At 36.8% G+C, this 288,358-nt stretch overlaps 1 protein-coding gene across 4 annotated transcripts; it reads left to right on the top strand.

Annotated features, from left to right (window-relative positions):
- The first annotated feature begins 133,590 nt into the window (after positions 1-133,590).
- Gabra2 (gamma-aminobutyric acid type A receptor subunit alpha2) lies at positions 133,591-271,765 on the top strand. 4 transcript variants are annotated; one of them, XM_028862333.2, is made up of 11 exons: positions 133,591-133,731; positions 134,681-134,768; positions 137,194-137,309; positions 193,133-193,200; positions 218,096-218,316; positions 219,918-220,000; positions 225,228-225,371; positions 226,424-226,576; positions 257,686-257,888; positions 263,593-263,772; positions 270,185-271,765. In XM_028862333.2, exons 2-11 carry the CDS (start codon positions 134,698-134,700, stop codon positions 270,479-270,481), a joined length of 1,536 nt encoding a protein of 511 aa, XP_028718166.1. In that variant the 5' UTR covers positions 133,591-133,731; positions 134,681-134,697; the 3' UTR covers positions 270,482-271,765. The 4 variants fall into 4 exon arrangements, with proteins under 4 accessions (XP_028718166.1, XP_028718233.1, XP_028718093.1 ...); XM_028862400.2 differs by lacking the exon at positions 133,591-133,731 and adding an exon at positions 133,971-134,129; XM_028862260.2 differs by lacking the exon at positions 133,591-133,731 and adding an exon at positions 134,284-134,406.
- The last annotated feature ends 16,593 nt before the right edge of the window (positions 271,766-288,358 follow it).

The following is a 288,358-nucleotide window of genomic DNA, read 5'->3' as shown; positions in this document are numbered from 1 at the left end:
CTCCATTTTCCTTACTTCAAGTCATACTCAGTAATGAAGGGGATTAGTTGTAGCACTATGCATTAAGACTCTGTCATAAGCTTGCCTCTTATTCTCCCAAGGTACCTTTTCTCACTCCATTCAATAAACAAAACAATGAATAAATATGTGTCTGTAAAAGAAGGTGGTGTGTGTAGAAGGGCAGGAGGAAATGGCAAAGAAGAGCTAGAATGCCTAGGAATTAGAAATATAGAACATGTGTACCCATTATATTATAGATGAGCTAGATTATGGAAAAGAACTGGCAACAAAAGCACAAAAGCAGAGCAATACTAGTAATAGCTGCCACATAGACATCCTTAAGATACCAACTGGAACTGGAAATTAAAGCACACATTTTATTTATATACTGATTTTGACAAATACCTCACTATTTAGCCTTGGTATCATGCTGAACACAGAAAGGTAGGAAAGGGCTCAGCATTTTCTGCTCAATGTGGACTTGCTTCATGCAGCCTTACTCAGCTGCTCTTTCTCCATCCTCTCAAGAGACAAGTTATATACCTGACCTGAATTAGAAAAGTTAGCAAGTGAAATGAGATTTCCCCTAAGTCCATAGCTGTGTTCGTTGGAATATATTTGAAAGCTTATCCTTTAATATAGTAATGTGCCTTTCTCTACACTTTCATTACTTTGCAATTGAATCCAATCCCCACAGTCTGCACAGAAGCACACAGCAAAACAACATCAGATTACCTTCTGAAGAAATTCACTGTTGTCCAGCTATGTGCGTACTGGTACATGCGTGCGCGCGCGCGCGCGCACACACACACACACACACACACACACACACACACACACCTACTCATACCCACCACACATACACACACTTTCTATACATTATCAATAATTTCTGGTGGATAGATGAATGAAGACTCATGTCCAGGCTGAGATTTTGATGAGGCTGGATATCAAGAGCATACTTCCTTCTAATGTCAGTGGAGGACTGCTGAAGTTTATGGACCTTGTCCACTCATTTCTTCTTTACTTTCCCATTGCACTTCCTCTCCTTTTTTAGAGACTGTCATGTAACCCACAGAATAATTCTAGACCAACACAGAGAAATACATACTCTTCTATTCAAACCTACGGCATTTCAAGTCAGAATTGACCATGTGCAAATGCATGGGGTACTTCTTGTGATATCTGCAGAACACTCTTTGAGATGCTTTTTGATTTCACTTCAGTTTGGAGCTTATTTAGTTCTTACTATGTACATTCATCTTTACATAAGTCTCTCTGTCAAAAGCCAAGTGTCAAGTTATGAGTAATAGCCTCAGAAAGGTGTTTCCTTAACATCTGTGCTGTGACAAACTTTGTATTTCTCACCTAGGCAGCAAAATGAGGAAAAGAAAATATTAATAATACAAGAGAACTAAGGCAAAGCATAACAGCATGCTCTAGACAAAACTCAAACTGCATGTTAAGGCAGTACCCAGCAGGGCAGAGTGCAGAGATGAAAATGTATGAAGGGAACAAAATCAATAATAGGTCCCAGAGAGAGTGGTGTTGAGAACCTAGCTGTTGAGAACAGCCATGTATCTGCACTAATAAGAAGGAGGCCTGGGCAGAACAGGTCTCTGTTCCCAAGAGTTAGGCAGAGATGGGAATAGGTGCCTAAAACACTCATATTTAGAAGAACTTTTAGTTTATACATGGAATCTCTGGAGTTAATGTTGCTATCTTTTCTCCTACTAACCTTTCTTCTACCCTGTGTTCAAGCTGTTTTCAAAACGTAATTGTTTTCTACTTAATGTGGCACATTTCCCAGAAAAAACTAGCTTGCAGAGTAGGAGTTTCCTAAAGGAACTAGTATCAAGTCTGTGCTCTAAGTACATGAAAGTTGTAGCCCCATAGACTTCAGTCTTATTTATCTACAACTCAATGGATAAATCCTGAGACCAGCAAATACATTCTATCTCCTTTAAGTCTTCACTGTAATTTCCATAGAGGATTCAATGAGTATGTGCAGTTAAATTTGGCCTTCTTATTCCACATGTTTGCCATTTAAATGCTATGATTATGCAAACATTCCTAACCAATACAACTCCATCTACTTGATAAAACCTCATTAAGACTCAATAGAACTAGGACTGACAGAATGTCTTAGTGGATAAAAGCATTTGCTCCCAAGCCAAAGGACCTGAGATGCATATCCATAAACCATATGGTATAAGGAAAGAACTTACTCCTGAAAGTTGTCTTTTGACCTCCACAAGATCATTGTGGCTCATGTCCCCTATCTCAGCACAAAATTAAGCAGTGAATGTTAATTAATAAATAAGAAAACTTAAAGAAAAACTCTATCACATCATGTACCTCATGTGCAATGGAAGTCGAGTGGGTACAACTGATAATATGGTTACAAAAGCTTTTAAAAACATTATAATACTTTCTGAGCTGTGTGTGGAGTTGCCTTTGAAAATATTTGTATTTCTCATTTAGATGAGTTGCATGACATGCAGAGAAAGATGAAAAACAATCTCTGTGTGAAGTCACATATGAAGGGTTAGTTCTAAATTTACCAGCCACTAATTCCTTTGAGTCATTATATTTGTTCTTTGATTGCACATAACCTTACTGATTTCAAAGCAAAAGAGCAGGAGGAGATGAAAATACTTGAATCAAAGGATAGCCTTAGGTGGTGCCTTTGGCACCGAACAGCTCACATCCAATTTCCAAATCTCAAAATGTAAGAGATGTAGCTAGACTTTGAGCACATATGATACAATGACAATAGCTAGTGGCAAACCAGAGTTAAGTGTCATCAGAGAACACAATGCGTAGTGTGTGTTGTAGGCCATGGTGTCCAGATAAGGAGCATGGAGGGAAGAAATGAAAAAGGACTTCCTGATTCATTGTTCCTGGAGAGGATTCCATGATGTTTCACAGGAAGCACTATGGTGGCAATGCCTCTGAATGGTGGGAAAGGTTTTTGCCAGAGAAGATTATTTTTTGATAGTCTTAATTCTTCTGGAAGCAATGAAGAACAGAGTTGCCACAGAGTAAGCTTTGTTGGACACAGTACATCTGATAAAAACAAAACATGAAAAGAATTTTAGAAAGAATTAAATCTCTTAGGAAACTAGTATAAGTGCTTAGTCTTATATGAACAAAGCTCTCACATTTAATATGTAAGCTTACATCATCTTCTATATAATTGATTTTTGCTCTTCGGTTACCTTACATTTATTGATGAATATGTAAAATGTTTAGTTGAATGTTCACATTATTACTGTTTGTAAACCTCATAACAACCACATAATTATGCATAATTATCAACCCCAATTAAAATATGTCTTAGAGAAGTTAGCCACAAAATTATATAACCAGCAATTTCCAGGCTTGGGCATGAAGTTTGCTCTGACTAACCTCAAATTTCATACTTGTAATTACTAACTTGGGCGAACCCTGAAGGAAGAAGCAGATGTTTTACTGTGTATAGTAGCAGTCTGGCACAAAACTATGAGCTGAAAAGGGAATATAGATGAAGACAGTGTTGCTTGACAATGTAGTACCAAGACTTCCAACAGGAACAAAGAGTTGATTTTATTGTCCTATTAAATATAGGTATTAATTGTCCCTTTCTATTAACTGTAGTTATGTATAACATGTTTTAATTAGATACTCATGATTCTATTTTTTCTCAATTTAGTTTTAGTCATTTTAAAAAAAGATTTTAAAATTTTTTTTCTTAAGCTGAAATAGACTTGCTAGATATTATTGAATTGGTTCATTTAGGACAGATGATGAATATAGAATTGAGTAAACAAGAACCTGTATGAAATTTCCCCAGGGGTGTGTAAGCCATGCCTGCAAATGTGAGTATATGCCAATGGCATTATCAAAAAGGCTATTTTCAGATTTTAGAAATTCATTTAAAAAAGAATTCATTTTTCCCCCCGTTCCACCTTGAGAATACAATTTTGCTAAGCTTAAGGCTCGTAGAGCATGCTGTAAAAGTGTATTTACAATGGGAAATTGTATCAAAGGTTTCCAGTCTTCTTGCCAACATTTTCTTGAACACATTGCCCTCATGCATTAATTAATCTATTCAGTCATTTTATAAGAATGTATGAAATAGATGTTGTCTAGCAGACATGTTTTTTTCATGCCAAGGAATAAGTGATGTACAAATCAACTATTTGTATTAGGAAACACATGAATAATAATGATTTAAAAAGACAATGTAATTCCTGTAATGAGATTAATGAGAGAGAGGCCTGGGAAGTGGGTACTTACTGAAGATTTTGCTGAGGCGGTAGCACTATGAATAAAACGAGGGTGCCTGGGAACACATTCTTGGGGTTGGAATATTCCAGGCTAAGCAAAATTATTCAAGCACTTTGAAATGGAAGACTGCTATTTTATATTCAGTGAGAAGTACTGAATGGAGTCAGAATAATAACCCCAAACTCACATGAAGCCTTCTATACTTTGTTCATAGTAAGCAGACATCACAGAGAATTTTCAGTAGTACATAGCAATATCTGATTCCTGTAAAACGCAAGTTTTTACTCTGCAGCGCAGCTGGTATGCTTTGTAGATCAGGTATCCAGAACTCTGAAGAAAAGTTAACTGAACAATTAGTTGCCATTTAGGAATGGATTAGTGTCATTTTTCTTCAGAAGAATTTTGTTATCATCTGTTACTCTATTATGTGTTTGCCTTGCAGATTACTGAGTGTATCATACATGAAGAAAGGTATGTAAACAACTTTACTTGTGACTTTCTCAAGAATATACCTCCTCTCCTCCAAAAAGTACTAACTTGACTTCTGATAGTATAGATTAGATATGTCTAGATGTTTCCTTTTTACAAGTCCATCAGTCATATTGATGGCTGATGATCCAATATGATCTCATTTACCCTTAGCAAATCATAAGTGCAATAACCTTATTTTAAGTAACTTTACATTCTGTGGTACTAAGGTCGTGTTTCAAAATATGAATTTTACAGTAATCCACAGTTCAGCCAATAATACACGATATGGAAATTGCTATTGTTTTTCTCAAGTATTTCCGTTAGCTATTATTGTAGTTATACTCTATTGTTGATGAATAATCTCACATATAATTTATCTTAAAATATTTCTTCTTTAAAATGTTTGGTTATATATTCATTTATTTATTGTGTGTGTGCAGGCATACATCCTCCATGGAGTATATGCAGATTTAAGAGAACAAATGTTTGGTTTGTCTCCTGCCATCCCCTGGGATCTGTGCATAGCATCTCTACCCACTGAGCGATCTCACTATTCTTGAAAATATTCCTTTCACTCTTATTTTTGTAATTATACAATTTTGTTTGATGACTTTTTTTTACTCTATCAGCAATTACAAAATACCATTCATTCTTCACAGTTATAATATAGTCATTCAATCTCTAATAATATTTTATTGAGTATAATGGATATGTTTCCTCTCTTCTGATCATATTTTATATACTCTCTTTATTACTGCTTTACAGTGTTGCAGAGTATTTGTTTAACTATTTAAAGATGTGTTGCATTTGACTATGAAAAGATGTGTTACATTTAACTATGTAAAGATGTATTGCCTTTGTTTATATTGCAGAATACTTGTTTAACTATATAAAGTTGTGTAGCATTTGTTAGTAGCACAAATCTTAAAAGTTCTTATTAATAAGAACAGACTTGGAGCCAGGTATTGGGGTGGATGCTGGAAAATCAGAGAAGCAGAACAAGCTACAGCTTCCTCACCTCAAAATTCCTCAACTGATCCTGTTTCCTCAGACTGGAAGCCTCTGTGGCTTTATCCAAATGGATCTCAGCTGAACTGTGCTGCTCAAAAGGCTAAAAGCTTAATGAGCCAAAAGCTAGTTTCTTTCTTTCTTTCTTTTTTTTTTTTTTTTCGAGACAGGGTTTCTCTGTGTAGCTTTGCGCCTTTTCCTGGAACTCACTTTGTAGTCCAGGCTGGCCTCGAACTCACAGAGATCCGCCTGTCTCTGCCTCCAGAGTGCTGGGATTAAAGGCGTGCGCCACCACCGCCCGGCTAATTTCTGGTCTTCATGCCTTATATACCTTTCTGCTTTCTGCCATCATTTTCTGGGATTAAATACTCTTATTACCACGCCTGGTTGTTTCCAGTGTAGCCTTGAACTCACAGAGATCCAGGCGGATCTCTGCCTCTGGAATCCTAGGATTAAAGGCTTGTGCTACCACTGCCTAACCTCTATGTTTAATATTGTGGCTGTTCTGTTCTCTGACCCCAGATAAGTTTATTAGGGTGCATAATATTTTAGGGGAACACAATATCACCACATTTGTTTATGTTGCAGAACATTTATCTATGTAAAGATGTGTTGCATTTGTTTAATTAATAAAGATGTGTTGCTGTTTTACTCTGCCTACCTAAGACACCTGATTGGTTTAATATAAAGCTGAATGGTCAGTAGCAAGAGAGGAGGTAAGGGCAGAACTTTCAGGCAGAGAGAGTAAGTAGGAGGAGGAATTTAGGCTTGTAGAAGAAAGGAAAAGAGAAGCCAAGGTGTTGCTAGAGGCCAATCAGCCAGATACAAAGGAGGCAGGAAAGTGGGACATAAAGAATGACAGAAAGGTAAAAAAGCCTCAAGGCAACATGTGGATAGATGATTAGAAACAGGTTAAATTAGTTAAAAGAGTTGTGTAGTTTTAGTACCTGTCCTGGATCTTGCTCTATAGACCAGGCTGGCCTTGCACTCATAGAGATCCGCCCTGGGTGCTGAGATTAAAGGCATGTGCCACCACCGCCCAGCAAATACAATTTTTGAATTAGGTAAATTATGAAGGCTTTACTCTGCCCCTTTGGAGACACTTGTTTTGAGTTCAGCATGATGATACCTTAAGACATTTCTTCTTCTTCTTCTTCTTCTTCTTCTTCTTCTTCTTCTTCTTCTTCTTCTTCTTCTTCTTCTTCTTCTTCTTCTTCTTCTTCTTCTTTTCTCTCTCTCTCTCTCTCTCTCTCTCTCTCTCTCTCTCTCTCTCTCTCTCTCTCGGTATTAGTTAAGTTGGATCATGTTAAATTCAGGAGTTCATACAGAACCTTCTAGGTGTGGATGGAACCAGAACCATCTCAGTAAGTAGAAGCCAGGAACTGTGGATGTCTAATGTGGATGGGAAGGCGGGTTTTATGCTGTTAGGTTATTCGCTAGGAGCCAGCTGTATGTAGCTGTTTTGAATCTTCTCAAAAGCTGCAGGCCCAGAAGCTGAGTGGCATCCTGGGGCACCTTGATGGAGGTGTGTCACCAGCCCAGAGCAGATCCCTGATGGTTGCCAAAGTGGAAGAGGAGATTTTTAAAACTCACACACTTGACATTCCTGAGTGTGCGTGAGAGACTGGGTGTGTCCCTTAGGAAGCTTTTGCTCTGTTGTGTAAGTTATGGCTGTGGCAGAGGGTGTGTGTTTCTAGAGAAAGGTAGTTTTCCTTTCAAATGTCTGACAAAGACTTCATTTGAACCAATATCTTTTCATTTGACACTTTTCCTGTTTTTAAACTTAGAAAGTATTTGACACATACCAAAAGACAAAAAAAAAAAAAGTTTTAAAATTATCTTCGACCTCTGTCCCACTCCATTTTTGCTTTGTGACTTCTTCATTTAACAATAAATTATCTAAAACTCGAAAAAAAAAAAAGAGTTAGTAGGACAAGCCTAAGTTAAGTCCAAATATTCACAATTCATAATATGTCTTTGTGTCTTTATTTGGGAGCTGGTTGGCAGCGCAAAAAGAAATGGCAACTACATTACAGTCCAGTGGAAAGTTGTTGGTCCTGTCGTATTTATCTTGTGTAGTGTTTCCCAGACCCCTCAGGTTGTATGTTTTCATCAGATTAATATTTCATCATTTTTTCCTTCTCTATTACTTCCTTTATTTTCTCTGACCTCCCAATAAAGATATAAATATGAAGGATTTCAGAAAAAAATATGCAAATCATAAGACAGAGTCAAATATAAAACCCAAATATATATGCATGTAATAGAAAACCTAGAACTGAAAAGTTGATGAACTTAGGCATGTTGTTTTAGCAATGGGAACCCGACTGACACACCAATTACTGGTATGTTTGATACACATTTTATTCAACATATTTTCAACCTAGAATGAGTTAATCAGGATGTAGCTCTATTCTATGTTAATAAGCATCTATACAATGTTTATGTTCTGCTTGAAATACCAAGCTTTTGTTTTATTTTATTTTTGTGATTATAGCATACTTTTAACATTTCTCTCTTCCTTTTCCCTTTCCTCCCTCCAAACTCTCCCATACATATCTCCCTATTCTCCTTCAAATTTATGGCCTCATTTTCATAATTATTACATGAATGTGTGTGTGTGTGTGTGTGTGTATTCCTAAACATAACTTCTTCATTCCTTTTACTATTACTTGCATGTATGTTTTCAAACTGTTATTCTTAATGTGTAGAAGTTTCCTCTCATTAACCTGTGGGAGAGATGTGGACTCTTAAGACTTCAAATGCTCTGTCACTTTCCAAATTCTTTCTTTTCTATTGCTAATGTCTTCTGTAGTGTTAACATCTATTCACATGAAAGCAATCAACATATAACTTTCTTACTTATTTTGCCATTGCTTGTTTTAAATTAAATATTCACTAAATAAGTTGGGAAGCGTTTTCTTCTTTATATATTATGTGTTTATGAAAAATCCTTGTCACATCTTCTTTAAATAACTATTTTCTGGTTCAGCTATCTCGTTCTTGGGTTTTTGTGTAAGAGAATTTTATTGATAAAAATTTTTATTTTAGTAGTTTTAGGACTTTATGTTTCCTCATTATGATAACTTTGCACATAAATATTTCAATTTTATATTATCAAATTTCAAATTTATTTTTATAAATATTCTCCATTATCTTTAAGTGTCTACAGGGTCTGTGGTGTCACAGATTTCAATAATATTAATTACTAGTGTTGATGACTTCATCTCTTTCTGAATAATTGCCATTAAAGATCTCATTTTACATTAGCCTTGTCAGCCAGGGATAGGAATAGGTGCATTCTGGGTTGTGCGGCTATAAATGACATTAACTGTTTCAAAGAACTTAAGTTTAGTATTTCAAATCATCCCCATTTCATCTTTATTTTTTGACTTTTATTTATGTTTTGAGAATTTCCAATAACATATTTTTACTCTTTCCCCTCCCCCAGCTCCTCCCAGGTCTTCTCTCACTTTCACACCTACCCTAATTCATATTCTTTCTGTTCCCAATAAAATCAAACCAAAACCAAATAAAGCACAGAGCTGAAGCAGATAGGAACTCACAGAGACTGTGACAGCATGCATAAGACCTAAACAACCTCAAGCCAAACAAATCCCAGCAAGGAGAAGGGAAAGTGGGCACAAAATCCCATGCCTAACCTAGTTGATAGCTTCTGGAAGAAGGAAATCAGACTTATTAAGTGTGGTAGCATTGGATATATCAGCCACCTACCAGAGTAGGCACCATGCTTGGGAGTAGTTTATCATTCTTTTTTTGTTGTTGTTAATTTTCTCATCTTCTTTATGCATCTCTCTTTAGTTCGTTTTAATGCTAGGTACTCTGTAATTTATATTATATACTGCTTTTTGGTTCTGCATCATAACCTGGTGTTCACTAAAATGTATTGCTCTCCTCTCAAGGGAAGTATAGGAGTTTGTTCTGCAGTCATATGAGTGATCATGGATAGAGACCACAGATCCAGGTTATCCCAAATATCATGTACCAACATGATGAAAGTTTTATGAAGATTTTATAGTAACGGGGGGGAGGGGGAGACGGGACGGGACAGAAAGTTATAAATTAAGTCACTTTAAAAATACATTGTGAAACATCAGGTAGGTGGCTTACAGCAAAGCAGAGGTTGCTGTTACCAGCTTCACATGTGACCTGGGCACACTCTCAGCTTTGGGATGGGTGGAAGCCAGTGGTCTGCTAAGAATATTCTTTAATTTTTCTTAATTATAAGGATGCTAGGTCAGACATAGGATAGTGAATGACTTGCAAAAGGAGAATAAATTAGTCCAAGACAATTTAAACTTTTCATAATTAGGAAGTTCAGTCATTTTTGCCTTTGCAGAATCTTTGGCACCCCCTCCCTCCCCCCTCCCTCCTTCCCTTTCTTTTCCCCTCCCCCCTCCGTCTATTTCCCTTTTCCTCTTTCTCTCCTTTCACTCTTCCTCTCTGAACCTCAGTTCACAGTGAGTGGATTTTATACCATTACCTCTCCCGGGCACTGACTTTCAGAATCTAACTGTTGTCTTTGTTTTATGTGAGTCAAATGCCTGCTCAGTTTCTCAGCTTCCTTCTCAGCTCAGGGAAACTATGGCTTGGAATTCTGGCTGCGCTCTTATGGGTTTGCCATCTCTCCCTTAGGTTGGCCTCCAAATTTATTTGCATTGGTATTTTGCAAATGAATGAGCAGATTTATTATTAACAGAAACAAATTCGATAATTTCTTGAGATGTTAAGATAGCTAAACTTTGAGTCAATATGTTAGATGCATTGGGTTTATTATAATTGTTATTATAAGTTTAAAGTTGTATGGGTTAGTTTTAAGTGAACCCTTTTTCATTCACAAATAGTGTTTGTTTTCTAAAAGAATTAATAAAAAACGCATAGTTGATTATAAAAGCTTACTTTTACTAACTTGGCTTTGAAAAAGTTTTAGGAAATTGTGTATAAAATTTCAAAATGCTAAATTTAAATCTACATTTCCTTGGAAAGGAAGGTATAATATCAGCATAATTGCTACAAAATATTACTCTATTACTAAAAAATAAATATCAGCTATAAAAATACATAACTTGACCAAGAAAATATCCTTTCATTTGAATTGAGTATGTTAGGAAACATCTCAGGAGAAAAATATGCAGATGAAATTGACTTTTACAATTATTTCCCTCTAGCAGCAGTCTTTCCAAATCAGAGGCTAAGGAAGAATGTCCAACTTATGTCACTTAGCAAGCAATCAACAAATTCTCTGCTGTTTCACCCTCCTCCAAAACCTTCTTTAACTCTTAGCTACTGCCTCACAACTTTGCTTTTCCTTCTATTCATTTTGCTTGTAAAAGTGAAAGAGCAATGTCTGTCTTTCTGAGTCTAGGTTACCTCACTCAGGATAGTGTTTTCCAGTTCCATCCATTTGCCTGCAAATTTCATGATGTCATTGTTTTTCTCTGCTGAGTAGTACCCATTGTGTATATGTACCACATTTTCTTTATCCATTCTTTGGTTGAAGGACATCTAGGTTGTTTCCAGGTTCTGCCTGTTACAAATAATGCTGCTATGAACATAGTTGAGCAAGTATCCCTGTGGTATGATTGAGCATTCCTTGAATGTATGCACAAGAGTAGTATCATTGGGTCTTGAGGTAGATTGATTCCCAATTTTCTGAGAAACTGCCATCCTGATTTCAAAAGTGGCTGTACAAGTTTGTACTCCCACCAACAGTGAGGTAACCCAGACTCAGAAAGACTGACATGGTATATACTCACTCATAAGTGGATACTAGATATAAAGCAGGGGATACCAGACAACAACCCACAGCTCCAGAGAAGCTTGCTAACAAGGAGAACCCTAAGAGGGGTGCATAGATCTCTCTGGGAAGGGAAAATGGATGAGATCTCCTGAGTAAACTGGAGGTGAGGAGTGGGCAATGTAGGGTAGGGGATGGAAAATGAGAACATAAAGGGAACAGGATGGTCAAGCTAGAATAGCCCCAAAGTGGGACAGCAATGAAAGACATTCCATGATAGAGAGAGAGAGACATCTTGGAGAGAGGGAGAAAACTGGTGCTGGGAAGTTCCTAGGAGTCCACAAAGATGACCTCAGTTTAGACTGCTGGTGATAGTGGAAAGGGTGCCTGAGCTGGCCTATGCCAGTAATCAGATAGGTGAACACCCTAACTGTCATCATAGAGCCTTTATCCAGCAACTGATTGTAGTGGTATTTGCTCTGTCCATGACCTTGGTCTATAAGGCCCAAAGGAGGTGGTACTTTGTGGTGGGTAGCCATTCCAGCTTTGACCTGGAAGTTCCAACCCCTATTGAGGTTTTGATAACAGTCACACCCGAGATCCAGATGCAAATGCTCTCTTGGTTCCTGGACCCTGTCGCTGGAGCTAGACCGAGCAGAATTCTCCAGAGAACACTGCAGGACTGTGCCATACCTTTCCCAGACCCTGTTTCCTATTCCTTTACTTGTAAGTTACCCCACAAAATAAACCTCCCTTTTAACTACATGGAGTGGCCTTAATAATTTCACCAATATCTGGTGCCCAACGTGGGGCACAAACCCATGACCCTGAGATTATAAGTCTCATGCTCTACCGACTTAGCTAGCCAGGTCATTAATTCAAATTCTAAGTTTTGGTCTTTGTTCATTTATGAAAGTCTGCCAAAATATTTGTTTTATTGTGTTCTTTGTAAACTGTGATTCATCTATCAGAGCTATTATCGTCCATTGCAGTCTTGGTTTTTACACTAGGCATTGGTTTATTCACTTGTCCTAGAGACAAATTTCTTCCACAGTGGCTGGGAATGTTCGTACCACGTTTGATTTGGGGGCCTGCAAGAGGCCCCCAAGGCGTTTCCTGCCAGTAAAGGGTTGCCTTGTATATCTATTTTTGATCTTCACTCACTGGCCCAATGTTGGCCTTTGCCACATCTTCTACATAGTCCAGGAGGTGGTTGGGGTTTCCTGTTTAGGCTATTCCTAGAAGGAGTATTACTTCTAGGAGTACCCCATGTACAGTTTTTACTTATATGACCTGGTATGCCACATTTAAAACATTTGGTACCATGGGGCCTTCTTTCACCTCTGGGATTTGTCTCTCCTATCCAAGCCTCATTACTGTAGTTAAGAGACTCAACACCATTAGTATACTGAATCCATTCTTCCAAAGGAGCTGAGAGCTGGCGCTCAGGGAGGAGGGGAAACACCTCACTCACAGTGGTTTCCTCATCTGGGGGCTAAACTTGCCACAGAACTGAGGCCGAATTAGCTCCTTTTCAGGAATGGAACCATGTAGGTTTTTCCTGGTTTTATGGAGCTCTGCAGGTGGTAACCTGCAGCTTCAACTGCCCACCAGCCACCAGCCGTGGAGGAAGCTGAGGGTGGGAGCCACCCAGGCCTTTGGAATTTGCCCCATGTTGGGCACCAGATATTGGTGAAATTATTAAGGCCACTCCACATAGTTAAAAGGGAGGCTTATTTTGTGGGGTAACTTACAAGTGAAGGGATAGGTAACAGGGTCTGGGAAAGGTGTGGTGGTGTTCTCTGGAGAACTCTGCTCGGTCTAGCTCCAGCATCCAGGGTCCAGGAGCCAAGAGAGTCCTTGCATCTGGATCTCGGGTCTTCAGCATCTTCTCCCCGCCCTGCCTTGTAGGTGTGACTGTTACCGAAGCCTCAGTGGGGGTTGGAACTTCCAGGTCAAAGCTGGAATGGCTACCCACTATAGTACTTCCTACCATTGTAAGAGGTTAGAGAAGATGCCCCTTCTCCCTGCTCCTGGCTGTGAGGTGGATTCGCTCCCAGTCAGATCAGAGGATGATTGCTGCTGTCTACTCTATTTTGTAATCATGAGTATATTTCCTCAATTTATAACAATAAATTCTGTTACCCATTTAATAGACTCATGTGGATTGATTGTAGTAACTGATTGAAGCAGATGCAGAGAACCACAGCCAAACACCAATCTGAGCTCCAGGAGTCCAGTCAAAGAGAGAGAAGGGGGATTCTCTGAGCAAGAAGCATCAAGATCATGATGGGGAAACCTACAGAGACAACCGACCGGACCAAGATAGTGGGAGCTCATGAACTTTAGACCAACAGCTGTGGAGCCTCCATGGGACTGGACCACACCCCCTGCATAGGGGAGACAGTAGTGTAGCTTGGTCTGCTTAAGGGTTACCCTGGTGGTAGGAACAGGATCTATCCCTGGTGCATGAACTGTCTTTTTGGAGACCACTACCTATAGTGGGAAACCTTGCACAGCCTTGATACAAGGGAAGGGACTTGGATCTGCCTCTACTGAATGTACCAGGCTCTGCTGACTCCCCATGGGAGGCCTTCATTATGTTTACAGAGGAGGGAATAGGGGGCGGTTTGGAGGGGGAGGTTGGAGCAGGGAGTGGGAGGAGGGAAGAGAGGGTGATCTGTGGTTGATACACAAAATAAATAAAAAATTTCTTAATAAAGAAAAAAAGTGAAAGAGCAACAAATACTCATTGAATGTCCTGACCTTACTGTCTGATCTCCTGAGTATCATTCATTGTTCTGTTTTTTAGAAGTTTGCCATGACTAACAGACACACAAATAACAAATACCCTTAGTCGTTTGATCAACATAATAAAATAAAAAAAATAGATTCTTAATGTAGTTGAAGATTGGATAAAATGACTCCAAAATTACCTTTGAAGATTAATATTATGTAATAACAGTCTTAACTTGCCATTTTCAAAGAACTAGAAAATCATTTTTGAAATATCTCATTAGTGTAATTTTATTAAATGTGTGTGATATCAATTCAAAAACTACTTTTACACCTTTTAAAAATGTGTGTAAGTACATTGTCAAGTGCTGTGACTGTTTTCTCGATTATCTGCCTAGTTTTCTGTTTTTAAATGTGTATGATTAGTGTTGCTATAAATAGAACATCTTTTGAGACTAGCTGGTCTTTAATCTGGTAATGGTTCTCTGACATCAATAATCAGGTTTGGTCTGAAGAAAGTTATGTAGTCTATGAATAATTAGTATTACTCTTGCAGTACATATCTAGTTTATTTTTAAATAAGGGAAACAGCTAGTACAATCATTGATTACTAGGGAGTAAAAGATATTGCATTACTACTTTTGATGATAATGTCAACACAAGAGAGGCATGTTTGGGAAGATCTCTTGAACGCATCCTGTTGGGTACATGGATAATCCCAGTACTAAGGGTCTAACTATATTTCCTTAATAAGAACTTGCATGACTTTTCATTCACACTAACTGAGATTCATCTAATATTGAGAAAAGAATGACAAACTATAGAATATAGTACCTGAAGAGAAGAATAGACTCAATCAAATAGATAATGAGCACTTCTGCCTAGCACATGCAACACAACATGATAGATTTTATATGCTATGCAGAGAAATGTAGAATGTGTTCTGCCTGGTCTCACAGTGTCAGTATTATCTGGGAAAATTACAACATACTTGATTGTTAATTCAATGTGAAAATATTCTGCTTTGATTTTTTTTTAAATTGGTGAAGCAAATGGCCACTAACAAGTGCTAAACAAATTTTTACAAGGGCAGTATATTAAAACCCCTTTAATGTATTAGAGTTACATAGGTTTAAAATACCACACATGCACCTTCTCACTAAGCTAAAATTACATCTACAGGGCTATATTAAATTTCTAAAACCTCTATGGAAAAGCCCATTTTCTTGTACTCTGAATCTTCCAAAGCAGTTGACACTCCTTCACCAGATTCCCTTATATCTTTAAGGTCAGCAATGTTACATTTCTCTCTTATCTCTCTTTTAATCATGGGGTCTTCATCTGATTCTGGCAGTAAATGATTCTCCACATTTACAGAATTATATGATCACCTTGGGCTTCTGGAAACTTCAAGATAATCAATGTTCATACCGTTAATCATACTTTTTGAGATATAAAGTGCCAGGATTGGGGTATAAATATCTTTGGAGGCTGTTAACTACATACTGTGAATCCTAAAGAGTAGTTTAAAATTCAAGGAACGAGTACGTAGAAATTATTGTGGTCAAGCTTTCAAGGAGACATTTATCAAGTAGAAGCTTGTCCATCTGAGAAGTAGCTGAGGGATACTTCTGACCGTCTGAAAATTTGACTATTTTCTTTTTTATTTTGAGTCAATGTTGATACTAGAAAAACAATGATGTTATGAAGGCTGCTCAAGATATTGAGAGGGGACAATTATATTATTTAAATTACCTTAGTTCAATCTTTAGGAATGTATTGCAGAAGTAGGATTATTATCCCTGAATATAGATAAAGAAAAAAAGAATCAAAATATCCCCATCTACATATTTTATAAAAATTGTTTAACTAGCACCTATATCCCCAAACAAAACACTCACACATTTTCTTCTTTTCAACATTTCCCTTCAAATTTCTGATAGTTTGTTACAAAATTACGTGTTATGTTCAATATATAATATTTTGTTTTTTCATATGTTATTTTAAGAGGTATTCATTTTTCTTTGTATATTTGCAATTTCCTTGCTCCCTTTTTTCTTAAAAGTCTCATTTTTCTAAAAATTGATCTTGAATGTTTAACATTTTCTTCAAAAACATATAGCAATAACTAATTTCTGAGTTGTTTGTGGTTTTTACCATATTTTATTAATACTGGTCAGAGTTACCACTTTAAAATAACAAGATATATCAATATTGAGTTTTCATTATTTAATTATTATTGCATAATAAGAAATTTAACAACGACCTCAGCATGTAATGATGTAGACATCTTAAGATGGTTTTAATGGCATGGATGAGATAACATCCAAGCCCTCTCTACTGTTTTGTTTTTCTTTTTTTTTCACTTTCATCTTTAAAAAATTTCATTCTTTTTTACATATATTTTCCAAAATAAGATATTTGTACTGTTTCAATCTTTAAGTTTTTTGAAGAATTATGTGGATAATATGTTAAATCAACACATGTATAACTTGATGCCATCACGGGCTGAAAGGACTTTGATGTATTACAGTGTTTTAAAAGGTTTTTCCGTGAAGAGACTGTGATTTCCTAGTGTGTTGCTATAAGCTGCACAACAACGAACATCTGTGTACTATATCTACCATCTATCTATTTATTTACCTATATATCTATTTTCTCCTTATATATTTTATCATTTTCTTTTATGTCTGATGACATCATATGAAAGATAACATAATTGTGTGGCAATTTCTTCTGAATCAAATACTCCCCTTTTTGATGGAAAAGGGAGGTTCGTGGACTCAGGAAGTAAACAAAACTCAACAAGTCTCAGTTACTCCAGAAACTGACAAGATCCATAGTGCCCTGCAAAGCAATAATATTTTGAACTAACTGCCCATAATTTGTGCTGGGAGATGAACTCCTAGAAGAAGGTTGCAGATTTTGTGAATCACCATTTAGGCTGGGGTAGTCCTTTTGGTGAAACAACTGTCGTAATACATGCTGGTGATACATGCTTCCATAAATAACTCCCATCCATGCCTCCATATGTAATCCCTCATCCATTCTCCTCTAAGTTACTCCAGTAAACTCATTGGCTCACTAAAGATACTTGGGTAGAACTATTTCTTTGGTATGTTGTGGATCACTTACCTTGGATGTATCAATATTCCTCCTGTACTTCCAGGAAAAGTCACACAACAATAATGTATTAAGTTGTGATTTGGGTATTAGATTTCCTATAATTTTCTTCTTCAGGACAGCCTTCCTATAGGAGTTTGGGAAGTTTATTGAATCCTCTGTAACTCTGTTTCCATATCTACAGAGAAATAATGAGTTTGATAGGATGATGATAAAAAATATTAAGATAATTCATATATACCACATATAATGTTTTCAAAATTAAATGACTACTATTATTATAGCATTTTAATAAATAGAACTGTTGGAAAGAAATGTTAGAAAATAATGTTTTTCTAAGTACAAAAACCAGTATCTTTCTTGATTTTCGACATTAAGTCTGAAGGTAGTATTTATATGAGGAAGAAGGAAGTGATGGAGGATTCTTCCACTCTGAAAATAAAAGGAAAATGTAAGTTTAGAAAGACCTAGCAACTACTCTACACCTTTAGTTGTTCTATTATTCTTCAGTTCAGTCAGTGCCCAGACTGTAGTATATTCCCTATACCTATACATAGTAATGTGGAGTCTTTTTGGCCCTCTTTTGTAAATGTTAGGATGGTTTTAATTAAAAAGAATAAAGCCATGCTTCAATTAATAGAATAATTGCATTAATAAACACTAGTATATTAAAAAAGTGGAAAACACCATCTGTCTTTATTTTGTTAATGTTAGTAATATGCAGAATTAGCCCTTGAATATAGGCCAAGTGGAAATTTCTTGTTAGCTAGGTAGCTGCAATAATACCTGTATTAAAGAAAGCAGATATCTTGGAAAAATCACCTGTAATGCAAAAATGTTACCATAGGTCCTACTTAATAATACAAGGAAACCATTCTTAAGTTATATGCCACTTTCCCCCAAATAGTTGACAGATTTACTCCTTTGAGAGCAGTCTGGACCACTTCTTCACAGAATGCTATGGATGTTGAGTAGGCTGTAGACTTAGTCACAGCTGGAGTTATAAATGGTTCCTGTAGCAGGATCTTAAAAGTTCTTATTAATAAAATCAAACCCGAGGCCAGTTATTGGGGTCAATGCTGGTAGATCAGAAAGACAAAACAAGCCACAGCTACCTCACCTCGCCAGATCCTCATTCAGCTGGTCTTGTCTCCTCAGACTGGAGGCCTCTGAGTCCTCATCCAGAATGGGTCTCAGTTGAATTGCTGCTCAAAAGCCTGAATGCTTAACCAGCCAAATGTTTCTAGTTTCTGGTCCTCACACCTTATATACCTTTCTGCTTTCTACCACCACTCCCTGGGATTAAAAGCTTGCTTTCTGGGATTAAGGTGTGATGAGTCACCATGCCTGTCTGTATCCTTGAACACATGGATTTCTGCCTCTAGAATGCTAGGATTAAAAGCGTGTGCTTCCACTGCCTATCCTTTATGTTTAATATTGTGGCTGCTCTGTCTCTGACCCCAAATAAGTTTATTAGCATGCACAATATTTGTGGGAATACAATACCACAGGTTCCCATCAATTTCAGCAGACATGAGCAAGATATATATATGTATATATATATAAAACTTTACTTAACTAACTCAACTAAAAATAAAAAGGTTGTGCAAAAGGTATAATCAAACATCATGAAAGGGAACGATAAGGGTTTGTTCGGTAACAGGGGGGTTGGGCACAGAGCTAATGCTTTTTCTGTGTTTCTTCTTCCTTCTCTTGATGTTGGAGTAGGGACTGTATGTTCCTGTGTAAATGACCATCCACTATATTCCTCAGTGTACAATGATCCTTAGTTATTAGCTTTGATCCAAGTAAATATGTCCCATAATAGGTTTATACCTGAGAGTCACTAGAAACATTGCCATCACTGTGTTACCTCATGTAACTTATTTAAAATCTGGCATCACTGAGCCTCTGCCACCATCCAGGAGGAACTAACAGGGATGGGATTTATCCTCCCACTTGAAAGCACTAACATGTAGGCCAAATATAGAAGTAATAATTTTCATGATTATGTATCAAGCCACAAAGGAGAATGATTCTTGTGAGATCTGAGCCTCAAATTGGGCAAGCCTCAGGCCTAGGGAGTTTCAGGGCTGCTGTAGAAGAGAAACCTAATTTAGGTGAAAGAGCCCCCAGCACTGAAGATACGTGGGATGATGGACTTCACTAATTTTACTCCAGGTAGCAACTCCAGTCCACAGGGCAAGGTTTCATAGAGGAGGAATGCACAAAGAGAACTGTGAGCATCCATCAAAGGTCCTGAACTCTTGACATTTCCAGCTGAGCACTAACCCAAACATGTAGGTGAAACACAGCTAGGAGCTTTGGACAAAGAAAACACCCACACAATAAGAAAGGGAAACATTGAGGGCTCACACACACCTGGAAGAGGACAGATCCACGTAGCCAGAGTGAAAACTTCTTAATCCACAGGCCACAGGGTCATGGGCTTAGACATTTTTTTACCCTAAGTACTGAAGCAAAATCAACCATAGACTAAATACTACCCTGGTTCTACTAAATAAAGGATAAAAGGAAAACCTGAAAAGGCCAAAGAGTTAGAAGTAACTTAAATACCATGTGCAATCAATCTCAGTAGTGTTCATAAATAAGTCCATAAACATATCCATACTCCATTGTATGCATTCACACAAATATATACATATATATGTATACACATATATTTACATTATAAATAGTACACATACTTATACATCTATAGATACAGACACACAGAAAACTGGTGTTAATAAATATCATATTTTCACGTAGAAAATCACATCATAGATTAGTGTGTTTCATTAGAAGTGTGTACTCAGACATGATCCACTGTATCAGTTGGGAATTCTTTTACATACAATACAATAAGTGCCCAAATTTTAAGTTGATTGTTATTATGATACTTTCAAATAAAAATAAATCTCATATTGTCTGGTCATTTGTTTTATATGAAAAATTATAAAACCAGTCATAAATTCATCCTGTTGGTTTCTATTACAAAGCTCTTAAATGGAAAATGTGTCAAAGTCCACCAGAAAGAAAACTATGGATTCCACTGAATTTTTCATGTAAAATTAACCTGGTGAACTCTGGTGATGGTATTGTACAGTTATCTAATTCAGTCTGCTCTTGTTTCATTGGACCAGAAGGGATTGTCCTTCCAAAGCACACTTTAAATGCCAATTCTTCATGTTCTCTCTCCTTGCGCCACTTTCTTTTAGGATATAATTAATACTCTTAGTCTTTTTGCTCATCATCATAAAAGACTATTCATTGGTATTTATAAGACAATATTTAAACACTGGAGAAGAGAGTTTGTAGTTTTGGTATCACCAAAGATCTTACACTTTGGCTGGATTTCATAGTTTCTTTAAATGTTCAGTGTCCCTATGCTGGTTCTTACGGTATCTTGTTTGTTTCCATAAAAACCAATGTGAAGTAGAAACTTTCAGAGCAGAAGAGCATCAACTTGTCCTTGAGCACACCAAGAATATGAAAAACTGGAGAAAGGACAAGCATTTTGGTAGGCAAGTGTGGAAGGACTAACAGCCCCAGAGGAAACCTACGTGGTATCAGTAGCTAGAACGAACAAGCAGGGCAGGAGACACAAGAAAGCAGCCGGTCACGGCCACCTTAAAGGCAGCACTGGGGAATTTACAGACTGAAATCCAGTGAAGGCTGCCATGGTCGGATGGAAGTTTTCAGTGACCACAACAGCTCCAGAAACCTGGATCCACAACCAGGATACAAAACAGGACAGCTCGAAATGACCAATGCAGCATTGCGACTTTTCTGCCCTGTCACTTACATTAGTCTTATTGGCTTCTTTTCCTTATTGTTTTCTACACCAACCCCATCCTTTATGCTGTGCTTATTTTTAAAGTTATTTTTGGTTCCTGCATTTTCTTTTGCACTTAGAAAAAAAATTAAAGAGACAGAAAAAAATTAGCAAAGCCCCTGAGTAGGGGCACACTCGGTTACGGTGGATTATTGGTCATAATTTAGTTGGGGATGTGAATTTCTCTACTAACCTTTCATGGGTCCCCTGCTGTATGGCAGCCTTTTTGCCTAGGCTGTGGTCGAAGTTCAAAGAACAGAAACTGTAAAATACCCAACTCCCTCATGTTCATTTCAAATTTGATCGAGAGAGAGAGAGAGAGAGAGAGAGAGAGAGAGAGAGAGAGAGAGAGAGAGAGAGAGAGAGATGGTGGAGAGAGGGAGAGGGCTGGAGAGGGAGGGAGGGAGAGATTGCAGTCTCCAATGTCAGCCCACCACTGTGAAGAAAAGAGAGGAAAAAGAAGACTGCTTCTTATGGAATTCTGATCTCAACTGGAGCAAGCACTGGCCTTTAGACAAGCCCCATAGTGAGAAGTATTGTGTCACGGCTTAAATACCATTAGTCATTGCTCAGTCATTGGTGACATGCCTGGATATGGGGCAGGGGTCGGGGAGCAGGGTGCATTGGGGGAGTGGGAATAGAACACTGCTGGTGGCTCTGATTCATTCAGCAGCTTCTCTCTTGAAACAGATCTGAGTTGTACCTTCCAAATAACTGCCTTATACCTCTTCTTCATGACTTACTTTAAACACATCTAAAATAGGATGGGTGAGGTTATCAGTTGTTTAGTGTGTAAAAAACTGCAGCCATGATAGCTTAACACAACACATGCTATCTTACAGATTCTATGGCCCATGAGAGTGAGCATCACTTAAGTGTGTATCTTCTGCAAAGCTGTAATATTCCAGATGCTGCTCATCAGAGGCTTAATGGGGGAAGGATCATCTTATAACCTCATATGCCCATGGTTATGATGCAGGTCTCCTTGGTTTGTAGTACTGAAAGCTTCAGTGCATATTGAGTTCCTTGCCATGTGGCCTTCATCATGGAGTAGCTCAGAACACAACTGTTTGCCCTTTCAGTGATAACAAGGGAAACAGTTATATAGCAAAATGGGTTTGAATATTAATTAGTGTACTCCTGTGTGCTGTAATATGTCCTTCCTAAGGAAACTGCAGGTCTCATTCATACTCAAGAATGGTTAATGTAGAAAATCTCTAATAAGAACTGTAGCTTTGTCTATTAGTACTGAAGAACTACTGAAGATCCGAGCTTTTTCTTTTCAGAATAAAATGAAAGGTTTGTGATCTCTAATTTCTTGGAACATTCATGAGTAGGGCTGATCTGTGAGGTCAGTACATTCTTTTATTATAAAAGGAACACCTTATTGTTGTTGCTTTCATGTGTTATCACATTTGGGAGACACTGAACTAATATTGTGAATTTTCTAAAAACTAAATACATGTTCCTATTCAGTCTCTAGGCTTCCAAAATATCCGCTCACTTTGATTCATCCCAAGTTGAGTAAGTCATTTCCACTCTCATTATCTGCTGCTCTCTTTTTAGAAGATTGAGATTACTCTCTAAGCTGTGAATGTTCTCCTCAGACACATCTGTGATTCTACCATCACCTTCTCCAGGACATTGCTGAAAAGGCACTCTCCCATTGAAATGTCTTCCACACACGTATTTAAAATTATGACACATCTCCAGCCAGGTGCAACATCACCTAACTTGTACTCCTGGCACTCAGAGTGCTCAGTCTGGAGGACCTTGACTTTCAAAACCAAAAGTCAAAAAGCAAAAAGATAACCCATACCTCCCTTCAGCACTCTTTATTATTTTTTTTACTGTTTCCTTTTGTATTTCCCCCTTCATAATACTTATAGCTTTCAAGTATGCCATATGTCCTTACTAGTTTAATAAGTTTCTTGTTTATTGATGTCTGTGCCTTCTGGAATATAAGCTGCATCATGATGATAAAGCTCTTTGTAAACGAGTCTATTCTTGTATCTTTAGTGCTGAGAAGAGTATCTGGCATAAAATGGGCAATAATCAATAAAACTACTTATGCATTGAGTTTAATATCTTAAAGTATCTCCTTTTTATTTTGTTGTTGGCACTCTTTGGCTTAAAATAAAGACATCAATACAAACAGAGATGAAATTTTTTTTCTGATTACTCAACTAATAATTGGGACATAACCTGAACCCCTCAAGCCTAGCAACAGTGTGTTATATTAAGAGAAAGAAAATGGATATACAAGCCTCAAAATTCATATTACACACGAATACAGATCCAACATTTACTGACATTTTTTTATTACTATCCTGTGTCCATGTCATCAGGCAAGTATGTATTTTGCTTTTAATTACTAAATTTTCTTTTTGAAGAAAAAGTGATTCTACCACCTTCCAAATTCTAACGTTGTTTTTCCTTAGCAGCTGAAAGCATCAACACTAGAAAGCAAAGTTTTTGTAGATCTTTCTCATAAGTACGAGAATTTTGAGCATGAAGAATGACTGAGCTGGTTTAAGTAAATGGCTATTTAGAGGTTCTTGGCCACTTCATGGATTTTAGTATTTGATTTACTTCATTGTATTCAACAGATCTCAATAGATCTTTCTCTAAATACCCCCTTGGAGTTAAGTTTTACATCAAAATCTGTGTCAAATGTATCTAAGTCTGACTTTTATTGAAACCAGAGAAATGAAATAATTAACATGATCTAATCAGGGAATTCCTGGTGTGATGGCTAATCTCAGTTTTCAACTTGATGAGATACAGAATCACCTGGGAGATGACCTCTGGTTATGCCTGTGGGTGACAACTTTAGTTCAATTAAGGCAGAATGAGATGGCAGAAATGACATGCTCGTTTTGTATGGTATCATTCCCTGGGGTGGGATCCATGACTATATAAAAAGGAGAACACGAACTGAGCACCAGCATTCATTGATATCTTGACCATGAATACTGTTGGGAAAGTTGCTTCAGGCTTCTGCTACCTGATGCCCTCTGCTGTGTACCTTGAAGTGTGAGCTGAAAACAAAACCTTGTTCTTTAAGTTACTTATGTGAAGGTATTTTTAAAATCACTTTTAATTAGTTATTTGAGAATTTTGTAGAGTGAGTTTTGATCATCACACTCCTTCCCCCAACACTTACCCCAGCAACAGAAAGTAGCTAAGATAACTGGATAAGGCCGTCAAAGTGCTGAGAGGGGGAAGTCGATGCTGGCTCACAGCCCTAACCAAGGAGCTACCTGTGACTGACAATAGCTTTTGATTAGTTTTCCTTGATGGAATCTCACTGGCTATACTAACCACATTCCAACACAAAATTAACTTGGTAGTATTTTTGTAGACTTTTTCGCATAGTGCTTTCTTTTTTAAAAAAATTATTATATCTTATTGATCTTTTACTTGTATATTTTGATTTCCTGTTTTGTGTTTCTCTGTGGTGGTACTGGGGCTTGTTGTATGTTCATTTGTTTCTTTTTGTTTCTTGTTAGTTTGTTATTGTTTTGTTTTCTTTGTGATATATCTATATCTATGTATTTATCTATGTATCTATTTATATATCTATCTATCTCTATCTCTATCTCTCTATCTATCTATATATATATAGAGAGAGAGAAAGAAAGAAAGAAAGAAAGAAAGAAAGAAAGAAAGAAAGAAAGAAAGAAAGAAAGAAAGAAAGAAAGAAAGAAAGAAAGAAAGAAATATCATGGAGCTGCATGGATAAGGAGGGTCTTGTCCAAGTTCTGGGAGGAGAAAAAGTCATCAGCATGTATTGTATGGAAACATTTCTTTTTAATTAAATAAAATGCAAAAAATAAAAAGTAGAATCTTTTGATGAAACAGTATTTTGTAAGAATGTTTTCCTGGGACCAGGGAGGTGGCTCAGTGGTTACAAACACTCCATTCTGGAAGAAACACTGAGTTAGGCTCCCAGAAATTACATTTGGCAGCTCGCACATTCATGCAGCTCCAGCCTCTTCTAGTATCTCCAGCAACTTAGCAACTTCTAGCCTCTTCTCGTATATGCACTTATATGCACGCAACCCTCACATAGACACACACACACACATACACACACACACACACACACACACAGACACACACACACATACACACACACATATTTAAAAATGAAAGAAATCTTTAAAAAGAGAACATTTTCCTGATGTTCATTCACAAAATAATGAGAGCAGCTTTAGAAGAGTGCTAGGTCAGGATGTTGAGGACTCAAGCCTCAAGCTGTGGCCCTTGTGCTAACATTGTCTGTGAGGTGACCTCATGCCAGTCATTTTTTCCCCTGCAGATATTTTATCTAGAGAAGAGCTAAAACATGGTCACAATTTTTTATTCTGTTGCTACCAAGGTCTTGGTACTAAGATCTTACTGTTCCATAGTAAGCTGTGAATAAGTTCATATTAAGTAGCATCCATTACTGAGATTGAATTGGAGTCTAGAGTCTTAGTTTGCTTTAAGAAATGATCAACATGCAGGGTGGCAGAGCTCATGCCTTTAATCCCAGTACTCTGCCTCCATCTTGCAGATAACATGTAAGTGTTCAGCTACTGCCCCAATACCATGGCTGCCTGCCTGCTGCCATGCTTTCTGTCATGATGATCATGGACTAATCATGTGAAAACATTAGCAATCCCCCAATTAAATGCTTCCTTTATAAGTTGCCTTGGCCATGGTGTCTCTACACAACAGTAGAGCAGTACTAAGACAGATATATCCAGGTTGTCTCTTTTAAGTGGATGGTAGAACTGAAGAAGACAATAGTGTAAACTATTATTTTTATCAATGAGCTATTACCAAAAAATAGCCCTGTATAAGAAAACATTGAAAACTCAATTGACCTTGACAATAAGCACTCATTCACATGCTCCCAGTCATAGTGCTGAAATCCATTCTACAATGGACAAATTCATTTCAGATTGTCTATCAGCTGAGTTTCACACTAGTTTATAGATAGGGTTTTGGTTTTGTTATGGTTTGATCTACAGGAGAAGTAAATGGAGTTTTCAGTTACTTGAAGTCTTCTATGACAGATTTCTGAAGCATGTGACAAGCCAAATGGAAACCATTTAAAGCATCTGTCCCTATTTATCTGCTTCTGCACAAATCTCTGTACCCTATTTACCAAAGCAAACAACTTGCTTGGTTTGTGAGGTACCACACAGGAGTGTGGGTGTGGGAAAAGGAAGACATGCAGTTCCCAGAAAAAGCTCCATAAACTGGATCTGAACCTTAAAAAAGGGGAATATCGCCAACTTTGAAAACTATCCAGGAATTCATCTGCTACATTGAAGACTAGAGCAAACACAGTCTGTTTCGTTGATGAGGAATTGTTGCAGTTTACTTTTAGGTATGGAAGTCCCTGGGAGCCATCACTGGGAGCAGGAAATGAGTGCTGTGCAAACAGCAGCTTTAGTTGATGGGCAGGGTTTCTAAAAATAGTACTTTAGGTAGTTCTCTTCTCCGCATATTAAACACACCTGCCCATGTTTGATAATAAGCAACTACTTCATTTCTGGGGACTCTCAACAATAACTGGTGAATGCAACAAGTGTTGGAGACTATCTGGAGTGTCTGTACCAGGGATTTATGTGTTAAATTCCCAATCTCCAGTGTATCTCAGAGTGCAACTTTGTTCAGAAACAGGATATTTAAAGAGGTGCTGTCAGTTAAATGATGTCATCAATATGACTAGTGTCCGTTTAAGAACAGGAAGAAGAGATGTCAAAGACGAAGATAGACAGAAAAGGCCACATGAAGTTATAGAGGAATGTGGCCATCTGCAGCCTAAAGAGAGAAAATCATGAGAAAAATCAAATCTAAGATGTATCCTTGGTTTTTAGCTTTCTTCAATGTGGGAAAATAAATTCTCTTGTTTATGCCACTCAAACTATCATACAGCGTCACAGCATCCCTAGATACCAATACATTCATAGTACAGGAGTAAGAAGTTGCTGTAAGAAAAACCTAAGAATGTGGTACTGACTATTAGGAGTAGGACTCTGGATTGTCCCATTTTTTTTCACAGTGTAACAAAAATTACTTAAGTCTAATTCCTAATACAATTCTCCTTACTAGATGAAACTTCAGCCTTCACTCTCCTATACCTCTGTGCATTCTGGTCTTCTGAGTTTCTACTGGAATTGCTCTTTCACCTTTGTTAGAATAATTCTAAATTTAGAATAATTCTAAAATTTCTCTAACACACTACTCTGGTTCTTTCCAAAGCCAATGCAAACCAGTTTCAAAGACCCTTCTACATCATCTCAAGTATAACAATACTGGCCTCTCTTCTCAGTACTAATTTTATATTTATTAGTTTTTATTACTATTAGAATAACTAATAATCAACCTATAAAGAGAGAAGTTTCATGCTAGTTTGGAAGGCTCTAGTCTCTTTTCAATAAGTTTCACAGCCTTTTCAGTTGCAGAGACACAGGCAACACATCATGGCTAGTCTGTAGCAGAACAAAGCTGTTCACCTCATAAATAGGAGAAAGGAGGGGTTGTATTCCTATCATCCTCTTCATAGGCATCCTCTCAATGACCAGATACTTCCTACAAGGTTCTGCTTATTGACATTTCTACCACTTCACAATAGCATCTTTGACTGAGGATCAGAGTTTTAACACATGCACCTTTGGGAGGCATTTCACGTGCAATCCTTTGTAGAAACAAAGTTCTATTTGTAATCTCTGGCTTGTGCAGTCAAAATAAAAAAAAACATACAATTCAGCTGGTCTTATTAAAGACTGGCTAAGGTTCAAGAGCAAAGGTGTTTAGAATAAATTAGTCATATTTAGCAGAATAGGATTGAAGGAAAGGAAACAAATTTGGTTTCCATTGTAGCTAGAGTTTTCCTGCCTGGCCCACAGTCAGGACAAATCTCTGTCACCCACCAGTCCCACAGCCGCTCAGACCCAAGCAAGTAAACACAGACTTATATTGCTTACAAACTGTATGGCCATGGCAGGCTTCTTGCTACCTGTTCTTATATCTTAAATTAATCCATTTCTATAACTCTATACCTTGCCACGTGGCTGGTGACTTACCGGCATCTTCACATGCTACTTGTCATGGCGCAGGCTGGCAGTGTCTCCCCCTGCCTTCCTGTTCTCTCAATTCTCCTCTCTGTTAGTCCCTCCTATATTTCCTGCCATTATTTATTGACCAATCAGCAACACATTTGACATACAGACTATCCCACAGCATTCCATAAATTGTTTTGTAAAGTATGTTTGGCAGGAATCTAAAACAAAGAAAATAATCTGGTACAGAAGAAGGGACATTCATGGTGCATATAGTTAGCAACATGAGACAGCCTAGCAGTGAATGTTGTTCCTTTGAAGACAGGTTTATGAGAAGCATAAAAGTGCTTGCTTAATGTGTGTTGGGTGCCTCTCCACCTTACTTTAGTTATTAGCATGATCTTTTTGTTAATCCAAATATATTTACTACTCTGTTTTCATATGATACTCTCAAGTTTGGAAATAAGAAATTTAAACGAGAGTATTGAAAAAATTAAAAAAATATAGTAATTAATAGGCTCATATCTTAATAACAGAAGAATTTATAGCCATAGTTATATTTTGCTTCTATAAGTCATTTTACATTTTACACTTACAGATTTTTTTATTGTACCCTTCAAGTAATATACATTTTCACTTTCTTTACTTTTCTATTTATTAAAATTGTTTATTGCAGCAAGTTATTTTTTGTAAATAAATTGTATTTATGTACATATATACATATATAAATTATATACATATATTATTATATACATATATAAATTGTATTTATATTGTATTTATATAAAGTCATTAAGTTATTTATACACAGATGAATAAAACTCAGTAGTTAGCAATAATTGTAAGTAAGCAACATCAACATAACATTAGTCTGTAAATCTATATGCAACTGTCTGAGACTTGCTAACAAATGCAAAGAAATGTTGAAGACAAAATAGCAAAGAAAAATAAGCTGATCATAGATGTTAAAATCAACTGACTCTTAGAAAAAAAGTCATCTGTCAAGGTGTGTGTGAGATAAGTCACGTGTTCCTTCAAATGGTGACTGGAGAGAATCTATCTTGCTCTTGCTTACTTTAGAGTCCAAGAAGCTTCATGATTAGTTAAGTAGAGTATTTTCAGAGTCCACACATCCTACAACTACTTCTCAATACAGTTTTCCCTTATTATACATGTAAAAGGATACTACATTACATTGCATGTATGCATAAAATTATCTAGTTAGTTTAGATCAGATATTCAGGCTGTAACAAATCATGAGTGATCTTAATATTTATAATGTGCACACAAGTTAGATACATCTGCTGAAATAAACTGCTGATGAATTAAAATACAGCACTGTGCCAAATGAATCTATTTAATTCCAAGATATTTGTTGAGTGATTATCTAGGTTGCCATGCTTCCCAAAGCCATTATATTGAAAATGACTACATTTTGATTATTGAGCAGACAAGATGCCTTCTCTGTTAGAATGAGAGAGAGAAAGAGAGAGAGAGAGAGAGAGAGAGAGAGAGAGAGAGAGAGAGAGAGAGCGAGAGAGCACATACTACTTATTTATCACCATGGCAAGGACAACATGAAGGAAACAAGATGCAGTCTAATCTATTATTATTGTCCATATTATATGTGAATATCAAGTGCCCCCTCCAAGTCCTCAATAAGGGTCATATGTAGCTAGAGTTTTCCTGCCTTGCCCACAGTCAGGACAAATCTCTGTCACCCGCCAGTCCCATAGCTGCTCAGACCCAACCGAGTAAGCACAGAGACTTATGTTGCTTACAAACTGTATGGCCGTGGCAGGCTTCTAGCTATCTAGTTCTTACATCTTAAATTAATCCATTTCTAAAAATCTATACCTTGCCACATGGCTAGTGGCTTACTGGTGTCTTCACATGCTGCTTGTCCTGGCCGTGGCTGGCAGTGACTCCTTCTGCCTTCCTGTTCTCTCAATTCTCCTCTCTGTTAGTCCCGCCTATACTTCCTGCCTGGGAACTGGCCAATCAGTGTTTTATTTATTGACCAATCAGAGCATTTGACACACAGACCATCCCACAGCAGTCATATTTAGAAGAATTCATTGTAACAGGGTGGGGAGAACTTTGACCTTCCACATTTAAGAAATTGAAGTATGTCACAGTAGCTAGAAAATTGTTCTGCTAATAAAAGAATAGTAAAATGTGTTTGAGATATACACAATGAATTTTATTCTGATATCAAGAAAAACAAAATTTTGTAATTTTCATGTAAATTGATTATGATGGATAAAGTAATTCTGAGTAAAAATAACTCAGTTACAGAAATAAAACATGAACTGTTATTTCAGTCATATGTTTCTTAAGTTTTACTCTTTAATCTTAACTTGGACTACCTGTAGAAGTCAGAAAGTGCAAGGGGTGTTTGTTTTATCAGTGTGATGGATACCTTAAGAGGGAAGATGGATAATAGTATAATATGAACGGTACAAAAGTAGAGAGGGGCAATACTGGGGATGGAAGGTTTAAGTAGGAATAGGGTGGGTGAATGGAGAGAATATGGGTAAGATATTAGGGTTAACTAGAATTAAGGCTCTGTAAAAATCATGTGGAAACCTAAAACTTTGTAAGCCAACAACAACAACAGCAACAAACAAAAACCAACCAAACAAACAAACCAACAAAAACCTAGAAGTTAAAAATGATTAGAAGGGAAATATCCTGCATAGCTAGATATTGTTGCAAATAAATAAATAAATAAATAAATAAATAAATAAATAAATAAATAATAAACAGAAAAATTAATAAATAAAACCAAACCCAAGGTAATTAAGCAAAAATCCCGTTACTAGGTGTGGATACTTCCTTGTAAGAGTTGTTTGTCAAGAAAACCGAAGAGGTCACCAAAACAAGACAAGCTTTTGTCATTACTCATGGTTGACCACTGGAACTAGTTGTTAAGACCCTGTTGCTGAAGCTACAGGAATATGGATAAAGCTGGAATTGAGTTGGGAATGTTCCTCCCTAGTATCTAGTTTACATAAACCAAGATGGTGCTATGTAGGCTGCCAGAGCAAAATTGGCATGTAAGATCTTAACCAATATGAACCCTAAGAACTACAATACCAATCTGCCAGGCAAAATTGCCCAGTGGTACAATAGTGGCATTATTATTATAGGGTAACCAACATATCTAACTGGACTTGAAGTGCTTACCATAGGAGGAAAATATATACCTAGTACTATCAATTCCTTCACAAAACCATGGCTAGGAGGTCTAAGGCTCTATAGGTAAACTTGCCATTGTTGTATAGCTAAGTTGGCATGACCCCACACTGCCTTCTAAATGTTACCTTAAAATTCATAGACAAAAGTTACTCTCAGCCTTCATCAGAGACACTCACTTTTCAATGAATGCAGAGATGCGGAGGCTCATGGCTGTTCAAGGTACCTAAGTAAAATTTGAGGGCTCAGTCCAAAAGAGCACATTTGTAGCACACCTCTAATGCTTAAGGAGTATTATGGAAGAGGTGGAAGAAAGACCATAAGAGCTGAAAGAAACCAAGTAAGGCCACAAAATGATATAATCACTTCACGTATGATATCATGGAAGCTGAGGCTCCCTGAACTGGGTATGTACAGACTGGCCCTATCAACCGTCAGTTACAGACATGAAATGGCTCGTATTAACCTGCCCTGGTGAGTGAGCCATTGATTTAAATGATGGATTCTGGAAGAGAAGTCACTGTCTTGAGTTATGTACCTACTCTTGTGCTCACCAGGCACTGAACTCTCTTTCCAAATAGCCATATAGGAGGCCCCAGCTAAACTTAGTAGGAAAAAAACAAAAAACAAAACAAAACAAAAGAACCAGAACACAACTGCATGTGAGTATGAGAAAGGGACTTCTAAGCAGAAGGTGGGAGGACAGGGATGGGGGGGGGGGACAGGAAAGGAGGGGAGATCGAATCAAAATGCATTAAGCAAATGTATGGAACTATTAAAGGGCAAATTCAATACAAAAAAATTAACTATGCAGCATATTTTATTTTATGAGCATTAAAATTAAATTTGTTTTTACTTTAAAATTTATAAAGTATCTTTAAAAAAATCTATAGAAGGAAAACCACTGATTACTTTGAAACTACCTTTAAAGTTCTGTGTTTCTTTCTTTCTAGGCCTTTCTGTTCCAGCTCATCAATAAAATTTATATTACTGTAATTAAAAGTTCTGTATTTTTCAGATTTTTTTACTATTATAATATTTTTCCTGAATGGTAAACTTTTTGGAAATATTTTAAAAATTACATGGTACCATGGAGGTTTGAATAAAAATAGTCTAAATGCTTAGTCATCAGAGAATGGTACTACTTAGGAGGATTAGGAGGTATGGCTTTGCTGGATAGGTATGGCCTCATTGGAGGAGTGTGTCACTGAGGTGGGCTTTCAAGTTTCAGAAACCCAAGACAGACCCACTGGGTCTTTCTTCTCTAATTGCCTTTAGATCCAGATGTAGTACTATCAGCTACTTCTCCAGCACCATGTCTGCCTGTATGCCACTGTAACAGGAATCTTAAAAGGTCTTACCGGGCGGTGGTGGCACACGCCTTTAATCCCAGCACTGGGGAGGCAGAGCCAGGCGGATCTCTACGAGTTCGAGGCCAGCCTGGGCTACCAAGTGAGCTCCAGGAAAGGCACAAAGCTACACAGAGAAACCCTGTCTCGAGAAAAAAAAAAAAAAAACAACCAAAAAAAAAAAAAAAAAAAAGGTCTTATGATAAAACACCTAGAGCCAGATTTTGGGTTGAAAGCTGAAAGATCAGAGATACAGAACAGCCAGTCACTAGCTTACCTCGATGAAATCCTCAGCCTCAAGAGAGCAAGTTCCTGTTTCTTCATGTCTTATATACATTTTTGCATTCTGTTTCTCTCATGTAGCCCAGTGTGGCCTTGAACTCAGAGATCCAGAGGGATCTCTGCCTCCCAAGTGATAGGATTAAATGTCTGACCTCTTTGTCTAATTTAGTGGCTGGTTCTGTCCTCTGATCCCCAGGTAAGCTTTATTGGAATACACAATATATCACCACATGCCACCATGCTGCCCACCCTGACAATGGACTAAACCTCTGGAACTGAAAGCAAGCTTCAATTAATTGTGATCTTTTATAAGAGTTGTTTTGGTCATGATGTCTTTTCACAGCAATAGAACCCTGACTAAGGCAGGTCCTTTGTTGTATCTTTGAGTTAAAGCTTACTTTCTTCATATTTCTCTTTCTCTCTCCTCTATTTCTGCTTATTTCTTCTCTTCCACTTTACTAAAAATATATTCTCTTTTTTATAACCTTTCAGATTAAAGCCTATATAAAAAGGTAACTTAATTTTATTCATCATATTGGATTAACACTTTTAATTGTTTAGATAAAGAAAGACTGAATTTACATATTCATCTGTTTCTATTTCATTTATGTAATTTTACTCAGATACTTGTGGTCATTACTAGAATTTTGAAGTTTATATACATTATATTTCAAAATATTTCATTTTTGTTTATTAGAGAAATTCTGGTAAGACTGAATAATTTTATTAGTGTCATTTCTATTTTCTATCTTCTTTCAAAGATTTGTTTTTTGGCATAACAAGTTACAGTAAGACTAGGCATAAACCCTCATGTCAAGTGAATTTGAGAAACAACTTGTACATCTGGGTTCCATGAATTAATTGGATGCGGCTAGGGCACACTACTGAAACTGATGATGCAAGACTTAGTCACAGGGAAGGATGAATGCAGGAAAAGTCTTAATAGTGTCGACATCTAGAAATAGAAAGGCTTTATGAGTAAGATAGGATTCTCCATATGTGAATAATTCAGGAAGCTTTTAGAAGTATACTCATTCAACATATTGCAGTGAAAAGTACTGGAACTGGAGAAGACTGGACATCAGTTAATCTTTTTCAGTGACTACTAGTCAGTATCAGGTAAATAAAACAGGCTTTCTGAGTTTCAGTATTAAAGCATGTGTCTGTATGTTCTTACCTTTAAGCTTCTGTGAGACAAGCACAACTGCTCCTTCAGAAATTGAACAAATAAAGTGTTATCTAATGTACAGAAATTATAATATCTTTCAAGGTCTCAAATACATCACAGACCCTTTGCTTTCTATATTTTGCATCTTTATTTCCTTCTTTGTAAAATACAGAACATTCCTTTTGTTTTCTACTACACCATGAATGAAAATACTTCCCTTAAATTATCCAAAGGCTCATGTGTCTTTCTGCCTCTTCTTGGATATATTTAAATGCCTTGTGTAGAAATATACAAAGCATCAAAATATATGTTATATTGCAATTGTTCCTTTAATAAGCTCAGTGAATATAAAAGTATATGACAATTCTTAATTTGGAAGAGCAGAAATCATAAAATAATTGTTATGCACCATTTATTTAAACTAATGTCTGTATTTTTGAACTTGAGTTACTTCCATACATGCTTTTTAATTGCTTGACCTAACAGTGTCTGACAAATTATTATACCCAGCACTTATTAAAGCCTTACTATGTGACAAGGACTGTACTAGGAACTTTTATTCTCTTCTTTCATCCTTACAGTAGCTCTAACGAGATGTGTCATTTCATTTTAAGATTTTTAAAGACTTTGTGACTCAGAGAAGTGTACACATTCAATGGTATCAAGCTTAAAACTTAAATGCCAGAACCAGAAACCAAATTAAGGTATATTTGATTCCAACACCTATATCTTAAAATATTGCCCCACAAATGCCTTTCTTTTAGTTAGCTAAAGGCAACTTCATGCAAAAAAAAATAAAAGAATATATTTAAATGCAAAGAAAAGACAAATGAAATGCCCCTGGCCTAAATAATAATGATTCATAAATAAAGAAAATTGTAAGACAGCCACTTGAATTTAACCTTACCCTAGAAAGAACTCTAATTCTAGCCAACAAAATTGAATCAACCATTAATAATTCAAGGTGACATGCAGAAGAAGAATCAGCCTATAAAAGTGATTCATTCAACCTCGTTCCGGAAGCAACATTCCACTGGGGCAGATCAGTGCCGCAAGCTGGTACTGGAGACACTATTTCCAAGAGCCAAGAATCACGGAGGTGCTCTTTTCTTCTTTGACTGTGACTCTAAAAAGTACTCGGCACATTTGGCAGGCTGCTCTACACAGGATGGCAAGTGGTAATAATTGGGGGAAATTGGGTGTTCTGCACAAATGGGCTTCTGGAGGGTCTGTGACATTAGTTTTCTTTGTGTTCCCATTTATAAGTTTTAATTCCGGGTTAGCACTAAAGCAATTTTATGGAATAAAAGTGTTGTTTTAAATTCTATCCAAATCTATCTTATAAAATGTTAAAAATATATTATTGAAAAAGTATGTATATATGGGAAAATGTATATATAAAGACTAAAACCTTGGGCATGATACTAATGCATATATCCTCTGCATAAAGGAAGATTCCTTTACACATAGGAATCAAGGTTTGCTAAATTTCAAACTACTGGAAAAGATGGATTTGTCTAAATGTTGATCAGTCATTCTAGTAGTCTCACATGAATCACTGGCCAATTAAAAATGTGAATAAAGGAACCTGTGACTGTGGCCAGGGGCATGAGTATGCATGTAGACATATCTCTGTATGTGTTCTACAGGAGAAGTTACAAAACTATTCACAGAACATATATATATATATATATATATATATATATATATATATATAGCACAAAAATAACCAATTCAGAAATATTCTAAATATCTGAATACTGGCTTTTATGTGCTATGAAGATGGAACATGGACTTTAGAGTTAAACACACCTGGATCCAAATCCTGCCTTTACTACATCTACCCTTTACATTTAGAATACAACCTAGATGTCCCTCAACCGAGGAATGGATAAAGAAAATGGGGTGCATTTATACAATGGGGTATTACTCAGTTGTTAAAAACAAGGACATCAGGAAATTCGAGGGCAAATGGATGTAACTAGAAAAAAATCATCCTGAGTGAGATACCCAGACCGAGAAAGACAAACATGGTATGTACTCACTCCTAAGTGGGTATTAGCTGTAAAGTAAAGAATAACTATGCTACAATCCACAGACTCAGAGAGACTAGATAACAAGAAGGGCCCAAGGGAGGATTCATGAGTTTCCCTGAGAAGGGGAAAGAGAAGAGATTTCGTGAATAGACTGAGGGCGGGTGGTGATGGGAACATGAATGGTTAGCTTGTGTGTGTGTGTGTGTGTGTGTGTGTGTGTGTGTGTGTGTGTGTGTGTAGGGGGTTAGTACTGAAAGGGACTACTGGAAGTGGGGACATTTCAGGGTGGAATAAAAACCTAATGCAAAGGAATCTCATAGGAAATCTACAAAGATGACCCCAGCTAAGACTCCTAGCAATAGTGGATATGTAGGCTGAACTGGCCATCTGTGACAAGATTAGTGCCTAGCCCAATTTGTCATAAGAGAGGCTTCATCCAGCAACTCATAGAAACAGATTAAGACACACAGCCAAACATTCGGCAGAGTCTGGGAAATCCACAAGAAAACTCATATACCAACTAACCTGGCCTCATAGAGGCTCACAGAGACTAAACCACCAACAACCAGGGGCCCTGCATGGGACTGACCTAGGCACTTTGCTTACATGTTACAGTTGTGTACTTGGTTCTCTTGTGGGATTCCTAACAGTGGGAGCAGGCGCTGTCTCTGATATTTTACTGACTTTTGGGGCACTATTCCTTTACTGTGTTGCCTTGCCCAGCCTTAGTACATGGGGAGATGCTTAATCTTACTGCAACTTGATATGTCAAGTTTTGTTGATACTCATGGGAGACCTGCCCTTCCCTAAACAGAAAAGGAGGAGGAGTAGAATAGAGGATGGGGGCAGAGGGGAGATGCCAGGGGAGGGACTGGGAGGAGAAGAGAGAGGGAAAACTGTGGCCAATATGTAAAATGAATAAACAAAACAAAAACTTCTCTATTTCCTCAAAAATCCCATTTTCATCTAAAAGTTCACAACAATGCTTAGTTTTGAGATTATCGCAGCACATAAACTTACTTCACATGATTAAAGTAAATAAATCAAAAGGGATTTATTATTTTTCTTCTTTAATCTTAAAAGCAAACTATCAATGCAGAACTAGTATATCTAAATCTATTAACCAAATAAAATATTAGTTTATTTTATCCACTTCCACAAATCCATCAATATTTCTGCTATGCTGCAGTGCTATTAATATTCTATGAACATTGTGTATTTGATTTGCATACTGAAGACCACATATATGACCTTCCAATCACCTGGAAATAGATATTCTATTTTTCAATTTCTGTCTCAATATTTACTACAAGTTCTATTATTGAGCTATTTCTTTTAAACAGTCCTCTCAACCCAGCTCTGCATAATATTTTACTCTCTTATGAAAAGGTTTAAAGATGAGAAGTCTGTTTTTTTTTTTTTTTCTTTCCCTAGCAAGGCTATTATTGAAGCAGGACAGTTTGTGGAGTGAGTTCTCTTTTCCTACCTTTATGTAGATTCTGAGGATTGAACTCAGGTCACCAGGCTTGCATGGCAATTGCTTTTAGCTGATGAGTCATCTTGCCAGCTCTGAAAAGCTATTGTCTAAGTTTATCAAGGACAAAACCTCTCTTTGAACTTCTTTAGCATCCCTCAAGCCCTGGGAGTCTCCTGAAATATGTGGGCCAAAACAGATAAGTAAAAAAAAACAACTCAAAATATCAAATGAGCAAATTATACACAGAGGCCAAGAGCTTTATGTTGTGTGGGTCAGATTTACTCAAACACAGAGTACATTTTCATTATGTGTATCTCCCTTTTATGCCTGAACTTCTTGTAAGTTTCTAGCTTTAGTACTGCTCATCCAACTTCCCTCTGTCCATCCTTCTACCTAATCTCTTCAGCTTCTGATAACTATGGTTCTACTGTTACTAATTTTTAAGAAAGATGTGTTTAATTATTCCTATAATGACACAAACAAAATGTGAAACAGATGTAATTTTATAAAAGAAAAAGACAACGAGGATCATATAGAGCAATGTAACTAAACAATTGCCCTCACTTCAGACTTCCTAACCAACAGTATCACCTTCTTGGCTGTTAGATGTATATTGTTTATGTGAGGATACCAAATCTCATTTGCTTAGTTCTCTGCTTTGAGTACAACCTAGGAAGTTTGTGCTTTTAATAGTCAGGTACTAAGTTGTCTTCTAGTGATTGTATTGTTTTCACTTTATAATAGATTATGATTCTAGGCAGTCTGTCAAATTAAATGGATTTAAAGAGTTATGAAATGTATAATTAAATAGGGAAGCATGTCTTTAGAGATAATCTAATCACCCCTTGGAACCAGACACAGTAGCAGGCCTTTGTAACAAGTAAATGTGGTTTCTCTATTAGAAACAATAGAACCAAGAAACCAACTAACCATTGAAATGACTTTCAGTAAACAATAAAAATTTTCTTCATTCACCTTTTATTGTGAATAAAAATGTCTTTGAGAGAGGCCTAGTTCTTCTCACACTCAAACATTTCCACATGAAAATATAGTCTACATAATGTTTCCAATTCCAGACTGCACTTTCTGATTTCTAGACTGTATTATAGAAATCATGAAGTATATATCTTGCTTGAAAGTAAAAAAAAAAAAAAAAAGAAGAAGAAGGAAAAGTATCAATAAACTGGAAATTGAAATGTAATCCCTTCCTCAAAAGGGAACTAGAGTCTGTACTCAAGACCATCTTCAGAAACAAACAGTACAGGCAGCATATGTCTCATGGATGAGCCACAGCTGCCTAAGGAAGCTACTGTTCACACTTAGCAAGAGGATCTCCAGAGAGCTGATGGTCTGTAGTTGACAGTGCTGCTGGACTGTAGATGTCACATGGTTTTACCACTGTATATAAAATTTTAAATAATGTAGACAATTCTGTAAAACTCTGAAAAGAAACGATACTACTGCATGTAACTCGGAGAAAACCCAAGTTCTTGAAAAGACAAGAAGCTCAGGAAATAAAATTTGTGCTCAGCACAGTTCATGGTACTGTGAGAATGCACTGTCATAGCTGTATTGATGTTTGTCAGAGGAGCACATGGCTTACATGCTGGAAAAGATGCTGATATCATGAGCCATACAGTATAATATAATGGGGGAAAGATGCTGATATAAAACCCAGAAGGTGGTCCTCAAATAGACAGAGGTCTATTCAATGTGTGTGCATAGGATTTCTGAGACGGGTCCTCTGTTAGTTTGGAAGGAGACATCACAGAAAACAATAGTACATTTTTGCTTGTTTACTTTAAGAATTCCATATCCTTTTTATTTGTTTTTTCCATAAATTCTTCCAGCGTTCCTTTTCATGTAAAATAAGAGCCATTTATGTTCGCTCACTAGGAAAGTCCATGAATGTGCATGATTATTACGTTGTTATTTTCCCTCTGTGAGTTATGGATTTTGCCTCATTGTCATTTTCTATTTTAGAATACGTTTAGATATAGAAATTAACAGGAGTCAAGTACAGCAGCTCAAGCCCCAAAGCTTTTGGTGGACCATTCTGCTGGCTATGATCACAGCACAGGGACCAAGCCCTTTGATGTCAGCGTTGGCTTTAATAATCATCGCATTTCCTTATTTCCTCCAGCTTGCTCTCCTGAGAACACTGCTACCGCTACAGTCCCCTTGAGTTGGGAATTTAAATGAACCCATTATCCAGCAAATTCTCAGGTTCATCTTTGTGAAATTCTTTCTGCTCCCCTAACTATATGGCTCCTTTAGTGCTTGCTCAGCATGTGGAACCTGTTTTATCCAGTCAGTGCTTTAGTGCCTGGCTCACAGGCATCTCCATTTCCATCACAGATCAATGTGCTTGGCAGTAATGCTAGGCAGGAAGAATAGCATTGAAAAGGGACATCTGCAACCAACTGCTTTTGAGGTACCACTTGGGGTCTATGAGTATCAGGTTTGGTACAAATGGCATGATAATCCATAGGCAATGTCATTCTTTCATATGTAGATAGTGGCTACCTCCCAAGACAAGGACATAGGAATACCTACTGATACAATTAGCACTGCCAATGGCAAATTGCCCCCTTTTCAAATGGATTGTCAAGTGGATAATAATATCTCACTATGATGTAGGCAGTAAGGACTTCCCTTGGTCTGATAAGATTGAATGACCTACTACAGTAGGAAGAAAATTCTTTTAAAACTTAAATATGACCAGCCTAAAGTCAGAACCTGAAAACCAAGTAAATACTCAAGAGCCACCTTTGAGGCCAAGATAAGAAACTGTGAGCCTGTTATTGTGGAAAGCCAAGGCAGGTACTTAAGTAGGAACCTGGAGATAGGTTCTGAAGCAGAGACCATGGAGGAACACTTCTTCCTTGCTTGCTCTCTATGGATTAGCCAGCTTTCAACCCAGGACCACCTGCCCAGTGCCAGCACAGCCCTTAATAGGCTGTGCCTGCTCACATTAACCATTAATCAAGAAGAAGCCCAGCAGTCTTTCCTATAGGCCAGTCTGGTGGGCACACTTCCCATTTGAGGTTTCCTCTTCCCAGATGACTCTAACTTGTGTCAAGTTGACAAAGAAATTAACCAAGACAATTGATTCCTTGTCAAGTTGACAAACCAACACATTACTAATGAACCAGAATGTTTCTATTTTTTAATCTCATGATTTCATATTAATACCAATATCACAATATAAAACATAGTATTAGTTTAAAAGTCTCACTGTCTTTACTAAAAATTCATTACCTTTAAAATATCTAAAATCGTTCTAAAAATCTAAAGTCCCTCTAAAACTACCAAATTACTTAACTTTAACTATAGGCTCCTATAAAATAAAAAATGATTTACATATGTCTTACTTCAAAAAGGAGAACCAGGGCATAGTTGCCATTAGACCAAAGCCAAACCGAAGTCCAACAGTGTAAAATTATATCCTGTAGCTCAGTATCCCACGTCAGGCCCCTGAAGGACTTTGCTACCTACCTTTCCAGTTCTGGCATTCACGGCACAGGCAGCTTGTTTTGTATGCTCAGGTCAGCTTCATCTCAAAGCCCTGGCATTTCCAATGTGTGGGGTCTTGACTGCAACTGGGCTTCAAGCAGTCACCTCTCTTGTCCTGTTTTTAGAGGCTCCGATCCTGCTGCATGGTGCCAAGCGTTAACTTCTCTCCATGAAAACTTTAGTCTTGGAGTCTCCACTGAAATGACTGTTGTACCTTCGTTAATGGCCTCTCTAGGCCTCTTACATTGTAAAGCCTCACTTACTCTTTACAGCTTTTCAAGCTTTCAAAACCTTTACCATACAGGAGACTCATACACAGTATCAACTTTGGCTGCCAGCATGAGATTCAGCCTTGGCTGCCTCTGGACCACAGTTGGTGTGTGGTGACCCTGAGGAAACAGAGATTTTACCTCAAGGACAGCGGTCTATTCTTAATCACCACTAATTTCTCAGCCCCAGATTACCAGAATCAATTGTCCTAGCAAAGAATAGGTTTTATTTTAGTGGCATTGGAATTTTCTTCAGCTCGAGCTGACCAGACACCATTGATTCTTAATTCAAATATATCACACTAACTGTCTTTTAGGGACTCCCAAATTTCCCTCTGAAACTTCACAAACCAGGCTTCCATCATCTGCACACTCTCAGAATTACCTTCCAAGTTCTCACAACTGCTCATTAAGCTCTGAACTTTCAATGGCTTTTCCAGCTCAAAGTTCCAAAATCCTTCATAATCCTCCCATAACAACAACATGATCAGCTCTGACACAACAATAGTCTTCTCTCTGGTACCAATTTCTGTCTTCCTTATTTTCTATGGCTTTGACAACCTAAAAAGAGCAATGTGGGGAAGATCTAATTTTATTTGGTTTATACTTCTGGATCACAGTGCACCATTGAGAAAAGTTGTTCTTTTCATATAGATACATTCCAAGTGGATATCTCTGTAAGTTATAAAGAGGACCAACTTCCCAGAGTTGAGCTATCGCCTCTCCAGTCTGCTTTCCCTTCAAGTTTCAGTTCACTCCGTACATTTACTGAGACTCTTTACCACTGCAGCTCCTCTCTACAGGATTTGCCTATTTCATCGGGTGAATACCATTCACTTTCTTACTTCACACATGAGAAAAACCAAGCAGTTTGTGAACTGATCCAATCAGAGCTCTTAATTTAACAGGCTTTCTAATCATGCCTGTTCCTCCTGGTATCGGCTGCTGTACTAATAGTTGCTCAATTCTCCAATTCCAAGTTTTAGTTCTGACTAGTTGACACTTAGAGATAGAAAGGCTTAGGCCTTTACAGAAATTACAGAATTAATTTTCCAAGCTAATAGCATTCAGTATGTCCCAGAATAGTGGAAAAGCTAAATATTATGGTCTGTTTTAGTGGGTCCAAAGAGAGGAACTAAAATGAGTATCTTTATAATACATCTTTATATTAACATTTTTAAAATGTGGCTTGAGTTCTCATTTTCCCAACAGTTTAATTTGCTTTGTCTTGTTTCTACTCACTAAAAAAAAAATATTGTCTATTTTATGCATTATCTTTGGGAGCAGGCCAGTGGTGAGGAGAAAACAGCCACCCTACGATCTTCCTCAAGACTCTCAAACAAGCTTTGTTTGAATTCATTTTCATTCCTAGAGCATTCTATTTCTTTAAGGCACAGAGTAAAGCATAAAAATGGGGCCATCCTTTCATTTCAATGGAATTTTAAATAGCTTAAATTTCGTACTAATCTCTGTATCTTACTATCCTTGGAGTGATGACCCAATAGTACAGAATAATCTGTAACTTGGTCTTACTAATCCTCCAGCTCTACAGCCCAGGGGAGGAGCTTGCCATTGACCTACTAACCTGTTAAGTTTTGTGTGGCTCTCTATAGATTTTCTGTGAGATGGGACTAGAGAGATGTGCCAACACAGGGTATGGTTTTAGACTTCATTTTCACTGAGGGCTTTATTCTGTACTTTACAAAGTTCCCAAATTGCCTTTCAAAATGCTGACCAGGATTTATAGTGTGCTCAGCAAACTCTTAATTGATGTCTGATAGAATATTAAAGAGTCTGAGTACATAACCTTGCACATTTGCTTTTTTTCTAATGATAAGATTCACTTTCAAGCCAGTGAAACAGTCTCTTTAAAGTGAACGCTACATGAATTTCACCTCTATCCCATAACTCAAAATAGGGAATGCCTTTCTTCTATCTGTGTTTGTGGGGTGTCAACAGGATGCCTACCTAGGTAGAATGGCATGTAATTTATTGTCAAAATAGAGACATTTTGAAGAGGAAAATGTGAGGTTTTTAAAATAACTGAACGAGGCACAAATGTGAATTTCTAGGAAAATTAAGGGTCAGGGAGGACTCTAAAAACAAGGTGTAAGATGAACATATTGTTTCTTGAAATGTGAGTTTCTTCATGATTTCCAGAATTTTTCAAGTGGTTTTTTTCTCTCTTTCATTCTTTCTGTCTGTCTCTTACTTCTTCCCCCTTCCCTTTCTCAACATGTATGTGCACAGATACATGTATGTATTAAAACGTCATTTATTTATTTATTTATTTATTTATTTATTTATTTATTTATTTTACATCCTGGCTGCAGTTCCCCCACCTAGTTCCTACCTCAAACCCCCTGTGTTTCCACCACTCAATTCACTCCTCCTTTTCTGTTTAGAAAAGGGTAGGTCTCCCATGGATATCAGCAATCATGGCATATTAAGTTACACTAAGACTAAGTTCCTCCCCATGCATTAAGTCTAGATGAAGTAACCCAGTATGAGGAGTAGGGTTCCAAAAGGCAGTGAGAGAGTCAGAGACAGCCCCTGTTCCCACTGTTAGGAGTCCCACAAGAGGATCAACCTACACAACTGTATCATATATGCAGAGTGCCCTGGTCAGTTCCATGCATGCTCCCTGGTTTTCAATGGTTCAGGCTCTGTTATCCCCTGTGTGCCCAGGTTAGCTATTTCTGTGAGTTTTCTTTTGGTGTCCTTGACCCCTCTGGCTCCTACAGTCCTTTTTCCCTCTCTTTGGCAGGATTCCCTGAACTCTGCCTAATGTCTGACTGTGGATCTCTGCATCTGTTTCCACCAGTGGTTAGATGAAGCCTCTCTGATGACAACTGGACAAGGCACCAATCTATGAGTGTAGCAGAACATCATGGGGCATTATTACACTGACATTTTTTCCCTACAGTCATGTTTGGTTCTATCCTAGGTCTCTGGGTCATCCAGCGTGTGGGTCTTGGTGCTCCAGGTGGTATCAGGGATGGGTTAACTCTCCTGGCATGGATTTCAAGCTAGAATTAGTCCAATAGTTTCCAAGGAATTTAAAATACTGCAAACATCAACCTATTTTATAGACCTTTAGGTTCTACTTTTGATTGTGAATGAGCAGTTATTCCAGGACTAATTTATACTCTTTATTTTGTGTATTATAGCTGAAGGTATGTCTGTCTCCTTATGCCCTTGAGATTTTCCTTTTCTTTTAATTAACTGATATGTAAGTCTATCATTTGAATTTCTATCTATATTAATCAAGGTTCTCCAGAGAATAGATCTGATAGACTGAATACATTTATAAAAAGGGTTTTTGTTTTAAGCTTGGCTTACATGATATGGCCTGGGAGGTCCACAATAGTGTCTTCCTAATAGAGAAGCTGAGAGGTCAATAACTTCTCTGTCTACAATGTTGGAGGCCTAAGCAGTGCTGACCTGGATGGAGAACCTGGAATATTCTTGAAGGGCCATCCATCTCCAGTCCATATTAGAAGCATGGAGAAGCTCAGTTCTGAAGTCATCAAAGGAAAGTAGCCACAGTGGTGGCAGGAGCAATAGTACAGATGAACTCATCAGAAAGACTCAAAGGGGAAGGAGGCAAACAACAAAGATTTTCCCTTTGGCCTCTTTTGTCTGGAGATGCCATTCACATTTGGGTTGGATCTTAACCCATCAAGAACAACATCCCTCACAGGTGTGCCCATGATTTCAGCACCTGTCAGTTTGACAAGACTAGCCATTACACTGTCTGTCTAGACATGGATATCAGAAATCTTTAGTCTATTATGTTCTGATTACTCTGGAATAGGAGCAAAACTGTAAGAGAAAATCATGGAATAAATCTTACTTTACTCCTTGTTTATTAGATCTTTAGTTAAGTAGTACATTTACCTCACTAAAATAATTAAAAAGAAAAATATATTTTCCCTTGTTGTATCATAAGCTTCTCCTACAAGAGTCACATTGATTTTTTTCTCTAAGTTTATTTTAGCATGAATTTACTAATTTACCTTGCTTGAGGTATGTCATATATATGTATATCATATTCACTTGTATTGACAGACTATTATAAAAATAAAATTAGTATTCTAAGAGATGAATGAATTAAAAGTGATATTTAGATAATTTCTTGATGTGATCCACCTCTAAAGAAATGAAAATGATGTCTGAAAAAGGTGATCAATTAAGCTATAAATATCAAAAATTATCATATCGATTTCATTTTTGTTAAGATATAAAACCTTAATCACCATTTTCTCCTCATTGTTTTTCTATCTGCTCATTATTTCTTTGAAATTTTTTTTTGTCATAGAAATAATTCTTTTGATCTTAGAATATACAGAGAATGCACAAAGCATGCAGGAAAAAAAGAAAATGGATTTGATTGAAATACTATCATTTATAGGCATTGATTTTGTGAATTTCATATACCATGCATTATAATTGTATATATTGTCCACATAATATGTAATGATATGTATATACGCTATCTAAAACACTGCATAATGTATATTATATTAACAATTAATAATTATATAATGCATATTCTATATTGAAATACATGGTACATAATATATATTAATAATATATATGGTACTTGCATATACTATATATTACTAAATAAAAACTTGTCTGTAAAGCAAGATTTAGAAGTCATTTTGCATGGATAATTTATAGCCAACATTATAGTTTTCTCAGTTATTTTTGTAAATCAGAAATGAGATATTATTGGGAATCTCTGTTTCATCATATTATTTCTAACATCATTGAAAATGAGAGTATCAGGTGAAAGAGCACTTTTAAGGCTGGACATCTTTTGTCCAGATTATTTTCCCAAGGAGCTGTGCTTCTCCCTTCCGCTCATCGCAGTGCATAAAAGCTCCCCTGTTACAGTGGATGGCCAGCTTCTCCTAATGTCAGACTTTAGAATAAGTGTTAAAGGACAAAAAGAGCCCCCGATTGTTTATCCTCACATCTCTTTTCATATGACAGAAGGTGAATATCCTCCGATATGCTCATTGGCCTTTCCCATGTCTTTCTCTGTGCCCTAGACACTCATGTCCTCTGCCTTTGACTTTTCATATTGCTGTTTAGTCTTCTTAAAACTTACTTGGGCCTTGATTTGCATAAATCACTAGTACAGAATCTTTCCCCCTGTTCATTATTAGAAGCTTATCAAGCTCTGCATGAGTCGACTTCCCTGGGAATCATCAGCAAATCCTATTATTTTGTATGCATGTATTTGGGGTTTGGAAGAAGATACCTGGATATAAAACAATATTTTCTCCAAACTTAGCTTCCATATTTGACTGACATTTGAAAAACAGCAATTTTTATGCTTTTAAAATAGATAGTGGTATGAGTTCTTAATCCCAAGTTGCTTTTCAGGATTAAGAACATAAAGTATATGTCACTAAGTATATGGAATAGCATAGGGGTAAAATGTTGCTATCTAGACTTCCTGAAATGGTTAAGAGAGGTATTACAAGAGGAAGAATTGTGAGCATGCAATGTGGGAAAAGGCTCTATGTTCTCTCTGCCTTACCCCACTACCCTGATGCAGCATGGTAGAACTCTGAATAATATTTTGAGACTACAGAGACTGCATTTCCCTCTAAATATGGTATAGCCTGAGGGTAATAAGATGATGCCTTGGTAAAAAGCTTTAGGCCAGAAATGACATTACCAGCAGAGTATTCATGACTGTCTGAAGCACTGGGATGAATGGCCTGGAGACAGTTCTGTTCATTTCAAAATTTTGGAAATAACAACATAAATGTCATCTGCCCTGGGAAAGGGATAAGGCATTAGTATGGAAGGAGGAAGATTCAAAATATACTCTAGTTAAGCAATGTTGAGTACTACAGCTACTCCTGGCTACAGAGCCCTAGCATGGTTAACCAGTTCATATCTACACTTACATTATAGCACTTCTGAATCTTTGTGTGTGTGTTTGTGTTTGTGTGTGTGTTAAGGTCATTAAAAACAGATGCAAATCCTATTCATTTGGGTACATCCTCCCATGACTTAATTGATAACCACAGTAGGTTAATGATATGAACAATCTGTTAGCAAACGCAATGCAGTTTTCCAAAGATTTAGCTGGGGAAGGAACCAATTGTTTGGCTGCACTTATCTCTCATGGACAGCTTCCAAAGCTTCTGACTGACTTCATTGAGTTCAAGTATTGTAACAAGTCTTTCTCTGTCCCACCAGCCAGCTCCCAAATAACAACACAGAGACTTCTTATTAATTATAAAAGCTTGGTCTTAGCTTAGGCTTTTTTTTCTAACTAGCTCTCTATTAATCAATGTGCTATCATGTGGCTCATGGCTATTACCTCTCCTCCCGCATGTCCTGTTTCCTCTGTGTCTGGCTGGCAACTCTCCTTTCTTCTTCCCAGAGTTCTCTCTGTCCAGAAGTCCCACCTATACCTCCTGCCCAGCTGTTGGCCATTTAGCTTTTTAGAAAACCAATCAGAGTGACGTATGTTTACCAACTGTAACCAAATATCTCACAACAAAGTATCAGAAAGTAAAAGGTAAATGCATGTCTGTGTTATGATCTTAGCTACTATTAATACAGTCCAGTGAACATCTTAAAAGAAGCCAGCATGACTGTCAATGCTCCTCCTGAATAGGAAATTGAAAGCAATAGGTCGATGTAGGCTTAATGCATAGAGCTTCAGAAGTTTAGCTGTCCCTTTGCATATTATTATTTCTATTTTAGAGCTTATAGAGATTATAGGATATTGTCATTTCATCATGATTCAGCCTGTCATAGTAAAGTCAGCATTCTGACCCTGATTATCTGATCATAAACATCATATAATTTCCTACATCAAGGTTCCTCGGTAAGGTAAAGAACAGAAAATAAGTGGATTTTGTATTGATTCTTTCAATTCTAAGTCCAGCTAAGCAAGACTGGAGGATGGCAGAATCCCTAGTTTATTGTCTTTAGTATGAGCTGTTTCATCAAATGACTCAAGAGTATATTTTTTTGTCTTGGTGTGACAATGGCTGAGAGGCATTGTATCATTCTGCATTTCCAACAGATTTTAAAAGTAAGTATCAGGGTCAAGAATAGCAACTATTTACTACAGAAATATATTAATAGATTAGGAGAAGAGGTGAGGGAGTTTGAAATAGAAACAAGAGCAGGTGTATATTGGAGAAATATTTAGACAGAATTATTGATAATAGCAAATAGGAATTGAGTGAGAAAAAATTTGTAAGTTATCTAGATAGCCTCAGAATAAAGATGGATTAAGAAGTGAGAGAAAAGCATTTGCTAAGGGATCAGGCATCATCATTATCACTAATAGCAATGTTCAGAGTGTCAGAACAAGATTTTAGCCAATCTGTAACTAACGTCAGGATTTCTCTTTTTATGTGTATCTTTCTCTTCTAATTGCTAAACATCCTTATTAGAGTGTTGTTAACAGTTTCCTTTAAAGATTTCCTATGATGTGAATTTCAGTGTCACACATTTCAAGTGATGATGTCTACACAGATGGAATGTTAGTCATCTAATTCATCAAAAGCTATTGTTCTTGTTGGTTTTCTCCACTCCCATTAGACCTGCAGTGAATATGAAGGGACAGGGTTACAGACCACTTGGGGATTTTACAGGTCCTATGAATCCTATTACTCCCTGACCATAGACTGGCTGTAGTCATAGGTCTGATTTGGAGAATAGGAATTTTCACTAAAATGATAATGTGAGTTTGGATCCACTGGACTCCTAGAAGTTGTAATGTTCTGGTTTTAATGTAACTCTGCTCTTTTGGGAGCCATTTTGAAGAGCGGTCAAGAACCTTGGCTATAAAACTAAACAGCTTACATTGGATTCTAGCCAAACAACCTTAGCTAATTACTTAATCCTTCTGTGCTTAAGTGTCTCATCTAAAAATAGTAATGGCATTTTCATTGCAGCTCCATAGTGTTGGTATAAGGATTAAATGAGCCAATACATGCAACATGTTGGGAATTACACTTGACATATAGTAAATCTTCAACAAACGTTAGATTTTATTAGGTTTATCTTATAGGAAATTGCTAAATTCCTCTACTACCATGGAAGGTTCAATGGTGGGCATCTGGGAAATGCTAAATTTTCCTTAGAATTTTCATCATATGAAGTACTATTAATTTATATTATTCAATGTTCTTGGTACAATTGGCATCTTCTATCTTTTTTGTTTTGTTTCATTATTGTTATTGTTGTATAGTTTGCATTCATCAGAAATTCCTTTGTTGTGATGCCTAACAACTTTTTCATAACTATACCTTATTCAAGTAAAATGCTAAACTAGAAAGGCCGCACACTGTCTCCTAAAACTTGGAAAGATCCTGAGTGTAGTAGAGAGTATTATAACATACTTATCAAAATAAAACCTTAACACGGCCGGGCGGTGGTGGCGCATGCCTTTAATCCCAGCACTCAGGAGGCAGAGGCAGGCAGATCTCTGTGAGTTCGAGGCCAGCCTGGACTACCAAGTGAGTCCCAGGAAAGGCACAAAGCTACACAGAGAAACCCTGTCTCGAAAAACCAAAAAAAAAAAAAAAAAAAAAAAAAAAACCTGAAACACATCATGGAAAGATGAAAGATTGCAAGTAATATTAAAGCTTTATGAAGGTCCAAAGTTCAAATGTTCAAATAATGAAAATGGGGGACAAAGTTCAGATTTCAGTTATTTGCTTTCCATCATATTTCACTCTAAACTCTATGGGATATTGTTTGACCAATTACAAGTCAATTACTTTGCCTTATTAAAACCTCTTGGTCCAGGGTTATTCATGGAGATATTTTTAAAATACTATAGAAGTAGCATTTTCCTTGCATGGTTTCTGTGACATATGTTGCTTTTAATGTTACACATACCTGGTAATTCACTATTGTTGTGGTTTTCTTGAGAAGTCATGTATATTCATTGTCCAAGACTGTTGTTCACCAGATGAAGCAAAGATAATCATCTCAACCATATTTCTGATTTCTAATTTCATTCAAGTCACATAAATACAAAGACTAATAAACTTCAGAAACCTGCTTTCTTTACAGCTTTAGTCATGACTTGCATCATCACAGTAAAATTAATTTGCTAGGAAGGACACAAAGAAGGTTGATCATGTCACCTCAGGTGGTCTCAGGACACCTTGGGTCTACAGAAAGGAAGGAAGGGCATATTCTACTTTAAATAAAAGAACAGACACTTCTCATAGTAACAATGTTTAGAATCAGCCTAGATATCTAGCAATAGAAGAGTGGATAAGGAACTGTGTGTTTGTGTGTGTGTGTGTGTGTGTGTGTGTGTGTGTGTGTGTGTGTGTGTGTGCACTTTATTCAACAATAAGGAAAAGAAAAACAAAGCCACTGTTTGTAGGAAAATGGTGACATTAGAGATCATCAATTTAAATAAAACAAGCTGGTCTCATGATGTCTCATATCACATGTTTTTTTCTAATATATGTAATCTAGGTGGAACAAAGAACTTGAAAATAAGGGAAGGGTTTATTAGGAATGTAGCAAAGGTAAAAGAGGAGGGGAAATGAAGTATCATAGTGTGGATTAATATAATCAAAAAATACATATACAGAACTGCCATAATTCAAATCTATTTGAAATTAGAAATTTAAAGTAAATAATAAGGAAACAACATATTCATCAAAATAAATTAATTGGAGCACTAGATGGACCAATGATAGTTTCAAAGCCATGTTGTAGTTTTAGGGCAAGGCAGTGCCTGGACAATGTCTGAAGAGTTTTTACCCACATAGTCCAAACACTTCTACATGATAATAATGCCCACACAATGAAAACTTCTAAAAATAGGCTCAGAAATAAATTAATTCCTTAAAAATAGATGTGTGAAATCAAGAAAGATTTCCTCAGAGCCGGGTCATACTTAAGAAACTGGGTTTCAGCTTATCAGAGGCCACATGAATACTTTGTTATACATATTAATCTTTATTTTTATCATCTCATTTAAATATAATTATATGAAGAGTGACATACTATAAATATTGATGAGATCTGGGGCCCTTAGTTTAGAAATTCACAATTTTTAGGGGAAATAATATTAATAGCTATAGAGCCATAGACTCATAGAACCATAGCATCTAACATGAGATGTATAAAACCAAGTGATACCTATTTGTCCCTCATGAAATTCATAACCAAGGAACATAAGTGTGTCTTGGTAAAGATGGGGAGAAAGATGGACTGGAGGAGTACTTGGAAGGAGCAGGCCCAGGGTGTAATGGAGGACAACCCCTACACTCTCCTGAGTAACAAGGATGTACAATCCTCTGGAACTGTTAATGTCATCTGGTGCCTATTATTCTTTTCAAATAAGAGTATTTATTACTCCCCTGCCTTGAGCTGCTATGGTCTGTTGGATAGATGGTGAGCATATAGTCTTTGCAATTTAGGTAACACACAGTAATTTTTCAAAGAACTGTCATATTCTAACCTGATGTAGGTACAGAAGATCATAAGAACAGAGTCTGTGATGTTATGTATTGTAAGTTCAGTTGTAACCTTTGGAGAGGAGGTGAATATAGCTTACAAATAGGAGAGAGAAAGTTAAATATTACAACAAAGCCAACTATATGAAACCCTGGGAATTTTCAGAGTATTATTTCTTCATTCTTATGAAAGTGTTGCATTTCTTGCCACTGTTGACAACAGGCTTAGTCATGGGATTTGCTGCTTCTGTTCATTGAGGAAAAGATCCATACTTCTGATATTAGGATTCACCCGGAGTGACTTGCACTAATTTTGAGAAAAAGTTAAGTTTATACCAACTAATTTCTTTTTTAGTTTTGAAATTTAAATACATCATTTTCCCTTCTCTTCCAGTTTTTCCCATGTACACCCATTCCCATTGCTGCCTCTCAAATTCATGGTGTCTGATCTCTTTTTCTCTAATCCTTCAATCTCTCTCTCTCTCTCCCTTACTCCCCCTCTTTCTCTCTCTATCCTAAATATATAAATACAATTTGATCAGCTTAATGTTACTTGCACATGTGATTTTAAGTCAACTACTGTTTCTTAGTCTCTAAAATGAGAATGCCACTGTCCAAGGGCAACTCCTTACCAACTTGTAAGTTAAAATGAAGAGTACATATTGAAATCCACCTAGTAATTTAAGGCAAACACAGCATGGAGGAGCAGCAAATATTTGTTGTAAATCATTAGGAGCTATGAGCTGTTCATTAGCCAAAGTGACTATTAGAGACAGGTGAGGTGTCGGTGGGTGGAAGAGAAGACAAGGACATGTCCTCACACGGGTGGGATGGGATGGAATAGAAGGGCAGGGCTACAGAGAATGTTGCTGTGAGCACTTGTCTGTAGGCACATTTTAGACAATGGGAAACCCGAGAGCCACACAAGAGGGTTTATACTGCATATACTAACATTGTTTATGCACTTAGGCAAAGTCTCAAAAGTTGAACATGAAGGCAATAGTAATTAATTTGGCTTCGTATATAAATTAGAACACATAGTTGGGTGAGGAAGCAACAGAAATCCTAGGAAAGAATTTTAGATACCATTGAATCCTGAGTAAAATTGTGAGGTCACATTTAAGAGTTATGTGTACATACGTGAATCACAAAATAATTAATTACAATAAAAACATAGAGATGTTGTCATACTGAAAATGGACAGAGAAGAAAAGGATAGAGTCAAAATGACTTCACAATGGTGAGTATGAGGAGTGGGACACTGGAAACTATCGCTGACTTGATGACCAGCTTTTGAGGGGAAGCTCAGGGATTGAGAGGGAAGCCAAGGAGCTGGTGCACTAAACACCCAACTTTACTTTTCTGAGGGAGTAAAACTTAATTCTCTGGTGCCAACAAGGGGGGCAAAACTTAACTCTCTGGGACAGGAGGACAAAAAAGGGAAAAACACCCTCGAATACATTTCCAGCATGTGAGGATCTCACCTAGTGTGCTGAAGAATGGCAAGCCTTCAGCAGACTGGAGAAACTGAAGAGGAGATGCCGAGCAGGTGAGCTGCTGGATAGACAAGCAGACACACGAGGACTTTTCTGAGGTTCAGAGCTTAGTTCTTCACTTCATTATTTTTACTGTTGCTTGTCCTACTCTCTTTTTCTTCTCTTCTGTTTTTCTACCCTGAGGTTTCCCTTCTGTCTCTCTTGACATCTTCTTTCTAACTCACTTTGGTTTCTCCCTTGCAGCTTATATATCCCAGGAAAATCTTTCAAGTAGTATAAAATTTATGTGATTACATTCTCTCACATTAAGTGCATGATTACATGAATACAAGTAAAAAACAATATTTTCCATATCCCTTATATGATTAAACATTTTACATACTACAGGTGAAAAACAAGTTGTCCCAAGAACCCACATACATTCATACCCAAGCAACTTGTTATAGATTAACAGAGTATAAACAAGCAAGGCATTTTTCTCAGCCTGTTCTTTTTCTGGCAGGCTGCATTTTGTGGTTACAAAGAAAGGACCAATTATTTTATTATTTGTCTGAAAATTAACCTTATAAAAATATTAAAGGAATCACAAATCTAAACTTTATATATGAAAAACAACTGGTTATCTCTATTTTAAATCCTCAGGGTGCATACCAATTCATCAACAGTTGTCTTGTTTTCTTTCTATCAGGAATCTAAGGGCAGAAATGGGTACAAGTAACTAATCATCACTTTTGGACATCAACCCATCCTACCAAGAAAGGCAAGTCAGTCAGCAGTAGCCAGGATACTGGTCCTGACCTCAAAGAGTCCCTCACTCAGCTTTTAAAAGTGTGCCTTTTTATTGCTTTCCAAGTTTTTATTTTTTAAACCTCAAAGCCATCAACAAAATCATCTTAACCTAACCTTTACTCATTATTTAATGCTTTGTTTCAACTATGATGCACACGGAAACCTGGGAACACACCTTCCAACATTAGGATTAAATGAACTTGAGCTAGCTTAGCTTCTGGGACAATTGTTTTTTTCTTAATCCTTAACCTACGCCACAGTCTATAGGGCCCCTCAAGAGAAACTAGCTGTGTGACATTTCCTTGTACTTATTTTCTATCCTCTGCAGACCCTACTTTATCAGTGGTGGCAGCAACAGCGTATCTGGCTTTTACCTACTTAGTTGACCCACTAAACAAACCTCTATCATAATCGCTTACTATATGTATTTGCAACCCTCAGTCATCAATATTCCATTTAAACTAACGCTACTATTGTATCAAACCATGGCTTCAGTTAAACAGTACAGCTTAGGTCAAATCATCTTCATAATAATCCACAGGTAAAAAATGCCCAGTAGAACTGGATATTTCCATGAGATAATCACATTAAAGGCAATGGGGATCTCCCCATGCCCATTCATACCACACAGGATACCAGAGAAAAATGGCAGCCAACATGTCCAGGCACAGCAGTAGCAAGAGATATTCTGGGGCCAAAGCCCTCGGGGCCTTCCCTATCCCCCATATCAGACTTTGCTTCTTGTTGGGCTGACCTCCAAGCTTCCATTGCCACCTGCTGCTCCTTTGACATGGCTACTGTCAGGAAACACCATGGGAGAAGTGGAGACATTAAGAGCGCCAGGCTAAGTTGGAGTGAAAAACGTGACTGTGGATATGCTGCAAGATTTGTCTTGAAATGAACCATCTGGTGGAATATTGGAGATGGCTACTTCCTGGATCAAGAGGAGCACAAATAGTTTTAAGTGAAAAGCCACACTTAGGGGTCATCAGGTGAAAAAAAAAAACTAATCACAAAATCGAAGAAACTGAAGAAGTTTGTTTGCATAAATTAGAGATATAAGTTATCCTATAAATTAAAAGAAAGATAAATGATTTAAAATCGTCAGGATCATGAAAATAAGAAAGAAAAAGAACACAAATGATGAAAACATAGGTGTCTTATTGTATTTGACCACCAAACATGAATATTCTGCTTATAGGGACTCTTCTACCACCTTTAAAAACTAGACCCCTGTCATGTTTTTTTAGTGAGATGAGACTGTTCCACATAAGCTAATATGTTGGAATGTTTGGTTCCCAGTCGGTGGACTCTTAAAGAATCACTAGGAGGTATGGCCTTGTTGAAGGAGGTGTGTCACTTTGGATGGAAATTTAGATTTCAAAACCCCATGCCATTCCCAGTTAGTTCTCTCTCTCTCTCTCTCTCTCTCTTCTCTCTCTCTCTCTCTCTCTCTCTCTCTCTCTCTCAACTTGTGGGTCAGATCAGATATAAACTCTCCACTACTGTTCCAGTGCCATGCCTGCCTGCCTGCTGCCACGCTCCCCATCATGATGGTCATGGACTCACCTTCTGAAAGTGTAAGCAAGTGCCCAATTAAATACTGTTTTATATGTGTTGCTTTGATCATGGAATCTCTTCACAGAGTATAGTGACTAGGATAGCCCAGAGGCAGTACCATGGCTCTTTCTACTCCTTTCATCCTCTAACCCAGTATACAGAGTGAGCATTATTTTCAGCTTTGAAATTGAGCTGAATAGGAGACAGAAAGGCATAATTTGCCCCATGTTCCTATGAGTCACATATTTTAACAAAGCTCAACTTGGAATTTTTTTAATCACGGTGTTGAAAAGACTTTGCTTCAGTAGTATTCTTTCTCTTGCTTAAATCATTAGCAATAATTTATGCTATAATTAAAAATGACATTTCAACTTCTTCAAGAAAATCTTTACAGTTATTTTGTTTTTTCCTTTGGTCTAGTTCTATAAATTATCAGTCAGTGTTGGAAATTTGATCAAAATAAAATTAATTATTTACAATGTACACTCTTCAGAAAAACAAGAATCATTTCCTTTGTTCCCTGTTTTTTCCCTTCTCAAGTTAACTAAACAAATTGATTCTGTTATCACCACAATCCACTTTAGAAAAAAGGACTAGTGAGTTAGTTGAATCTGTGTTCAGTTTTCATAATTAACAATATACGAGTGAAATCTAGCAATAGTCTGCTGAAAAGCAGGGTAAAATCCTTTAGACAGCAATGTCTGGAAGAATATAATGTGTTTTTTAGGGTGTTACTGTCTGCATTGAACAGGATTGGAGAACAAATATCAAAATCTAGAATTATCTCAGTATGTGTAGGGACAGCCATGAGAATAAAGCATGGTATATATAATTACCTTACACTCTGGATTAATTTATAACTTGAAGTCTGAGGGAAAATAAATTAATTCATTTATGGAATGAAAGAAAAATGTCCCTACTCAGACATCACTCTTGCCATCTTATAGCAAAAGCATACCAACTAAAACATATTTCTTGTTAATTTGGGTTGGAATAACATCTATTAAAATGCAAATAGCTAGCGCCCTTTAAGGCAGTGGTTCTCAACCTGTAGGTTATGACCCCTTTGGGGTAATCAAAGGGCCCTTTCATATGGGTCGCCTAACGTCAGTAGAAAGCACAGATATTTAGGTTACAATTCATAACAGTAGCAAAATTACAGGTATGAAGTAGCAAGGAAAATAATTCTGCAGTTGAGAATTACCATAACATGAGGGACTGTATTAAAGGGTCGCAGCCTTAGGAAGGTTGAGAACTACTGCTCTAAGGAAAAAATATCCTAGCGGGGAAAACCCTTAAATCCATTTCCTATTTTCTGTTACAGAAGACAAAATCCATCTGGTCTTAGAGCAGCTACAAACAAGACTTCTAAGGATCATGAAAAAAAATGAGTTATCTTCATGTGTATAATGATTGGTGACAGGGAACTATCAAATTTTTGGCACACATCTGCAGATGTGAATCTCAGTTTTCTAGCATTCAATTTCTGTGCATGGATATTTTATCCTAAGAACTAACTGTATAGTATAACAACAGGATGGGATAGTTCAGGAAATATTTCCAAAGACAGGACTTCCAACTGTCTTATGAAACAGTAATGGACATGCATCTTGTGAGTGGAAACTTAGAGGATATGATAGATACTCTAATGAATGTAAAGAGATGTTTCTAATGGCAGATGGAGCAGAGAAAGTCTTAGAGACAGATGTGGAAAATAGCTTATGGATATCAATGGAACAGAGATGTGAATGATATTAAAACATTTTTTGCATGGGATCACTTTATTGAGAAATGTTCTTTACACCTCTTCCCTAAGATTAAGTGATTTTTCTCCAGAGCACTGTAGATACTAAATATCCTAGACTTAAAAATAATCATTATGTTTTTCTAGAATATTTCATTGATGAGAAAATCAAAGAAGTCTAGGAAAAGCACAGTTGCTTTGAATTATGTATACATTATTTACACATATATGTTTAGAAATAATCACTGAAATTTCCTTACCCATTTCAGTTCTCCTTTTAGGTTGTGACTTCCTTGAATATATAGAGGGGGCTATGATGAAAGCAGCTAACCAGAGATCCAAGACCAAGCCTGTATGAAGCTAGGATCCTCTGAGTATTAAATCTTCCTATGCAGCATTTCAATATGCAGTCAGTGTTACACATAACAAATAGTGCATGAGTGAAAAGGGGGAAAGTCTTTCTGGAAAAGAAAATACATTATTCACAATACTTATTTCAGAACAGAAAGATGGATTTTACTAGGGCATCTTTAGAATGGTTCAGAGTCCATGATGATAGATTTTCAGTAGGAGAGTCAGAATTTAAGTTACAAGGAAACAAGCAAACATGCAGATTTATGGTCAAGGATTGGGGTAGGGAGTCAGTGTATGGGAAATTAGAAAGTGAACATGAAGTATAAGGGAAGGCTAGCAAATCTAACAGAATTCTTGCCGAAGGAAAGCTAGGTGGATCAGGTATCTCCCTGTCTCCTGAGGTAGTGGGCCGGCCCCCGACTTCCCTTCTGGTCCAGAGCCACTTCCTGAGACTTAGAGACCGGCCCCCAGCTCCCAGCCTGCCCCCGACTTCCCTTCTGGTCCAGAGGTGAGTACCCGGGTCCAACCCGGACCCAATCCCTGGGTGCCAGCCACTCCGGGAAGACCTGCCCAACTTGGCACCAGGTTCTGGCTACCGGGCAGCTCCCCTTCTAGCCCCACCGGGAAGGATCCCCTTTTCCAAGCCCCCCCCCCCCCCCCCCCCCCCCCCCCCCCCGCAACCCTGCAATCTCCGCGCCCTGCCCCCACGCCCATCTGCCCGCGACTCCAGCCACTTCCTGAGACTTAGAGACCGGCCCCAGCTCCCAGCCTGCCCCCGATTGCCATTCTGGACCAGAGCCCGCCCCGGACTTCCCTTCTGGACCAGAGAGTTGGACAAGAGAACTCCCTTTTGGACAAAAGAGAGAGTCTTCCTGAATCTGTCAGCTCTTTCTGAAACAAGTACACTGATAAGACGAAGAAAGAACCACAATGAGATGGGCAGGCGTCAAGGCAGAAGTACATACAGCAAAATGAAGAGCAATACAGCATCACCAGAACCTAGCCCGCCTCCAACATCTAGACCTGAACACCAAAAATTGGAAGAAGCAGAAGAAAGTAGCCTTATGAGTAACTTCATGAAGAAGGTAGAGGCTTGTGTAGAGGAAAAGACAAGGAAATTGGAAGAACGCTATAAACAACTAGAGGAAAGAGCAAACAAATTAGAAGAAAACAATAAAGCCCTCCAAGAAAATAATAAAGCCCTGGAAGAAAACATTAAAGTCCTGGAAGAAAACATTAAAGTCCTGGAAGAAAACAATAAAGCACTGAAAGAAAATCATGAAAAAGCAATGAAACAAACAAAGGAAACAGTCCAAGAACTGAAAAAGGAAATTGAAAAAATAAAGAAGACACAAACAGAGGGAATGCTGGAAATAGAAACCCTGAGTAAAAGATCAGGAACTTCGGATGCAAGTATAACCAACAGAATGCAAGAGGTGGAAGAGAGGATTTCTGGCATTGAAGATACAGTAGAAGAAATAGTTTCATCAGTCGAAGGAAACACTAAAGCCAACAAAGTCATGATCCAAAATGTCCAAGAAATCTGGGACACCATGAAAAGACCAAACCTACGAATTATAGGGATAGAAGAAGGTGAAGAATACCAACTCAAAGGCACAGAAAATATATTCAACAAAATTATAGAAGAAAACTTTCCCAACTTAAAGAAGGAAATGCCTATGAAGATACAAGAAGCCTATAGAACACCAAACAGACTAGACCCCCAAAAAAAGTCCCCTCGACACATAATAATTAAACAACTAAATGTACAGAATAAAGAAAGAATATTAAGAGCAGCCAAGGAAAAAGGCCAAGTGACCTATAAAGGTAAACCCATCAGAATAACACCCGATTTCTCAATGGAGACTTTGAAAGCCAGAAGGACCTGGACAGATGTAATGCAGACACTAAGAAACCATGGATGTCAGCCCAGACTAATATACCCAGCAAAACTTTCAATCATCATAGACGGAAGGAACAAGACATTCGAAGACAAAGCCAGATTTAAACAATACCTATCCACAAACCCAGCCCTACAGAAAGCACTAGAAGGAAAATTCCAACCGAAGGAAGTCAGATACACACTCGAAAACACAGGCAATAGATAAAGCCACAACAGTAAACCCCAAAGAAGGGAAGTACACACACACTACCACCAAAAATGACAGGGATGAACAATCACTGGTCGTTAATATCCCTTAATATCAACGGACTTAATTCACCTATAAAAAGACATAGACTTACAGAATGGATACAAAAGCAGAACCCAACTTTCTGCTGCATACAAGAAACACATCTCAAATTCAAAGACAGACACTACCTAAGAATAAAAGGCTGGGAAAAGACTTTCCAATCAAATGGTCTTAAGAAACAAGCAGGGGTAGCCATACTGATATCCAACAAAATAGACTTCAAACTAAAATCAATCAAAAGAGATAAAGAAGGACATTACATATTCATCACAGGAAAGACCCACCAAGATGAAGTTTCAATTCTGAACATTTATGCCCCAAACACAAGGGCACCCACATATGTAAAAGAAACATTACTAAAGCTTAAACCACATATAAAACCCCACACATTAATAGTGGGAGATCTCAACACCCCACTTTCACCACTGGACAGATCTCCCAAATCGAAACTTAACAGAGAAATAAAGGACTTAACTGATATCATGACCCAATTGGACCTAATAGATATCTACAGAACATTCCATCCTAACAAGAAAGAATATACATTCTTCTCAGCACCCCATGGAACTTTCTCTAAAATTGACCACATACTTGGCCACAAAGCATATCTCAACAGATACAAAACAATTAGAATAACCTCCTGTGTTCTATCAGACCACCATGGGTTAAAGTTAGATCTCAACAACAACAAAAACTACAGAAAACCTACTTTCTCATGGAAACTGAATAATGCTCAACTAAATCACCAATGGGTTAAGGAAGAAATAAAGAAAGAAATTAAAGACTTCCTAGAGATCAATGAAAATGAAGAAACCACATACCCAAACTTATGGGACACTATGAAAGCAGTGCTAAGAGGGAAATTCATAGCACTAAATGCACACATAAAGAAGTTGGAGAAATCTCACACTAGTGACTTAACAGCACACCTGAAAGCTCTAGAACAAGAAGAAGCAAAGTCTCCCAGGAAGAATAGACGCCAGGAAATTATCAAAGTGAGAGGGGAAATTAATAAATTAGAAACTAAGAGAATAATACAAAAAATTAATGAAACAAAGAGTTGGTTCTTTGAGAAAATCAACAAGATAGACAAGCCCTTATCCAAACTAACCAAAAGACAGAGAGAGAGAATCCAAATCAACAAAATCAGAAATGAAAAGGGGGACATAACAACAGACATTGAGGAAATCCAGAGAATTATAAGGTCATATTTCAAAAACCTCTACTCCACAAAACTGGAAAACCTAAAAGAAATGGACATTTTTCTGGATAAGTACCACATACCTAAGTTAAATCAAGACCAGATAAACTATTTAAATAGCCCAATAACCCCTAAGGAAATAGAAACAGTCATTAAAAGTCTCCCAACCAAAAAAAGCCCAGGACCAGATGGTTTCAGCGCAGAATTCTACCAGATCTTCAAAGAAGAGTTAATACCAATACTCTCTAAATTGTTCCACATAATAGAAACAGAAGGAACATTACCAAACTCCTTTTATGAGGCTACAATTACCCTGATTCCTAAACCAAACAAGGATACAACAAAGAAAGAGAACTACAGACCGATCTCCCTCATGAACATTGATGCAAAAATACTCAATAAAATATTGGCAAACAGACTCCAAGAACACATCAGAACAATTATCCACCATGATCAAGTAGGCTTCATCCCAGGGATGCAAGGGTGGTTCAACATACGAAAGTCCATCAACGTAATACACCATATAAACAAACTCAAAGAAAAAAACCACATGATCATCTCACTAGATGCAGAAAAGGCATTTGACAAAATCCAGCACCCCTTCATGATAAAAGTCTTGGAGCGATCAGGAATACGGGGAACATACCTAAACATAATAAAGGCAATATATAGCAAACCAACAGCCAACATCAAATTAAATGGAGAGAAACTCAAAGCAATTCCACTAAAATCAGGAACGAGGCAAGGCTGTCCACTCTCCCCATACTTATTCAATATAGTACTTGAAGTTCTAGCCAGAGCAATAAGACAACATAAGGAGATTAAGGGGATACAAATTGGAAAGGAAGAAGTCAAGCTTTCCCTATTTGCAGATGACATGATAGTATACTTGAGTGACCCCAAAGATTCCACCCAGGAATTGATAAAGCTTATAAACACCTTCAGCAACATAGCAGGATACAAGATCAACTCAAAAAAATCAGTAGCCTTCCTATATACAATGGACAAAGAAGATGAGAAGGCAATTAGAGATACATCACCCTTTACAATAGCCAAAAATGACATAAAATACCTTGGGGTAACACTAACCAAGCAAGTGAAGGACCTATATGACAAGAACTTTAAGTCCCTGAAAAAAGAAATTGAAGAAGATGTCAGAAAATGGAAAGATCTCCCATGCTCATGGATAGGCAGGGTTAACATAGTAAAAATGGCAATCTTACCAAAAGCAATATACAGATTCAATGCAATCCCCATCAAAATACCAACACAATTCTTCACAGACCTGGAAAGAATAATACTCAACTTCATATGGAAAAACAAAAAACCCAGAATAGCTAAAAGAAACCTGTACAATAAAACAACTTCTGGAGGCATCACAATCCCTAACTTCAAGCTCTACTATAGAGCTACAGTAATAAAAACAGCTTGGTATTGGCATAAAAACCGACATGTGGACCAATGGAATCGAATTGAAGACCCTGACATTAACCCACACACCTATGGACATATAATTTTTGACAAAGAAGCCAAAAGTGTACAATGGAAAAAAGAAAGCATCTTCAACAAATGGTGCTGGCATAACTGGATATCAACGTGTAGAAGGCTGCAAATAGATCCATATCTGTCACCGTGCACAAAACTTAAGTCCAAGTGGATCAAAGACCTCAACATAAATCCAGCTACTCTAAACCTGCTAGAAGAGAAAGTAGGAAGTAATCTTGAACGCATTGGCATAGGAGATCACTTCCTAAATATAACACCAGTAGCGCAGACACTGAGACAAACAATCAATCAATGGGACCTCCTGAAACTGAGAAGCTTTTGTAGAGCAAAGGATACGGTCAACAAGGCAAAGCGACAGCCTACTGAATGGGAAAAGATCTTCACCAACCCCACAGGTGACAGAGGACTGATATCCAGAATATATAAGGAACTCAAGAAATTAGACATCAAAACGACCAACAGTCCAATTGAGAAATGGGCTTTAGAATTAAACAGAGAATTCTCAACAGAGGAAACCCAAATGGCTGAAAGACATTTAAGGAATTGCTCAACATCCCTAATCATCAGGGAAATGCAAATCAAAACAACTCTGAGATACCACCTTACGCCTGTCAGAATGGCTAAGATCAAAAACACTGAAGACACTTTATGCTGGAGAGGTTGTGGAGCTAGAGGAACTCTCCTCCACTGCTGGTGGGAATGCAAGCTTGTACAACCACTTTGGAAATCAATATGGTGCTTTCTTAGAAAATTGGGAATCAATCTCCCCCAAGATCCAGCTATACCACTTTTGGGCATATACCCAAGAAATGCTCAATCATACCACAAGAGCACTTGCTCAGCTATGTTCATATCAGCATTGTTTGTAATAGCCAAAACCTGGAAACAACCTAGATGCCCTTCAACTGAAGAATGGATAAATAAATTGTGGCACATATACACAATGGAATACTACTCAGCAGAGAAAAACAATGACATCATACGGTTTGCAGACAAATGGATGGATCTAGAAAAAATCATCCTGAGTGAGGTGACCCAGACTCAGAAAGACAAATATGGTATGTACCCACTCATAGGAAGATACTAGATGTGGAACAAGGATGACTGAACTGCTACTCACATCACCAGTGAGGCTACCTGGAAAACGGGACCCCAAAAAAGACATGGAGAAATGGATGAGATCTACATGAACAGCCTGGTCATGAGTGGGAACAATGAAGAGCGACGGTCGAGGGAAAGAGAGTGGGAGATCCTAGCTGGATCAAGAAAAGAGAGGGAGAACAACAAATAGGAGACCATGGTAAATGAAGACCACATGAGAAGGGGAGGAAGCAGAGAGCTAGGGAGGCCCACGGAGATCCACAAAGATACCGCCACAAAAGACTGCTGGCAATGGACGAGAGACGGCAGGAACTGACCTACTCCGGTGATGGGATGGCCAGACACCCTGTTAGTTGTGCCATAAACCCCATCCAAGGAAGGTCTGAGGAATCTGGATGCAGACATCCACGGCTGGGCCCCTGGTGGAGCACTGGGAGTCTAATTAGTGAGAAAGAAGAGGGTTTATATGAGCGAGAATTGTTGAAGCCAGGGTTGGATAAAGCACAAGGACAAATAGCCAAACGAATGGAAGCACAGGATCTATGAACCAAAGGCTGAGGGGCCCCCAACTGCATCAGGCCCCCTGAACGGGTGAGACAGTCATTTGGCTTGATCTGTTTGGGAGGCAGCCGTGTGTTGGTGCCGGGTCCTGGGCTTGTTGCATGAGTTGGCTGTTTGAATCCTGGGACATATGCAGGGACACTTGGCTAGGTCTGGGAGGGGGGGACTGGTCCTGGCTGGACTGAGTCTACCAGGTCGATCCCAGTCCTCGGGGGAGACCTTGATGTTGTAAAATAAATTTACTTAAAAAAAAAAAGAACAACAGTGGGTATGATGATGGTCCAACACTCCTAGAAATTCCATCACAGAGAAAGGGAGGCCTCTTCTGAGGTGAAGTCAAGTGCCAAGTCAGCTTCAGCAATATGAGACTCTGTCTCCAAACCAAACAAGAAATAAAATATAGCATAACAAAACATAAAAAGCACAAAGGTGGGCAGGGAAAAGCCCAGGAGGCCTCAACCTTATCTGAGAACTGCAGACAACTAAGGATTTTTGAGAGTGAGAGAAATGGTCTTCTTTAGGGAAGAGCACATAACATGATTGTACATATTGAAAGGGCTATATTTAGGAATACACACACACACACACACACACACACACACACACACACCAGCAGTTGTTGAAAAAGAGGCCATACATTTGAAAAAAAACAAGGAAAAGTGTATAAGAGGGATTGGAGGGAGGATAGGGAATTGGGAAATGATGTAATTATATTATAATCTCAAAAATAAAATTGAAAAAGAGGCAAAAATTACAAATGATGAAACATAGAAGACGGGATTCTAGCTAATCCATTTAGAATTTTGGCTAAGACTCCATTAAAGTTATAGTTGAAAAAGAGCTCGGGGTAGCTTTAGGGAGGCAAGGAGAGCTTCTTGAATATGCCCTAGGAGGATTACAAATGGGTGAAGGTGTGTTCTGTTTGGAAAACACTTGGGTGTGGCACAAACTAAAGGATCCTGGTATCATCTAGACTTTTAAGAGGAACCATGGAAATAAACTGCAGTCCCACACTGGCAGGTTATTTCTCCTGAAGACACAATGTTGCTAGCCTTTTGTGCAGCTCCACGGCAGCTTGTAAGGGCACTGCAAATGAAAATTGGATTTAACTATAGCAACAAACACCATCACGTAGGGAGACAGAGAAAAAAAAAACTAACTGTAGGAACAAGCTTTAGAAATGATAAAAGCTCAGTATCTTGGCAACCATTTGTGTTGGGTTATTTTTAAAAAATAGATAATATGTGCTGTTTCTAATGTATTCAGCTACTTGTGAAATGATAGCACTGTAAGGAAAATTACTGCATGTCATCTTGACGTCATCATTTCTCAGACACAGTTCATGACTTTTATTTTTTTTTCTTATTTAGGTGGTTTTTGTTTGTTTGTTAGTTGGTTGGTGAAAGGAAAATAATCCTTAAAGGGATATTTTACTTGACTTCTCAATTCCATGTTGCTTTACTATCTTGTCTAACCTTTATTTTTTTTTTTTTTAGAAAAATGTCTAATGTGCCCTGATTCTATTAAAGAAAAGTTGAGAAAATATGACTGCAGTGTCCCACTGTCTTCCATGAATATCTTTAGGTGGGTATATTGGGCTTCAATTTATTAGTCTAAATGTGCTTAAATTATTAGTTTACATATATTTGTATGGCACAAGGTCATGTTTTACAAGAAAGTATGTAAGAAAACTTAAGTTGCAAAACTTTTAAGCATTCTCTTAGCCAAACACAGTACAATATTGCATACAGTTAAATCTGAAAAAAACCTGGCCCTTGAGTGGTTCCTAAGCCCAAATCAAATAATGATCCATTATAATTCCTATGATTTACATTTTTCAAACATCATTTATATCTACCTGAAATAGGTAGTTTAAGATTTGTATATGTGACTCAAAGCTAACTAGCTTCCTGGACAAGGATTCTACAAGGACTTAGCCTTTGGTGAGTGTCTTAGGGATTTTATTACTGTGAAGAGACACCATGACCATGGCAACTCTTATGAAGAAAAAACATTTAATTGAGGTGGTAGCTTACAATTCAGAGGTTCACTCTAATAACATCATGGTGGGGAGCTTGGTGGTATGCACACAGAAATAATACTGACTATGTCTTGATCAGAAGGCAACAGGAAGTGGACTGTGTGTCACACTGAGGGAAGCTTGAGCAAAAGAGACCTCAAAGCCTGCCCTGACAGTGACATATTTCCTCCAACAAGGCCACACCTAATTCAATAGGATCACATCTACAAATAGTATCACTTCTTTTGGGGGCCATTTTCTTTCAAATCACCACAGAGGTTTTCTGTTTCTTTGTTTATTCAATAATTTTTAAAAGAGGATCTCACAATAACTAAGGGTGACCTAGAGCTTTTTATGTAACTAAGATTGGTACTGAATTCCTAATCCCCTTGTCTCAGCCCCCTGAAGGCTGGATTACAGGAGAACCCCACCATGAATGGCTTCTTCTGTTGAGTTCTTACTTTTCCACTGTCCCTCCTCTATCTGGGCTCTGAACTCTACTTATACAAAGCAGCCAAAGGGCAGGTGGGGAGTTTGAGAGAAACATGGGTCTCCCTTCTTAGAGACTGAATTAATGTATCTAAAATTTTTTTCATAAAATTTGTGAAAATTCAGCTAGCTATTCTTATATGAGGCTGCAGTGCATCTTACTTTCCTTTATCCAGATTCCTCTCCTTCTATAATTATCACAAATGTGTTATAAATTAGTAAATCTAAACAGACATTACAATCCTTTTTCACACGTTATTCCATTTTTTATACAATTCATTTTCTCAGTTAATTTTATCACCTTCAAAGGCCCAGTACAGTAAATGCATGCTAAGTTGACAGATGAATGAATAATATTTTATTTTTCTGCTACCATAGAGATCATTCATCTCATTTATTTGTCCTCTTTGCTATTTTCCCTCAATGGTGCCCCCTAAACACTACAATTGCCAAGGTTGGTCATTAACCTCCCTCCTCTGCATTGACAAGAGGCTCCAAAGACATTCCTTTATGTCATTTTTTTCTCTTCTCCTGTTTCTCAGGTGGCAGGGCTGGGGGTGCATGTAGGGGTGGCTTTTATTGTTTGTTTGTTTCCTGTGTAGTATATTTGTTGTGAAAAGTTCCACAGCAAAGTGATACCCAGTCTCTAGAGACATTTGGCAAACCCTCAATTACAAACACACTAATTTTTTAAAATTTTGGTGTTGCATTTTCTCTCCCTTTCTGATTATTTAGATTTTTTTAAAATACCACCTTTACTATCAAAACATTTGAATGACAGCATGTTCAGCACCCCTCACCCCCCCCTCTCTCTCTCTCTCTCTCTCACACACACACACACACACACACACACACACACACACACACACACACACACCTTCCTGCACTTAATTCTTTTTTTTCTGAGACGAGACAGGGTTTCTCTGTGTAGCTTTGGAGCCTGTCCTGGCACTCGTTGTGTAGACCAAGCTGGCCTCGAACTCACAGAGATCTGCATGCCTCTCCCTCTTAAGTGCTGGGATTAAAGGTGGGCACCAACACTGCCCGGCTTGCACTTAATTCTTACTGTAACTTTAGTAGGCACACACATACAATCTCTCTGTACTTAATTCTTACTGTAACTTTAGGACACACACACACACACACACACACACACACACACACACACATACACACATGACCATTATCATTTATTTACATATTAAAAGAGAGCAGTCTGATTAGGAATGTGACTTGCCCAGACTTGAGCTAGCTGATGATTAAGAAACCCTTAACTTCCTAAGATGCTGATTTCCCAGGATGTCTCCATATCTTTCCCAGTTTTTCCACATGCTTCCTTCATATATTTTAAAAATGTAAAACTATTAGCCATAGAATAACTTGAACAATGACCATTCCAGGAAGAACACATTACAGAGTTCCATTATATTCTTGTTCATCCTTTGTTTGCAGGTAAGACTCCAGAATGACTCATTCATGAGAAAGCTGCATGTAGGTATGAGGAGCTGTAATGTGCAAATATGGATTGGCACTGGGCAATGCTTAATCCTAAGTATGCTGTTTCCTAATAACTTTCATATCCCCTTTGTTTATTTTCATCTTCTGTTCTCTTATTTTCACAGAACTATGTCATTTTATATCCACTTCCTCTCCAAAGTAAGTCAAACATTGCCAGTTGCCTGCAATTTGATAGCTGCCATTTTATCTGATCAGCCTTTGTCTTCTTTTACAGTATGGAGATGGGCTACCCTTTATTCAGCTTTCCTAGAATACACTGTAGAGATTTTTTAAAAGATAGTCTCACCTTTAGCTTGTCTGCTATTGACAAAGACATATTTCCTATACAAGGTGCATGGGCTTATTAACCTATGGTAGCATCCCTCTTTTTAAAAATCATCTTCCATTTGCTTCTGTAAGATTTTTAAATTTATTTTCTTTATGAGGATCTGTAGAGCACACATGAAAACAAATGATCATGTGAGGGGGCCTGTCTCAATGTCTTTGTCACATTAATTTATTCCTTCCTAACCCATTGAGCAACAGCATGTGGACCACTTTGACATCCGACTTCCCCACTTATTCAGCCGCTTATCCAGAAAACATTATTTTGGCTCTAAATTCAAAGAGAAGAAATTATTTATGGCTAGTCATCAAAGCTGTATTTTTGAATAAACTCATTAATAATTCTCCCACCTCTTCTTTTGGGTCTGTTTCAGATCTCTTCTGAAATTCACAGTTAGTTATTTTTGGCTCTCGGCTGTATCATTGGCCCTGTGTGTCATGCCTCTACTAAGCTTGCCAAAAACCTTTGCAGCGAGATGCCTATGGGGGTCTTGTGATCTCTAGCTAGTGAGGCCCATGGTCTCCAGGCTCCCATGCCTTTCTGTATAATTATTACATGTATTTTTCTGATGCTGACCTTTCCACCTTTTCTACATGATTCTTTCACGCAAAGGTTTTGTTTGATTTCTTTTTCAAAGGGATTAAAAAAAAAACCCAGCAGAGAACGATGGAATATTCAACTGAAAATAATTCTAATTTTAATAAGTCTGTTCAATTTATGAGCTGCTTTCTACACAGCAATTTCTAGTCTCTTGATTAATTCCTTCCAATTAACATGTTACTTCTGTTTATATGACACAACTTTCTAAAAGAAACATTCTGTGCTTTCTAATTACTTTTTCTCTGCTATTTTAGTTGTCTATTTTAAAGATCTTCAGTCCATATCCAGCCTTCTCTTTCCCCCAATCCATTTTCTGTCGTTATTTTTGTCTTAGGTTTTCCTGGATGCCTTTTCCTGATAATACAGCACTTGGTTTCATTTGTACTTTGATTTTTGCTGCTCTAGTTTCCATCTCCCTTTCTTAGTTTTTCTATCCCTATTCTCACCACAAAGTGTTTCTGTGGCCTTACAGAATATTGACTTCCCTCTTGAAAGCCCTGCTTTTACTCAGGCCCTTTTAAATCATTTTTCATATCTCTTTTAAGTTTCCCAGCCATGCTCTGACATCTCGAAAGGACATCCGAGCAACTCTCCCTAGACCTCCAGTAGGTCCATTCTGTTCCAATATCTCTCCCTATTTAGCATATGACTTGAGTCCTTTATTTAAAGCTCTGTAAGATTCTTTATAAATTTTATTTTCAAATAAGACCTTGTAGCTATTGACTTCAAGGGAAAAAAAAAAAGATAATTCTCAGAAGCTAACAGATTGGGCCAGAGATTTTTGGTTTGTCTCCCTGGCAACCTGGAAGCTTTGTGCCTAGAAAACTAATATCTCAATCAAAATGCATGCACTTGTATCACAAGTGGATGTCAGGTCACACACAGAAAGTCCTGTAAGAGAATGTGAGGAAGGGTCTGCAGCTCTCTCCAACATACAAGTTTAATGAATAATTTTCTTTCAGTTTACAGGTTTACTATCCTCATCTCTTGTCTGCAGGGTCTGTGAACTTGGTTTTTCTTCTCATACAGAGTAGGTATTAAATCATTTCATGCAGGATGTTGCTTCTGGCTAGGACAGTGCAACTGCTAACCCAACATTTAATTAACTTCACAAGATACTTCAGGTCACCGCTTGGAGCTCTTTCCCATGCTAATGTTTTAAGTTGTATGTATCTCAGATATGTCCCACAACATCAAACACTGTCCCTGTGGTGGCTTTCACCACAATCCTTCATGTCTATCTTGCTCCTTGTACCAGAGTCAAATTTTTGGCAGCTTGACCTTATTCAAGAGACATCTCTAACAAGGTGGCTAAAGGCCCAGACTTGAATCACACCAACTGTAACACTTACTAGTATACGGGTTAGGTGAGTCACTCACCTCTTTGTGCCTCAATATAGCATCAGTATTAGTAGTATATATTGTGTGATACTTTTTGTTCGTGAGAAGCAAATATTTAGAAAAATTCTACATCATAACACATACTCTAATATGTTATCGAGTTTACCATGATCATTAGAATGATAATCATACTTATTATTGGTTAGAGGCACATTTCCAGAAAATCAAAATCAAGTCTGCTATACACTCATCCTCAACCAATGCTTATTGAATAAACAAACTAATAATGAATGAGTGAAATAAAAATAATAAGCTCAGTAAAGCATTCTAATAATACAGTGCAAGGTTTGTAAACTATTATATGTAAGAATGGGAACTTGTCATACACTAGACTGTTTTTCCCTTCTGGCCAGCAGAAGTATCTAGAAAGGGTCAGCTCTTTGAGAGAAAAATAACTAAAAATAGCTGGACACTAATAATTAGTGTGTGCTTAAGAGGTATCTTTTGTTATTGTCCAAAACTTCCTGTCTGGCTTTTCCCCACATTATGTCTGCCAAATTCCTCAGCTTTTGAGAAAATTTTCTGCCTTTTCCCCAGTGTTATATGAAGAAGAATCATCTTTCAGAGTTTACAAGCTGAATTCATTCTTATGCACAAATCCTGTCAGTTGTGCTGTATAACTCTCTTTGTTTCAAATTTGTTGTTGACTATTAGCTTGGGTGAGCGGAAAAACAGCCTGGAGCTCTCTGCTTTACAGATCACTTCCAGACATTTGCTTGTACAGATCATTTGTAGTTGCGGATGTTTTAGGGAGAAAACCCCCAAATCCCCTTAATTGCTTAGATGTAGAAAAAATGTTTGTCCATCCCTACTTATTTCTTCTATAATTTATATCCATGTGTTTAACCATACACTCCACATTTTCCATGAGATGACTCTGTTTCCACTTTGACATTGGGTGTAAACTTACACTGTTGACATCAGTCAGCTGAGGCAAAAGGGCTGTTAAAGAAATGTACAATGCAGTCTCTTTGTCATGTTAACCTATTTTTGCAGTTTTGTGCAAAATAGCAATGATTCAAGATGAAAAGGTAGCTAGCACTTCCAGCTTTCAGACTTTTCCACACATTTTACATAATTCATTTAATTTTCACATTAAGCCTGTGTAAGGACTGTTACAGTCTCAACTTTCCATGTGAGAAAACCATAAAAGGGGCTCAGACAACACAGAAATTTGTATTAAGCACACTGTGAGTGAGCAAAAAGATTCAAGTAATTTTTAAAAATTAAAAAGAAGCCAACTTCTATAAACCCAATGAGATAATTGTATCTGATTTTTCATATAGCACTTTAAAAATGTATCATGTGGGAGGGGGAATATTATCATAGGCGATTGCCAGAAATAAGTTTTGAACTAAACTATACAGGGTTTCTCTGTGTAGCTTTGAGCCTTTCCTGGAACTCACTTGGTAGCCCAGGCTGGCCTTGAACTCACAGAGATCCCCCTGGCTATGCCTCCCGAGTGCTGGGATTAAAGGCGTGTGCCACCACCGCCCGGCAACGAATGAACTAAACATTTTTGTGCCATGAGGTATAAGTAAGTTTCACAAAAGCTATTTGTTTGGATAAAGGTGGAATAAATAACCAACATTAATTATTGCAGACTGCATTTAACTGTCAAAAATATTATGTCATTATTACTTGATATAAGTCTAATATTCTTATATGGTAGGTTTTATTATCTATGTTTTATATGAGGAAGTTAAGGCTCTGAGTTGACAGCACATTGCTAAGAAACACACACATACGCGCGCGCACACACACACACACACACACACACACACACACACACACACACACGATAAAGGAATATTTAAAGGAGTATTTGGCCAGACTTGGATTTGGACTACAAAGCTTTGAGCAATAACTGCTGGAAGTCTTTTTCTTCCTTCCTTCCTTCCTTCCTTCCTTCCTTCCTTCCTTCCTTCCTTCCTTCCTTCCTTCTTTCCCTCCTTCCTTTTTTTTAAGAAAAGTATTTCAATTTATTAGCGCCCATGTTCAAGAAATAAGAGATGAATAGACATTCATATAAAGCATGAAGTAGAAAAAAGGATAGGTGGGTCTAGCAGCCAGGAAATTGGACATGTAAAAACACTACGTTGATAGGTGTGTGGGGGGGACCAAATTACACAGGGTCAGAGAATCTAAACTTGCTTTACCCAGCAGCGCTGCATAATAGAATGAATTGGCCAGGGACATGGTTACAAGGTGTTTGGAAGGATCTAAACTTAGTTGTACAGTGTGCTTTGATTTGTAAGGGAAAGGTCTTTTGCCTCTACCCTAGGCATTGTTTAAAAAGCCCTTTTGAATAAATGAAGAGGCTGCTGTGTATTGACCCAGGCCTTCCCAAAGCTATCCTGTATCTCTGTCTTTCTCCTCATTGTCTAGGTCTATCTTTCTATCTGATCTTTTCTCATTCCTCTCTCCTCCACCTAAGAACCCTTCAAAAGGTGGGAGCTGGACTGCAACATAGGTGCCTCTTCAAATTGTAATATTGCCCTCCTATGTAAAACTGTCATATAATGTTAAAATTGACTTTAAAACACATTGAGAGTTGTGTCTGTATTTTTGCTTGACATTCCTAGATTCTTAGGTATATATGGGCAATCAGACAAGAGGGAGAGGGGATTCCTGAGGGACAGGAATCAGTAGGTCACCTTCAAATAGTCCCACCTGAGAACAGAATACTGTGGCGTGATCATCTGTAACGACAAGCTGAAACTCGAATTAGTGGGCCAAGGTCCCACAAGATCTTTCTCTTGTTTTCATTGTATATTATTAGATGTAAAGTGGTTAAATTTTCTAATTGGCCTTCTAGATATTGACTTCATTTTTTTCCCATTCTTTTTATCCAAATTACACAGTTATTGGTCGCTCACAACTCCTTGAAAAATCTTTTGTTCCCTAATACACTATCAGCATATCTTAGCCCACTGGTTTTTCTTCTAGATATTAGGAAAATGTAGTTTAAAAACCTCTGTGTATTATACATCACTTTTTTTTTTGCTGATGTGACAAATTACTGTACAAGGAATGGCTTACAAAGGAACAAACTTATTGTCTTGCAGTTCTGAAGTTTGAGGTTTGACATTGGCTGTGCCATCTAAGTTCAAGGTGGCATCAGAACCGCATCCCCTCCGGAAGCTCAAGAGCATCATGGCTTTTGTCCTTCATGATCCCAGGAGCTCCTGGCAGTTCTGTTCTCTGTGGTCTGTTCTTTAGCTTCCAGGCCTTTCTCTTATTTGTTGTTGTTGAGAAAAATCTCACTACGCAACACATGATGGTCTGGGACATACTATGTAGGTAGCTCAGGCTGACTTTAAATTTGTGCCAGTCTTCTTGCCTCAGTGTACGAACTGATACATGAGACACTAAACTCAGGTGATATCTTTCTCTTGACCTTGCACCTGCATCCCTCTTAGAAGTACCAGAGTTATTTCATTAATCTATCTAGATAACTCCATCTTAAATCTTTAATTTATTCACATATGCAAATTCTGTTCACTAGTCATCTAAACACCAAATTTGCAAGTTCTGTGGAGAAAGATATTGACAACTTTTAGAGCCATGAGTATGCATGCTATAAATCACAAAAATAAAACAGTGAAGAAGAAAAATATTTGCAAGTATGAGTCTGTTTAAGGATACAGAAGAATATTGTATACATAAAAGCAAATGAAATCAAATAATAAAAAACACAGTTACAGACAAAAATAATTGAAAATTTACATACATTGGAAAAACATACATTAAATAAAAAAGTAAGCAAATGAAATATAAAATAATAAATGTATCAGATGGCATACAGAGTAATAGATGACATTCTTGCTTACAAATAATTTTATTAACCAGTTTAAAAAATGGCTGAATAACTCAGTAGAATAATGAGCAAGAATATAATCAAACTATTAATTTTTTAGAAAGAAAATTCAAAGTCTAATAAAAAAAAACCTGAAAATGCATTTACTATTAGTAGCTAAACATGAAAACAAGAATAAGGGAATATTACTCTATTTGTTATGTCAAAAAAACTCAAAATGACTTATGATAACAAAATATTTGTAGAACACATGTGACCAGCAATAATCTTAAATATCATAAACTGTATGCTGAATTGCTTGGAAAATTATACCAATGATCCTTAAAATAATCCATTATCTCAAAGAATGCATTTCTAGAATTTCTCATACACAACTGAAAATACCATTATTTCCACTAGAATATATATTAGATAAAATTGGAAAGTAACTCATCTGAAAGCTAGCCAAATGATTGCTGGTATGCATTATATGGGACTTTTATATAATAAAAAGATGTATTGCTTTAAAAATGATTTTGTAGATGCTATTTCTGTGGTAGTGGAGATTAACCCTCTGGCCTCATATATGCAAGGCATGCATCTACCACTGAGCTATATTCCAAACACTGGTAGTATTTTAGAATATGGGTTATATGAGTTTTTAATCTGTAATCAAGAATTCTAAAGATTCATCTTTGGAAACATCTTTAGAAAAATATGACTCATTTCTTTTTCATGCAAAATATAATGTAGAATCAACAGAGCCCCATGGCAAATTCTGATTCAGGACATAATCTGCCTCCAGTAGCATCTGCATATGATTAACCTAGGACTTGGAGTTCACAACCCTTCTTCAGTGTGTCCAGTAACCATAACTAATTCCACAGAAATCTGAGAAACTTCACAGTCATGCCAGAGAATAAATGTTAGTAAACTTTAAAACTTTCTAAAGCTTGTGTATTATGCATTCACATGTTTCATTCACATCATATAAATGTACATATATACATAGATGCATAAAGATATATCTGTATCTTGTGTGTCTAAACTAATGAACAACTTGATATAGCCTTGGGCAATTCTCATCTGCATAAAATTCCTATAAAGTTTTATTGAATAAGTGGTGAGAATACACACACACACACACACACACACACACACGCACACGCGCACGCGCACGCGCACACGCACACGCACACGCACACGCACACGCACACGCACACGCACACGCACACACACACACACACACACACATATATATTTGATCCAGTGTAGAACAGTATAGCTGAATAATCTGTACAGAGATCATATTCCAATAAACACAAAAGTACTTATGGTTTAATAGCATTGGCCAAACTTCGATTTAAATAACAAAGAAAAATACACTCATAATTCTTTATGTGTAGATTTGGGATTAGAAGGGTTTGTTGTTGTTGTTAGTTTTTCTAGTTTCTAAAATTTTCACAGTAAATAAATGTTACAGTTGTCTTTGGAAAATTAAGGTAGCTCCTATGTGGGTTCCAAGAACATTGTTTATTAGTTCTGGAAAGTTACCCACTGTTTGAAGGAGTCAACACAGGGAAAAAGGCAGGGCAGTTATTATTAAACCTTAATTAACCCTGGTGTGTTTTTCCCAGTGTCTCCCCCTATCTCCTGTGGCTCTAACTGTAGCCCAGTTCCCTGCCCTTCAGTCTTATGAGAAAAGTGAACTCAGTCTGTCATTCCAGACTGTTCACTTGCTTTTCCACGGAGAGTCCTTTCTTCAGGTTTTCACATGGCTGACAACTTAGTCATTCAGATGTTAGCATGAATGCTGTCTCATGAGAGAGCTCTCCTGACTCTGATGGGTAATATCACATGCTCCATGCTCAGCTTCCACCACAGTTGTCTAGTTTATTTTCTCTATATATCCATCATTATCTGCTATTTCATTTGTTTGTCTTTTTCTATTCTTAGTGTGTTATTTTACTAAAATTTAAATAAGTGAGAATAGATCTTCCTTCATATATTTTTTCTCATTACTGATTTCTTTGACATTGTGTAGTTAGTGACTAATAAAAACAAATAACAACAAATGTTTAATTAATAAGAGCCAAATCTAGTCAGTAGAAGCTAATTTATCTATTAATAGATTATTTTATTTATTTTTATTAAGAAATTTTTTATTCATTTTACATACCAATCAAAAATTTTTCATTTCCCTCTTCCTGTCCCTCCAACCTCCCCCACAACTCACTCTCCCCCATTCCCTCCTACTTGAAGGTAAGGCCTCCCATGAGGAGTCAGCAGAGCCTGGTACATTCAGTAGAGGCAGGTCAAAGCCCCTTCCCATGCCTCAAGGATATGCAAGGTGTCCCACCGTAGGTAGTGGGCTCCCAAAAGCCACCTCATGCACCAGGGATGGATCCTGATTCCACTGCCAGGGGGGCTCTTAAGCAGATCAAGCTACGAAACTGTCTCACTTAAGCAGAGGGCCTAGTCCAGTCCAATGGAGGCTCCATAGATGTTGGTCTAAATTTCATGAGTTTCCACTAGCTTGGTTTGGTTATCTCTGTAGGTTTCCCCATCATGATCTTGATGCCTCTTGCTCATAGAATCCCTCTTCTCTGTCTCTGACTGGACTCCTAGAACTCAGCTGTGGATCTCTGCATCTGCTTTCATCCACCTTTCTCCAGTAACTGTTAATAGATTCTTAAGAAATACAAGTAAAAAACACCACAACATGGATATCCCTACTTGTTCAACAGAATGTCTAACTTAAGTTAGTCTTTTATTAACACTTGATTTAACTGTGACACTGACAATAAAATTTTAGTGATTCTGATAGAAGATGTGATGATAGAAGTTGCTAATTGAATGGAAACATGTGACTCTAAAAAAGTACTGAGAACAGGAATTTCTTTAAGAGTTAAATGAATGTGGCTCAACTAATGTTTTATGGTCTTGTGACAATCTTTTAGTAAGAGGTTGAAATGTATAAATGTACACATAAGTAATAATATCAGACATTGACTAGATAGCTAACTGGTGAGAAGATAAATGGGAAACATTACTACTTTGAACATATAGGAAAATAAAGAGGGGGGTCTATGTAAACTAATTATTGTAAGGATAAATGCATTATCTGTCTAAATTCACTGCATTTAAATGACTAGATTTATATTACGAGACTTGTATGACCCAAATTAATGTTTTTAAAAATTAGCCCTTGGTTTATTGCATTTCTGAAATTCATTTCAAATTAGGATTAAAATAGAATTGACTTGTAGACTAAGTTTTCTTCAAGCTGTTTTTTCTGTTGACGAAAACCTGGTTACTTAAGCTATAGACTTGGAAATGTTGTATCTGATGCCTCTATATTTCTATTTCTATTCTAGGGTTTCAGACAGCATAATTCAAATGAGCATATAAAACCAACTACTATCAGAAATGGATATCTAGAACTGGGTTTGCAGCATTCAGAAAGATAAAAAATGCAAAGAAAGAAGAAATGCTTCCTTTGTAAAGAATTTCCATAGATTTTTGCCTCTATTTTGAAGCTGTATTTGCCATTTCTCCTTGTGGTTCAACTCTCAGGTCTCAGCTAGGGGTTTTACTGATTTTTATATGTCATCAACTTAGATTTAACTTCAACCTTTTGTATGTAAAGAGATTCTTTATTTTATCTATAAATATTTTGTTTTTAAAATTAAAATATAATTACATATTTTTTTTTTTACTATTTCTACTTCCTTTCTCTACCCTGTCCCATGCACTTTCAAGAGTCTTAATTTGCAAAAACTTAGTTCCAAAATATTGTCAAGAACATAGATTTGGGAAGGAGAAGCCACCACTAAGTCAAGAAAGGCAGAAATTCAAATCTGCCTTCTTTAGGAAATGTTTAAATGTTTACCACAGTGCAAACAATGATGGTCTAGTGTATGGAGAAAGTTCACTCTTATTACTCAAAGATGTGATAGATTTCAATATTGTGGGTTTAGTAAGATATTTAAAAGCCTGCCATTTTATAGAACAAATATTTTCATCTATATTACTCTAGCTTCTTTCAAAAGGAGAATTTATGTCAACATTTGACCCTACTATTTTCATAAATAAGGCAATGGCTTCTCTTCCAACACTGTTACAGTGTCAGCTAATGTACATCACAACCACTTCCTATTCATTCCTTCTTGAGATCAAATATAAAACTACAATATATTTATTTATTGCCTGTCACCACTGTAGGAACATGGAGCTATATGAGTGCATTGTCAAGTGTGCTAGAAAATGAAGTTGCATGTACCATGTCAAGGCCTAGAGTATTACCGCCTTCACTTCTACCACTGGGCAACCAAATACCAACCCAGAAGGTTTAGCTATAGGCAAAGTGTCACTTTTCATGCCTGCTGTCTGAGAATGAAAACTTATATGAGTAGTCCTTATTCTATTACAGACAGTAAGAAACAACCATTTCTTAGACATAAAGATTTCTGGGAATTTGCTTTATCATCTTCCTGAATCTTACATTAAATAATTTAAAAGCCTATAACTATATATAACCAACAGCATTGATACTCATTTTCTCTTTAGTCACAGTTAGCTCTTTTTAAATTCCTGTTACCATTCCTCAAATAGATTAAAAGGATTATAAATTAAGAGTATATTTATTCATTTCTTTAAAATTCAATAATTAAATATCTCCCTAATGAAAAACACTATATCTACTGACTACTCCAAGATAAGTTCTTCAAGTGCTGTTTATTTTAGCTGTCATGTGTTTCTGGCACTTGGTTTGCTTAAGCAGGCAACTTTGTCATAGTGTAGTAGTGGAAATTCCTCCCAACTGTTGTTTCTTCAACCAAGTTTCTTTTTAGGTCCATTTGCTTGGAATACCTTTTTACCTCTTTCACTCTGAGGTGATGGGTAACCTTGCTGTCAAGGTATATTTCTTGGATGCATCAAAAAGATGGATAGGGTTTTTGCATCCATTCCTTTAATCTGCATCTTCTAATTGGGGAAATGAGACCATGTTTGTTGGTTCCTGTTGTTTTGTTGTTGTGGGTGTGTGTATATTTGTATGTGTGTTTCCCCTCTTGATTTTTGATCTGGGATTATTTATCTATTCCTTGTGTTTTTTTTTTTTTTTTAATGTGTGGTTAGCCTTTTTAGGTTGATCTTTTCCTTCTTGTAGGTCCAGATTTGTAGATAAATACTGATTAAATTTGGTTTTATTAATGAGTGTCTTATTTTCTTCACCTACTGTGATCAAAAGTTTTGATGGGAATAGTAATCCAGGCTGACATCTATGATCTCTTAGAGTTTATAGAATTTCTGTCCAAGGCCTTCTGACTTTTGGAGTCTAAATTGAGATGTCAGGTATTATTCTAATAGGTCTGCCTTTATATGTTACTTATTTTCCACCTTTGCAGGTTTTAATATTCTTTCTTTGTTCTGTACATTTAGTGTTTTGATTATTATGTGCTGAGGGGACTTTCTTTTTATGGTCCAGTTTATTTGGTCTCCTGTATCCTTCTTATACTTTCATAGCCATCTCCTTTAGGTTGTGGGAGTTTTCTTCCATGATTTTGATGAAAATATTTTATATGCCTCTGACCTGGATTTCTTCTACTCTCTCTATTGCTATTATTCATAGATTTTGTCTTTTCATTGTATCCCTGATTTCCTGGATGTTTTGTTGTGGTATTTATTTTAGATTTATCACTTTATTTTACTATTTCTTCTATTGTGTTTTCAATGCCTGAGATCCTTTCATATCTTGTATTTTTTTTCTTTCTTCCTTCCTTCCTTCCTTTCTTTCTTTCTTTCTTTCTTTCTTTCTTTCTTTCTTTCTTTCTTTCTTTCTTTCTTTCTTTCTTGGTGACACTTGCCTCTGTGGTTCCTGTTTGAGTTTCTAAATTTTTTTTTATTTCAAGTTTTGCATATTGATTCTATTTTTATTTTCAGAGCTCAAACGCTTTTCTTCATTTTCTTCCACTGATTGTATTCTCATAGATTTCTTTATGGGTTCTATTAATTTCCTCTTAAGGACCTATATCATAGTCATAAACTCTATTTCAATGTCTTTGACTTGTACTTCAGCTATGTTGCAATTCTCAGGACCTGTTGTAGGATTACTACATATTGTCCTGGCTATTGATGATTGTGTTTTTATAGTGTTGTGTAGGTGTCTGGTGTGAGGATGATTGTAATTCTAGGTGCTGATATTGGATCTTGTTTTTGTTGGTTGGCTGTTTTGTTCCTTGGTTTCTGTTGCGCGTTTTGGTTATTAGGAGAATGAGGTATCTGTGTGTGTGGCCTGGTAGGGAATTCTTCAGGTTTCCTGCCAGGTATGGTGGAGGGTCAGGGTAAACCATATTTCTATTATTGGGAGCTGACACTTTGAAATGGGGATGGGCTGGGAAATATCTGAGGATACCCCAAGAAAGGAGAAAAGTAGAGTGTTCCACCAGGATTGGATTAGTCCTCTAAGAACTGGGGCAGAACTCAGGCTGTGGGTGTACACGCCTTTAATGCCAGCACTCAGGAGGCAAAGCCAGGTGGATCTCTGTGAGTTTGAGGCCAGCCTGGTCTACAGAGCAAGATGCAGGACAGGTACCAAAACTACACAAAGAAACCCTGTTCCCTCTCCCCCTCAAAAGAAAAAAAGAATTGAGGCAGAAAGTAAGGAGCCATAATATGTAGTCTGCTATAGAGCTGTGGATGAGGATATGGATTTCCATTCAGGTAAGAGGAGTTGGGGATGAAGACCTGAAACGTTTCTACCTCCTTTCCTGGTCTATTAGCTACTCTGACAGACTTGGCTGCCAGGTTCCTAGGAAATAACTGGTGAAGTTGGGGGATGGGGTAAATCCATGAATTGGCAGAAGGAAGATTGGAGGGGATGATCTGTGTGATGTGCTTGAGATGGGGGCATAGAGGGAGGGGAGGCCACAGAAAGTGTTCTTTCTGCTAAGGTGCTGGGGATGAGACTTAAAGAAGAGGAGGGAGATGTGAGGATTTGCAGGTAGCCTATCTGCTTCTCTGGCTGGAGTAGCCTACAGGCTCCAAATGTTTGCTGGTGTTGGTGACTAGAATGATGTGATGGGTAAGGGGAAAGAAGTTTGGAGGAGGTCTGTGTGATCTGCTGGAGATGGGGGCAGAGAAGGAAGAAAGGCTGCAGCAGATGGCCTGCTATAGAGCTGGGAGGGAGACTGGGGAATTGGATTTGGAGGTGAGGAGGGAGAGGCGAAGATCTGCAGTTAGCATTCCTGCTTTCCTGGCTGGAGTGAAATCATTTTCTTCTTATATTAGCTGCAATAGATTCTGTTCATTGAATCTGAAGTGTCCATCTTTCCAAAAAAAAAAAAAAATCTGAAGGTGTCTCATCCATTGAATTCTAGTTTAAAAAACTGTTATTAATGTTGCTGTAGGATCTTAGTAAACAATGGCTTGGAAACCCCAATTCTGAAACAGAAATGGCAATGTATTAATGTTCACTTATTAGATCATTCACATAATTTAGAATATGTTCATACTGGGGTTTTATTAATGTAATTAATAAAGTATTTTAAAGACGTAAGACCTTAAAGATATTCAGTATGCTACCGAAGTGAAATATAAAAGTACTGGTGTGAATTATGTAACTGTTGTGTTCTTGGCATAGTTGCAGGGAAAGCACTCAACTATGTCAATTTAATTATGATATTGTTGTTAATTAGAAATACAAGTAATATTGGCGCATTCTGTCACGTGACCAAGTGCTCCACGTGTTGTTGACAGCATTGTCCACACAAACGCCTTAGATTTCCTACTCCAGTCTCGTAGTGAAAAGACAATGCAGTTCTATTTTTATCTGCCAAAGGCATAGATAGAAATTGCACAAAGGACCCTTCACTCTACAGACAAGATACAAGATAAGTAGCATTAGAGTAATCAGGAGAGGAGTGCAATAATTGAATGCCCACAGCTGCTCTCTTGGGGTCAAGGTAGCTGTCTGCATTTGGAACAGTTTAAATTACTGCTTTTCATGTTCTACTTTACTTCAGGGATCTTGAGCTGTCATTATAACACCTTTCACCAGACTGAACTTGCAATTGAAAATAAATCAATCTCAGGGTGATTGAAATTACTACTGCCTGACTTCTCTCACTGTCGTTCCACAGGAAGCTGGTATTGGCAGTGGGTAGAAAATTAACCACATTTTTTCCTTTGCTGTTTTGTATCACAGCCTTCAGAGGAAAGACATTCTTTCAATGATCACTAACCCATGAATTATTAGAAATATTGGCTTCTGAATCTTGTATTTATTTTATATACATTGTGCTTTGTAATAATTTAATACCAAGATATCCATTTGAGTCCCAGAGCATACAATTCAAGAGTAGAAATAATTAACTATATATTACCTCATATGAAATATTAATAGTATATAATTATATGAATAATATTGTTTTGTAATATTGATCATTTTACTTTCTTAGATGTACTTTTTTATTAACTGTATTCTAATTTGCTTGAATTTATTTATTCTCTAAAGAAATGATACATCTACTCTAAGAACAGTTTTTGCTCCTAGTAATTTTGTGTTATTTTTGTTTTTGAAGACAATGAAGAGAAAAAATAATTGAGCTTTTAATAACACACAGCTGTTTTTGTCTTTCCCTTTTGTTCACTCCTTTATAGATAAGTAATCAGCATTTCTTATCATTTCTCTCATTGTTTCTCTATCAAAAGTCTTCCTACCATTTCTTCTGCCCCATGTTACTTCTCATCCTTGTCATCTCCAGCACCACTATTACATTAGCAGACCACTAATTTGCTAACACAATTCCCTTTTCTCTTCTTTACATCTGCATAATTCTTTGTTCCAACTTGAAATCATATTTTAATCATAATAGTCCCTTGTTGAAGATGTGCTTGTTCTCAAGATTGTTGGTTAAATTTTACCAAACTAAAAGTCATCTACCCGTTGCAATAGGGTATTTAAATGAATGCTATAGTTTGACGCAGTTTTGAGTATGTCTTCTGGGGGGGGGGGTCTTGCATGAATTTAGTTCTATGGCAAGCATTAGTAGGATAGAAACTAAGTCTAATGTGTGGAGACCTAGGACTTTTGAGAGGTGACTAGAATAAAGCCACTAACACCATTAGATAAAGTTATCAGGGTGAAGCCATCATGACTGAATACTAATATCTTGACTGGATACTAGAAAGAATCCATAAGAAACATATACAGGTATATTCCTTGTTTTTGGACATGTGATGCCCTGTTCCTCTTGGGACTCTACCAGTAAGAATGCTATTATGAGATGTGAGGCCTTGAACCTGAAAGATTATGAGAAAAATAAATTATCTCTTCATGGGTCTGACATTGGCCCTCTACATATATGTGACAGTTGTATTGCTTAGTCTACTTGTGAGACTCCTCACAATGGGAGCAGGGGCTGTCCCTAACACCTTGGCTGGCTCTTGGGAACCTACACTTCCCACTGGATTGCCTTGGTCAGCCTTAATACTAGAGGAGGTGCTTAGTCTTAGGGTAACTTGATAAGCCATGCTTTGTTGATGCCTATGGGGGGTGGGTGGAGGGTTGCTCCTTTCTGAACAGAAATAGAGGAGAAGTGGATTGAGGGGGTGCAAAGGGGAGGTTGAGGGGAGGTTGAGAGGAAAGGAGGAAGGGGAAATGCAGTAGGGCTGTAAAATAAATAAATAGATAGATAAATATTAAAAATACATTTTAAAGTAAATATCCAATCGAGCATTTGCTTATAGTAACACAAGTAACTTACACAGTGAACAAATATAAAGCACAGAAGCAATTCTGTCTGATACCGGCTTGGTTAAGTATGAGGAGATGTAGCATACATCCTTTCCCAGATAGAATACATTATTTACATGGGGAGAAAGGTGGTATTAATATCTGTGAGAATACCAAAAAAAAAAAAAAAAGGAAAGAGAATACCAATCTTTTATAAAAGTGGCTTGAACACTTGTCTATAGAAATCATTTTGAAAAGATCTGTAACTAGAGCGGAATGTATGTGGCTTTGCAATGTAGTTATATCCTCTCTAAGGCTAGGCACTCCTTCTGAGATTTTTGTCCACTCTAACATCTACTCAGACAACATATCTCTTTCCTTCTTCGCTGGTATTTACCCAGGCCACTGTCATTTAGGTCAAAATGTTCTTCTCTCCAAAAGCACTTCTCATCTTCTCTGCTGACAATGATGCTTTTATTTTTGTAGTTTCTCACCTAGCAATCATCTTTTTTGAATACAAGTCTTATAAGATTTATGAATATAGTATGAACTTGGGGGCAGATTATAGCATTTTCGAATACTTCTATTTTCTTAATTGATAATGTTTGTTTGCATTTGTCTCTAAGATGAGTTACTTTCTTTTATTTGATTTTTTTTAATGCATTGTAACCTACTTCCTATATATGTAAAGTACCTCCTCGTCTGCTACATTGAGTCAGCATACCAATGTTCTTGGATCCACTTCAAGTGAGCAGCAGTAGCAGCAGCAACTTGGCCATTCAACAGCTGGCAGGGACAGCATGGCCAGAGTCACTTAATGCTTTCTTACATTTAAATACAAATATGATTCTGTTGACTTCTGCATGACTTAAATAACAACTTCAAGTACACATTGAGGGGAGTGCTTTTTCTGCATGTTAATTATTTTCTGCATCAAAATGTTATTAACATGAAATTTATAGGAATTCTGGACATATGTTCATGTGTGTGTGTGTGTGTGTGTGTGTGTGTGTGTGTGTGTGCATGCCTGTGTGTGCTTTTTTTTTGTGGATGCCAGAAATTGATATTGGATGTCTACCTCAATCACTCTCTACTTTAATCTTTGAGACAGAATATCTCACAGAATCTGGGGCACTTTAATTTAGTTAGACTGGTATGCAGCAAATCCAGCAATCCTCATGTCTCTGCTTACCTAGCACTCTGACTACAGGTTCACTCCCTAGCAACTGGCTTTTCAATGTGGATGCTGAGACTAGAACCCAGAAACTCACAATGTAAGCACAACTGATTCATCTCCCCATCCTAAAAATTATGTTTAAAGTATAAAACTTAATGTTTTCTTGTATGTACTCATTATAAATTGATTACCACAATCCAGCTTATTAATAATCTATCATCTCTATGTAGTTATCAGTTGTGTATATGTTGTAAGACTTAAGTTCTATGCTCTAAAGCAAATTTCAAGTCTACTATGTTACTGAACATTGTCACTATTAATTTGTAGTAATTTATGAGCAAATGGATAAAACATGCATTTATCATGTGCATAACATAAATTCTATAATATTTATGAATGAGCAAAATAGTTAAGGATTAAATATATTAAAGGCTATTATTAAAGATATAGTCTATAGTCTATGGAGATTGAGTTTCATACACAACAAGATGACATCGAAGTTTTCATCTTCAACTGGCTTTTGATAAGACTAATTAGGACTTCAATTATTTTTGTGAAATTTTTCTGCATGAGGATTTTTGCCTACATATATGTATGTGCATCACATGCAGGTCCTCTACAAGAGCAGCACCTACTATTAACTGATGAACTAATTATGCAGCTCCCTAATCAACAGTTCTGTATTTTCTAAGATTCATGTTCTATACACACTTTGTGCTAAAAGGGTAACAGGAAAAGCTGTGATAGGAAGTGTTCTCAGAAAATATTCTGCTGTTATGTCAGCATATATAGTACTATTTTGCAGAAAACAAATCCTTAAATTATTTTAATTATAGTAGAATTTAATAAGTTTGTTGCAATTAAAATAGTAAATGAGGTCATTGTAATCAATAAGAGAATATAGATCATGGGAAGTTGGTTTTACACATATCTTTGTTCAGATATAAGACAAGTTTATATTTGTATTTTATAGAAAATGAATTCTTTTCAGTTTACTATAATCTCAACTCAATGCCTACACACATTCTAATCAGTAGATCTTGCTTCTTTCACTGTAAATAATTAAACATGACTAAAACATATAATTTAAGCCTTTAAGATTTTTTTCCAAATTTAAGGTATGTTATTACTTAATATATGTATCATGATTTTCCAAATAAACCTTTCCAAATGAACCATCTTCAACATATTTTATATAATTGTATATATCAGGTGACTTAACAATTTCTTTTATTTATTTATTTTGGTATTTTCAAGAGAGGGTTTCTCTGTGTATCCCTGGCTACCCTGAAACTCCCTCTGTAGACCTGCTGGCCTTAAACTCAGGCCAGAAACCTCTATTTCCCAAGTACTGGGATTAAAGGTATGAGCTGCCAATGTCCAGCCTAACTTTTCATTTTTATTTTAAAAGTTTAAATTTCTATTTCAAAATTTAAAAAATTCATTTTTTGAGAATTTTGTATTTATATGCATTATTTTGAACATACTCATCCCTCAACCTTCTCCTCCAAGTCTTCCAAGATCTCCCTAAACCTCCAACCAACTTCATGTTCATTCTTTACATAAACAAATAAGTAAACAATATTGGGTCCAAAATTAGTATTTTCCAAATGTGCATGCCTTGAAACCATCCAATGAAGAAGCACAGTCAACCTACCAGGGACCACATCACTGAAGAAAACAGACCTTTCTACCCCAGTAGCTACCAGTAGTCAACAGTTTTTCAGTTAGAGGAGAGCCTTCATGAGCCCTTCCCCTGCATATGCTGGCTTTCTGACTAACTTAATCCTGTGCGGATCCTGTGTAGGCAACCAGAGGCACTTTGAGTTCAGGAGAGCAGCCATCCTGTCATGGCTAAAAAGACACAGCTTTGCAGTAGTCATCTCTGACCTTTGTTTCTTACACTCTTTCTTTGATTTTTTTTTTTTATATTTTTGAGTCATAGAGGATGGTGGTATAAACATCACGTTTAGGCCTGAACATTCCCATAGATACCCATTCTCTGTACAACTTGTGAGTCTATGTGTTAACCTCTGCCAACTGAAAAAAGAAGCTTTCCTGGTGAGTGCCGAGATCTGTTTTGTTTTGTGAGTATAGAAATATGTGTTTTCTATCAATTTACTCTGAGATATGTTCTATAAAGGAGGGAAGTTCCTTAAGACTCAGGATGATAGAAGGGGAAGTGAAATATTCTATCTTTCTGAGAATCTGATTAAGGCTGAAGAAGTAAGTCACTCATAAGCTTCAGGAAGTCCCTGAAACTAACTAGTTATACTGGGTCCTTCCCTTCCCAGGGTTATTCAAACCATAAGACCCATTGACAAACACTGTTAGGCAAGTTCAGTAGCCCAGAAGAGGCTTGGATGACACAAACAGTCTAGAAGAGGCCGACCAGTCAAGCTGCCAGCTATAGGTACCAACTATATTAACTGAAACCCAAAGACCAGCTTTCTAGAGGAGATGGGAGTTGCTTTGTAAAGACACTCACTGACAGGTTGAGCTACAGGCAAGTCATGTGGTGATCTCCAGTGTTGTAGCTCTCCCATGCTGGGGTGTGCTTTAGGTGAAGCAGGTGTCTTTGAGTCACTTCTTTTCCTGTAAGTAACCTCTCACCTATACTACTGCAAGGTGCCCCAATAAACTCTTTGGTTCATCAAGTTGGACATTGGTGGTGCCCTTGCTTTGGTATGTTTTTGGTTCCTATTTGGGGTGAGTGGATGTTTTTTCCATGTCTAGCTAGGATTAGTATCACACATCAACAAGTATTCAGATGGCAGTTTGATAGTATATCAATTTAGCAATTACAGTAACAAGTTCACCCCTGGGGCCTCCTTCCCCAATTATTTAAGGAGTTGTGTTTTAGAAGATTATTCAATAGACCATTTTGTTGAAGCTAACCAGTCTCTTGTCTAGTTCAGCATTTACCAAATCTGCAAAATATAAAGAAACACCATGCCCCGGGGATTTTCCAGGTCATGTTTCAGTTATCCCTCAGAAAGTACCTCATTCTTTATTTTTCACAATTATAGCTTACTTTGATTTTTTAGAGAAAACACCTGAAGATCATGTGAATAAGTAACCTTTTTTTTATATTTATTTTATTTTACAATACTATTCAGTTCTACATAACAGCCACAGATTCCCTTGTTCACCCCTTCCTGCCCCCTCCCCTTCCCCCCAGGCCACCCCCCATTCCCACCACCTCCAGATCAAGGCCACCGCCGTGGACTGAGATCAACCTGGTAGACTCAGTCCAGGCAGGTCCAGTCCCCTCCTCCCAGGCCGAGCCAAGCGTCCCTGCATAAGCCCCAGGTTTCAAACAGCCAACTCATGCACTGAACACAGGACCTGGTACCACTGCCTAGTTGCCTCCCAAACAGATCAAGCCAATCAACTGTCTCACCTATTCAGAGGGCCTGATCCAGTTGGGGGCCCCTCAGCCTTTGGTTCATAGTTCATGTGTTTCCATTCGTTTGGCTATTTGTCCCATAAGTAACCTTTTATAATTCCTAATAACACAAGGTTGTGGTAGTGCTGCCTAATTTCACACTAATAACCCTTTTTGAATGAGTGAAATAATCCTCAGATGAATGAGAATACAAATAAATTTACTGCATCACTTACTCTTAAAGAGCTTATATTTGCCCTCTGGGAAATACTGACTATTTGAGGAAAGAGAAAGAAGGAAATTCAAAGACATAAGGTCTGATAAAAAGAAAGTGAAAATCATTATCATTATTTAGATAGAAGGATATATGAAAGTGATAGGGTGATCCAAACAGAGGAGTTCACAGGTCACAGAGAAATTTCATCAATGAATCTGTGAAAGAAGCTGTAGAGGACAGGTTGGAAGGTCACAGACAGTATCAGGGAGGAAAGAATGAAATGCTTGCTTGCTTGATTTTTGCTCTGTTCAGTGTGTACAAAGAGAATATCTGTTGATTGAAGCTTCTTGTGCTCAAGTCAGTGAAATGACAGAGCAATATGGAATGCCTTCATGGATCACAATGTCAGGTTCACAGTCAATAGCTGCCACAAATGTTACAGTAACTGCCTTGACAATTCACAGGTGCGGAAATGAGTCACAGAGGCTTAGTTTCTATGTAGAGGAGCCATCTTTTTGTCTACCTCACATAATCATTTCATGAAGTAGAGTCCTCCAATATCAGTATGGCTGGACTTCTTTACCCTTTCAAACAATCTGATTTTTTTTAAATAACAATCTTAAGAAAATTTCTGAGAAAGTAATTATGCACTGAAATTTTATAGCTGAAAATGAACCCATTTAAAAAACTTTCCAACAAGCTTGCTGTGTACTTACTGTAATTTTATATTACTATTTTTGTAAAACTTTATTAAACAAAATAAAGAACACCAATATTTGTTCTATTTGATTAAAATTTTTTCTATGTAAATTAGGAAGTATACACAATAAGAATATGTAACATACAAAGTGTATGCACATAAACATATGACTTGCACTAACTTTCACACATGTGTGATATGGGTGTTCACTTTACTTCTGGGCCTGTCTTTTTGTCATTTCTGTCATGGGCCCACAATCTCAGCTTAATTGTAAGAGTGCTTTCTCGAGAGTTCAAAGCACATACTAGTTGACTACGTCCCAGTGGAAGGCAGCACATCCAAGAATATACATAAAGCACAGATTGGACTTGTTGGTTTTCCTTTAAAAGGACCACAGAATTGGGCAAGTAAGGGTAGAATCTTGGAGGAGTCAAGGAGGTGAATGCTATCAAAATAGGTTTAACTAAATTCTCACAGAACTAATCTATATCTATATATTTAAATTTTTATTAACATTTTAAATTAAATATAGTTACATTATTTTACTTCTTCTCTACCCATCCTCCAGTCCCTGCCATATGCCTTCCATTCAACCTCTCCCATGATTTCCTCTTGACTCCACCTCTTTTTGGCATTGTTATATATATACAGTTATACATATATATGTTTGTGTATGCATACACATGTAAATACAGTCTGATAAGTCTGTTTAGTGTGGCTTTTGTACATATGATTTCAGGACTGATGACCCTGCATTGGATTACCAATTATGGAATCGTCCCTGGGAGACTCTCATTCTACCTTCCTCAGTAGTTAGCAGTTACATGTGGTTCTTTGTGTAGGGGTAAGTCCCTGTGAGATTTCCCCACTCAATGTTAGTTAGCATGTCTACTGACATTGCCTTGAGCAAGTTTTTGTTCAGGCATCATATTGCTAGGAATCACAGGTGTAGCTTCCCTGTTATTTGTAGGAGACACAATCTCCCTGCAGACTTCTTGATCCTCTAACTCTTATGATCTTTATACTCCCTCTTCCTTAATGTTCCCTGAACCCCAGATATAGAAGTTATGTTGTAGGTGTACCAGTTAGGACTAGGCTCCACATGGATTCCTTGATTACTGCATTATGACATTGTGTTTCTCTGGAATGGCCTCCATTTGCTATAAAGTGAAAATTTTTTGTTAGAGGGTGAGAGCTACATTTATCTGTGAGTATAAGTTTTAGAATGCAATTAGAAATGGCGTCACACACCTTTAATCCCAGAACTCGGGAGGCAGAGGTAGGCAGATCTCTGTGAGTTCGAGGTCAGCCTGGTCTCCAAAGCAAGTTCCAGGAAAGGCACAAAGCTACACAAAGAAACCTTGTCTTGAAAAAACAAAAATAAAACAAACAAAAAAAGAAATGATGCTAATCTATTAAAGTGAAAGTTGTGGGTTCTCTTCCAATGTCTATGATTTCACTAGCTTCAAGTAGTTCACGGGGTTTCTAGAACCATGCATTATTTCTTGCGTATCGTGTGGGTCTCAAGTTTAATTACACAGCTTTTGGTTACTCTCAAGAGATGAGTGACATTATTGCACTATAAAGGATACCTTGCCATGTTGTCATTGTTAAAATTTGTTGACATCACAGCTGGGTAGAACAATTTATTGCTTCTCCTTTTGGCAACTTACATAGTACTTTCTCATACTTTGAAAGCTAGACTGGAGAACAAGGCTTTCAGGTTGTATCCAGCTCAAATATTCACAATCCAATGTCTCAAGTGTCTTTAACAATAGGGGATTACTTTCTATCTATAAGAGGTAACCAAGGGCAACATAAATAAATAGTCTATATTGTTTTGGTAGGCACTTGAACTACCCTGACCAATAATTCAATGGGGATTTATCATGCCTGGTAGTAGGGCTTTGTTAGATAGTCCATGGCTCTTGCCATTGTCAGCTCAAGTGACATAACTTCACACACACACACACACACACACACACACACACACACACACGATATAAAGTTTTAGGTAACTATAAACTAATATGATTCCGTGAGGTTTTATCAAGCATCCCTGATATCATTTGTCCTTCCTTCCTCCTTTTCTTCTATACTGACTTCTATATTCACCAAAGACATTTCCCTGTTTACATCATATCTCAGTTCTCTATTCTCTGCTATTCTCCTCTCTCTCTTGTAGATAGCTCTGGCCATGCCCATTAACTTACTTCTTTCTCTCTCTGCTCTGGATTCCTCCGAATGCCTCTGGCTGTTTTTTCTCTCTCATATCTACAATAACACATTCCCATATCACTTCAATACTGCCATCCCCACGTTAGCACCAAACCAAGGTCCCTTTTTTTATTCCTAGGGTCTGCAATTACTCCAGGTTACATACTCAAATCAGATTATATGCAGCTAGGAACTGGGGATGAGAATACTGTGATGTTTGTCTTTCTGTGCCTCCTGTCTAAATTGTTAACATGACTGTGCCATAGTCTGGGGACATTTTATTGTAGATATGAGTGACAGAACATTCAGAGGCATCTTGAGGAATCCAGAGCAGAGAGATAAGGAAGTAGAGTGAATGGGCATGGCCATTACTCTCTGCTAGAGAAGAGAACAACAAAGGACAAAGAATAGAGACAGCTTAGTGAGACTAATAGAAGGAGAAGCCCAGTGAGACTAGCTGGGTTATAAGAAGGGTGAGTAGCTGAGGGGAAGGAAGGGCCAGGAGACTGGCTTTGAAATGTATAAAAAGCACATGTCAGTAGGGACTGAGGGAGCCTGGAGGCTAGCATGGACATTGATTGATGCAGATAAGCACCACAGGTATATTTTAATTGGAGAGCTTGCTGCTGGAGGAATGGGAAATGACTTCTTTTGGTAGATGGGAAACAGGATTCAGAAGTTCCTGAGGGATTCTGGCTTTTATCTAACCCCTACAAATCTTTCTACAGTCCAGGTTCAGCTCATTTCTAGATATTTGGACCGTATCTTGAAGTTTGGAGAATTGAAGCTTCCTTTGGACATAACATCTGGGTTATACCACACTCAGTATAATTTTTTTCTAGTTCTATCCATTTACCGGCAAATTTTATTTTTCTTTACAGCTGAATAGTATTTCACTGTGTATATGTAGCATATTCTCTTTAGCCATTTGTCCATTGAAGGACATTTAGGTTGTTTCCATGTTTTTACTCTTCTGAGTTAGGTGCCCATGAACATTAAAGAGCAAGTATCTGTGGAATAGAATGTTTAGTCTTTTGGGCATATGCCAAGGAGGGGTGCAGCTGGGTTATGTGTTACATTTGTTTTTAGCCTTTTTGGGATTCTCCATGCTAGTTTTCAGAGAGGCTACACAAGTTTTAATTCCCACTAACAGTGAATGAGGCCTCTCTTTCCCTCAAATTCCCTGTACAATTTTTTTTGTTAGTTGTTTGGTTTATCTTAGTCATTGTGACAGGTAGAGATGAAATATCAAACTTGTTTTAATTTATCTTTCTTTATTGCTAAGGATAATAAAATCTTTCTGAGGTATTTTCAATCCATTTTTATTTCTTCTACTGAGAATTCTATGTTCAGATTCATAGCCCATTTTCTAATTGTGCCATTTGCTTTCTTGACTCCTTGTTTTTTTAGTTCTTTAGATAGTCTAGGTATTAGCCCTCTGTCAGATGAATAGCTGGCAAAAACTCTCTCATTCTGGGAGTTTCTTCTTCGTTGGATGGATTGCTTCTTTCACTGTACAGAAACTTTTTAGTTGAATGAGTTCCCACTTGTTGATGGTTGGCCTTAATGACAGAACAAATGAATGATTATTCAGTTTTCCTACATTCAAAAAATAGGAGGAAGTAGTTGTGACTTAGGGTCCAACCTCAGACAACGACTGAGCTGAGCTTTGAGTTTTGTAACTTGCTAGTATTGTCCACTATGCTATGTTATTTGTCTTTTGTCTCACCTACAAAAATATTAAGAGTAAAAATTAAGTTTATTATCATGCAAAGTCATTTATAACAGTACCTGGCATTACAAAAACTATAAAAACTGCTATTAAAACTTTCTTTATATTTGTAGAACTTTGTTCATTTATAAATAATAATTTTGTCATAATTTATGTAGCATGTCTGAAATGGTAAAAAAAAAAACTATTTGGACAACTCAGATATCACAGCTTGGATCTGAGATACAATGAAATATAATATCAATTGTCCATTTCAATGCACTGGCTGAGAAATGGCCTGGCTCTTATAATTTGGTCAGATAGGTGGATGTGTGCACCTATATAATAATTTTTCACCTAGGCTACAGGTTATTAACTTCCCTCATTTGTTCCACTAGAATCTGGCATACCTTTCATGCATATTTTATTAATTGAGGCTTCAATTAATTTGAAGTTTCCAAGGAAGATTGGAAACTGCCAAATTTGTTTTGTTTTCCTTTGAGAGCTACATTGTGCAGTAATATTCATAGCTACACCCACTCTCCAGCAATTTTGAGTTGTGTAGAATGAGTCATACAGACATATGCATGTGTATTTTTATCTGGCTAGAAAATGTCATGCCCATGGAATTCTCAGTCTTCCAAATACACGCATTTTTGGGCCTTAGTCGTCTTTCTCACATGCATGGAATGCAGGATAAGCAGTGCTGTTCTTCAATGTGTGTGGATTCTGTTTTAAATCATCCAGGAGACATGATTTGATGCTCTAAAAGACATTTCAATGAACTCTACCAATGTGTTTGCAATTTGTAAAACCTAAAATGAAACAAATAGTGGTTTACTGTTTAAAATACAAAATGTGATTCTGACTATTAATGAAGATATTTTAGTATTTTCATTTGAATTCACAATCTGTATAAATATAAACATAAAAATTTGTAAAAATATATTCATTATATCTGGGATTTTCTAAGAAGGTAAGATAAAGAAATGATAAACTCAAATAAAATTATCTTTGCATAATGAGAAATATTTTAAGTAAATTCCCCAAATATCTTAATAAAATAATCAATATTGTCATCTGGAATACCTCATAACTTGCTGAACTGACTATCATCATGTTTTTTTAAAATTAAATCTGCTTATTTATGTGTAGGGGTGCACAAAAGTCATGGCACTTGTGTGGAGGTCTGAGAACAGCTTGCACGAGTCTGCACTCACCATCCACCATGAGGGTGTTGGGGATTGAATTCAGGTTATAACGCTTGTTGTCAAATGCCTTTGCCCACTGGTTTCACCAGCATCTTCGCAGGAGAATTAGTCTTCCCAGGCAATGAGACCCCTGAACTGTTATCCAGTAACAAGTGGTCCAACCTAGAACATGTACATGAAAGCAACACTGTAGGGAGTCAGTAGGCTGCATTTACATGTTGATTCTTTTGTAGGTATATATAACAACAATGATTAAAGAGAAGAGGCAGTGAATTTGGCAGGGAGCGAAGGGTGGGAGGGAAGACAAGGAGGGAGAAATGAGTAATTATATTTTAATTAAATTTTTAAAAAAGGTTCTTTTGGCATTTTCCTGCAACTTGATATTCCTTAAAATCTTGAGAAATCAAATGGTCCTGTTACAAGCTGTCGCACAATCCATATTAGCCATCTAGATCTTTGAAGGACAAGCCTGATTTTTCTACAAGTTCTAATTTTGTTATTGTTGCTGATGTAAAACTTAAAAAAAAATAACCCACCAAAAATAAAGCCAAAGATAGCTCGTTTCTTTATAGAGGATGTCATTAAAACATTGTGAGAATAAGAACCGTTCTCCCACAAGCACACACTGCAGTCAGTGGTCCTTATCTTCTCCTGTGGTTCTCAGATGGAAATCAAACTCTTTTTTTTTTTAATTTAAGATTTTTATTTTATAATTAACTTAATTTCACATATCAGCCACGGAACCCCCTGTCCTCCCTCCTCCCACCCCCAGCCCTTCCCCAACCCCCCCCCATTCCCACCTCCTCCAAGGCAATGTCTCCCCTGGGGAGTCAGCCCAGCCTGGTAGACTCAGCCGAGGCATGGGCCACTTGGCTCAGCTTTGGTGGAAATGAAACTCTTGATTTGAGACTCTGGCCCCTTTGCAGACATCCCACTACACCACCACACCCTCTTTCCAGCATCACCCCACCACCCTGCTGGCATGACTGACTCCTACTTCTGCAAACATTCACCCCTTCCCAAGTACTTTAGGCTCTAAGGGGGAGCTACATCGTTTCATTGGCTAGAACGTGGTTTGCATGGCTGGAAAGGGCGGGGTTCTGCTACCATGAGTAAATCCAAACTGAAGGTTTAAATCTTTGTTTACAAAATTTGGCTTGTGTTTTATTAATAAAATAAAAACATAATTAATTTATGTTTTGTGTCATAGAAATATTATCAAGGAAGGCATTTATGAGAAAGTTTGAAGGGGATAAAAATACCGATCACCAGCCACAAAACCTTAGACTACAAACCTGCTGTGCCTACAAGATGTGCTGGGGCAATGGTGGCACTGAGCCGGCGCAATGACTATTCTGACTTGAGACCCTCTCTACTAGAGGGAGCCCATGCCCTGGCGTGACAATGCTTGAAGGGATAGGAGCCAGGGGCTGCATAGCCCAGAGACCCAGGATAGAAATAAACCAAACCTAACTAGCTCCTTCTTCCAAAAAAAAAAGAAAGAAAGAAAGAAGAAGAGAAAGAAAGGAAGGAAGGAAGAAAGAAAAAGAAAGAAGAGAAAGAAAGGAAGGAATGAAGGAAGGAAGGAAGGAAGAAAAAGAAAGAAAGAAAGAAAGAAAGAAAGAAAGAAAGAAAGAAAGAAAGAAAGAAAGAAAGAAAGAAAGAGAGAGAGAGAAAGAGAGAAAGAGAAAGGAAGAAAAGGAAAGGAAGAAAGGGCGGGGAAAGGTCAATGAAATTATTCATAACAGTCATCAGAGAGTCTTCACCCAGCAGCTGATGGGAGCAGATGCAGAGACCCATGGTCAAACATTAGGTGGCGCTCAGGGAACCCCGAGGAAGAGAAGGGGAGGGAAGACTGTAGGAGTCAGAAGGGTTGAGGCACCAGGAGAATACAATATACAGGGCTCACAGAGACTGAAGCAGCAATCATGGAGCCTGAACTGCTCTGCGCTGGGTCATCTGCATACAAGTTGTAGTTATTCAGCTTGTGGTTGTTTTGTGAGACTCCTAACAGTGGAAGTGGGGGTGTATCTGATTCTTTTGTCTGCTCTTGGGAACCTTTCCTCCTACTGAGCTGCTTCATTCAGCCTTGATAGGAGGGTTTGTGCCTAGTCCTGTTGCTAATTGTTATGCGGTTTGGTTGATATCCCTGGGAGGTCAGCTCTTTTCTGAAGAAACAGAGAAGCAGTGGATCTGGGGGTGGGAGAGAAGGAGTGTAGGGAGGGTAGGCTGTGGTTGGGTTGAAATGTATGAAAGAATAAATTAAAAGAAAAAAAAGAAGGAAAAACTATGATCACATACTGAATGAGAGCTGTGGTGCCCAATCTTTTAATCCCATCACTCAGGAAGCAGACACAGGTGGATCTAAGTTCTAAGACAGCTAGGATACACAGGGAAAACCTGTCTCAAAAAATCAAAAACCAACCAAACAAGAACAAAAACATACTGAATGAATAAAATGCATTGGCATGCAGAGGAGATGAGGGGCATAGCATAGCAATACAATTATAAATTCATACCTAGAACTTCAACTTTTTAGCTGCATAGATATGGACATATTACTCGTTCCTCAAAGGATTATTTTCCTCATTTGTAAACAGAGTGATTGAGATATTTATGTATATATTTAGGTATGAGAATTTTACTTGATAAATACAGGGCTGAGGAGATAGTTCAGTTTGTGAAAATTACAGATAGTTGCTCTATATGTATGAGGGCTAGTCTAATCCCTAGAACCCAATCTAGGAAGCCAAACTAGGTGGTGTGCACTTGTAATTTCAGTGTGTGAGGAGCCAAGTGAGGTGGTGTACGCTTGTAATCTCAGTGTGAGTGGAGCCAAGTGAGATGATGTACACTAGTAATGTCAGTGTGAGTCGGGAGAGAGACAGGAGGTTGCCCTTGGCTCTCTGGCCAGCCAGCCTAGTTGATGAGGCAAGCTCCTGGCTAGTGAGAATCCTTGTTTCAACAAAGAAACAAACAAAACAGCAAAGTAGACAGTGCCTGAGGAAAGACACTGAAGACTGACTTCTGATCTCCACATATACATACATGCATCTGCAGCTGTATGCATGTGCTTACCCACACAGACAGGAACATGCACACTCACAAGAAATCTACAGGTTATTTTATATAAAGCCTAGGTCATGGCACATGCTCAAGGAGTATTACCTTTGCGCGCGCGCATGCGTGTGTGTGTGTGTGTGTGTGTGTGTGTGTGTGTGTGTGTGTGTAATTTAAATAAGAGTTTTAGCTTGAGTGTCTACGATAAAACCGGTATCAACAGAATTCAAGACTGCAGGAAGCCACAGTGCTGATGGAGGACAGTAAGCTAGTGTTTATTGTCTCTTTAATGATGCCTTATCTGAGTAGTCCTTGCTCTATAGGCATTAGCACTATGAGCCTAGTGCATAAGAATGAGCCACCAATTTACCATGATACAAATCGACTATCACAGATTTGATCCGGTAAATGTATTTATTTTGCTTTGTATTTCTCTTTTGCTGGTAGTTTTTCACTAACATGTTCATATGGCCATATGGAGATTTAAGTCTGCCTTCAATAAAATCTAGTCAAAGAGGAACTATTTCAAAACTGAAATTTGTGGCTTAATAGATACAGCCTGTGAATCATTTCCTAGACTCATATAATCATATTGTATGTTTATTTGGAAGTGTAATGCAAACATAATTTTGTTCATTTTCGTCTACAGAAAATGTTTAATTACCTAGTAACACCAAGGATGAGTCAGGGAATCTCCCTGTAATCAACTTGGAATTTTCCTAATGTTGATGACTCTGAGAGTTAACTAGGCTGTTTAGCTTTGGTCACATTCACATTGAAAATGAACATTATCTCCACGTCAGGGATGTGCCAGCACACTGTCCAGAGTCATTATTCCACAGCCTCTCTCTCTCTCTCTCTCTCTCTCTCTCTCTCTCTCTCTCTCTCTCTCTCTCTCTCTCCTAACTTTCCATTTTCTCTTCTCTCACCTGCCCCTTTCAAATGATCATGTTTCTTCTTTTTATATAAAAATTAAGTGGAATATATTAGTCTTGAATAGTTTCTGTAAACTGGCTGATATGATCTTTCTCATTTCCAACTTCTTTAAGATAGCTAACTTCAGGCTCTTCTCTTTTACCTATTTATGTAGTACTTTGCCATATTTAATTTTTTTTATTTAAAATGGTGTTACTGTGTAATGTACTAGAGAGAAAAGAAAAAAATGTTTTCCCCCCCACTGGTCATCTTTCATTGAAGATATATTTTCTAACTCTGGTAACCCTATGGATTATATATATATAAATTAATGCTCAAAATATTTTATTATACAAATGGAAATAATGACTTTTAACAGTGGAGCATAATCAAATACAATTCAGCACCCCAGAAGATATCATAAGCTAGAAATCTCAAGATGGTTGGAAGATACATAATTCATTGTAAAATGTGTGGAACTTTTTTGAATTAGTCAAGGCTATGGTAAAGGGTGGACAAAGAGTATGATCCATTTTGACTGACAATTTGAGGGAGTCAGTGAGCTCTTTGAAAATGTGATAAAAATGCTGGTGTTTCCCTAGTTCAAAGTAAAGAAAGGAAACATAAAAAGTTAAAAAGTACATGGTGAAAAAAAAAAAAAACTCCATGCAATTTGGAGATGTTTGCTGTTTGAGTTGTGAGTAGTTACATTAAAAGTAATGCGCAAGATTACTTCTGCTATTCCTATTTCTACCCAATGAGAGTTTATCTTAGCCCCAGCCTCAAACCAGAATCTTTTTCTCACCAGGCTAGGAACATGATTAAACATGCCTTGTATTGACATGGTTTGATGAGACACAGAGGGCGCCTCATGGAGAAGAAATCCACTGTACACATGCTACATGAAATGGGAAGTAGATAAGGGATAAGAAAGCAGTGAACCCTTGAACACTGACAAAACAGCAAGAGTTGACTTTGAGCAGACATCTTAGAAGACACTTTCTCCAGCATAGGATTTACCCTCTCTGCTGAACTTTTGTTTCATTTGCGCGGAGTGATTTTCTATCACATTGCCTTGTTAGTTCAGCAACCTTTACTCATTTTCCATGATGTAGCATAATTTTGACAATGATGAAGTGAAATGATAACTGGAATAATTACTAATAGGCATTGAGTAGTTTGCTAGACGGCAGTTACTGGATATCCACAGCCACTGTTCAAGAAACCCAGTTTGGAGGAACCCTGATGTAGAAGGAAATGATAGACAGAAGGCTTAGTCAGTCAGCTCAATATCACACAGGTGTTCAATGACAGAAGAACTATTATCTTTGCTGAGAATTGCATTGCAGATTAGTATCCCTTCTTGCATGTTTCCAACTTGCCCTACATTGTTCTTATTGTAAATCTTATCATATAGTGAGATACAATTGCTCACTGGGTCAAGTCAAGGGGAAAAAAAGCATCTTTCTTTCTGATAGTTTCAGTGTCTCCACTAATGAGTCCTAACAACTAGCATGCAAGAAGCACTTACTAAATGTGTTTGAATATCAGCATCAATGAGTGAGTGACTGTTTGGGTAAATAAATGAACTTAACAATTAGAAAAAACATAGACAAGTACTGAATAAATGGAAGGAATATCATCTTCCCTCTCCAACTTGGCTAACCAGTGGTAATTCTGCTATGTATAGGACAAGGTTACATTCAGTCTGATTACTTGAGGCAGGGTCTACAGGCCTGAATTTACAGCAATAATCAGCTAAGACATTTATGTGACCAAAGCATGAGTCATAAGAGCAAAAATATTTTTAAAAAATAGGTGAAAATAAATAATAAGAATATATTTGTTTGGCCTACTTTACAAAAACTATATGTGATAGACTGAATATAATTGGCCCCCATAATCTCATAAGAAGTGGCACTATTAGGAGATATGGCTTTGTTGGAGTGGGTATGGCTGTGTTAGAGGAAGTGTGTCACTGTGGGGGCTGGCTTTGAGGTTTTCTATGCTCAGGATACTGCTCAGTATTTCAGTCAACTTTCTGCTGCCTGCAAGTTGTAGGACTCTCAGCTACTTCTCCAGCACCATCTGCCTGCACACTGCCTTGCTCCCTGCCATGATGATAATGGACTGAACCTCTGAAACTGTAAGTGAGACACATCAATTAAATGTTATCCTTATAAGAGTTGCCATGGTCATGATGTCTCTTTACAGCAGTAGAAACCCTAACTAAGACACTATCCAGTACCTCAGACTACAGAATAATACTAATACAACTTCTGTACAGAAAAAACAACCAAAGTAATAAAAGACAGCTGATTAAATGGGAGAAAATATTTTAAACCCAAATATTAGATGACCTCACACAATAGGAAAGAAGTAAATTACCAAATTAAGAAAAAAAATAAGCTGATGACTTACATAAAATTTTCCCCTAAGAATATGTAAAAATGTCAACATACATAGAAAAGGTTCCTTAACCCCACTAATCCTTAGGATTATGCAAATAAAAGCATGGTGAGATATTGCCTTCTGCTCTCAGTTGACTACTATTAAAATGAGAAAGAAACAGCAGTGATCATTTAGAGGATATGGGACTCTTGTACATTGTTGTTGAGAATGTGTATTGGTGCAAACATTATACAAACCAGTACAGTGGTCCCAAAGAAATTAATAATGGAGGCACCATAGAGATTCAGCAATCCCTTTGTATACATGGCTATATCCCCCAATGCAAAATCAAAATCATTGCCCTATAAAACATCTGCATCTCTCTCTTGTTCTTTGCAGCATTATTCACAGTAGCCAAATTATAAAATAACCTAAGCACTCTCAGTGGTTGAATGGGTAAAGAAACTGTGCCACATATGATAACTGGAATCTCATTTGTACTCACAGCAAAAGATTTGCTACAATCTAGATTAACCTGGAAGATGTTCTCATTGTGAGAATAAGCCAGACCTGTAACAAATATACTCATTAACATCTCCTGCATATGGAATCTTAAAATGCTGAACACTCACAGAGAATAAAATGTTAGTTGCCAGGGGCAGAGAGTAAGGAGAAGTGGGAGAGCAGAGGCCATGGGATCACCAATCATGGATAAACAGAAGGAATAACATTAGAGTTAGAGTGTTCAAGATGAACACTATTGTCTATAATACTGCAATGGACTTGGGAGCTGGGCTAAAAGGCAGATTGTAGGTGCTCCAGGCACACACACATAAGAGAATGTTTGTGTAAGTATACAAAATGGGAGGCAGGTTATCTTCTCTACAATAACTACTTAATTATACATACGTATATCAAAATCACGTTGTCTTCCTTGAATATGTGCCATAAAATAAAAACAATCTCGTGAAAGAACATGTAGAATTTACTCATTTTTCCTGTTGGTGCCAACTGGAAATTCCTACCTTAAACATGAAGCTCTATCACAATGATGGAAATTTCCCAAAGGCAAAACTGATCATCATCTTGTTTACTAGTGTACAGTGGACCGATCACTGGGGTTTCTTTAATGAAACTTTCTGCTAACTCAAATCAGCATAGTCCTACTCAATGCAAATGCATATGCTCCTTTACCATTGACTCTTCCCCTAAATTCATCCTCCATTCCATGCTCTCTGCACAGGACTTTCTCAATGCAACACAACACCACATGGGGTTAGAATCTACCACCAATGAGAAGTCTTTGTTTTCCATAGACATGCTGTAAATGCCATCATCTAAACTTACTTGCAATATATCAAACACTGGGGTTATTTAATGGAACTGTCTACTCAAGTCAGTTAAGTTTTACTCAATGCCAACCTAGTTTAATGATGTAAATTGTGACTATTTCTTATTTCCTATGACAATAAATATATCTCCTTTAGAACCTCACAAAGTTCACTTTTGACACTGTTTATTGGCATTCAGTATTGTACTGTCTTCTTTTTGGTGTTTTTTTGTTTTCATTTATTCATGCTACTTTTCTTAATTTGATGGTCAGCACTGAGGACAGAGACTGGGTCTAGCTGCCTGCTGTCTGTCATGGGGTCTCTCCTCTTGGCTATGTGGGTCTAATGTCTAATGACTGCACATGCTTCTGCTCCTGGGGTGAGCATTGATGAGATGTACTCATAGAAGCACATAATTCCAGGCAGGAGACTTGCCAGGCTGAGTCACCCAGCAGCTGCAGCCTGTTTGCAGTATTTTTCCCTATCAGGGTGTGAGAATTAGGAATAAAGGAATCTCAGCTTGAGGTGTAGTGAATAGAATTGGGGTTCCTATCTTTCACAATTTGATAATTCTCACTTCTTCCTTTTGAGTCTAAAGCAGATAGCATAATGTTAGCTGCATATAACAGAAATGGCTTCAGTATTAAGTAAAAGACAAAGGGGAAAGTTAAGAGATCCACGATGATTCCAGCCTTAGTTAAATTTATAAATCAGTGCAATGCTGGGATCAAGGCCTCCTCCATCTTTTTGTGATGCTCCGGGTGAAATCTTTTATAAAATGCTGATGGTGGCTTCAGATCGAATCCTTTGTTGAAGATGTCTATGTCTACTGGAGGGACAGAACACTCTCTTCTTTCTTGACTCTGTTTAGTAGGGAAGAAACTGTCTCTAGAAGCCAGCATGATTCTTATTTGTTGTCTGGTGAAGTGGGGTTACATTCTTACCCTTGCACAGGTAAGGAAGAGGACAGAGAGAAAAAGAAAGAGCAAGTGATGGGGGTTGGCTAAGAATGTACAGTGTGTGACTGTGATTAAAAATACTTTTTCCTATCCCTAAAATTTTCTAAAATGCAGATTTTATTTGTTTACACTTAAAAAGTAACTCTCAGAAGTGAGGAACGTGAACTACCTTGATTGTGGTGACTATTTTGTAAAATAAGATTATATAACTTAAATATGAACAATTTTAATTATCAAATATACTCATTGAGTCCATTTATGTTTGATGAAGTTGGGAGACAAAAGAGTGGTGGAGTAAGGAGGAAATTAGAGGGAGAGTTGTATCCAAATACATTATATGCATGTGTGAGTGTTAAATAATTTAATTAAATCTCTAAGTAATTTTTACAAGAAAATGATTTTAAGATTCACTAATTTTCTGTAGGACAATAGCCATCAGAATAAAACAGATACCTTTGCAAGGGTCGATGGTTGGTGAAGTTACCATCCAACATGTATAGTCTATTATCAGTTAATGATCCCACTACAAAAGGTAGGCAACACTCCTCTATTCTCTTTGTTTTCAAAGGATAGAAAAGCCCAGACAAACAAGCAGGCAAGCAAGCAAGCAAACAAACAAACAAACAAAAAGTTCAATTCTTTGGGGTGTGGTGGGGTGATATATGCAGTAACCAGTGCATGAAATTTTCCGCCAAAGCATTTTAGTGGGGCTGGGGACATACCTCAGTGGGTAAAGTATTTGCCTTGAAAGAACATGGATGTGAGTTGGATCCCCAAAACCCATAAAAAATGCCAGAGTGTGTTGCTGGTCATTTGTAAACACCAGAGCTGGGGAGGTAGAAGCAAGCAAATCTCTGGGACTTGTGCCCAGCCCAGCCTACTTGGTGAGCACAGGCCAGTAAGAAACCCTGTGTCAAAAAAAAAAAAAAAAAAAAAAAAAATCTATCCCATATGTCTCTCTGCATGTGCTAAAATATTGTTGTAATTAAGTATAGAGGTTTCTATAGGACAGTTTTTTGAAAGTGTAAATTTGAACATGGAAATGTTTTCCTACACCAAAACATAAAATCAGGAGATAATTATCCCTGTCCCCTTTTCTGTTACTTTTTTTATGACAGTTGATTTGATGGTTTGGGAGACTCTGTTACCAGGCTCTCACTCTAACCTCTACTCTGCTCCCTGTTCCTTGTAATTTCTGTGGAACAAATTCAGACAAGATGCATAGAACTGTACTGAAGAAGAGTCTATTACAGAGTAAAGTAGAATAATTTCAAGGGGTGACAGCAGGGAATGACCAAAGGTATCATTTCTTAATTTGCATTTTCCATAAGTATTGTATTCTTCCTTCCTTCCTTCCTTCCTTCCTTCCTTCCTTCTTTCCTTCCTTCCTTCCTTCCTTCCTTCCTTCCTTCCTTCCTTCCTTCCTTCCCTCCCTCCCTCCTCCCTCCCTCCCTCCCTCCCTCCCTCCCTCCCTCCCTCCCTCTCTCTCTCTCTCTCTCTCTCTCTCTCTCTCTTTCTTTCTTTTTTGTTTTTTGAGACAGAGTTTCTCTGTGTAGTTCTGACTCTCCTCAAACTTGCTCTGTGGACCAGGCTGGCCTCAAACTCACAGAGATTCATTGACTCTGCCTCCCTGAGTGCTGGAATTAAAGTAAAGGTGTGCACCACCAGTGCCCAGCTTGTGTTCTAATAAACAGTTTTCCTGAAAGGCTTTTCCTTGTTCAGGTCACGGACAGTCCCATATTTACTGATTGTCAGTGGAAGAGGCAATGGTATTTTGTTGCTCTTTACCAGAAAGTCTTATGAACTTCTAAGCAATTCAGAAAGCCCCACCTGTACTCAGAGCCCAAGTAATAGTTGAGTTAGCATTTTTTTTTTAACCAGCAATCAGAGTCCTGTAATTTCAGGTTCTGATTTTACAAGCTGCTGATTTTGATGGAGACCATTCATATCCAGTGATCTTCAAGTTGGCAAGGTCTGACCAGATCACTAACAATCCTAGGTTTGTTGGTATTACAAGACGTTAAATATAAGTATGAAGTCATTGAAAATGTTTCAATTAAGCATGTAAAGTAGTGTGAGTGTTATTAGTCCAGGCCAGCTTCAAACTTGCAGTACTCTTGTTTCAACCTCTCCAGGCACTAGCATAACAGGCATGCACCACCACTCCTGACAAGGTGAATGTTGTGTATTGTTATCCTTATTACATTTATATTTAGTATCTCTATTTGTCAGCTTATAGGAATTTTGCAACAAATGTGCAGAATAACAGTATGGTAACTTTTTCATCCAGGCTTGGCATGACCATCAACGTCACAAAACACCGTGATTGTTATACCCTATAGAAGACCTTAACCTGAAGTCATGGCAACAAACTAAGAACAGTATAGATGATGGATAGGTCTGTAGTAATAGTAATAAGGCTCAAATACCCCACCTGCAAGGAGGGGGAAGGATCAAGATAGTCTCTTCTGAGATTCCATCACTCCTTCCTCCTGATCATGCTGCACTTGATCTTGGGGGATTCTAGAATATGTAGGTGATATAGTGTGGAGGAGAGGGATTGAGACTTCAGTGGTACATTTGTTGGTGAATCATTCATACTGATGATGGGAGTGTCTGATGGTGCAACTGCCTGAGAGTTACCCAATTCCTGTCAATAAGCCTAATAAACATATTATCTCCCCTATATAGACTTTCATGGGGTCCTTTCTTTGATTTGTTGGTATCCTTCTATCTGGGAGGCAGGGAATCATAGAGTGATTTACTTATCACAAATCCTCAAGAAAATTCCACTAACATCAAATCATTAAGATGAGTACTCAGGGAAATATACAGTGGGTGTATATAGTAGTTATTTTTCTTATTGCTTTGACCTACTACATGACAAGAGGTAACAATGTCTGACAAACATATTTTGTCTCATGGTTTAAGAATGGATAGAGTGTGTCATTACAATACAGTCATTGCATCTGCAACAGGGAAGCAGAGAAGCATATGAACTTTGAGCTCCTGTGGTTGGAGGGAGGAAAGGAAATGAAAGAAGTAAATGATGCAATTATATGTTAAATAAGTGAAAAAATAAAAAAAATGAATTTAATTTATGTGTATATGAAAGGTAGGGTGAATGCCATGTATTCGTGTGTATGTGGGTGATAGTAGAAGCCAAAAGAGACCATCTGATGCCCTGAAGCTGGATAGGCAATTGAACTGAACACCTGTTCTCTGAAAAAGCATCACGTGCCTTTAAGCATTGAGTCATGTCTCCAGGCAGCATTGCCCACTTTCTGCTCAGTCTTAGGATTCCATTCCATGCAGTGATTCCACCCACATTCCAGGTCAGTCTTTTCTGTTCAGTAAAACTTCGGAAACTGATACCCAGAGATGTATCTCCAAGGTGATTGCAAATGCAGTTAAGTTGACACTGAAGATTCGCCACCTTGGTCTTAAGACACTTGGCAATAATTTTGCTTCGGATCAGCTCTTTCCAAAATATGCTTTCTCAAAGACTGTGGAAAATAGAATGTCATTAAAATATTTCCACTCTTCATTTGTTCTCTTAAAATCACTTTGGATATAATACATCCACTTACTTGGGTTATATGCTACACATGCAACCACTAGTGCTACTGAAGTGTTCAGAATTGCTTAATGAGCTTTGTGTGAACAGTCTTAAAAGGTTAAACTTAGATTACATCAGGTTTCAGACATGTATTCTATTTGACTAACCATATTATTCCTTCCTCTATCTCTTTTGAATAGACTGATAAGATTAATTTTCTCTAATCTGTCTGAAAGAAATACTAATTAGAATAAGGCTTTTGAAAGAATAAATTAAGATTTCTATGAATAAATTATGATTTTTCACAACATCAAATTGTAAGAAATTAGAAGACATTTATTGCATATGGGTTTTGGCCCAAGGGCTAATTTGACACACTAATCCTCTGTGAAGCTTTCTACCAGTCTCCGCCATCTAGCCCAGTGTGATTCCCATCCTAATTTGGGTCTCTGCAAAGTATTTATGAGACTTACACTCCAATTATTTTACTTACCACAGTGCACCACAGTTATTTGTGGATACTCTTAAACTACAATCCTCAAGGACTCAGGGAGCACTTCTGAATAATGTCTGTATGTCTAATAGTCATGCAAGTGCCAAGCTCACACTGGGTGTCCAATGCCTGTTGGAAATAGCTTGCTCGATTTTGATGCCTTACTTTGAATTACTCTAGCTACTCCATAAGAATTGGAGCCATGCTGAACTGTCCATGAAAGGAGATAACTGTAGGACATCATGACACCTTTTCCATCTTTATTCCTTTCTTTTGGCTAGACTATGTCCTGTGAGAGTGCTCTCACAGTCTGTACTTCCTTATCTCTGGATTCAGTCACTCAAACATATTGATTAGATAAGTACTGTATGTTGGTCACTGGTTTTCAATGTGGGATCCATTAATGAATACAACAGTAAATAGAAAAAAAAAAAAAGGACTGCATTCATGCTGTTTACATTCCGCTTGTTTGCATAGAAAGAAGAAAATAGATAGCTAGGTGGGCTAGGTGGGTACATAATGTAATGTCAGGGTGTGATGCTGTAAGAACAACAAAGTATAGAGAATGGAAGAATGTGAAAAGATGTGCCAGTCAGTCATCAGAGACAGCAGATACCAGGGATAGAATTCTCTAAGCAGAAATCAGTATACGTAAGAGACCAAAGTAAAGTATGTGCCATGTGCCTGGCACATGGTGACGGGAAGAGGACTCTTGTTGCTATAGCTGAGAGGACATAGAAATTGTGGTAGGAGAGAGGCAGCGTGGAGGCTGATATTGTAGGCCCCCAAAGGGAGTGGCACTATTAGGAGGTGTGGGCTTGTTGGAGGACGTGTGCCACTACGAGAGCAGGCTTTGAGGTCTCTTTTGCTCAAGCTTTCCTCAGTGTGACAATCCGTCAACTTCCTGTTGCCTGCCTATCAAGATATAAGGACTCTCAGTTCCAGCAACATGTCTGCCTGCACACTATCGTGCTCCCTATCATGATGATGATAGACTAAACCTCTAAAATCGTAAGTGAACCACCCTAATTAAATGTTTTCTTTGTAAGAATTGCTGTAGCCATAGTGTTTATTCACAGCAATAAAAACCCAAACTAAGACAGGTACCTTGCAGGCAGTATACTTTGTAAAGCCATGGGTATCATGGTATATGCACAAATATGCTCATAAATTAATACATTTGGATAATATTTCATACAAATGAGGAAACAGAGGTGATGATGGACAGAGAAGTGACTATGTGGATAATAAGAGTGAAAGCAGGTTGATGCAAAGCTAATGTCATTACTCAGGAATGCAGTGGTAATAGTTTGGATTAGGATGCCACTAGAAAAATGATTGAGATGTGCTTAGTTTCTAGGCTTATTTTTCTGATGAGCAGATAGGAAGTCTAGATGGGTTATATAGGTTTTCCAAAGGTGGATAAAGCTCCATGAGTTTTGTCCTAAAATAATCGTAGAAAGATAGAACTCTTGAGTAAGATAGGATTCAGTGCAGGGTGGGCAGAAGGAAGTCAATGAATCCCATTAGGAAATTATTTAGTGGAGACTATGAAATTCACAAAGAACATAACTTGATTCCTATCATCCTGGAGGCTGGCAAGTCTAAGGTGAGGGAACTGATAGCTGGTGAGGGCCTTCCTGCTCTACTGTCATGCTGTACACAGTAGAATGATCCTGGAGGGCTTAACACAGAACAACACTTTCAATGAAGGCTTTTACCCCATTAGCAAGAGACAAGATGTAATGGTCTCCACCTCTTAAAATCCCCACCTTTTATCCATCATGTAGGCCACGTGTACATTTTGGAGGGGACGTGTTTAACAACTGGAAGGGCTCTAAGTTTATAATGCATATTAGACTATAGGTTCAAATTTTGAATTTTTGTAGTGACTTATAACAGTGAATCTAGTGAACACATCTAGCAATTAACTATAGAAAATGAATGGAGGAAATGTGAGAGATCTGTAGTGGGAGGAACTCTATATGTGTGAGCTGAAACAGAAGAAAAGCCACCAGGCCCTGAGAGGAGGCAGCTGTTGCAGTAAAGCTAGAGGGATTTGTTGCTGGGCTCTCCTTTGTATGCACCACAGGAAGTGATGCTGCAATAGAGATATAAAACAATATTGAAACTATTTGGACTGAAGTTACTCCATTCAGTCAGTCAACGTTTAAAGCGCCGAGTCATCCACTGTGGGCTCTGTGCTCCTGATCCTATCAGTTAGTCAGCTGTCTGGTCTTGCACTTATAGCAGTTGTCGGGAGGTTGGGAGGGGGGAGATGGCCCAAATGCTTGCACTGATTCCATTAGATTTATGAACAGGCTCAGAAAAACAATTTATCCTATAATGTCCAATTATGCTAAAACTTGCAAATGCTTTGTATTATAGTAAAAGCTTTCTATTGGCCTATTGCTAAAAATATACATCCCAACATCCCCTTTAGAGACATGGCCACATAACCCAATGTTTTTTTTTTTTTTTTTTTTTTTTTTTCCCAATTGATCCTATATCCCGAAGGTTCCAATAATGCCATAATTTTAGATAAGGCCTTCGAAATATGAGATTGGGCTAGAAATGTAGCTCACTCTTAGAATGTCTACATAGCATTCATGAAACCTTGAGTTTGACTACCAATAGTACATAAGCCAGATGTGGGGACACATGCCCGTAATTCCAGTACTCTGGATATGAAGGCAGTAGGTTCAGAAGTTTGAGGCCAGCCTGAGGAAACATGAAACTATGTTCCATAAAAGAAACAGTAAAATGGGAGCTTTTATAGTAACATAGGAAATTTAAATATCTTAACTAATGTCTGTTATTGAACAGCCTAGGCTTTATTCCAGGTCTTTGCTGTAGGAAGACTAGTCCTCTTTGATTGCTTTCTAGCTAGATACTCAGAGGGGCAGGCAAGCAGAGTAGATGGAGATGCCACTCTCTTCTTAAGGCTTGTCATGTGAAGCTGGTTGACAATTCAATCTGAGCACTATGATTTCAATGATGATAATAACAGTACCTCTATTCCTTTTGATCTATTTTTAGTTGATGAAGTATTTTCTTATTTCTCATTCAATCCTTATAATTTCTAAGCATGGCATATAAATGTGTCCTATCTCTATGTTACAGGTGGTGAAAGTTAATCTTCTTGTCCCAAATCACATTATCCAACTCAGAATAGGAGAGTGAAGAATCCAGCAGAAGGATCAGTGGAAAGTCTAGAAAATGGTAAAAAGAGACTGTCTGAGAGAATTATTAACATCATGTTTGAAAAAGCATTTAAAATTAGTAAAAAAAAAAGAAAGTAATGATTTTGGGGGGGAAGAAATGCTTTAAATATTAGGATATGGATAAGAGAAAATGATAGCTGGTTTCTGGTATAGAATATTTAAGAGACTATACTCACTTGTGTGCACTTATGTATTCAACAAGAATTAGAAGTAAAAACACACAGACTCCTGAGAAAGATATAGTGAGCTGTTTTTTAAAGGCATAGTTCTTCACATAAAACAGCAGGGACAATGGAAAATATTAGGATTTAGGTAATCAGGACATTATTGTGGTTTTTATTTCTTTAAGTTACGTTTAGAGGAAACTGCTGGGAAAAACAGCTAATGGGTTAAAAACTATGTTTTCTCTAAGGTGGGGCAAATATAATTTGAGATAGGTAGTTTAAGTTTTCATTGAAGGTCTCCATAATATTTATATGTGTGAGCATATCACACCAGTTAAAAATGACATTGACGTAAGTTATCTAAAAAATGTTCAATATTATGGGAAGCCCCCAATTAAAGAATTTTTACCTTTAAAATACAGAATATTCAGTAGTACTTTTTCGGATTTTGAAGTTTTATATTTTTTATGTTTGTGATATATGATCTGGTACCCTCTGTCAGTGCTGAGGAAGGACAGTGAGAGAACATGAGCCCCTGGTCAGACACACCATCTCTAGTATTAACAACTGTTACGCTCCAATGTGCTACTCCATTTTTAAACTTCATTAGGTTAGAAACACTTTTTACATACCCTATTTTTACCTCACAGTAAGGCTATTAAACTTTCTCTCTGTAAGTTAAACATCATTTGCTGTCAGGATAGACTATCCACCTTTGGTCACCTGACACAAGTTAATTAGCCCACAAAATCATGCAGAGATGGAGATAGAAGTGGAAGGTTTTATATAGTGATGCCGGTTTACATGAGACAATGTGGTGGAGGAAGGTAAATGGATTCAAGGAGAACATTTAGAAGTAGTTATCTTAATCCCAATAAGAAAGTTCAGGTGGGGCTGGAGAGATGGCTCAGGGGTTAAGAGCACTGACTGCTCTTCCTGAGGACCCAAGTTCAATTCCCAGCACCCACATGGCAGCTCACACCTGTCTGTAACTTCAGTTTCAGGGGACCCTGACACCCATGGCTAAAACACAAATGCACATAAATATAAGAAAGTTCAGGTTTCTGTTAAAGTATTCATACTCTTTTTATTAAGAAACTATTATACATTTTACATACCAATTACAGATCCCCCTCTTTCTTCCTCCACCCCTCCAGTCTCCCACTCTACAACCCCCCATTCCCTCCTACAAGAAGGTAAGGTCTCCCATGGGGAGTCAGCAGAGCCTGGTACATTCAACAGAGGCAGATACAAGCCCCTCCCCCCGCCCCAAGGCTGTGAAAGGTGTTCCATCATAGGTAGCAGGCTCCAAAAAGCCACCTCATGCACCAGGGATGGATTCTGATCCTACTGCCAGGGGGCCTTTTAAACAGATCAAGCTACACCACTGCCTCGTTTATGTAGAGGGCCTAGTCCAGTCCCATAGAGGCTCCACAGATATTGGTCTAAATTTCATGAGTTCCCACTAGTTTGGTTTGGTTGTTTTTGTAGGTTTCCTCATCACGAACTTGATGCCCTTTGCTCATAGAATCCCCCTTCTCTCTCTTTGACTGGATTCATGGAGTTCAGCCTGTGTTTGTCTGTGGTATCTGAACTGGCTTATCTCAGTAATCAGATGGAAAAATACCCTAACTGTCATCATAGAGCCTTTTTCTAGTAACTGGTGGAAACAAATGCAGACATCATACTCTTTTTGAGAAAGACCTGCATATACTTTGAGGCAGAAACAAAGGATTAGCAGGTAGATCACACACAAGAGAAAGTGAGTTGTCAGTGAGTGCTGTACCATTTTTGTTGTGGCACCATGAAGAATGAAATTATCATTTTATGGAAATGTGAAAAGACTTGGAGGATACAGACTTCAGGCTAGAAATCAGTAGTCATGTAGATCTGATGATTTTGCTCTGCCTAATATGCTTCTAAGTGGAATACTTGGTAGGTACTTAGATATATGAAGCTGGACTTGAACATGGCTAAACTAGAGATCTAGACTGGAGAAATAAAGTGTAGATTGCATTTACACATACAAACGAATACAGTTATCTAATGATTGTAGACTGAAGAAATGCAGGATGAGAGCAGAGGGCCGGTCCCTCTAGCCGTTAGAGATAGGGAAGGTGAGATGCTCAAGAATAGATAAGTGAGGAGTCATAGCCAGAATACTAGAAACTTAAGTAGACAAAGTGGTATCTAAGAGTCCAAGTTAAGAGATTGGTATTTCAAGGATGCAGGAACGAGAAACTGTAGCTAATGCTCTTGATGAGCTGAGTGATGACTTACATCAAGTGACCCTTACAGATATCAACACAGAGACAGCAAAAGACTTCAGGTTTGGTAATGGGGAAAAGAAAACCCTGTCACCTTTTCTCCGAATAATGGGAAGCAAGGCTAGCTAGTTTTTAGCCAAATTTATAAGATTCATAATCAAAGGAGCATTGCAGAAAGACTTGAAATTTTGTAGGTTGCCCAGAAAAGAAACACAGCAAAAGCGCACCCAAGGGAGAGATGGTGACTAATCTTTGTGAAAGGCATACAGATGATTTTCAAGAGAGGAGAAGGGAAATCAACTGGAGAGCCCCCTGGGAATCTGCAAAGCCACTCTGTGGTAGTGTGATGATGTGACTATGAAATGGCTCTCATGGGTTCATGTGTGTGAACCCCTTGTCCCAAGTTAACAGCATTGTTTGGTGAGGTTATAAAACATAGCAGAAATGGCTCACTGAATGAGCCAGCTCTCCTTCTAGTTAAAAGTCTCTCTGTTTCTTAATCTGTTGAGTTGTTAATATGACATCCTGCAAGATCCCACAGCCATGGAAGGTGCCTTGATATCTGATCTCTTTTCCCCACCATGATTACTGCATGCAATAAACAGGTAATCAGACAAGCTCTGCCTTCCTTAAGTTACTTCTGCCTGGTATTTTGTCACAGTGACAATAAAAACAATGAATATATGCAAGTTCAAAAACATAAAATGCAGACTTCTTTCCAACAGCTGTCCATAGAGCAAATCCTTCAGTACCCTTTTCACTTAGGACTGCCTCCCTAGAAAATGGTTTTCTGGGATTTATTCTTTGTTAAGGCATTCAGAGGCCAAATTACCTGTGGTTCAAGAAGGTCCCTGTAAAATCACTCTCTGAGTAGACTTTGTTGTCATCCACACAGAAATGGTTTTTTAAACATACTATTTAAAAAGGGAGTGGTGGTACAGCAGCTTTCAGCTTTCTGGAAGATTTTAGAAGAAATCCTTTGCATGGAGGGAATGTGCTGCAGGGGTGGGCTCTGTGGAAACAGCCACTGGACAAATGATGCATGGAGATACGGAAGGTAAGGTGAGATTTTAATGCTGCCCCAGGAAGATATAGATGCCAGCAACACATAACAGCTGCCAAGGAAAGTTTAAGGCAGTGTGCACAATGTGGCCTGTGAGAGTTGCCATGGGGCATGCAGCCAGCAAAGCCATGGGGGAAGTGCTTTCCAAGGTCTTGGGATGATGTGTCCCACTGCAGTGTGCACCATATGATGGCCATGGAGTTTGAGGATTTAATCTATTTAATGACTGACATCCTAGATTTTGGCCTTGCATTTGGCCAATCACTCTAATCCTCTATTTTTTCTCATTTGGAATAAGGATATTGACACCATGACTGTCTTATATTTGAAGTAGCTTCATTTAATGTTTTGTATTGACTGAGAGCTAATACAGCCTTGAATCTTTGAGTCTACTCTGGAGGTAGACTTGGGAGCAATGCCAATAGCATACCTTTCTACTTTTCCTCAAACAGACACTGTATCTTAGTGTTACAAAAGATATTGAGGAAAGATGAGGCAGAAACAAAGAATAGTCACAGCTTATGTGAGCCAGGCAACTCAGCCTTCTCCAAAAATGGACACAACACATTCAGACTATGACAAAGGAACACAAATGAATACTAAATGAATATAATATGCACTTGAAAACTTCTCATGTAAGATATTATTTCCTACATTATATTCTATAAAGGTACTATTATAATCTGCACAATAAAGCTACAAAATTATATAATTTACACATGTACCTTTATAGTGTGTTTTACACATTTATTAACTTCTATTATTTTATAAGGAAGTATTAAAATGAAAATGTCCAAGGAAACTTTAATATGAAACAACTTGTTGTTTTATGGCTGCTTATCCTGTGAATTTCTTCTTTTTTTAAAAAAACTTAGATCTGGGTTTAACATATTCATTTTGAAGCTTAAATATTCACCACTCAGCGTTTTGCAAATTCCTTCATAGTATTTGTTAGCAATAACATCCCTTGGCTCTTTCGCCAAGTAGCTGATATCCAGATGCTTGTAAGCACAATAATGTGTTGGCATAAACTAATTATTCACCACGTGCAACTATTTATACATCCCGACTACATTAGGAAGATATGAAAGCGATTTACAATTTCCTTTAAATAGCCACTTGCACCTGCAGGCACTTTTGGCTCAGTAACACAAAAATGAATGATAAAGATAGGTTAGGCAACTTTGTCCTTTATGGCTTTAACACTTTCAACGACTATGAATAAAACACTTCCTGTGCAGCATTGCAAATACAATGGCAATTTCCTCTGTAAGTTTCCCAAATGATACTGGAGTATTACAGATCAGAAAAAAGGAGAAAAAATGGTGTTCTGATTTCTATGAGTTTGTAGAACTTAAGTAGATATGGTAGTTATGTTAATAATGTGATAATAATTTTTGAGATAGAGAAAACTGGGAGGTTTGTAGTCTGGTGGTGATGAAGATGGAGGGAATATGTGGAAGAGCAAATATGATCTAGGTCCATCATTTTGGGGGTTAATGTGTCTCTTCTAGCTCAACTTACATTTTAATCACTACAAACACATACAGCAGTATGTACAAATTTTTAGGATCTCACAGATATACCCTAGTTTCTTTGGAAAGCAAAAAGAAATAACAAAATGTAATAATAACCAGTATGTAACAGCAAATACACCCTGCATTATGATCGACTTTACATTTCTACATTTCTTTCTCATGGTAAAAGTGGATCATTACGAAGGCAGAAGTCCTCATACTTCACAATGGCCCATCATCTTGAATGAGTCACTTGGAATAACATCCTGGTTAGATAGCATCCTCCTCATTTTCAAAGCTGAGGAAATATCTAAGCATACTATCATAAGGTATTCACAATCTGCTATAGGACCTCATATATGGTGAAACAGCTCCATCAAAGTGAATTGCCACTAATTTGGATCTATTACCAAAGCCAAATTAGTTTTTGAAAACAAACAAAAAACTAAAATATATTTTTTTTGCTATATCGAAACAGAGAAAATTAGTGTAGAAATTTGGCAAGTTTATATAGTATCTATTTATTGTGAATATCATTGTTGCCTTAATAAAGTTATAAAGTTAACAGCTTAACCTTAGGCACAAAGCAAAAATATGCCAGTATCCTTGGCAGATGAAGAGCCAAATAATACGTGGATTATTTTTGTTCCTTTGTGTCTGTCGGCATTTTGATGTTTTATAAATGAGTGAAAAATCTAACATTCTTTTTCTTTTTGAGACACTTTTATGGTAAAAAAAAATTGCAAAAAAAAAAAACCCACACATCAAAATTAGCCAGACCAAATGACTATATAGCACAATAAAACTCTAACAGTTAATATAGTCATTTGTAGTGGAAGCTGTGGAGCTTCTAATTGGATTCTGTCTTTTATTTCACTATCAAATGTATTTTTATGTGCTTCTCTATCGTCTGAAATGAAATATTCATTACATAGGTAGAACTAGAAACATGATTGTCTTTATATCCTCTTTCATTATTTGAGTTCATTAACTAAATATAGATAATTTTTAAAAAAATGTATTCATTATTTTGCATGTGAAAGTGTTTTGCCTATGTGTATGTAAGGACACCAATGTGTATACAATGCCAGTGAAGGTCAGAAGAGGTTGTCTGTAGAGATTTGCTTTAATGTGAAAGAGAATGTAAACATTTTGCCTCTACTATGAATTGTAGTAGAATAAAGAAATATCATGTTAATATGTCATGTTTCTTGGTACCTCATGGTGACAGGCAGGGCTTTAGCAAAAAAATAAATTATTGGGCATTATTTTGATTGTTGTCTGCTGCTTTTAAGGAAAAGAGTACTTGAAGAGAGAGAAGGGCCTGAGCATTAATCTCCCAAAGAGCTTGATATAAAATGTCCATTTGTAATTGGGGGCAATACATATTGTCACAAGGCCAGATGGTATAATTATTTGTTTCATTTTCTATTATTAAAATGTAGTATTCTTATTAGCTCTTTAACTATGCCTCTCTACCCCTGGTATAAGATAGGACAGAACCTGATGATTCCTCTGTCAGCAACTTAGACTTGCTAACCTTTCAGCATTTGTTTTTTCTTTCAGCTTTTTTCCCTCAAGTTCAAGGCTATAAATCTGTTTTCTTTGTATTTCCATCTCATTCATGGGGGAGAAATTACAAAAAACATTCTTTTGTAACACTAATCTTAAAAGGTCTTATTAATAATAATTTAAAAAAACCCTGAGACAGATATTAAATGCTGAAAGATCAGAGAAACAGAACAAGCCACAGCCAACTTCACCTTACCAACTCCTCAGCTTCTCCTGTTTCCACAAATCCTCAGACTAAAAGCCTCTGAGTCCTCACTCTTGAGATGTAGATGTAACCAACCGTCTTATTAAATAAGAAACATAGAACCAATGCAAAGAAGAAAGCCAAGAGGTCAGAGCTAGGAGCTAAAAACCTTACCCTTCCTCTTGTGGTATTCCTACCTCTCCAGCCAAGAGACCTACTTCCTGTGTTTTTGTCTTTATATAGACTTTCTGTTCTGCCTTCTCATTGGTTGTAAACCCAACCACATGACTGCCTCGTCACTGCCTGTACAGATCTCCGGGTCTTCTATGGTTGGTATTGAGATTAAAGGCATGTGTCTCCAATGCTGGATGTATCCTTGAACACACAGAGATCTACCTAGCTCTGCCTACCAAGTGCTGGGATTAAAGGTGTACACCACCAACATCCAGCTTTCGCTATGACTCTAATAGGTCTGACCCCAGGCAGCTTTATTTATTAACATACAAATCACATTTTAGTACAAATAAAATATCACTATACTGAGGGTCTCAGTTGAATTACTTAAAAGCCTCTAGTTCCTGGTCCTCACACCTTATATACCTTTCTGCTTCCTGCCATCACTTCCTGGGATTAAAGGCATGTGTCTTTCCCAAGCAAAGACATGAGATCTCAAGTGCTGGGATTAAAGGTATATGTTACCACTACCTGACTCTTTTCCCAGTGTGACCTTGAACTCACAGAGTGATATCTGCCTCCCAAGTGATAGGATTAGAGGTGTGTTCCACCACTGTCTTATAGCTGAAGTTTTCCTGTGGCCTGTGGTCAGGATAAATCTGTCTCACCCATGGGTCCCACAGTCACTCAGACCCAAGTAAACACACAGAGGTTTATATTAATTAAAACTGCTTGGCCATTAGCTCAGGCTAACTACTGACTAGCTCTTACATTTAAACTCAGCCCATTTTTGTTAGTCTATATGTTGCCACATGTTCAGTGGCTTTACCTGTGTACTGTTACATGCTGCTGTAGTCATGGCAGACTGATGTCTCCTGACTCAGCCTTCCACTCCCAGAATTCTCCTTCTCTGCTTATCCCGCCTATACTTCCTGCCTGGCTACTGGCCAATCAGAGTTTTATTTATCAAACAACCAGAGCAACACATTCACAACATACGGAACATTCCACAGCACTATCTGGCCTCTATGTCTAATTTAGTGGCTGACTCTGTCCTTTGATCCCCAGATAAGTTTATTAGGGTGCACAACATATTGGGGTACACAATATAACACCACATTCTTTGGCTTTGGCTTAGATAATCTAACAAAAACGTTCAACAGTTGTTTTCATATGGTCTACAATTGTTTTAGAAATAAAACTTTTCTGGCCCCATTTCATCTACTTGTAGTAGAAACAAAACTCATTCCCACATCTATTTGCAGAGGGTAGATGGAGCTGGGAGATAGGCTTTTCTTTCTATGCTGATTTCAGTCAACATGTACCACCATGAAACACTAGTATATTTTCTTAAAAGTCAGTTTCTCCTCAATCTCTCATTTTCAAACTTCAAATATATCCAGAACACCAACATAAGCTAAAACCAACTTGATCCTTTACTAAATGCCAGGTAAGCACCATTAATGTTCCCTGGCTAGAGATGGCCCTTTTCTTCTATGTCTCTGCCACAATGAAAGTGGTTGTTGGCTCAAAATCAGCAAAGCAGAAGATGCTTTAAAAGCATTTAACCATAACATTTTCTAGACTTGGGAAAATTCCATTGTCTTCATCTAGGCCTATGGTTGGACCACCATCTTTCGGAAGGCTTTATCCTCAATGGGATACAAGAAATTTGAATAGTAGAATCTCTTGACCTTGTCAATGAGTCTGATTGAAAGCTATCTCCAAGTCAAATGCTTTAATAAGCCCTGTTCTGCTTAGCTTTGAAAAGAATATGGGTCTTCTTAAACATCTTTTAACTTTTTACATGTCTAAAATCACAATATCATTGCTAAGAAAGCTACTTCTCACAGGTTTTGTGCTAAGTAATTAACATGAAGAGTATGATTCACAGCGAGATTTTATTAGTTTAATTAAGATTCCTTAAGTTATTAGTTAAATTTAACTTATTCGTGCTCATATATTATACTAACACTAAGATTTTAAAGTTAATTATGCCTAAAAATATAAAGAGTAAACTATCTCACTGAGGGTACAAGAGTTCTTCAGGGAATTTCTAAATTATCTAAATCAATGATAAATAAATTAGTGGTGTTTTGGCACTGTTCATCTTTATGGGTCAGATACTATCTTTAGTATAAATGAATGGTGGGGTAGATTTAAATGGTGCTTAAGGACACTTGTAATATTCTAGTCTATGAAACCCTACAGTTTGTGTTTTTTTAGACATCATATATTGTCAAGCTGTTCACCAATTTAATGGACTATACTCTATTTGGTTGAAGAAATAGAAATGTCATGAAAATACAAAAGATCATAATAAACAATGATGTGAGAAGAGGGATACAGTGACTTAGAATTCAGGACCATGATTTGTAGTCCCAAGAGCATAAAGAGAAAGCAATTCTCAAAAGAAAAAATAAATAAATAAGTGAACTACAGTAAGAGTTGGGTGTGGAAGAATAAAGCAGAAGTTAGCTCATCACAACCCAGCATTGGGTAGGAATGTCAAGCAATATGCTCTGTTTCTATGTCTAAAAGGTCAGATCTTGGAGAAAGCACAGCAAGGCTGACTTGAGGTTTGGCCATTAAACTGTTTCCAGGGCACACTGTATTATTCTGCTCTAGTTATTTTAAGAGCCCAGGGTAGGATCCATTCTTGGATGCAACTAAATGACCTATAAGCACTGGTTCCTATAATACGTCTAGATTACTTGCCCCAAAGACTTGCACTTTCTTAGCTAATGTTAAGGACAGTCATCCCATTACTTACTCTGATATTGACATGCAAAATCATGCTGCTAGTGTATATCATGAGAAGATGCTCGTTCTCTGCTTTGTAACTACCTTTCTGTGTCTGTCGGTTGGCTCCACCTTGGCACTTGCACTTTATTCAGATTCACATTCCTTCCAACAACCAGTAGAAAAGTCAAAGGCTGAGAATTCCTGTTCATCATAGACATGCACGTTTGTTTTCTAGACAAGTGATTTCTTGACAATTGGTAGGCTATGATACCTGATACGATTCCATCTGCTCTTGATTAAATTTCACTTCATCTTATCAGTCTTAATGTACTTTTATAAGAATTAACTGTTGTAAATTGTTGATGTTCAGTATATTTTGTGAGTTAAATAGTAGAAACCTTTTAGGATAACCCTGGAACAGGAATGCACTAGTTGGAAAGACAGGAGTGTTTTTCTGCTAAAGGAAGTAATAGTGAACAGGGAACACAAATATGGATGCTCACAGATATCTCCCCAACACAGATGCTATAATCTCTGAAGGCCAATTGTTTTAGGATCTTCTGACCAGTGCTGGAATAACCATGTGCAAGAGCGACATTGATTTGACAGAATCAGTGACGCATAGATCTGTTTTCTGAAGTATGTCTTGCTAAGTATCCATTTCTGTGCTACACAGAGGTGGACACAGAAATAAATTAGTAGCTATTCCCTTCTAGGAGTTCATGACCCACTGAGGAGATGGATGTCTATCATTTCAGTAGAGTGACAGTGCAGGCAGAGGACCATGCGGCAACACAAGGGAAGTACAGCAACACACAGTGATGCATGCAAGAGCTTTTCCCTTAAGTATTTTTGGTCTAGATTTCATGATCATTCACTGAACACTTTCTTGAGGTGTGGTAACCCTAGTTTTTTTTATTCTAATCTAAAGTCTAGCATATTACTTGATATTTTACAAAGTACACATAAAATACTTTTACTCGTCTTTTTTTTAAAGATGATTTTTGATTTACGGAGGCATTTTTGATACTAAGTGTATAACAATTTTGTTAGTAGTCTTAAATATTAACTGTTTAAAATGTATAAAACAACCACTTTTTATAGCACTACTTTTCTAACCTATCATTCAGATTTTATGCATATCTCAGTCCAGATGGTAGTGAATTTTTTGACTTTCAGGGAAAGCATGAAATAGAATAGGTTCTTTGGGCCATGTAGGTTCACTCACAAATACTTAGTTCTCTCATTATAGCACACAAGTAGCCATTAGATAACACTTCTATTTCAAAATGGACATAGTTTTGGTCAAATAATGCTACATATACAATAACAGTAGGCCAGGCACACTCTTGAAGCCTAATTGACTAGTATTCATTATACATATGTGTGTATGTCAGAGTACAGCTATTCACTTATACACTTATGGACTATTAGGCTGTTTCTCTGGTTGTATTCTAGGATTTATAGAAATATGGGGCAGAAAACAGTTCATCAGATGCAAGAGCTTATGACTAACAGACAAATGAAAATTGTAATAAATATTTAATGAAACTAGTTTCCTAAAAATAAGGAGAAACACCTTAAAACAAGAATGAAAAGGACATCTTCCAGTTTATTTATTTCCATTCCTTCACGACACCAATATTTCTAGGAATACTTTAAGAACCTGTATCTGTATGATTCTACACTCCTACTAAGTAACAGTAGATCGTCCCATTCGAGGCAGAAATTAGAAAGCACAGTTTATGACGATGTTCACTTGCTGAGCACTGACAAAGACTTATATGGCATCTTATCTTTTAAAGGTAAGAGTCCGCTAATCTCCAGGATCATGAACTCTTTTACACCTGCAGACTCAGTCTTCCAGCTTGTGAACCAAATACACTATTTTGTCAGCTCCTTTAATTGAATCCTCTGTCCCACCTCCCTCTACATACATACATTTGCTACTTACAGTATATCCCTTCTCATTGTACATAAATACAGAGAAGTAGTGTCATGCTCTTCATCTCGTTGCTCTTCAGGAATTCTTTATCACTGTGGCAAAATCTCAGCTTTAGGACTAAAGATTTAAATTTAGGTATAGGAGAGAGTGGCCTTGAGAGTAATAAATGCGGTGCTTCTTATCCATTGTTCTATTTGTTTTCCAGCAATTACTTATTCAGTGGTCACTCTGAATCATTGGAGATACACATTTAAAGAGTCAATGTTATGTAAAAATAAGCACAGGACCTGAAATTATGGAACATACAGCATATCTGGTAGGCAGACACCAATTGTATCACAAAACAAATAGAAAGGAGTTACCAGAAAGAAGACACATATCAGAGAGGAACGCAGCGGAGGTTGATGTGAGATGCTAGGGAAGAGTTTTTGAGAAGCGCTTCCTATTCCACTTTCAGTGAAGAATGAATGAGTAGATACAACTGAGATGAGGGTGGTGGTGGTAGGAGCTTTCCAACACAAAGAGTGATACAACATCCCATGACAGGATGAGAAATAGCAGCCAGGAAGCTGGCACATTCTAAGAACCAAAAATAGGCAAGTGTTGATGGAATGAGGGAACTGGTAGCCTAGGACTGGACAGCAGCTAGATTATGTAAGATTTTGGCCATGATAAAGATTTGGGTCTTAACCTGATGAGAAGTAGGAGTATATGAAAGGCTTTAAGGTCTGCAGCAACAAGACTAGACTGCTGTAGGAAGATCAGACAGATAGGTGTGGGGGGCATGTGGCTATTCATAAACAATGTTTAAGGATTTTCTAACAGCTTGGTGTTTATTTATTAATTTCTTTGTGTGTTTTATTCGCTTGAGTATATTTCCATAAGTTAACATTTATTGAGTGTCTTCCACATGAGAAGCACTGTGAAGCATAGAAAGAGATATAAATCAATTTTGGCTCTTCCAAGAACTTATTAAAGATGAGTAAATTTTTCTTTGGGTAATTTGAATCTTAACTTACTGCAATGGCTTGTACTTGAATGATGCTGATTGACTAGCTAAAAGTACTTTAAAGTGAGAAAATTTTGCTTCAGTGAATTGTGCGATGACAATAGAATTTATATTAAAATCTGTGACTGGTTGGCCTTTTCTGCCTTGTCAGGCATCTCTGAAAATTGCTTCAAGTGCTCACACTGAATTTTTAGGCTAGAATTGATTTCTTTTGTTTTTTCTTCATGTAGTAGAAGTTGGAGATATATTCTTCACATGATTCCCTACTCAGATCCAGTTTGCTTAATCATTTCTCATCCACTTGAACATTTAGAAGTTGCTGTCACAGTTCAGCCTCTTTTTCTAGCTCTTATTTTTTTATACATTTCTTCATGTTATTATCGTCTTCTTTTAAAATATATTTTAATGTTACACATTATAATATAATACCTTCCATATATTTTAACAACCAGAATCGTGTTATAACTCAATGAATATCATGTACCCACTCAAGGTCTGCCACCATGGAGAAAGATGAAGTGATGTTTCATAAGAAATGTTTGTCAAGAACAACTTATGACTTTTTATCCTTTGTGTTTATGTAAAGAAAGAAAGAATATTTGAAAGACAGAAAGATGAAAGACAGAGAGATGAAAGACAAAAGTACAAATATCAATACAGTCAGTGGGAAACAATTGGGACACTCTTATGTAAGCAGATAATTTGGGGCTATTATTTCTGAATCTTTAAGAAAGTCTTCTATGATTGAGAATATTTGATGTGTGATTCCATTATATAGGTTGTTCAAATAACATAGCATCAAATGTCATAGTGGTAATCATCCTTTTCCTTCTCTTTCTCTTTTCTTCAAGGGTCATGGTAAGTCAAATTATTCTTATAGTTGTACTTTACTGCAAGATGTAGAAGCATAAAACAAATACGTGTTTTCTTATATACTACACATCCGATGTAAGTTAGCTAAAAGCTCTGATCTTTGTTGTTCACTCTTGGGTATCCACAGACCAACAGTTTAGGTCATCACTCTCCCTGGACAGCTAACAGGGAAGAAGGCAATATGCTGTATCTGATCCGTATCAATCCATACCCAGCTGTCATCTGGAAGCAGCTCTTACTTTGGTCACATTTCCTGGTCAGAGTCAGTTCTGTTGGCCCCTCTAATTTCAAGGGGGAGCAATCAAACTGAAAATTTCTCTCTTTTTCTTCTTTTGTGTAATGAGTCTTTTTCTGTCCTACCAGCCAGCTCCCAAATAATGACATGGAGACTTTTTACTAATTATGAAAGATCAGCCTATAGCTTAGGCTTGTTCTTAACTATCTCTTACAACTTAAATTAACTCATTTTTATTAATCTGCATTCTATCACACGGTGTTACCTCTCTTCCATCTTGCACTTCCTGTTTCCTCTTTGTGTGTCCTGGCATCCTGTGCACCTAGATCCTCCTCCTCTTCCTTTCTTTCCTGGAAATCCTGCCTAGCTATTGGTCATTCAGCTTTTTATTACAACAATCACAGCAATGCATCTTCACACAGTATACAAATATCTCAGAACATCTCTCTTCTAACTGAACACCAGAAAGTACATTGTTGTTCCAGAGGTCTCACAGAAAAAAGAAGATGAATTTCTGGTCACGTTAATCTGAGGAAGTGACGTGAATGGGGCTGCTGGATGCCTCCAGGTTGCCAAGTGAGTTTGGCTCTTTGAATACTATAGCTATGGGTCTCATTTTTTTTTCAAATCCCAATTTGTGGCAATTTTATTATTTTAGGTAAATTAATGGCCAATTCAAATGCAAATAATCACCTGAGTTTTCAATATAATCAATACAATATGTCAATATAATACGCTTGAGTGGATTTAATGTAGGGATTCAAAAAGAGAAATGTAGACAAGAATGCATGTGCACCTCCAGCAGACATTCACATTCCTGTTTGCTTAGTCACCTTATCTGTACACGTCATTAGCCCATGGTCTTTCCAAAGCCAAAGGTAAGTTACTTGCACAAGTGTGGGCTTAGGCTATACATACATACTAATGGAGAAGGAGGAGGAAAAGGAGCCACTATGGAATGAAAAGGAGATGGCAATGCAGTCTGGGTAGAAAAAAAAAAAGAGGACATGGTGTACTGAGGACAGGAGCAGGAGAAAATGAAAAAGATTGGGGGAGGAAAACACTATTCACAAGAAAGAAAAAAAGTATGAATGGATGTTTGGCTCTGATTGATCATTCTGTGAAGGTTGAAGCTTGACGCTTGGCAGGACAGAGTGGATGTGAACATACTCATGGGAAAAATAAAAATCAAATGATTTGGTAAGGTCAAGGGCTGTGAGTAAAAGTGAATTCCGTCTTCTACATGTAGAGTCAGGGATCTAACAGCTTTCAAATACTTCTGTAGTAGCAACAAGGGCTGTGTATTGTTGCCTACTAACCAGTTATTTTCTGTGCATGTATATCAACCCACGGAGTCCTCATGACAGCCAAATGAAGTAGGACCTGCAACTGCTTTTATTCTTTGTGAATGAGAACTAAGACACTGGAGCTAAAGAATTTGTCCCAAGCTTCATGGTTCATAAACACTGTCAACAAGATGTTCATCTAGGTGTTAGATGGTTATGAACTCTTAGCACAGCTGTTTCTCCTCACTGTCCCTAAAGGAGGTTTAATGGCTTACATATCTATGGAAGCACCAACATTCTTGTCTTTTCTCACTAATTCATGGGTCATTTATCCTTTAATTGATTCATTTCATTTATTCCCCAAGAATTTCCTCAAAGACCATAGAGATATCTGGCTCTATCTGCTCACCTGGAAGAAAGAGATGACTAAGATAAGACTGCTACCTTTAAAGATCTCTAATGACATGATCTTTAAGAAAAGACACAAATAGAATATTAGAGGCTCCCTCCCATGGCCTGGGTCCCAGAATGAATACAACGGGAAAACAAGAAGACCAGCTAAGTGCCACCAAGCACCTTTTATGGTGTGAATGTTTGTGTCTTGCTCAAATTCCCACACTGAATCTCTACTGCCTAAAGTATTGGGTGTGGGGTCATTGTGGGTGGTATTCAGGTCATAGATAGGAATCCAGCCCTAATGAATGAAATTAGGCCCATATAAAAGAGGTCCCAGTGATACATAGTTCATCCTCCTTTATCCTGTGAGGACAGGGTGAGAAGCTACCTTTTGTGAACCAGAAAGTAGCCCCTCAGCAGATACTGACTGCATTAGCCCCAGTGTCAGGCTTTTAAGCCTCTAGAACCATGTAGCAACAATTTATGTTGTTTAAGAGCTTGCTGGGTTATGGCACTTTCTATAACAACACAAAATGAGATAGGAGATTTAAGTTCAATTAAATGGTTTAGGTCCCATGCCAAATGCCTGTCCTAAATTGGGTGTGGTTATGAATACAAATATGACAAATTTACTTGGAACTTGCAAATAATTTCTAAGGGTGAAACATGAAATGTTCATCAGTAGACTATGGAAGTGAGTTTCCAATTGGTAGAGCCATGGGAACATGAGGGTATGCAACAGCCAACATTTCAAAGAAATGGATGAGCTTTGAAGGTATAAAGCATATAGGAAAGAGAAGATGCTAGAAGGAAAAACGATGACATTGTGCATGTATGAATCACATGCAAACACACACATGCACATACATGTGTGACATGAGATGGTCAATGTGATTGTATTAAACAAAATCTAGGGTATTAGTGAGATATTCATCTGGATATTTCTATGAGGCCATTTATTCACATTTCTAGGAAGGATGACATGAAGGGAAAAAATACAGCCTGAATGTAGGAGGCACTGACCCAAAGCCTGGGTCCTGGATTGAATAAAATGGGAAAATGAGAAGACCAGTTGAGTGTCAGCATGCCCCCTTTTCTGCTTCTTGATCTCACCCAGTATAAACAAGCTGTTATTACCAAAACTGCAAAAACACTCTGGTTGCTATGTCTTCCCTGATGTAATGAACTGTATCCTTTTAAAATGCTACTCAAATAAATCTCTCCTTTAAGTTTCTTCTTATGGTTTGAACCACAATGACAAAAAAAGCTAACGACTACACAAGACCAGTATAGAGAGGGCAGAACTCAAGCTACAAATATGATATGCAAAAGCATTTGGTAACTTGGACTGTTTCTAAGAAATGACTCTAAATAACTGAATGGCACTCTTATGGCTGTTAGGCCTTAGAAAGGCAAATCAGAGAAAGCTGTGACAGGAGAGGAGCTAGCTGACAGGCTACTGCTTATTGGTACTGAAGTGCTGCAAGCCAAGAAATAGTGAAGGCTGATAGCAGCACATCAACAATCAACGTGTCTATGTAGTACTGATGGGGTGTTGAGAAAGCAAGGGTACTTTTCAGGATGCTGATCTGGCGAGGCCTAAGTTAGACAACACCAGAAGTGGAACCTTTTGAGAAAAGAACTGATATCTAAGTGGTGGTGTACAGTGATGTTTTGGAATGGAATTTGGGGGAGTTGCTAGCATGTATTACAACTGAGACCACCCAAGGTCATGCCATCTTCATTTCTGCAATCAAGTCTTCGAAAGGGTTTAAATTTACAAAGGTCAGAAATTATTTAAGAACAGCTGTGAGCAAATCACTCTGGCAAAGGCAATGAGTCTCCAACGACAATGGTCTATTAACTTGCCATGGTATTATTCACTCTTTTCTTTGAAATAATTGATTTCTATTTTCTGTTTCATATTTCTGATTGACTGTGAAATACTCATAATCTGATTGTGTATTTTTGCTTATTTCTTCTCAAAATACATGCGTCCTTTCTATAATAGTTAAGAATACAAAATCAGCATTTTGTCATCAGTAAAATGGAAATAATAGCTTAATTCTTATTTTCAAAGATTACATATACTAATATATACAAGGTATTTATAAAATAAATTGTTGTACAAGTGGAATTGCCATAAGTTCATTATGTATTTTCATTAGTATTTACAGGACATTCTCAGGCAAAGGCTGTTGGTGATATTTGGTGATATAGTAGCATGCCATTGAACAAAACTAATAGTGAAATTTTCTAGGAGTGTTTTGGGTTGAATGATTGAAGTTCCATTTGTTCTTTAGGAACAGCTAAATAAGCCAAAAAAAAAATCTATTGATAATTTCACAGAAAGGCAGCAATAAATTTCTTACAAACTAGTCTGTATGTGTGCAATTGTATAGTCAGCTTTAAAAATATCAGAAACCATCAGTGTACATCGAATGTTTGATATGTCCAATTTGTAAGTTGAATAAGAATTTGTAAAACTACTTTATGAATATTTACTGACTCTCTTTGAAGCAAGTAATGTGTGTAGCTTAATCCAGCTAGTATACCATGATACATTTAGCACTAATGAAATGTGACCCAGATACATTAGTGTAAGAGAGTAGCTTAAAGTTTATTTCTTTATAAGACTAGTTACTCCCACTTTACAGCTGTTTTTCTTTCAGAATCTGGGAGTCTAACCATCCATCTAAATACAGCTTTCAAGGAAAATAGAGTTTGATCAAGCTACAATTTTGACTTGAGAATTGCCAAATGGATGTTTGCTCCAGTTTTCTTTTCATTTCTCTGTTTTTGTTTTTCTAACTTGGTAAATATGAGAAAACAGACTTATACTCAAAGCATATTTGGGAATTATTAAGGTATTCATGTATTTAATTTTGTAAACAAGGTTGTATGCTTTAGGTCCCGATTTGCATCCTCATTTGGTGTTTTTGTAGGGATTTATTTACTTTAAAGACACATTTACTTACTTTAGGGAAGGGTGCATGTCATGATATACACATGGATGAGTTGTTTTTCTCTTTTAACCATCTGATCCTGGAGAATCAAACCCATGTCCTCAGGCTGAGTAGCAGGCTGCTGCCATTGCTGAGCCATTACACCAGTCCATATATCTTCATTTGAATACAAGTTTGTTTTACACTAACACACTCAACATTTCACATATGATGAGATGCTGGTTTAATAAACTCACTCTTTTTTTATCATTTTAAAGTATAGAAAATCAAATGAAAACTAAATAAAATTTGTAAAAATGTTATTAAAATGTTCTCATTAATTTTGTTTATTCAGTTATTTAATACAGCTTTTTTATCACACACATTGTTTGAACATTCTTATATTTTCTTTTTACAGATTTGGAAAAATTGTTTGGGAATTTTATACATGCATGTAATGTATTTTGATCAAATCCACTCCCCTTTCCCTACCCTCCAATTCCTCCACAATCTTTCCTACCAATTTCCCCTTCCAACTTCATATGTGCTTTTATTTTCTCAACCCACTGAATCCACCTAATGCTGTTCTGTATGTACTTGTGTGTAGGACCATCTTTTGGAGCATGGGTGGTCTCTTGCCTCATCCCTGAAGAAAACTTACTCTCCCTCCCAGGCAGCTATCAATTGTCAGTAGTTTTTCAGCGTGGGCTGAACTTCATGAACATATGCTGGCATTTTGTCTGGTTTGATCTTGTGTAGGTCTTGAACATACAGTCACAGCTATTTTGAGTTCATGTGTGCAATGGCCTTGTCTTGTCCAGCAAACACTGCCTTGTTGTAGACTCCCACTGTGTCTGGCTCTTACAGTCTTCCCACTCTCTCTCCTGTGAAGGTCCCTGAGACTTGAGAGGAGGGGTGTGGTGTGGCTGGCCTATTTAGTGCTGATCACTCTACACTTTCTTATGCTCTGCACATTGACCAATTGTCTCCATACTAGCTGCTCTATACTGTAAACAGAAGCTCCTACAATACACTCTTAGTGTGTGTGTGTGTGTGTGTGTATGTGTGTGTGTGTGTGTGTGTGTGTGTGTGTGTACTATTTGCTTTCTGTAAGAAAGCTTCAAGTGCTGTGATGACCTCTAGTCATATGGAGGTCTTGGAGTAGCAGTGCCCAGCTGGTCTGTAGAAATAAAAGCAACAGTTTTTGTACCAAATTTAAAAATTATGCAGTATTATGAGATATAAAGAAAAATGTAGCAGAAATAAAAGGTCTCCAAACTTTTCTGCTTTCTTTTACTCTTGGATTTCGTGTGGCCTTGGATGCTGGAGATGTAATGTTCCTCTCATTCTAATCCAGTTTGGATGAGTAAATCAAATGGGTTCAACACAAGAGGTTCTGCACTGGCCAAGCATGGATGGGAATGGATTTACTGATAACCCATTAGCTGTCCGTTTTTCAGGGTCAGCTTCTCCAGGACATGCTCCAAGAGAAATAGGTAGAAAAAGCTTAGTCACCAACCCCAGGCCAGTCTCTTCAAGTCCAGGCAGTTAACCCCACACTGTACCATAGAGAGCTCAGAGGAAAGCCAGACTGCATTCAGACCTTTGAAGAGATTAGAAAATCCCAGTACTCGGGCCAGATATCTGTCTGGATATGGCTTTGAGGCAGATGGATGCTCTCAGCTCTCAGCGTTTCTGATTCCCATTTCCTTTAATGTGCCTTGAAGTTTAAATCACTGATATCCAACATCAATAGAAATCATAAAACATTTTCTGGGGGGGATGACTAAAAAATCAGAATTTTATGATATTTAAACATCTAGCTTTACTCTAGGTCCAATAAATGTGTATCCAAATCTTTGAACTGTTTCAACATACACTTTCAAAGAAACTAAGTGGTGGGGAAAAATAATCATTCCAGATAGCTTGCTTCAACTTCATGAAGTTTCTCAAATGCAGACAGATCATACGTCAGTGAGATTTTAAGTTTAATCACAGTGTTAACAGACAAAGCTGATTTTTTTTAAACAAATCACTTCAATTCATGAAAGTTTTAAAATGGAAGCAAGCAATTAGAATCAGAATCTATTTTCTTCAATAACAGAATGAAGAGAAAAATAGTGGTAAGAAAGCGTCAGAATAGAATGTGAACATACTTGGAGAGATTATGAGGTTCGTGGAAGAGAAATTTTGTAGGGGCAATGGCAAATAGAGTTGCATCGGTCAAAATATAGACAGTTGAGAAGTGATCTACATGGCCTAATGAGAGAGTTCCTAACAGTAACTGACACACGGGAGCAGAACAGGAAGATGTAGCAGGAAGTGGAGTGTTCTCACCAAGTAGAAGACTCTGGGTTCCCTGCTTGCAAGGTTTTAAATGGCATGCTTTTTATCTTTGTGAATTTCAATTAGACTCCACAATGGGCAAGTCAGGAAAGGAATATTAATGATGGAGGGGGAGGAGACTGCACAGTGCTCCTTCCGACATCAAGCCAGCTAACTAAGAGCAGATGTTTGTTTAGGTTATAACATTAAGTGCTCATTGGCAAAGTGGTGGCTTATATATTAAAAGGAGCAACTTGAAATATTTCCATTGTAAAGGTACCCCCCCCCATCATCTTCAAAGCAAAGCTAATACGTATTGTAGATTAGCACTGCCTGTTAGGAAAACTGCACCATCTAGGGAAAAAAATCTGATATTTTGGGGGACCCAACTACCAAAATTTAAAGTATTTGTCACATATTGACTCTGAATGTAAACAGACATACTAAACTCTCCTCTTTTTCCTTTTATAGTGCTTCACGTTTATAACAACTTTTGGGAAAAGATAAATATCAGCTCTGATTTGCCTGAGTAGAATGTAGGTAACGTTCTGTCTCGTGTGCAGTACAGAAAGAGGAAAAAAATTTAACAGAACTCGTTTCTTTTTCATTTGTTTCCCTTTTCTTCTTCTTCTTCTTCTTCTTTTTTTTTTTTGGTTCAAGCTACACGGTTGGATTTTATCGCCCCAGATAAAACGAAAGAAAAATCAGACAGATCAAGCACAGAATGCTCAAAGTGTATGATGGCATTGGAATTACAAGTCTCTGCCACGAAAAAGCCCTAAAGGGGGAAAAACCTCAAACTTCTCCATCTCGCTACTGTCTGCAGAAGGCGCTGAGAAGGCAGCTGCGGGCCCCTTTGCTCCAGCCTAATGTAAACTTTTTATAGCTCTTAGATTGAGTCTTGATTACCAGGTAAAGAGAATACCTGGCAAAGAGATTAGGGAAAAGCCATTGCTGAAAGCAGGCAGGAGGTTTCCTGAAGTGTAAGGTCGGTCCAGGGCCTTCACTGACCGGCTCTGGGCAACTCTCCAGCCCTCCTAGCTTGAGGGGAAATTGGTCCTGATTGCAGGAGTGCGGAGGAATGAGAGGTATATCCAGAAGGCTAAGGAAATCAAAGAAACTTCCTGCTGTGTAATTCCACATAACGTGCATTTAACTTGGTCCTGCGTGGATGCGCTGATGACTAAGTAAAGGCGTGATTAGCCCCTTCGCCCTCCAGTGGGAGCCATACATCGTTACCTCTTCCAGGCAGCCACATCGCTCTACCAGGGATGATGTTGGGGGACCAGCGGCAGGGAACAATCCGCGGGACCTAGGGCCTCACAGACACATACCATTCAGGGTTCCTCACCCACACTCACCAGCAGCGCCCCCCTAACCCTCACACCGGGAAGCTCGGGGCCTCCGGAGAGCAGCTCCGGGCGGGGCGTGGGCTCTGCTCCTCCAGAACGGTGTGGGCGCCGGGCAGCGGAGCTCCGGGGCTCACTGGGGTGCCCCGCGTCTCCCCGGCTTGACCGGGATTGGGGTGGGGGTTGGGGGGTCCCCTATTCCCAGGAACCTCATTAGCCCTCCTCCTCAGGCTGGCTCCTCCTTCTCCAGGCGCGGGGCTCGTGCCCGCCGCTGCCAGCGCGCATCGCGCATCGCGCCTCCGCGCCCCCACCCCCGGCTCCTGCCGTCGCTACTCCCTCCTCCTCTTCCTCCTCCTCCGCCCATCACCGCCACTACGGACGCCTTCGCCGCCTACTCCTCGCGCGGCCGCGGCTCCTCGCGCTCTGCTCCAGCTTCCACCACCAGCCCATCCCTTTGCTGCCTGTTCCTTAGGCTGCTGCAGTCTCTCTCTCTCTCTCTCTCTCTCTCTCTCTCTCTCTCTCTCTCTCTCTCTCTCTCTCTCTCTCTCTCTCTCTCTCTCTCTCTCTCTCTCTCTCTATCTCTCTCTCTCCTCTTCCCCCCTCTCTCTTCTCTGTTTTTCTCCTCTCTCTTTCTCAAGTTTTCCATTTCCCCAGAATCAGAGCTACTGGAGGAAAACATCTACTTCTGCTTGCTGTTCAGGTAGGGTCGCAGACGTTGGTGGCAGCGGGCGACCTTTGCCCATTTTCCTCTGCCTCGCCGGCATTTATTCCCCCCCCCCCCCATCTCCCCAGCCCACTCCACTCTTTATGCTCCCTCGAAACAGAGGCTCCTCTGCCCTCCAGCTTCCAAAATCTAATCCCAATGTCCCTCCCCAGGAACGTATTTGCAACTACAATAAAAATCCAAGAGCCAGTCCGGCGGCAGCACGCTGGCCCGGCTCTTTTACAGTCTCCAACTTTGCACACAGTGGCTGCGCCGCCTGCCTGCTTGGTGTTTGATCCTAACGCCTCACGCTCTTTTGGTAATCTTGGTTCTAGAGCAGCTGTCCAACGCAGAGTTCGCAGCACTCAATTCCCACCCTGCTACCTCCTGAACGTGTATGTGGGCAAATGTGGCTGGGCAGGGAGAAGGATTTGGATTTCGTTTTCTATTTTTTTTTTGGGGGGGGGGGCGGCGTGGGAGGGGGTGTTGTTGGGGAAAGTGAAGACCTGAGGACTGCAATTCACTGTAAGGAAAAGACAGACATTGAAAAGTAGGCTGCTAGCTGCTAGCTTTTCCTGCTGTGCTTGCGGAGGTGGTCTTCGCTGAGAAGGCGAGGCATGGAGTATCCATCTCTCCACCTCTTTTCCACTCACTCCTCCAATCTATTCCTTCGTAAGCGCATGTGTCAGTTTAGAGTCCCGGGTGTTGTCATTTCATGTGTGCATAACGAAGTGCTTGCAGAGGATGGGGCTGGGGGAAGTTAAGTGGCAGGGGGGAGAGGAGATGAGGAGCGTCATTCCGCCTCCTCCAGTCATCTAGCCCTACACCTAAACACCTAGTGCACGGGAGTAACAACCCTCCCCACAACTGAGATGACATTCTTTTGGGCTTACTTGGATGACAGGACTGAGAACAGTTTTAATTTAATTTTGTTTTTCTTCCATAGCTTCGCAAACAAGGAAGATGGAGACAAAATTGAACACCTGCAATGTACGGTCTCTGCTGCTTATTTTCCTAGTGTGGCACCCAGCCAGGTGAGATGCTGTGTTTGATTTCTTCGTTTCAGGTATAGCCGTGATTTCTAAATGCCCTAAGTGTCTCTGTGATCTTTCAGAGTAGAGAGGTTTTGAAGAATTGTTTTTAATGGAAATGTATTGTATAGGAAATTGACCCGTTAAGTGTCTGAAACTCGAAAAAGTTTGCTGATCTTTTTTCTTAAAGCCACAAAAAAAAAAAAAGAAAAAAAGAATGAGCACATTTTCTATATGAAGCATTTAACTGAAGAAGAGACTACCCTATCAGGAGTTTATTAGTCCAAAGGATGCCTGCAGTTAAGTTACCTATAATGTCAAAATCTGATGAGGAAGCCAAACTACCCTTGGAGCAGACAGAAAAATATCAGCTAAATTATTTAAGTGGCAACTTAGGTTTTTTTCCTTTTCTTTCTGTGTCTTCCTTTGCATTTTTGTTTTCAATCATTTGGGGCTTCTATAAACAACATAGAAAACCCAAATGATATGTGAGTCTTAAACCTCTAGGTGGAGGTAGTATACAACTTGACAATCACAAACAATAAAACAAAAGCTTGATGTATGAAGCAACTTTTCATCTTATTAATTTAAAGGTATTTTTCTTTTCAGGCTACTGATAAAAAAGAATACTTATTTCAAATGTGTGATTTTCTTCTTTTGCCTATCATCTGCACAGAAGTAAATTTGATTGCTTTAAGCAATTTCACATTAATTGCAGTCTTTTCTGATTATAAAAAAAACAAGCAGTGGGTATATTTCATTTAATGCATTTAGGAAGTGTTTTTAAACCCTAGAAGAATTAAATTTTTTAAAGGATTTTTCTGTAGCCATTACTTTTTAATAAATATTATAGCATTTTATTATTCCCTTTAAGAGTTTTGACCAAATAATCTTCAAAGTGTGAAACGATATTTTGAAACTGAAAAGAAGTCCATTTGGAAATAATTTAATTGGGAAATACCCACTCTAACTGAATATTGACTTTAGAAAGAGAATATGAAATATGACTTAACAACACCTCTGAGTGAAATCTCAGACTCCTGTGACTATCTTAGTGAGGGGTTTTAAAATTAGCTTAAAGTAGGCAAAGAGAAACTTTCGAGAGTAGAGTGTATGAACTGATTTATTTATATATATGAGGCTGTTCATCTTCTTGTTCACACTTTAATATTCACTCTGGTTTTCAAAATGTTAGCTTGATGTTTGTTGCCAATATTGATTATTATGAGTATTGTTAGCTACTGTTTCTGCATTCATTTTGATGTAAATGGTCTCTGTCAGTGATGTTTTATATGATAAACATTGACTAGAATGTAAGTACATCCAGTCTTTGACTTTAATGGCATAGATGATTTATTATCAATTAATAACCATTGAGAACTACCACCAACTGCTTAACTAAATATCACTCTATTCATTTTCTGTTCTATATTTGACCAATAATGTTCATGGCAGAATTTTATTCTATTATATAAATGATTCTTTTTTGGGGACAGTAATTTAAATCTCTGAATCATTCTGAGAAAAAATGGCAATGAAAAGGGACACTCTGTTTTATACATTCAGTTTCTTTGGTACCAAATTGCTGTCACAAAATCAGGTCTCTGGCTTTATGACGGAGAAATAATGGAGAAAATCACTGCTTCTAAAGCTTTGCTGGGGATATTTTAAGACCATTCCTTACCACAAATTTATCACCAAAGAAGAGGTAACTGGACACTTTTATCTTTATGTAGTCCCTTATCTCTCTTCTGAGACCACTCCAAGGACCTAGCCTTCCCCGACTCTGAGGCTGTGTGTTGCTGCTGCCTTCAGAGCCCACCTCCATCTCCTGGTCACACTGAAGCCTGGCAGCCTGCCAGTGGAGTTTCCCTGATGTCTATATTATACTTGGCCATTGGGTGGAGGTATACCCCAAGTCAGGAAATTTTCTTGGTTTAAAAATGTGAAAGGCATAGCGAAATAATGCTACATATGAGAACGATAGAGTAATTTGTACTACCAAGATGGCAGTTTATTTTCCAATTAATGTTCACAACACTGAAGAAACACTTCAGAAGTCTCTCTAGTCATTACGCTCCATCTAACTGCTAAACAATCTTGCTGATAATGTTTGCACATGAGAATCTGTAAACATGGTATGTTCTATGCAATAGATTTTTTTCATACAGAATGCTAAGTGTCAGAAATCTCAAAGTGTTATAATTATGCTTCTGATATCCTGATATTTATTATCCATTTTTAAATAGTATATTTAGTGTTCCCATAAGTTTTGTACTATTTATAGAGTGAAAAAGGAAAGAAGTGTGTATCACTAATGGCCAAAGCAGCCTCAAATTCAGATCAAGTAAGAAGAGCATTTTGGCACTTAGCCAAACACTGTATGCACATATATAATATATACCAATTTGTGAAATTATCTATTTAGGTTGGTGCTGGCTAACATCCAAGAAGATGAGGCTAAAAATAACATTACCATCTTTACAAGAATTCTAGACAGACTTCTGGATGGTTACGATAATCGGCTTAGACCAGGACTGGGAGGTAAAAATAGTTCTCCTTTATCTTAAACTGTCACAAGACAATGACTTTACAAGTTAAAGGCAATATTCTCACCTTAATATATTTCATTCATGAAGACATTATTAGGCATTTGAGGTCCTAGATAACAGAAATTAAGATGCATAAAATAAACCTTATTGCTTTATTTTTGCACACACCTAACATATGTAATATATATTGTATAGAATGCTCACATTTATATGGAGACAAGTTTGTGTGTGTGTGTGTGTGTGTGTGTGTGTGTGTGTGTGTAGAGTTTTCTAATTAATTTATTGGAAAAAACCTGTTTTTCAGTCATTAAATATGTCTAAGTTTATGATTATTTATCTGCTGTACCAGTGTTACTTAATTACCACTTTTTACAGATGTCTGTTTTCCGATCAGTATAGATGCACAATAATAATTTGACGCAGATGTCTTAAATATGTAGTGGCTATAAACCTGTTTTACAAAGTCGTCACACAGTTTATTTTCAAACTTCAACAACAATTTTCAAGTAAAACAGTTTTTTTTAATCAAGGAAAGTAAAGGAAATTAGGGTTGGCTAGTGTGCTGTTTTAATGACCCTTTAGCATTGCTAAGTGATGCTCGAGTCAGATAAAAGTTGTGTAGATGTAGGACTTCTAAAATATCCCAAGCCAAGACATTGTCACTAATGTTCTGATATTTAATTTGAATTTTAAGATTGTTAAATATTTATCTATTTGTACAGATACAGGTATGTTACAGAAACCTTAGTTATGAAACTCCATGTGATAAATATGACCATATACACATACTTAATGAAATGCTTAGTTGATTCAAAAATGAGACAAATTAGCTGTACCTTATATGCCAGGTAATGACCAGCACAGTTACTTGGTTATTCCAGCATTAACAACTTAGTCATTCTGCTGATTGGGGTTTGTATTCAGTTGGGCCCGGTGGCACACGTCTGTGATCTCAGCATTTGGGAAATAGAGGTAAGCTCATCAAGGGTTCAAGGTCTTCCTTAGCTACATAGCAAGTTCCAGTCCAGCCTGAGCTACATGTGAGTTTGTCAAAATCTGGCACTGACTTAATGTGTGAACTTTTATATTAGTAATTTATTTCGATAAAGATAGACAGTTGTTTATTTTAAATGTATCCATGGAAATTTTCCAGATGTGTTCAGAGTGGTAGAGAAGCAGTCAAATAGACCCAACTTGTTAAACAGTATGCCATTTAATTAATGTTAATATTCACTTGAACCCTTGAGTAGTATCTTAAGTTTAAAAGAGGACCCAGGGAAGAACAAATGTTTCAAATAGGACACAGTAATAAGTTGCATCTCCAAGATATTTTTTTATCAGAAGAAAAGTTTAAAAAAAAACAATTAATTTTATAACAGAAAACATAAAGCGGAAAAGTGTATCTCCTTAATACTGGCTATTTCTAATTAGCAGAAACATAATAACTTGCTACTCAAGTTAGAAAAAAATGCTAGCGGGGCTGGAGAGATGGCTCAGCTGTTAAGAAAAAAATGCTAGCAAACTCTTACCATACTCATACCAGAGAAACAAGTTTTGTGCAAATCCACCAAAATTCATAATGGTGGTTTAAAATGTGTATTGTACTAAGGCAGCTCTTTTGTCTCAGACATAGGAATTTTTATTTTTAAATAAATTGCTTGATACAAAATAAATTGGAAAATGTTAAAGCTAGATCTTGAACTTCATTTCTTTTCAGTTTAAAAAGCATTTTTTTGCTTTTAAGATGCATGACAGGGTAGGAGAGGCTATCCATTTTTGACTTTGGCTGTTTCTACGGTCTCTATCTCAAATTAAAAATTCAATTTGCTTACATTCATATGTGGATCCCCATTATTTTGTTACTTGGTTTAATGTAATATATTGTCTCCTTTCTTTGGTTACTCTTTTTCTTCCCCAATGCCTTAATAATGATCATCTGCTGTTATTTCATGATCTGATTCTTCTTACTATGCTGACACTGCTAATTTATGTGTGCCACTCGGTTCTCTTGATCACATAACTTTGTGGTTCCCAATTTGATAGATGGCATTGAGGGTACTGGAAGAGCATAGGCTGTGCATCAAACTCTCTAGAGTAGTATTCTACTCCATCTGTCTCCTACAACTGTGACAGAGCAGAGAAACCTTGATTCCTTTGATTAAAATTGTATGTACTGTGTCTACCTTTCTCCTTCACAAGCTGATTAGGAATGTTGCATAACAACACCGGGTACACAAATGCGTGCCCCATACTAATATTTCAGCAAATCTATCTTCTTTCCTCTTCTCCTAGTATCCATGCTTCTTGGGGTGCATTTTTTCATATTAGGTCAAATCCCATCTATTTTGCACCTCAAACTTTACTAGTTTCTTTTGAGAATGCCTGCCATCTGCTCCTTTGACCTTTGACTATATTATCTCCTGTTACTAGAAAGACTTCTATTCCACTTTTCTACTGATTGAAAAATATAACATTTCTCTGAAAACCATTATGATGCCAGTGGTCTTTAGCACAGACTTTCTTAACTGAACTGAAATACCAAAATTCAATTCTCTCTCTGTTGAACTTCTTTAAGAGTTGCTATTTCTATATCTCACCTAGAAATTATTACGTGTTATCTTGTATTATTTATTTCATCTTTATGTTCCTCTTATTACCTTAATGAGATCAAATAGACATTGAATCATAAGTCCTCTGTGACTTCTGCAATTGGATATTGATTTGCCTATTGTGGCCATAAAATAAATGTTGATTTCTCGATTAACTTTCTGCCATCTGGAAAATGGGACTACTTGTGTCTGGCTGCCCTTTCAGTGGTGAACGCTGAGGTGAGCAGTGTGACTCAGTGAGAGAAATGAGTCTTTTATTCAGAAGACTTACCACATCAGATCTTGTCCATAGCACTTGTGTGAATTTGAAACACTCTTCCTCTGTAGATGCACAGTTATTATTCCTGAAATAAAGTTTATATTACAATTCCTTTGATAAATGTTGAATATGATGGCATATTCAGTGCACTTAGCAAAGTTATGTGCATATAGACAACTCGAAAATGATTGAAAATAAACGAAAGCCTGTGAAAGTTTTTTTAAATGTACTCTAGAAAATTTAAATGATTATCACCACTTCTGCAACACAGCATTTGTTCTTTTTATTTGTAATTAAGTCTATGTATGTGTGGGTGCATGTGCACATGAATGCAGGTGTCCTTGGAGTTTAGGAATGTCAGATTTTCCTGGAGTTGGCATCACAGGAAGTTTTGGGGGTGCTGGGAAGTAAACTCAGGTCCTCTTTGAGAGCAGTGTGCACTCTTTACTGCCTAACCAGCTCTTTATCTAAAAGTCTTAACCTGAATATACATATGTTACTTGAAATAGAAAGTTCAGATAAATAATCTGTGTCATATTCCAGAAATTAATCAGGGAAATAATTAATATTTAATTCAATAATAATCTACTGAAATGAACATATTCATTGATAGCTAATCAGACAACTAATCATAAGTGTTATTTTAATCCATTTTAACTTAAATCTACATAACAATAAATGAGAGAAATTATCCACCTGCCTTTGCTACTAGACCTCACCGAGAGAAGTTCCTTAGACACTCTGAGACTTGGTATTTCCTTTGGGAAAGTGAGAACAGTGATATTTAATTCTGAGAGAAGGATGGTATATTGAGATTAAGATACATGGCACAGGTTATGCAATATATTGAATTATACATTTTTAAGGTTTTAATAATTAAGGTAGTCCTTTTTAAAATTTAAGTCATGTCATACCATTTGCCTGCTCAGAACCCCGAAATCACACCCTGTTCATCCTGCATTGGACATCTGTGCATTCCTGAGGGATCTGCCTTCCATTCATTCTTTGACGTTGTCTCATGTAGCTCTCTGTTTGCATATACTACTTCAGTTACACTGATATCCTTCCTGTTATGTGAACACATTAGGACACTCCATGTTTTCTTTTTCTTTTTTTTTTTTTTTTTTAATCTGGCTGAGAAATCTTTCAAATGGTTAACTCACTAAAAGACTGACATTTGTGTTTAGACCAATTTTATGAGGTCATTGGCAGAATGAGTGTGTATAGAAGCCTCATATATTTATGACAGTTAACATTCACAGGGCTCAGCAGTGATAACGATTAGAAATGACAAGCCTTGATATTTAAATTATGGATGCGGTCTGCGAAATTTAGATTGAGTACCATGCATAACTACAGTTTTGAAAAGTTGTTTTGAAGAGCTTGTCTAGAAAATATTTTCCTAGTGTTCTTCTTTTATGATCTGAAATCATAAGAAGTTTAATGCCTATAGTCATGAAAGACATGAGGCCAGGTCATTGGTGTGAGATCTGAAGGACAGTTTCTAAGTTAAGTCTTATCCATAGACTGCGGCGAGATGCATGATCACTTATTTCTATGAATTGTATTACTTCAGATTTTATAAAAAAAAAACATAGACTATTCAGGTGGTGAAAACGTACAGAAAAAAAATCAATGTCTCTCAGAATGGATATAATCAATAATGACTGAGATAAGCTTTACTTGGGTCTTGAAGTCTGTTGCCCTAAGATGCTAATTAAATAATTTTTGGTATATAACTCAATGTTTATTCAGAGTTTTTTAATTTTTAAAATGGAGGTAAAATAAATGACATATTTGTTTATTAGGGGTTTATTCTATTGTGTACATCTGAGTCTTTTGTACAGTGTTGAGTAAACAGAAGATGAAATATTTGTAGATATTATCATAGTTACTGGTTGGACTACACATGCAACATAGACAATATTCAGTATTAGACTTGCTTTATAAGATTGTGACTTTTAAAACTTGTTAACTTTTGAGCAGATAAAATGTAATGTTTTGTATTATTTTGTTCTGGTTTTGAGGGAGGGTCTTATGTTCAGTCTTGGCTGGCTTGAACTTGCTATGTAGGACAATCTGGCCTTGAATTTAGAGATCTGACTGCTTTTGTCTCCTGTACCAACATTAAAGGGATGCACAAACATGTTTAGCCCGAAGATATTGTATAGTGTTAAGGAAAATAGTTAGTTGTGTTTTTCTTACTCATTCAGTCTTATTTGTCCATATTATTCTGTATATTTGAGAAATCTCTGCAAACAAAATCAATACAATAAAGAAAAATTCCCTTTGTGTTGTGCTTTGGGATTATCATGAAATGCAGCAATGTGGAATCATCAATGAATGAAAATAGCTTTCTTTATAAAGCAAGGTTGTAGTCACACAAGGCACACTATATAATGTTGGTGATGATCACCAAAGCTAACCTAACCTGGATGGTGTCAGAACTTGAATGGAAAAAACTGGGTCTTACCACTGTGCCTCCTGTTGATAACGATTTCAGATCTAATTGTATGAAATGGAAGAGTTAAGGTGAAGACAGGGAAAGGATAGTCTTCAGTGTGTGCTGAAAGGAGGAGATTGAGCTGCTCTGCTAAAAAGTTGTCATCTCCGATGGAAGCAGTGTGAACCACAGATGACAGAGGTCTCTGCTTCTCTTAAAAGCTGTGAAGTCTGACATTAGCCTCCACATCCATGCAGTTGAGGTTGAGTGCTACGCTCATACAAAGGAATAATGAAGCCGAGCATCTAGCTTGCCTTCAGTTATGACTGAGACTCATGGGGTCCCCTAGAGAATCTTCAATAGGATTAACCTTTAGGATAAATCTGGGGAAGAAGATTTCTAGAGCCTATTTTGTGCTCAATACCAAGCCTGCCCATTCCAGTTGACCTACAGGTCACTCACAGAAAACACTGCCTTTGAGATTTCAAGAGTGACAAAGGGAGTAAAAATTGGAGAAATTTCACACAGGTATGTAAGTAGGTTTCTATAAAAGTGCTTATGTTGACTATCAAGTCATTTGCTTTTTATTCTTTATTGAAATATGTTTACAGGAGGTGTTAAAGAAGGCCTGAGCATCTAGCTTCCTGTGATGCAATACCACTAGGCAGATGCATACCAAGGACATCATTTTAGTTTGTCAGGGACCCTCCCAGGTCTCCTAGTCTGGTATGGGACTAGACTACTGGTGGCTTCATCATAGTCTCTGCTAGGTTAAACAAAACATGCGATGATGTTATATACAACATTCTGTATTTTTTTTTCAGTAATTTGTGGTTTAACTGGCAAGTGTCTTAGCATTTCTGAACACCCTGCCTAACACTATGTGTTGTTTTTTACTCCATGCACAAAAGATGCTAAAGCAGGCCTCTTCAAAAATTGGTGGTGTTTGATAGTTCAGCAGAGTTTTCCCTAAATTTGTTCTTATATGCATATACAACTTGTGCTATTTTATAAGAAAGGCTTACTAAGTGCATTCTAGCAGGAGTGTGCTTTAGACTAGATAGTACTGTGCTTTCAGAGGGTGACATCATTGAAAGGCAAGACACATAAATACTATCAATGCTTTATTTATTATTATTTTGCCTCTTAGAGGCAAAAACAAATATACGTTACTTACTAGATTTACTTATTCAAGCACGTAGATTCAGTGCAGTTACAGCTCTCCCCCCACCCCTGTCAATGGATATAGCGAACATATGAATGACACATTCATTTGTTTCAGTGCTATTTTTCATTACTCCACCTGAATCACAGTGTAGAAAACCTGAGTCATTAGTGGAGATGGCCAAATGAATAGTTTCAGCAGTTTGCAGTGCATTACTGTTCAGAGGAATGAATCAAATGAAATTATTTGCTATTCAATTACTTAATATGTATTGAAGATATGTGACATGAAAGGCATTCCTGGATTCAAAGATGGTGTTGGTCTCATGGATTGGAAGTTCCTTTGGCTGAGGGGCAGAATAGACATGTGAGTTACCGTCCTTCAAATGACTTTAAACATCACCATGTGCTTCATGGAAAGGCCAAGCTACTGAAGCCCAGACAAATCAAATACTTTTACTTGTAACATATAACTGAGAAAATCTGTAGTTACACATATGCTTCCATTATTCTAATTAGTCATTGAGAATTTTCTGATATTAGTTTAAATGTTAGAAGAATCAATTCCTTTTTGTTTGTTTGTTTGCTTATTTTGTTTTATTTGGTGCCTGTCCTGGGTCTTGCTCTGTAGACCAGGCTGGATTTGAACTCACAGAGATCCGATTGGCTCTGTCTCCCAAGTGCTGGCGTTAAAAGTATGTACCACTGCCACCTTGCCTAGAAGCATCAATTCTTACAGATGCTGAGACAAGTACAATTCCATTTGAAATTTCTAGATACTCCTCACTTACCTTACAGAAAATATATGCCCTCTCTTATTGAACATGTTTTGATCTACAGATACATGGAAAAATAGATAAGCCTGAAGTATATAATAAAAACAAATACAAGAGGAATGATCTGTTAAGCAATATGTTTATTTCTTTTGAATTTCTAATTTTTTGATACAACATAGAGTCCTAAAAGCTTGTTTTTACCTTGAAACACCCTCATTATTCAAGGTACAGATAATTTTACTTACAAAATGACCTTTAAGAATGAAATTAATACTTAGAAATATTTCATTCAGATCTCATCAAATTTAGGTTACTAACATATTGTAAGATATAGACTTAAATTTTCATTTTATAATTTGATTAACTGTCATTATATAGTGGATTTGATATGCTTTTTACATTTATTATGTCTTTAATAAATTCTAAGCCTATTATAGGAAAACAGGATTTCATCTACATCTTAATTTGAGTGGTGGGTAAAATTTAGTTTTTAAATCTTCTGTATAGTTCTCATAGTTTTTTTTTTTAAATCAGTGTTTAAAGCATTTTAAGAGCAACAAAATGCTTCATATAAAATTTCAAAAGTAGTCCTGTCTTAAAACGGCCTCCTTTTTATTAACACAAAGGGGAAATAAATGTCCTTATTAAACTCAGTATGTTATCAGCTTTTTAAGGGAATAAGTACAAAGCGTTCCAGCATTACCTGTGGTGACACTGTCTGTGAAGAAGCATTTTAGTCTTCTTAAAAAACTTGCTTGATTAGAATATTACTAAATTGATTTGATATGTGGCCCATGACAATTCTTCATCCTGTGTTGCTTAGAGAAGCAAAATGGGTGAACATTCCTGATCTAAAATCTGATAAAATAGTAAAATCTTTGCTTGCTGACACAGTTGGCATGAATATCCATGAAACAGAAGATAACTAAGATAAGGCTATTTTCAACTGTTTATGAAGATGGACAAGGCCTAAACATTTCTGTAAGTGCCTCAGGTATTTAGAATGGTGCACATTGCAATTGGATTCTACCTGTAATTAGAGGACTCAAATTATAGTCCAGGGTTAGAAGAGATTGAAGAAGGGTCATGCTTCTATGTGTCTCAACAGGATTCCCAATCAATGATGTATCCTTAATAGCATTCCCAAACTTTTTGTTTAGGTTTGTTCTATGGTGATATCTAAGTATTCTCATATAGATTTAAATAAGCATTTGGGAACAAAAAGTAACCAGGTCTGACAGCACAGACCTACAACTAGGGAGGCTGAACTAGGAGGATAATGAGTTCAAGGTTAGTCTGGATAACAGAATGAATTCAGAGCTGACCTGTGCAATATAACAAGATCATATATTAAACTTAAAAGTAGAAAAGAGCAGGGCTGGAGATCTAGCTCAGGGATGTACAATACCCCGAGTACAAGTTCAGGTAGTAAAAGAAAAAGGAAGGTAAAAGGCTCATGTGCTTTCAGAATGAAGTATGATGTGCATTTAAAGTTTTGTGGTACAGAGAGGACTTCGGATATGAACTATATGAGTGGTTTGGGAGGGAAAGACCTATCTTTTGGGAGACAATTAAAAACAGATTCAGAGTTTTTGATCTACTCTCAATTACATGTAAGAACATGTTAGAAGCAAAATATGATGAATTTCTACGCAGGTCCTTGGGTTAGAGATCTATAGTACATTTTTATTATATAAATTTCTTAGAAGTTGCTACACCAGAATTAAGCAGCCCAGGCATAGAGAATTGTGATGAATGGAGAAAATTCATTTTTGTTACCATAATTGCATACAGAAACTCTTCAGATTCTAAAGAAATGAAATAGTGGACTAAAATACCCGACAGGTTTACAAGGAAGATTAGAATTTGCATACCCAGAAAGGAAGTCTTAATTAAAAGAAAATGGAATTTCAAGGTTGGTGTTTCAGTCAAGTAGAAGGGAATATTGGAGTCTAGATTTAATTAGTTATCTAGGGCATGTAAGGGTAATCATTGAAGCAAAAAGAATGTGAACTGGTGATTTTACTGGGGAGAATATAAGAATGATTACATGAGTTGGGAAATCTTTGAAGTGTTTGGAAACTACATGGGATGAACTTAGATGGTGAACAAGTGATGAGAGAATGATTGTGATTATTCTGTGGCCACTGTCATGGGAGTAATAATGAAAATATTACTAAGAGAACGGTGTCACCTGATAACTGCAAATTAAAAAGAGACATCTTTTATGGTTACTAGTGGCTCTTGACTTAGTAGAATTTATAGAATTAGAGGATTCAAGATAACTAACATGAAATCTGCATAAAAGCCATTCTATTAATAATGATTATATTAAGTGTGTATGTATGTTTCCACATAAGTGTAGAAATCAAAGGATAAACTTCATTCCTCATTTGACTTCCACATTTGTGTGTGTGTGTGTGTGTGTGTGTGTGTGTGTGTGTGAGAGAGAGAGAGAGAGAGAGAGAGAGAGAGAGAGAGAGAGAGAGAGAGAGAGAGAGAGAGAGAGAGATCTTGTTAGCTTGATGCTCAGAAATCAAGCTAGACCGGTTGGCCAAATCACTAAGAATCCACTCATCTTTACTCTCTCCTCACTGGGATTGCACGTGTGCACTATCTTGCTTTGGTTTTGTATGTAGGTATTAAGGGTTGAGCATAGGTTCTTGTACTTTCAAGACAAACACTAACTCCGAGCTATCTTCCTAGGCCCTAGTGTCTGGATCCTTTAAAGTAGAGCATGAGGCAGATGGATCAGTGAGCAGAATATTGCTTTAACAGAAGGTTCTTTTTAGCTTTCATTCCTTTCAGCATCCCACATAATCTGTAAGGTTCTTGGAGATATTTTTGGCTGTCAACAAACTGAAGGTTTGACTCATAGCTTTATACTAGGAGGGTCACTTCGGATTTACATTACTACGTGTGAAACACATGGGTGGTGACGTCTCATGGGATCAAGCTGTTGACTCAGGATGGAGACATTTCCATCTTGGGGCATGTGAAATGATAACATCACTGGCCTGTCATACTCCTTTATCTGTTACTGCACCCCATTTGGGCTTTTGTCATTTTTGGTAACAGCTTCTAATAGAGGCATCTCTTTCCCAGACAGTTAACGGGAGGCAGCTGCAATTTCAGCTTTTGTTGCCATTGTCTTGAAACAGCTGGGATGTTAAACAAAATCTACCAGCAGATGAGGAAGTGGGCAGGTGTATGTTTAAGTGACTAGATCTAAAAGTTAGTGGGGCAGAAAACAGATGGCTCCCCATCAAAAATTTTCTCCTCTAGGGAGCTGTTTTGTGGCCCATCATCTCTATAATTTGCTCACTCATTGAGATAGGTTGGTGTGACATAAAGATGTGTTTGTCTTGAGACATTGGAAGATATGATATTCCTAAGTAGCTTTTTATACTGCATGTTTAAAGCCAATTGCTAAGAGGGAAACGAGCTCATTTGCATTAGAAATTAATAATCCAATATAGGTGAAAGAAGAAAATCATGGCAGCCTTTAACAATTAACAGTGTGGTAACCTGACTTAAAATTTTAATCTGCACTGGCTTCATTATGGGTTCAGTTTCCTATAAACCAGAAGCTTAGTAATAGGTGACTGGCACTGACGTAAAGACCACAGACTTATCTAGGAGTGGTTATGAATTCTTATGATGCCAGCTCTTAGGAGCTTCAGAGATTACAGCATTCCAAATACCAGGCCAGCTAAGACTAGGATTCCGTGACATGATCTTGTTTCTGAAAAGAAAGCCATCTTCTATAGTCTCTAATTTTATCCTTATGTGTATCACTTCTTGTTTTCATTATCTTTAAATCTATAAACGCCACCCCTGAGTCCATGCAGTATTTCTAATATGTAGTATGCATGTGTTATTAGGCTTGACCACTGGCATTGCATAGCTAATTAGGGGGCTCATTTTGATTCTCCCTCTCTCAGTAGTCATTATCTGCCTGTAGTTCTTAATAATAATATTATTATTAATAATAACTTAATATTATTATTATCATTAGTCCTTTGAGAATCTCTTCCAGTGAATTTTGATCATGTTTATCCTCCCTCCCCCAACTCTTGGCAGATTCACTTCCTTTCCCTTCCAACGTAACTTCATGTCTCTTTTCCACCATTAAGGGCAATTCATGCTGCTCAGCATTGTTGAGTGGATAGCTTTCCACAGGAGTGTGGTCAACTTATTGATGTTCAACTCTTAAAAAGAATTGATTCTTCCTTTCCCAACAGCTATCAACTGTCAATAGTTCCTTGGCTAGGAATAGAGATTACCATCCAATGCCCTCTCTTTGCTGATCCTGGGACTTCTATGGGGTTCCGGCTATCCTTACCACCATAGTTACATGAACAACAACAACAACAACAACAACAAAAAAGGATCACTCGAGAATCCGGTTCCAGTTCCTGTTGTCAAAAATAAGTTTTCTCTTGCCTCTGATTTCCACCTTTAGCTCATAGTTTTATGAAGTGAAGAAAATGTCTGGGAAAGGGAGTGTCTGCCTTAGGGTTTGGTACATTTTTGCCCTTAGCCTGACACCTGTATTGTTTCTCCAGTAAAGGCATTATTAAATGTGTTTATTAATTTTCTGCTCTGTAAAATGGGCATGAGTCACCCGGGTGGTCTGAATGTGCGTGTGTCTCTTGTGTTCACCATCCTGCTTTCTGACAAGGTTTCCATTATACCTATGCTGTCAGCATATACCTATGTTCCAGCTCACGAGGGCTGAGATTATAGGAATGCTACACTTCATTTTACAATTCCAGGAGGGATCAAAAAGACTATGAAGCAAATAGAGAGGTGTCTTAAGCCTTCCTTAATTTATTATTTTTTTTTTTTGCTTTTAATATCTTTTCCTCTTGAGAGTCAGAAGTTCATAATTTTTCTTTCTAAAAGTTGGTACTATCATTCTTCATCTCCATCAAAATATAATCATAGGTATATTTATCTCCTATGCTAATATTTTGTAAAATTCTCACAGCATTAATTTAGGTGTGTAATCTATATAATGTAAAATATACTTTGTCCAGTCATTAACACACTTTAGTTATACCATGTACTACAATTGGCATATATGTTGAAAAACTTAAATGAATATTACTGAGGCTGAAAATGTGGTGTGGTTGGCAAAGTGCTTGCCTAGCATGCACAAAGTCTTGTGTTCAATATCCAGCACCTCATAAACCAGGTCCTTTAACACATGTGTGTAATGCTAGTTCTTTGAAGGTAGAAGCAGAAGAATCAGTAGTTCAAGGTCCTTTTTATTTAACTATATAGTTAGTTTAAAACCAGCCTGGGCTACATGAGATCCTGTTTTAAATATAATGGCATGGTGGCAATTGCTTTAATTAGTATATTTTAAGTATTGTAGTTAACTAGTTGGTGGGTATCTTAGTTAGGGTTTCTATTGCTATGAAGAAGCACTATGACCATATCTACTCTTATTTATTTATTTTTTTTCATTTTTTAAATTTATTTATTAAATTTAATTTTACATATCAGCCACAGATTCCCTTGTTCTCCCCCCTCCCACCCCACCCCACCCCACCCCACTCCTCCCCTGCCTTCCCCCCAGCCCACCCCCCATTCCCATCTCCTCCAGGGCAAACACTCCCCCGAGGATTGAGTTCAACCTGGTAGATTCAGTCCAGGCAGGTCCAGTCCACTTCTCCCAGGCTGAGCCAAGAGTCCCTGTATAAGCCCCAGGTTCCAAACTGCCAGTTCATGTGCTAGAGAGGCCCACAGAAAACCACAAAGACACCCCCACAATGGTCGAGAGACAGCCAGAACTGAACTGCTCTGGTGATGGGATGGCCAAACACCCTAATAGTCATTCCAGAAACCCCATCCAAGGACTGAGGAATCTGGATGCAGAGATCCACGGCTAGGCCCCGGGTGGAGCTCCGCGAGTCCAATTAGCGAGAAAGAGAAGGGTTTATGTGAGCGAGAATTGTTGAGACCAAGGTTGGATAAAGCACAGGGACAAATAGTCAAACGAATGGAAACACATGGACTATGAACCAAAGGCTGAGGGGCCCCCAACTGGATCAGGCGCCCTGAATAGATCTCTGAAGTATTCGAAGGCCACCTGGCCAAACATCCTAATTGTCATGCTAAAAACCCCCATCCATATCTACTCTTCTAAAGGAAAGCATTTAATTGTGGTGGCTTGCTTACAGTTCAGAGCATTACAGCTTAGTACATTATTATCATCATGATGGGAAACCAGGCAGCAATGGTGCTGGAGAAGAAGCTGAGAGTTCTTCCTTCTTGACTCACAGGCAACAGGAAGTGGTCTCCCTGTCACAGGGAAGTGAAGTTTGAGCAAAAGAGACCTCAAAGCCTACCCCCACTGTCACACACTTCCTTCAATAAGGCCACGCCTACTTCAGCAAGGCCACATGTCCTATTGGTGCCAGTCACTACGCGGGCCATTTTCTTTCAAACCACGACAAGGGTTACTAATTGAAATTAAAGTTGTGAAGGAAATTTATATCAATAATGAATTACTACTTAAATTGTATATATGGAATTATGCTACACAAGATTTTTCCCACAGATAAAATCTAAATGGCAGAGAATTATAAAGCTCTCTTTTTAAATGAAAATAATGATAATTATTATTATGAGCAGAATTTACGCTACCAGGTTTGGTTTTGAACTCCTAGACTCAACCAGTTTTCTCTTCTCATCTTCCTGGCTAGTTGGGACTATAGTTGAAGCCACCAAGTTTAGCTTCTTTAAATATTTTTACATTACTGTTATAGTGTATCAAATTTTCACTTGGATGAAATAAAAATGGTGTTTTATAAACATTATATATGATTTATGTTAGAACACCCCAAAGAGACTGTATTATGAACCTGGGGGATCTTTTGTAGTTAAGGATCTATTATGTTTTTATTTTAAAGAATTAAGAGAAATACAGGCCTTTCATTGATCTAGGTAGTTGTGATGGAAAAGTGTCTAATATTTTAAAACAAAGTACTATTGTGTTTAAGAAAAAAAAAACACTTTTATTAAAGCTGTGCTTAGATACTTTTTATCCTAAATAAAGCGGGTGGATTCTTAGACACAAAATGCATGTATTAGATAATCAACAAGTTTTGATAAATCATTACTATTACTGTATCTTCATTCCTAAATCATGATCTTAGGCCTATAGATAGGGATTTGCATATGTTCCTTCCATCTAAAATGTTTCCTCAATTTTATAGATTGGTTCAAGGCAAATAGAGTAGAAAATAAATTTCTGGGAACACAAATATAAAAGCATTTTTTTCTTTCATTGTAGAAAAATAGAGAAACAGTAGGTGTCTCAATACAAGTGAGCAGAATAGGCTTCTCTGCCTCTGATGTCTGTCCAGGCTGGAAGCACATGGACTGCTTTGGTCTTTTGACTCTAAGCAATTAGGACCTTGTACAAAACAATGTACTCCCACTGCATGACAACGCAGGCCAAGAGTTCTCAGATGGGCTTAAAACTTGAAGCAGAAGTGATTGTTAGAGCTAGTGATAAATGAATCAAATTGTGTTCACCACTGTTTATGTTTCTAAATCTTGCTCTACTCCACAGGATAGTGATGTGAAGGGCAACATCTCTCCTAAGCTCACCCTCCAGGCTGTGGTAGACATTCTAGACAGACTCTTCTTAAAACTGGTTCTTCTTCCCCAGTTTTCAGTCCCCCCCTTCCTCATCACTTTTGTCCTTTGAATTTTTTCTGTTTTTTATCTTGATCTTAGCCAAAAGGCCGAGAAGTGATCTGTTTTTTATCTTACGTGTTCCAATATTCTGTACTTCAAGAATTTTCCCAGAACAATCTCACTGAAGCCCTTACCCCAAATTATTACTTGTGAGAAGATAGTTCAACAAACTTGGTTTCTAGTTCATACACCACTTCGTGATATGAATTTGTTCATTATTGTCCAAATGAACTCTCATTTCTTACCCTCTCTCATTTTAGGTATAAGTATAGAACATTTAAAGTGATCCACATGGCTTCTGGCTTTGGTTCTTATTTCTTCTACTCACAGCTGTTTTGTATGAGGTAGTTCAGATTCATAGGCTTTATTTGGGTGGGTTTTTTGTTTAAGTTTTAATGTATTTTTTTTCATTCATTGACTTTTTTGTAGAAGCTGTTGCTTCTGCTTCAAGCATTTTTTCTTTCTTCATGTTCTGTTTAAATACCACTACTTTGGGAAGCCTTACTGGACTACCAGGAACCTTCTCCACACAGACAAACATTTTATGAGTAAATCACAGGGTTCCTACACCTGGTAAAGCTTTGATGTTTTGTATACTGAGTACAAGTTATCTAAATGCAGAGATTTCTGACATCTTGTCTGGTGTTCTATCCTTAATATGCATGTTTCTAGAAGAAAGACAGTAATTGTGTTTGTCTACTAGATGGATTCAAAGATGAGTTGCCTAGTTTCTTATAAATTTCTCAAAGGCAACTTCTGGATATGATACTCAGAAATTTATTTATTTATTTACTTACTTATTTATTTTGAGAATTTTGAACTCACAGTTTTGCCCATGAAAACTACTTTTGCCTACTAAGGCTTTTTTTTTTTTTTTTTTTTGTGTGTGTGTGTGTGTGTGTGGGTATAATGTTATTATTAGTTGTCAAGCTGCAACAATAGAGCAATTCTGACAATATGTTTTTCTCATCTCATATTACTCCTATGAGTCACTTGACTCACTCATCTCGCTAGTCTATAGTTTAAGAAATCAATCTGTCATATTGGCCTGTTTAATTTACATAAACAACTTAAAAAGTTTTGAAATCGGAATATTTCCAACAAAAGTGTAGATTTTCTCCTTCTCTTTTAGAAATTCCAGCATATGAGTTAACTCCTCTTATAATAGTATTTCACTGAAACTGGGCGACAGTTTCTGCAATTACAGAAATCTGTATGTTGCTGGAGATTTGACCCAGTTTGCATCCTTCAGCAAAGTGAACTGCTAGCCATTGCGTATCATGCTTCCCCCTAAAGCACTGAGGTGGAGACATCTATCCCCATGCTTTCATGTTGCCAGGTTTCTTACTTTTGGTTGGATTAAATTATAAAACCCTAGGCTCAGCATTCCTCCTGGATTTGTTTTACCTCGAATCCAAACTCTAATCTCCAGTCGGTGTAATACAGCATTTGATAACAACAGGAAGGAGGTATTCACTTAATGGCTACCCATTTGCAGGACAAAAATGGACTGAGCTCAGCAGTCTGGAGGGGGAGTCACTGGAGAGTATGTTAACCAGTGGGAATGGGCTGAGTCTACCTGGTTACAATTGTGAGAGTGCTGGAAATCAGATTTTCCAGACATTCAATTATTAGTCAAAAGCTGTTGAAAATCTTGAATTAATAGACAATTTCCCAGTTTTTATGTCTGATGATGATGATGATTATTATTACTATCATCATCATCATTTTGTGTGTGTGTGTGTGTGTGTGTGTGTGTGTGTGTGTGTGTGTGTGTGTGCATGCCATACAGTGGACATACGGAGATCAGAGAATAGCTTGTAGGAACTGGAGCTCTTCCTCCTTCACAAGTCCTCAGGTATGGCACAACCTGTCTTTACCTGATGAACAAGTTCTCTCAGTGAAGACTTAGTTTTCAAAGATCAATAAATTCCAGTTGAAATAAAAACAAACCAACTCTTGTTTTTCCCCCAAAATACACACCTGAAAAGCAATAAAGCAGTTTGCAACTTCTGGCCTTAAAGGAAATGAGCTGTTTGTTTGTTTGTTTTTCCTTTCCTTTTTCCTTTCCTTTCCTTTCCTTTCCTTTCCTTTCCTTTCCTTTCCTTTCCTTTCCTTTCCTTTCCTTTCCTTTCCTTTCCTTTCCTTTCCTTTCCTTTCCTTTCCTTTCCTTTCCTTTCCTTTCCTTTCCTTTTTCCTTTCCTTTCCTTCCTTCCTTCCTTCCTTCCTTCCTTCCTTCCTTCCTTCCTTCCTTTCTTCATTTCTTTCTCTCTTTTTTGGTGTTGGTTTGTTTATTTTCTATAAAGGATGTGAAGGAATGAATTAGAGAACTTGTCAAACGAAAATTAAACACACCTTCAAATATATTGTTGCACTTTTTCAGTTCTGTATTTCACAATTCATCAATGTTCTTGACTTTGATGTGCATGGTCTGAAAACTGGATTTTGTCATCTGTCCACAAGCTTATGTTTTAAAATGATATTTTCTTTTATTTTTCTCTCAAAGTACTTTATTTCACCCTGTGAAGTAAAGAAGAACAGTAACTATGGATAGTAATATGATCTGTTACCAGATAAAGTGGGCTTGATACAGTCTCTGTAGCCAAGCTATGCTTTGACTTCCAGTTTTCTGAGCTTGTCTTCAGTTTTGTATGAATCAAGACCTATTTCTTTTAATTGGGCAAATGCATCATGGGGAACTAGGTTTTTGCTGTAGTAACAACTTTCAGTTCTGCTTTTCTCTCATATACCTTGTATATAATCTAGACTTGCCCACTGAGATGGGATGAATCTCTACAGATGGATTCACCTACATAATATCTTCATTGCACTCTCTGAGAGATGATGGGCATTCACAATGCTAAATGCCGGTGACTGGAGCTATGGCCATGTAGCTAGGTGCAGCCAGATGTCAGCTGTGACACAATCTCATGAAAATGGAAGTCAGAAATTATGCCAAACTTTGACAAAGGAGAGAATGGAAAACCTGTAACTTAATTAGAAGTAGAAATGGGAATATTTGGCAAGTGTGATGATATTGTGTTCCCCAAAATATTGTGCACCCTAATGAACTTATCTGGGGTCAGAGAACAGAACAGTCACTAGATACAGAGGCCAGAAAATGGTGGCACACACACCTTTAATCCTGGCATTCCAGAGGCAGAGATCCATCTGGATCTCTATGAGTTCAAAGCCACACTGGAAATAGCTAGGTGTGGTAACAAGAACCTTTAATGCCAGGAAGTGATGGCAGAAAGCAGAAATATATATATATATGGCATGAAAACCAGGAACTAGAGCTTGTTAATATTTTAGGCTTTTGAGCAGCAGTTCAGCTGAGACCCATTTGGATGCAGACACAGAAGCTTCCAGTCTGAGGAAACAGGATCAGCTGAGGAATTGGTAAGGTGAGGAAGTTGTGGCTTGTTCTGCTTCTCTGATCTTCCAGCATTCACCCCAATACCTGGCTTCAGGTTTGATTTTATTAATAAGGCCTGTGAAGATTCATGCCACAGACAAGTAGATTCATGACTGTCACCATTAGCAAGAAGGAGCCATTGCTCTAGTAGTGACTAACCATTCACACTGCTTGGTGACATAGGTTGTGTTTCAACTTAGGATTTGTAGTTCTACAACTACTATTGGTATATATAAAATGCATAGTGATTTTATGGAATTGTGTTTTCTTTGGCACAATAAATTGTTGGGTACAACTTCAAAGTCATTTTTCTGAGTTCCTAAAACTAAAAGCTTTGCTACAAGTCTAGACATTTTATGGGAAATAGTAAAAAATTTCAAACTCCTGTGACAATAATTACCAGGAAGAGTGGAATTAGAGGGGAGAGGAGCAGGGTCCATGCCTTCCTTGGCTTCTGCTGTCCTCTTAGTGTGAACATAGAGGTGTCTAATATTTACTATTTGTTAATCAATTAAGTATTTGAATATGGCATTCATGGCACATCCATACTTGAAGTTCTCGGGTTTCCAGATATTTGGATACTTAACATTCAACTTTATATCTAAATTTTGGTGGTTTAGACTTATGATACTTATCACAGTTAGTTTCTTCAGAAACAGTGTTAATTGCTAGATGAATTCAATTGCTGTGTTTAGCCTAATGTCTAACAGCATATAAAAATCACTAGAATGACCTTGAATTTAGCATAATCCGATGGGCTAATTCACTGTCTTCACTCTTACAGAAACTCAAACCAGGGGCACAGACTCCATGGCTTTAGTTGTCTCTAGAGTATGTATCACAGTTTATAACACTACCAAGAAAGATCTGGAAGTGCCATTAGTTGAACATGATGGAATTAAAAATGGAACTTGTATACCACAAGTATAAAATGTGTTTCTATGTTGAGATTGTGCAAAACTATTATTAATTTTATATCTACAGAAGCTATGCAATTAACTATAAAAATGAATATCAAATGATGGTATTATCCTACATGTTTTGAGTGTTAGGAACAGTATTAAATATATATGACTTATTTCTTGCAAATCCTATGAGATATGTAAATAATAATATCCCAGTTTAAAAGTGAAACAATGAGAATTAGTGATCAATTCTTTCTTGTCACTCAAACATATTTAGATAGAGTTAGCATTCCATACAACACATATTTTTCATATCCCTTCACCCCAAATTTCATCCATAACTCTTAAATCTACCAAATACAGTGAATGGTAATGGGTATGTCTCTGTCTGGGTTTTGTAGTCTGGATTAGCTGTGTTCTCAATGCAGTTTTTATACTTATTGATTAGATCCTCTAAGTCTTAGTTTTTTTTTCATTAATAAAAAGATCATTTATGGAAAAGTTGCAGAGAGTAAACAAAATATGTGTAATATTGTAATGAAGGTAGGCAGCATGTGATAAGTACTCATTCATAACTTACTTCATAAGTGAGTGCCCTTAAATTCTGGTTACTTCACATAATGTAGAGGCTTACTCATAGTTCACAAAGTGATGTATTAAAAGTAGTGGTCTTGCCGGGCGGTAGTGGCATACGCCTTTAATCCCAGCACTTGGGAGGTAGAACCAGGCAGATCTCTGGGATTTCGAGGTCAGAGTGGTCTCCAAAGAGAGTTCCAGGAAAGGCACAAAGCTACACAGAGAAACCCTGTCTCAAAAAAAAAAAAAAAAAAAAAAAAAAAAAGTAGTGGTCTTTTGCAAATAGGACACACAAATAGATTTACTGAGCGAATCACCTGAGTTTTGTGATCTTCATGTAAGTCTTTATTCCAGAGTTACCTGTGATTAAACCACGTTTGTTTCCAATAGTATTCTGTAACAGAACACTCCATAAAATTTGTTATTTGTATAGGAGTCCTTGTTTTACATCAGAATTAAAAGGATGTGAATTGTCAGTATTTGAATCTACCTTTATGTAAATAAAAGACCCAAGAGGATTTCTCAGAAATCCTCAGCAAAACAAGTATAAAATGATCTAGGTTCTTCAGAACTTAGAAATTCAGACTCCCACTGTATCTATACACATATCTATCTAAAAATAAACATTAAATATATGAGAACTTCAGAGTAGTTACTAAGTTCTGATCATAACCACATATGATTTCTTCAAACTTTGGATAAGATAACTTTAAAAGTAATTATTAAGTTTTATTAAGTAATTATTATTGATAATAAATACTAAAAATTATTTCTAAGGTATTATTCAGTGGACAACTATGATGATTGCTATCATAACTATTATAGCAGACAGAATTCTAACCCCTTTGTTCTTGCTACAGGTTTCACATGCCCTGCAAAATCCCTGGGCCTTTGACTACCATTATCATCCCATAGTTAGCACTCACTATTTAACACAGTTTTTTATTTAACATAGAAGGGGAAAATACACAAGATGGGCCTGACCTCATCACATGAAGCTTTTATATGTGAATGTAGAGGTCTGAAAAATAAAAATCAGAGATATTTGAGACACAAGGGAGAGCCTTCATCCCTGAAGGTAAACATATAATGATGACTGCTGATGGCCTCTGAAAAGTGAGATCTGACATTCACCAAGGAAATGAGGACCCCCGATCTAAAACTGCATCAGCCAACTTGCCAAAAACCACATGAGGCTTTAGAAAAAAACACAATCCAGTTAATACTTTGAGTTCAGTCTTCTAAAATCCTGAGAAGCATCCCTTTTTCAGGGACTTCTGACCTACCAAACTGTGCATGAATACTCATTTCTCCAGTGAATTTGTATTAGTTTTCTTAAAAGCAATAGGAAATTAATATAGCTTTTAAAAGCTGTGTTTCTTCAAAGCTTAAATTGTGCTAGCCATAATAATGTTAAAAAAATCATCTCACTTGATTAAAGAGGTATTTTAATCCTTAGGCCATTGAACTATTAAACTGATACAAATTAGGTAATATTCACATACACAAAATTATCAGTTTATTATTCAGACTTACATTTTGACTTCTAGGGATTTAAGGCTAAGTGTCTTGTGTGGCCCTTAAGTATGTAGGAACAGATATTTTGCAGATGAATGAAATGTCATTTATAGAATAAAAGTTAGTTATGATATTCAATCCTGTTTTGTATATTTCTGAATGCTCATCAGAAAAAAAATTCATTTGATTTTTATATGATAAGCTTACTAGCTGTGGATGTTACAGATTTCAACCATTGTGTGTAAGTGAAATTATCTTTTGAAATATTGCAGAGAAGTTGAATTAAATCCAACAATTTTGGGGTGTCAGTTAAAGCTCAAAGCTATCATTTATCTGACTGAAATTGCATGGTACAAATGGCTCCCTTTTAAAGTATATTTTTGATACATTTGTAATGTTAAATTTTATTTTTATTGCTTGTTCCTGCATTTAATAAATGTTTCTTAAAGCCGTTTTAAGATTGTTAATATTCTTATGCCCTTATTAAATATGTCATTAAATATTCTTAGAATATTAACTTAATGGCTGAAGGACTGAACCACCACATATTAGGAATTCCATGTAATAAAATCCAGTTTTTCTTTAAGCATTTAATTATAAAATTGCTCTCTTAGCTTGTTATAGATCATTCTATATTCTTAAACAGGACAGTAGCTTATCAAATTTAAGTTAATATATTTCTGTCTCTGTTCCACGAGGGTTTTCCTGCTCTTTCATTTTTGGTGGTCTCTTTCTTTCTCAAGGATTTCGTTGCTTCCTGTGTACATGATTCCAGAATCATTTTCTGGCTCAGAAATCTCACATGAGCTGTGTGTGTGTGTGTGTGTGTGTGTGTGTGTGTGTGTGTGTGTGTGTGAATGTGTGTATGTGTATGAGTGTGCGCGTGCCTGTGTATGTAGTGTTTAGTTTTTGAGACCCTAGATGTCAAATACTCTGTCACTCGTGCTATATACGAAACCCTCATGATCTGTGCTATTTGTAACTAATTATTGACTTTTGTGAAGCATAGACTTGGGAAATAATTTGTAGGCAGTAGAAATATAGCTTGTTTTACTAAATAAGGTGAAAGGAGAGAAGCTAAGATAATACAAAGATGTGGCTGTTTGGCCTCATTTCTTTTTTCTTCTCCTTTTTAATTTTGTGTTTTTAAATACATTTTAATTAAAATAGAAATACATCCCCTTTCCTGCCTCCTTTTCCTCCAGGTAGTATTCTCCCTCCAACTTCTTCCTTGCCCTCTTTTCTCAAATCCATATCTTCCTTACCTATGATTGTTATTGGTATGTATGTAGGCATGTATGCATACATGTGAATGTATTTATGCATGTGTGTATGTATCCTTTCATTATTGCTAAAAAGTACCTGAGGTACATAAATACAAGCAGAGGGAAGGCTTATATTAGTTGCTGGTTTTGTGTGTGCCAGCCTAGGGATGTTTGACTTGGTGATTTGTTGTGTTGATATTCTGTTTTGGCAAAGCACATAGTAAAGGAAGCCCAGTTGCCTTATGGCAGGGCAGTTAATGAGAGGGAATAAATAAGTCACTCCAAGGACATTACATAAACATTTACTCCAAGGACACTTCTCTTGATAGGACGACCTTCAGGAGGCTCCACCTCTCAATGGTTCCACCTCTTCTTCACAGCACCGAGTTAGAGTCTAATTCAGATATTAAAAAAGAGGATATTCAGATCTAAACCTTAGCCCAAAGAGTGGAATTTACAAAGGGAGAAGACTGAATTTCATGTAAATTGGAAAGATCTATATATAGTATTATTTCACCCACCTTAGCTTCTCTTAAAATATTTTATTTATTCTTTGAAAATGTTACACATGTAAACAATACTACTGCGATCATACCCACCTTCCACCACCCCAGCTCTCCTCTAATCTCTCCAACACATCTTTTCTCCAATTTCACATCCTTAAAATTTTTGTTTAAAGTTTCTACTTCATCCATTTAGGGCTGTCCATATGTTCATGGATGTATGGCTGTCTACTGGAGCATGGGCAACACAATTGTGACCACTCTCTCAAAGAAAAATTACTCTCTATTCCCCAGCAGGCATCAACTGCCAGTAATTCTTTTCAGCTATGGTGTGTGGCCTTTTGAGTTCCTCTACAGTCCTTGCTGGAACTAGCTTGATTTTTGTGCAAGTCTTGTGGAGGTAGCCACAAGTACTGTGCAGTTATGAAAACAACAGCCACACATTTGCTTTTTTAATAAATTGAATGTAAGAGGTAAGTATTCTTGAATATATCATTCCACTGTTTTAGGGTTCCTAGTGTTGTGGTAAAACACTGTGACCAAAAGCAACTTGGAAAAGAATGGGTTAATTTTTTTTTTAAACTGGATTATATTCCATCATCCAAGGAAGTAAGAACAGTAATTCCAGAAATGAGCCTGGAAGTAAGAACTAATGCAGAGGCTGTGGAAGAATGCTGTTTACTGGCTTGCCCTCTACTCATGGCTTGCTTAGCCTGATTTTTAATAAACCCAAGACTACCTGCCCAGGGATGGAACCACTCAAAATGGGCTGGAGCCACCAACATCTATCACTAATTTAGAAAATATCCCTCATAGGCTTGCCTACAGGCCACTCTTTTGGATGAATTTTCTTAGTCAAGATTTGTCTTCCCAAATATGTCTAAGTTGTGTTAAGATGACAACCAACCAGCACAACTGACCCCTTGTCCATTTGATGTTACTATTAAATTACAACTTTTCCTTTCTTATATGTCCCCACAAGCTCATAATAATATCAATATCACAATATTAAATATATTTCAAACTTTAAACATTCCATAGTCATTAAAAATTCAAGGACATTAAATATCTTGTCTCTTTTAAACAGCCTAACTTTCTTTCAACAGTCAGCATCTCAATGACATTCAAAAGTTCTATAAAAGACAAAAATCTTGGTCTATTAACTGTGGGCTCCCACAGAATAAAATTTAAAAAAAAGTTACATACTCTCTTAATCCAAGATGGAAGAGTCAGTCACAATCAAATAATATCAAAACCAAAGTCCAACACTGTTAAAAGCCAAGTATAGAAATCTGGAATTCCCTCCTGATGCTTTGGGTTTCAGAGGGCTTGGCAAATCTACTCCTCTGGCTCTGTCCCCCATAGCTTGCTTCATAGACTTATGCTGGCTCTACACTACTTTTAGTGTTTCTCCCATGGCACTGGCATCTCCAAAATGCTGGAGTCTCTGTTGCAGCTTGACTGCCCTTCACCAATATTTTGGACTATCTTCAGGGGCACTGATTCTGCCATGTGATGCCAAGCCTCAACTTCTTTCCATGACCCCTTCAATCCTGCAGCTTCTACTGCACATGAGGTTGCACCTTCACCAGTTGCATCTTCTGGCCTCTTGCAGTGCCAAGCCTCCATTGCTGCCCATGATCCCACCAGGCCTTCAAACCAGCACCACCTGGGGGACTCTAACACATTTCAAAGTTAAGCTTCCAGCACAAAGTCCAGCCTTGGCCTTTTCTGGACCACAGTTTCTATTTGCTTACCTTGAGGGAATACTTTCCAGAATATTTTGTCTCAATGACGCTAGTCTCTTCTTAATCACTCCTAATTTCTCAGCTCTAGCTAGCAGCATTAACTGTCCCCACAAAACAAAGGTTTCACTTTAGTGGTCTGGTCTCTTGTTACTCACAACCTGTTCTTCAGCCCCAGCTTATCAGAACACAGACTCTTCATTTTAAATATTATGTAAATGGCCCTCTAGAACTTCACAAACCAGACCTCTATCATCTGCATTTCTCTCAATGCTCTTAACTTCCAAGTTCCCACAGAACATCCCCTGAGATCTGAACACTCAGGAACATTTACAGCCCAAATGCTACCATAATCTTTTCCAAAAGGCTTGATCAGATCTGTCACAGAACTGTCTCGTATACCTGGTACCAATTTCTGTCTCAGTTAGGATTTTTAATGCTGTTATAAAACACCATGACCAAAAGCAACTTGGAAAGAAAAGTGTTTATTTCATCTTGCTGCTTTCAGTCCACCTCTAGGGAAGTCAGGGTCGGAACTGGAGGAAGAAACTGCAACAAAAGTCATGGAGAAGTGCTGCTTACTAATTAAGCAAATGCCCTATAGGCTTGCCTACACACCAGTCCTATGGAAGCATTTTCACCAATGAGGATTCTTCTTCCCAATATGTCTGTTATGTAGCATTGAAAAATTCCAACCAGCACAGTCCATGATAATTGGCACCCAACATCCTTCAAGAGCTATTATGCACAAAATGTTTAATAATTAAGTGGATCTTTTGCAGATGTTTCCTTTGTGTATCTGCTAACACTTGAGTTTTCTCTTTTTCATGTGTCCACCAGTGGTTGTGTGAAGGGTTGTGGAGGAGGATTCATGTGCGTGCACATACGTGCATATGCCTGTGGAGCCCAGAAGCAACACTGGGTGTCATCCTCAGGGACTCTGCCCATCTGCTTTGAGGCAGGAGCTCTCATTGGCCTAGCACTCGTGAGTTGTGCTACAACAGATTATTAGCAAGTCCCAGGGCTCATCCTGTCTCCACGCACACAGTGATGCACGGGGTCCTTCATTTTTAACTTGGTTCTGGGGATGGAACTGTGGCACTTATGATTGTGAGCATTTTACCTAGCAATTGAACTTTCTCTCTAGTCCTTCGAAGTTTTGCTCTATAATTACCAGAAATACATTTGTAAACAGCTGACAGAAAGTTTATAGATATCATCTCAGATCTTTTACTTAGTGGCAGTTTGTCATTCTGTTGTCATGTAATTATTTTTAAAGGTATTTTTATTTATAAACTCGAATATTTTGTTAACAAAATGCCAAGTAACATCTCCTCTATAAAATAGTGATTTTAAATTTATTTATTCCTTGCTTACCTAGCTTGATTGTGGTATGACTGATGAACAAGAATGCATGTTTTTGTATATTTTGATGAATTTGCTTACACATATACTAGTATACCGATACCACAATCAAGGTGCATAAGTAAACTTTCCTACCATTATTGTTTTGCACTTCTTTCAAATAATACAATATTTTATTAATTATTTGAGCATTTCATATTTGTATACAATATATTTTCATAATGTTCACACCTCTACTCTTTCCCCTACTCCTCACATATCCAGTCTCCATTTTTCCACCCTCCCCAAATTCACATCCACATAGAAAAAGTTATATTTTTATAATCTGATATGTCCAGTTTGTGCTGTGAATATGTTCATGTATGCTTGGTGGACTTCTCAGGACCCACACCTTTAAAGAAACCAGAATCTTCCTGTCCCAGAAGCCACCAACTGTCAATAGCTCCTAAGGTATGGGGTCATGGTTCTGTGACCCCTTCCTACATTGTGCTGTTAGACTTGTTAATTTGGTGCAGGCCACAGTAATCTCTGAAGAGAGAACTACAGCTGAAAATTTGCCTCCATTGGATTGCCTGTCCTCTGACCGTATCTGTAGGATATGTTGATTAATTATTGAGGTGGAAGGGCATGCACCACTGTCTGCAATGCCATTCCTGGGTAGTTGGTTCTGGGTTGCATAAGACAGCAAGCTGACTGAGGCAGTAAACAAGCCACTAAGTAGTACCCCTCTGCTTTACTTCTTGTCGTGAGTTTTTTCTTTGGCTTTCCTTAGTGATGGGCTATAACCTCTAAGCTAAGTAAGCCTTTCTTCTCTAAGTTGCTTTCAACCACAGTGTTTCATTTCTGCATCAGAAACCTTGTTAGAATACCCCTCTATGATGGAACGTTGAATGAGATAATGTCATGCTGAGAAGCACAACTGCTATGCTCATGAATGAAGTGAACTGCTGTGTATAGTAGACAATGTTTAGGATCAGTCCTCCTGGGCCTCTGGGCCTTAGGATTTTTCTGCAGCTTATTCTGAGATGGTCATAAGTTCTGTCGTGAGGAACAATGATGCAGATGTCCCATTGTGACTAAGAAGGTTTTATGTTCCTTAAATAAAACCAATTTCTGAAGAATTAGAAGATATTTATGTGGCTCCCTGACTACCAGGATAGAAGATTGGACTCTTCTGTTCTTTGCCCCACTTGCTCTTAGGAGAGAAGCATCTACTACACTGACAATCTTTAGGATTTCTGTTTATTTAGCATTGTAATGTAGAAGTAAGGATCACTAACTACATTAGGGTGCCTTTCAAGCTGAAGGTCATTAGTTTTAGGGAAAAAGCTATAGGACTCAGCAAAGATGTTTTAATATTAGTTACTTTTTATATTATAATAGTAGATATTTAAGTGACAATTATGGACCAAAGAAAACCATACTTGTTCATCATCTTATATTTAACAGTTTTAGGAGGAGCTGACAGTACATTTTCTTAAATCTAGACAGAGTTAGGTATCATAAACACGAGTATCTACAGTTGAAGTTAGGAGCTAAAGTGTCATTGAGTAAATCACTAAAATGATGAGTTCAGTCTCAGTGTGCAGCTAACTGTCAGGTGCATAGATAGCATGAATGATGCTCCAACTTTGATATTCAGAACCATAAGCACACACATACCAATGTATACTCATCCATGATCACTCACACAGAGACACATATACATAAACACCCAAGAACATGAGCACATACACATAAACACACTCAACATGTAAATAAATGAACACAAATACAACTCTACCAAACACAGTATTTTCTTTATAAATATATCTCTATAATTTGGATTAGTGAAATTTATTAGACTTTCAAATGGTGAATGTTTTGGAGAATTTTAGATGCAATGAATATTTTGTATGAGAATATCACCTTAACTTTGGAGCAATAGAATTTCAATAGATTTTATAACTTAATTGACCAAGTTTTGACATTATTTTTTCAGTCTGATATCTGTAGCTTGAAAAATTTTATGTTTCAAGAATATATTTTGATAAATTTCTCTGGTACCTATTCTTTTTATGACTCATATGTAGTTAAACTATGGATTTTCTGTTTCATTTTCAAAATGAAATTGAAGATCCCATCATTTGATAAATAAAAGACATGTGTTTATTTATTTATTTATTTATTTATTTATTTATTTATTTATTTATTTATTTTTGGTTTTTCGAGACAGGGTTTCTCTGTGTAGCTTTGCACCTTTCCTGGAGCTCACTTAGTAGTTCAGGCTGGCCTCAAACTCACAGAGATCCGCCTGCCTCTGCCTCCCGAGTGCTGGGATTAAAGGCGTGTGCCACCACCGCCCGGCAAGACATGTGTTTATAATAGTCAACTGAACATATAAATAAATGAGCTTGTTGATGGTTATTGATTAATTGTGCAAATAATCAATCACTGTTTACCTATACAGGATATTAATATGGCTAAGATTAAATGGCCCAGTCATGGGTGGATAGATAGGAATCTAAGTGGGCAGATTATACCAAGTGGCTAAGACAGAGTGTGAGACCATTATAACTGACATCATATGTATGTGAAATATTTCTCTGATGGAGACAGTAGCTTTGCATGGACCTAAGATCAGGGCTGTAACCATTTCCACACTACATTAAAAAACTAATAAACATATAAGTTTGGAATCCTTAATTGATCAGTGCATGCAATTGAGATCAAGATTATTACAGGTATAAAGAGATATGACTCCATAAGTGTAATTATTTAGTGGTAAGCTATTTATTTCAAATGGAACCACAGAAATAAAATTAATACTACTGTCTATCACAATGCACTTCACACCACAGTGTGTTGTACAATAGATGCTTTTGTAAATGTTGCAAAGCAAATAAAAGTAAAAATGAAAGTCAACTACCTTGAAAGGTAGAAAATAATTCCCCCCATGACACAACATTCTAAGTTAAATACCAGTATTCTTTTAGGAGCTAGGAAGTTGTAAACTATTTCTCTCTTGCATTATAAGTGCTTCTTAATCTCAGAGACAAGAAAATAATTCATTAATAGCTCTGGTTGTTCAGATACAATTTGCTTCCCTTAGTGAAATGCAGATCATTATCATCACTGTCATCATCATAATCACCATTATCATCATCAACATCCACTGAAAGATTACTCTGCTGTAGGTATCATTGTGTATTCATATACTAATCCATGTGATCTTTATATTGATATTAATGTTATAGAATTATTTCAGTGTTACTCAGTGGAAATTCTGTGAGGTTGACATTGTCATTGATCTTTTCAATGTGTAACCCCAGACTCTAGGACAGTGAATAGTATACTGTTTGTACTTGATAAACATTAGCTGAATACTACTTCCTCATGAGGAACTGAAGCTCTTAAAGTATATGTACATGTTTAAGGTTGTAAAGATATTAATGGAAAAAGTTAAGATTTGGGTTGAAGTCATTTTGCTTCATGAGGTCATCATATACTGAAGTATGCAAAGTAGGAAACATGCACAATTGCCTCTCTCACTGTTCAGAGACTATGGGGCCTGGAAATAGATTTTAGGAATGGATTTGAGAGGGAGATGGCATTGTTTCAGTAGAATTAATGAGGTGAAGACATCGAGTACCATGATGCAAGTACTGATTTAACAGGGTGGGATCTTTGGCATCTTATTTCAAGTGAGAAGTGTTACAGTTCAGTTTCTTTTCTAAGAACTGCCAATACCAATATACCAAATGCCAACTAGACATGGAAAAGGGAAGCATAGAGATCTTTCAATATTTTGGCTGATAAGGCTAGTTTAGAGTGTGTGGTTACTCAAGCCATCAAAATCAAGTTCTATGATATCTCACCCCAGGGATTGTGGAGGTTTGTGTTGGCCCGTCTGAGATAACTGTTTTATGTGTAGAGTGCTAAAGATGCAGCTAGGAAGGTATATTCTTTCAAACCTTCATCTGGATGACAAGTTGATGCAGACCTGATGCTCATCACGAGAAGCAAAAAGAGAAAAATCATAACTAGGCAGAGATCCTAAGCATGCTGGAGAGGTGGAGCTGATTATATTTATTTCCTGTTCCCAGTCTTACTTGGGTGATATCCCTATTGCTCTTTCAGGGAATGTAGGAATAAGTAGTGAGTGTGTCTGTAGATGTTACTTCAATAACATTCACCCTAGGGAGGGAACTACCCATGAACATATCAAGCATGGAAATAAGTGTTTTCCACTAAGCCTTATCTTTATAGGGCTGTAGCTGTTTCTTGCTATGTCTTCCTATCATAGAAATTGGAATATGTAAATCCTGGAGCTATGAGCTTCCTTCTTGATCATCCTGACAATTTTGCAGTACTGAAATTCTCATGGACATGGTTTTCATGTGTGCACTTTAAGTTCTTCATGGGATCCTTATTCTGACATATTAGATTGATACATAAAGGAGAGGGCAACTGCTCTGTGCTCAGTGAGGTTTCAGACATGCTGACAGTTATGAGTGAGTTTCCTTATGGCCAGGGGTGTGACAGTTGAGGAAAGAAAAGAAAAGTAGAACATCAGTACCAGGATTTGCTTTGGCACATCTGGAGAGAGACTGGATGGAAGGATAAAATTGGAATTCTTCAGGGAAGAGATGCTAATCAGAGCAAAAGTAATCTGACTTTGATTTCAGAGAGAACATTGGAACTATGAAAACTTCCTGAGGAAGACAAAAGAGAGCAGTGGCTGAAAAAATTGATTTTAGGAATGGATTTGAGAGGGAGATGGCATTGTTTCAGTAGAATTAGTGAGGTGAAGGTGCCGAGTACCATGATGCAAGTACTGATTTAACAGGGTGGGATCTTTGGCATCTCATTTCAAGTGAGAAATGTTACAGTTCAGTAATTTCAGTCAAGGTAGAGATAAGCTCTGCGTCTCTTGGAGTAAGTAATAACTCAGTGACATGGTGAGAATGATGGATGGGAAATGTAAACACAATTTTTAAAATCATATTTGGTTCCAGTCACCCAATAAACTGATAGAGCATGTAGTTCTAAAGAGCCTTGGAGATTCTTATTATATAATTGACATTTTAATTAGCCTGGTGCTATTCTAAAGTAATGTGAACTATTGTAATAAGTACATGAAAACAAAGTGAAATTCTGCAGCGAATTTGTTCTGTATTTTCTTCTGTAAGTTCAAGATAGTACCCTGTGCTGAATAGATATGGTTATTTGGGGTTCCTGTGCCCAGGAATTTCTTTGGCAGTAGGAGAATCAGAAACATTGTATATGTATATATGTAAATTAGCTTCCCTACAGGTGGCTTAGTTAATTCATTCTGTAATTTTTTTTGTTTATTTTGCATATACCCAGTCTTCTCATTTAATTTAATAATAACTTTGACTTAAAACAATATTTTAGAATGCATTTTAAAAAAGTTGTTTGCAGTTAAAGGGTTGGCTGTAGGGGAAATGGAACATAGCCTGACCCCACAGGATGTGTAATGTCTTCATGAACTTGCTAAGGAAGGGACAACTGCTGTTTAAAGAGCCATTGAGAAAGACAATCTAGTGGAGGATTTTTAAAGTATGATTGATGTTGAATCCTATAGGAAATTGCTGTTTTGTGCATTGAAATGCTTGGAGTCTGTTGAGTGTGTATAGATTCCTCTGTGTTTGTACCCACAGTCATGAACCATTGCCACTATGAGGGCTTTCAGGTTAAGAAACAATAAAAAAAAAAAAGCCAGGAAAAAGAATAAGAAGCAAGAATTGGGATTGAAGCATTTAATATAAATTGCCAGCACTGATATGACTCACCAGCCAAATGAGGAAGAAAGTGAAGTGTTGGCGTGGGTGGAGGGTGCCTCAGCAGGGAGTAGAGAGGATATTTTTATCAGAATGCACACATTGAGAGTCTACTCTGTACATGGCTGCCTGTGAGGTCAGTATCAAGTGAGTCGGGATGTATAATTGTATTCAGCCCCCTCTCCCAGGGAAGCTTGGGATCGAAGACATAAATGGAGCCAGGAATGACACATGACACAGATGGATATAAATCCATCCAGTTGGATGACAAAATTTAAACTTGAAATACAGTTATGGGTAGAAAGGGGCAAGTGCTTACATCTGCTCTGTGTACTAGGAAAGTTAAGGACAATGTTTTTTCTGAAGCTAGGATTCAGTGTTATTCTTGAGACCATGGTCAAACTGGACAGAAACTAGTGACACTCATTGACAGTGAACTGGTCAGTTGGTTTATATGACCTCAAACCAACAGTTTCAATGAATAAAATCAGTTATCTAATGTGTCATTGCTTGGGTTTTGTGTTAGTTAGAAGTAAAGAACAGAGTTCAAGTCTTAGAGATGCTTTGCAGTTATCCCTAAGGGAGACCTGAGAACGAGGATAGGATGGAATAATAATAATAAAGTAACAAATTGAATTTTGCTCATGGGCTAGAGGGATGGCCCAGCAGTTAAGAGCCTTCTTACCCTTGGAGAGGACTCCAGTTCAGATACCAGGGCCACGTCAGGCAGCTCACAACTGCTTGTAACTCCAACTCCAAGGAAGCTAGTGCCCTCTTCTGGCTTCTGTGGACATTCATACAAATATCACACACAAGCCCATCTCTCTCTCTCTCTCTCTCTCTCTCTCTCTCTCTCTCTCTCTCTCTCTCTCTCTCTCTCTCTCTCTCTCTCTCTCACACACACACACACACACACACACACACACACGCAGAGAAATAAAAATAACAGCAAATGTAAAATCTATTATAAAACTAATCAATGCACTCTGTGTTTTATCCAATGCACTCTGTGTTTTATTTACCTTTCTTTGTGAAAATTACAAGCCAGTGTCTTGTGGAGACGTTTTTTAAATTTACTCTGGAGTAACATAAGCCTGGATTATTACTTTCTTATCATCAGTCCAGAAAACTTTAATTCTTTCCTACACATAACAGTCTTATGCTTATACAGAGCTATGCAGTGAAACAAGTTTTACTTTTAGCATGTCACAGACAGTTAACATGCAAGCTTTAGCTTTTGTGTTGAATATAAGTCTCTGCCCTGCCTCTGACACTTCCATACTGTGCAATCTTGAACAAACAAAAAGTGGTGTAGAATATCAGCTTCTGTAGCAGCCAAGAAGAGCAATACTCACCTCATATATTTTATGAGAGGAGATAAGATAATTGAGCAGAATACTTTCAAAGCACTGGTATATAATTTCTTCAAAGATAGTGTTTTTATTCCTTTTTTCTTACATTTGATTATTTGGTACATATTTGTTGAGCATCAAGTATATGCTATTGTTCAACCCACTGAAGTCCATTAGAGGCCACCATAGGTTCCTGGTGCTCTAAGTTTCCATTTTAGTGAGTGGGACAGAATAGTCAGCAGAGGAAAGAAGTAAAATACATGGCAGGTAAGTGAGTGATAAATGAATTGAGGAAAATAAAAGTAAATGTAAAATAAGACAGAGGATGAGTAATGGGAAAATTGGAAGTAAGGTATTTTTTTTTTCAGTTTGCATGGAACTGTTAATATTATTCTCATTGAGACACTGACATTTTAACTAGGACTTGAAGATTAAGGAAATCACTGTAAGGAAGGCTGGGAAAAGATTTGCTGGAAGGAAAGCAGGCAGCCCAGGCAATTTAAGGGGTATGCAGTGCATTTCTAGAGAAAGGAGGCCAAGATGATGGAAGGCAAGGTTGGCAGGAGGGAATTGAGTTCATATGAGGATGACACAGATCATTTAAGACCCCACTGGTCGTTATCAGAACCTTGACATTTACTTCCTAGTGAAATGGTGAATCATGGCAGTGTTCTGAGCACCAGGTTTGGCCTGGTTTGATGACATTTGATGAAGGGCACTCTTGTGTGCTGTAATGACACTCTTGGTTCAGAGCAAAGACAGAAGCAGCAGAGGAGTCATGGAGATGTCACAGATCCCCAGGTGAGAGACAGTTGTGGTTGAGTTCTGGAGAGGCAGCAGGACCCCTTGTACGTTTTGATGGTAGTATCAACAGACTTCCTCATGGAACAGATGTGTGTGAAAGAGGAAGGTCAAGGACAATCACAAACTATTGGCCTAAGCATCTGTAAGGATGAAAAGACACATGCTTATTGTTATTTTAAGATGTGTGGCTACTTGACTTGTACAGTTCAAAAAACAAAAACAAAAACAGTGAGTATATCCATGTAATTCCACATTCTTTTTTTTTCTTTTTAAGTTTTTAAAATTTTTTTTGTTCATTTCATGTGCTAACTACAGTTCCTCCTCTACCCTCCTCCAGCTTTCCCCCAACTTCCCCACCTGACCCATCCCCTATCTATTCCTCCAAAAGAGGAAAGCCTCCCATGGGGAATCAACAAAGCCTGGTACATTCAGTTGAGACAGGACCAAGCCCCTTCCCCCTCAATCAAGGCTGAACAAGGTGTCCCACCATGGTGAATGGGCTTCACAAAGCCAGCTCATGCACCTGGGATAGATCCTGGTCCCACTGCCAGAGGCCCCTCAAACAGACCAACCTACACAACTGTCTCCCACATGCAGAAGTCTCCCACATTCTGGTCCCATGAAGGTTCCACAGCTGTTGGTCTAGAATTCATGAGTTCCCACAAGCTTGTTCAGTTGTCTTTGTAGATTTCCCCATCATGATCTTGCCCCCCCCCATTGTTCATAGAATCCCTCTTCTCCTTCTTCGACTGGACTCTTGGAGCTCAGCCTGGTGCTTGACTATGGATCTCTGCATCTGCTTCCATCAGTTAAGGGATGAAGACTCTATGATGACAGGGTATTCACTAATCTTATTACTGGGATAAGCCAGTTCAGGTACTCTCTCCACTATTGCTAGTAGTCTTAGCTGGGGTCATCCTTATGGATTCCTGGGCATTTCCCTAGCACTAGGTTTCTTCTTAACCCCATAATGGCTCCCTCTATCAAGATATACCTTTCATTGCTCTCCTACTCTGTCCCTCCTCCAGCTCAACCATTCCATTCACACATTGTCTCCCATCCTCTCCCCTCTACAGCTTCCTCAACCCTCAGTTTACCCAGGAGATCTCATCTATTTTCCCTTCCCATGATGATCCATGCATCCCTGTTAGAGTCCTCCTTTTTACCTAGCTTCTCTGGAACTGTGGATTATAATCTGGTTATCCTTTGCTTTACATCTAGTATCCACTTATGAGTGAATGATACCATGTTTGCCTTTCTGGATCTGGGTTACCTCACTCAGGATAATTTTTTTTTCTAGTTTCATCCACTGCCTGCAAATTTCATGATGTCATTGTTTTCCACTGCTGAGTAGTACTCCATTGTGTATATATACCGCATTTTCTTTATCGGTTCTTCGGTTGAGGGTCATCTAGGTTGTTTCCAGGCCCTGGCTATAATGAGTAATGCTGCTATAAACATAGTTGAGCAAGTGTCCTTGTGGTATGATTGAGCATCCTTTGGGTATATGCCCAAGAGTGGTATCATTGGGTCTTGAGGTAGATTGATTGCCAATTTTCTGAGAAACCACCATACTGATTTGCAAAGTGGCTGTACAAGTTTGCCCTCCACCAACAGTGAAGGAGTGTTCCCCTTGCTCCAACATCCTCTCCAATATAAGGTGTCCTCAGTGTTTTTGATCTTAGTCATTCTGACAGGTGTAAGATGGTATCTCAGAGTCATTTTGATTTGCATTTCCCTGATGACTAAGGATGTTGAGCAATTCCTTAAATGTCTTTTGGCCATTTGAGATTCTTCTATTGAGAATCTGTACCCCATTTTTAAATTGGACTATTTGGTATTTTGATGTCTATTTTCTTGAGTTCCTTATATATTTTGGAGATCAGCCCTCTGTCAGATGTGGGGTTGGTGATGATCTTTTCCCATTCTGTAGGCTGTCATTTTGTCTTATTTACCATGTCCTTTGCCTTACAGAAGCTTCTCAGTTTCAGAAGGTCCTATTTATTGATTGTTCCTCTTAGTATCTGTGCTACTGGTGTTATAATTAGGAAGTGATCTCCTGTGCCAATGTGTTCAAGGCTTCTTCCTACTTTCTCTTCTATCAAGTTAAGTGTAACTGGATTAATGTTGATGTCTTTGATCCACTTGGACTGGAGTTTTGTGCATGGTGATAGATATGGATCTATTTGCAATGTTCTACATGCTGACATCCAGTTATGGCAGTTCCATTTGTTGAATTTGTTTTCATTTTTCTCATTAAACAGTTTGGCTTGTCAAAAATTAGTTTTTTATAGGTATGTAGATTTATAACAGGGTTTTCAGTTTGATTCCATTGGACTACATATCTGTTTTTATGCCAATATCAAGTTGTTTTTCTTAATGAAACATATTTATTTATTTTTGTATGTGTGCAGAATAGGTGCTAGAAAAAGTCTAGTTGTACTACCAAAGGGCATAGTGGTAATTCTGCACAAAGAAAACAGAACACAGAGAGATAAAAAGACTATTATAAAAAAAAACCCAAAAACTTTTGCTCTGCTCCAGGCTCTGAGTTTGGTTCTGCCTGTTTATCCCTGTTAAATATCTGGCTTATGCACTCTGCTTCAGCCACTCTCCAGAATCAATATGGATGCCACAGCCTTTGTCATCTCAGACAATATTCTGCCTTAGGAGTGCTGAGGGTTATGTGACTTCATTGTTCTCTGACGACATTGACGATAATTGCAGCGCTGATGGAAATGGACAATGGGTGAAATTACCTGACTAAATAAGTTCCTGGACATCTGTCTAAAATTTCTTTACCCTAGGCAAAAAGGCATCTCAGCTTTTTTCTCTATGTGCTGTTATATCCTTAGGAACTAAAGAGAACTGCTACCATGCTTCCAGGAAATGATACATTTTATTTCTGTATCAGATTTTTATTCCTGTGAACATTTACAGATGGGATATATAAAATCCTTCCCACCGAGAGAAGAAGAAAACATTATTATTTCTGGGAGGGCCAAAGGAAAAATAAATCACGTAGCTCACTTTTTCTTCTGTTTTCCCTTCATAATCTGTGAGTCACAAATATAAGCAAAACGTCAAGGTTCAACAGTTGTAAATAGAGTTCAGAATGGTAGTGTCAGTTCTAAGCAGGAGCTGTGGGTGGGGAATGCCAGGGACCAAATGGAATGGCCTGATTTAGCTGTAACTGTCTCTGAGCTGCAGACTCTCTGTGTTGTTATGGCGTGAGTTGCAAAGGCTCATTGACAGTAATTCTCCACCTTTACAGCAAAGCCTCACAGTTCCAAGTTCAGCATTCAGTGAAGGCAAGCATGGGGTGAAAGTCTTTGATCTATGAGCTGGGGTTGTAGCATAGCTGCCTTTGAAATCTATCTGGAGAGCTGAAATAGCAGCATAAAAGACTATCAGGAATGGCAGGAACAAGCAGGGCTGAGCAGGTGGGAATCATTTTCTAGTCAAACCCCAAAAACATTAATTTACAAGTTTAGACAGCAGTAAACATTTTTTTTTTTTTTTTTGTGACAAGTGATGCTAGAAACTCAATTTAATACTGGGGAATGTCCAGTACTTTATAACATTTATCTGAACACAAAAAGAAAAAAAAAGAAGAAGAAATGGAAGAGCAAGTTTAAAAGCAAGTGAAATGATGGCAAAACCAAGAATATTTATAATCAAATATTTTATAAGACCCAATTGCAGCTGAAAATTTATGTTTTAGAAAATAGTTAGAAAACACTTTTAAAATTTTCGAGCAAGATTTACAATCCTGTTTTTTGTTTGAAGATCAGATTTTCATATACCAGTCTTGAATGTTATTCATTTATTTTTTCAAATGTTATGTCTTTGAGAATAATGTTTGTAAAACTACACTTCTAGTCTATTTTTTGTTGAAAAATGTTTAAAATAAGAGTATATTATTGTTCTGAAGAGCAGAGACAACATTAAGATTTGAAAATACATTTTTAGAAAAAAGTAAAAGTTTAATTCTTACTACTTAGCTCTGTTTAGGTCATTTTTATCCACATAGACATCCAAGGCTCAAGGAACTTCACAGAAGGCAGTGGGAAACACTGTAATATAAACAGTACTGTTGATGGTGAGAACAGCTATGAAATGCTGACTTCTGGGAAAATAACATGACTGTTGGTACACATCAACTCACAAAACCTCTGGTTACCTTCCTCAGATCAAGCCATTCAAAATCTCAGCACATTTAGGTAAGAGGTCATGAAGTCTCAACCTTGTTGTAGGAGCTATTAATAGTTAATGTCTTCTTGGGTGGGAGACACACACTGCTTTGGGGATGTGTCTGCTGGCAGCTTGCCCACGCTCCAGCAGACAGCCACACACCCATGTTTATATGGGAAGTAGTAATTGAACTTGGGGGGTTATCACTAACTATAAAAAAGAGAATATGAAGCTGGGAGAGGGGTAGTTTTCAGGGCTCTAGGGAGCATTAGAGGAAAGCAATAGTGGATGGATGCTATTCATATACACTATATAAACATATAAATTTTCAAAGAATAAATATTATTTACATTTAAAAAGGAAGAAAAAGTGAAATTAATTTGTATTAGGCAAAGAATACTGAGTTTGAGTGTGGTGGTAATCTAATTGTACTGAAATGTGATTTTGATTGTATGTTAATAAATAAAGTTGCCCGGGGGTCAGAGCTATTAGAGCCATAGCAAGAGTGTGGCGGTGGTGGTACACGCCTTTAATCCCATAGATATCTGTGTGTTCAGGGATATAGCCAGCATTGGAGACATATGCCTTTAAGACCTAGGGGGCTGTATATTCAGACAGTGACGAGGCAGTCACGTGTTTGGGTTTGCAACCAATGAGAAGGCAGAACAAAATACTTTAAATAGACGAACCGACAGGAAATAGAGTCTCCTTCAGGAAGCTGGGACACCGCAGGCGGAAGGGTGAGATTTTAGCTCTGAGCTCTGACCTCTCGGCTTTCTCTTTTGCATTGTTTCTGTGTTTCTTATTTATTTATTAATTTATTGCATTCAATCAATATTAGCTTTTTGTGATAATAGCCAGGTGTGGCTCCCACAACAATTTTGAAGATACTTGAGGTTCCTATCATAATGTTCATTTCATAGTTATGTTTCTTTTGGTTTATTCATTTCTCTCTGATATCTAGAAATTTTATTGTTACTGTCAAGTCATTTTTCTATTATTTTTTATACACACTTTCAGGCATAGACTTTACATCTAAGGGTTTTTCCCTATGTAGATTTTTAAATCTCTTTGAGTTCTCCATATGTGCTTGTTATCCTAGTGTTAAGTCACTTCTTCTCTCTCTACTCTTCTCTGCCCTACACTACTCTACATGCCCTCATCCTACCCTACCCTACCCTAGTCTACTCTATACTACCCTACTCGGCCCTAGTCATCAACTCTACCCTACCCTGCTCTACCTAATTTACTCTTCTCCTTTCTTGCCCTTCTTTCTCCTCTGCCATCTCTTTTCTCTGTTCTTTGTTTTCATAGTTACAACCTTGATACTCTTTAATGAACAAGAAGAGGTGGTGATTTTTCTTCTTAAAAGAGAAGCATACATTATAAGAAAGGGGTGGTCTGGGAAGTATCCAATGTGATTTCTCTTTAGCTCCCAGCTCCAGGCCTTCTGGTTTTTTGTTTGTTTGTTTGTTTGTTTGTTTTTGCTCTTCTTATTTGTTTTAGCTCCCCAGCTCTGAGCAGTCTTTGGCTCCCTACATCTCCCTTCACTTATTATCACCTCTCTTCTATCTCTCACATGAGCTGTTGGCATTTTTGTTTACTCTTTCCATGTGTCCTTACTTTATGGACATTAACCCATTGACTTGGTTCTTTACCCTCAAAGACCATGGTGAGCATATGCTACATTCTTTGTCTTTTACCTAAGATAGTGAAGAGCATTAGAGACATTGAGCATTTTTTCTTTTCTTTTTTTTTCATTGAAGAAGGAAAACAGGAATAAAAGGATAAAGAAAAGAAAATCCATTTATTTATCTCTGTATATATTTAGTACTCTTGGGAATTTATGAAGGTAAAATAATTTTATAATTAACTTGAGGCAATTTAGTACCAAAATTACCATATGAATCATATATACATATACATATATGTTTTATTTTTTAAGAACAAGATGGCATATTTGTATATATTTATATATTTTATACTTAAACATACTTTATTCATCTATATCATATATCTTTTAAAAACGTTTTCCTATTTCTATTTTTTTTCTTATTTTGAAAACAGATACTTTCTTGCATAGTATTTCCTGATTATGTTTTTTTCTCCCTCTACTCTTCCCAGTTCCTCCCTATCTCCATTCCCATCTGTATTTACCTCTCTGTTTCTCAATAAGAAACAAACAGGTTTCTAAAGGATGATAATAAAGTAAAATAAAATATAAAACAAAAACTAGCACATCAGAATAGGATAAAACAAACAAACCAAAGGGAAAGAGCCCTAGAAAAAGCACCAAACAGATACAGATGCTGTCCCACTCATTTGCACACTCAAGAGTACCATAAAAACACTAAACTGGAAGCCACAGTATATACTCAAAGGACTTGTAGGATAAAAAGAGAGAAAATATGAACATAAAACCCTAACACAGATATGAGACAAGGAACTTCCAAAGATGTTCCTAAGAACAAATGCTACAAGCAGACACTGTACATCTGTAAGTTACATACAGAAGACAAGATGAATGTTTACTTGACATACTTTGTAGAATGAACTTTAATTGGGTAACTGGGTTACAGGTGTCTTCCTTATTCTATATCCCCATATATGTGCATATGACTTATAGTTACTTCATAGTATATATAGTTTTATAATGGCACCATTCAAAAGGCCAATAATAAAATAAATGCAAAGTCTTTTGTACTGCTATGTTTTTGTCTGATTTTATATGATTGAATCTTAGACTTTGTGCATGGTAGGCAAGTGGTCTACTAGAGTGCTGAATCCCCACACCTGTAGTCTTTGGCCTTTTATTACTGTAGTGCTTATGAGAACTCCATATGAAGCCAGAGGAATATGCTTCAGTATAGTTTCACCCCTTTTAACTGTTAAATTTGGATAAAAATAAAATAAATACAATAACATCCAATTCACAAGGTGATGATGGAGATAAATTGAACCTAGCAGAACATATTTTTAAAAGCTTAATAGGTTGTAAATTTCTATTGTTATCTCACATTGGGTATTCAGCAGATATGAGGAATGCAAAGAGTTGTGACTTAAGTTTCCAAAAGTTCCTAATTACATATTAGCTTTAGAGTATTCATAATATTTCTCAATATACATAGCTCCAGGAAACAGCATCTAGAAGTCTGTGTTGAAGTTAATTACTTCAGGAGCTATCTTCTTTCCCTTTCTGTTCCTTTAAGCTGAAGTTATTGTTGAGGAGAAAGTGATACTATCATCAAATGAGAATATCAATAAGCTCTGTGCCACTGTGTTATGAGTACAGTTTCTTCTTGAGGCTGATCCAGGAGATTCAGGGAAAGATAGCGACAGCTTTAATATTGCCAACAAGGCTCTGCGTGCATTCCTCTTTGGAGTGCTAGAGATGAAAAAACTTTGGATTGTTGAATGTGAAATATCAGCTCTACTTAAAACAAAGTAAATACTCTGAAATCCATGGTTTTGAGCATTTTAATCTAGACCTCCATCATTAAAGTTTTTTGTACCCCCAATATAACTAATGCAGCTTAGCATTTGTCATCATAATAATTTTCCTATAATTAATAGATTCCAGTTTATTCTTGATTAGAATATATTATCCAGTAAGAAGACAATCCAAATGAATTCTCTATCTCAACATTATGCTTCTGAAAGTGACATAAGTAGATGATGACAGAAAGCCGAGAAAAAGAAAGTGGAACATTCTAGGAACATTGTTTTGCATAATTCTATATGGTTTATTTACTTATTATGTATTGTTGCATGCCTCTGTTTCTGTGCTTACATATGTGTTTGAATGCACATGAAGACCCAAGACCCAAAAGCAACCTTTGGGTAACTACTTAGATGCAGTCCACCTTTGTTGTTTGTTTCTTTTGGTTTTTGTTTGTTTGTTGTTACTATCTTTCTTTGACACACAGCTCAGCAAATAATCTAGGTGGCCTAGTCAGCCAGGTATATTGACATATCCTATTTAACTCTGCGTATATGCCTGTTGCATGCTACCTAGTGGGATAAGTTGCAGAAGGTGTTATTCCTCAATTGTTCTCCACCTTGTTTTGAGGCAAGATTAATGAGCCTGGAGCTTGCTCATTCAGTTGGAATGGCTATCTACCTAGCCTCAGGGATCCTCCTATCTCCATCTCCCAAGCACTGGGATTATGGTTATATACCACTGCACCTGATATTTAGGTGCTGGACATATGAACTCCAGGCCTCATGCTTATGACGTAAGCACTTTATTGACTGAACTATCTCCTCAAACCTTGAAAAAGCACTTTTCAAAGTAATGAGAAATGTGGTCAGAAGTAGTGTTATGTGAGTATAATGAAAAGATTATAAATGCTGGGTAGAATATTTTAACTTATATACCTTTGGCATTAGTATTACCCAGAAATTGTGGGTCTCTTTTTGGGGTGAGGTTGTTCAAGAAAGGGTTACTTTGTGTAGTTTGGGTGCCTGTCCTGGATCTTGCTCTGTAGACCAATAATAACTTACAGAGATCCGCCGGGCTCTGCCTCCCGAGTGCTGGGATTAAAGGCATGTGCCACTGTCGCCTGGGCCGAATTGTGGATTTTACAACATTAAGATCTTCAGTGTGTTTTGATTTGTAAAGTATTTTATTGTCTTATTTAGATGAATTTAGTCCTCATTATATGTTGTATATTCAAATTATTTCTTATTATAATGAATATTGAAGCCAAGTAAAACTTTGTATGAACATAGGTTTTATATCTGAATCCTCTTTACTCAGTCGTTAATCCAGTTTCTAGCAGTGGCTCTGGGAGCAGCATAATTGGGACTAATAAACGGTAATCTATCACACCCAGCTGCACTTGATCTCTTTGAAACCTTAGGTCTGTAGCAAGTGCGTGTGCTCAAGATGCCATCTTTAACAACGTGGTGGGTGGCAAAGTCCCTGGAACCTCTTTCCAGGAGAATAAATATCACTCCTAACAAAATTGTGTCTCAAAAACAATCCAGCTTCGGTGCTTGTTAAAGGCCTAGGCTGAGTTGATAAAATAATGCCTTGAGGGTTGTAAATGGCCTGTGACATCACATACACTTTGCCTCTGTGGAAGCATTCTCTGCCTTAACTCTCAGGCGGGGTGCCTTTGTGTTGTACTTAGTAAGCCCTTGGTAGATATTTGTTAATCGAACCAAATGGAACTAAATGGTTCCTATTAAACCAACTCGAAGCAGTCTGTGCTAGGTCTCCTCCGGCTCTCCCCTTGGATTTCCTTCAGTGCTACTTTGGGAAGGTCTGTGAATTTAGTCCTCTCACCAGAGTAAACTAAATCTACACGTTAGAAATAGACTTCACAGGGAGAATAAAATATTCCCTCTCCTTGACCTAGGTGACATTTCTAGGGTCTGGAAGAGTCTCCCAAGATGTTGTTGACAGAGAGAGTCCCTGGAGTGATTTCAAAGACAGATGAATCTCCTGCAGTCAGACATCATTACAAGGGACTATGCCCTCGAGGCTAAGTTTACCTTTAACATCTGTCTGTAGCCTACCCAAGAGGCCAAAGGTTTCAATTCTTAAAGAAAATGGGGGGATTGACTGACATTTGTAAATATTTAGATATTTTAGGGCACAATGTGATGGAATAATATGTAGAGATTATGTGGAATGGGAAAATCAAGTCAATTTGCATATCACTTCACACACTTAGTTAAGATAAGTAAAATTGGACTCCACCTGGCCAAACATCCTAATTGTCGTGCTAGAAACCCCATCAAATGACTGAGGGAACCGGATGCAGAAATCCACGGTCAGGCCCCAGGTGGAGCTCCAGGAGTCCAATTGGTGAGAAAGAGGAGGGTTTGTATGAGCGAGAATTGTTGAGACCAAGGATGGAAAAAGCACAGGGACAAATATACAAATGAAAGGAAACACATGAACTATGAACCAATAGCTGAGGAGCCCCCAACTGGATCAGGTCCTCTGGATAAATAACATAGTTGATTAGCTTGATCTGCTTGGGAGGCATCCAGACAGTGGGACTGGGTCCTGTCCTAAGTGCATGAACTGGCTGTTTGGAACCTGAGGCTTATACAGGGACACTTGGCTCAGCCTGGGAGGAGGGGACTGAACCTGCCTGGACTGAATCTACCAGGCTGAACTCAATCCTCGGGGGAGTCTTTGCCCTGGAGGAGATGGGAATGGGGGGTGTGCTGGGGGAAGGTGGGGGGAGTGGGGGGAGGGGGAGAACAAGGGAATCCGTGGCTAATATGTAAAATTAAATTTAATAAATAAATTTAAAAAATGAAAAAAAAATAGGTAAAATTCTTTCAATAATTTTGAAAAAGATATCAGTATTACTATACTGTAGTAGTTTTAGTACTGATATTTTTTGAGATATTTACATAATGTTTTCTAAATTGCTGTTTTAATTTACACTCCCACTAAAGAATATTATAGTTCCTTTTTTTTTTTTTTAATCTTTGTCTATGCTTGGTATATCTTGTGTGTTTGATAATGTCCATTCTACCAGCTGTGGGAGGATGTCTTGTGGTATTGTTTTGCGTTTCCTTGATGGTTAGTCATGTTGAATATTTTTTATTTTAGCTGTTGAGAATCCTATGTCTTCTTTGGAGAATGTATAGTCCATTTCTATTTTCATTTTAAAACAGAGCTATTTGTTTTCTTTCTGAGGTGTTTCAATTTCTTAATAAATCTGTATGAAAATTTTGTCCTATGCATGCTTTACCAATAGATTCACTAATTCTGTGTTTGTATCTTTAATATTAATTGCTTTCATTTGTTTCTGGTTCCTCTATTCCATTTCATTCACAGCATCTTTGGGGTACAATATTTTCTGCTGCTTTTTATTCCAGTACCTTTATGCATTTCCTTTCTTCACCTAATTTCTTGGCTTTTTCTTTCTGATTTCTTTAAATTGTGGAACTGCATTCTTATTCTTTGTTGGTCTGTTCTCTGGTTTAATTAATCCACTTCTCAGACTCCACCATTGTAGTATAAATAACAGTATCAAAAATGATACCTGGATATCGCTAACTAGCCTGACATGTTTATTATCTCTCCTGCTATGGGCCTTAAGTTTCACATGAACCTAGTGAAGTACAAGATGGAGCTACAACTACCTTTTCAGTTTTCATCTTAAGCAGTGAGTGAAATATGTAAGCAAATTTAGCAAAATGCTGGGACGTATAGTTTTTATATTATAAAGGGAAGAAGGAAATGATGTCCTCATGATAAAGAGAGGGTGTACCTTGAATTCCAGAGTTCAGGTATGGCCCATTGAAAAAAGAAGCTGATGTCTGAGAAAGGGGCTCAAAATATTATTTTTCTAATTCACTAGAAAGTGGTTAAAATGTAGTCTACCCTACATAAATATTTGTTCAAATAAATAAGGAACATAAATAGACTTCAGTGAGGTTAGAGAGTAAACTATGAATGTGAAAAAAGGATGTTTCAAATGCCTGCAAAGACTGACAGTTTGATGACTAGCCAGGATACAAATGAGACAGAACACTGAATAGTAGCAGAAGACACAGAAAAGGCTATGCCATAGTCATCAAGTATTAAAACCTAAGGAATCTAAAGGGCAAAGCTTTTGTTTCCAGTGAGATAAAGAGAGATTCTAGGCTGTTATGAAGTCAAGTGGCACAGTCTCATTTATGATTTAAGAAGAGACAGTGGATAAAACACACATGGAGTGGCAGAATGAGGTGCACAAGAAATCTTTCCTTGCAAAAAAAGCAGCAAGAACACTGACAAAATTATATAATTGGCTTTCCTAGATCTCTGGAAATTAACCAGAAACTTGTAACAATCCCAGGACTATTTAGAAAGAAAACTCAATATATCACAATACATCTATTGGTTTCTCTGGCATTTTAACTTTTATTATCTTGTCTATTTTTCTGTGTTACATGCTCAATTTGAAAACTACCAGCCTAGTAACTACTCAAATCATGAAATGCAGCACCCCACAAATCACCAGAGAGTGAAAAAAAAGCTTTCTTTACAAAGTCTCCAGAAAATGGTTGCTTTTAGACCTGTGTGTCCATCCTCAGGGCTTGTCTTCATTTAACTTGACACTGTTGACTTTGTGCAGGTAACACTAATCTCAAGACAAGTGCTAGAAAGAAAATCAGTAGCTTTTGTTTTGGTTCACAGCTATTTTAACAGAGACACCAGCTGCAGTTAAGAAGAACTTGATGAAAAAACTTAAAATGAAAAAAAAAGTGAAACTGAGGTGATAATGGGGATGGGAGGGGCATTAAAACTTCACTTATATTTCTGAAAACCTAAAATACCATGCAAAAAGGCAGATTAATTTCACATATTTTGGAGAAAAATGGCAAGGTCTTTCATTCAGTGTGGTCTTGGTTTTTGTATAAGCAGGAAGGGAAGGCCCAGACAGAGCTATGAATCACTGGGGAATCTTGAAGACCCTATTGCAGCCCTCATGGGATCTCTCACACATTTCTTTGGATTAAGAGACTTAACATTTCAGTGGATTGAAAGTGCAAAGAATATAGCTTTGCAGAAGTAGTCTTACAAAAACACAAAAAAATAATAGTAAAAGTCACAAATGGTAACACACATAATGATGGGTGGGGGTGTGAGTTTCTGATTTGTAGTTACCATATTACAATAGCTGAAATGTCAAGTTTTCAGCTAAAGAATTATGACTCACACAAGGAATCAGGGAAACTAGTTTCATATATAAACTAAACTGACCTTTACTCTGATATCACACTTTTTTAGACAACTTAAGATTCCACATGCTTAAAAGCAAACAGAAAGTCGTTATGCAGCTGAGACAACAATTGAGAAAACGATGTTCTGTCTTAAAATCTTCCTATTTTGTTTAAAAAACAGTTATGTAAACCTAGAGCTGTGCAGTGTTAGTGATCTGAAGATGTAGAAAGATGCACGCTCATTGACTCATTCTATGTGAGTGAGGGGTGTGTAGATCAAATTGTCAACAGAGTGATCTTTTTTTACAATATAATTCTTTATTGATTCTTTGGCAATTTTACATTATGCACCTCAATCCTCCCAGTCCCTCTATACCCTCCCCTCACTCCTGCAGCATCTACCCCCAGAAGAATCCCCCCTAAACAATTAAAGACAAAATAAAAAAAATCCCCACCTCAGTCTTCCATTCTTCTAACACCTCTTCATGCAGTATATTGTTTTGTCCAATCAGCCCCACCCACAAAATGTTCATTGCAATGAGTCCTTGGTCTGGTTCAAGGTCTCTGGCACATCATCATCACTGGACCCTCACCGAAACTCCTCTCAGACATCCTGCAGTTGGTTATCTTTCTGCAGGACTAGTCTTTCACACACTCCAGCAGGTCATAGATGGGACAGATGTTAGAGTGGGCCAGCCCAAGGTCCAGGATGTGGGTCTGGGTGGTATCTGAGCTTGTTGGTCCAGGTTACTGAGACTACCCGCCCCCCAGGCCAGGGGCAGAGCAAGCTCTCCTATTAGTATTAAATTGATGTTAATTCCAGTTAAATAATTCTGAAAAGGCTAAGGCAATAATCTCCTGCTCAATAATTAATGAAACAACTCACAATTCTGTCATAGACATGGAGTTAAAATTATATGCTAGAAAATAGTTATATAATAAAAATAAAATTAGGAATCAAAGAAACAGGTAAAAACATTTAAAAGGAAAACAGGATATTTCAAATATAAGACTCAGAGTCCTGTATACCCACATTTGGTAACTACCAAGGAAACAGAAGACTTTAAAATGGTAAAAACCAACTAGACCTAATGCATATGTATGGCCCATGTCCGACAACAACAACAGAATTAAGATTTTTGTCAACTGCATATGAATCTTCTGTGACCCTCATGGCTAAGGGATTGACCCAAACAGAACAACAAGAAATGAAGAAATGCCAGAGAAGCTGGGAAATTTTGGGCTCTGGAAGAGATGCCTGGAAATTCTTCATATTTAATTTATACATCAGGAACAGCAGAGCTGGGCTAGCTAATCTCTGTAGGAGGTCTCTGTAGGTGAGTAGACCATCATATGTGAGGAGGAAGCTACATGCAGTGTCTGTATACATTGATTTTAGCTAAATATCAAAGATTGTAAAAATCTTTTTTATTCAGATGGTTTTGACAATGTGAGACTGACCCAGGGGGAAGATTGGCCATTCCAAAGGATCTTAAACATTAAGGTCCTTGACATAGGCATGCTTATGACAAGAATACACATTAATTTACTCTACACATGAATCACTAAATACATTAAATTTAGACCAAATATCAGGTACAATATATTTAGGAAAAAAAATCACAGCTTGTGTACTTTTTTTTTTTTTTTTTTTTTTTGGTTTTTTGAGACAGGGTTTCTCTGTGTAGCTTTGCGCCTTTCCTGGAACTCACTTGGTAGCCCAGGCTGGCCTCGAACTCACAGAGATCCTCCTGGCTCTGCCTCCCGAGTGCTGGGATTAAAGGCGTGCGCCACCACCGCCCGGCGCTTGTGTACTTTTTAATCACAAAAAATTAAAATTAGAAATCAAAACCAAAATTAATTTGAAAAAGTGAGAAAGTCATACACACACACACACACACACACACACACACACACACACACACGGGGCATGGGGTGGGGAGTACATTTTCACAGGTATAAGGGCAAAATCTAAAAGAATAAAATAAAATGGGGCTTTTAAAATATTTTGACATGAATGAAAATGGACACATAACTGACAAAATACATTTATTATTTTAGTCATAGATGATAGTTCACACCTGTAATCCCTGTATTCAAGAGACCAAGGCAAGAGGATCAGAGTGAGTCTGTGGCCAGCTTCAGCTTACAGTGAGTTCCAGGCTAACTTGAGCTACAGTGGGAGACTTTTTCTTAAAAAGTAATTAATTAAATATATTTCCTGATACAAATACTCTAAAAACTAGGAAGTAAAGACATCCTGCTTAATGAAATTTAGGCCCAAAGCAAATATGTATAGAAATACAAAGCTACTTAATAAATAAGTAATTGTTTACAGATATTTGGTGAAATGAGAAGTGTGACTGTCTGCTACAATGAACAAACTGAGTCGCACAATTTCAAAGGTTAAATTTTATATTATTTAAGTTGCTACTCTATAAATATTTTACTAAATGTCAAAGAATAGACTGCAAGGACAGAAGGATGGAAGTGGTATTACCATAACATTATGATCATTGTCCTAGAATAACAGCAATGGATGATGTGATAGGTCTTCCTGCTATAGATTATTGTGAGAGAATAGGATTACTGTTGGAAAGATGCATGCCCTGGAGTACATCTTAAATACCTTCATTGCTTTTCACCTACTTCATCTGTAAATTTGAATGACAGTATGTTTAAATCAGAAAATCCTTCCAACCTTCCTACTTCACAGTAGATAATTCATCTAGATCCTTAAACCCTTGAAACTGTAAGACTATAGTGTCAGTCACAGGGCAGAGAGAGATTAGTAATAGCCTAATAATTCATCCAAGGAAAATTCTTTTTTCTTTTCTTTTTTCTTTTTTTGGTTTTTCGAGACAGGGTTTCTCTGTGTAGTTTTGCGCCTTTCCTGGAGCTCACTTGGTATCCCAGGCTGGCCTCGAACTCACAGAGATCTGCCTGGCTCTGCCTCCCGAGTGCTGGGATTAAAGGCGTGCGCCACCACCGCCCGGCTGGAAAATTCTATAGTGACTGAAAATAACACTCACTTTCCACAAAATCTGCATTCACAGGTTCTTACAGAGGAACTGTGGAAAATTAGTTTGCATCTATCAGTTGTGAACACACTTCTGGAAGTGCCCATTATGAATGTGTTTCTCTTCACATGAAATTGAAAAACATACTGAACATGATTATTTCGTATTTACCACTGTTCAGTATTTATTGAAATTTGGTTAATACCATAATAAATTAGAAGTGTCAAAAGTGTAATATGCAGAAAATGGTACTTATAAATTTTTCTAGTTCAATTGCACATAGCCAGGGCTAAAGCACGTTCCCTGGACTCCACAACAGGGAAGTAAGGGAGTAAGAATTTTTACTGTAATTGAGTTAGTTTCTTGATTAGGCTTAAATAATTGCCTACGGTATTTGCTGCATGTGAAAGATCTCAGAAATGTTTTATGCTATTGCGTTTTATCCTATTTTGTATTTTTATCATTTCTATTCTTGCATATATTATACCTATTTAGAGATAATAAATTTTAGAATTTATGTGTTTGTGTTGGGGGAGGATGAGAAAGGAGACAAATTGCAAAGAACAATCTTTCAAATTATTAATGTTTTATGGAAAACATGTTTTTGCTCTTGCCAAGTGCTAGAATTTTTTTTTTTTTTAAATTTAAGTGGTATTGTATACTGCATTACACAATACAGGCTGACTTCTAGTGAGTTTACTTCAAATCCATTTTGACAAGCTTTTAAAAGGAGTGCTGTCTATTTTCTCTTCTCATGTCTCCCCATCCATTTTCTTTCCATCCCCCCTTGTTTTATGCTGGTACAACCCTCCAAAAATCATTCATTTTCAGTCTCTATAGGTTGTCCCTGGTTGTAAGACCAAAAAATCGATTTCACTAACATCACTTAAAAAAAAAAAAAAAAGGACAAATCGGCTTTCTGCTTGTTTTGACTTTTCCTGTTCTCAGTCTCTTGTTTTTCTTTTGTCCGAACATCATCTACAGTGATTAGAATCTATGCCCTCTCCTCTGACCCAGCTTAGCCACACTTAAAAAGGGAACATAGCATTTCTAATTAGATACTGCTCTATGATTCCAGTTCCTCGTGCAGTTCCATGCCGCCATAAATACAGTGACCTTGTTCTCCTAATTATAGTCGATTGACTCCCTTTTTGACACAAACTTCTGCGTTTTAGTCTGGTGTGATGTTTCAGTCAGCTGCATATGCTGATCTTCATGAATCTGACCTGTTTGCAGGACTTGACTTTGGCATGTGGAATCCTCCATCTGAATTATCTTTCTTGCATTTTGCTGTCTTAGAGAGTAGTTACCACCATTGAATACCAGAAAGAGTAAAACTGACTTGTACATCTTTTCCAAGATCCCCCCCTTGACATTGGTAACTGTGACCTTGTTTTAGTACTACAACTTTTTTTGTTTCCCCTCTTCTATGATGTACATTATTCATGAACATTTTGCATTGCTTACTTTTACTCTTAGATATCAATCTTTATTTATTTTTAAATTTGTAATTTAAAAATATATCATTTTCAGATAATATATTGTGATTATGGTTTCCCCTCCTCCAACTTCACCCAGATCCTTTCCACCTCCTCCTACCCACCCATCAAAATACACACCTTCTTTGGCTCTGTCTCATTAGAAAACAAACAGGCAGCTAAAAATCACACTTGGGATTGTCTAACCAAACATGGGGCTGGACCCTGGAGTCCACTGATTTTTCACCTATCAATTAGTAGCTATTGATTGCCTGTCTTATTTAGTCCACATCTTATTGAATCTTCATGGGTGCAGCTGCATTGTCATGTTTAGAAGACCAGCAAGCAACCTGGTTCTCTGGTTCCTACAATAATGTCTGTCCTCTCCTGTGATTTTGCTCTGAGCCTTAGGTGAGTAACCCAGACTCAGAAAAACAATTGTCATATGTTCCCACTTTTTTTTAATGAATCATACCTCAAAATCTTCAGATTTGAGTATAAAATTTGAAGTAACTATAGGAACTATGAAACAGAAAGGGAGAAAAAGCTATACTAGAACACAAGTGATATGGAAAGGAAGCAGAAAAATGGGGGGCTTTAACTGTGGAGGAGAGGGGGAAAATACAGTGGGAGAAAGAGAAAGGACAGATAGTTAACACTTAAGAGTATCTTAAAAACACATAGGGAACCTATTTTTTTTTTTAAAAAAAAGTAATTAAAACGTGTGTGTGTGTGTGTGTGTGTGTGTGTGTGTCTGTAAAACCTGCTCTTAATTTGTTCATCAGGGAAATCCAAAAGACTTCAAATATAGAGAATTGCCATTGTACTTGGTTGCTTCCCTGAACATTAAATGAAGCCTCTACTTTTTGAAGATAGCCCACAGTGTGACATATTTACTTGGAGGTATCAAGCCAGACCTGAGCTAGAAAGTCTCCTTCCTAATGACTAGCTCTCATAATATCCAAAGCTGCTATGCAAGCTGCTAAGGAAGAAAAGAAATAAAAATTCTACCCACATGTAGAGCCTTCAAATACATCAGTAACCTTCTAGCAAGATTCCACGAATACTACTTTAGTGGTAACTTTCATCATAGTTGTAACTAACAGCTGTCTAGTTGGACTTAAGGTCTTCTCAACAGGAGACAATTCATTATTTGGACTGTAAAACTCACCAGCTACCCATGACTGGAGAGGAGAAACATTTAGATTGAGTCATGAGTCATCAAATTCGGGAAGCAATCATAGCCAGGGTGAAGGCTGATGCACTTAGGCTGTTCATTAAGAACACCCAGGACTTGAGAGGACAACACATGGATCCTAAAATGCCAAGATCAAGGTTTCTACCAGCCAGCTTTGCTTACTTTGTGAGATCCATAAATTTAATTGATCAAAACACTGTACCATACACAAATAACACAATTTTACCCTGTTATAATCCATAGACACAGCATGGAGTAACTTACAGACTGTCTTTGGCAACCAGTGTCACATGGTTCATACATAATATTATCTATATAGTCTCAGTTCTCTTTTACTCTATTCCTTTTTCTTCTTCTATCTTATAGAAGATCAAATCATAATTAGACATTGCAATTTGGATATAGAAGTTGGGAATGTTGTTGTGTGTCAAATGTTTGTCATTGTCACTAAAATATGTCATTAATTTTTATGTTCCTCTGTAAATCCATCCACATCAGTATCCTCAAATCTATTCTCCCAAGCCACATTTCCTAGGCTCAGATGTCATAGAGATAACTGTTTGACACTCAGCATCAGATACTGCCTTGCTGGCTTTCCTCTTTCCTCAATGTGCATAGCTGGATTTCTTCTAGTGCATATATTATTCATCAAGGACTATGAGGTCATAAACCATACATCCATTTCCTTTCATTCAGGTCCCTTTATACGTCTATTTCCATCTTTGTGGCTTCTCTTATACACTCAAAGCTCTGAGGCTCATCTTATTTTTCACCTTCCTGCTTATAGTTGGCAGCTCCTGACAGCTACCAGATGCTGACAGTACCCTTTACACATTGCTTGTCATTAACTTAAGAGAGATCGTTATTCACATCTTTAGCTTGCACATTTGTGCCATCTCTCTTCTCCAACTTTGCCTCTCATACTAAGGGGAATAATTTTCTCTCGTTAATGCAAAACCTCTTTAATACTGTAATTTCTCTTCCCTGAAACATTTTAATTGGATGTTTGTAATATCTGAAATTTATGTCATTTGTGTAGTGAATAAATGCATGACTGATGCATTATAAGAGTAAAATAAAATCTTAAATTTTGTTTTGTAAATTTTTTTTATAATAACACATATAAGATAGGACCATGATAATAACATAATTTGAGAAGTTCACTCCAAAATGGAAATGCATGACCTTTGTTTAAAAAAAAAAAGTCAGCACCACAATCTGAGAGAGCAGAAACAAAAAAAAAAATTAAATCAAGCGCAGGACTTTTCTAAGAATGGGATCTTATATTCTGCACAAGTTGCATGCCCAGGAACTTGACCCTGTGTATGTGTTTCAGACAGGTGTCAGAGGGAAACAATTGTATTGATTTATTTATATGTTGAAGTATCTATATAATATAGTGTATGCAGAGGTTTCTGTCCTGCCAGAAACTTCCAAATACCTGGCAGCTGCTTCCCAATTACCACACACAAGCTGATGTTAATAATAAATGATCGGCTGCTAGCTCAGGCTTATTACTAACTAGCTTTTACACTTAAATTAACCCATAATTAGTGATTTCTGATCCTACCCTTCCTCTTCCCAGCATTTTTAGTTTTGTTGCCCTGCCTACAGTTCCTGCCTGGCTAGTGGCCAATCTACATTTTATTAAACCAATTTGAGTGACAAATCTATACAATGTACAAGAGTATTATTTCACAGCAATAGAGTTAATAAATACCACTTAAGAAATTGAATGGTATACAAAATAAAGTGGAATAAATATGTGAATTGATGCACTTTCACTGTGCTTTGACATAGAACATACAGTAAAAGGAAATACATAGTTAATAAGAATCTATGTTTATTCTCAAGTCTATTATCCATTGTGGTACAATGTAAGGGTTTAGTGTGAAGATTCAGAAATCAGGCTACTTGGGTTTTAAAAGCAGGCTTTGTCTACCACAGTAGGTGTGAGTCTTGGTAATTTTTCAGTTTGCCACAGTACGTGTGGGTCTTTGGTAATGTTTCAGTTTACTGGGCGTCACTCTAAACACCATAAGAACGTTACAAAGAATCTTTGGTATAGACTTGATATGTAAATTATTCTATCTCAAGCCCTTTAAAGAACACCCAGAGCAGTAAAAATTTTAAGCTTTCTTTAAAAGTCTGTGTATTAAAATTCTTTTATTGAAAAGGGATGCTTTCTTGTTTCAAAATTATATGCATAGATTGCTCCTTTGTAAATTAATGCCTCTTATTAGATGGGAAATGTTTCTTTATATTGTTCATGTGGAATTACAATTTTACAATGACATTAAGCCCCTGATGGTGGAAATAATTGATGTCCTTAATTTTTTAATTTAAATTTGAATATCTAAATCCTGTTTAATTGATGAATTTTGTTAATTAGGTTACAGTTCATAGGTTACATAATTTTAGAATCCAATTCATTTGAACCTTAGCATTTCAAGCAGGTATAAAGAAATTTAATGACCAAGTTTTTTGGAATTAATACAATATAGAAAATCAAGTTATTTGCTTTTGCTTTTTTATGTTATTAAGTATTAAGGATATATATATATGAATACGGGTCACATTTATTTCTGATGGTGAACAGTTTCTTTTCTTTATTTTATAGAAAGATAGATTGATTTGTAAGCTAAACAATTATTCTTGTGTGCAAACTACGAATCTCAGCCATCCTGAAATGAATCCGAAGTATTAGTTTAATCATCAAATTTAGAATATCAAATAATATGCCTGCACTATTGTCAGTGTTAATGATAAATTTGTTCAACTAATTTACTTTAGATGGCTTTTAAGAAGTTATTCATAATGAACAATATAACCCTTCAAAAGAAATTCTAACCAAGCATGCCTTCTAAAGAGGAATGCACAAGTACTTCTAGGCATAACATCTGTGAGTTGTGAAGATTGCTTGGAAAGTGTGAGGTGACACCGTCACGATCACTCACTTCCTAACCACACCTTGTGCTCAGACTCTTTCCTCCCTTGCAGATTTCACTGTTTAAATCTATGTCCAATTTCTTCTTTTCATATTAGACAGCATTACCGAAGTCTTCACTAACATCTACGTGACCAGTTTTGGCCCTGTCTCAGATACAGATATGGTGAGTTTGTGTGATTGTTTTTCAAATATCAAATATGTTTCTTAACCAATTGGAAACTGGTGGTAATTTAGAGTCAGTATGTATCATTATTGTCTTTATATATTTCACGTCTGGGCACATGAGAAAAAAATTTGAGGATGTGTTTCTGTTTTTTTTCTGTGGAACACATCTCCTGCTAGGAAGTTTAAATGAGCTCATTATACACATCTTCTGTTTTTCTCCCCTAAAGTACCTACCTAGATGTGATGTTGCATTCAATTACAATTTATGTAAAACAATTATATTATTGGTGATGTTTTTCTGGAATGAAGGCATTTGCTCAACTTCCATATGACTGATGGGTTTCATAGGCAGTTGCTTCTCACCAGTTAGTGGTATTACATGAAGATGTCCTCATGTCATAGAGGAAAGTGGTTGCCTTGTTGTACAGTCTGCACACACAAGAAGCACATGTAAACCAAGCCGAAGAAAACTACAGTGTTGAAATTACTAGATTTTGTTGAATTGATGGTATTTGTATTTCTTTAAATGAGATATATATTAAAGAGAAACTGGTGGGGTAAGATAAATTCTTAATAATGTGTAAAAATGTTAGAAAGCATCCCTCCATTTCTATGGCTAACTACAGTGCTCTGTAATAGAACATTTTCTTGAAATAATGTTTTCTCATTATTGCCATGTCATATTATGCCATATCTTCCAACTGATAAATGCCTTGATTCTCCCCCCTACCCAAAGTGGACCTCTCTTGTCCCATGCTACCTCTCTGTCAACTAGAAGGCTCACAATCAATGAGAATGCCTTTCATTCCTCAGGCATTCTCTACTGAAGACCCTAACACATTAAGTTCCAGGGAATGAAAATCAGAAGGGATGGCTTTGTTGGTTTTGTGTCCAGTCCTTCCACCTTGTCATCTCTTCCCATTTTATTATGATCTCTCTGCCTTCTGGGAGTGAACAGAAGTACCACCTTTACAATCATTTGCTTTCTCTCCCATCAGAACGAGCCTTCTACATCAATTAATTTCTTCTATGACCAGAATGGTGGACAGGGTGACAGGTTGTGAGGCTGAGGGAAGAACGTCACTTTTGGGCAAGCTGTTGACACAAAATAGTGCAGTCTTTCAAATTCTTTCAAAGTGACAATTGAAAGACTTCTTTTTCTACAATAGGAGAGAGACACAGGGACAATTTTGGAGCAACAGGAAAACATGCTGTAGAACCTAAGCTTCCTCTGTCCATCAATTACCTGCTTTAGTTTTTATTGCTTGATTTTTTCCCTTCACTGTTAGGGACTGACTTCAGAGCTCTACTGCTCAACTACTGTGCCTGAGCTCCTGACCTGAAATATTAATCTGTCATGATCAATGAAAGTGGACAGGACCTTGAAATGATGTCACATACCTATGTAGTAGCAATACATAACCCAAATCTCATAGGCTGGTTGTAAAATGAGTTTGTGTTAAAAATACTTCTTGTTTTAGTGAGGCTACCTTTAGTAAATGTCTACAAATTTTAGATATGTAAATAAATAATTAAATTCTATGTAGAGAAAACAGGGAAAGGGAAAATTTTATGAAGTACTATATTGAAAAGCCAGTAGCATAATATGCATATGATGTGTGTATAATGGTTACTCTTGGTGTCGTACTACTAGCTAAAATACAAAGACAAATTCTATGAAATGACCAGATATCAATAATTCTACAATGTTTACAATTACTGTATTATGAATATAAGAAGTAAGTTATTGTAATGAAAGTTTTGATTTTTTTTTTTTTTTTTTTTTTTTTTTTTCGAGACAGGGTTTCTCTGAGTAGTTTTGCGCCTTTCCTGGAACTCACTTGGTAGCCCAGGCTGGCCTCGAACTCACAGCGATCCGCCTGGCTCTGCCTCCCGAGTGCTGGGATTAAAGGCGTGCGCCACCACCGCCCGGCTCAAGTTTTGATTTTTTTAAAGGGGATATTTTTTACCTAAAAATCTCACAAATGAATAACATATATATTTATAATCAATTTCTAATAGCTTATGTTTTGTGCTTGGGGATTTTTAGGAAAAAATACTCAGGGTCAAAGGCGAGTATGGTAGCATTCACATGTGTCATCAGTACTTCCAACATGGAGATAAGAAGGTCCCCAACTCAAGGCCATTCTGGGCCCCACACAGTGTGAGTCTCTGTTTCTAAAGTGAACCAGAGAGGTGGGTGAGGGATGGAAGGAGGAAAGTAAGAGAGAAAGGAAAGCACAATTGTATTATTTCTGGCAAACTCTGTGAAAGTGTTTTTGTAAAATAGTAGTGATAATATATTTTATTACTCTTTCACTTCTACTGAGATAATCAAAAAATTACTCTTAAGTATATAACCATGAAGAACAGACCGATTTTTAAATGAATCTGAATTTCACTTGAAATATTTTGGTCTCATCAATGAATAGAACCCAAGAACATTTATTGAAAAAACTATTTAGTATGATTAAAATGTACTCTTATTTGGTGAAATCCTTGCTTGTTACAATAACTATTAAAATGTGCTCACATTTCCAACTGCATTTAATTTAGATTGATTTGAGTGTACTTATACTTTATAACATTTAAAGAAAATATCAGTTTTATTTTTAGTTTTCTTTGTGTATTTGAGGGCACACATGTACTAAGGCTGTGTGTGTGTGTGTGTGTGTGTGTGTGTGTCTGTGTTCTTATGTATTTTTATGATACTTATGGAAATATTTTGCAAAATGAAATTGTCATTTACAAACTCCCTGAAAGGCTGTCCTTTAGTGCTTCTATTCTCAAACAATCTCATATATTTTCTTCATAAGATTTCTTTTTTTATTATTATTATTTTTTGGTTTTTCGAGACAGGGTTTCTCTGTGTAGCTTTGTGCCTTTCCTGGAACTCACTTGGTAGTCCAGGCTGGCCTCGAACTCACAGAAATCTGCATGCCTCCGCCTCCCGAGTGCTGGGATTAAAGGCGTGTGCCACCACCGCCCGGCTCTTCATAAGATTTCTAACTTTGTGTTTTCATTTGTATATTTGGTTCACTAATAGTCACAATTAACTTCTTTGGAGGAAGTATTATTAATCACAAAACCAAAAATGGCAATGTACTATATCGTCAGTGTCCACAATAGAAATATCAATGAGCATATTACTCAAAGTAAGGGACAAACTTACTGGGATCTCACCCACAGACAAGAACTACAGGCAAAGAGCTGCAGACTGTTGGGATCCCAGTGATCAGTGCTGTTACTGGTTGTCCAATCCTGAGTGGTCAGCCTTGAAATTATAGACACACTATCAACAAAATAAATGTATAGCAGGCTTTGTATTTGCATACACACATGCCTACACAAACATATTTGTGTACATATATATGTGTGTGTGTGTAACAACGATAACCACGGACACTAAAAGAGGCTATTGTTAATGTATGTTAGGCATATGGGAGATGTTGAAGAGAGAGTACATGAGAGGGGCTGGATGGAGGAGAGGGAAGCGGAAAGTGATGGAATTCTATTTCAATTCCAAACATAATTTTTTTAAAGTATCTATATTAGGAATATGAGCAGGACAATAAACACAAAACATTATTGACTATTAAAAGGTTTATTAGGCATTGAAAGGGCTAAAATAGCACTGAGAGCAAAGAAATAGATAACAACAGAATGCAGAAGCAATTTGAACCAGGGAATGAAGGAGGACACTTTAGGATCTGCGATTGGTATGTAAAATGAATAGAAAATTTCTTAGATATTCCAATAAAACATTTATGTTATGTGAAAAAAAAAAAAAAAAGAATTCACTTGTCCAAGGCAGTGAGCTCAGATTTTAGTGAGGAACGTTCAGCAGCTTCAGAAAGCCAAAGGTGAAGCTGAGGAAGAAACGTGTGAGGGGATGTGTGTTTCCTAGGACTACCTTTCCTGGTGACTGAAAACTCATAGCATGCCAGTCCTAGAAGCATTGCCCGAGAGGAATCAATACAGGACAGGGAGAAAAGCTTCTTCCTCTTGCAATGCATTGGAGTGTCCCTCCAGATACCTCACTTGACTAGACCTGATACCACATGGCTAAGAAGAGTGATGCTGACATTTTCCATCTTCTAATCCAATTCAGGGAAAGGGGGTATGTTTATAGGTGAGACAAAAAATATGGAGCACTGGAACACGTAGGAAAATATGATAGAAAGATGATTTAGAGTGAGGGACAAGATCTATACTTGTCTAGATCTAGGGAAGACGTATGAAATTAGAGGAAATTTATTTTGAAATCATATGCATACATATACATACAAATGTCCATGTCTATCTGTATCTATATATAAGTATATTAAACATACATAGAAGTAATATAGCTCACATTAACACACAAACTTACATTCCAAGTGTGCTAGAGGAGATTAATCTGATGTAAAAGAAATTGGAAATGTTGTCAATATAATATTCATGCATGAAATTCTCAAAAAAATAATTTAAAAACCAGGAAGCAATAGAAATATAAAAGAAAATCCTCATCAACTTTGTGATGAGAAATGACTTGGCTCTCATGATGACAAGATGAAATGTTTCATTCCTGATTGATACTTATTTTTCAAATAAGTTATAAAAATATTGAGGGCAAGTCTAGACTTTTGTTTAGTGAAGACTTGAGGTAATCTAAACAGACATGCCCCAAAAGGGAAGGAATAACACACACATTTTATTACCTATAAGTAAAGGAGGATATGGGAGCATATGGTTCTTGTCTCCTAGAAGCAATTTGTTAATAAGAAAAAATAAGGAAGACATTTTCCTTCCTTTTAGTAGTGTAACTGCAATTCTTTCAGTGAGCTACATAATCTGTAGCAAAAACTAAACCCTTAAGTTCTCCTGTTCAGGTAAGTGATGTAGATTTGTTTTGACATTAGCTTGAGAGGAAATAGCAGCATAGCACAAGAATTAAAGACCAAATAAAAAAACACCCATGCATGCATACACATAATACATATGTACATGGACATATAGACACATGCTCACACTTGGCTATCAAAACCTCATTAACAAGCATGATTGTCCAAAGAGAGTTGTGCATTTGAGTTATAGTTAATGATTCTAATTACAGTGTCTGCATTTAAGTTAAAAATCTTTAACTTCAGTATTAAAAAATTAATGAGTAATAAGGTAATTAAGCTTTAGAAAGTCCTGGTAGCTAACAACGGGCAAAGATTTCAGTAGGTGTGCACACTACAGCAATTTCTCCCACACTTGACCCACCCCCATGTGTTTGCATATAAAGAAATATGTCCTTTCTATAAAAGACATAGAAAATGTCTTCTTTTGTATTTGTGAACATTTCACTGCATATGTATGTTTTTCTGCAGTAGCAGTACAGCTACAAATATTGCACTCATGCCTATAAAAAGATCCACAGTTCAAGCAGTTGCTCCTTGCTCAGTGGTAGTGCTATAGCTTGAGCATTGGAAATTTTAAGTAGAATTGTCTGTTCTCATCCTTGGTATTACTAACAAATTAGGCAGACAGGTAAGTGTGACCTTGACATACATATTAATTACATTGAGCTACTTGGGTCATAATTTTTCTTCCTCTCTGGAAATTCAAAATACATTATCTCAGAAATCTAAGAAGCCAATGCAATGTTGTGTAGTTCAGAAGTACAGAGAGATGTAAGCTAGTAGTCTAAGTGGAAAATTCACATGGGACTTCCTTGTTATCCTTCCTCACACTGTCATTTGTCAATATAGTTGGTTTAGGGAACTTGGCATGCAATGTATATCAGAAGTGAAGTGATTATGTTTGCCCATTTTAAAATTTGTATTTAAAAATTAGTTTCAGGCTAATTATTGAGCCATTGGAATGTGAAGGCTACTTTCACACATCAGATATTTTCAAGCCCCATACAAGAATGTATAGAAACGCTTCACAAAATGAGATTAATAAACACGTTATTAGGATGTTCTGAAGATTGTTAAATAGTTGTCTTCTGGGTTCGTCTAAAAAAGTGATGTGTATTAGGTAAAAAGTGTAATACATCTGTAGACTTAGATTCTGTTTGGTCCTTGGATTCTATAGCAGGTATCAGGTGAGGGGAGAAGGAAAAATGAGCTAAAAAGAGACTTTTTCAGGCAAGGTGCGACTGTCAGCTGGGTTGGGACAGGTTGGGACAGTAGTGCTAAAGGAGAAATATGCCAGTTATTTAAAACATATCTATGTATGCATCTGATGACTTGTTGACCTATTGGACACAGACGTTGAAGAAAAAAATAAGAGTGAAGGTTTGGGGACTAGGTAACATTTCCAGAAAAGAGGATAAGTGAAGAGCCCACCCATTACCTTTTTGGGGGCAGGGAGAATTGTGTAAATTTGGAACATCAGTATCAAATGTCCTGGTTTCCTAGAGACAGAGTGATATTTCTCAACCTCCACATTCTGTTGTAAAATTATAACTAAATAATTATGATTTCTTATATTAGAGTGATTTTTAAACTAAAATTTGCATGGACTGGAGAGATAGATTATCAATTAAGAGTGCTTATTGCTCTTGCACAAGACTCAGTTTTGATTCCCAGTACTCATGTTGAGAGGTTCATAAATGCCAGAAAACTCTAGCTCCAGGGGATCTGACACCCTCTTCTGGTCTCCACAAGAATTTATAGACAGGTGGCAGACACACAAACACACAGAGACGAAGACACATAGGACACACATACAAATTTAAATACAAAATGTTCATCTTTACAGCAAAACTTGAATTTAACCTGAGTGAAAAGGTTAGATTCTAAACACAAATAAGTGAATAGAAATTCAGAGAGTGGATGCTTGATTCCTAGACTGCAAGTCTGGAGGTGTCTTTCTGTTTAGGCAAGTAATCCAGAAATTGAATGTGTAGATTAAGAAGAATAAATCTTATCCATTGCTGTCAACACCCGTCCAATTTCCAGGGCATACCTTGCAGATAGCCTGGCAGACATGAGATGATCTCAGATCCCACAGTGGGATTCCAACAGTAGCAACAACAAGAAGAAGATGCGGCTTAAAGAATATCCGTAGAGGACAGTATTGCAAAAGTAGTGAGATGAAAACTATCTCCTTTCCTAAGGCAAAGCTGAGGGAAAAATTACTTAAATATGTCATTAGATTAAGAACCAGGAGGTGTTTGCTGATGGTGGCAAAAGCAGCCAGATTGCAGTGGGCAGGGGCATGTGGGAAGTGAGGAAGTGGAGAAAGAGTGGAGGCAAGGTTTTTAAGCAGCATGGCTGAGAAGGAGGTGCTGCAGAGGGCAGCCGTTATAAGGCATTATACCTCTCAGTGAGGCTTTTATTTTTAAAGATGGCATTGAACTTCTCACTGTTCTCCGAGCATGCCATTATCACTAACAGCTTGCTGCCCTTGTACATAATTCCTCCCATACTTGTTATACTGATCTACTGCTTTGCCAACTGGATTTTTTTTTTTTTTATGTAGTCAAGGCTACACTCAAATTTAATTTTCTCTAGTGCTTTTTTTGCTGTCTTTCAAATAGCAAATCTTTCCTTGTACTTCACTTTGTAGTTTTCTTACGTGTGTGTGTGTGTGTGTGTGTGTGTGTGTGTGTGTGTGTGTGTGTATGGTATGAGTGTGGGTGACTTTGTATCCTGGAATGTAAAGATCATTGTCTTGGCATAGTTGTGTTTATATAATTTGATAGAATTAATAAGCAGATAATGTGCCCCTGACAAACTTGGGACGAGAGGTATGTAAATAGAACAAGGGTCTGCCCTCAAATGAATCACAGTAAAATGAGTGAGGGTGCTAAAACTAACTAATTTTAAAAGAGCATGATAATGGTTTTATCAAAAAAGTTATAAATAAGCACGGTAGTAAAGGGATTATAGAGAAAACATCTAGAATTCTCAATGGTTTGTAGGAAAGGAAGTTTAGCTGAGGAGGGCAAAAAGTCCTCTAGTTGAAGAATGAATAATCCTTTAGCACAAATTGATAGTGAAATGTGAAGTTCACTACCACAAGAGCTGTGAATATTCAGGAGAGCGGGGCTGGGAAAGTATTAATAGTCTGGCTAGGAAGGCTGCTGTAGCTAAGTGAGCCCCAGAGCTGTGTTCTTGTGCTATCCTTGACACCTCTGGCTCCTACAGTACTCCCTCCCCTTCTTCAGCATGATGGCCTGAGCTCCTCCTCATTTTTGGTTGCATCTGCTCTGAGCACTTACTGGACAAAACCTCCCTGATGACAATTATGCTAGGCTCCAGTCTATGAGTACAGCAGAATACCATTAGCAATTACATCATTGACTTTTTTCTTTTTTGGCCAGTCATGTTTGGTTCTATCCTACATTTCTGGGCTATTCAGTTTCTGGTTACTGGCTCTCTATGCAGTATCAGATAGGAGCTCCCTCTTTAAGCATTGGTCTTAGGTTGGACCAGTCGTTGCTTGGCCACTCCCACTTACCAAAACACATCTTACAGGCAGGACAAATTATAGTTCAAAAGTTTTGTGGTTGGGTTGGTATCCAAGTCCTTCCAATGGAAAGCTTGCCTGGTTAGAGATGATAACCAGTCCAGGCTCCATATCTCCCATTACTAGAGTCTTTGCTAGGATTACTCTAGTAGATTCCATGGAGTTTCCATTGCAATAGGTTTCTACCTCACTCCCCAAATGCCCTGCAATTCCAGTCTCTCCCAGGACTCTCTCCCTTCATCACTTTCCCTTACCAGATTCCTCTGGTTCTCATTCCCACCTGCACCCAGTTCATCACCAAAACCTATTCTATTTTCTCTTCCCTGGTATTCTATTTTCTCTTCCATGGGTCTCCCCTTGAGCCCTCCTTCTACTTAGCTTCTCTGGGACTGTGGATTGAAGCATGCTCATCCCTCACTTAACAGCTAATATTCACTTCTGAGTGAGTACATACAATGTTTGTCTTTCTCGATCTGGCATACCCCACTCAGGATGTTTTTTTTTTTTCTAGTTCCACTCATTTACCTGCAAATTTCCTGATGTCATTTTTCTAATAGCTCTGTAATACTCCACTGTGTAAATGTAAATGTGCTACATTTTGTTTATCCATTCTTCAGTTGAGGGACATTAGTTTCCAATTACTGACAATTGTGTATAAAGCTGCTACTAAAATAGTTGAGCAAATGTTTTTGAGGAAGGATGGAGCATCCTTTAGGTATATGACCAGGAGTGGGTCTTGAGGTAGATTGATTCCTGATTTTCTATGAAACTGTTCTATTGATTCCCAAGCGGCTGTACTAGTTTGCACTCCCACTAGCAATGGAGGAGTGTTCACCTTGCTCCACATCCTTGCCAGCATCAGCTGTCCCTTGTGGTTTTTCATCTTAGCCTTTCTGACAGGTGTAGGATGAAATCTCAAAGTCCTTTTGATTTGCATTTCATTAATGCCTAATGATGTTGAACATTTCTTTAAGTGGCCATTGGAGAGTCCTGTTAAGAATTCTGTTTAGATTTGTACACCATCTTTAAATGGATTAATTTTTTTAATGTCTATTTTCTTGAGTTCTTTATATATTTTGAATATGAGCCCTCTGTTGGATGTGGAGTTGGTGAAAATCTTTTGCCATCCTGTGCATTGCCATTTTGTACTGTTAGCTCTGTCCTCTCCTTACAGAAGCTTGCTAGCTTCATGAGGTCTCATTTATTAATTGTTTATGCTAGTGACTGTGCTACCAGTATTCTGTTCAGAAACTCGTCTCCTGTGCCAATGCATTCAAGGATACTCTTCTTTTTATCTTCTATCAGATTCAGTGTATCAAGATGTGTGCTGAGGTCTTTGATCCAATTAGACTTGAGTTTTGTGCAGAGTGATATAGTTCTATTTGTAGCCTTTAATGTGCTCACATCTGGTTAGACCAGCTCCATATATTGAAGATGCTTTCTTTGTCCATTGTTTATTTCTGGCTTCATTATCAAAAATCAGGTGTCCATAGATGTGTGGGTTTACTTCTGAGTCTTTGATTATGTTCCATTTAACAACTTGTCTGTTTTTATTCTAATTCTCTGTGTTTTGTATTACTATAGCTCTGTAGTACAGCTTGAAATAGGGATAGTGATACGTCTGTAAGTTCTTTTATTGTACAGGATTGTTTTAGCTGTCTTGGGTTTTTGTTTTTCCATAAAAAGTTGAGTATTGTTCTTTCAAGGTCTTTAAAGAATTGTATTGGAGTTTTGATGGGGGTTGCACTGAATCTGTAGATTGCTTTTGGTAAGATGGCTATTTTTAACCTATTAATCCTATGGAATCATCAACCTGGAGTCCTTTTCATCTTCTGATATCTTCTTTAGTTTTTTTTTAAGATTTTAAATTATTGCTATACAAGTCTTCCACTTGCTTGATTAGAGTTACCCTGAGATATTCTTTGTGGCTATTATGGAAAGTTTTATTTCTCTGATTTCTTTCTCAGCCTGTTTGTCATAGGAGGGCTACTGATATTTTTGAGTTAATTTTGTAGCCACTTCATTGAAGGTGTTTATCAGCTGTAGGAGCTCCCTGGTAGAATTTCTATGATCGCTTATGTATACTATCATAACATTTGTGAATAGAGATACTTTTACTTCCTCCTTTCAATTTGTATCACTTTGATCTCTGTTAATTGTCTTACTACTCCAGCTAGAATATCAATTACTATGTTGAATAGATATGGAGAGAGTGGTCAGCCTATCTTGTTACTAATTTTAGGCTTGATGTAAATTGCCTTTATTATGTTTATGTATGTTCCTTGTAACCTTAATTTCTCCAAGACATTTATCATGAAGGCATGTTGGATTTTATAAAAGGCCTTTTAAGCATCTAATGAAATAAACCCAATCTTTTTTTCTTTCAATTTGTTTATATGGTGGATCACACTGATAGATTTTCTTATGTGGAGCCATCCCTGAATTTCTGAGATGAAGCCTACTTGATAATTGTGGATGATCTTTTTGAAGTGTTCTTGGATCTGCAAGTATTTTATTAAGCATTTTCCATCTATGTTCATGAAGGAAAATGGTCCGTAATTCTCTTTCTTTGTTGAATCTTTGTATGGTTTGGGTATGAAGGTGACTGTGGCATCATAAAAGGAATTTGGTAATGTTCCTTCTGTTTCTATTTTGTGGAAAAATTTGAGGAGTGTTGGTATTAGCTCTTCTTTTAAAGTATGGTAGAATTCTGAGCTAAAACTATCTGGCCCTGGGATTTTTTTTGGGGAGGGGGTGGTTTGTGTGTGTGGGTGGGAGATTTAACTGCTTCTATTTCCTTAAGGGGTGTAGATCTGTTTTCATTGTTTATCTGATCTGGATTTTACTTTAGTAACTGGTATCTCTGGAAAGAAAATTGTACATTACTTTTAGGTTTTCTAATTTTGTGGAGTATAGGTTTTTACAGTATGTCCTAGTGGTTCTTTAATTCTTTCAATTTCCTCGGTGTCTATTGTTATATCCTTCTTTTATTTTATTTTTTGTTGATTTGGATAGTCTCTCTATATCTTTCAGTTAGTTTGGATAAGGGTTTATCTATCATGTTAGTTTGCTCAGAGAACCAACTCTTTGATTCATTGATTCTTTGTATTGTTCTCATTGTTCCTATTTCACTGATTTCAGCACTCAGTTTGATTATTTCCCACTGTCTACTCTCCTTGGGTGTGTTAGCTTCTTTTCCTTCTAGAGCTTTTAGGTGCCTTGTTAAGTTGCAAGTGTGAGAGCTCACCAATTTCTTTACTTAGGCATTTGGTGCTATGAACTTTCCTCTTAGTGCTGCTTTCATTGTGTGCTGTCAGTTTGGGTATGTTGTGCATTCATTTTCATTGAATTCTAGGAAGTCTTTAATTTCCTTCTTTATTTCTGTCTTGATCCAGTCATTATTCGGTAGAGAGATGTTCAGTTTCCATGAGGTTTTTTGTGTTTGCAGACTTTCTCTTTTTTTTTCTGTTGTTGAAATCCAGCTTTAATCTGTGTTAGTCTGATAGGATGCAGGGGGTTATTTCAATTTTCTATTTGTTGAGACTTGCTTTGTGACTGAGTGATCAATTTTGGAGAAATTTCTGTGAGGTTCTGAGAAGAAGGTATATTGTTTTGTGTTTTGGTGAAATGTTCTGTGGACATCTGTTAGGTCCGTTCATTGGATAACTTCTGTTAGTTCCCTTATTAATCTGTTCAGTTTTGTCTGGATGACCTGTGAGAGTAGGGTGTTGAAGTCTCCCACTATTAATGTGAGGCTTGATGTGTGATTTAAGATTTAGTAGTGTTTCTTTTACAAACTTGATTGCCCTTGTGTTTGCAGCATAGATGTTCAGAATTGAGATGGTATCTTTCTATTGATGAGTATGAAGTGTACTTTTCCATCTCCTTTGATTAATTTTGGTTGGCGATACATTTTGTTACCATTAGAATGGCTACACCAGCTTGCTTCTTGGGTCCATTTGCTTGGAAGATCTTTTTCTAATCCTTTATTCTGAGGTGTGAAGGGCTTGATGTTGAGGTGTGTTTCTTGTATGCAGCAGAAGGTTGGGTCCTGTTTTGTATTCATTCTGTTAGCCTGTGTCTTTTTGTTGGAGAATTGAGAACATTGACATTGAGAGCTATTAATGACCAATGATTGTTAATTTCTGTTATCTTGTTGATGGTGGTAGTGTGTGTGTGTGTGTGTGTGTGTGTGTGTGTGTGTGTGTGTGTGTTTCCCTTCTTTGTGTTTTGCTGGTGTGAGAATATTTATTGCCTGTGTTTTCATGGGTGTAGTTAATCATCTTGGGTTAGAGTTTTCCTTCTAGTAACTTCTATAGGGCTGATTTTGTGGATAGATATTGTTTAAATTTGACTTTGTCATAGAATATCTTGTTTTCTTCATCTATGATGATCTCTAGTAGTCTGTGTTGGTATCTGTGGTCTCTTAACATCTGTCCACACCCTTCTGGCTTTTAAAGTCTTCATTGATAAGTCAGGTGTAATTCTAATAGGTCTGCCTTTGTATGTTACTTGGCCTTTTTTTATCCTTGCAGCTTTTTTTCTCCCCTTGCAGCTTTTAATATTCTTTCTTTGTTCTGTATACTTAGTGGGTTTTTTTTTTTTTTTTTTTGCTGTTGTTGTTGCTGTTTTTTATTATTTGACAAGGGAATTTTCTTTTTCTGATCTAATCTATTTGGTATTCTGTAAGCTTCTTTTGCCTTTATAGACATGTCCTTCTTTAGGTTAGGAAAATTTTCTTCTAAGATTTTGTTAAAAATATTTTCTGGGCCTTTGAGCAGGGATTCTTCTCTTTCTTCTGTTCTTATTATTCTTAGCTTTGGACATTCAAAGTATCCCAGATTCCCTGGAAATTTTGTGTTAGGAGATTTTGAGATTTAATGTTTTCTTTAGCCTATGCATCTGGTGCTTCTATGGTATCTTCAATGCCCAAGTTTCTCTCATATTCCATCTCTTGTATTTTGTTGGTGATGCTTTCATCTCTAGTTTTTGTTAGCTTACTTAGATTTTCCATTTCTAGAATTCTCTCAGTTTGCATAATCCTTATTGCTTCTATTTCCAGGGCCTTGAGCAGTTCTATTTGTTTCCTTCCACTGTTTGTTTCTTGGTTTCCTTTAAGGGATTGATTCATTTTCTCCAAATATTTATGGCTTTTTGGCTTTCTTTGAGGGATTTATTTATTCCCCCTAATTGTGGTGTGTGTGTGTGTGTGTGTGTGTGTGTGTGTGTGTGTGTGTTTTCTTGCATTTCTTTAAGGTATTTTTTCATTTCCTAAATCATCATCCTCCTAAAGTTGGTTTTAAGTTCATTTTCTGGTGTCTCAGCTGTGCTGGAATAGTCATGTTTGATGTAGTGGGATAGTTGGGCTCTGGTGCTGACATATTGCCTTGACTGTTGTGGATTATGTTCTTACACTGGCATATAGGCATCTAGGTTTCATATGCTTAGGTCTAGGTGCTGATTTCTGAGTGTGTCTTTGTTGGATAGGTGTTTTGTTCCTTGGTTTGTTTCCTCTTTGGTCTTCTAGCCTTTGTGGTCTGGATTTCTGGCAGCCTGCCTGACTTCTGGGCCAGCAGGTATTTCCTTCCAAGTTGGAGGCTTCTAGCTGTTAACTTGGCCTTTGTTCCAGCAGTAGGACTTTACTCAAGTTGGGGGGTTAGGACATGGTAATGATGAAGGGAATGGGGATGGAGAGAGTATGTGGGTGGGGGTCTCTGAGAGAGTGGAGGAAGTTCATGAGTAGGCAGTCTATCTGAAGTTCTAATGGCAGATCTGGTCTCTGGTCCAGCAGTGAGTCTGCCTAAGTTTACCTCTCTGTTCTTCTGGCTGGTGTGGCCTGAACTTATTCTTCAGATTCCTGTGGTCTGCACCTGTTCTGACTGGCATGGCCTGCTCTTGATTAATGGGTATTTGCACAAGCTGTGGCAGAGGCACAGCAGTGGGGATGGGCAGTCAACTGATTTTGTCCTTACAATCAATGCCATTTGTATTATAGACCCCTTTTATATAAATATTGGGCATTCATGGGACTTCTCTTATTTTTTTAATTGCAGTTAATGTAAACTCTACATGGCTGGTTATCTGATGGCATTTTGTTACGGCATCTATGGAGCCAGTCCTTAGTCCTTGGCCATTTGTTGCTGCTTTTGTTTTTCAGTCGACAGTTTTTCTCTGTTTTGAAAGAGTGGATAACATCTTAAAGGAGATCTGTGCCAGTGTGCCTTCCCCCGATATCCAACTCTTTCCCAGAGACTTTTCCATATATTATTTCCTTTCATCTTTCTAAGAATTTTGGCAGGTTGGTTCTATTACTATCACACTTGCCAAAATTCAAATGAAATAAAAACAGATTAAATAATCTGTTCACCAGAAATTTCCATAATCTGCCTAATTTAAGAAGCAATTCTTAGCATACATTTTGTATTATGTACCACTATTTTAACTTTTGATCTTGTAATTGAGTTTGTTTGGGGTGTGCAAAGAAGATATTTTTTTTCTTGATGCATATACTTATAGTTTCTTTGTGGGGAACTCAATCCTGTTTTCCACATGGCTGTACTAATTTTGACCCTCACCGTTACTGTGCAAGAAAGAGCTCCTCTTCTTTATGCCTAAGCCAATATTGAACTGTTTTCTTTTTTATTCCCTTTTTCATAAAAGTAAAATCTTTTTTATATAAGTAAAATCACATATCTTTGTGATTTTCATTTTCCTTGTGATGAGTGATATCAAACCACTTTTGATATATGTGTAAGCTACTTTTAATGTTTTATTTAAAAAGTTCAACATTTAGGATTTTGAGTCATTTATTTAAATTGTATTGTTCTGTTACTGAGTTATGTTTCTCTCAATATATACATTTTTCAACTTTTTAAATGTGTTTTTAGTTTCTCTTGGTTAGTTTTGCTTTTGTTACTTAGATATTTGGTATACACATTCTTAAATATTTGATAATAAAGGAAATCTATAAGAAGACCACTCTCCAACAGTTATTTTATTTTTCTAGAAACTTTGCAATTTCAGGTTTTATGTTCAGATCTGACATCTCTTTTGAGTTCATTTTCATGTTGTGTGGAAGAGAAGGACCCATTTCATTTTTGTGAACCAGGATTTCCAGTTTCCCCAACACTGAGAAGCAGAAAATATGAAAGAGACATTTTATTCAGAGATAATAACACTCAAGTCTCAGTATTTATTCCTGTAATTTCCCATAGTCCATTAATTTTCCATATCTGTGACCATTGTCCCTTTATTGGTCTATGAAAAGGGGGTATTTCACTGTATATCCTGACTCAAAAGGGAGTGGGTATATATGACATAATGAAAATATAATATTTGGAAGCATACTGTTTGAAGTGAAATTTAGAATTTTAGGAATTTGAATTTTGATGCTGAAACATTTCTCATCAAGTGATAGAGATAATTTGAATATTTAATAAAATAATTACAAATTTTAAATGACATAAATTATTTCAGGATGATTTGCTATCCCTTCATTCTATTCATAAGCGATTTTTGAATACTTTTGTTAGGTACGCTTTAATAATATACTGTAAGAATATAACTGTACTGTATCACTCTCCCATTAATTATTTAAATTTCCTGACCATTAACTGCAAAGGGAAATTCCAATTATTTCATCTCCACATTGTTAAAATGACTGTGTTATTTTTTAAAGTTTCTGTTTGATTGAAAATGCTTGTGTACAAGACTTTACAATCTTATACCAATTGGTTTTATTGATATTCTGTTGATCTTAAATGTCCTACCTTTTGAGATGTTTGTGATATTAATACTTTAAGTCTGTTGGTTAACTCCCTTCAAATACAAACTCATGAGTCTGAGGCTAAATATTCTTGTTTATTTTAGGTTTATTTTCAGTTATTATATATCACCTTCATTAACCACATTTTCCTTGATTGTAGGAGAAATACAATGATTGGAATTTACTCTGCAGAAGTTAGCCTTTATTAGCAAAAGAAGGGGAATAATTAAATAAATTTAGTACTTTTAAATACACTTACTAGTTTCAAGTAAATGAGAAATCATTCAGGGATCAGTCCTACAATTTGGTTATGTTTTAGTGAGTAGATATAATTTTTCAGAAATTGGCTATGAGCATTGACTTATATTTAATGCAATTCAGCGCTAAAGAATATGCCATCTTTGCTAAGTTAATGGGTCCTTGAAATTGTGTTTATGTAGCAGGCTGTGCAGAAGAGAGCGATTTCCTTGTTTGCAGGACAAATTATGGAAATAACACTAAAGAAGTTTGCTGTGTAAATGGAGAATTTTAGTGTTTTTAAAAATATCACATGTAGACAGCATATTTGTTTGGGTTCTACCCATAAAACGCTTAGAAAGAAGGTATTTATTTACTTTATTATCACATCTAAAAAAAAGATAAAAATGATTGAGTGTGTGTGTGTGTGTGTGTGTGTGGTTTTTTTTTTTTTTTTTTTTTTTTTTTTTTTTTTTCCATTAAGGATTTCCCTCTAAACCCTGAGCTGTACCGACCTTCAGTTCTGCATCGTTACTCAATCATCAATTACATTTCTCTTTTATTTAAATTGTAGGTGTGCTAAAAATATGTATGTCCTTTTTGTTTCCTTTCTTCTGAACCATGCTTTTGTTGTGTACTCTCAACAGTGGCTGCTGGCTCCTGAATTGTGATGCGCATTTGTAACACCTATCCACCAATTTTAGATGTTTGTCTTCACATTCCAGATGCTTAGACTTTAAAATGACTTGCTACTTGCAATGGTTTTGTTTTGTTTTTTTCATTAAACAGTGTTCAAAAGTAAGCTTAGCTATATTTTGAATAACTATTAGAAATATACACTTACAAATTTTGGAGATAGTTTATCATTTTTATGTGTCCAATGAAGGCACAGAATGGCATATATTTCTATTTTCCACTTGTTCTATGCAATTTATTAATATTTCATTTTACTATGTCATAATTTTAGTTTGTTAAGAGCATTTTCCCACTTAATTCAAGCTAGTTTAATCAAAACTCATCTAACTTGGCATTCTCACAGTCCACTGAAAGGAAGCACACTACTCAACCATGCTCAGTTATATCTCTATGGATGAACTTAAAAACACAATCAGAATATGTTAATTGGTACAGGAAAACTGCCAGTTTTGTCTTACGTAAGATACACTATGCTTTACGTTTGGCAAAGCTTTATATGAATCTTTATATAAAGATTTATATATAGCTTTATGAAAATCGTTATATATATAAAGATTTATATATATGTATATATACTTTATATGTAAATATATATAGAGATTGATGCTTTATAAGAATGAAAATTCTAATTTTCATACAACATATAAATGATATGTTTATTACAATTCATATACCACCATTTTCAGTGGATTACCTTCTGCTTACAGGATTGCTTTTTATTTAGATATAGTTTTTTTGCTTCAAGTGACACATACCTAATTAGAATTTGATGCATCTCTAGGCTTAGATAATGTAAATTTCATTTAGGTTTCAGATGTGCTCAAATTATTCATTGAAAAGCATCTTTTCAGTTTTTTTCCACATAGTGTTAGTATCTTCTGTTACGAAGACTGAATCCCAGCCCTAGATTTTTACATACTTTTGTGTCTTTCACACTTAAGTATACAGTCATCCCCCAAAGAAAAGAGTCATCTCTAACCCTACTTGTAAGCCAGCTCAAGTGGGTAACTTACTTCTGCTGGGAAACATTTCATGAGCTCATGAGCAATAGCTTGAACGTGTGTGTGTGTGTGTGTGTGTGTGTGTGTGTGTGTGTGTGTGTGTGTGTTCTTGTCATTGTTCTGAAAGAGTAAGTTTATGACCCATAATTCCTGAAGGAGGATGAGAAATGGTGAAACACTTCAAGCTAAGCTGAGCTACTCCTGTGTTCCTATGGGATGGTAGTCTTGTGAGTGATTATCTGATCCAAAAAGGCAAACCCACCTAAGATCAACCTGAGCCCAGGATAGATAAACCATACTCCTTCATGATTGTGGCACCTATAACAAATGGCTATTCTTTTAAGCTACAGAATTTTCTCTACTCTCTAATCCTAAGATTTCCTTATGTTTTAACACTATTTGACATTGTTGATATTTTTGTGCTTCTCAACTCTTCTGGAAGTTTAAATATTATTTCTATACTTTGAATGCACACACCCCCCCACACCCACATAAATGTGCCTTTTATGATTCCTTTTCTGTAATACTCTCTCTTATTTGTTTTCACCATTCACTCATAAAGACTCTATATATTTTCTCTTCTAGTCTCATCACTTCATGTCTCCATTAAAACAATATAGCATGGGGGCATGCCCAACACTAATGTAACAATAAATGTAAGTAGACAGAATTATTGTAGATTATAGAGATGGCTAGATTCTACAACAAAATCTTTCTCCTAAAATCTTTAGTACATTATAAATTCTTATTAGTCTCATATCAACTGTAGTAGGATGAGAAAATGATAAAACATAAATATGGTAAAACAATACATTTATAAATACAAATATATAGTCATAATATTTACAATGTAAAACTGAGAAAAGCCAAAATGGAAACTACCAAATATTTTTAAATGAACAGTAACAAAATTATTCTTTATGTCTCACACACACAGTAAATGGATGTATGAAAATCCTAAATGTGAAAAGGAGAGGTAGTTCATTTTTACAGCAATATTATGAATACATACATGATGTTTTATATATCTTTGTTATTTATTTTAGAGTAATATATTTTGTCCTGCTATATAACATAGATGCTGTATAATATAGAATATGTAAAGTGCATCTGTACCTTTATAAGACACAATCAACATAAAAAGAAACTAATTAAATGAAATGAAGGCACAATTAATAAAATATCAAAGTATTTTAAAAGACAGGTGGAATTTATTAGTTCAAAAATTTACAGACATCTGTCTGGTAGTACTCTGAATCATTTATACTAGTCATGTAACTAGCTCTCATAACTTTGCATGGGAGGGTTGAAAAAGAATGTTCACAGTGAGATTGTGACATTGACCAACTGGAAATGGAGAAAACATTTAAGGGCAAGGAAAGATACCTATATTGTGAAATAATATTCTAATACAGTGACTTATGCCAATAAAAATGAACCCAAGTGTTATATAGAATATAAATAATTACTGTCAGTGATATAGCTAAGAATGCCATTTATATCAGTATTTAAATTGTGATGACATATATTTTACATTTGTAAGCACATGAATGAAACTGATAAGTGCCAAATTCATGAAAAACAGTTCTTCAGGGATCAGAGGAGGTTAACTGAGAATGAATAAACAAAGGAGTGAGGTTTGAATGTTCTTTTGGATAATAGTTACAAGGTGTTTGTAACATTATTAATTAATTAAGTTTTTGTGTGCTAGATAGATGAGAAAAGAGAGAGAGAGAGCTCATGTGCAGGTCAGAGCACAATTTGCAAGAATTGCTTTGTTGTTTTTAACATGTGAGCTACTGAAACCTAACTGGTTAATATCTTCCTGGACAGCAAGTATCCATTCTCACTGAGTCAACTCAACATCTTTGTAATGTTTTTTAGACATTTTTATGTCTGGAAGCAAAATAATGTAAAGTATATGTGAATGCCCCATCCCATTCTGGAAAACTTGTAAGATTCTTGGAAGTCAAACTAGCAAACATACACTAGTGATTGACATTGTCTTCCAATATTGCAATGCTTTGTACAGGAGCAAAGAGATTTGCTTCAGTTCCAAGTGATCAAAGAAAAATAAAGCTCAGGCTGAGTTTGTCCTTTTGGGGAAATGGCAGGGAATGTGGGCTGTTAACATTGCCTAAAATGTAACCAATTCGCCTGGTGGGAGCAGGTGTAGTGTATTGAATATAAATGGCCCTCATAGAATAATGTGTTTGAAAGCTTGTCCCATAGGGAGTGGAACTATTCGGGGGCCTTGATGGAAGAAGTGTGTCACTGTGGGGGAAGGCTTTGAGGTTTTGTGTGTTCAAGCTATGCCCAATGGCACACGGTCTCCTTCTGCTGCTTGTGGATCAAGATGCAGAACTCTCAGCTCCTTCTCCACTGCCATGTCTGCCTGCATGCTGCCATGCTTCTTGCCATGACCATGGTGAATTAAATCTCTGAAATTGGGGGCTAGCCCCAATTAAATGTTTCCCTTTATAAGAGCTTCAATGGTCATGGTGTCTCTTCATAGAAATAGAAACACAAACTAAGACAGAACTAGGTTCCAGGGACTGGGATATTACTTTGATAGGCCTGACTGTGCTTTCTTTTTAGAGAAATATGGATTTTGAAATAAATACTGAATTAGAAAAGCAGTAGAATGCTTTAAGCAAGGCTTAATTGTCCATACTAGTAAGAACATGGATGACTATAATGCTAAGGGTGATTTAAACTGTAGGGTCCTGGCTCAAGAGGTTTCAGAGGTGAAGAATTTTAATATGTGGCCTAAAGACTCTTCCTATGCTATTTTGGCAGAGAATGTACCTGATTTTTGCCCTTATCTGAAGCTGCCTGAGGCTAAAATGAAGCATTTTGGATTAATTGCATTGGCTAACAAAATTCTCAAAACAGCCTAGTATTGCCTCTGTCATCTCACTGTTAGTGTTTACTCTAATGAAAGTTTATAAAGAAAATGAGCAAGCCGAGTAAGGAAAAGCATAAAATGTAAAATTTGAGGAGAAAAGGAGCACCTTGAAGTGGAATGGAGTTAATTCATGTGTTCAACCAATTTTAAAAAAATGGTAAAAGGAGTGTGGTGACCTCAGGACAAGATCCTACCCAGCTAAATTTCTAACTTCTGAAAAGGAATTAAAGAAAAGTTTAGAGCTGGGAATGTTGTTGCAGGCCTTTAATCGCAGCACTCAAAAGGCAGAGGCTTGGCAAATCTCTAAGTTCAAGACCAATGAGTTCTAGGACAGTCAAGCTTAGGTGAAAAGGAAGCCACCAAAGACAAAAAAACTGGTGAAGATGTAATTGCATGAGGAGGCCATGTTCTAACCTCAGCAAGCAGCAGAACTCAGCAGCTTTGGCCATGTGTTTCTGGTTTTAGAAGTAAGGATACAAGAAAAGGGTTGTGGAATCTCCCTCTGTGGCCAAGGAGAGCCACTGAGGCTAGGAATGTACCTGGGGTGTCCCTTCATGGAAGCCTAGAATAGCCATTCTGTGAAGCTGTGAAGATGAAGCCTGGTCTGCTTTAGAGACCCCAAGATGTTAGAGATGCTGGAGTTGCGGGTACCTGCTGAGGAAAGCAGCTAACAAGAAGTGTAACCAGCCCATAAGAAAGAAGTGTGTTGTGGTCAACAGAGCTGAAAGGAGTGGAGATCTGAAGAGGATTTTGACATCGGACATGGAGATGGAGATGCAGAGTTTGGAGTTTACACAGCTGGTTTTCGGTCTTTCGTTGGTTCAGTATTTCCTCACTTGCTCCTTTCCTGCTGCAGGATGTTCTGTATGTTAAATGTGTTGCCCTGATTGGTTAATAAATGAAACACTGATTGGCCAGTAGCCAGGCAGGAAGTATAGGCAGGACAAGGAGAGAAGAGAATTCTGGGAACAGAGAGACGCTGCCTGCTGTCACCATGAGAAGATGTTAAGATACTGGTAAGCCACGAGCCACGTGGCAACTTAGAGATTAATATAAATGGGTTGATTTAAGATATAAGAACAGTTAGCAAAGAAGCCTGCCATGGCTCATATAGTTTATAAGTAATATAAGTCTCTGCGTGTTTACTTGGTTGAGTCTGAGCAGCTGCGGGACTGGTGGGTGAGAGAGATTTGTCCTGACCATGGGCCAGGCAGGACTGGAGAAAACTCTAGCTATACTTTCCCTATGTTTTGGAATGTTAATGTGTAGATGTAACTGTCTTGTTAAATAAGAAACACAGAGCCATTGCAAAGATGAAAGCCCAAGAGGTCAGAGCTAAGAGCTAAAAACCTTACCCTTCACTGCTGCTGCTGTCCTCCTCAGCAAGAGAACTACTTCCTGTCTGTCTGTCTTCTTATAGACTTTCTTTTCTGCCTTCTCATTAGTTATAAACCCAACCACATGACCTCCTCATCACTGCCCATCTGTACAGACCTCCAGGTCTTCTATCGTTGGTATTGAGATTAAAGGTGTGTGTCTCCATGCTGGCTGTATCCTTGAACACAGAGAGATCTGCCTGGCTCTGCTTCCCAAGTGCTGGGATTAAAGGTGTGCGCCACCACCACTCAGCTTTTGCTATGGCTTACTATTAGCTCTGACCTCCAAGCAGCTTTATTTATTAACGTACAAATAAAATCACATTTCAGTACAAATAAAATATCACCATATTAATGTATATTCTGTGCCGTTCTATGTTGGAAATATATGGATCTTCTTTTTGATTTTGATTTTACAAAGAATACAGTTAAGAAATTGAATGCTTGGCCAATATGCTTTATTGAGAGGTATGCCCTTGTTGGAGGAAGAGTATCACTGTGGGGGTGGACTTTTAGATCTTATGTGCTCAAGCATTGTCCAGTCTTGCATATAGTCTCCTGCTGCCTGGAGGAGAATCAAGATGTAGAACTCTCAGCTCCTTCTACAGTACCATTTCAGTCTGTAGGCTGCCATGATTCTCACCAAGAGGAATGGACTAAACCTCTGAAACATATGCCAGTCTTAATTAAACTTTTTTTCGTTATAAGAGTTGTAGTAGTCATGGTGTCTCTTCACAGCAATAGAAGCCCAAACTAAGACAGTAGGAAACAAAGATACTCTTCTTGTTGGAGAGGTTTGATAGGCACACTGGTCTTAAGGACAAGAAGTGCTCTTAAACACTGTTTTTAAGCTATCCTTTAACTCTGTGCTTGTAAACTTTGAATACTTTTTTGTTGGTCTCCAGAATATGATCACCACAACATAAGGATATAAAACTTCAGAAACATAAAAAACTTACCTTAATTTTCCAGAAGTGGAAAACTTAAGTTTGAAGCTTTATGCAAAAGTTTTAAATTTAATTTCCCTTCAAAAGTAAATGTCACATGATTGGGAATTTTAGGTAATTCTAATGGAAAGGAATATTGCATGGATGCTTATTATAAAGAAAGCACGATTCTTTTAATTTAGCTTTTCTATTTCCATTTAAATGAAATTCCACATTAAAAAGTGATTATCTAGGTCATAGAGAGTGTTGGTAAGATTGTGCTATGGAATGTTCCCCTGGATATTAGGATCATAGCCCAGAGCCACTGTTCATCTCCTGTTGCTGTTGGGAATCTGTGAGTGATACTCATCATCATCTCCCCAACATTTCGATGGATCATTAGGCAAATTTGTGTTGATTTATACTTGTTCAAAGGGTAGATGTTTGCAATATGAACCTTGTCTTTTAATATAATAAAACATTATTTAAGTGTAGCTATTACTTCCTAAGATGCCTATTTTCAAGCATATGATGATTTGATGATTTGGTTTTACATACAATAGATTGTTTTTGAGTTTCCAATTCAAGATGTATAATAGAACATTCCTATTACTTACGTATGTTTGTACAAACATATAGACAGTAATAGAAACTTGTATCCAACAGATTATTAGTAATAGTAATCACCATTATAAGTGTATATTTCATCTAAAGTGTGTGTGTGTGAGAGAGAGACAGAGACAGAGAGACAGGGAGACAGAGAATGAAAATATGCCATAGGGAAAAAGTGAAATGGGAAAGTGAGTGAGAAGCAGAATTCAGCTAAACTGAAATATTGAAAACTGATAGCATAAGAATCATGAGCTGGCGTATATGACTGTAAAGACATGCTTCACGTGATTATTATTTGAAAAATTCCTAACTGACTTAACAAACTTTTTTGAAGTCATCATTTACTGCTTTTGAGTTCATCATTCACTAACTAACTTGGCTGACATGATGATGCATCACCGTTTGTTAAGAATTGAAGAAAAACAAAACAATGTTCAACAGCATCACTGTCAACAGAAAGTGATGGCTCCTGCAGATCTGACAAGACATGTACAAGGTGTTTCTTAATTATTTATTTCTTGCTTACTTACTAATGCTACTAGAAAGCTTCCTGATCAGTTACTCTTGGAATAACATAAAACAACTCATACAGACCTGCTCACACACACACCATCAGGCAGCACCTTTAAATGATGCACTAAGTAATGCAGTTACTTTAAGAGTGTTCAACTGACAGGGGGAAGACAAAGTAAATTTGTTCCCTTCTTTTGCAAGACTGTAGCTAATTATGCAAATGTACATACTCTTCCCCATTGTAATAGGAAACATTTTCTCATAACCTAAAGGACTAATAATCTGATGACTTTATTTCTCTCAATATAGCTTTCTGTGAACTCTTCATAATACACTCTTTCTTGAATTTTATAGTGTGTTATTTATTCTAAAATGTTTACTATTTTTTAAAGGAATTGCCATTTTATATTTTAGGAATACACCATAGATGTTTTCTTTAGACAAAAATGGAAAGATGAGCGTTTAAAATTTAAAGGTCCTATGAATATCCTTCGACTTAACAATTTAATGGCTAGCAAAATCTGGACTCCAGATACCTTCTTTCACAATGGGAAAAAGTCAGTGGCTCATAACATGACAATGCCCAACAAGCTGCTTCGAATCCAGGATGATGGAACACTGCTATACACCATGAGGTAAGTTGTGATATGCTATAAATGACTCTGTGAAACTATGTATTCAACAGCTAGTCAGGGTACCCTTAAATAGTAGCACAAGTGTAACATTTTCCTAAAATTACTGAATTTCTCATATTTTGTTTTATAAAAGTTTGGACATGTAAGTAATTAAAATTAATTTACTTTTTAAGCTTAAATTTCTCCTGGTTATTAAAATTGATATTTTTTATATTCTTCACATTCCATTTTAATTAAAAACACTTTAGTATATGACTAGAAATTTGTCTGTAGAAGCACGTTAATTTACCTTTTCATATCCCATCTTGTAGCCTATCCAATTTTAAATGATCTTTAAGCACATATATTTATTAATATGTATGTAATGCTTTTTATAGATTAAAAACAAGCTATAGTTTTTATGTATTAAGTAAATTGGCTAAATGAAATCATGTATTAAGCTTAACCGTATAAAATTACTATTTTATGATTAAAAATAATTATGTAACAACAATTTCATCTCTTCTTGAAAATATAGAAATATGTGTAGTTTAGTTGTTGATCAATTATTTTGATATATATTTCTGATGAATATTTTAAAATAAATAAGCTTATGACATGAAAACCAAAAATTATGAACTTACTAAAATGGTGTAGATTCTAAAGTTAATGCTTAATGAAGGATTTGAAGAACAAAATGCTGCTATTAGCACTATATGCACACAAACATCACGTTCCATGCATTTAATGTCTTATAACAATGACAAGTTAAGTACTAGATTTCAGCAATTAAAGCTGTTGAGTACTGATTTCTAGATGACCAATGCCTACAGTGGTTGCACTGGGTTATTCTTTCCCTGTTTTTGAATATTGCAATGCTTAGATGTTACAGCCTTAATGATGTTATGTTTTAACCATTTGTTCTGAAGGATTAAGGTCCAGAGGTTATATAATGTTAAGGATGGTTACAGAGGGTTCTATTTAAATACTGTGTGACTTTCATGCCAGAGTTGGCTGATGACTGCCTTTTTCTCAGCTCAGTTAAAACAGACTTGTCTTTGAGTTCAACTTAGTTCTTATTCATTAATTTTGCTCTTATGTGAAATGGAAATAATTAGAAGTGTTCATAACAGATTTTCTATGAATATGCTATGCTCTATATTATACTCAGGTATAGAAAATATATTTTTAATATTCATAGACTTGTATCCATAATTTAGCCAGGAATTACTGTGAACAATGTATTTTTGGTGATACATCTATCTATATTTACCTATATCTCAATACATATCTACCTATATAAGCATAAGATACTCATTCAAAAACGGCATATCTTTAAGGAACCATATACTGAAGTATTACATCAACTTTTCTCTATAGTTGATGATATAATGAGAAAAAAGACACTCTTTCCATAATAGAGCTATCAGCATTTTCAGCTATTAAATATTGATAGTGATGTTAATGGCAAACCTTTTTTCAAATACATATATAATTTATTTTTATTGTGTTTAAACCTCTACAAACCTAATATAAAACTCCAATTTTACTAAAAACAGTAACAAGTGATTTGTCTTGACTAGCAAATCCACTTAAACCAAGAGTGGAATTTTGGCTTCTAGGCTTACAGTTCAAGCTGAATGTCCAATGCACTTGGAGGATTTTCCAATGGATGCACACTCATGCCCACTGAAATTTGGAAGCTGTAAGTATAAGGGAAAAAGTATGTGTAAATCATTAATGTCACCAGTAGTCAACATCTCTGTTGGATCATGCAGTTTTTTCCATATTATTGGATGCTTAATAATTGATCAATATGATACACAAGTGAAAGACATGGTTAATGCCTTAAAGCAACTAATTGGAATGTCCTATGACTCACTCAAGTATTATCATCATCTTTTTTCAGTCCAAAACATGATTTCTTTTACTACTAATAAACTCTGTGTTTTAGTTTGTGCATAAAACTAAATCAAGGACTGTTGTAGAGTCAGTATTACACTTTGTTCATATTTTCTCGTGGTGCTACCATGTTAAAAATGTAAAATAGGTTATTTTTGTCATTTTAGAGTGAATTATATATGACAGATTCTACTCCTTGTTTCCTATTTGGCTATTCCAAAGGTCAGAGAAAGATATGAAACCCGTGCAGTTGTCTGTCTACCATTGACCTGATGGGAGAAATTCTTTTTCTCCTCAAAATATATTTAATGAAGATGACAACACTCGATGGTTACACTTCAGCATCTTCTGTGCACATAGAATATTTCTAAAAGTTTCTGCGCCTCTGGCCATTCTCTAGGTCACTGGGTTCTATCTTATATGTCAAGCAGAAGTATTCACACTATGGAATAATGGAAAGAGCAAAGTAAGATCATCTTTCTGGGCCCACAGGACACTCCAGGCAGGTTCAGGATTAATTCAGCAGTGCAGCTGAGCAGCCTCCTTCTGTCTGAACATGCCTCCTTCCTTGACCTTTTTAGAAACTGTGCTCTTTCTGATATCCCATTTTTGTGCATTCTGAGCAACTCTGGGCTTTCCTTTTACTTCTGTTAAATAGAAGGTTCCACTTCTAACCTGATTAAATGTATGGCTGATTGGGTGAGTAAGAATGTATCTTCTCACAGACTACCAAATCAATGAAAATAGAATGGTCAGTGCGAGAATGCAGATTCCTCTATTGTTTTGAGGATGGCCATTTTGTGGAGAGGTTCAAGCTTGTTTGCTTTGTATATCCTTGTAGCAGGTGTCAGTTCTTAATTTTCTCTGAGAGCCTCCTCTGGGCTTAACCACAAGCCTTTCTTCATTGCCATGGGAACCATCACTTCAAAACTGGCATTTCTTCCAATATTATTTAAGATAGTCAGTCATGTTATACAACGTAAACACAGTGTTGAGAAAACCAGAACAGATGCAGCAGAGAGACTCATTTGCATTGCATAAGTGACATTAAAGACAAACTTGAAAAGCTTTGGCACCCAAAAGAATTTATGCAAGATCCGGTAATGATATGGGAAGGACAAGTGTTTTCAGTAGATGAGGTATTGTTACTGTGACATCAGATGTCAGTGGCAAGATGCCTCAATACTGAAAATGAGATAAATTTGCTTGGAATGGTTTTATTTCAAATTGAAAGCTTCACAGAGAGCAGCTACAAAGTAATAGGATGTGGGGTGCCTGAGATTATGATAGTTTGCTCTATCCAGAATGCACATGGTCAACACGCAAAGTTTCTGTTCCTTATTCTTTTTCTATGCAATTATTACTTATTTTATTTTGCTTTCTTCACATTCATATTCTGACACACAGCACAAGAAGTTTATTCACTCTCTTATTTATCCTTGTGTATAGCAAGTGCTTGAGGCATCTGTGCTAGCAGTATGGACAGCAGTGTGATGGGAGAGAACAATCTTAGCATGCTGGCACAGACAAAGTTTGGCAGAAACAACTGTGACATTATCTTGTAGCTATTTCTTCCTCTCTTTTAGAAGAACCATTATTCTAAAATCATTGAATTTCTAGATCTTTACCATCTTCCTCAAATAAAGAAGCATCTTTTCTGTATTTGTGCAGTTTCAAATCCATTATCGTTTTTCTTGTATCACCTTACACCTATATATTTTTATTATTTCATTTGACTTGAAACTCCTTGAATGTAAGTATTGCAATATTCTGTACATGAGCCCCAAAGAAACTGAAAACTTACATTTTTAGGATAAAAGTTCAAAGTTTAAAATGATCTACGAATATATTTATTGATTCCTGAGTTTTAAGCCAGTGAATATGCTTATGTATAATGCAGACTAGCATTCAAACATAGATTGCTCGAATGAATTAAATAAAATCACTTTGTGAAATCCTAGTTTCAAAGTGGGATTTATAAGAAAGTTGTAAAACAAACTGTCATCTCCTTTTAAAAACATGTTTTCTTTTCTATTTTTTTTCTTTTTTTTGTTTTTCTTTTTATTATTATTATTATTTTATTATACAATACAATTCAGTTCTACATATCAGCCACGGATTCCCTTGTTCTCCCCTCTCCCACCACCCTCCCCTTATCCCCAGCTCACCCCCCATTCCCATTTCCCCCAGGGCAAAGACTCCCCTGAGGACTGAGATCAACCTGGTAGACTCAGTCTAGGCAAGTCTAGTCCCCTCCCCCTAGATTGAGCCAAGCGTCCCTTTATAAGTCCCAGGTTTCAAACAGCTATCTCATGCAAGGAGCCCAGGTCCTGGTATCACTGCCTAGATGCCTCCCAAACAGATCAAGCCAATCAACTGTCTCTCCTATTCAGAGGGCCTGATCCTTATGTATATATGTGTGTGTTTGTATGTTTGTATGGGGTAAGTGCACATGACTGTAGATGCTTACAGAAACCAAAAGAGGGCATCAGATCACCAGAAGATGGAGTTTCAGGAATTTGTGTGGGTGCTGAGAACCAAACTCTGGTTTTCTGGAGGAGTAATACTTGCTCTTTACTGACCCATGTCTCTAGCCTATATTCTCTGTTTATACTTTACTAATCAACATATTGATGGCCTCCTGGCTCATCTGTGGGTTTGAGCATAAATGTGAACCTCTGAGCTGCATTGGATATCATTCTGTTTCCTGTCCTCTCACTACTGTAAAAAATGTAAAAACAAACTGTAGACTATTTAATGAAATGCAGCAAATTCTTCTAATAGGCATACAAAGGATCAACCATTTTCTATAATGTGTTCACAGACTATTATCCAATATGCCCATTGAATGTAATTTACACAGCTTAGTCATCAACCTAACAGGAACTAATTGAGAATTCTAACAAATGAATCAGATAGGCTTTGCTCATCTGTATCTCATAGTTTTTAAAAGAATATCATCACTTTTATAGACTTTCATTTCTGTTAGTTATGTCTAATGATAATATGAAAATCCAAGCAATGTTGGTTTGATATTTGAAATTGTGCATCATTGGAAATGCTCTTATAGAAGGGACCATGATGTTTACTCACGCGGGAAACAAAACAAGCCACTTGATGAACTATAAATGAGTGCTTAGTTAACTACATTGCTAACTTATTACTTAATGTTTTCAGTGGCATCACAAGTGATTATTTATTTGAAATTAGCTAATTGGCAATTTAGACTCTAGAAAAACTAGATTTCACATGTGAAAATATATGAATATTTCTCTATGAAAGTATGTACACACATCTATAAATATATATGTATATCTATACCTAATTTTAGAATCACATTTCAAGTATTGTTTAACATAACATAATTTACTTGAGGATGCATAAATCCATGTATAAATATAAGGAATATTTCACTGATATTAGTATTAGTAGCAACATTCAAAAAGCCATATAAGGGGCTGGAGAGATGGCTCAGAGGTTAAGAGCACTGCTTGCTCTTCCAAAGGTCCTGAGTTCAATTCCCAGCAACCACATGGTGGCTCACAACCATCTGTAATGAGATCTGGTGCCCTCTTCTGGCCTGCAGGGACACATGCAGACAGAACACTGTATACATAATAAATAAATAAATAAATCTTAAAAAAAAAGTCATATAAAATTGAATGCCATTAAAAGATCATACAGCTAGCCGGGCGGTGGTGGCGCACGCCTTTAATCCCAGCACTCGGGAGGCAGAGGCAGGCGGATCTCTGTGAGTTCAAGGCCAGCCTGGGCTACCAAGTGAGTTCCAGGAAAGGATCAAAGCTACACAGAGAAACCCTGTCTCGTAAAACCAAAAAAAAAAAAATCATACAGCTAATGACAAGCATATATATTAACATCTACTGGGTTGCACCTGATACTTGAATGGAAATCAAATTGGGTCACAGACTTTAGCTTAAGTTCAGTAGTAGGACAACTTCGGTACCATGAAACTATGTGCAAAAAATTTTACAGGGAAAAAAAAGGAATATGATTTCAACTCTCGTGGGGACCTGAAGGCAGATATATTGCTAGAAAAAAAGATGGTCCTGTTTCCTCCCCAGTTGAGAATGTCACCATCATGCTAAACTTCGTTTTCCATGCAGCCACATAAACAAATGTACAAAGAAGTTCTCCAAAGGCTGACCATAGAGCAGGAATTATTCCTGTCCTATTTGCAGTTGGGAAGAGACTCTCTGCACAAGGGTGAGGATTCTCAGCTGTTATAAGCAGCACAGTTAGAGGGACAAAGGAAAGATCTGCAGAGGGAATTGCTAAAGCCTCAACTCCAGAGGAAGCTCATTTCTGATAAGTTCTTCATCATTAGTCAAATACATTTCCCCTTTCTGTTAATCCTCAACTTAACTGGAATGCTTTACAACGTACTCTATGATGTTGGTATTTATTAATTAACTTATAAATGAATATGTTTGCAAAATGAATCTATAATATGATGGAAGTACACAATCTTCTGCTTCATTTTTTATGTCAACAATTAGTGCTCTATCTAATGAAATGCTTTCATTCATGATAACTAAAGTCATTATCTTTTAACTAAATAATTTTAATATTTAATTTTAATATACAGAAAATGTATTTTAGATTACAATTTTAATTTCACTGGGGGTCACCATTTTAAAATGAACTGTGTGACTATCTTCATTGCTTTTTCTCACAATGTCTTCCTCAGCGACTTCGGTACTGAGGGAACATTGTGATCATCTTGGGGACCAGTGATTTTTATTGGCTCTAAAGAGGAATTTGATCACCACCTCTCAAAGTAGTACCAATGAAAACGTTTCCACGTTCATGATTGGTTCTCCTGATTTTCTTCATCCCTATAATTTTAAAGTTACAAATTCAAAGTACATATTTTCCTCTAAATCTGTGATCATTCAATGCTTGTCTGTGAGTAAACAGTGATTTTATGAAATCTACAATGGCAGATCTCTCGTTCTGTTAGTGTTCTTATTCAAATGTTTACGATATTTGTTTCTCGTTTCTGACAGATGCATACACAACATCAGAAGTCACTTATATTTGGACTTATAATGCTTCTGACTCTGTTCAAGTTGCTCCTGATGGGTCTAGGTTAAATCAATATGATTTGCTGGGCCAGTCAATTGGGAAGGAGACTATTAAATCCAGCACAGGTTAGTAACATTTCCTAAATAAATCTAATGTTCCCCCAAATTAGTAGGTTAAAACAATTAAAAATAGGTCAGAAAATTTAAAACATTTTACCCTTGAGCTCTATGGTCTAACACACCAGCACAAATTTCTTGATAGCTTTTTGAGACATTCCTAACCTTAGATAACTCCTTTACTAAAACAGCTTCTGCAACAAGATGCCAAGGAGACTTATATGTGCATGCAAGTTTCAGAAACCATGTTTTAAAACAAACTTACTATATACATACTTAAAAATATTTATCTTCTCAGATCAGTCAACTTTAGCATTTATCTTTAAAGTAGCGAAAACAATTTCCCTAGTTTTCTCATTTTTTCTCCTATTGTGGATAAATTATGATTATTCAACCCTTGATTTTTGGGAAATTGCCACTGGCCTGCAGGGAAATCTCCTCTCTTAGGCCATCCGCAGTAAAGAAAAAGGCAGCTGTGCAGACTAATTATCTTACATCTGGCAATAATCAAAACCATGGGAGAAAAAAAAGAAGGTAGGTGTGAGAATTAGACAAAACCTACGGAAGCAAATTACAGCCAGCAGATATAGAGAGAAAGTCAGAATTGGTGACAGAGTTTAAAGTGAAAAATCTGGACCAAAAGAGCAGTGTCAGGGATATGACCAGCTACCAGCGCTTTTAAGATCCAGGAAGGCTAAAATGAAATCAATTCCTGCAGCAGCATGGAGGTTGTACCAGTGGACATGAGGGACCCAAGGCAAGAAGATAATCCACTAGCACAGTCTTTAGAATCCTGCTGGGGAGAGGGTATGAGCTAAAGAGAAAAATGAACACCATGCCATGGAGGCATTAGCAGTGTGGGGTTGTTGATGTTGTGTAGTTCTTTTAAAAATACTCTTGTTTTAATGAGACATTTCCAGTTTTCATGTAATATATGTGATCGTTTCTTTCCCTCTATTTTTTTTAAGCAGGAACTACTCTTCCTCTAATCCTTTCCATTTCCAAATTGTTCTGACTATTGACAATTACAGTTCCTTAAGCTTCTTAAATTCTCCTTCCAGGTGAATATACTGTAATGACAGCTCATTTCCACTTGAAAAGAAAAATTGGGTATTTTGTGATTCAGACCTATCTGCCTTGCATCATGACTGTCATTCTCTCCCAAGTGTCGTTCTGGCTTAACAGAGAATCTGTGCCCGCAAGAACTGTGTTTGGTGAGTGAATGCCTCCAGTACAGCATGTTTTGTTTCGCAGTGTGCTTCCCACAGTTTCTTTCTCTTGATGCTCATCATATCCAGGCCTAGTGATGTGTAGTGCAGGGAATGTTGGTTCTAATTTATAAAAGAGAAAACAGAGGTTCTGAACTGTAAACTATAATCAATACCACACTATTTTAGATTGCCCAAATATCTTGGAACCACATTTTGTTATTTTATTTTTATTTTTCTGTTTAATCACACTACTACTTTTTAGCATTCATCTCTCTGCTAACAGATGAAGATGTTTTTGAGATTTTAATTCAGAGTTGAAGAATATTATATCTAAAGGCTTTCCAAGACAAAATAAAGGGATTGATCACAGAATCCTGGAAGGGTGAGGCACGGTCTAATATGGTTCTCTGGTGATCTTTGCCCTGGTCCGTACCAGCATCCAAAACCATGAGGTACCAAAGAGAGAGAGCATGCATGCATCCCAGATCTAAAGGGCCTCCCAGTGGCCAAACTCCATGGGCAGGTACCTCAAGGTCATAGGCAGATGTAAAAGCTACCTGCTACCTTACTAGGGGCTGTGCTTCAGGTCATGGCTTAAACAGCCACCCAGCACACATGGATAATATTGAGCTAGACTTTCTTTACTTCCATAGGGACACTTGATTTTCTTAATTAAAAACAAGGAAAGGAATTTTTAATTTAAATTTTCAATTTAATGTAGAGAATATCATGATATTCGGCTGTCTATATTTACTTTGGTTTTGTTTTGAAATGACGAAATGTATTCATTCTGTGCATTTTAGATGACAGAGAAAGCTATCCATTTAAGTAGTGTATTCGATACCACCACCTCGTCTCCTTTGTAACTTGTTCTGTTGTGTAACTGAGACTTCCTTCAGCTACTTTAGGACTGAGATTTAAGACACACATCCCCAGGTCCCCTCAAAATTCAAGTTTTTAAAACAATGCAGGAGAATTTGACAACACGTTTTCTTGCACAAATCTAGATTATCTTTGTGTCTTTGTGTTGGTGGTACTGTCATTCAATTATCAGAGTATTGTTGAGAACTTATTTTCAGTACTGCACCAGAAAATGGACAAGCAAAACATACAGAATAGAACTCCTGCATCCAGGTTGTTTGGTTAGTGGATGGAAGCAGACTAACTAAAGGATAATGGCAATATGGGAGGAAGACTTTATTGCAGAGACACATCCATTATGATACAGAAACCAAAAGGTTCTTCTCTTAGTCAAAGCCAATGAATAAGATAGTGATTTGATATTTTAGATATGTCTTAAAAAATGAGTAGGGATGTTGTAAGCAAAAAGAATGGGCAAAATCATAGCCAAGGAGAATGGCATGTCTGGTGATAACTGTTTTAGTGGTGGGCATGAGATTTACAGATAGAGATAGGGTTCAAGGCCTTAATGAGAAGGGGATTGAAGTTCATCTTAATAGAATGAAACTTCAGCTACAGAGTAGGCAATCCTGTTCAGTGTTCTGATGTCATGACACTGGTAAATCCCTAAGCAAAAGGCTTGCTATTTAATATATCCTATATATTTTATTTTGCTAACTTCTTTGCTCAGTATTATTGACACATATAAATCTATACATATTTAATCTATATAATCCAGAGAGTATATAAATGAAAATGTCATGGTCATTACTTTCCAGTTTTCTCTTGTTCCTTTCCATTATTATGTGCATTGGGGACACTTATCATAAATTCCATTTTTTTTGATATAATTTATTTGTATCACACAGCATTGTTAGTTATAGACATTATGCTGTGTGATAGATTTACTAAAACGTTTACTTTTTAAATTTATTCTTTTTATGATTAATATGATCCTATTTATATTTTAGAAAAATCTGGCAACTTTGTAGAAGCTGAAATATAGGAAAAACCCAGAGGCATTGAGCCAAGGTTAGAGAGACACTTAAGTAGTCCAATGGAATAAAATGATGTTATTAATAAAGAAGATGTAGGCAATGGAAAAAAATAAAAGGTAGGGGAAAGATCCAGGAGTTTGGGTAGATATTCATCAAAACTATAGAAAAATAAAAACCTAAGATAATATTTAAGGTGACTTTTCTTTATTTCTTTAGGTGAATAATGTCATGTTGAACAAAAAAAGGAAAATGAACAGTAGAAAAGTTAAGAAAATTAGTGTAGTTTAGGTTATGTAGATTTAGATTTTGAAGTTACTTGTAATATCAGGTTTCCGTCCAGTAGATGAATGGGAGTAGTGTGTAGAATATAAACAAATAACAGGGCCTGTTAATAAACATGGGAATCATTGGATACAAAGTAATGGAATATATGGATCTAGAATTTACAGAGCAGATAAATTAGTTGGGTGAATGTGGGGGTCAGAGGAGAGAATCCTTATGAATTTTAAGTGGTGAGATTTAGAGAATTAAAATCTGAATAGAATGATTAGAAAATTAGGAAGAAAATAGAATTTCAGCATCACATAAACAGGTACATAGAAAGCTAAACATATAATCTTCCACTGAAGTCCAGTCTCAGCGTCATAGTAAATCTTTTTTTCTATTTTATGGGACTGTTTTAGAAAGAGCTCAACAGATGCAATATGCAATAGAAAAGGATGGAAGACCATTTTATGCTGGCCAACTATTACTAAGCATACACCATTCCCTGGAATGTGATTGGTTGTTTTGGTGCCTTTTGTCTTTTTAGTTTTCTTTCTTCCTTCCTCCCTCCCTCCCTCCCTCCCTCCCTCCCTCCCTCCCTCCCTCCTCCCTCCCTCTCTCTCTCTCTCTCTCTCTCTCTCTCTCTTTCTTTCTTTCTCTCTCTGTCTCTCCTTCCCTCCCTCTCTTTCTTTCGTTCTTTCTTCCTCCCTTCTTCCTTCCTCCCTTCCTTCCTTCCATTTCTTGTTTTTTAGGGTTTTTTTGATCAATTTTAATTTCTGCTTGTTGTTTTCCTTTTTTTGATAGAGAGATGGAGTTGGGAGAAAGGATGGGAAGGAGCATGAAGTTGAGTGAGTACTGAGGTGGGGAAGGATTGGGAGAGTAGAAATAGTAAAATCAAGATATATGAAACTATCGAATAAAATTTTAAAGAAAGAAAGGGGTAAAGGAAAGAGAATGGAGAAAGTAAACTGAGTAATTTTTGTTTTAAAATGTATACATGTCTGTATAAAAATCTTTGAGGATGAAATTTAAATCAAGATTTATCTACAAAATAAACTGTGGCTTAAAATTTTTAGCATGTGTTTATTTAATGTCAATGTTTTCTTTGCAGTAATAGTACATGATATTATGAATTCTATTTAATTGCAAACCATTAAAGTGGTTTACATGAAGTGGTTTATATATTGGATATTTTCCAAACACATACTTTTTTCAGTATTTTTGTGCATAGTGTGTAACAAAGTAAATTACATATACTCTAGTAAATGATTTGATGTGTTACTCACTCAATAGTGCACTAAAGAGTTAAAAAGGGAGCAGATTTCTACCTTTCTCTTTAGGTGCTTTGTAAATGCGTACATATAATGGCACCAATCAGATTTCATTATGCTTAACTCATATTTGGTCTTGAGCATGTCTCACTCATAATCTGGAATATAGGTGCATATTCTTACTGCCATACAGTTCAGAACTTATGTTCCAAATGATAACAATAAATGTGTACCAAACTGGAGGTATTCACATGAACCACGATAATGGATAATTTCTCAGTGTTAAGCTCACTGCATATTTATTCATAATTAGAGTAAGGATATATTCTATTCTAAGCATCAATACCTATTTTGACTACAAAAGAGTGAAGCAAAGCCACACAAAATATTCATGTATAAAAGTTTAAATAGGGTACTTTAAAAGTGGAGGTATGTTAAAATAGTTAAGAGAACATTTCAGAAATGGAAACAACATGAGTAAAGAAATGGGCAAAGATCCAGAAAATGATGTGAAATATTGAAACATGCAGAATAGTAAAATGCACACTGGAAAGAGAGAGAAAACTCAGAAGAAATTACTGATCTACAGAAACAGTTAGGAACTTTTGTCCAGTGTACATGGAATTTTACCCAAGGTAGATGATGTTTGGGGTTACAAATCACTTCTCAACATGAATAAAGTGATTATAATCATTACAAGTTCCTTCTTCAAAGTATAACATCCTGGCTCCTGCAGCTGCTCAGACCCAAGTCAACACACAGAGACTTATATTACTTATAAACTGTATGGCTGTGGCAAGCTTCTTGCTATCTAGTTCTTATGTCTTAAATTAACCCATTTCTATACATTGCCATGTGGCTTGTAGCTTACTGGTATCCTTACATCTTGCTTCTCATGATGGCAGTGGCTGGCAGCATCTTCTGACTCAGCCTTCCACTTCCCAGCATTCTCTTCTCTGCTTATCCCACCTATACTATACTTCCTGCCTGGCTACTGGCCAATCAGCATTTTATTTATCAATCAATCAGAGCAACACATTGACAGCATGCAGAAAGACATCCCCAGCACATGGGAATGAAATAAACATATAAAGAACCAGCTATCCAAATAGTAAGCCACTTAGGAAATCAGATTATGCACAGAGCAAGAATATGCAAATACAGTGGAGCAAGGCTTAATCATCCTGAGTAACCCAGACTCAGAAAGACAAACATGGTATGTACTTACTCATAGGAGGATACTAGATGTAAAACAGATCACTAGACTGCTAGTCACAACTCCAGGGAGGCTACCTAGAAAACAGGACCCCAAGAAAGACACAGGGATCACCCAATGACAGAGAAATGGATGAGATCTACATGAACAACCTGGACGTGAGTGGGGGTAATGAAGGGCAAGTGTAGAGAGAAAGAGAGCTTAGGGTAGTGGGAGATCCCAGCTGGATCAAGAACAGAGAGGGAGAACAAGGAATAAAAGACCATGATAAATGAAGACCACATGAGAATAGGAAGAAGCAAAGTGCTAGAGAGGTCCACAGAAATCCACAAAGATACCTCCATAACAGACTACTGGCAATGGTCGAGAGAAAGACCGAACTGACCTGTTCTGGTGATAGGATGGCCAAACACCATAATTGTTATGCTAGAAACCTCATCCAATGACTGAGGGAACCGGATGCTGAGATCCATGGCCAGGTCCCAGGTGGAGCTCCAGGAGTCCAGTTGGTGAGAAAGAGGAGGGTTTGTATGAACAAGAATTGTTGAGACCAAGATTGGAAAAAGCACAGGGACAAAGAGCCAAATGAATGGAAACACATGAACTATGAACCAATAGCTGAGGAGCTCCCAACTGGATCAGGTCCTCTGGATAAGTGAGACAGTTGATTAGCTTGATCTGTTTGGGAGGCATCTAGGCAATGGGACCGGGACCTGTCCTTAGTGCATGAGCTGACTGTTTGGAACCTGGGGCTTATACAGGGACACTTGGCTCAGCCTGTGTCTAGACTGAATCTACCAGGTTGAACTCAATCCCAGGAGAGTCTTTGACATGAAGGAGTTGAGAATGTGGGGTGGGCTGGGTGGGCTGGGGGGAAGGCAGGAGTGGGACTGGATGGGGAAGAACAAGGGAATCCGTGGCTGATATGTGGGATTAAATTAAATTATAAAATTTTAAAAAATAATAAATAAATAAAAAGAATATGCAAATATAGTGGAGCTAGGCTTAATCATAATTATAAAATTCATTAAAAGCAATGATTAGAGGAAATAATAGTTAATAGTATTTAATAAGTAATTAATAATAATTATAGTTATTAATATCTATGTTAACAGAAAAAAACTCAAATAATCTGAATTACCATATTAGATCATAAAATTTAAAAAATGAACAAAATGGCTATGGAGTCAAAGAAGTAAGAGTAGAGGAGAAATAAAAACAGATAAATATGAAAGCAAAAGCTTAAGTCAACACAACCAAAAGCTTGTTCCTTTTAAATATCAACACAATTGGCAAACCACTAGACACAAGAAACAAAGACCAGAAACCTAAAATTGGTGTAGACTTTCCTATCAAGTTTATATAATGTAAGCAGACTAGAAGAAAATTAAATGACAATTCTACAACAATAAATTAAGTAATGTTGACGGAATAGATTTCTAGAAAAATACAAATTTACTTAAAATCTCAGCAGATTTAGAGTAAAAAGTTCTGTGAGTAACTAGAACAGAAAAATATCTAGTCCCAAATGGATCCCATGGTGAATTTGACCAAACTTTCATAGATTTAGCACCATCTTCATGACTGAGCAAAGCAACACTGAATTTGAATACCAGTTATTTCTCAGAATTGAGATGCAGAGATATTTTCTCAGGTACCTATTTCCAGCTTTGAAAATTACTGATTAAAAGTAAAAACATGATGCTGCCAGAAATAACAGAAGTATTTATGTTAATGACTTCTAAACTAAGGCTTCATAGCTTCCAAAGAACAGAAAATAGAGATTTTATGGACAATAAGTATATAGTAATGAAAAAGAGAACTTGGAGGATAGTATAGATATACCAGAGGGATTTATGTAAATATATAAGTTATATGAAATAATTAATGGTTTATTTGTTCAGTAGAGAATATAAGGAAAATGACATTTTACTAAGGTCTCTACAAGGTTTTCATGGCCTAAAACATAGACATGAAGATTTAAAAAGAAACCTGTACAAAATACCCATTTATATAGAGGTGTGATGAAAACATCAATTTATATTTAACCCCAAATCAGCAAATGGTGTCAGTGTTAAGGCTGCCAAATTTGACTCTAAAAAATATACAAATGTTTTAAATGATTTGTGACAAATGTGAAATATAAAATTGAAAAGTAAAACTTAGAAGCTGGGGAGAGTTAAAAGTCAACAAAATGGTTGCCACATAAACATGAGGACCTGAGTTCAGATCCCAGAACTCACGTATGAAAGAAAAGCAAAATAAACAGAAAAAAAATAGGACAGTAGCATGCTTGCGAATGCCAGCTCTGAAGTAGTGGAAGCAACAGGAGTCCTTGGGGATTATTCAAAGACAGAATACCTCAATTACCCAGCACTAGGCCAATGAGAGACCCCGTCTCAAAAAACAAGAAGGTCAGGGAGACAATTCAGAGTGTAAGAGCATCTGTTTCCAGCCTACAACCTAATTTTCCCTAGACTCATGGTAGGAGAATAGAACCAGCTCCTGCAAGTTGTTCTCTGATTTCCACATGCCCACCATGCTGTGTACACACACACACACACACACACACACACACACACACACACACGCACACACACACTAAATAAATGTTTGAACACTTAAATAAAAAGAAGAAAATTATTTTGGAATGTTACCTAATATTGTGCTCTGGCCTCCACACACATGCACACCTATCCATGCACACCTGCATAAACATAAGTACCAGCATACACATACACAAACACACACACGAGAGAGGCGAGGGGGAGATGAGAGAAAGAGAGTTCAAATAATACATGATTTGCAATAGAGATGTGAGGACTAAAAGCAGTTTCTTTTCAAATGGTTGCTGTTAAATGGTAAAAGCATTCTTGGCAAAAATTCTAAAAGTTATTCTTTGCAATTAATATAACTGCACATGATGTATGTATACAGGAGTATGTGAAGGGCAGGAAATGCACTGAATTTTAACACTTTTTTTAATCATGAAATTTTTATTCATTTTTACATACCAACCACAAATCCCCCACTCTTCTTTCCTCCCACCCTCACCGCCTGCCTTCCCCCTGACACTCCCATTCTCTCCTCTGAAAAGGTAAGGCCTCCCATAGGAAGTCAGCAGATCCTGGTACATTTAGCTGAGGCAGGTCCAAGCCCCTCCCCTTGTATCAAGGCTGTGCAAGGTGTACCACCATAGATAGTGGGCTCCAAAAAGCCAGTTCATGCTTTTTGATGGATGGATCCTGATCCTTCTGCTAGGGGGACTCTTAAGTCGATCAAGCTGTACAACTGTCTTGCTTAAGACAGAGGGCCTAGTCTAGTCCCATAGATGCTCCATAGCTGTTGATCTAAATTTCATGAGTTCCCACTAGCTTGCTTTGTTTGTGTCTGTAGGTTTCTTTGTCATGACCTTGATGCCCCTTGTTCATAGAATCCCTTGTTCCATACTCCATCCTTCTTTCACTGCTGCGGGCTTGTATGGGTGTGGCTCACCTAAGTGATACACAGTAGTTAACATAAGCCAAATTTCTAGAGTTCTACACTCTCTAAACATTTCACTTAAATTCAGACAGGCTTATAGAATTTCTTTTTCTTCTTTTTTTTTTAACAAAATAAAATATGAAACAATAAAACAAAAACCGTCACATTGAAGTTGGACAAGGCAAACGAACAGAAGGAAAAGATCCCTAAGAAAAGACTCTACAATCAGAGACCCACTTGATCACACACTACTGTAAAATTACTAAAGTGAAAGCTATAATATATATGCAAAGGAGCTGGTGCAGAGCTATGCAGGTCCTGTGCTTTCTACTCCCGTCTATTTGAATTTATATGAAATTTGCTCAGTTGATTTGGAGGGCCTTGTTCTCTTGATGTCCTGCACTGTTCCAGTGCTTACACTCATTCTGCCTACTCTTTCAAGTTGTTCTCGTAGCTCTGAGGGAGGGATTTGGTGGGGACACCCCATTTAGAGATGTGTGTTCCAAGGATTTTCTGTTGGGTTATGTCTGCCTGTGAGTCTCTATATTTGTTCCCATCTGCTACAGGAGGAAGCTTTTCTGGTGATGGCTGAATAAGGCACTGAACCATGAGTGTAGTAAAATACCATTTAAAGTCATTTTTATTGTTACTTAAAAAAAAAAAAAAAAAAAAAAAAAACAGTAGTATTTAGTGTTACCCTAGGTCTCTAGGTTATCTGGTCTCTGGTTCTTGCTTATTCAAGCAGTGTTGGGCATGGGTTCCATCTCATGGAGTGGGCCTTATGTAAAATCAAACATTGGTTGGTTACTCCCAAAAGTTTTGTGCCACCATTGCTCTAGCATATTTTGTATGTAGGACAGATTGTAGATCCAAAGTATTGTGGTTTTGCTGGTGTTTTGGTTAGAATTTCTTCTTATAGGTCATTAAATCATCTCCCCCTCCTCTGGTACAAACTTTGAATAATTGACCTTCTTTAAGAAACAAAACAAAAACTGTAAAAGTTAAGTTCTTATGCCCTGGAAGAGAGATACCAACTTCTAAGATCATCCTATCCATGAATAAAATAATAAAGCAAAGCCAGTAATAAGTAGACAGAAAATTAAAATTAGAATGTACATTTGTGATAATACAGATTTTCCTTTTTGGTACTTTGTCTATTCACTTTGCATTTATACTGAGTAACGTGGAGCCAGCCTGATGTCTTGCATAGATCAACATTCAAAGGGACTGTCTTTGCATCTTCTGATGATAATAATAATAACATCATTGAATTTTTCTCAGTGCTTATGCCCAATTCATTCACACCAACAAATACATACTGAGCATCTATTTGTCAGCACTGTTCCAGAGCCTTGGATAAAAACAAATAAGGCTGCCTTCATGATGAGGCATTTGCTCTTTCTTGCCAACGTAAGGAAGCACTTGAGAAAACTTTTAACCACTTCCAAGATGCCCTCAAAAGTGAATCTTGCATTCATAATACACAATCTTTTTTGGTGATACAGCATTGTGTGTGTGTGTGTGTGTGTGTGTGTGTGTGTGTGTGAAACTATTTTGCTGTGGCTTTCAGATGTTTACATTATTTAGAATCCTGTATGAATAAGAAATAATTATGAAACATGACACTGCCCTTCACTCAAAGCTAGATTTTTTAGGGATATATATATATTTATAGAATAATTGTCCTTGTATTTTTTCTTTAATTGTATATAGAAAGTCTAAATATTGATCTTTTTCTTTAGAAACTAAGCTGGAATGAAAAGACCCATTAGTGTGTGGGTGTTTAGTGCAAAAGATGAAATTCACATGTTTAATTGCCTAAAATGTTCAAAGTGTTGTAATGTGTGTATGTATGTGGGGAGAAAGTGTGTGTGTGTGTGTGTGTGTGTGTGTGTGTGTGTGTGTGTGTATGATAAATATGAATCTGTATGTATGCTTATTTGCATGTATTTGTATGTGTGTGTAAAAAGATCAGCAAAACTTGATGTGTCCATCCTCTCTGCTCCACCTTGACTGAGACAGGTTTTTTTTTTTTATTTTTATTTTTATTTTTATTTTTATTTTTTTGCCTCTTCACCAAGGTATGCTGGATTAAGGATGCTGTGCCTTTATCTCTGGCCCATGCACATATTTGGGGGATCGAATTTCAGATAATCAGGTTTTGCTTTTAGTCACTGGGTCATTTCCACAACACTAGCTTTAAAGAATTTTCAAGATGTCATATGTATTTTGAATAAATATGACACCAAACTCCAAAGGAAATGTTCAAATTGTTTTTTCTTTCTTCTTAGTCCTGTGGATTCGGTTGGTTGAAATGACTTTTATAGCACACAATCCACATACAGTTCCTTGAGTGGACAGAGATGCCCTTTTTGTGTACATGAATTTCAACTACAGGTTATTCAAGACTTTTGGTCAATTAATGAGCTCCTTGCAAAGCCCTATCCAATAATTTTTATTTATCCACCTAATCTGAATTTACAACTAGAGGGTCTGAGAAATTGCCTTGCTGAGTAAATATGTATTATATTAATTTGGCTTTGTTACATATTATGTTGTTTCCCAGTCGGTTCTGTCAAAGTCAAGACTCACAGTTTTGGTTATGGAGGTGGTAAAGTCATGAGGAATGCTTACTCTTGAGATACAGGGTATCTTACTCAGGCCTGGCCCTGTAGTTACTGCAGATTATCTTCTAGCAGGCTTCTTATCTCCTCTGTGCCTTAGTTTAATTTCTCTGTAAAACTGGACTAGTAGTAACCTCACCCTTATAGATGAGCTTAAGGGAGTTGTAATACACACACTCATATGCATGACTTTTTGGAACAGTCATTATGATTATGGCACAGGATAAATGCTGTGTAAGTATCTTCAGTGATTATTATCTGGTTTCTGACCTATCTTTCCTCTTCATATGAAGACATATGTAAAGGGCAGTCTGCCCAATTTAGACAGAGTAACAGTAATCACTATGAGACATAATCTTAGAGGAGTCATAAAATTTGAAGGTCTGGCAGCAATAGATTGGGGCTGAAATTCAGCTTCTTGGCATCTGATCATCAGGGGTTGGTCTTCTTTGCTTGTTTGTTTGTCTTGAAGAGAGTGTCTGAATTTTTAGGTGTAATATAGCAGTCATTAATTCAGCTTTAGTTTAGTAGTATTTAGTTAAGTAGTCAATTCAAGTAGCAAAATTCAATGCAAGTAGTGAAATTCAATTCAAGGTGGGAGGGATTTAATTCAACTCAAGTTATTGTTGGCCTCTGTTTACTTCATTCTTACTAGGTGTGGGCCTGTTTAACACCCTTAAGAAGCACCATTTTAGAAATGCGAGCCATTTACTAATGCTATCATTGAATCTTATTTGTTAGATATAGCTCCCATGCTCTGAACTGATACAATTCTCCTAGGCAAAAGTTGAGTCACAATCAAATAATGAGTTAGTGTGTATTTTCCATCACCTTGAATGTAGAAGAAGAGGATTCGCCAGGAGGAAAGAAAAGTTGGGGCCTGCTTTAGAGGAAGTACCTATCATGCACCCATGTTCTATTCTTACATCTCATTCTTATGCTGAGCTTGGCCATATCTTAATTTTCAGCTTGAATAAGAACATTGAAGCAACCAAAAGAGGACCTCCTTTTTTCCATGATATCTGTGTAGCTTATACCTTTTCATCTTTGGAATGTTTCTCAGTGAATGTATCCTCAAAAAGGTGAACCTAATGGGCTGGTTGAACTTAAAAATGTTCTCTCTATCCTGACCATTGCATCATCAGTCTTGCTCCATTTCTTTTCTCTATTACATATATCATCTTTGATATCTGAAGAGAAATGCTTTCTTTAATTTATGTCTTTCAAACTATGTTAATTTTCTTCCTTTTTTGTAATCCTAAGAATGCCTGGCCCATAATAATTTTCCACAAATATTTATTAATACAATTAATTCATTTATGCTCAGTCAGAGAAAAAAGATGGCCATCACATAAGTATAAGAAAATGATAATTGATAGAAGACAATATAATATGAAGTAGAATAATGTAACTATAAATTCTTAAAATTGGTAAGTGGTTTAATTGTAATGTCTAGAATCATTTAGTACACCTGATCTATTGGTTTTCTGAGTACTAACAACAATGAGCTGGATAATTTAAAGGGCAGGGAAGAATATTCCATATTTCAAAACACTAGAGAACATAAATTACCAGAGAATAGTTGAAAAGATGAATGTTTAAATTCTACTGTGGCCATGCAGTGGTGCTGTGGTGGTTCATGCCTTAAATCCCAGCACTCAGGAGGCAGAGCCAGGTGGATATCTGTGAGTTTGAGGCCAGCCTGGTCTACAAAGCAAGATCCAGGACAGGCACCAAAACTACACAGAGAAACCCTGTATTAAAAAACAAACAAACAAACAAATGCTACTGTGCAGCACATGTTTAAATGTATGAAGACTTGAATACACATATAACATATAAAGAGGCATCTTAGGTGATATTTTTCTAACATATGAAGATAATTCTATTCAATATGACTTTTACAGAAGAACAAATAACTGTTCAAACAAATGACTTGAACAGAAACTAAATGAAAGGGAATTTTATGTTACCAATTTTATAGTATAAAGTAACTAACTCCAATACGATAATAGATAAGCAAGTGGTAAATGACTGTACATAGTTAAGTGGTGGGTATACACCAGTAATGAAGAGGGCCTGTATCAGTTTGGCTCTATTGCTAGCTAGAAAAGTCCATTTAATTTCTATATACTCTAGGTTTGTTGCACTGTAAGTGGATACAAACACATGCTAAATCCATTAGCAGAACACTAAGAGGAAACATGAAATAATGAATGCAAGACCTACTTATATTTTTTGTATCTGAATACATACAAATTCTGTAAAGGAATATAGGTCATTAAGAGCGCTGATTGGCAATAGCTAACAAATTACATATATGTTCATATATATGAGTTTGGATGATAACATTTTTACTATAGGGAAAATAAGATTTGTTAAAATGTAGAGGGACTCATATCCATGCATGAGCAACCCTTGACTGAAATCTAGTTGAAGAGTCCCCTGAAGACTTCCAGTTTATTTACCACAGTCTTAACACTGTGTTGCTCACCTTACCCAGCTTATTTTCCTGGCTAGGACCCATGGACATATTAATTTGAAGACTGTAGATGAGGGCAGGCAAAGACAGGAAGGATCACTGTGGAAGCCTAAGGCAAAACAAACAAAGCCAAAAAAGGGTAGCTGGTATGCAAATGTTAGATGAGTAACAACTTCGGTCTATGCAGCTAAAGAGATGGGGAAAAATGATTATTTTCACTGCAATCCACAAGAAGGTAGGTGTTAGTGGGAGTATAATGTGTGGATGGTGGCAGGGTATGAAAATAATGAGCAAGAAGACGCTACATGGCAGAGTTTATTCCCAATCTCCGTTTTCCAAGAGCCACCGGCTGCACAGTGGTAACAGGAGGCATACCTGGCATCTCAGAATTGACTTTGGCACAAGGCGCACATGCTAATCAGATGCAAGCTGCCAGCCCACCAGCCGCCTTCCTCCCTGCTGCTGTCACAGTCTCATCCCAGCCATCCCACTGCCAATTAGGAAAGCGACTGAAGCAAAATACAGTAATAAGCTATGGCAAGGAAAATTAGAGAGCCTTTTGAGTTCTAGTTCAGGCTGAGATGATTTGTCAGTAATAATAGGAAGCCCACCTAAGCTTTATTAATACAAATGAAATATTATCATTTTTCAGTAAGGGCATAAGAAGGTGGTTAAATTATATGCTATTGTTTAGTTGGTCAACTTTGTGCTAATTTTGAGGTCTTGAAAAGGGCTTGTAAATATTAACTCAATATAGTCATAATCATTTAAGACAGTTAAGCCGCTCTCATTTGTAGCTCAAAAACAATATTAAAAACAGCAATGTATGGACACCTTGTTGATACCATATGCTGAGCTAGGTATGTCAAATTTATTTGTTGTTTAATCCTGAAAACAGTTTCCTAGTGAGGGCAGCAACATTGCCTTCCTATTTTCAGACAAGAAAACTGATCCACCAAGCAAGCTATTCAGAGGGTCCATAACTGGTGTAATCTCTGTAATCTCTCTATAACCCCTTTTCCATTATCAAACATCAGGTCAGCACCAAAGCAGCAATTTATATATTCTTTTTTTTTTTTTTTTTTTTTTTTTGAGAATCGTGTTTACTAAAATCATGTCAGAACATGAGGCCAACACTAAGATCTAAATTCTCATTATCACTGTTTGCATTCAGCGGATGAATTGTGAGGAGTCTTCTGTGCCTTACACTATAGGTGAAGTTTTACTATCTATTACTAGACTAAGACTGATACAATAAAATAAGTTCTTAACATTCTTGTCTCTCCTGTCCAAATCTTTTTTTTTCATTAAGAAATTTTCTACTCACTTCACATACCACCCACAGAACCCCTCCTCCATCCTCCTACCCCCCCCCAGCCCTCTTTCCCAAGCCACCTCTCATCCCCACATCCCCCAAATCAAGGTCTCCCATGAGAAGTCAGCAGAGCCCAGCACACTGAGTCTAGGCAGGTTCAAGCCCCTCCCCACTACACGAAGACTGTGCAAGGTGTCACACCACAGGCACTGCATTCCCAGAAGCCTGGCCATGCACCAGGATCCCCCTGCCTGGGTGCCCCTCAAACAGTTTGAGCTAAAAAAAAAAAAAAAAAAAAAACGTCTTCCATATCCAGAGGTCCTCCTTATCCAGTCCAATGGGGGCTCCACAGCCACCAGTCCACAGTTCATGGGCTTCCACAAGTGTGGCTGGTCATCTCTGAGCGTCCTCCCATCATGATCTCCACGTCCCTTGCCTGCAGAACCCCTCTCCTGCCCAAATCTTATAGTTTGCATCTTAAAGCAAAAATAATGCAGTTAGGCCATCTCTAAGCATGTAAACTACATCATTATAGTCCCTAGAAAGTCAGTATATTCTGAACATAATTTGACAATTGTCTTAACCACATTCTAAAAACATTCACCCAATATTTTGCCTTGGAAATCCTCTATGAGCTATTTATAATGTTATAGGGTGCATAAGGAAGACTGCAGGTATTGAAGTTTTTTTCTGTCGGTTGTTTTGCTTGTTCTGTTGATTCAGGAGTTGTTCTGAAGAGCAGGTAAGTCATGAAGGATACCTTCTCCTGCTTCAGCTTCCCATATGTTACTATCATCCTGATTTCTCCTTTGGCTTTAATTTGACTTATGTTTTGAAGTGTTGCTTTCATTTTCAGCACTTACACTTTGAAGTTATAGTATAGAGAACAGCTTCTCTACTCTGATTCTTCCACTGTTTTATTAGGTACATGCCATTACTATAGTGTGATATGTTTACTTTTATTACAACAATCTTCTGAATATGCATTTTTAGGTTTTAACTTTAAAAATTAAAAATCTACTAGTGATGTTCAAGTGTTTTATCATTTCAAGGAAATAGTTTCTAATTGGATGATCTTTGTGATAAAACATTTTCTAATGTATTATTCATCACAAATAACATAATATTTTCAAGCTGAATCACCTTAGGGAGTTATAAAAAGTCTCCCAAATGATTAACATTTCCACATTCACCCTGCATTTTGTGGCAATGCAATTTAGAAGAATGAAATAGAAAATATATTTGATAACAGTGGGGAGTTTGTACAGAAAAGGGCTTTCTTTGTTGGTCTGCTGTTCTTTTATTGTCTTATTGTCACAGTGCCAAATGTATTATTTTATCTTCAACTCAAGAAATCACAATATTACTGTGAAACTTAGCAGCAGTCAAGTCACACCACATTTTCCTGTAGTAGATAAAGGAGAACAGGTGTCTCAGGCATCTGCAGTTGACTCTTCCTACATCTAATCTTTCTTTAATGTGGGTGGTCCTGAACAAGCCTCATACCAGAAATCCTGAGATTAGATATGAGCCATGCTAAATTTTTGGAAATTATCTTTTCAATGAGGTACACTAGGAATCGACAGGTTATGTTTGCAAAAGTTTGGTCTTAAATGATAATGACAATGCAGGATCCACTTGATAGCAACTGGTTATCAAATTACGCCTAACTAATTAAAGAGCTGAATCATGTTCATTGAGACATTTAAGGACAGAGAAGTTTAGTCACAAATATCAAAGGTTTAATGAATCCAGAATTACAGATCTATTTTGAAAAGATTCTCAGGTTTGGAGACACAATGAAAGAATGTAGAGGAAACCAGTAGAAGGCTTTATGTTCCCCTTTCTGATGATCCATGCTAAATTCTTTCTCCAAGTGGAAAATGAATAACTAAAAAATACAATGCCTGGTTCTTTTTGGCAGCCACTTATATAGTTCAATGTTCTTGGGTTTTTCTCAGTCTACCACTAGATGGGACTCTTACATCCTTACTTTGCATTCTTAGCATCTTTATCCACCACTTGTCTTGGGGGGCTAAGGAGCATCATAATCAAACAACAGAAGCTACAGAAATCTGAATCAGACAAATTCTATATGAGTTATTTGCATTTGTTATTGAAAGCTTGTAAAAAAAAATATATACTCTAATCCTCATTGTAGAGGTAAAGTCAATGAGGTACAGTATGAAAGGGGGGAGAGAGAAGGAGAGCATTATAGTTGTTGGGTAAGTGTAAATGCCAGAAGCATGTGCTTACACTACCTACCCAGAGTCCAAGAAGGCATCAGTTCCATTTCTCATGTGGAAAGGTTTACTGTGGATTAGCTGCAGGTGCTGTGCAAAATCCATCATCTTATGTAACTTAAAATTATGTTTATACTTCGATGTAATTAATTTATGTCACTTCTCAGAAGCAGGTAGAAGAAGCATAACCCCATTTCACTTCAATGCCCATTTTTTTTTCTCTAAGTATAGGCATTTCCCAAACAATTAAAACCATTCTATGAATTCTGTGTCCTTGACATAGAAACCTTAGAGGCTTCACCAGTAAAATGTAAGGTTAGGTAAATGATATTAATATATGTTATGAACCTATAAATTATTTTGAAGGAAAATGCCCTTTTAAATTCTTTGCAAAGAGTGTGGTGTTTCAATTCAGGCTGTCTGAATTTGTATCTTAAGACACATTACTGCTTGATGGTACTGTGATTTTCAGTAGGATTCTTGAGTTCAATTTGCTTCAGTTTTCTTGTCTATATATTAAACTAACTGCATCAGTTAATGCATTAAAGATAATCTCAGAGGGTGTATTAATGTTTCATTAAGGAATAAAAGCAAGCAAGCAGACAAAAATTTGACTAAGAATTTTGAATTTTCCCATGTGCCTTCCATCTGTCTGTGGTTACTGGACTATATCTATAAACTCTCATCTCTCTCTCTCTCTCTCTCTCTCTCTCTCTCTCTCTCTCTCTCTCTCTCTCTCTCCCTCTCCATCCACCCCCGTGTATGTGTGTGTGTGTGTGTGTGTGTGTGTGTGTGTGTGTGTGTGTGTGTGAATGAGTGAGTGAATTACACAGTGAATTCTGGGAAAAACAAGTCTTCAGGTTTTATTTAATTCCAAATATATACACCATGTCTACAGATTTCTACATATCTATGCACAGAAATAGGTGCCTCTGTTTTATGTATTATATTTATTCATTCATTCATTCAATCTAAGGAAGTTATGCTTGCCAGGCACTGTGATGGGTTTTTCAGGTGCAATGTTAAGCAAAAATGAGATACCTGTCTTCAGAGTCTTAGGTAAGGGTCAGATAAAGAAACTCAGCACATTTGGTTAATTATGCTATGATAATATGAAAAATACTCTCCAGTAATACAAAAAGCCCTCACAGCAGAACAGGAGTACCACCCCTATTCAAAATCATGTATTTATCTATGCTAGTATCTGAGTTCCCAAATTACTCTGAATCTCTATGTGTATGATTGTACCTCCAGTTTCAAATTCACTGTGAACAAATTTCATTCTGTTTTTGAAAGTCTTTTAATGTCTTACAAATTTAAAAGTTACTACCACCATAGCTGTTAAATTGACTTAAGTAATATATCTTTAGGGGCGTATTAGTACTAGTATAATTTTGTTAAAAGTTGTGATAACAGTATAAAGTAAATTTATGGTCCGTGGTTTCTCACAAAGTGTTATCAAGGCATTTGGGACTTGCAGTGGGGATAAGGCAAGTTTATTGTTTAAATGAGAATAATGGTAATAACACTTTGATTTCTTGAATTTTCCTTTTGGCAATTATAATTTGAAAACAGCGCAGGAAAAGCTATCACATAGCAACCCTCTAACAATATTATGATTCATTGAAATTCTGAAATTAAGTTTTACATGCTTTCACAGGCTGCCTCTTAAGATTAAGGTATCAGTGCACAGTGGCATACTAGAATATCTGAGTTTCCTACTTAAATTTTCTGGCCACAGTCAGATATTTGTGAATTTCCCTTACCATTACAGCATATATTAACATACTCTTTCATTCTCAAATGTTGCCTGTATTATATTGGCTTATTACTTTCACAAGCGTTTATTTAGCTTTTCGAGTCGCAAGTCAGTCACAAATACCTAGAACAAAATAGTAATTAAAAAACTCCCAGAAATAAATGACAGGCATCTGACTAATAATTGAGGTCTCATTTTTAAAGTCATGTATTAATGTTATGGAGGTTGAACTAGAGATTTCAGTTCTGACATCTGCTGAAATTGTAATCTGTCTTTCCTATTCTTACAACAAACTGAAACTGAACAAAATGAAGACTAAGGTGTCTCATTGCATTCACAAGTGAACCAAGACGACAGGGAAAGTGTCATTCCAAATTGTAAAGAGACAGGCAAACTCAGAGTGACACAGCCAAGAACTCTTACCTGGAAGAGAAGCTGTCGGAGCCATATGCTGGTTGGAACATTTTCATAGTAATTTTGATGAATTGCCTGGAACTGAATCTGTGTTAGTGTGAGAACGAGACACGTATCAAGTAAGATGTAGTGAGCAGCTCGCAAACTAGAACCCTGCCTTTTATCTTCCCATCACACTATCACTGGACTCCAGCAATATATCTGTGGCTTACACACGAAAGAACTGAAAGAGACAGACCTTCTCTGAGAAGGAATATTAAAAGAATTGAAAATTTATAAGACAGGTAAATGGAACACTTAGGAATTCATCTCAAGTGGTACATATATCTATGGCAGGCATTATTAGGACAACATAGCAAACATTAAACTATAGAAATTAATATAAATCTTATACTGCAAGTCTACCTCAGTTCCATTTCCCAATGCATTACAGTTTTTCATAACAACATAATTTCATGATATGACAGAAGGTAAAATAAAAGCAAATACAAAAATGACAAAGCCAACACTAAAACCATGATATAGTTAGAATTTCTGGATGAGAAGTGTAAACTATATTTGATACAGCCATTAATACTTAATGGATTTGCTAGTAAACATAATGGACAAGGAAAATCTGGGTAATGCACACAGAGGGATGTAACTAGGTAATAATCAAAAGGAAACATTGATTTCATTGTGTGCATGCATGAATTCCCAAGGGCAAAGAGAAAATTAAATGTAACAACGGGAAGCATTGGAATTAAAACACAGTATGGAAACAGAATTCAAGGAATGGTTTCAGCAGGAAGCTGTCTAAAGAAAAGACTGGCGAGTTTCCATGTATAGGTCATTGTAAAGTTACCAAAAGTTATTCAAACAGAAATATAAAGCTAAACACTAGTTGGAGAATCCTAGAATCATTACAACTTCTACATATACTAAATATTCATAGTTGGAACATAAGAAAAAGAGGAAAATAGGAATAATATAAAATAAGTATTTGAAATAATAATGCCTAAGAGATTGCAAATATTAATTACAGACCAAATCACAGAAACCAACTCAGGAAGGTCTGAGAGCATCAATAAGTACAAATTTATAAATAACCTCCAAAAGGCCTCAACTTTGAACCAGCTTGGTCTCTAAATAAATTCTGGACCATGAAAGACTACATAGTGAGACATTTATCTAAAAAAAAAATCTACCTATATATTGAAAACTACACTAAGCAAAAGGCATTCATAAAATCTTGGTGTGGTGTATTGAAGAAGGAAAATTAAAACAAAACCCCAAATCATCAATACAATTATAGGAAAGTTTCTGAAGTAATCTTGAAATTGAGCTCTGATGCCAGGGCTTTGCTTGAAATCACCACTTTATCTTTTCTTCCTGCATCCTTCTTCCCATTCCTCCTGAATGCCTGGTTTCTGTGTTCTTGAGTCGTGCACATGTTATTTACTCATCTAGTTGATTTTTTTTTAAGTATCATTTTACTCCCTACCACCTATTTCTCCCCAGTAGTCTTGCCAATACTGTTGGTCTAGACAGACTGCCCTATTGTTGGTTATCAAGTTATCTAGCACCTTGCCCAATTGTAGTGTAGGAAATATTTGTGTTCTTACTTTTTTTTTTTTTTTTTTTTTTTTTCCGAGACAGGGTTTCTCTTGTGTAGCTTTGCGCCTTTCCTGGAACTCACTTGGTAGCCCAGGCTGGCCTCGAACTCACAGAGATCCTCCTGCCTCTGCCTCCTGAGTGCTGGGATTAAAGGTGTGCGCCACCACCGCTCGGCCGTGTTCTTACTTTTTAATGTCTCTAGCAGAATGCATCTGACTTTTCTCCTCAATGTCTAGAAAGTGGGGATTCCCTCACAAAAGACTTTTGATGTTGTAGTAATAAATACATGATTTTCCATTCTCAATCACTAGGGGAGCAGTTTAAATAAATAATTATTTACGCAATAACTGTGTAATAGGTTACTACATTCCACTAGGCACCTTTTTTTTTTTTTTTTTTTTTTTTTTTTTTTGCATTTTGGAGAGAAGACAGATAGGCTGTAATCTATGCAGGCAAATAGGGTATAGACTTGTGCAAATGAAGAGGCAACCTGAACAGGACAGGAGATAACTGAAAATGTAAGAACAGGTCAAAGATAACCTCAAGGAAAAGAGTGCAAGGACTGTATACCCTGACCTAAGCATACTGAAGTGGTCATAGTATGGCTACCATAGAGAGCAAGAGTTTTTGCTCTTGGTTAACATGTGTGCTCACACGGGCCTACAGTAGTAGGCTTCAGTTGTTCTTAATTACATGAGTTTTCAAAATACAAAAGAAGGGAATGTGTACTGGAGGAAAAAAACACAGTTTGAGCCATGTACATTTACCCAAACTGACAACATATTTATGCCTCTGCACTTGAAGTTAAAATCTGAAATTGGTGTCATTTAGATTGTGGACACTTTTCATGAAAAGTGAGCTTTTAGAAGCAAAGTGCTTGGGTCTGGAAATGAGCTTTGGATGTAGTAAATGTTGCGACATTCTCATATAAACCAGAAGAATAACTTGTCCTCCCTGCAATCATGTTGTGGCTGCCCAAGCTGTAAACATGACTTTCTAGATCATAATTGCTTCTGTGTTCTCACAAAGTTTGAATTAGGAGAGTATTAAACAACTAGATTTTATAACAAAGATGAATGTCTAAATTATACCTAACATATAGAAACCTCAACATTTTATTGGACAGGTACAGAGGAGTTGTAAGTTACAAAGTTGTAACCTTTCTCAGTGTGGTAGAAATGTATTCTAAATATTATTATATTTGAGAAAGAGTTGAGTATTGTTTTGTCCATGGTGATAAAAAAGAAAGAAAGAAACATTTTTTTTTCACTTTGTGGTTTAGTGTTTATTTGATTTTTTTTTAATTTATTTTATTTTATTTTACAATACTATTCAGTTCTACATAACAGCCACAGATTTCCTTGTTCTCCCCCTTCCCACCACCTCCAGATCAAGGCCACCCCTGAGTACTGAGATCGACCTGATAGACTCAGTCCAGGCAGGTCCAGTCCCCTCCTCCCAAATTGAGCCAAGCGTCCCTGCATAAGTCCCAGGTTTCAAACAGCTATCTCATGCAGCGAGCCCAGGACCTGGTACCACTGCCTAGATGCCTCCCAAACAGATCAAGCCAATCAACTGTCTCACCTATTCAGAGGGCCTGATCCAGTTGGGGGCCCCTCAGCCTTTGGTTCATAGTTCATGTGTTTCCATTCATTTGGTTATTTGTCCCTGTGCTTTATCCAACCTTGGTTTCAACAATTCTCGCTCATATAAACCGGGTGGAGCGCTGGGAGTCTAATTAGCGAGACAGAAACATTTTTTTTTTTATCAGACTCTTGTTTCTGCCATTTCTAGCAGTAACCAGCAGGTGGTATCAAACAATGTTACATTTCTCCTATTGCACTTTTTGCTGCTGATTATTGACACTTCTCTTTCTTAGCTTCTACTACACACACTAACTCTCCTCCCTCCCCATCTCACTTTCTGTTCCCTCCCTGTACTTACTGTCTTACTGTCTTTCTGTCTATGTTTCTCCCTTTTTTCTCTCTCTTTCACAGACACACACACACACACACACACACACACACAAACACACACACACAAACACACTCGCCGCACAGGTCATTTTACATTATCTTTATTATTTAATTTCTTGAATTCACTTACAAGCTCTTAGTCTTTCTTCACAAGTACAGTGTATATTTTGAAAATAGGAGGGTCAGCTTCACATTCTGCTCATTGGGTTTCAATAGAAACACTTTGGAAAGCACAATTTTAAAACCTTACTTTTAAAAAAATGATTAAAACAAAGGGAGCAGTGAAGAAAATTCTCCAAGGTCACAGGTTGCAACTCAGACCCGGCAGTGGCGACTTGTCCTTGTGTGGTGTTGAAAGCACTTTCTCTGATTTGTCTTTCTTCATTCAACACATATTTCATCCCAGCACTTACGGTTGCCTTGCTTAGAGGCCATTGACCGAGACGCCAGGAGTAAAATACCAAATAAGCATAGCAAGGTTTGTTACTATTCAAATTGTTACATAAATGGAAACCACCTTATACAAGAAGCAGGGGTTAGATGTGTCCTTTGTCATCAGCATTACTCACGTATTTCACATATATGCAGGTATTTTAAATGATGAAGCACTTCAGGGTGCTTGTCTTTATGTTTTACTGAGAAAGATGTAGTTCTCCTAGGGAAGGTGTGTACTGCAGAGGTCACACCAAGGTGAGAGGGAGGAACGCTGGAGCAATGTTTGGGAACAGTCATTTACAAAGTGCATGATGAGCTAGCAAGATGCCATTGTTGGAAGACACTGCAAAGTTTGAGCTTTCCAGATAAGTGCATCCCTTCCTAAGGTTCAGCTCTTTCTGTTTACGTTGTAATGAGAACCATCTGGGCTGAACCATTAGACACAGAAGCTGGCATATGAAAATCGTATCCTCCTAGTGAAAGGGGAAAAGGGAGAGATGGAGGGAGGGCAGGAGGAAGGCACTTTACAGATGAAGTTAGCACCATCATTGTCAGATTCAAAAACCTTTTGAAAGCAAATAGGTACACGGGGGAAAGATTTGAATACGGTAAAAAGCTAATGGCTGCACAGAAGATTCGTATTGAATCTGCTGTCACAATGTATTCAGTTCCATGAAGGGACCTGACACTAGTTTTAAGCTCTGAGTACAAGCTTTGAAAGAAAACTGAGCTTATGATCCTCGATCATTTGAATTTGAATGATACTTACTTTATAAAATTAATGAAAATATAATTATATCACTTTTCCCTTCCCTTCCATCCCTCCAACCCCTCAAATTCCCTTCCCTTCAAGCATTCTCATACACACCTCAAACTCTCTCATAATTTGATGGCCTCTTTTCCTTTAATTATGTGGTTACATACACATATATGTATGTGCCTGAGGGTACGCGCGCGAGCGTGTGTGTGTGTGTGTGTGTGTGTGTGTGTGTGTGTGTGTGTAAATACAACAAGCTCCTGAATTTATACAGTGTGACTTATGTGTATAGGATTTCACAGTTGACCATTCTGCATTAGATAACCAACTAGGGCTCATCCCTAGGGAAATCTAATTTTCCCTCTCTCAGCGGTCCTTAGTTTCCTATAGTTATTTCACCTTATAAGGTCAAAACAAGGACATTGTCATTGCCTAGGGCGTGTTTAGGTGGCTGTATGGTTGAGGTCTTGTAGGTACAGCTCCCTTGTCACCCAATGTGTCTTCCACAGTGCAGACAAAGGTACTTGCACATGGAGTGAACATATGCATACAACACACACACACACACACACACACACACACCTATTTACATACAAAAAAGAGTAAGAATTGTATACCCTCTATGGTGAGTCACTGTAAGACCCCTCTAAATGTGTGTATTGGTTTTTCAAACTCCAAACTTCCCTGATATCAAAGCTGGAATCTGATGACTGGGGATATCCATTGAAGTTATTTACAGGCAGAGGCTTTAGTGCTTAGACTTCCTTAAGGCAACAAGAAATATATGGAGCAAACGAATAAAGGGAAGGCTGGAGAATGAGCTGTACGCAATAATTGGGAAAAGCACTGATTTATTTCTTGGAGTCTATTAAGGCCACAATGAGGCCAAGGTTACAATATGTGCTTAGGAGAAGCCTGAGCCAAACTCTTATGTTCTCACTTCTGCTTGACCTTAAGACTTCACACAAGCCAAACAATGTATGCCAGAGTAGAATCATAGGTTTCCTCTTTGAATGTTGACAAAACAGTGTTTATGTGTAGTAAACTATACACAGAGCTGCTTGGGAAAGATTAGATTGTTTCTGCTTTTAGGCATTTTAGGAAGACTCTGTGCCTTCATAATATAGATGTCTACCAAGCTAACAAACAGACTTCTGTGGTCCCAAATTAAGATGTGAATACAAATGCATGCATGGTATTAAGACAATATATTAAAAACAAAAAGAACCACAACTGGTGTTTCACGTGAAAGAGGCACTCGACATTATTAACATTTCACAATTGTGAATAACTATGAAGATCAGAAGACATTGGAATCTCATATTCAGTGTGTTGAAAAACTGTCACTGTAGCAGGAATCTTAAAAAGTCTTATTAATAAAAATCAAACCCAGAGCCAGGTTTTGGGGGGAATGCTGGAAGATCAGAGAAGCAGAACAAGCCAGAGCCACCTCACCTTGCCAATTCCTCAGCTGATCCTGTTTCCTTAGACTGCAAGCTTCTGAGTCCTCATCCAGAATGAATATCAGCTGAACTGCTACTAAAAGTCTAAAAGCTTATCAACTCTAGTTCCTGGTCCTCACACCTTATATACCTTTCTGCTTTCTGCCATCCCTTCCTGGGATTAAAGGCATAAGTCACCATGCCTAGCTGTTTCCAGTGTGCCTTTGAACTCAGAGATCCAGATGGATCTCTGCCTCCCAAGTAATAGGATTAAAGGCATGTGTTCCACCATTTTCTGGCCTTGATATCTAGTGGCTGTTCTGTTTTCTGACCCCAGATAAGTTTATTAGGGTCACATGATATTTTGGGGAACACAATACCACCACAATGTCATCCTTTAATTCTAACCAATCAAAACTAAATTTAGAAAACTCTGTAAAGATCAAGTAGTCTTATCAGAGTAACTACAAAATAAAAAAAGTGTGAAAACATGGAAATAAATATACATATGATGTACCAGATTTTATCCTCAGTATCTACTTAAATTCAGGTATACAAAAACAGAGTAAATATTGTCATTAGCAGAATTTGAGAAGAGTGTCATTAACCTGAATGAAAAGATGCTGGATAAAAACACAAATCCACAGAAGAAAGGAGCAACTGTGAAGATTATTCTATGACAAAATGTAAAAGATAGTTTAAATATATATATATATATATATATATATATATATATATATATATATATTGGTTTTTTGAGACAGGGTTTCTCTGTGTAGCTTTGCGCCTTTCCTGGAACTCGCTTTGGAGACCAGGCTGGCCTCGAACTCACAGAGATCCGCCTGGCTCTCCCTCCCTAGTGCTGGGATTAAAGGCGTGCGCTGCCGCCGCCGCCGCCGCCGCCGCCGCCGCCACCACCACCCGGCGTATATATATATATATATATATATATATATATATATATATATATATATATATGTGTGTATATATATATATATATTTAGCACCTTGTTTTACTCAGATTCTGAAGTTAAATGCACAGTGTGAGAGCTATATATACACGTAAAGTAAGCATAAAGGAATAATGGTGTAATTTGTGATGGAGTTATAGTAAGCTAAAATGTGTATGCTGTTGATATTTAGCATTAATCTAAACCATGTTATTATAAATTTTAGTGCCCAAGAAAACCACTAAAAAATAGTTTAAGATACAATGTTTACAAATATCAGGTTGTTCTCTGTTTCTTTTAACAAAACAGGTGTTCATATACTTTATAGACGAAGAGAAGTCATTTTTTCAGGCTGAAATTTCTAAGATGAAGTGGATCCATTTATCCATTTGCTTAGCTTCTAATGAGAGCCTAATAGTGGATGACATCAGAATGGTTAGGAGTGCTTCCTGAAAAAAAAAAAATCGATAGTGAACCACAAAGCCAGAGCTATTCAAGGACAAGCCTTAAACTAACTCTCTCTCTCTCTCTCTCTCTCTCTCTCTCCCCCCCCCCCCGGGTCTTGTGCTTCCTTTCTTCTATCCTCCCTTCTCTTACTTTCTGTATCTTTGCTTTCTCACTCTCTTTCCTTGCTGGCTTGTCCCCAATTAGAATCTCACATTACCTTAATGTGCATTACCTTAACATATTTGGTGACTGAAATACTAGTGATGGTATAAAGGTGAAACAAAAAATAAAATAGTAGAAAGAAAATCAGCATTCAAAAAGATTTTTAAAAATCCATTAAGTTTTAGGTAGCTTGATCAAGAATAAAAGAGAGAGAGAGGTCTCAGATATCCAAAAGCAGATGGGGCTGGCATATATATATATATATATATATATATATATATATATATATATATATATATATATATGTTGATATATGCACTCTGTCCAGATGTGGTTTTCTGTGATGATCTCCATTTGTTGTAAAGAGTGGTTTCTTTGATGAGGGGTGGTAGTTACACTTATCTGTGGATAAAAGGATAAAATTTCAAATGCAGTAAGGAATTATTCTGGACTAGCAAAGTGATAGTAATAGAGTCTTTTCTAATGTTCGTGACTTAACTAGCCCTAGGAAGATGACTAGGTTTTCAGTACCAGGCACGATTTCCCTTCAGTTAAGTTCAATTAGACAACTATTTGCTATCACCAACTTTTGAACCCCACTATTGCTGCTCTATTCCCATCTTGCCATTCTAGTCACTGCTGTCCTTCGTAGGTATTGGAGCTGGGTCAGACTGTGAGTTTCTTCCCTCCTCTGGCACCTTTCATAGTATTTTCTGGAGCCATGGAAGCGAGGCTGCAGAAAAGAGGCTCTTTAGGTCAGCTCCAGTTCAAATCATCCAAGTCCTATGTCTTAATAATGTGTCTTCAGCCCAACTGGCATATCTCGTGTGTGTGAACATAGGAAAAAATGCAAGTCACATGATTATTGTGCTAACTGTTGTATGCTGACAGTTTGGAAACTTCAAATGGGCCAATTTCTAGAAAAAAAAATAGTTGCTCAAATTCATGTAGTACCATAAACAAACTTATAGTAAATAAAGCTATCAGCTTTGGAATGAAAAATTTCCAACCAAGCCAAGTTCAGTGTCAAATGTCATCTCTAGTGGGTTCTACCAAATAATGAAGGATTGCCATTAATCATTCAGACACCCCCTGTTTCGTTCTATATACAGGTATATAGGTATATTATCAAAAGAACAAAATAAAACAAGGAAAAATAAACCAACACACAGGATCTTTGAGAATTTAGATATAATTCTCTTAGCAGAATACAAGAAAACTGAACCAGGCATGTTTTAAAATAATTCAGCATCCTGGCTACAATTTATCGTAGGAATGCAAGGTTGGCTAGCCATAAAACTCAGCCATTACAATGAAGATTATTACTGGCAATTGGGAAAAAACTCCTATTATCTCAGTAGATAAGTAACTTTTAACAAAATAAAAATGTTTTCATTATAAAAATGTCATCAAAAAACCTGCAATAGCATAGAATTTCTTCAGCCTTTTATAAAGCATCTAACAAAAACTACAGATAACATGTATTTATAGGAAAAGGACAAATCTTTTCTTTTTAATATTATAAAGAAGACATTTCTATTTTTACTAATTGCTTAAATATTATACTGTTTCTTAATAGGAAAATTAGAGAAGAAAAGCAAAAGGCATGCAAAATGGAAGAAAAGAAGTAAAACTGTATTTGCTTATAATTTATATATAAATGACATCTGTAAATAAACAACATGAAATATTAGAGCTATTAAAGATATTCATCAAATTTTTAGAGTACAAAATTAAAATGCAGTTTTGTTTCTGTTATGCCACCAGTGAATAATTTAAATAATGTTAAAATCATTACATTTGTATTAGCAAAGAATTAAATGAAAAACCAGTAAGCAAATCAAAGGTTTGAAAGATGTGTGCACTGTAACCTAGTAGCTGCTAGTAGATTCTGTGGGAGGAGCAACCTTCTTTTTTCACTTAAATAGCTACTGAGTAAACCACCATGTTTTAAGGGATACTTTCATATCTGTAGTCACACAAATAGCCTGGTTAAATTCAATGAGTCACAAAACAAAACAAAAGGAATTCTTGTAGGCAGGATGTCTTTTTATTCTTGCTTATTGTATTGTAGGCATATGAATACACACAGTTATACATTTGGATGTATCCATTTGTCCATTTGAACAAAAATATGGAAAGAAAATATCCGTCAGTATAAAACCTTTCAATATGTTGCATTAAACATCATTTATTTCTATTGCAAAAGTATTTTTTAATGTTTTTCACATTTTAAAAGCCCTTTAATTACTTTTACTTTGTGTGTGTGTGTGTGTGTGTGTGTGTGTGTGTGTGTGTGTGTGTATGTGTGTGTGTGTGTGTGTGTGCATGTGGAAGTTGAAGAAAATTTGTGAGAGTTTATTCTCTTCTTCAACCATGAATCCCAGAGATTGAACACAGGTAATCATCAGCCTTGATGACAAGTGCCTTTATAAGCTGAGCCATCTTGCTGGAATTATGAATGTTTTTAATATGACTCAACAGCAGGTGAGATCAGTTTATTTTCCCACCTTTTATTTCCACAGTCACCACCATATTCTGTGGATACACTCATAACTGAATGGAATAATTGCTACTTTTTGCTAGTAATTTTATTTTACATGAGAGGCCAATGCTGCCTTATCTCAAGGGAAAGTGAAACATAAAATAGCCCTCAGATCTTCAAATTATCTAAAGTAGAGTATATTTCCTTCGTCTTGGTTAGGGTTACTATTGGTGTGAGGAAACACCATGACCAAAGCTATTTGGGGAGGAAAGGGTTTATTTGACTTGCACTTCCATCCCTGTTCATCACTGAAGGAAATCAGGACAGGAACTCAAACAGGGCGGGAATCTGGAGGCAGGAACTGATGCAGAGGCCATGGAGGGTTGAATCTTACTGACTTATTCATAGCTTGCTCAGCCTGTTTTCTTATAAAACCCTGGACAACCAGCCTAGGTATAGCACCACCCTCAATGGGCTGGGTACTCACCCATCAATCACTAATCAAGAAAATACCTTAAAGGTTTGCAAACAGCCAAATCTTATGGAGACATTTTCTTAATTGAGGTTCCCTTTGGTCAAATGACTTTAGCTTGTATCAAATTGACATAAAACCATCTAACACATTTTCTTACTTCCATTTTTGATGCTGTTGATTAGAACTATGGCCTCATCCAAGCTGGGGGACTACACTATTGCTGAGCAATATCCTTAAGCCATTTACTTTCTTTTTCTTTTGCATATCCCCCATGAATGCAATTAAGCTTCTGTGGGACCTTCAGTTGATTGTAGCCTTTAATTGCTGGTGCTGTAGCTTCCTGCCTCACTTAACACCTTCTTTTCTCTTATAAATGTGAGCTGTTTGCCACTAGCAAAAAATTTATAGGAGAAAGGAATTATAATTCTTTGTGTGTGGGGGTGCAAAATGTATGAAATATCCTTTAATTTGAAAATTTAAAACAGCTCCTCACATATGGATACTATAATTACATCATTTACCTCTCCCTTTTACCTTTTAAAATCCTCCTGTGTCCTCCATTTGCTCTCAAATTTATGAATTCTTCTTTAAACATTGCTACATATACATAAAGACAGACAGACAGACGGACAGCCTATTGACTCCACTTAGTGTTCTTTATATGTGTTTGTGATTAGAACTGACCACTTAAGATTGGATTGGCTATCAAGAGCTTTTCCCTGGAGAAGGTATTCTCTCTCTTTCTACAGCAGATAATTTCATGTATTTTTTTCATCTTCAAATGGGACTTTATAATTCTTTTCAAATGCAGATTTTTATTTTACAAGTTTTGTTCCTAGCAGTTTGTTTTATTTCTAACCAAATTTATGTGATGTTACAAATGAGATCAGACATCTTCAGAACCAGAGTTAATTCCATACATACACAGCATTACTTAAATAAAAGAAAACATGTTAATCACTTCTCAATCATAATCCCACTGTAATTAGTGTGAGGGTTTGCTCAGGTGTTTTCACATGATTCATCTAAATAAAACAAATCAATGTTATTATGAGGTATTGTCGATGAGTTCTTATGTTAATGCTGATGAGTAACAGGTCACTCTACAGTGCCTGTGTTCTGTCATACCTAACAGTGCCTCACTACTACCAGTCTTTTTAAATATCAACTGTACTAAGAGAAAATGGAATCAATGTAGAAGAAAGTGAAAAAAGGAAGACACTTTCAGGCTCCGTTTGGTGTCTCTATTTCCAGAAGTATTACCATACTGTCATGCTAAGTATAGCCCACTTGAACTCTTTGCTAATACTTTCTCGTGGGTAAGAATAACAAAATAGCTTCCAGAGAAAGAAAAGAACAACTTTGGGATACTCTCTCTTCCCGCCACTGACTGTGCTTCTGTTTCTTGTCTTTTACAGGAGTGACAACTGTTCTCACAATGACGACACTCAGCATCAGTGCTCGAAATTCTCTCCCCAAAGTGGCTTATGCCACTGCCATGGACTGGTTTATTGCCGTTTGTTACGCATTTGTGTTCTCGGCCCTAATTGAATTTGCGACCGTGAATTACTTCACCAAAAGAGGATGGGCTTGGGATGGGAAGAGTGTAGTAAATGACAAGGTAAGTGTGAGCTCACTGCTCATCTACTGAAGAGAATTTTGCATACATTCAAGCTTGTGGCAGAGTTCTTCCTAAAATTTGATATTGAGAAATTCGGTATACATTTTCAAAAGTTTGTTCTTGCTTGAAATCCTTTTAAAGTGCTTGTAATGGTGACACTTCTTAAAACCATTCCTCAGCGTCTGTGGGGTTCTGTATCCAACAGTGTTGCGTTTTCACACATGCTCTCTCTCAAATTTACAGTAAGAAGTGTATCTTCTTAATTCTAGTCTTCCATAGTGAAGTATGTCAAGCTCATTATAACTGTTTATTGGCTCCAGCTCATATAATTGACCAATAAGTGTACTGGAACCCAGGTCTGTCTACCCATAAAATTCATGCATTTAATCTATCATGAAACATTAGGATAGAGCTTTGAAAAGAAAGTGAGCATTAATTTCACCTATTGAAGAATTTGTGGCTCTGACAGTGGGTCAATGACTCTTCAGCCATCCATATTTCGATTACTACTTTGTAAGAGTGAAGATAGCACTTTATCTTTCTGATACCATATGAAGCAAATACGTGGAAACTGAAATACCCAAGGATTTTTAAATTGCTCATGGGGTCTAATTGGGGAAAACTAACTTTTAATATTTTTTTTAAGAGTATTGACACATACATTTTCATGTCTCAAGTATTGAGGCTAATGAGATATTTGTGTATAGATATATCAATGGTTTTATTTCTAATTTTATAAATTGATATCTGCTTTAGGAAAAGACTATATAATCTAACATGCTGTAAATAATTTTAGTAGTGGTAGAATATTCTGACAGTTTCTTTGAACACTTTATTATATGATTTTTCCCATAAAATTTTGGACATCTTTGTTGAGATTTGATTTTTGTTTTAGTTATTTGAATGTATATACATATTTACATATTTCATTTCTATACCTTGTTACAGTTTAGTGACACAAAGCTTGAATGTTATGGTTTAAAACACTTGTTCTTTTTTCTCATTTATAAGCTATAGAAATTCTAATTATACTTGTTAGTTTATTTGTACATGGCATTTGCCTACTAACAGAAGTAGTGCTGAGATATTGAAAGGGACTTAATGAATTTTATATGCCTAACTTCTGGTTGATTCCAGCATTTCCATTACATTTTATTGTTGATTTTTGTTTTTTCATTCCCCACATAGTGAATTACTTTTCATTTTATTTATGTGATTACTTCTCTTTAACTATATTGGTTATACATATACTTTCTCCATAGACAGGGTGTGACTAGGATGGTGCACCTAGTTTCAAATTTGTTGTTGGGTAAATTATATTTATTATAAATATGGTAATACACCAATGAGAGAGCACATTTATCTTAACTGAAAGGTGTTAAACAACTTTATAATGCTGTGTTTACATGTGTACTTTATCCAATTTCTTTATTAAAATGAAATTAGAGCTATATTCCTTTAACTTACTCTGAAAATAAGGAGGTATTTAGAGATGAAAGAAAATCAAGTCCAGTGCCAAGAGGTGACTAGCTGCCGAGACATTTCACTAAATCCTGCCTTCTGCTTTAGTTTAATTAGATTTAATATTTAGGCTGATAAGGGTTTTCTTGACATACAGAATTTTTGTCCTTTCACAATCAGTTGTCCATAGGTAGGCCTTTTGATTTGGGTATTTATAAACGTAAGTGAATAAAGTCCTATTCTCAGTCAACACAAAGAACATCTAGAGCCCTTAAATGTTTTATTAAAATACAAAGTATTAACTTGACACATAAAAAAATACTTAGAGATATATGCCCACACTGTGTGTTGAAAAACAAGGAATGTGTACTTAAATTTAATCTATCTAGACTCTAGACTTTACATACAAGATTGTGAACAAATGATATTTAAGATTTTTATTAAAAAATAATTAACAAAGCCATACGTTTATGCTTCAGCTACTTCTGAACCCTAGGGTCTTGAAGAGCCTTTATACTATGCTAGCCTCAGTTGTGACAAGAGCAAAGAAAATTTCATTCTTAAAAGTGTATCAAAGAGTCAAATTCTAAAAGGACACAAAAGCCCCCAAGTACTTCTAAAAGACCCTATGCCCTGTGGCCCTTCTCTAGCCCCTAACTGGGCTTCCACTTCTGTTGCTTACGCCTCTGGTGCTTTCTCAGACTTATTCCACCCCTTGTTACTTTCTTGCTTTAATTCTTGGAAATGACCTTTTGCCATTTTGCTACCTCATTCATATTTTCCTGTGAAGAGGCTTAGCTAACTTGCCAAAAAGCAAAGGAGGATCACCCAGATCTTACATCATTGTTTCTCTCCATCCCGATCCCCTGAGTCCACTGTCCTTTTACCACCCAAGCCCTGTGAAATGAGTTCTCCCCGGTCATATTCTTTTCCTTTAGTTCTTAGTACTCTGTACCGAGTTTCTTCCCTTCACTGCCCTGTAACTGGCATTCCCTAACTTAATATAGCATGTGAGTTTTTCCACTTCCCCTTGGGATCCTCACTGAGCCTTCTGCTGCTATGTTGAAGACACTGTCTTGGGTTCAACTCGGCAACATTTTCTCTTTTCATTAAGAAATGCTTCAGTAATGTCAGCATCCTTTGCTCACACTCTGGCAGCTGCCACAATTCATTCCATCCTGTGAAGTCCTGTGCCAGAGTCAGATGCATCGAGCTTCTCTGGCATGCTCATGTTCCCCAGACAAAGCCAAGTCAGCCTTCTTAGATGCTTTTGCTTGTGTCTTATTGTTTACAATGTGGTTCTCAAATTCCAGGTTATACTGGGAATATTTGCAAGGTTCATTTGCTGTCACAAATCACATAATTATTGCTTGTTGTTGACACCAATTTCAGTTTTTGATGTAATTTCTGAGTACTTCTTTCCAATATTATTAAGTCCAATTAAAAGTATAAGTATGTATGCTTTCTTGATTTTTGGAAATACTTTATCATTCTTTGTGAAAGAATATTTGTAATTTAAGTCTGCCAATCATTATAATGACAGCTTAGTTATTTTAATAAATCATTTACTTCTGGTCAGTTGCACAGTATCTTACATATTATACATATTCAGTAAATATGGCATGAATTATTGAAGTATTACCAATTCAAAGATCTATAACCAATATTCTTGTCTTACAGTTCAACATCATATCTGTATTATAAACTACATCTTCCTTTTATCTCAATATATATATATATATATATATATATATATCCATCATATATATGTGTTCATCATATGTATCTACCCATCATGTGTATATATATATATGACTATCATACACACACATATCCATCTTATTTCCTAGTTGTTCCCACCTGACTTTAACATTGCAACCTTTGAGAACTGCCTATGCTGAAATATTTTTAGTCATTTACAAATTTTGTGATAAAATGTCAAGGATTGGAGCTGGAGAGTTGGCTCAGCAGTTAACACTGGCTGCTCTTCCAGAGGAGAATTGGATTCCCAGCACCCACGTGTTTACTGACAACTGTCTGGACCTGTAATGGCAGGGGGGTTGACACCCTCTTGTGCCTTCCTCAGGCACTGAAAACATAGTCAGTATACCTGCATACAAGCAGGGCAAACACTCAGGCACATAAAATTGATGAATGAGTGAACTAAAATGCTTTAATTAAAAAGTAAATAATATAGAAAATTGGGTCAGAGTAGCTGCTTCTGGTATGTGTCTGGTGAACTGTTTGTACCCTGTGGGAAAGTCTCTTGACTCAATGTTCTTAACAATGAAATGGCACCAGTAACTTCAGCTCAGAATCACTTAGGTGTTCTCAGGCACTGGAAAACCTAGCGTTAGTGTGCAACGGTGATATCTGTAAAATTATTATTAATGGGCAATAATGTAATCATTAATAAGCATGAATATTAGCAGTCTCTTTACACCCCCACACACACACACAAGAAAAAAAAGACGAAGAAAAAGAAAGAACAGCAAAGCAAAGAAAATGAAACCTAATCTACTTTTTGACCTTTTCTATGCTCATGTCTAGGTACTTATCAGAAATTGATACCTCAGTCAGGAACATGGCATAATGTCACATTCCAACAAATAGGAGATATTTCTCAAGATCTGACATTAACTCATGCTAATTATCCTTCCTACAAACTTCTTGATGTATCTCACTATTATTTTACAAATTATTTACTGCTTCCTTCCTTTAATCAAGTTTTTCTTTAACACACATTGACCTCTTAAAGTTACCTAAAACACAATACAAATCATTTAACTTTTCAGCTCTATGATGAGTTACCTAAGATAGTAATTCAAGGCTAATATGGTCGAAATATGTGGTTTCCTTACATGATGAATGATAGGTAGAATTTTCTAAAAGTATTGTGCATTTATTCTTACAAGCCTGTAAATGTCTTTAGTTTAGGGCTGAGGGTTATTTTAGTAAAATGATTTGGTTATGGACACACATTTTACAAGTGTTGAATCTGAAGTACACGCTATCCAGGGTTGGTGCGCATATTTAGCTTTAACCTGTTATAACTCACAGTCATTTCCCTCAAAATCTTATGGGTTGTCATGTCTCCAGTATTTACCATGCTGCATCTTCTTGGTGTAATATCCTCTTTCTTTCCTTGACTCCAAATTGATGAAAATGAAGTCTTGCAGACTTTCATAAATAAATTTAACCCCTCTGATTTTCCAGAGTACTAGGCAGTAATTTGATTTCTATCAGTTTCCCTAAATTATAGTTTTATTATAAATAATTATTTTTACTACTAGATTAGAAAATGGGAGAATTATGGTTTGTCTTATTAACTATTGTGTCTTTTGTCACCTAGCATACTGTCTAGCACATAATTGACCTTAGGTCTCTTTTCAAGCATTGTTAGCTTTAATTCAATTCCCTGAATTGTTTTTCACTTATAAACGTATAAACTAAGCTCAAACTGGCCAAAAAAAAAATCAGAGAATACACAAGATAATAAATCACACAAAATACAGCTATAAAGATATAATACCCAAACTTATGGAATAGACCATTGTTCTTTGATTCATTCTATTAATTTGTAGATAACACCACATTTTAAAGTGTATTTATTCATTTATTTTCATTTATAAATTTAAATTTTTATCTTATTTTGTGTATGGATGTTTTGTCTACATGTATGTCTGTGTGCCAAGGGTGCCTGGTGCCCATGGAGGCCAGAAGAAGGCATCAGATCTCCTAGAACTGGAGTTACAGATGGTTGTGAGCTACAACATGGGTGCTGGGAATTGAACCCATGTCTTCTGAAACAGCAGCCAGTGCTCTTAATTGCTGAGTCATCTCTCCAGTCCCTTGTTTGCAGTTTTGACATTGTCTTATTCCAAAATAATTTCAGGTAACTTATTAAAAAGCTATGTAATCAAATTATAATTATATTAAAATTATAAAGTAGAAGTAGGAAATAAGAACAGAAGAAAATTAGGTTCAAGTATCCTGTTATAGCTGGCTCACTAACAACAATTCACAGTCGTAGTTATACTTAACATTCTAAAGTTATTATTCAGCAAATTTCTAGATCTGTTTGGGGCACTATGTTTTGAATTAAAAAAAGAGAAAAAGTAAATTTTCATAAAGAAAAAAATTTCCGTTGCTATTATGTTAGGGTGAGCTGGGTACTATATCAAGTGATGTCATTTTTTCACAATAAATGCTGTAATGAATTTCATATTAATGTTTCTTGTAGTCCCCTTCAATAAAAGCTGAAGGCATTATATTCACACACAACTCAGTGAAGGCAATTCTTCAAGGAGCTAAACTAATATGGTCCAAGTATATAGCTTTCTCATGGTCCAGTTTAAGCCAAGCAAAGCCTTTAGAGTACTTACAGAAGCGGATGGACTGTTTAACCTTCACACACTCTTCTGTAAGTATAATTTTTCTCAGTCAGGATGGTTAGTCAGTTAATGGTAGTATTATCTGGCCAGGGAGCATGTTGCTGTTCTGCAAGTACTGGACTTTCCAATAGTCATTAAAGAAAAAAAAACTGTAAAATGACCACATGGCATGGTAAAAAGAGCATATATTTGCCTATAGAAACCTTGGTTTTTCCTCCAGGGCCTGTTACATTGACTATTTGATAGGAGTTCTCACATGCCTACTGTAAGGGCCAATTTCTGCAACCACAATAGTTATATTCATTCATATGACACATCTGATTGACGCCCATATTTAGGTAGATGATTTTTTAAATTTGCCAGTATGTTACTTCTCTGCCCCATAAAGGACGTCAAGTATATAAAACAATTATGTAAAAACCTTTGGATTCAGCAATCAAAATTCTTCTAGATCTGACAGTTTAAATATGTATCAACAATTCCCAATAATGTAACAAAATCAAAATATGTTGAGTCTTATAAAATACATTTTTACTAATATTTTTATTATTTGAAAGTTCCTTGCACATAAATTGATCTTATCTATTGATCACCATCTCCCTCCTACTCCTTCAGTATACCTACCCTGTCTTTCTCCTAGATTCGTGTTCTCTCTTTGCTTAATTTTGCTATTAATTATCACTTGCATCCAATTAGTGCTGCCTATTTGCACATGAGTGTGTGACCATTCACTGTGGCAGGAGCAAACCAACAACAGGTATATAGGAGAGTTTCTGTCCATTCCCCACAGTGATGAGCTTTGTTACATTCTTGTTTTGTTTCATTTTACTTCACTGACAACTGAGCTATCAATACACTGTATAACAATGTGATAGATTATTGTTTTTACCAAAAGCTATATAAAAATGTACTATTTGTTCACTGATCAAAAGCACCACCCCGGACCCATTATTACTTTTTATACCACCCAAACACATCTTGCCCAGCACCACATATAAGTTGATGTTACTTGTTCAATGCCTAGTCTTCCACAGCTCTACATTGTGAAATTGTGTCCATTGAGATAATAATGTAGTAGAATTGTGAATATGCTGTTGCTTTTATTCCTATCTAACAAAGTATTTCTTTTGTCTTATAAAGCAGATTACTTTACCTTACATTTAAAGAATTATTTAAACTTGTTTTTTAATAGAATCCTTCCATCTTGAAAAGCATTTCTGAGTCAGCTTTGGGCCAGCAACTATGGTAGGATCCCTGCAGGACATTCTGTTTTCAATCTGCTTACAGTTAAATGAAAAACAATGGAAAAAGAACATGTATGTGTTATTACAGCAACTAGTATCATAAGGCTATGGTAAGACATGGCAAGGCCACTTAAGGCAAACAGTAGGAAGTGATGCCTCACTGAGTGTGATTCAAAGCTTAGTCACTACTAATGTAACAATGGTACAAACTCCAGTGTATCAGACTTCAGGACCAATACATGTTAATTATGAGATCATGACTGAAATGTGGCACCATTCACAGGCTAAGGAGTGTACATGAACAGCAAATGGAGACTTTTAAGCTGAGCTTATTTTTGAATGATTTCTGTTTTAATTACGAAAAGACAAAAACAAAAATATGGTGAAATAGATGGGTTGAGTGCTGTAGAGAGGATTTCTTCTTATTGGTCCTATATATGTATATATAGGTATAGGTACCAATAATTTCTTTAAATTAGTAAAATATTACACTGTTTACTTGCCTTTGTTTCCATGATTCTCTTTCTAGATGAGTCCATTTTTAATTGTAATGTTACATTTTTAGAAGTTTGCTTCTGGTATTTAGCCTGGATTTGTATCACTCTGTTTGCTGCTATAGCTCTCCAAGTGACAGAGAATGACTTACTCCATGCCTGAATATTGAAAAAACATGTTAAGTTAGCCTATAGGGAAATAAGTAGTAGGAAGAATGACAAATTTTCTAGTTTTTTTTCAAGATTCAAAACAATACAGAAATATCACAGAATGCCTTCATGGCAATGAGTTCTTTTTAGTACAGTTAGCACAACAAGTTTTATTTGATAATTTCTCTTCAAGTGTGTATGTAGGTATAAGCCAAGAATTAAACACAAAAGTAAATACAGCTAAGAGATGTCAATATATCCTGAAATACAGAAATATTCCATTGTGGTCTATCTTGATTCACAGCCTGAATAATATTCAAATATCTCCTTATAATAATGTTTATCTCAGCTCTATTCTTGTTAATAGAAGTCAATATTGAACCATGCAAGGTAATATATATATATATATATATACATAATATATATATTTATATATATAATTATTTTATTTCTTAAAAATAATGAAAAGAGAATGGTAAATGTAGTATACATTATATATTGTACTTCCAAAATAATTTTATAGTGTTTTTGTTAATTATTTGAAAAGGACACACATTATAATATGTATTTGATCATACCCATCCCTTCTCTCCCTCCAATTTCCAGTAGAAATACCCCCACATTCCCTCTGAACTGGATGTCACTCAAATTTTATGTTGTTTATATCCTGTGTCTAATTGTTGCTGCCCTATGTGTATGTGTATGACGGTAAACACTACAGCATGAGCAAGCTACCAGTGACCACACTCTCAAGGAGACATAGATCTCCCTTCCCCAAGGACCATCACCCAGAGTAGCTCCTCAGCTAGAATCTGAGTCTCATGAGCCCTTTCCCCATCTGTGCTGGAATTTTGATTTTCTTGATTATGTACGAACCTTCTGCAGGGAACCTGAGCTCACAGTGCAAAGCTACGCCTTGTCTTTAAATCAGCACTTCACAGGATACCTCCCTTCCAATTGCTCTTACATTATATTTCCTCCTCTAATGTGATATTTATTACCCAAGCCTTAGAAGAGGGGATTGATACAGATGTCCCAATCATGGGTCAGCACTCATGTTCATTTATCCTCAGCATTTTGATCAACTGTGTGTCTCTGGATTGATCACTGCCCACTACAAAAAGTAATAACTCTAATGTTGAGAGCAGTACACAATTATGGGCATCAACATGTATATTTGGAAGTCAGTTTGACAGTATAATCATTGATCTAAGTAAAGGTAGTAGCCTCCTCCTAGGACCATGAGTTCTTCACCTGCCAACCCCAATTTAAATACCAAGCCTGGATCCCCTCTTGTGTTGCAGGTTTCAGACCCTATCAGAAAGTATCTAGTTACCCTTATATCATCTTGTCTGAGAAGTTAGTGTTGTAGTACATAGGGGCCATGCTGGGTGAGACACATCATGTCATTTCTTCTGCACTGGGATGCTTAGCATCTTCCATCACTATGAAAGCTAGTCATCAGGGAGGAGTTCTAGTCCGTGACACTCGAATTTCACTAACGCATCTTCATGTTGTAAGTTTGCTATCAACTCAATAACATATTTCTCTGTGTATATTTAATTTTAAACAAAGAAGAGCATTTGGAATTATTTAGAATCGTCATTATTTTCAACTTCACTGAGAAGAACAACATTCTCTTTAAACAAGATATATCATGAGCCAGCAAAGCTGTGCATGCTGTGGCTAGGATTAGAGGAGACCGAACACCATATGGAGGTTTTATACATTATCCAGTGAACTTGTTAGAGTTCACATGCCAAGAGCTAGGGTGTATGACTGTTAGACTTTCCTTGCTGCTGATATGAAAATGGTATAGTTTTTAACTTCCAAAAGAGTGTTTTGATGGCAAGTCAGCCATTTGTTTCATGCTTAGCCCTTCTCTAGATTTGTGCATTTATCTTTAGTTATTAAAGCCCTACTATATATATAAAAGTTTTATATATATATGAAAACTAAGATTCACTTTTTTCTTTTACAGTTGAGACAATAAAAATTTCAAACCCATTTTAGAAATGCTACTCTTTTTTTCTTTTTCTTAAAGGAGTCTGCAGTATTATGACAAAACAAACAATAAAAAAGTCACACAAATACCCAGACTGTTATTGGGGTAGTGACCACTGGCATAGGCGTTTTGTTTATTTGCCATTCATGTACATGTATGTTTTATATGATTTTTCATTCCTTCTTGATTTTACTAATAACTTTATATACTTAAAATTGAGAAGAATCATTGGTAAAACTTAAAATATCATTTCAATTTGTAATCTTACTGCTACAAAATATATCATAAGCTAACTATCTTAACTCTTATACCACAATTTCTAGTTTAACTTTAATGCCCTATTTCCATGAAACTCTAGAGTCTTTCCATTCAGTGTTTTTATAGTCTTCTCCAAATACATAATACATTATATAATAATCAAAGGCTATGTAGCCTTTTACCAGTGACCATTGTCTAGATTATTATAAGTAACAAATGTCACTCCACTTCTCTTGGAGGAAATGATTTCATAATGTGAATTGGCGCATGTTAGTTCAACTGTTTATCACAGAGAGTCAGTGTAGCGTTTTTATCATTATCTCTCCCTTTTATCCAACCGGAAGCCAGAACAGAGAGTGGCCAAATGCTTTTTCTCAAGGTTCTCATGCTCTTTAAGCTCAGTCATACATTTTAGCGCACTTTAGATATATTTTAAACAACATCAGAGCCATTTGTCATGCTTTTCCTGTATTGTTGAATACTTTTTGAAGGTGGGCATAGTGATATAATTCTCAACTAGGGCATTTTATAGAAAAAATACTCGCAACAAAAATTTCAGACAAAAAGTCATTGCAGAATTTGGAAAGCTATCACTTCTAACTGCTGTGACTTTTCCCCCAACCATTTCATAGATGGGTGTTTTTGTCATACCATAAAACTTCCTTTTAGCCCTCATTTCTAAACTAATAACATGGGGCTAAAGTAGAACTTGCTTCATATCTTTTATCCTTTTATGTAACTCATTTCTGGCTCATTTTTTGGCATGTAGATAAATCACAATATATTTATATTATATAATAACCGATAAATAGTATTTGTATTTTCAGGTTCCATTTATCACACACACACACACACACACACACACACACACACACATGCTATAACTACCCCATGAAAGATATTTATGGAAAAGTTTCATGTCATGTGCTGAGGTTACAAAGATCAATATGACATAGATCATCAGCTTTCAGTGAATTCAGAGTATATTCAATAAAATAATCACATGGTTAAGAAAGTGCTTATATACTTCAATAAGTGTTATGATAGACACAAATTAAAGTACTCTGAGAGTGAAAGTGTGTGTGTGGGGGGGGAGCTTATTTTAGGGTTAGTGTATAGGCAAGGCATTCCATGGAAATGATATTCAAATTCAGGGCAAAATATGAAAGGAAACTAGTCATGTGAAAAATTGGGTGAGTAGAAAGAAGGACTCTAGCAAGCAAATATTTGGAAAACTAAATTTATTTTGCAGGGGTTCATGTGTAGTGAACACAAAGAAGGAATGGTTTAAAAGTGCTATTTGTATTCCATGGTCCATGAGCTACTGTTGGAGAGATTCAAGAACAGGAATAGTGTGGCTTAATTTGTTTCCTAAAGCTCTTCCTGTAGCTATAGTGGCTAAAGACTGAACAGGGTTAGGCCAAACCAGAAGAGTACAAAGGGGAATTGTCTGGAGCAAGTGATAGTAATTGAGACAAGAGCTACTGATACTGAAACTGGGGATCCTTCATCAAGGGGCAGTCGTGGTGCACCCCTTTAATCCCAGGACTCAGGACACAGAGCCAGGCAGATCTCTGTGAGTTCGAGGCCAGCCTGGTCTACAGAGTGAGTTCCAGGAAAGGCTCCAAAGCTACATAAAGAAACCCTGTCTCGGAAAAAAAAAAAAAAAAAACAAAAAAACAAAAACAAACAAAAAAAAAAAACAGAAAGAGGTTGGTGGGTTTAGGGAAGCTGAAAAGATAGAATTCGTATATTTTTATTACAATAGCAATTTGTAGACTTCTATATCCATTAAGTCACAATTTTTTGCAGTCTTAAAATATTGCCTTATAAGTTTACCATAAGGTGAGTTGGAGTTCTGCTACGTGGAAAAATTTGAGGTCATTCATTGTCGATGATCATAACTCTTCCTTAAAATCTTTCCATTTGACTTAGTTCTTCACTCATTAATTAAAGAACCATATGTAAGTGACTTGTAAGAGTGAAAATATTATTACACTTTTGTGAAAATTTTATTAATAATTGCATTTTCTACTGTTCATTTTCCATGTAAACAACAAAAATTGGTTCTCTGGGAAAATGGTGCCTGTATTGTGCTCTATGAGTTTTCTCACTAAATGATTTTAGGATTTACTGGCTGTTCAATTTACTTTTCCTAATTTCTCTTCTCTGCAAATAATGATGCATATTTTAGTATCTTTTCTTTTTTTCTAGAATTTAAACTACATGTTGTAAATTTTTAAGAAGCATGATAAACCCACACTCTATTAATTTTTGTGTTTTCCAATAGAAAAAAGAGAAAGGTTCCGTCATGATACAGAACAATGCCTATGCTGTGGCTGTTGCCAACTACGCCCCCAATCTTTCCAAAGATCCTGTTCTCTCCACCATCTCTAAAAGTGCAACGACACCAGAACCCAACAAGAAGCCAGAGAACAAGCCAGCTGAAGCCAAGAAAACCTTCAACAGCGTCAGCAAAATTGACAGAATGTCTAGAATAGTTTTCCCAGTTCTGTTTGGTACATTTAATTTAGTTTATTGGGCTACCTATTTAAACAGGGAGCCTGTATTAGGGGTCAGTCCATGAGTCTAGACATTGGTTACCTTTTGGCTATAGCAACATTACACTTGGTTTATTTTGCTATGTACAGTCTTACTAATAACTGCTAATTTATGTCCCAATATGTACAGTATGTATATAGTGGTAGAGCTTACCAGTAGACCTCTAAAGGGGACCTGCATTTGCTAACTCATGGAAATACAGGCAGAAAACATCCCTTGCCAAGAGCCATTGCCTTTTAAAAAGATTTACCTGAGGACCTAGTTTAAAGTGGATTTCAGATCACGAATTTATTTCCTAGTGTTCTAATTATGATGAAAGTTGAGAATCCTCTGTCACCCTTTGCAAAACCTTTGATTTAGATATTACACTAAAAAAAGTCTACTGTTACCTAAGGATGATCAGAATTTAACATTGTTTCTCAAATATGAGTTCTGCATATCTGAATATCTGAAAGTCTAATCTGCTCCCTCCAGCAGAGTTCAGAAGCCCTGCTAGTGTAATGGGAAGCTTGACACACATATGGAGAAGCTAGAGATGTGAAAACAGCCTTTAATTACTATGTAGACTATCTATAGCCATGTACATATTACAAGCATGACAAGCTCAAATAGCTATGAGTCACCATGACAGGATGTTGATTATGCTTACATTTAAGAACTATTGGAATGTCACGGTCATTCTATTTTTAGCTTGAGAGTTTATTTGAATGTGGTAAGTGAATCTTACAGCTCACTACAATCATTGGGAACTACCTAACAGTATAAAAATGAAGATAAATGGACTTAGTTTTCGAGGCACATGTTGTCAGCTGACTTTTTCTGGTGCTGGAGAGTGGAAGAAAGCAGCCATCTTGACTGCAGTGGAACAAAGTTCATTCATGTCAGACTAGAAAGCTGTGCCAAAAACTCCAAGCGATGAGAATTCATAGGTGTCCTAGGTACAGATGAGCACTTATATGATTCTCTTCTTTCCTGTTTACTGCAAATTCTGCCTTAAGGCTTCTTCTCATCAGGAATCAGAAGCCACTAATTATAAAGGAAAGGGCAGTTAGTTGGCACATTTTTCTGTCTGGAAAGCAGCTCTTTCAGGTAAGAATTAATATAAATCTGCTTTTGTAAATTGCAACTTTAAATTTCATTGACTCGAATTTACAGCAGCTTTGTATACCAGAAGAGGTTTTGGTAAGAGTTGAACATTTTTAAACCACAACTTTAAAATATCATTGACAGATTATGGATTATGTCACATACACACACACACACACACACACACACACACACACACACACACACACACACACCATGTAGCTAAATTAGAAAACATGATTTTCAATTTTATATAACTACTGATTGTTAATGGGTAAAATTCATTTTTTTTTCTTTTAGTACTTAAAGACATTATTTATTCCCCTGGAACATGCTAAAGTTAACAGTGTGTTTTTGTCAAAACCAAATTACCTTGACTGACACGTACATTAGCAGTTATTAGTTGACTTTTAAAATTAAATGCAACTTCATGATGATGTTTTTGTAGAAAACTAAGTAGTCAAATAGTGGCATTTCTTGCAATTTTGTACAGTATTTGAGTATACATAGTGCAAAAGAGGTCTGTTCACAAAATCAATAAAAGGGGCATCTTCTGAAATAAGCAAACTCAAAAAAAAATATACCTGCTGTTCTTTTGCCTCATTCAACTTTTTGATTTTCTTTTCTAGTGTGGTTGATTCTACTATGTGCTTTGCATGATTGTATTAATACCAGGGTCACAGCTGCATCTTATTAACAGAATTTGCTATAAAGACAGCCTTGACATTAAAAACTTCCTCACGAAAAGTAATTCATAAACCTTAATAAAATTATTACATGAGCCAATAAATGTATTTTGTTAATTCCCTTCCAGTCACATCTTCTTTATTATCTAAATAATTTTAAAGTGTGAATATCATCCACACAATGAAATAAAAGATACCTGTTTTCTTAAATACATGTACATTGAAAAATCTCGAGAAAAACAGGGAAAGTTGCAGCTGTATATGAAAGACTGTAATATTTGAAGAAAAGTTGTTAAGATGCTTTCTGTGGTGTGTGTTGCCAATACATTAAGAAAAATTTAGGGTGGCTGAAGAGAGCCTAGAGGTTATCAGTACATATTCCTCTTGCAGAAGACTTGATTTCAGTTCCCAGCACCCACACAATGGCTCACAAGTGCCTGTGACCTCAGCTCCAGATTTGACACTCCTTGCAGGACTCCATGGGTACCCTTAAATATGTGTGCACATACCTCATTCCACATAATTAAAAAATGAAAATGAATAGATTAAACTTATACCATGCCCCTTTATTCTCTGATTATGTTTCATTATTATAAATATGTACGAATGTAAAAGTAGTTCCAAATAGTTTTCCACAAGTAATCAGAAAAGATCTTTCTGCTGTGCTTATGTTGATGGTAGAACTTTTGCTAGTTTTTTTTTTTTCAGATGGAGTAAAAAACTTACCATTATTGTGATTCCTTGAAATAACAGAATTAGAATTTTTTTCATTTCAGCCACAAAAAATCATATTTGACTCTAATAACATTCTCATACAAATTTATCACTGTAAGAGCACTTTTCAGAAGAGATATATCATATATTAATATTTGCTTTTTGACTCACCAAATGGTTGGTTAATATGCTCTAATGCTGTATAAAGACTTAGACAGTCATGGCGTGTGCAAAATGTACTTGTATAGAGAGATGTAAGCACATTATATAGAGACTTCTCCAGCTGTCACTTACTTTTACTTACTGTTTTAACACTCCCTCAGTCCTGTATAAACTTCATTGGGACTTCAGCCACAGACTCCAGGTGAAGATAGTGTATTCTTTTCCTTATAAATAACTAAAGACTTCTATAAATCTGTAAATTAAATTAATACTGAGAATTTATGTGCCTACTATGCTAAAATGTGGGCTGTTTTCTTTTTTCTCCTACTTTCTTTAACAATAAATATGGTAATAAGGTAAATAGACCATATCCATTGATTTTTTTTTTTAAGCTGGCAACCCAATAGTTCAAGATATTTTCAGGGATGTATTGCAAATTCTCACAAGTCTGGATGAGTGAACTTTTCGACAATATTTCTAAAACATTCTCTTAAATAGTCCACATTTTGTTAAAATTAACAAAAAAATATTATTTCACTTACAACTTCTTTGGCTAGTATATTTCAGTTAGATATAGATACAGTCTAATACTTATATGGAGAGAAACTTTTCTCCTCATTTCACAAGTTATGTGTTTTTGTTTGTACTCTTGGTTGAGGGAACTGAATTCTGATACAATAGACTGTATGGGATCTCTACAGTGCAGATATTTTGGGAAAACAACAAAGCTGTATGGATATTTACCATTGTACTTTGGGATGGCCTGTCATCATTACAATGAAAAAAAAAATGAAAGCAGCTTGTTCTATTCTGCCCGGTCATGATGCCTAGGCAGCTGTGTTCTATGTGCTTTTGTGTACTTCAGAGCCCCAGACACAGATCTGTGAGACAGAAACATTTGTTACTTAACTGAAATCTGGAGACATAACACTAAATGTGTGATACCTGTTAAAAAATTTTAAACATCCCTATACATGTACATATCCTTGAAGCAATTATTAGATTTATTTTCATTTGGCATGGTTAAAACTTTCAAGTGAGTCATGAGAGAACTGGTTGCCAACTCAAAATTCTATTTATTTTCCTTTATCATTGGTCCTATTAATACTTTTCCATTTCCTTTTATTAGCTTGAAGATTTTGTTTAAAGTCAGTAAACTGTATTTTATTGAGGAATTTCATAACACAATCTGAACTCTATTGTTACTGTCTCACACAAGAAGAACAGATCTATTTGCAAAGGTTAATAGCAGTACAATGAGTGCAAGGTTTGGTTACTAATTTCTACACAGAAGCGGTCTCACCTGAAATTTAAAGGTTAAAGAAGAATACAATGAAAAATGAGGAGGGGCACAGTCACCTTTGTTTAGAACCATGAGAGCCGCACTAGAGCAACTACCGACATGTGGACCAGACAATTACAAGATAGTACTCTATTGGATTTTGCCTTAAAATGAAAGTAAGTGCTTATTAAAATTACTATTAGCATTTATATTGAATTTAATTAATGTTTTCTTCAGGTTTTAGCAGCTCATATTTTCAGCAAATCCCAAAAGCAAAGTGAGAAATACATTTCACAGGGAAAAATGAGGATATTGCGAATTGAAATAAGTAAAATATTTCTCCATTATAGCTCTTAAGAAGGCAGATAATTTATACACATACACAGGGAAAGAAGTATATGTACTTATTTATACATAGAAATAAGTTATAAATATATCATTATATGTATGATGACTAAATATTAAAATTAATAAAGTTCCCATAAGACATCTTTGGGTAGGAAAAATATAATAGTAATAATATATCTTCAAAAACAAAAAATCTTAAATCTAAGTACATAATTAGACACTGTATATCCCATCATCATTAACTGAAATATTCTATTTATTTGATTATATAGAGAACATCTTTTATAGGACATTTTTACCCCATTTCAAAGAAAATTATTTTGCATTTAAATTATAATATCATGAAATATTTCCAGAGGATTATATTTAGCAAGGTTATATTGTGTATAGCCTTCTGTGTCTATAGTATGGTTTGTCTGTGGTATGTTTTTTTTTTTTTTTTTTTTTTTTTTGTGTGTGTGTGTGTGTGTGTGTGTAGTGGGGGGCACTGGGTGGTGTTCTGGGTATGAATAAAAGCATATCTGGAAAAATTCAGATTAATTTATAAAATCTGAAACATTTATTTTTTAATGTATATATCATCACATTTAGCTCCTAATGAACTGGCAATTAATTTATCAGAATAGTTTTTTTTCACTAGAGGAAGCAAAACATAGAAGTTTGAATTGAGCTTGATTCAGAGAATAAAGCATCCCTTCTCTATAAGTATAAATATGTTCCCACAGTATTTCTACTTGGTTTTTTAAGTCAACAATTATTTTTACATTTCTCTTTTTAAATGTATTTATTTATTTTACAGCCCAACCTTAGTTTTCCCTCCCTTCTCCCCTCCCTTTCCCTTCCCTCCCCCTCAATCCATTCCTCTTCTGTTTCCATTCAGAAAGGGGCAGGCCTCCCATGGGTATCAGCAAAGCATGGCATATCAAGTTGCCATAAGACTAAGCACCTCTCCTCTTACTAAGGCTAGACAAGGCAATCTAATAAGAGGAATAGGTCCTCAAGAGTCAACCAAAACATTAGGGGCAGCCCCTGCTCCCATAGTTAGGAGTCCCACAAGGAGACCAAGTTACACAACTTTCACATATATGTCAAGGGCCTGGGTTGGTCACGTGCAGATTCCCTGGTTGTAGGTTCAGACTCTGTGAGTTCCCATAATCCAGTTTAATTTTTTCTGTGTGTTTTCTTGTGATGACCTTGCCCCCTCTGGCTCCTACAAGCCTCCCTCTTTCTCCTCAGTAGGATTCTCTGAGCTCAGCCCAGGGCTTGGCTGTGGATCTCTGCATCTGTTTTCATCAGCTACTGGATGAAGGCTCATTGATGACGATTGGGGTAGTAACCAATCTGATCACAGGAGATGCCCAGTTCAGGCTACCTATCCACTACTGCTATGAGTCTTGGCAGGGCTCATCTTTGTAGATTTGTGGGAGTTTCCCTCGAGCCAGGTTTCTACCTGACCCCAAAATGCCCCCCTTTCCAGTCATCTCTTTCAGTACTCTCCCCCTCCATCCGTCCCCGAACCTGATCTCTCAAGTTCCCATGCCCATCTGATTCCATCTGATTTTGTAAGATGGAAAAATATTTGAATTTCAAATTTCTCATAGAAGTCTCTGAAATATCTATTAAAAATCAAATTTCTAGGAATATGCAATAAATCTTAGAATGCAACGAATATTATGTTCTGTTTCATATTAAAATTAAATATCTGAATGACCACAAATAACAAATGATTTTTAGTGATTAATTTCACAGATTTTTAAAGTGAATAATTTTGAATACATTCTAATAGAAAGCTAGTTGCATGCTAGCCACGTTCTAAACTCACACACAAACTCCTCACACACAAACTCACACACACACACACACTCACATGAAATATTGTCCCATTCAATAATTACAAAAACTGCAATAACTTTGTGATTAGAAGTTATGCAAAGCTTCAGTTTTATATAACAAGAACATCAGTATAATATATAACGTTAGTGAAACTTAACAAAGAATGAAACTTAACAAAGAATGCCTTTTTTTTTTTTTTTGGTTTGCATTTATGCTGCCATCTTTTTGAGAATCCATCCATTAAGAAAGCCTCTATCATACCCTATAGTATGAGAAGAGACAGGGAGAGATGATGGTAGATGAAGAAGACCCATCAACCTCCTTTTGGACCCCCCCCAATAAAGATCCAGATAATGTTTGCTTTAATAATTACATAATGCCAGGTGCCTAATACTGCTTCACATAGGTTAAGTGTTATTTTCTGTGCCATCCATAATGTCTTTTTCATTAAAAACCTTTTTATAAACTGGAAACATACACACACACACACACACACACACACACACACACACACACACAAACACACAATTCTGGTGAGGATGCAGGAAAATAGAAACAATAAATACTGCTGGTGTAAATCTGCAGCCAAAAGAGAAGTCAGTATGGATGTACCTCAAAAATAAACCTAGAAGCACCATATGGCCTGGCTATACTATACTCAGGCTTATACCAGAAAGGATCAAAGTCTTCATATGTACACCCCATGGCATTATGACTGTAGCGAGGTTCCAGATACATTCGAGGTACCCACGGACAGATGAATGGATAAAGACAAATGTGATATTTAATGGAGTATTATTTATCCATTAAGAAAAAGAAAAATGTGATGTTTTAAAGAAAGTGGGTGGAACTGGAGCTCTTCAAGTTACTTAGTAGAATAACCGAGACCCAGAATATTTCCTCTGATATGCAAGTCTATGCTATAAATGTGAAGAGTGACCATTTGGTAAGAGGGAAGGACTAGTAGGGAGGCGAGAGTGACCAGAAATATTAACAGGGGAGATTATGATCAGAATACATTATTCACATACACTAACATGTCAAAATGAAACCCAATAGATTATAATTAATACACACCAATAAAAAAAGAAATACAAGAGTGGTTGGAGTGTGTCAAACAAACAAACAAACAAACAAACAGAAAAAACCAGAAAGCCTCTACCAAAGTTTCAACATGTCAAAAATCAAGGGAAATACACTGTGCATTAACCCAGTGTCCATGTGTGTGATGTTGCGCATTCACTAACATTCATTACAAACTCATTCTTTAGACTTTCTTAAATTTTCCACACTTGGCCTGCACATGCTCATGAGATATTTTAAAAATTCGTAAAAGAAAGTACTGCTCTGTTCATTTCTTTGTGTTTTCTTATTTTAGCAGTAGTTTTCTTATTTTCTATACTGTTAGTTTTGTGAAACCCAAATATATTGGATTTAAAAGATTTTATATTAATTTATCACAACTTTTGTGATAATTAATTATATGTAGAGGAAAAAAAAATCTAAATAGTTAGCACATGAATGTTATTTCTGTGACTGTAGGGTAGGAATTATTTCACTTGGCATGGTATTTTCAGCTTTCATGCCTGTGTAGAAGATTTCATTTCTTGCAACAGACTGTAGAATGTGAGCTAGCATTATTAAATGACTATGAAGAAATTACTACAGAAGCTATCTTACAGATTTGTTTCCACATTCTCTTCTTCCTACAGTGCTTAAAGGTAGGAGTTGGGCTTTGCTTTCAGTCTAGCATGTTTGTGTATAAAGAGCAAGTGACTTTAGGCTACTCAGCAACCATGGCCTCAGGAACCTTATTGTTCTCTACCTTGGTTTCTTATTGGTCTCTAGCATCTGTGCCCTTCTTGGGTTGACTTTTGATGATAATGTATTGTTTGGTAGTTTTTCCTGAGCAAATAGAAATTTAAGCTTTAGTAATATTTTCATTGAGGAGTAGGAACTTCAAAACATAATCCTCTAAGAGAAGTCTTGCCTGGAAACTTATTCATTTTTATTGTTTTTTTTTTTTTTTTGCTTGTCACTGAGATATATTTTTGCTTAATTTAATGTTTAATAAGCTGTGTCTAAAATTCTACCATGAATTCCTTTTGGTCAGAAGAAAAAATATTTGTAAGTGAAGTTATTCCTCTTTAAAAAAATGAATAACCACCAAAAATGATCCTTATCATTCTTGATAAATTGAAGTCAAATATAAAATTACATGTACAGATACATGGAGAAAAAAATGAAACTCCAACGTTAAGCGTGCACAATCATTACATGTACTTTGAAATTTTCCGGGTGATATACTTCCATAGTAGATTCTTGGTTGGAAAAAATATTCAAGAACTAATCAATATTTGTAATTTGTTCCCTATCTGTCATTGGGAAAAGGCCACTGCTTTTTAAAAATACTGTAAACAATTTGACATTATTGAATGTGTAGTTATGTTAATTGAATTAAAAACTCATAATCAATTACACATAAAATCAAGCTAAACATTCATCTTTTGTATCCATTAAAATTGATTCAAATATATTTCATCTGAAACTTGTGTTTTTTATAATCTAGTTAGTATATGACTATTTAACAAAATACAATTTATTGTAAATGTGGCTTTTTATATTGAGATATAACATTTTATAGTAATGACTTCAAATGTCCTTTGTTTTTTAATCTTTTTAAAATAAAAATTTATATAGTGAGAAAAGCTATAAATCTAACCTTACCTTTGAGTAGAAATCATGAAATAATAATTTTAAATTGTCAAAAAAAAATTCATAATATGAAAAGTATAAGTTCACCCAGTAAATTGGCTCTTTTCTATAATCAACTATCATGTTTACATGAAAATATAGAAATAAAGTAAATATGACTTCTATTTCTTTAGACAGACTTAAGTTCATCTTTCTATATATAAACCCGGAAATCTGTCAGTCTCTTTTTGGATCTATTTAAATAATTCAGTCTTACTTAAACCATTTATTGTCTTAGTTAATGCATTATTGCTGAGATCAATTCAATAAAATGCTTATAAATATTAAAAAGGTATATAGAGAAAACAAAAAGTATCAGCATGCTAAGTTCCTTAGAGTATTCCTTAGCACTAGTTGTTAAAACCACCAGAGTTTTTTAAGAAGTACTGAGTAACTCAGACATTTAAGAAAGAAGCAGGAAAATTAAAAAAAAAAAATTCCTGAGTAATTCCACTCTACGGGTTATCCTATGTGCCTTCTCTTATAACACACAGCAAATTGCTTTTTCTAATATTACTCTTTTTTGAAGACCTCACCTTGCTAATCTTTACATTTTATTTTAGTCAATAGTATATAAGACAAGGTGAATCATGTAATTAAATAATATTTTAACAAAATACAGTTGATAAGCTGCACTATCAAATCAAAATAACATTAATTTTCAGTAATTATATTATTTTAATACAGTCATTTAAATTTCTCTCTTACTCTTTGTGTTTAATAAAGTCATAATATGAGCAAGTTGAAGACATAATTGTCATCTTCAATATGTGACTTTTATTCAAATATTTTTAAAATAGTCACACTGAGATGTTTTTGCTGATATTTTCCTGAAATGAATATAATCAATTTAAATAAAGAAATGAGAAATGACTACTCCAAATTCACATTTTTGTAAAATTGCAGCCATCAGAATATGAAAAGACTTGTCAGACTATAACTCATTTCAGTAACATCAATTGCTATCCAGATTTTGCTTAAATCATTTAACTATTAGTTTGCTATAAATAGAAACACTCATGTCACCTTTGTTCTGAATGATTCGAAAAGAAAAAGCCAGTCGTCAAGGGCTTCCAAAGGGCTAAAAGCTTTGTAACACCTTTCAGCTGAAATGACAAAGAAAATCCTGATATAAAGAATGAGACTTTCATAATAATAATCACACCACGAAGAGGGTTGCAGGTTGATTTGAAAAGAATTCGTGTCCTCAAGCCCTCTCCTTTTGACAGGTTTCCAGATTCACAGAGAAATCTAGACAAACCAGTAACCAGATGCAGTCTCTATTGAGAAAATATAAAATTCTATGAAACATTCTTAGTATGAGAAAGGAGGTATTTTTTTTTCCAATTTACTTTTATCCATCAATAACTGACTATGTCTTTAAGATTAACTGAGCTCACCTGTGGAACACCAGATTCTATTAATAGCTTAAAATATGTAATATTTATTCCATAAATTAATATTAAAAAATTAGATATGTAATAATAAAAACATGCACATTAATTATTGATGTATATCAGCTTGTTGTTAATGTAGGGCCAAGATTGTTTTGTCTTATTAGCTTTTGTTTGTTGAATTGTTAAGACAAAGTCTCAAAATGTAGCCCAAGATACTTTGAACTCCTTACATGGCTCAGACTGGACACCAAAGTGTGTTGATTCTCTTGCTTTGGTCCCTGTAACACCTGGATTGCAAGCACTGAAAACTAATTTTTTGAACTGTCCTTCTATTGGCCTTCGTGAGCGTTATCTATCAGTATGACAAATACATAGGGGAAGGAGTTTAAAGCAGAAAGCTTGTTTTCACTTAAGATGTTGAAGTTTTAATCCTGAGTCAACTGTCTCCATTGTTTTGAGGTCTTTGGTAAAGCAGAAGCTTGGTAGAGGGTTGTGACAGAGGAAGGTTGCTTACCTCATGGCTGACAAGAATCAGAGAATCAGAGAGTTGGAGACAGGAGATAAGACGCACCCTTCTGATCATGTGACCTGCTCCCTCTACCTAAGACCTGTGTTCTTATGGCCCAGTCAGAACTCAACAACATGTTCACCTTTTAATTGACATCACTGCTTCTCAATTACACCACAATGCAAGGTCAAACCTCAAATGTATGAGCTTTTTGGAACATTTTATTTACACCCAGATCATAACATTATCTCTACTTATATACTTGAAGGGCCAACTAAATGGAGAAATAAAGAAAATTGTCAATACTCAAAATGCATTATCCTTTCTACTTACCTAGTCTATCTGCAACCTCAACCACAGCTGTTTTTTTTTTTTTTTTTTTTTTTTTTTTTTTTTTTTTTTCCGGTATGGTTAAAGGTCACTAAGGTGGAACTGACAAAAATCCTAAATTTAAAATTTCTATTTGTAGATTGTAGTGCATTCCAATCACTGTATTCCTATTATGATATTTTATTATTCAATCAAATAATCAGTTATATTGAATTTCATGACTCCCCTTGTTGACTTTAACAAATACTGAGGCTTCCCTTTAAATCATACGTTGTCTACTGATTTTCACGATTCTATCCATTTTGTCTTGAATGAAAGCAAGAGAAAGCTCAAAGTAATTGAAACACAAAAAAAAGGTCAGAGAAAAATAAAAGATACCTCATGTATTTAAAGGAAAAATTTTTTTCGGGACAGGGTTTCTCTGTGTAGCTTTACGCCTTTCCTGGAACTCACTCTGTAGACCAGGCTGGCCTCGAACTCACAGAGATCCGCCTGGCTCTGCCTCCCGAGTGCTGGGATTAAAGGCGTGCACCGCCGCCGCCGCCGCCGCCGCCGCCGCCACCACCACCACCACCCGGCAAGAGATGGAGAGAGATTGGAATTAAGCTGAGGATTTTACCTTTGTAATCAAATAAAAAAGACCTCAGCTGAGTATATCAGCTCAACATTTTGAGTAAAATAATTTAATAGAAGCAATTTCTTCCAATCTCCTAAAATATCTTGAGTAAAGGGACATATGTGGGCACTGGGTCATCCCTTTACAAAGAGAGACAATGTTCGCTGAGGAGGCACAAAGGCTCCACATACTTAGAAATATTGGGTAAAATACTAAAAACATACATTTTAATTTTGTGAAATTCCAAAAGTTGAAAGTTGAAAAGATTAAGAAGAAAATAAGTACTATGCCATCAAAACTCATATAGATATATTTTCTAAATGATACAAACCAATTACTTAAGGATGACATAAAATAATTGCTTATTTATTTTGCATGTACAATAGACACACACACACACACATATAGATATATATGATAATAAGGGAACATGTAATTAATATATTTCACTGTATGTGTGTGAGTATGGATGTGTTTGTGCACTTCCATTTTCAAAGCTGTTATTTACATAAGAATGTCTGTCCACAGTGAACCATGTCAATGTAGACCCTCCAGAAATATGGGAGGTCCTTGGGTCTGAGGCAAGCAAGTCGTAGATAATATGTGAGGCTCTATGGGACAATGTTTAAATACTTTCCTACTCCACACAATCTAGTGCTAGAAATATGTAGAAGTTTAAGGTCAAACAAGTTATTTGGCAAGACATCTTGCACATAAATTGCAATCAACAGGTGGCAATGGCAGGACCGTGGCTAAGAAATGAGCAGAACTGGACTAGAATTTGAATTCATGCTATAAAGGAAAGGAATGTTTGATTGTGCAACAGAAATGGCACAAGAACCTTCATTGTGTCTGCATTATTAATCTTCATGACTTTCTGTTCGGTCATACTATCGTTGGACATAAACAGAAGACAAAGCTGTGAAAAGTGCATACAACATTGGTTTAGTTTGGACATAGATCTTAAAGGAGAACCCACTAAAGCCATTTTTCTAAAAGTAAACTTTCTAAGTCTATCCTAAATATGGATTTTTATGCCCGCAGGTAAGTATAGCTGTCAACCTCACCAAAAGAAACTTCTTTTCCCACAGACTGAGACCATTACAGAAAGCCACAACTAGTCAAAATTGAAAACTGATTATGATGTGTTTAGCTTCAACTGATATATCTACATATGACTTCTACACTTACAGCTCAGGGAACATGGTAGAAGATGGGGAGGAAAGATTGGAAAAGCCAGTAGACTGGGAAAACTGCAGCAATATTGTGTCTTCTAGATAAGACAGCAAAGCTACATCCAGGAAACCTCAAGGATATGGCTGCCTAAACAAAAATGTATCAATAGCAACACCCACCTGACATACCATCATGCATGGAGGAAAGCTTATAAGGCCATATATATATATGAACAATAATAATTAAAGAAAACGAGGCCATGTCTTTGAGATGGAATACAAGGGCACGGGAGGGACTGGACAGAGAAGAAGGAAGAAAAGTATGCAAGTATATTTATTTAAATTAAAAAAATTCTAAAATTATAAAGAAAAATAAAGACACTAACAGAAGATAATGATTGAATAGTTGTCTGCCTGGCAGTGGTGGCACACACCTTAATCCCAGCACTCAGGAGGCAGAATCATGCAATCTCTTTGAGTTTGAGGCCGGCCTAGTCTAGTCTACAGAGCTAGTTCCAGGACAACCAAAGCTGTTACACAGTAAAGTTTTGCCTTGTGAAAACAAACAAACAAACGAACGAACAAACAAAAGAAAAAGTTATTAGTTGTGTGGCCTGAGTAAAAGGAAGTATCATTCAAAATATTTCTTCTATGTTTTCCAGGGCTAGATATTAGCATTTACCCTCAATATTAATCTATCCCATTAAATATGTATTCCATACGTTACTATTTAATAATAATAAAGTTATAATTTTGGTACATAAATAGTGACTACATCTACTAATTAAAAGGCATGATACTAGTTGTTTTTCATCTGTGTGTTTATTTTGTTTTGTTTGACTTATTTGCTATCTTGTTAGAGATTAGCAATCTCGAAGCTCGTTGAGGATGGGCATCTCTCCTCCTAAAGCAGCGTTAAGACTTACCTCTCATATCTCAGTTAACACAGTATTTTATGAAAGGGGAAGTCTATTTCTTAAATTGCCCCTTCTTAGAATTTGAAATATCATGTTAGAGGGAAGAAGGTTTACATAGCAGAGAATGCTACTTCCTCTAGCAAGACATTGATAAAGCACAGCTGTTTCTTATGTGTTGTAATTTACTTCTTTAGTTCCCTTTGGTCTACACTTTTACATCTTTTTTGGTCAAAGGATGCTATGTTATTTGTTTCTCTGGCCCTAGGTAGAGGCATGGCTTATGTTATCATCTCGCTAAAAATTGACTCTGAATGCATCTGTCAATAACTTTGACAGAAAAACACCTCTCAGCAAGATGTGCGATCCAAAGAGTTTAGAAACTAGCAACAGTGTACATCTTACCTTTGCTGGTAGATGGCACCATGTCCCCTTTGTCATTGCTCCCCATTGCCATGCAAAAGAGTGTTTCCTCTTCAACTGTTCCCTTGGTCACTGACAGTACTCATCTCCTAGGATTCTATATTAAACTTTGTCCTCTATACTGCACTCAGAGCCTCATCTGAATTCCTTTCAGAGGCCAGAATAAGATCCTGGAAGCAATGAACATTTCTTGAGACAACACATTACAACATATTCTGAAAGCACAATCTTATAATTTCACTTTTTGCTGAGAAATATGAAGTTCAATATACACATAATGGCACTAGTAATGACAATATTATAATAATGCATAAATAATGTCTACATTATCATGCAGATGTAACCATCTTGTTAAATAAGAAACACAGAGCCAAATACAGAGTTAAAAGCCAAGAGGTCAGAGCAATAGCTAAGAGCTGAGATTAAAAACGTTACCCTTCACTGCTGCTGCTGTCCTACCTCTCTGCAAGAGACCTACTTCCTGTGTGTTTGTCCTTTTTATTGACTTTCTATTCTGCCTTCTCATTGGTTGTAAACCCAACCACATGACCTCCTCTTTACTGTCCATCTATACAGACCTCCAGGTCTTCTATGGTTGGTATTGAGATTAAAGGCGTGTGTCTCAGTGCTGGTGGTATCCTTGAACCACAGAGATCTACCTGTCATGTGATCGGGATTAAGGGCATGTGCCAGACTTCTGCTATGGCTTGCTATTGGCTCTGACCCCCAGGCAACTTTATTTATTAACATACAAATAAAATCACACTTCAGTACAAATAAAATATCACCATACTATCAGGCCCTAATCCTTAGTAATATGGAAATGATGCAGTTGAAGCTAATTTTTTTTTAATCAACAACAGGATCAAAACACTTGATAATCATTTATTATTTTTAGATACTCAGATTACTTAGCTATTATTTTAATAAACCATAGAAAATATTACATAAAACAATAAACTTACATAGGGAAGTGTCATATTTTTTTTTCTTTAGAGAAGAATCATCTGGACAAAGTTTTGACGTAACTATTGGCTAATAATAGCAGAGACTGTTATTGTGGCTTGGCTACACAGTTAAAGCATACTTGGCTACACAGTTAAAGCAGTGAAATAAACAGAACAGTAGCAATAGTAGGTCTAATATAATGGTAATGAGGTTATTAATACTCCCTTAGGGAGGATGGGTTCCTGGTTCAGTGAATTGAAGTTAGGTATTAAGATGAGGTTACCCAGGATCAAGGAGGTTTTTTCAATAATGGAGATATTTTTCATCACCCATAGTCATACAAGTAATAGCTGAGCCATATTTCTGTCAATAAAAAAGAATATATATCATTGATTCACTATGCTGGACTTTGGTGCAATTCATTCTTTGATCTGTTGTTGGTGTTTTAAGCAAACTGAGTAGTCTTTTCTTCATATTTCGGAAGAAGAGTAGCACAACATTTCTTAGCTGTCCTACTTGAGATGTTGCATTGGAAGAAAGTCCTGTTGCATCCCTAGTTGTTCCATAAAGAAGAGGACCAGGAAGTCTGCTGAATGATTTTGCCTTCTAGTTATATCAGGGAATCTACTCCTATGAAATCTCAGTAACAATGCTTAATAAACAAGGCCTCAACACAACAATTCCAAGAGTTATCATTCAATTTCAATGGGGGAAACTCATGGGGCCCAAACCCTTAGTGAAGAGCTATAGGCAGTTAATGCATGGGAGAAGGAGATTTAGTCTTCCTCAGGGATGAGTCTCCTCATTGGTTGTTACCACTAGAATTTGTACATGTAGGCCACATTGGAAAGTGTCAGTAGGTTGTATTTCTATGTGTATATACAACAAAGGTTAGAGAAAAGTAGTCCATGAATTGGGACAGGGATAGGAAGAAAGAGGAGGAGGGGGGATTTATGTAATTACATTTTAATTAAATGAAAAAATAAAAGGTAAGTACTGATTTTACTTCTCTTGTCACTCAATGTTACCTTTGTTAAAACTTGTGTTTGCATACTGCAGGGCTGATTCTGGACCCCTATGTTGCTGATAAACACTCAGTATTTGTTTTCTACATTAGTCTGTAGAATTCTTAATGACTGGAATTACACTCATCCTTTTGGACACTTTCTTCTCTCCCTGTACTCATTTCCTACTATCTTTGGAAGTCCTTGATGCTAGACCCTCTCCCCCACTACCTCCCTTGTGTATCAGCCTCTTGTTGAGGTTCTCACATCTTTGGTATGCCTTTTGTATAATCTGAGAAGAGGCAAATGATTTGCCTAAAATCATGTTTTCAGTATTTTCTTTGAATTAAATTTACAGTTTCTGTAAGTATTTAGCTTTAAAGTATATTGATCAGAATATGGAATGCTTATGTATTGATATTTATTAAGAATTTATGAAAGTCATTCCTTAACCTACAGAAAACTTTCAGATCTCAAAATTCTGGTAACTGACATTATCCAGAATATCCATGAGTAATGCTCATCTCATTCCTACATTTTCTTTTAAAGTCATGCATGACAATTCTAGTTGCTTCAAAATAAATTGAATAATGAAATGTTTTGGGAGCCAGAGATCCATGACCAAAAACTCCTTAGAATTATAAATTTCCTAAAACCTAAGGCATCAGGAACAAAATCGAGAACTACATATGTTTCTTTGGGAGGGGCAACTATGTCACACTTTTGTATGGAGAAAGGAATTAAAGACTTGATACAATCTGTCACTTAGAAGATATCCTGTGGCCCCACGGAGACTCCCCAGCTGTCAGGCTAGAGTCTGTGAGCTCCTGCTAGCTTGGGCCAGCCTCTGAATGTGGATGACAGTTGTGTGGCTTGATCTGTTTGTGGGGACCCTGGCAATAGGACCAGAATTTATCCCAGGAACATGAACTGCCTCTCTTAGAGCCTATTCCCTATGCTGGGATGCCTTAATCAGCCTTGATGTTGGGGGAGGGAGGGTCAGTCCTGCCCCAACTTGGTATGCCAGTCATTGTTAACTACCCAAGGAAGGCCTTACCCCCTATGAGGAGTGGATGGGAGGTGGAGTTTGGGAGAGGGGGGAAAGGAGGGAGGGAGCGGGAGAAGGGGAGGAAGGGGAAACAGTGGTTGATTTGTAAAATGAAAAAAAAAAATTCTTTAAATAAAAAAAGAAGATACAGAAGATAAGGTGGCACATCAAAATACTGATACACAGACAAAGAGCAAATTTTGAGACAGTAGCAAGTGACTTTTGAAGTTCAAATTGAGTTTTCTACTGAAATATAAGAAAAAAACTGGATGTGACACAACTCTGAAAATGTAATAAGAGAGGGAAATCTGTAACAATCATTTTGGCAAACACATCTAAACGTGACAGTGGGAAAGATTTTTAAACAAGTAATTTTCAGGCCTATTGAAAAGATAATGGAGTGTAGTTCTCTTTTGGCATAGGCAACAGCTTACTCTGTCCAGGAAATTATAGGGCAGCAATGCAGACAACTTGGGCTTCATTAAGAAAAACACAGCATTCTGCAGACTGGGAAAGCAAGTTACTCCGTGAAACAGAAAAGCCCAGGAAGGCACCCATCCCCTATCTGTTCTCTCATGCAAATAACATTGTAAATGTTTTACATTATTTTCTATTCTCTGTCTCTGTAGGAAAAAAAAAAAAAGAGTAAGTTCTGGTTTTGAAATGAATCCAGC

This window comes from Peromyscus leucopus, chromosome 10, assembly GCF_004664715.2.
Source record: "Peromyscus leucopus breed LL Stock chromosome 10, UCI_PerLeu_2.1, whole genome shotgun sequence".
Taxonomy (NCBI): Eukaryota; Metazoa; Chordata; class Mammalia; order Rodentia; family Cricetidae; genus Peromyscus; species Peromyscus leucopus.
Note: the sequence above shows the minus strand (reverse complement) of the source record. Positions and strands in the feature narration are given on the sequence as shown.

Bases quoted from the DNA above. Each gene is read 5' to 3' on its own strand.
- Gabra2 (XM_028862260.2), top strand. From the start codon at position 134,352: ATGGAGTATCCATCTCTCCACCTCTTTTCCACTCACTCCTCCAATCTA. The intron at 134,769-137,193 runs GTGAGATGCTGT...TTATCTATTTAG, and splicing joins CTAGTGTGGCACCCAGCCAG to GTTGGTGCTGGCTAACATCC. The intron at 263,773-270,184 runs GTAAGTATAATT...GTTTTCCAATAG, and splicing joins TAACCTTCACACACTCTTCT to AAAAAAGAGAAAGGTTCCGT.